General features: G+C 41.1%; 1 protein-coding gene and 1 pseudogene across 1 annotated transcript; both read right to left on the bottom strand.

Moving 5' to 3' along the window:
• Nucleotides 1-52,391: 52,391 nt before the first annotated feature.
• On the bottom strand, nucleotides 52,392-52,844 carry LOC100524324 (small ribosomal subunit protein uS12 pseudogene; annotated as a pseudogene).
• A 39,212-nt stretch (nucleotides 52,845-92,056) lies between these two features.
• LOC110262147 (uncharacterized) lies at nucleotides 92,057-210,757 on the bottom strand. The gene is made up of 12 exons (XM_084973779.1): nucleotides 210,687-210,757; nucleotides 209,007-209,209; nucleotides 127,557-127,616; nucleotides 123,108-123,178; nucleotides 122,844-122,946; nucleotides 120,439-120,656; nucleotides 118,382-118,479; nucleotides 116,894-116,970; nucleotides 115,317-116,270; nucleotides 115,157-115,198; nucleotides 114,919-115,038; nucleotides 92,057-96,072 (listed from the first exon to the last, which is right to left on the bottom strand). The coding sequence occupies exons 1-5, from the start codon at nucleotides 210,755-210,757 to the stop codon at nucleotides 122,860-122,862; spliced, it is 492 nt and encodes a 163-aa protein (XP_084829905.1). The 3' UTR covers nucleotides 92,057-96,072; nucleotides 114,919-115,038; nucleotides 115,157-115,198; nucleotides 115,317-116,270; nucleotides 116,894-116,970; nucleotides 118,382-118,479; nucleotides 120,439-120,656; nucleotides 122,844-122,859.
• Nucleotides 210,758-211,012: the final 255 nt, after the last annotated feature.

Below are 211,012 nucleotides of genomic sequence, written 5' to 3'. Positions count from 1 at the left end.
GATATAAACAACCCCATACCTCCTGGGTGGTAAGCTCCACAGACTGGAAACTAACTGGTTTACAGAAACTCACCTACAGGAATGAGAGTTCTGAGCCACACATCAAACTCTCACATGTGGGGATCTGGCACAGGGAGAAAGAGCCCCGGAGCATCTGGCATTGAAGGCCAGTGGGGCTTGTGCTCAAGAGCTCCACGGGACTGGGGGAAACAGAGACCCCATTCTTAAAAGGTACACACAGACTTTCACGTGCACTGAGTCCCAGGGCAAAGCAAAGTCTCCAAGGGAATCTGGGTCAAACCTGACCGCAGTTCTTGGTGGACATCCTGGGAAAACAGGAGTGAATGTGGCTTGTTGTGAGGGAAGGACATTGAGAGCAAAGCTCCCGGGAATATTCAGCAGCAGTGCCTTTTTCTGGAGGTGGCCATTTGGGGAAAATCTGGCCCCACCTGTCAGTCAGCTGCTGAGAAGCCCCAGAGCAAACACCAATCCAGGTGGGATCACAGCCCCACCCCTCAGTAAACAGGCTACCCAAAGACCCCTCAGGCACACAACTGCCTCTAATCCCACCCAGAAACTAAGCCCCACCCACCAGAGGGATTAGAATCAGCTCCTCCTACCAGGGGGCAGGCATCAGCCCCTTCCATCAGGAAGCCTACACCAAGTCCCCATACTGACTTCAGCCACAGGGGGGCAGACATCAGAAGTAAGAGAGGCTACAACTCTATTATCTGTAAGAAGGTCACCACACCAAAACCTATAAAAATGAAAAGACAGAGAACTGTAACTCAGATGAGGGAGAAAGAAAAAACCCCAGAAAATCAGCTAAGCCATGAGGAGATTCTCAACCTCCAGGAAAAAGACTTTAGACTGTTGATGCTGAAGATGATGCAAGACATTGGAAATAAACTGGAGGCAAAGATGGATAACTTACAGGAAACACTGACCAAAGAGATACAAGATATAAAACGCAAACAAGAAGAGATGCAACATACAATAACTGAAATAAAAAATTCACTAGAAGCAGCTAACAGCAGAATACCGGAGGCAGAAGAACGAATAAGTGAGGTGGAGGACAGATTAGTGGAAATTATGGATGCGGAACAGAAAAGAGAAAAAAGATTGAAAACAAATGAAGAGAGTCTCAGAGAACTCTGGGACAACGTGAAACGCACCAACATCCATATTATAGGGGTGTCAGAAGGAGAAGAGAGAGAGAAGGAGACAGAAAAAATATTCTAAGAGATAATAGCCAAAAACTTCCCTCACATGGGGAAGGAACAACTCACTCAAATCCAGAAATCACAATGAGTACCATACAAAATAAACCCAAGGAGGAACACCTAGAGACACATACTAATCAAACTGACCAAAATTAAAGACAAAGAGAAAATCTTGAAAGCAGCTAGGGAAAAGAAACAAATCATATACAAGGGAACCCCAATAAGGTTATCGGCAGATTTTTCAACAGAAACTCTGCAGGCCAGAAGGGAGTGGCATGATATACTTAACATGATGAAAGGAAAAAACCTCCAACCAAGATTACTCTACCCAGCAAGGCTCTCACTCAGATTTGAAGGAGAAATCAAAACCTTCACAGATAAGCAAAAGCTGAGAGAATTCAGCAACACTAAACCAGCCGTACAACAAATACTAAAGGAACTTCTATAGGAAGAAAAGAACAAGAGAAGAAGGAAAGGAAAAAGAGCAGCAAAAACAAATCCAAAGTAATTAATAAAATGGCAATAAGAACATACATATCAATAATTACCTTCAATGTCAATGGACTAAACGCCCCAACCAAAAGACATAGACTGGCTAAATGGATACAAAGACAAGACCCATATATATGCTGTCTTCAAGAGACCCACTTCACTTCTAGGGACACATACAAATTGAAAGTGAGAGGATGGAAGAAAATATTTCATGCAAATGGAGATCAAAAGAAAGCCGGAGTAGCAATACCCATATCAGACAAAACAGACTTTAAAATGAAGAATATTTTCAGGGACAAAGAAAGACATTACATAATGATCAAAGGATCAATCCAAGAAGATGTTATAACAATTTTAAATATCTATGCACCCAACACAGGTTCACCACAATATATAAGGCAACTGCTAACAACCTTAAAAGGAGAAGTCAACAATAACACAATCATAGTGGGGGACTTAAACACCCCACTTACAGCAATGGACAGATCAACCAGACAGAAAATCAATAAGGAAACACAGGCCCTGAATGAAGCATTAAACCAGATGGACTTAATAGATATTTATAGGACATTTCATCCAAAAGCAACAGAATACACATTCTTCTCAAGTGCACATGGAACATTCTCTAAGATTGACCATATCCTGGGCTACAAATCCAACCTCAGTAACTTTAAGAAAATTGAAATCATATCAAGCATCTTTTCCAACCACAATGCTATACGACTGGAAATCAACAACAAGAAAAAAATCTGCAAAAAACACAAACTCGTGGAGACTCAACAACATGCTACTAAACAACCAATGGATCACTGAAGAAATCAAAGAGGAAATTAAAAAATACCTAGAAGCAAATGACAATGAAGATACGACACTCCAAAACCTATGGGATGCAGCAAAAGCCGTTCTAAGAGGAAAGTTTATAGCAATACAAGCCCACCTCAGGAAACAAGAAAAAGCCCAAATAAACAAGCTAACTTTACATCTAAAGCAGCTTGAGAGAGAAGAACAGATAAGACCTAAAGTTAGTAGAAGGAAAGAAATCATAAAGATCCGAGCAGAAATCAATGAAATAGAAACAAAGAAAACCATAGAAAAGATCAATGAAACGAAAAGCTGGTTCTTTGAAAAGATCAACAAAATTAATAAACCCTTAGCCAGACTTATCAAGCAAAAAAGAGAGAGGACTCAAATCAATAAAATTAGAAATGAAAAAGGAGACGTAACAACAGATACCACAGAAATACAAAGGATCATAAGAGACTACTATATGCAACTATATGCCAATAAAATGGAAAACCTAGAAGAAATGGACAAATTCTTAGAAAAGTACAATCTTCCAAGACTAAACCAAGATGAAATAGAAAAGATGAATGGACCCATCACAAGAACTGAAATTGAAACTGTGATTAAAAAACTTCCAACAAACAAAAGTCCAGGACCAGACGGCTTCGCAGGCGAATTCTATCAAACATTTAGAGAAGAGCTAACACCTCTCCTTCTGAAACTATTTCAAAAAATTGCAGAGGAAGGGATACTCCCAAACTCATTCTATGAGGCCACCATCACCCTGGTACCAAAACCAGACAAAGACTCCACAAAAAAAGAAAACTACAGGCCAATATCACTGATGAACATCGATGCAAAAATCCTCAACAAAATACTAGCAAACCGCATCCAACAATACATTAAAAGGATTGTACATCATGATCAAGTGGGATTTATCCCAGGGATGCAAGCGTTCTTCAATCTCTGCAAACCCATCAGTGTGATACACCACATTAACAAACTGAAGAATAAAAACCATATGATCCTCTCAATAGACACGGAAAAAGCCTTTGACAAAAATCCAACACCCATTTCTGATAAAAACCTTTCAGAAAGTGGGCATAACGGGAACCTACCTCAACATGATAAAGGCCATATACGACAAACCCACAGCAAACATCATTCTCTGTGGTGAAAAGCTGAAAGAATTCCCACTGAGATCAGCAACAAGACAAGGATGTCCGCTCTCGCCACTACTCTTCAACATAGTTCTGGAAGTCCTAGCCACAGCAATCAGAGAAGTAAAAGAAATAAAAGGAATCCAAATTGGAAAGGAAGAAGTAAAACTATCGCTATTTTCAGATGACATGATACTATACCTAGAGAATCCTAAAGACTCTACCAGAAAAATGTTAGAGCTTATCCATGAATTTGGCTGTCGCAGGATACAAAATCAATACACAGAAATCAACAGCGTTTCTATATACTAACAATGAAAAAGCAGAAAAGGAAATTAGGGAAGCAATCCCATTTACCATCGCATCCAAAAGAATAAAATACCTAGGAGTAAACCTACCTAAAGAGACAAAAGACCTGTATTCTGAAAACTACAAGCTACTGATGAAAGAAATCACAGATGACACAAACAGATGGAAAGATATACCATGCTCGTGGATTGGAAGAGTTTATATTATCAAAATGAATACACTACCCAAGGCAATCTACAGATTCAATGCAATCCCTATCAAATTACCAAGGACGTTTTTCACAAACTTGAACAAAATATTTTAAAATTTGTTTGGAAGTACAAAAGCCCCAGAATAGCCAAAGACATCCTGAAAAAGAAAAATGGAGCTGGAGGAATCAGGCTCCCGGACTTCAGACTATACTACAAAGCAACAGTCGTCAAAACTGCATGGTACTGCCACAAAGACAGACATATAGATCAGTGGAATAGGATAGAAAGCCCAGAATTAAACCCATGCACTTACAGCCAACTAATCTGTGACAAAGGAAGCAAGACTATACAATGGAGAAAGGACAGCTTGTTCAATAAGTGGTGCTGGGAAAACTGGACAGCCACATGGAAAAGAATGAAATTAGAACACTCCCTAACACCATACACAAAAATAAACTCCAAATGGATTAAAGACCTAAATATAAGACCAGACACTATCAAACACCTAGAGGAAAGTATAGGCCAAACACTCTCTGACATAAACGACAGCAACATCTTCTCAGATCCACCTATCAGAGTATTGACAATAAAAAGAAAAGTAAACAAATGGGACCTACTCAAACTTCAAAGTTTCTGCACAGCAAAGGAAACCCTAAACAACACAAAAAGACAACCCACAGAATGGGAGAAAATCTTTGCAAATGAATTTACTGACAAGGGATTAATCTCCAAAATTTACAAACAACTTCTGCAGCTCTATACCAAAAAAACAAACAACCCCATCCAAAAATGGGCAGAAGATCTAAACAGACACTTCTCCAAAGAAGACATACAGATGGCCGAGAAACACATGAAAAGATGTTCAGCATCACTCATTTTAGAGAAATGCAAATCAAAACCACGATGATGTACCACCTTACACCAGCCAGAATGGCCATCATCCAAAAGTCTACAAACAATAAGTTCTGGAGAGGGTGTGGAGAAAAAGGAACACTAGTACACTGTGGGTGGGATTGTAAATTGGTGCAACCACTGTGGAAAGCAGTATGGAGATTCCTCAGAAAACTAAACATAGAACTACCATTTGATCCAGCAATCCCACTCCTGGGCATCTATCCAGAGAAAACCACATGTTCATTGCAGCACTATTTACAATAGCCAAGACATGGAAACAACCTAAATGTCCATCGACAGAGGAGTGGATCAAGAAGACGTGGTACATAGACACAATGGAATATTACTCAGCCATTAAAAAGAACGAAATACCAGCATTTCTTGCAACATGGATGGTCCTAGAAACTATCATGCTAAGTGAAGTCAGCCATACAATGAGACACCAACATCAAATGCTTTCACTGACATGTGGAATCTGAAAAAAGGACAGATGGAACTTCTTTGCAGAACAGATGCTGACTCACAGACATTGAAAAACTTATGGTCTCCGGAGGAGACAGTTTGGGGAGTGGGGGGATGTGCCTGGGCTGTGGGATGGAAATCCTGTGAAATCAGATTGTTATGATCATTATACAACTACAGATGTGATAAATTCATTTGAGCAATAAAAAAAAAGAAAAAAAAAAAAAAAGAAAGCCCAGATAGAAACCCAAATACCTATAGGCAACTAATCTATGACAAAGGAGGACAGAATGCACAGTGGAAGAAAGATAGCCTCTTCAATAAATGGTGCTGGGAAAACTAGAAAGCTACATGTAAAAGAATGAAAGTAGAGCACTATCTAACACCATATACAATAATAAATTCAAAATGGATTAAAGACCTAAATATAAGGCCAGATACTATGAAACTCTTAGAGGAAAACATAGGCAAAACACTCTTTGACATAAATCACAGCAACATCTTGTTTGATTCACCTCCTAGAAGAATGACAACGAAGACACAAATAAACCAATGGGACCTAATCAAACTCAAAAGCTTTTGCACAGCAAAAGAAACCATTAAAAAAACAAAAAGACAACACACAGAATGCAGTCTTTGCCAAAGATGCAACAGACAAGGGCCTAATCTCCAAAATACACGAACAACTCACACAATTCAACAGCCAAAAGCAAACAACCCAATTGAAAAATGGGCAGAAGACCTAAATAGACATTTCTCCAAAGAAGACATGTGGATGGCCAACAGGCATATGAAAAAATGCTCAATTTCACTAATTATTAGAGAAATGCAAATCAAAACTATAATGACGTACCACCTCACACCAGTCAGAATGGCCATCATTAACAAGACAACAAATAATAAATGCTGGAAAGGGTGTGGAGAAAAAAAATACCCTCCTCCACTGTTGGTGGGGATGTAAACTGGTACAAGCACTTTGGAAAACAGTTTGGAGTTACCTCAGAAAACTAGAGAACTACCATATTATCCAGCAATTCCACTGCTGGGCATATATCCGGACGACGCCTTCACTGGAAAAGATACATGCACCCCTATGTTCATAGCAGCACTATTCACAATAGCCAAGACATGGAAACAACCTAAATGTTCATCAACAGATGAATGGATTAAGAAGATTATACAATGGAATATTACTCAGCCATAAAAAGACAAAATAATGCCATTTATGGTAACATGGATGCAACTAGAGATTATCATACTAAGTGATGTAAGCCAGAGAGAAAAAGATGAATACCATCTGATATCACTTATTTGTGGAATTTAAAATATGGAACAGGTGATCCTATCTAAAAATAACAAACAAAAAACAAAAACAAAGCCTGGCCAAGAAGAGCAGACTTGGGGTTCCAGAGTTGGGGGGAAGGGGAGGGAGTGGGAGGAAAGGGCATTTTGGAGGTTTCTGGTGATGCAAACTGTTATATCTGGAGAGGATGGGCAATGGGATTCTGCTGTACAGCATAGGGGAAAGTGCGTGATTGGGTTACTTTGTTGTACAACAGAACTGGATGCAACATTGTAAATCAACTATACTTTAATAATAATAATAATAATGAGAAAAGACTCATATTTTAATACTTCTGAAATCAGGATGCATCATAGTTTGTCAGAGTTTTCCCTTCTCAGTAGCAAATCAAATGACTTCTCTAACAATCAATGACATCTTGGATTTAATGAGTGAATTAGTCTTTAACCCTGAAGCAGCTGAGTAACGGACCTAACTTTATGCAAACTGGCTTATGAAGAAAGGTTACCTTGAATATTTTGCCTATTCACAAGGCTTTCCAAAAATCTTTTGGGTCCTTTCTGCTTAGAATATGGCCCACAGACCAGCAGCTGCAGCATCACCTGAGAGCTTGTTAGAAACGCAGAGTCTCAGGCTCCACCCTGGACCTATCAAACAAGAATCCTCACTTTAAGAGGGCCCTGAGTAATTTGTGTGTGCAGTCAAGTTTTAAAAGCATTGTTGTAGCTGTTTGTTCTCTCTCCTTTTTTTAAGTTAGAGCTATTGGTATTATTGAACATTTGGATTCATTTCCTTAACTACTCACCAAAATTTTATTCTTTCATTATAAATATAAAGGCAAACTGGGATTAAGCTGATGCTTTAAAATCTTTCAATATTTATTATGTATTTGGGATTACTGTAACTGTACATGGAAGTAAAAATCTCTGGAAATCGCAGATAATATTAATATAAAAGTTGGATAGATGTAGAATCAAGTTTTAATCTAAAAAATAAACTTTCAGAGTTTCCGTTGTGACCCAGTGGAAACGAATCTGACTAGCATCCATGAGGACCTGGGTTCGATCCCTGGCCTTGCTCAGTGGGTTAAGGATCTGGCGTTGCCGTGAGCTGTGGTGTAGGTTGCAGACACGGCTCAGGTCCCAAGTTGCTATGGCTGTGGCTGTGGCCAGCAGCTACAGCTTTGATTCAACCCTTAGCCTGGGAACTTCCATATGCTTTGATTCAACCCTTAGCCTGGGAACTTCCATATGCCATGGGTGCAGCCATAAAAATGGACCAAAAAATAAATAAATAAATAAACTTTTCCTCCTGCAAAAACAAAAACCAAAAAACCCAGAAATACACAGATTTCAGAACCAATCTTATGGTTACCATGGGTGACATTGCTGCTGGGAGGGAAGAATAGGGAGAGTGGGAATAACACATCCACACTACCGTATAAAACAGGTGATTAATAAGAACCTGTTCCATAGCACAGGAACATTGACTCAATAGTTTGTAATAACCTATATGTGAAAAAAGAATGGATATAGTTATAAGCATGACTGATTCACTTTGCTGAACACTTAAAATGAATACAACATTATAAATCAACTATACTCCAATAATATTAAAATTTAAAAAATTAAATGCATTTAAACTATATGTAACAAAACTGTTACTGACCCACAAAATTTCATTGGTTCTACCACATCATTCAGGAATGTCTTAGTGTCCCTGCTCACCTTGTATAAAAGATTTTTGTTTTTTGCTTTTTTAGGTCCACATCTACAGCATATGGAAGTTCCCAGGCTAGGGGTCCAGTTGGAGTTACAGCTGCTGGCCTACACTACAGCCACGGCAATGTGGGATCCTTAATTCACTGAGCAAGGCCAGGGATCGAACCCACATCCTCATGGATATTAGTTGGGTTTGTTAACCGCTGAGCTATGAAGGAACTCTATAAAAAGATTTTCCTTTTTTTTTCTGTCTTTTTAGGGCTGCACCCACAGCATATGGAGGTCCCCAGGCTAGGGGTCTAATTAGAGCTGCAGCTGTTGGCCTACCCCACAGCCACAGCAACGTCAGATCTGAGTCGCATCTGCAACCTACACAACAGCCGGATCCTTAAACCACTGAGTGAAGCCAGGGATCGAACCCACAACCTCATGGTTCCTAGTCAGATTCGTTTCCACTGTGCCACAATGGGCACTCCCTATAAAAAGATTTTCTAACATGGAAAAAGTTTGTTCTGGAAAATGTATTAAAATAGTAATAGCTGATCATACGCTGCGTGCTAGAGAGTGTACTCAGCCCTTCACATATATGTTCTCATTTAATTTTCACGAGTCCATAAGATGACTACCCTTATCTTCATGTTACAGTGGAGGATATTGATGTAGCACAGCTACAATCCATACCGAAGTCTTACTGACTTAAAAACTTGTGTGTAATCACTTTGCCATGCTATTGGTCTTTACTTTTTTCAATATACCTAACTTCTTCAAAGACTCTTAGCTGTACATCAACTCACTAAAATTGGTTAAGTAGAAAAAAATGTATAGGTACTATTTGGCAACTGATTATCTCATTCGATCAGTTAAAAAAAAGAAAAGAAAAGAAAAGAAAATTACATTGTTCCAGAATAGAGGCCAAATATGTTGGCTGCATTCTTGCATGCCAATGCAGTGTAATCCTGAAGCCATCTGGTCAAAAATGATAAGTGATTAAATATAGCTTGTGATTAACTATAGCTTGTGATTAACTAGGAACTTTCCACAGGGGTAGAATTAACCATAAAAAAAAAAAAATCCACTCTTCCTTGGCAGTTTGGTATTAAGAGCCAGATGTGAAAACATTAGTTAACTTTGGGTTTGTGCAAATTTAAAATTTCTTAGGTTCATTGGACTAGAGTCTTGTGTAGTTCAAGTTTCACTTAGCATTGTAAGTCCTTAGTTTTGGTCTTCAAAGAATAAAGACATTTGAAAAGCACTATAGGACTTAAAATGTTTTATACCAAACAATGCCGATTAGTTAAATATAAACAAATCAGTAACATCTGGATTGTATGTATGTTCAGATACAATTTTAAAGAGAAAAACTAAAATGTCTTAGTCAAATGTAAAATTTGGGAAATAGACTTATTTGGGTAGGTTTATGAACTTTCCTTCATCAAAAGATTATCTACATTCATTGTGTAAATCAAAAGGCAAATTAAAAAAATCATTTCCTGCTGTATTACAAAAAGAATACTGAATAATACTTAAATATTCATGTAAATAATAACATCATCCACAATAAAGAATTTTGCTGTTTACAAAAGGACAAACTTTTTTTTTTTTTTTTTTTGCCACACCCATGGCATGCAGAAGTTCCCAGGACAGGGATCCAACCCAAGCCACAGCAGTGACAATGCCAGATCCTTAACCTGATGAGCCATCAGAGAACTCCAATTTTTTACATTTTATAAAATGAATAACTAACTTTTCAAAGAGATCATGGTAATAAATTTTTTAAGATTTAGATGATATTAATATACTCCCTAAAACTTCTAGTTATATCCCAAAGAGCTTGAAGTAGTTTATAATAAAATATACATACTGTTTCTACCAGAGTTCAGGCAAGAAAACAGAAACCACTCAAGGTCTTTCACAGGGAGAATTTTAATTCAGAAAACGATATGGTCACAAACAAGTGATGGAAAAGCTGAGAAGGCAAGCCTGGGACACTGAGGCAACCCAGGGATTAGCAACACAGATCAGGAAGACAACCGGGGAGATACACTTACCAAAGCCTAGAAAATGAGCCAGAGTTGGGGACCTGTTCCCACTGAGCTGGGACAGGATGAGCTGCCTGGAAGAAGCTGAAACCAAGAATGTGAGACAACCATCCTGCAGGTGCTGAGACAGAGATATACATAATGTTCCCTCTCCCATCCTTTACGCCAATCTTCTGCAGGTGCCTCTCATCAGCTAAACCTATCTGGAAGCCTGGGAGAGAAGGAATTGGGAGGTGTACTTTCCCTTGATGTGGAATAGAGCACACCAAGGGCAGAGAGTGCATTCCAGAGTTCAGCCTTTTTGCTATTCAGCCTCCATCGTGACCCTTAGACCAACTCAAGAGCAACTTCCTGATTTGGCCTAACATGAGGCCACTATCCATCATGCAAGCAAGGATACTGACGTTTCAGGAGCCACAAAGTCCTATCAGCCACTGCGTCCATCTCAAGGTTCTCCAAGTGATATGCACTCCTCCCTGGGTGTGGCTCCTTGTGGTCCTTGTGATGTGTAAACTCAATCGTAAAATTAAGCACTACTGATTCTCTTTCAACATAGTAGGGAAAAGAAAGGGGAAAATATGAAAGACAAAGAAAAAATCTGGTGTAATATGTATATATAGATTATGTATATGTGTCTTATGCATGTGCCTGCGTGTTTTTTTAAGGCATAGCTGCTATGATCGCTATTTCAGTAACTATTATAAGGCTAAAGTGATATTTATTACTTTCTTTACCACCCATTTTATAATCCTCTTGCTCTCCTTCAGCATCTTGACTGGTTGGAATTCTTTATCTGACTAGGGGACTATAACTTTTTTCCGTAACAGTCCAGCCTTTATTGGGATATTTTATATGAGACCTATCTCCTCCTGGATCACGGCTTGCTATTTCCCCCTCCCAGGGCCTGATGGCATCTGACTCTAGTTATGGGAAGCAATGATAGAAGAAAGACAGGAGAGATTGGTAATTAAGTCATGCAGGATGGCTGTTCCTCTCTCCAGCAAATGTGGGACGCCCTGTCATTGGAAGACTTGAAGGCAAGGTCCTAGGTCCTGTTTAGTGTTTTCTCCACCCCTGACCTGCAGCCGTAGATGCTGACCTTGTTTTATATTCCACACTGGACCATGTGTACCCCTCAGACTATTCTCACAAATGACTTCCTCTTTCTACTCTGTACTCTACTCTTTCTACCTTATCTGTACTCTGGGGTTCAGACCAGATCATTCTTTTTAAAAAAAAAAATTTTTTTTTTTGGTCCACGACATATGGAAGTTCCCAGGCTAGGGGTTGGATCAGAGCTGTAGCTGCCAGCCTACACCACAGCCACAGCAACCCAGGATCTGAAAAGTGTCTGCAAACTACACCACAGCTCACGGCAATGCCAAGTCCTTAATCCACTGAAAGGGCCAGGGATTGAACCTGCATCCTCATAGATACTATTTGGGCTCGTTTCCACTGAGCCATGATGAGAACTCCTTAAATTTTTTTTTTTTTTTTTGGTCTTTTGTCTTTTATCTTTTGAGGGCTGCACCCGTGGCCTATGGAGGTTCCCAGGCTAGGGGTCTAATTGGAGCTGCAGCTGCCAGCCCATTCCACAGCCACAACAATGCAGGATCCAAGCCACGTCTGCAACCTATACCACGGCTCACAGCAACACCAGATCCTTAACTCACTGAGCGAAGCGACTGAACCCAAAACCTCATGGTTCCCAGTCAGATTTGTTTCCGCTGGGCTATGACGGGAACGCCCTTAATTTTTTTTTTATTTTTTGCGTTTTCAGTGTCGTATCTGCAGCATATGGACGTTCCCAGGCACTAGGGGTTGAATCAGAGCTGCAGCCACTGGCCTAACCACAGCCACAGCAATGCTGGATCCTTCACCCACTGAGCGAGGCCAGGGATTGAACCTGTAGCCTTATGGAACTAGTTGGGTTTGTTACCACTCAGCAGCAACAGGGACTCCCCACACTAGGTCATTCTTAATCACCCCAATGTCTCCTACAAAGTGGATGACCAGCCTCACTGCCCCACTGGTTGAAACAGAGTTGCTGACATAATAAAGTATAGAGCCCAAACTTGGGGATCAAAATGGTTAGAACAGGAACTAAGAAGTGAGGATAAACTTGTACAAGATACATCTCCTTGCAGGACGGTCTTCCAGCAAAAGAGCTGTCTTCTGCAAAGTTCCAATGGAACCGATTACAGCTTAGTGTGTAAAGGCACTGGCTAACAACAAGTGTTGGACTCAGGCTCTCCCATGCTGATCCCACTATTGGAGTGCAATAGTGTGCCTCCAACTGTGACTGTTAAGGGGCTGAATCAGGCAACTAGCTCACCACACCACAGAACTGCAAGGCTTGAACTTGGACTTCACTCCCCATTTCCTGTCAGGAGATAAGGGGACTGAACTAGCAGGAAAGAGCTAGAACCAGGTGTCTTAGTGCTGTATTGTCCCAGGCTCTGATCATGCCCAGGGGTTGGGTAAAATGTTGTTGCTTCCCTAATAATGCAGCCTGAAAGTCTCAAGTGGGGGTCTGTCCACCACCAGCTGATTCAACCTTTGCCCTTGGCCTTGCATGTACAGGCCATGGGCAGATCTGTACTCCTGAGACTTCAGGGTCCATGATTCTTCCCTTGTGAATGCACCTATCTGTGTGTGCTGCTTCTCCTTGTTTGCCCAGGACCTGTCTTGAGATCTCTGCTGTGGTTTACACATCATTTGGTTAGAGTGATTTCTCAAGTATTTTTCTCAGATTGAATACAGGAGTGATATATTCTCAAAATATCAGACTATACCTTTCTTTCCCAGTTGGCTGATGTGTGGGTTTTTTTTTTTTTAATCTATGTAAAGTGTTGCAGAGTTTTAGTTCTTTTTATAATAATGTAGAGGTGTTATTCTACTAATTTCTAGCTTCTGATGTTACAGAATTGAAGTCAGGGAGCAGTTTTTCTTTGTGAATAAAATCTTATTCTGACTGGAAGCATTTACGATTTTCTTAAAATTCTTGGAGTTTCCAGTTTACAAGAATATACCCAGGAATGTATCTTTTCTTATTAAAACCGTCTGGAATTCAGTGAGCCCTTCCAGTCTGCATGTCTTTTTTCAGCTCAAGGAAATTTTCTTCTGTTAGGTTTAATTATTCTTTTTTTTTTCTATTATTCTTTTTCATTCCCCCATGGAATGCCTCTGATTCATATGTTGGGTCTCCTGGACCTTATCTTTCAGATCTCTTATCATTTCCCTAATGATTTCCATCTCTTTGTGTTTTTATTCTATGCTGAGATCTCTTTTACTTGACCTTCAGACTAGTTATTGGGGTCTTAACTTTAAACATCTTCTCTTTGTATTACTATCATTTGTGCTGTTCATGAAATTCTTTTAGAGTTTTTGTTAGACTTTTTTTTTTTTTGCCACATTCACAGCATGTAGAAGTTCCCAGGCCAAGGATCAAACTTGAGCCACAGCAGTGACCCAAGCCACAGCAGTGACAATACAGGTCCCCAACCACTAGGCCACCAGTGAACTCCTTCATTATACTTTTAATTCTCTTTAGTTTCCTTTGAAGAAGGAATTGTTCTTTTTTTTCTTTCTTTTTTTTTTCTTTCTTTAGGTCCACACTCACGACATGTGGAAGTTCCCAGGCTAGGGGTGGAATTGGAGCTGCAGCTGCCAGACTACACCATAGCACACCACAACACCAGATCCTTAACCCACTGAGCGAGGCCAGGGATTGAACTCACGTCCTCATGCATACTAGTCGGGTTCGTTACTGCTGAGCTACGATGGGAACTCAGGAATTGTTCTTAGTATCCAGTTTATTCATCCTCTCCCTGGCTGCTGGACCTGGTTATATTGACTTTCTTCCCAGGGGCTTCTTATCTTTGAGAACCATGCTCTCCACAGGAACTATGGATTTCAGATGCCAGCATCAGTATTCTCCAATCCAGGTCCATAGGCTCCGAAAGGAGAAGGATTTGCAGCCATTCACTACTGGGGTGACGTTCACTACTGGCCCACATTTTCTCCCTCCCTATATCCCTGCCCTTGTAACATGGGGGAACCTTCTCATTCTGGATGGGACTTTCTGCCTCAGAACTTTATACTGGTCTCTGCCATTGACTTGATTTGACCAATGGAAGGTTTTCATGCAGAGGCTTGAAAAGGTGCATGCACTTTTCCACTTGCTGTCTGGTTCCTTTGCCATCACCATGGGAACGTCTCTGGGTTAGCCTCTCTGTGGAAGAGACACGCAGAGCAGTAGAACAAAGATGTGTCATCCAGTTGACCCTACAAATGACTTCCCATCTCATTTCAGGGTCTTCATAAAGTCTAACACCAAGTAACATATATATACATACACACACACATAAAACACATATATAAAACATATATATAGTTATATATATATATATATATATATATATATATATATATATATAGTCATATATATGTATAGTGCTGTGAAGGACATTTTTAATTTGTAAAAAAAATAAAATAGCATAGTTACTTATATTTCCAGATTTCATGGGCATTTTTATTCATTTTAAGTCAAAGTCCTTCTAACTATCCTCAAGGACGCCCTATATGAGCTCCTACTTCTTCCTCCTCTCTGATCTCTGAAACATCTCTGGTTTTCCTTCTTGTTCATTCTCCTCCAGGCACCCTGGCCCCCTTGCTGTTCTTCCTCAGACGGAAGCACTCTTCTCCCTCAGGGCCTTTGCGTGTGTCTGGAATGCCCTTCACCTTTACCCAACTATCCAAATGCATGGCTCACTCCCTCTTTTCCTTCATATTTCCTCAGAGGTCACCTTCCCTCATTGCCCTACTTATTCCCCTCCCTCTATTCCTTTTCTGTTGTATTTTCTTCCATAGCACTTATCATAATCTAATACACACTATTTTTGTCTTATTTTGTCGGTTTGCTCCCTTGCTCACTAGATTATAAGTTCTCTGAGGGCAGGGACCTATGTCTGTTTTGTTCTCTGCTGTATCTATAATTCCTAGAGAGTATTTAGTAAATGCTCATTGAATTGAACAAAGCAGCTGATTTTTTTTTTTTTTTTTTTTTTTTTGCTTTTCCCCTTTCCTCGGGCCGCTCCTGCGGCATATGGGGGTTCCCAGGCTGGGGGTCAAATCAGAGCTGCGGCCACCGGCCTACGCCTGAGCCACAGCAACGCAGGATCTGAGCTGCATCTGCGACCAACACCACAGCTCACGGCAATGCTGGATCCTTAACCCACTGAGCAAGGACAGGGATCGAACCAGCAACCTCAAGGTTCCTAGTCCGATTCGTTAACCACTGCGCCACAACGGGAACTCCAGCAACTGATATTTTAAAACATTATCTTTGGCATAGAGCCAAATGCTTATTTTTATTGTAACAACCAGCATTCTGCAAATCTGAAAGTTGTGTCGTGCCATTTAAATTCAAGCAAAATCTAATGGTGGCTGAAGAGAGATGGTCATTTTTGATATAATTTGTTTAATCTATCAAGGACCTGACACTATTCTTACAGCGTTGGAGATGATGTGAATTTTTAATAAATTTGAATGTCTAAATAATTTTTCTCTGTGAAAGAAAGGGCTAGTTATATCTTCATAAAAGCCTTAAAAATTCTTAAGCATTCTCAACTGATTTCTCATCAAGCTAAAACAGAATATAGTTTTGGTCATTAGAGTAACGTGACATGAGTTATTTTGAGGCTTTCCTTAAATAAAATAACCCCATAATGTATTTGAAATAGAGAATGCATTCAGCCTTTTCATTTTCACAAATTGTTTACACACCATTTTTCCCCAACTAACAGTGAGAAATGCTAATAATAGAATGTTTCTAAAATACACGAGCAAAAGTAAATCAAACAAGAATCCCCCCTTTTCCATTTAATTCTGCATATTATTAAGCACGACTCATAAATGTGGTTATAATTACAACACTCCAATCTATATGGGTCCCCCATAATTTAGTATCTATTCCTCTGTTATACAATTTTAAGCTGTTTTCTATTTTCCCTTTCTTACAAATAAGACTTTAATGATCATCGTTGTACATAATGCTTTGAATGTATCTCTGTTATGTATATTTTTGATAGAGTCCCAGATAAAGAATTAATGAAGCAACATTTAAGGATTTCTTGCTACATTTTGTCACTTTATTTTCCAGAAATATTATATCACTTTTACTTCTGTCAGTAGTATGTTTACATACCTCTTCCCTCTCACACCAGCACTGGATTTGTTTCTATTGTGGCAAATACATGTAAAATTGACCATTTTAACCACTTCTATTTTTATTTTATTTTTAAAATTTTTTTTTGTTTTTTAGAGCCGCACCCACAGCATATAGACGTTCCCAGGCCAGGGGTCCAATTGGAGCTCCGCCACAGCCACAGCAACTCGAGACCAAAGCCCATCTATGACCTACACCACAGCTCACAGCAACACCAGATCCTTAACCCACTAAGGGAGGCCAGGGATTGAACACTCAACCTCATGGTTGCTAGTCTGATTTGTTTCCACTGAACCATGACGGGAACTCCCATTTTAACTATTTTTAAAGTGTACAGTCTCCCATTCTGTAGATTGTCATTTTGTTTTGTTTATGGTTTCCTTTTATAGCATTAAAATTTTTTTTCTTTGTCTATTGTCTTTTTTTAGGGATACACCTGCGGCATATGAAGGTTCCCAGTCTAGGGGTCCAATCAGAGCTACAGCTGCTGGCCTATGCCACAGCCACAGCAACCCCAGATCCGAGCCGTTTCTGCCACCTATACCACAGCTCATAGGAACGCCCAGATCCTTAATCCACTGAGCAAGGCCAGGGATCAAACCCGCAACCTCATGGTTTCTAGTCAGATTCGTTTCTGCTATGCCACGACGGGAACTTCTCTAGCATTAAATTTTAAAAAGACTTTTTCCTATGAAGTTTTAATTATTTTTATTTGATTTACTGTAATGCTGAGCACACACAGACACACATTTTCCTCCTCTTGATTAGTTATTTTGCTTATGTTAAATTTTTGGAGAAAAGCTTCTTTGACTTTAATAGGTATTATATAAAATCAATAAGGAATATATTATGCTAAAAACATCTCATTTAGGTTTGTACTGAGTGAAAAGTTTTAATATTTCATCCTTTTTTTTTTTTTTTGCAATTAGCCATAGCTGCCTTTAGATGGCATTAGATCCTTGGGGATGGCGTTGTGGAGATTTTTGGATATTGCATGTATATGTGTATGTTTTGATAGCTTGATGGTTTAAAAATCTGATCTGAATGTTATTTGGAACTTAGAATGTGGGAGAAATCAATACGGAATCTGGACATCCTGAGCCCATTATGTTCTGGCTATATTCTAAGTTCTGGCCTCTTGTTTTTTTCCTAACAGCAAATTTTTCCAAGTCTTTGACTTGGCTTAGATAGTTTTAGAACAAAAATCATGAAAACATTTTGAAGCTCAATATGATGTCCTAAGCAAAATGGAGACTATCTTTTCTCCCACACAAGGTAAAAGTTGGATTTGAAAGGGGGTTGTTTCCCAGATGTAAGAAATCTTTTACATCCATTTTTCTGAATCAACATTTTATTTATTTATTTATTTAGTTAGTTAGTTTTGCTTTTTAGGCCTGCACCCGCGGCACATGAAGGTTCCCAGGCTGGGGTGGAATCAGAGCTACAGCTGCCTGCTCAAGCCACAGCCACAGCAATGCAGGATCTGAGCCGCGTCTGCGACCTATCCTGCAGCTCACGGCAAGGGCAGATCCCTGACCCATTAAGCGAGGCCAGGGATCGAACCCACATCCTCACGGATACTAGTCAGATTTGTTTCCACTGCACCAGAATGGGAACTCCTTGCATGCCCATTTTTTTTCTGTTACTTTCAGAGTTCATTTTGCTAAAAGATACTTTAAAAAAAAAAAATTCTCAAGCTGCTTTAGCCCCCTGAAAAGATGCTTTACTCAGGAAAAGGGAACATGACGGTAACACATTTCACTTTGCTGGCAAGGATTGGAAGTGGCCTAGGAGGTCAAGGGATTTGTCCAGGGTCTCAGTGTTGGTGGCTTTGTGGCTGGCCTCCCGTCTGTGTTGGAATGAGCTGGCTCCAGGATCTCTGTTTTGTCTAGCCACTAGACCACATTGTCTTCCAACTGAAACCAAAGTATTGCTGAAAGCAGGAAGCAACCTCTTCCAACTCACTAGATTGGACAAAGACTTTTTTTTTTTCTTTTTATGACCACACCCATGGCCTGTGGAAGTTCCCAGGGCCAAGGACTGAAACCAAGCCATCGCTGCAACCCAAGCCACTGCAATCAGGTTCTTAAACCACTATGCCAAAGCGGGAACTCCTGCACAAAGACTTCATTTGAGGCAAAGGGGTGGATGGAGACAGTAAGGATAGATATTTTTTCATAAGCAAGTGACATGGATCATCTCTACCTCTTCAACCACTGGCTCTTTCTTTAGTAATTATTGCTGAAAACATCATGCCTATTTGTAAAAAGCAACGACCTGTATCATGTCTGTGATAGTACTTTGAATCCTTTTAAAGAAAAAAGATATTTTCATCATATCTGCGGTGGAAAACTAACAATTTTTGAAAACCTGTTAGGTACCAGGTGACTCACATTATAACAGTCTCAAATAATATCCACAATAACTTCCCCATAAGGATGATTATCTCCATTTTATTGGTAAAGAACTGGAAGTTTTCAGAGAAATTAAAAAACAACACCACCACCACCAACACTTTCCAAGTTCCATAATTAGTAAATGACAGAACCAAGATCATGGTCTATTCCCACTGACTAGGTGATGGATATAGAAACAGTTTATTTAAGTTTGAAACATATTTGGTTGTGTCAGTTGGAAAAAATGCACAACCTCAAAGTTAAGAGTTACGTACTACTCAACAGACTTATTGAGGACTCTGGCCTGAGATGGCAGCCTCTCAGCTCTGAGGGGTTGTTCCAAACAGGTAAGGGAGAAGCCAGGATGTATACAAGTTTTTGCTGAAACCAGAAAACAAAACAAAACAAAAAAACAACAAAACAAAAACATGTAGTTGAACATCAAAAGATTACTGCTAATCACAAAAACCCACAAACATCTCTTTTTTTAATTGGGGTATAGTAGCTTTACAATGTTGTGTTAGTTTCAAGTATATATATATTGCTTTTTAGGGCCGCACTTGCCGCATATGGAGGTTCCCAGACTAGGGGTCTAATCGGAGCTACAGCTGCCAGCCTACACCACAGCCACAGCAAGGATCCGAGCCACATCTGTGACCTACACCACAGCTCATGGCAACACCAGATCCCTAACCCACTGAGCAAGGTCAGGAATCAAACCCACAACCTCATGGTTACTAGACAAATTTGTTTCCGGTGTGCAGTGACAGGAACTCCTAGTTTCAAGTATATAGCAAAGTGATTCAGTTATATATTTACATATATTCATTCTTTTTCAGATTCTTTTCTCATATAGGTTATCACAGAATATGGAATACAGTTCCCTATGCCACGCAGTAGGATCTTGTTGTTTATCCATTCTATATATAGCAGTTTGCATCTGCTGACCCCAAGCACTTAATTTATCCCCCCTCCTCCCATTTCCTCTTTAAGTCAGACATCTTAATGATTTTAGTGCTTTTCTATCTCTAGAAAGATGATAGAACACAGGCTCATTGAAATTATTCCTTTGATATGCATCTGAACTATCTAGGGCCAGTATCCTGTTTTTTTCCATCCTGAATTCCCCTCAGGCTACACTGTCAGCTGCAGTGGCTGATGGCTTGATGGCTTGTTTACTGAAATGGCAAGTGACATTCTTTTTCCACAGTTGCTTAGCTCAGATTGATATCTTTCGGATCTTTGTAAAATTCCCATACGTTTTCTCTCTTTAATAGTCCTCAATTATAATTCATAAATTTTAGATGTATTTCACAATTTTTCTTCCTGTGGTCATACTTTCTTCCTGTAGTTATACTTCTTCCTGTAGTTAACCATAATTGGCTGAATTTTACAATTTTTCCACTAAACTTTTTTTTTTTTTTTTTTTTTTTTTTTGCCACACTCATGGCATGTGGAAGTTCCTGGGCCAGGGACTGAACCCATACCTTAGCAGTGACCTAAGCCACAGCAGTGACGATGCTGGATCCTTAACCACTAGGCCACCAGGGAACTCCTCCACTGAATTTATAATTAGTGTATGTAGGGGTTTGAAGGATGTGAAACTGATCAAGGGAACACACGACCAAGAGAGATAGTACGTGTATAAGCTTTACTGGACGGGCACTTGAATAAGGACCACCCTGAGGCTTATCACAAGGTGCCATCATGGAGAAGGCAAGTTAGGCAAGGGGGGTCCTAGGGGAGGGAGGGGGAGAGAGGGGGCGTCTATGGATTCTCTGCGTGAAAGAGCTCCAAGGGCAGCATTAGCTTGGGGCCTTATTACTGCAAGGCCCTTTCTTATCAACTGGTAACAGCTATTGATGATGTTTTGGAGGTATGCAAAGCAAGTGGGCTCTAAGTAGCTAAAATTGTGATTGTTTAGGATATATATATATATATATATATATATATATACATACATATATATTTATTTATTTATTTATTTTGGCTATGGCATACAGTGGCTTGATGTGGGATCTCAGTGCCAAGACCAGGGATCGAACTCAGGCTGTAGTAATAAAGGAGCTGAGTCCCAGCCACTAGACTACCAGGGAACTGCCTAGGCTATTTTAAAAATAATCGGGTGGGTAAAAATTTGAGTATGGTGCCAATGGGCTTTTGAGCTAATGGAGCTTAGCCTGAAGTGAAGAAATAAAGAGTCTACAGGTTGGTACACAGAGGCCATCCTTGACTCATTTGTATAACAATCCATCTCAAGGCACCCAAACAACTTAATTGTTCAGGAGATAGAGAATAGCTTCCTTTGATCATAGAAAGTACCTGACTCAACTAATAGTTTATGAATTCAATGGTATTACCCTCTATGGTTTCATTTATCTATATTTGTATGAAGAACAAACCTTATTTGTGCTAAATGGAAGTAGATGACCCTACCTTCAAATACAATTCTATTTCAAAGAATCATGTTATAATTCCTTATGATTAGTTTCTCATGATTACATATTTTTGTATCATTATATAACATTTGAATATTTCTGTCTGCAGTTAGAACCACCTAAGGATTTATGTTTAATTGCTTTTTTTTTTTTTTTTGGTCTTTTTAGGGCTTACCCACGGCATATGAAAGTTCCCAGGCTAGAGGCACCTATGCCGCAGCCATAGCAATGTGGGATCCGAGTCGTGTCTGCGACCTACACCACAGCTCATGGCAACACTGGATCCTCAACCCACTGAGTGAGGCCAGGGATCAAATCCACGTCCTCGTGGATACTAGTCAGGTTTGTTACCGCTGAGCCACAGTGGAAACTCCCTTAACTACTTCTTGTTCATATATGTATGAGCTACATAAACATGGATGAGAAGTCCAATGAAACTCTAAACTCCCCTTCCATGTTGTAGATGCATATGTATTTGTCTTTAGTTTGTGAAGGCTACTCTTATTCTGATATGTTGCTAGCTTTGCTGCAAATCAAAATATTTACAACAGGCATATAAATTGACTGCAAGCCTTCTCCTGTCTTGCCTCCTGGCCACGGCATTGCTGGCAGCTCCAGAGAGCCTCCTCTACTCAGGCTCATCTAGGCACTAGCTTCTGTGCCCTCAAACTCCAGGAGACAAATGACAAGCCTTCCTAAGAATTCTTAGTATTACTGTATTGCAGCTCTGGGTCTATACAACTGCAGTGCTCTCTGCTCTCAAAATTTCCATGAAGGAAATCGCTTCTCAAATGAATCGCTAGGCTCTTGGTGGATGCTGGATGCTGAACCAGCTTGGCCGTCAAGGTGATGAGTTTCTCTCTTTGAACGTTTGGGCACTTTTTTCATCAGTCTCAACTTTAGGGCCTCATCTGACACTCCACGATTACTGGAAATATCCTGTTTGTCTTCCTCTTACCTACATAGCAGATGTACTATTGATACTGAAGAATCTGCTTGGGAAGAACAAGAGAAAGGAAACTAACATTTCTGGGGTACTTACTAGGATAAATACACAATATGAATTACCACATTCACTCTTCATGATAATCCTAACAAGTAGGTACCATTTTGTTCCTTTTTATTACCGAGTAAACTAAAGCTAGGAGACTTTACCTATGATCAAAGCAATAATTCAAACTCAGATTTGTTTGACTTGCTATAAGGGCCTCAAAATTATTAGCATTTAGAGATACATATCAGATCACTTATATGTGGAATCTAAAATATGACACAAATGAACTTATCTACAAAATAGAAACTGACTCACAGACATAGAGAACAGATTGGGGTTGCCAAGGGGGAAGAGGGGAGGGGACGGATAGATTGAGAGTTTGGGATTAGGGGATGCGAACTATTATATATATAGGATGGATAAACAATAACATCCTACTGTATAACACAGGGAACTATATTCAATACCCTGTGATAAATCATAATGGAAAAGAATATGAAAAAGAATGAATATATTTGTATAATGGATCACTTTGCTGTATAGTAGAAAGTAAGACAACATTGTAAATCAACTGTATTTCAATAAAATTCATTAAAAGATAAAAGAAATATAGATCAGCAAGTATTTCTGATCCAAACAATTTTAAAATAGAATTAAACCAGTTACTTTTCCAATTTTTTTGGCTGTGCCTGTGGCATTCATTCCCAGGCCAGGGATTGAACCCGAGTCACAGCAGGGACAATGCTGAATCCTTAACCTCTAGGGCACCAGGAAACTCCTTTACTTCTCCATTTATAATATAAATTTTTATGAATCTTAAGTTAGTGATTATCTTGGAGAACCTGTATAGATCTATCATACAAGGGTAACATGCAATAAAAAAAGGATCCCGTCGTGGCTCAGCGGTTAACAAGCCCGACTAGCATCCATGAGGACTCGGGTTCGATCTCTGGCCTCACTCAGTGGGTTAAGGATCTGGAGTTGCTGTGGCTGTGGTGTAGGCCGGCAGCTCTGATTCAACCCCTAGCCTGGGAACCTCCATATGCCGTAGGTGTGGCCCTAAAAAGACAAAAACAAAACAACAAAACAAAAAAAAGGATAATTTGGTAACACGTTATTTGTTGAAGTAGTAGTTTCTTATTTCTTGTGAGCATTATGTATAGTACAACAGATCTTAATTGTGCCCTTTACTTCCTTTACATAAAATAATCACACACATGTGTTCACTAAAAAGCACAATTGCAAAGTTGTATGTCTTGTGTGGTCTGTTTTTAAGCTGCTTTATTCAGGTATAATTGACCTATTATAAACTGCATATTTTAAGGTGTACACTTTTGTAAATTTTGATAAGTTTTATATCCATGAACTTAGCACCAAAATCAAGACAATGAAAATATCTATTACCCTAAAACTGCCTTAATGGGAATTCCCTGATGTCCAAGCAGGTTAAGGACCTGGCATTGTTACCGTTGCGGTTCAGGCACTGTTTTGGTGTGGATTCAGTCCCTGATCTAGAAACTTCTACATGTCTTGGGTGTAGCCAAAAAAAAAAAGTTGTCTTGATAATCTTTCCCTTGTCTCCCTGTTTGCTACCCAATCACTGATCTGCTTTCTGTCACTAAAGTTTTGTGTATATTTTTTCTAGAGTTTTAAGAAAATTGAAATATTTAATATGTGCTCTTTTTGTCTGGCTTCTTTCACTCAGAGTTTCATTCACCTACATTGTTGCATGTATCCATAACTCATTTTTTTTTTATTATTGAGTAGAATCTCATTTCATAGGTATAGTACGATTTGCTTATCCATTTACCAGTTGATGGATGTTTGGAATGCTTCCAGTTTGGGGTTATTTCAAAAAAACCTTCTAGGAGTTCCTGTCGTGGCTCAGCAGAAATGAATCTGACTAGTATCCAGTTTTGATCCCTGGCCTCGCTCAGTGGGTCAAGGATCCAGCGCTGCCGTGAGCTGTGGTGCAGGTTGAAGAAGCAGCTTGGATCTGGCATTGCTGTGGCTGTGGTGTAGTTCCGATTTGACCCCTAGTCTGGGAACTTCCATATGCCGCATGTGTGGCCCTAAAAAGACAAAACAAAAACAAAAGCAAAAACCCTTCTATGAACATCTGTCTTTGTACAAACATATGCTTTCATTTCTTTTGGGTAAATACTCAGGAGTGGAATGATTGATTCATAGGGCAGGTGTATGTTTAGCTTTTTAAGAAACTGTCAAACTGTTATCCAAAGTACTATTTTACATTCCACCAGAAGTCTATGGAGCTCTAGGCTTTGAATTCTGGTCTATGCTTGGCATGGTCAGTCTTTTTCATTTTAGTCATTCTAATAGGTACATGGTGATATCTCATTGTAGTTTTAATTTCCTTTTCCCTGATATCTAATGCTGTTGAGCATAGTTTCATATGTTTATTTGCCATCCATATCTGCTCAAATCTTTTGCTCATTTAAAAAAACGCAGCCCTTATTTTTCAAAATAAAAAGAAATAAAATAATATTGGTTAGTATACGCCAAAAAAAAAAATTTGGAAGACCATTCTCCAAACCAAAAAAAGTAGCTATCTGTGGATAATAGAATTAAAGGAAAATTTAAATTTATGTTATGCATTTCTGAAATGTTTGAGGTTTTGTTTGTTTGTTTGTTTGCAATGAGCATGTATTACTTTTCTTGTTAGGAAAACAATGTATCATCTTTCTTTTGCAAATGTGCATTTAAGACAATCTTTATAGATCTTAGGATTTGGTGAAGAGGATCCAGAGAATCATTATGGAATGAGCACTGAACTATATACAGTGCTACTACCTCCTCTCAGACAGCAATATAAGGAGACTTCCTGAGAACAAACATCTGGAAACAACTGGCAGAAGAAGGGTAGTGTCTAGGGGCAGTTTAGAACAGTAGTGTTTTAACCAGTCTTGGTTTCATACTGCAAATGTGGGGCATTGGGGAGAAGGCTGAGCCCAGTGCCTGGAAAGACGGGTGAGCCCGGGAGAAGGGTGAGAGGATGAGAAGGCTGCCCCTGGAGAGGAACTTTGGGAAGAGGTATCAAAGGAGGGAAGTTTAGGAGAAATTGTCCTGTGGAAGGGGGATATAACCCTCTTCTTCATGTGCCCAGGAAAACATCTTTAAAATCTGCCATATTCATGAATGCTCTGTGGAGCTCAACTTATGTTTTCTGGGGATCTTCAGGTTGAGAGAGACAGAGAGCAGGAGTGGGCCCAGGAGCACTATGACGGTCAGCTCACAAAACTCTTAGACTGAGAAGAGGAAGTGGTAAAAGAAAAGAGAAATGTTGAGCAAGTACAAAATTTCAATCACTCCGAAGAATTTTTTAAAAATGTAAAGATAACTTTTAAGAGCAATTTTAAGTTCCCAATAAAATCGAGAGCGCTCTTCCATACAACCCCTCTCCTCACACGTGCCTAGCTTCCCCCCTCCCATCATCCTCACTCACCAGAGTGCCATATATGTATTTCCCAAAGATGAACCTACACGAACCCATCAGAGGTACCCACTGTCCCTCATCTACTTTCAGGATCCTTCTTGGTGTTGTCCATTCTGTGGGTGTGAACAAATGTTCGCTGATACACATTTGTCATCATAAGACCATAGCGAATATTTCACTGCCTTAAAAATCTCTGCCCTGCTTATTCACCTCTCCCCTCCAACCCCCTGCTGGCCATCAACAATTTTAACGGTCTCCATAGCTTTGCCTTTTCCAGAATGTCCTATAGGTGGACTCATTCAGTCCGTAGCCTTTTCAGAATGTATTTTTTCACCGAGGAATATACATTTATGGTCCTCATGTTTCCTCATGCTCGATAGCTCATTTCTTTTTAGCACCGAATAATATTCCATTATATGGATGTACCATAGTTTATTTACACATTCACCTACTGAAGGACAGCTTGATTGTTTTCAAATTTTGGCAATCATGACTAAAGCTGCTGTAAACATCCGTGTGCAGGTTTTTGTGTAGATATACATTTTCAACTCCTTGGGGTAAATACCAAGGGATGTGATTTCTAGATCATATGGTAAAAGTATGTTTACTTTTTTAAGAAACCACCAACCTATATTCCAAAATGGCTCTAACACTTTGCATTCCTACAGGCAATACATGATACTTTCTATCCCTCCACATGCTTGTCAGCATTTGGTGCTGTCAGTGTTCTGAACTGACCATTCTAATAGGCGTGTAGTGGTATCTCACTGTTGTTTTAATTTGCACTTCCCTGGTGACAAATGATGTAGAGCGTCTTTTCATATGCTTATTTACCATCTGTTTATCTTTTTTGGTGTGGTGTCTATGAAGGTTTGGGGGTAATTTTTTTTTTTTAGGGCCACACTTGTGGTACATGGAAGTTCCCAGGTTAGGGGTCCAATCAGAGCTGTAGCCGCTGGCCTATGCCACAGTCACAGCAACACAGGATCCAAGCAGCATCTGTGACCTATACTACAGCTCATGGCGATGCCGGATCCTTAACCCACTGAACGAGACCAGGGATCGAACCTTTGTCCTCATGGATACTAGTCAGATACAATTCCACTGAGCCATGATGGGAAATCTGGGGTAATTTTTTTTTGGCTTTTTGCCTTTTCTTGAGCCGCTCCTGCGGCATATGGAGGTTCCCAGGCTAGAGATCGAATCAGAGCTGTAGCCACCGGCCTACACCAGAGCCACAGCAATGCGGGATCCGAGCTGTGTCTGTGACCCACACCACAGCTCATGGCAACACTGGATCCTTAACCCACTGAGCAAGGCCAGGGATCAAACCTGCAACCTCATGGTTCCTAGTTGGATTCGTTAACCACTGCACCACAATGGGAACTCCGAAATCTGGGGTAATTTTTTTTTTTTTTTTGTCTTTTTGCCTTTTCTAGGGCCACTCCCACAGCATATAGAGGTTCCCAGGCTAGGGGTCTAATCGGAGCTGTTGCTGCCGGCCTAAGGGGCAGCTAGTGGATGCTGAAGGAGAAGGGCTGTGGGGGCAGGAAGGTGACCTTAAGCACCTGGAAGCCAGAAAGTGGGGGAGCCATGGTGATCCACACAGGTCAGTGGCCAGAGGTTCAAAGAAGAGCTGAGAACTGGAGAGTGAATGTGGATGGGTATGTGGAGGATAACCCCACACAGACTCCCAACAAAATTCTACTCTTCCCATTGCTTCACCCCTTAAACCACCCAATTCCAGCTAGAAAGTCATAGAGAATGATTTCAATCTAGAGACTGGTGAATCCTAATTCCTTTTGGCTCACAGATTCCAGTTAGCACATAAAAGCACTTTCAGGAGTTCCCGTGGTGGCGCAGTGGCTAGCGAATCCGACTAGGAACCATGAGGTTGCGGGTTCGATCCCTGCCACTTGCTCAGTGGGTTAACGATCCGGCGTTGCCGTGAGCTGTGGTGTAGGTCACAGACGCGGCTCGGATCCTGCGTTGCTGTGGCTCTGGCGTAGGCCGGTGGCTGCAGCTCCGATTGGACCCCTAGCCTGGGAACCTCCATATGCCGTGGGAGCGGCCCAAGAAATAGCAAAAAATAAAAAAATAAAAAAAAAAAATAAAAGCACTTTCATAAATTTACATACAATATTTTACTTCCTTACACACAGGGAGCCTTTTATTAAGCAAGTAGTTAGATCTTTCTCATGATACTGTTACAAAAAAAAAAAAAATTAGTGGCCAATACCTGAAATTTTTTTTGAAATAAATCCAGATTGCATATTTAGAATTTAAAAATTCAATAGGAAATTTCTGCATACATGGAAATTTGAAAAGTCTGTGGCTTTTTTTCAACTTTATTTTTAAAAAATTTTATTTATTTATTTATTGTCTTTTTGTTTTTTAGGGCTGCACCAGCGGCATATGGAGGTTCCCAGCCTAGGGGTGGAATCAGAGCTGTAGCCACTAGCAACTGGGGATCTAAGCCCTGTCTTCGACCTATACCACAGCTCATGACAATGTCAGATCCTTAACCCATTGAGCGAGGCTAGGGATGGAACCCACGTCCACATGGATGCTAGTTGGGTTTGTTAACCACTGAGCCACGAGAACTCCTTTTTTTTTTTAACTTTAATAAGAATTTTAACTTTTGACATGGTCACTGGCATGGTGAGATGTCATATTTAACATTCTACACATGTCAAGTCTGACTCTGATGGCAGTAAGTTATAAAATCCCTGATTGTAAGGGTAGGTATTACAGATGGAATGAAAATTCCCATCGCTTGCCTTTCCAGGTGAGGAGTGGCTTGAATGAGAAAAATGTCAGAATTCTTAAACACGCCATGAGTTGGATTCCTTCTGTACTGTTTCTTTGTCCTCCCGTCACTGAGGGCCTCTTTCTCAAGATCTGCCCCATTGACACACTGTGGCATTTTGAGCAGAGATAACATGCAGAGTTCTGCAGTGTTTCCTCATTCTAGAGGTTTCTTCCAACAGAGGAATTGCCACCCTGGGTTCTAGCCAGCAGAAAAACTTTCCCCACATCTGTAAAGTTTCCATCACTGCCTGCCTCCCGTCTCCACTTCCAGAGAGGTACCCTCATCCAAGAGTAGGTAGTATGCTGGCAACTTCCCTCATAGTGAGTATGGGACTTTGATTGGGAGTGTGGACCGCGAATTTAGACTGCTGATAGTTGGAGCCCATCTTTACTAACCCTGAGAACTTAAGCAAATGACTTGCCTCTGTATGCCTCAATTTCCTCATCAGTGGATAATAATAGCACCCATTTGATCAGATTGTTGTAAGAATTAGCTTAATTCTTACAGATAAATCAGATAAGGCCTTATAATAGGGGCAGCCACTGTTTTGCTGTTATTCAAATTACCACATAGGTCTGGAAAAATGTTTTCCTGCTGTTCATTCATTCATGGATTCCTGAATAGTTATTGAGCTCAGCACTGTGCTCTGTGCTGGAGATACAGTGGTCAACTAAAATAGAATTAGTCCCCTGGCCTCCTTGAGTCCATAGTCTAGTGGGGAAGATCAAATAATCATAACCACAAAGATAAAATTACTATGGAAGAAAGGTGCAGAAAACAGAGTTTGACCCTAAAAATGTGTTGTTTAATCTGGGCTCTTAAGGCTCCGAAGGGGTTATCTACCTTGAATTCAATTAAGTGCTGCTAGACTTACCTTTCAGACAGCCAGGATTTCTGTATAGCAGAGAAGAACCTCGTTCTGCTTTTCCAACAAAACTTTTTTTTTTTTAGGGCCACACCTGTGGCACATGGAAGTTCCCAGGATAGAGGAGGAATCAGAGCTACAGCTGCCGGTCTACACCACAGCCACAGAAACTCGGGATCCGAGCCATGTCTGCAACTTATACCACAGCTCACCACAATGCTGGATCCTTACTGAATGAGACCCAGAATTAAATCTGCATCCTCATGGATACTAGTCAGGCTCGTTTCTGTTGAGCCACAACGGGAACTCCCCTAACAAAACTTCTTGAAAATACAAAAATTCAAGGCTCTGACATTGAATCAGGTTGATGACTTTTGGGGTACTAAGCAAAATTTTAATCAGGGTTTGTCTCTGACATGAATGCAAGTCAGTCTGGAATGGACTGGATCTCAGGGATGGGTGGGCTTTCTTCCTTCACTGAGCCAGAAAGCCCAGAGGGGCTGCCAAACATGGCTGGTTCTCCAAACACACCCAGGACCAAATTCAGTTAAGTTTGTTTTGTAAATAAAATGTTTACGATTTCAAAACCACAAGAGGCCTCTGAACTTTCCAAAAGGGCTCCCCCAATAGGAATCCTCCTTTGATACTGTCTTTGTACAAATAAGATGGGAACTAGTACGTGGCTCTGTTAAAAGAAGTCAATGCTTTTATGATGAAGAGAAATGGTCCCCAATGTTCACAGCAGCACTATTTGCAATAGCTAAGATGTGGAAACAACCTAGATGTCCATTGACAGATGAATAGATAAAAATGTGGAGTGTATATATAGGAATACCACTCAACCATTAAGGAAAAAAAAAAAGAATGAAATAATGGCACTTGGTGCAACATGGGTAGACCCAGAGATTATCACACTAAGTGAAGTCAGACAGAGAAAGACAAATATCATACGGTATCACTTATATGTGAAATAAAAAAAATACAAATGAACTTATTTTTAAAACAGAAATAGAATCACAGACTTAGAAAAGAAACTTATGGTTACCAAAGAGAGAAGAGGGGGAGGGATAAATTAGGAATTTGGGATTCACAGATACACACTACTATATATAAAATAGATAAACAGCAAGGACCTACTGTACGGCACAGGGAACTATACTGAATGTCTTGTAATAAACTATAACGGAAAGGAATCTGAAAAAAATAAATTAAAATGGAGATGATTTTGTAAGTGCTATTGAAAAAGAGAAATAGTAATCCCTCAATGATCTGTTTCAAAATACTGTAATCACTGCCAAGGGGAAGGGGGAGGCAATGGGGTGGATTGGGAGCTTGGGGTTAATAGATGCAAACTGTTGCCTTTGGAATGGATTAGCAATGAGATCCTGCTGTGTAGCACTGGGAACTATGTCTGGTCATTTATAATGGAGCATGATAATGTGAGAAAATAGAATGTATACATGTATGTGTAACTGGGTCACCGTGCTGTACAGTAGAAAAAAAAAGTTTATTGGGGAAATAACAATTTAAAAAATACTGTAATCAATTTTAGTGATTCTGGAATGGATGAGGACATACGACAGAGTCTTGTCTTAGTTTTAAAATTTTCGTCCAAGGCATAAATCGGCTTAACCATTTCCAAGACACATTGCTTCATCAAGGTCTCTTCTCCAGTAACAGATAAAACTGCAATAAGCAGTTTTGAAGGATGACTCAAGACAGCCTTCTATGTTGAAGCAGATCCAATTTTGGTAAAAATTTCTTTTGTCTTTTATTGCAATTTTGGTAAAACTTTAACGTTTTCCAATTGAGCCTTTTACTTAGGCAGGAAAAAAAAAGCAGACTGTGTGTTAAGTGTCAGGATGTAAGTGACCACTTCAGCTCTGCTGCTTCCTACCTCTACCGGTAAGCATCTTGCCACACAAGACACCTTCTGACTTTTGTATGACGTTCAATGATACAAATAAAATTCAAGACCTATCCATCTATCATGATATTTCTTAGTCTTAGCTTATATCAAGGTATAGACAGATATTCATAATCACAATGACATGATACATTTGCAATCCAAAGGAAGACCTGGTAGATATGATAGCAGCCAATGATGACAGTTCGAAACTACCAACTGTACTTTGCTTTATATTCTGCCTTTTACTTTAGTAAAAGTATGAAACGATGCTTTAATAAAAAAATGTTATACAAAAACTTTTACTCCTCTAACTATAATTTTAAACAGTGGGGAAGACATAAAAGAAAAATGTATTTCCCCACAGGTCTGTGGATCTTCTGAAAGCCACCAACGGCTGCTCTGTGTCAGAGTCTCCAGACTAACAACCCCACCTATGTAGTCTTTAACCTTACAGTACCAACCTCTCCCTCTCTCTTTTTTTCTTCTCTAATTTCAGTTGCACCTTTACGTACTTTATATGGTAAGTATAACTCTCTGGAGTGAGACAGGGAATCGTTTAAGTAACCTGGAGCAGCAATTTATAAACTGTGAGGCACCTCACCACTTTTCCTACCCTGCCCTTGACCCTTGCAGTTTCAGTCCTTTTGCCACCTCCCCTACTTTCCTTGTATATATTTTTTCTTTTTGCATTTTAGGGCTGCACCTGCAGCACATGAAAATTCCCAGGCTAGGGGTTGAGTAAGAGCTGTAGCTGCCGGCCTACACCACAGCCATAACATTGTAGGATCCGAGCTGCATCTTTGACCTACACCACAGCTCATGGCAACACTGGATCCTTAACCCACTGAGTGAGGCCAATGATCGAACCAGCATCTTCATGGATCCTAGTCGAGTTCATAACCCGTTGAACCACAGCAGGAACTCCTTTCTTAGATTTTTTTAAACCCCAATATTTCTCTGAAATTATGATGAATTTCTCAAGTTTTTTGTGTATCAAGACTGACCGTTTATGTGTCTCAGAGAATATTCTCTTCTCCTAGCAGGGTTTTCTGACTCATGTAGGGTCTGTGACTTCTTAGGGGATTTAAAGATGTCCTTTAAGGGGTCTGGAACCAAAACCTCCACATGCATTTACCTATTCGGAGTTTCAGGTATCACAATTCTTTTTTTCCTATGACTGTTTTTCATGACTCCATTCTAATTTCTCTGGAAGACATATTACTTCAGCCTGTCCATTCCTGATCACTTTATCTTGTATTCTTTTTCTTTCCTCATTCTAAATCCTCAACCATTTAAGTTTTTGAATTTGCAAGCTCTCATTTATCCTACCTACATGTTGCCCTGTATGAAGAGCTGCTCACTTCATGCCCCCAGCAGGGGTCACCCTAGTCCCTTCCCAGAGAGCCATATGGTCTAATTACCCATTATCAAGTTCAAGAACCCATCTTCTAGTCTTGACAGACTTCCAGTTTCCATGTAAAATTATAAATACTTAAGGTTCAGCATTCACATTGTACTCATCTCCATTCTTATCTAATACTGGGTAACACTTTAAGCACTTTATTGAAGCCAGTAATTTTATTTTTTATTTTATTTTATTTTTTGCTTTTTAAGGCTGCACCTGCGGCATATAGGGGTTCCCAGGCTAGGGGTTGAATCGGAGCTACAGCTTCCAGCCTATGCCGCAGCCACAGCAACACGGGATCCAAGCTGTGTCTTCGACCTACACCACAGCTCACGGCAACGCCAGATTGTTAACCCACTGAGTGAGGCCAGGGATTGAACCCATGTCCTCATGGGTACTAGTTGGGTTCATTACCGCTGAGCCACAGCAGGAACTCCAGTAATTTTATTTTAAGCTGCATTTGTTTATTTTTGCTATAATTCCTACAGGAGAGATAAAACCATACCTTACACTATAGATTAAAGTTCCTATGTTTAGATATAAAGGATAACACAAAAATAAATTATCGCACTTTTCTCTCTTTTTTATTTCTTCCACTCATACTTTCTCTAATACACTGGAGATTTTTTAATGTATATATCTGAAACACTTAACATCTGAAAGATACAATCTAAATAAGATCAAATTAGGATATATTTTTATTGTTTTTTAAAATCTAGCCTTCCCTTTAAAATTCTTTTCTGTGATTATTTTTGCCATTTTAAAAAATGTATTGACTTTATTATACTACATAAAAAAAGAACCAGGAGGAGTTCCTGTTGTGGCTCAGCAGGTTAAGAACCTGACTGGTATCCATGAGGATGCAGGTTCACGATCTGCAATCTACACCACAGCTCATGGCAACGCTGGATTCTTAATCCACTAAGCAAGGCCAAGGATCAAACCCGAATCTTCATGGATTCTAGTTGGGTTTGTTACTGTTGAGCCACAATGGGAAATCCCTCAGGCTATTTCTGATTTTCTATTCCATCATTCTAGCATAGGGCTTATCTTCTCAGGTCTACCTCATGCTCTGAGATGGCTAATTTAGCTCTATGCATCATCTACACATAACAGGAGGAAGGAAAGGAGGAAGGGGAGCCACCCAGTAGGGCAGCTCTTTTAAAGAAACATTTTTGGAAACCCCCATCTCCACCCCTAACACACATGCATTTGCAAGTTTATCTCATTAGTGCAATGGCTAGATTAAGCCATGTGCTTCCATCTTGCTGCAAAGGAGACTGATAGTGGTGGCCTTTATTCAAGGTCGCAATATGCTCAGCTAAAATTGAAGTTTTGGACTAAGGAGGAAGAGGAGAAAGAATATTTGCTAAAGATCTAGTAATCTCTGCCATGATATCAATATATTGAAGGGCACCATATTAATACCTGCAGCCTTGTACTCTCTTCTGGGCCTCAAGACCACTTATGATCTCTACTTAGATGCCTACTTGGCAACTCAAACCTCACTTGAACAAAGCATTCCCTTTACAGTGCAGTCTCGGGCCTAAATGCCTGATTGGGATGAGTCAAGAAAGAATGAGGAAGGAGAAAAAGAAGACAGTGACTAGAGAGAACTCTTTCGAGGCATTTTCGTGTATAGAAGAGCAGAGGGAAAATAATTGCAGGAGCAAAGTCCCCAAGAAGACAAGGGTGGATAAAATGCACAGATGAGGAGACTGGCTTTTGATAGAAACAAGAGAGAAGACAGAGTATTATAGATGTGACTTTTGGGCAAGACAGCTGAGTTCAAGCTTTGATAACCCACTCTGTACTGAATGTATGACAGTAATAGGTCAAACTAAAAGGACAAAACAATAAGGATAAATCCTGGTTCAAAAATAACACAAACATCTCCTAGATGGAAACAGAACAAATATGTCAAAACAAGCAGTCTGAAGCCACAAAGTTTATAGGAAATCCAGAAAGCATGGAGCCCTGGCCAGGATTACAGCTCTGGAGCCGTAGAAGACACTCAAACTGCTCCGTGACTAATTGGATTCAAGCTTATAGCTTGAAAACTCCTTCCTTCTCAGGAGTGAGGCTGAAAAATTATGAAAACTCTAGATGCCTTCTACTTACAGAGTGTGGGTTTTAGAAAGCTACAGACGCAGGGAGATGGGGGTACCTAGATACAATCTTCCAATCAAAAATTGAGCCAAGCTTCCTAATTGCTCTGGGCCTCGTTCTGAAGAATCCACAATATCACCTTAGGGTAAGAATTCCAAGCTACTACTATAACACTTGGCTTTTGACTGAGGGTTTGCTGACAGAGAGAGGTGAGCCCATGATTAAAGGCATGGGGAGGGATATAGAGAAAAATGTTAAGTTTTCATATGCTTTGCTATGAGTCTGCACACTCCAATTCCAAAGCATGTGGATGGTTTGATGCTTAGAAAGAAAGGCAACAAAATCAACAATTAGAATGTGAATTGACTCTAGATAAAATCAGTTTTGTCTCTGAAGCAGTTCGATCAGATTTTAATATAGATATGATGGAGTCAATCAAAGAACTAAAGGCCTTTTACCAAAAAGAACAAGAGATTATGGAATAAAACTAAACAGAAATGAGGAGTTTCCATCTTGGTGCAGTGGTTAACGAATCCAATTAGGAACCATGAGGTTGTGGGTTCGATCCCTGGCCTTGCTCAGTGGGTTAAGGATCTGGTGTTGTTGTGAGCTGTGGTGTAGGTAGCAGATGTGGCTCGGATCCTGCATTGCTGTGGTTCTGGTGTAGGCCAGTGGCTACAGCTCCGATTAGACACCTAGCCTGGGAACTTCCATATGCAGTAGGAGCAGCCCAAGAAAAGGCAAAAAGACAAACAAAAAACAAAAATCCCAGAAATGAAACACGAAACAGATGATCAAAAATTTGTACCTGAAAAATACAGTGCTTTTAAATTCCAATATAGTAAAAGGGAAAATTAGTGATTCGCAAAAGTGTAAAATTGCTAATAGCCTGGAACACAGAAAAGGCAGCAAAGAGAGAGGACATGGGTATGGATGGGGTATTTCGTGGTGGGAGACTAAGCATGTCTTTTTTGTTTTTGTTTTTGTTTGTTCATTTGTTTAATTTTAGGGCCACACATGTGGCATTTGGAAGTTCCCAGGCTAGGGGTCAAATCAGAGCTGTAGTCGCCGGCCTACACCGGAGCCACAGCAACTCAGGATCTGAGGCAGGTCTGCTACCTACACCACAGCTCACGGCAATGCCGGATCCTTAACCCAATGAGTGAGGCCAGGGATTGAACCCGAGTCCTCAAGGATACTAGTCAGATTCATTACTGCTGAGCCACAACGGAACGCCAAAGCAGGTCTGTTTGTATTGCTTCCATTTTCTCAGTAAAATTCAAGGGAGATCATCAGCTGAGATGGAGGAGGAGGTGCTGAAGGTTGGAAGAGAAAGGACAAAAATGACAGTCATTTTAGAGAGTGAGGAGTAAATTAAGGAAATGTGGAAGTGCTGGTGGCCCACTCCAGCCCATCAGGGTTGACACGCCCTAAACAAGTCTTTGCTGCCATTGGGACAAATCCTGGGCACTGGGCAAGAAGCAAACCGAGTGGAAAGACAATTGTTAGGAACCCATTTAATTCATTGTGATTATTTACTTTGATAATTGAATGAAAGGGTAGAGTCTGTCTATAGAAAGCCAGATTTCCAAATAAAAATATAGAGAAAAGAGGAAACAGATGACCTCTAAGGAAAGAAGAGCACAGAGAGAAGAAAAAGAATAAAGCAGTAGAGACATGTTATAGTGGCACTGATTAGAAGCAGGTATGGTGAGTAGCAAATACTCAGAAAGTGGAATAATTTAGAAGACAGACTAGGTTAGTTCTTGGTGGGGGGTTGGGAGGGAATCAAATAGCCACACCCAGTATATTGAATCTCAAAAGAGCTGTTTAATATGTTTTAGAAATTTTTCATCAAAATAAATTGAAGAGTTATAATCTTTTTTTTTTTTTTAAGGGCCACACACATGCCATATGGAAGTTCCCAGGCTAGGGTTTGATTTGGAGCTGCAGCTGAGGCCTATGCCACAGCCACAGCAACGCCAGATCCAAGCCACATCTGAGATCTACACTGCAGCTTGTGGCAAAGCCAGATGCTTAACCCACTGAGTAAGGCCAGGGATCAGAACCCACATCCTCTTAGAGACTAGTTAGGTTCTTAACCCTCTGCCCCACAATGGGAACTCTCCAAAACTAAATATTTTAGAGTGAGCATCATACGTTTTATTGTGTATGCAATGCGCCAATTCTCTTGCTGGGAGCTCTGTGGATAGTCAGTAAAGAACATCTACCACTGTTATTATTCATCACAGTACTTTGGATTTGACAGTACTTCCCAATTCTCAAAACGCTGCCGTAAGCTCTGCCTGGTTTAATCACCCCTGCACCTGGAGAGGTAGCTCATAGGACAAATGTTACCCCTCATTTTAACAGATGAAGAAGCAGAGACATATGGAAAAGCTAAATGACTTGACCAAAATCACATGGCTTATAAAGTGATGATCCCTAACTAGAATACAGGTATTTATTAGCCATGTTGTTAACAAGCATCACAGAAATTGAAAGCAGCCATTAATTGAATTGCTGGTTATATTAATAATTACACTAATCATTTCCTTGTTTTGATGTAGAAATTATTTTCTTTTACTTGCTGGTTATTACTATATCTAAAGATATCCACAAACAACAAAGTAACCTCTTTAGTTCACATCCGTATGAAACATTATTTTTCTTATACATTTACAATGGGAGGCATTTCATTTTTTAATAGGACACATACTTTTTTTTTCTTTTTTGGCTGCACCCACAGCAAATGGAAGTTCTCAGGCCAGGGATCGAATCTGAACTGGAGTTGCAGCAACACTGGATCCTTAACCCACTGCACTGGACTGGGGCTCAAACCAGCACCTCCACAGAGACAAGCAGGATCTTAACGCACTGCATGCATCACAGTGGGAACTCCTACAGGACACACACTTCTTTTAGTGAGTTCAAATTCACAATTCAGCACAGGGAACTATGTCCAATCTCTTGAGTTGGAAATGATGGAAGACAGTATGCTAAAAAAAAGGAATGTACATATATGTATGACTGGGTCACTTTGCTCTACAACAGAAATTGAAGAAACATTGTAAATCAACTATACTTTTATAAAAAAACTCACAATTCCAGCAGTCTCTTTTCAGTTACACACAGTCTGCTAGTGAAAATGTAACGATAGCTCTGGCTTTATCTTTTTTCCTTTTTTTAAATTATTTTTTAAAAATTACAGTTGATTTACAATGTGCCACGTTTCATATCCTTTTGGTCATTATCTTCCCCTTGTCTTTTCCTTCTTCTGTTTCACCTGAAGATCTGTGAAGATGTTTGTGATTTTTGCCATATGGCATCCTGTGAAAATACATTAATAATACGTTTTTTCTCTAATATTTGTATTACTTGTTAAAGGTGAGAAGTTGCTGGCACTCTCTATGGGACTATATTAAGTGCTTGCATAGAGTTTGGTGGTGTTATGACTTGCCCTTTGTCCATCTTTCTCCCTACACTTTTGTTTAAGAAGGAAGGTCCTTTCCTGTTTGGGAAAAGGGATGGGAGCTTTGATGTACTGGTGGAAAAATGTGTCAAGTTTTGGACTCTAGGAGCCTGGAAAGGGGGTGAGTGATTCTACATCAGGACCTGGGATGTCTCTTCTGGAACAGGCAGGAGAGATGGGAAGAAAGTTGTGAGGACAGCTGCTGCTATGTGAGGTGGGGCTGAGGAGGCACTGAGGTGTGTTATGTGCAGTAAACACTCTTAGCTGCTCCTGGAGAATACCTGTGAAGATCTACAGTCTTCTTGGAGTTGAACTGTACATTATTTTTGACGTGTCACTTGGGTCCTATGAGCAGGGCAATACTATATTTGTTTTTTTTGTTTTGTTTTGTTTTGTTTTTGTCTTTTTGCCTTTTTCTAGGGCTGTTCCCATGGCATATGGAGGTTCCCAGGCTTGGGGTCTAATCAGAGCTGTAGCCACCATCCTACGTCAGAGCCACAGCAACGCGGGATCCAAATCTTGCCTGCAACCTACGCCATAGCTCATGCAATGCTGAATCCTCAACCCTCTGAGCAAGACCAGGGATCGAACCTGCAACCTCATGGTTCCTAGTCGGATTTGTTAACCACTGAGCCATGACGGGAACTCCAGGGCAATACTATATTTGGATTATAGAATCATACCCATAACATGTATTTAATTAAATTAATTAATTAAATTATTTAACTAATGCATTTGTACACGGCCCTGTTCAAAGCTTATAGAGGAAAAAAAATTTGGGGAGTTCCTAGCGTGGCTCAGCGGCAACCCAACTAGTATCCATGAGGACGTGTGTTCAATCCCTGGCATCACTCAGTGGGTTAAAGGATCCAGTGTTGCCATGAGCTGTGGTGTAGGTCGCAGATGTGCCTCGGATCTGGCGTTGCTGCGGCTGTGGTGTAGGACCCCTAGCCTGGGAATTTCCATATGCCGTGAGTGAGGCCCTAAAAAATACATAAGAAAAAAAAAGACCAAAAAAAATTGTGTTTTGATAATAATGCAGAAAAGTTCAGAACCTGCAGGCTAAGGGGTTCCTTTTGAAGACCTACCTAAACAGAGTATGAACTAATTTTTTAAGACCATCTAGAAAAGTACTAAAACTTTGTACTCAATGAATAAGCTTCTCTGGGAAAATAACCAGTATTTGTATGGGTACATGTCACAGATTATGGGCTTTGGTTTAGATATTTATTCAGAAAGGCTCTTAATTTTTCTGGAAATAAAATAGCCACATTGTTCCAGCAATTTTCCTGAATTGTCTATGCGGTTGGCTTCATAGCCCTGTGTGCTAGGAAAATTTGGCCTGAAGTTCTCCCAAGTTAGCAGAATCAGTGAAATTTAGTATAGAGCTGTCATTTTTTCCAGTTAACCAATTTTACTGTCAAGTGAGTGATCCTCTGCTGATTGGCCCCACCACAGATTTATGATTTGCAGCCTCAGCTGGGTCTTCATTGCTGTTAGGCAATCATTCCTGTGGCAGATACCATGGATGAGCACAGCAAAAGAATTCCCCATCCTCATCTCATCTACAACTCAGGCTAGAAAACAAGAAACCTCTTTTTCCCAGACTCCTTTGCAGCTAAGAAATGGCCACATAGCATGGTTCTGGGCAATGAGGTAAAGGGTTTCTCTTTGCAAATAGAAAGGAAACAGCTCTCTAGGACAACACTTTCCCCTTTAGACCATCGTTTACCCCTTCTCCCTTTTTCTGCATTGAACTTAGGTGGGACACCTAGTAGGGCAGCAGCCATCTTTTGGCCATGAGGTAAATAATTATGAGAAAGGAATCTTGAGTTCCAAAGAGCATCATTGATTCACTACACTAATGGCAGGTCTGCAGTCCTACTCAAGTGGGTACTTCATGGCTTCTCCAAATGTCCCACAAAGCTCTAATTTCTGTTCTAGAATCTATGAGGTTTATGGAAGGCCATTCCATTTCTGTATCTGTAGATGAAGCATTTGACCCAAGCCGAGCCAATTGACACATTCCATATTCTAGCCATAATGTTTGGTTCACAATTGAGTATGTGACCCAAGATAATCCAATCAGAATGAGTCTCCAGACTTTTACTGGAAATTCTGAACCATGGTCCCTCTCTTCCTCTAGCAAATGTGGTATAGAGATGCAACACCAGGAACTGCTGCAGTCATTTTGTTACCATGAGGCGAGGTGCCTGAGTACACAGTTGGCATACTGAAGAGAACAGATCTTAATCTTTCAGAGAGCCAGCTTCTGATGTAACTGAACCTGCAGCCTGCCTGGTAACTCCTCTTTAGTGTTTAATCATTTCAACTGATACACAGTTCCAATATGACCTCTAACTCTTCACAGAAAAACCTCCTGTGTAGGACATCTTCCACTTGCTTCTCCAGATTCACCCTACCCCCTTTTTTCCCTGTTCTGGGCCTCAGGAGGCTGAACTATTTTGACCACATCAGTGGGTATTCTTGTCTCTGACTTCCAGTTGGATTCAGCTAACGGGAAGCACCAGCACATGATCAGTGGGAAGAGGGGAGTGGAGTATAATCAAGGTATATACTTCAATGCACCCCTTGTTGTGGGGTCCCTGCAGGCTGGCTGTGTTCCTTGACCAAAGGCCAGAGCTCAGGTCAGGTGGTCTCTCTGCAGAGACTTTTCTAGCCCTGTTCTAATAACCACAGCTTCCTCTTGCCCTTCAGTCCCATGTGTGGTAATGGAGCCTCACTGATGCAAACTAGAAAATTGCCCTATATCTTAATGGTTTCCCTATACCCTAAGCACTTGTTTGTAAATAGTCCTTTTATTAGAATCACCTCAAATTATCCAATTTGACTTTACCCTCTGTTTCCTGTTGAAGTTCAGGCTGGTACACCTCATTCTCTACTCCAAGGAAAAGGAGGTCACACCTCTCTACATCTTCAGTCATCACGCAGAGTACCTGCACCCACCTCAGCTCTGTACTTTCAAGATTGCTTGGAATGAGCGACAGCTCTGTGCCTCTTTTCCTTCTCATAAGCATGGTGATAATGATGCTTTCCCTGCATCTCTTTCTAGGAGTGTTGTAAGAATTAGATCCTATACTGGATGTGCAGGTACTTAGAAAAGCCAAGTACTAGGCGTACACAAAGCATGGTTGCCTTTACTGCTCTACTACTGTAGGGATAGGTCAACCCAAGTTCTGACCGTAGCCTAATGAAAGATGCTTGAATGCTCTTTCCTTCCTCCCTCCCTCCCTCCCTTTATCTCTCTCTCTCTCTCACTTTACATGCTACCGTCTAAACACATCCATGTGTTTAGGTGACAACCTCTAATTCTTGGTCATGTACGCCAATAAACCATCCTTTTGGTACAAATCATACTTGCCCTCACATCTTTTCCTCCACGGGTGGTTATGTGATGGAAAGAGCAGGAGCTTTGGAGCCTTCCAGATGTAGCTTCAAGTTTCGCTCGATCGCTTACTAGTTCTGGGTTATCAGGGAAATCACTGAGCCTCTCTGAGCCTTAGTTTTTTGTCAATGAAATGATGATGGCTGGAAAGACGGAATGAAATAATGTATATAGTAACCCTCCCTCTTCCTTACCGAGGTCCAGGAAGAGATGTCGAGCAATGGTGCAGTCACATTTCCTGGACTTGGAACAAGCAGGCCGTGGCTTATCTATGTATGAGGGACAGAAAGTTAGAACGCCAAAAGATGGACGTTGCGCTGATTGTGGCAAAAGGCCTGGGAAATGACAGTATGCTCAGGTCAGGGAGGGGACACTCTCTTTGATTGAAGCTTACTGGAAACTACACACTGTGGGTGGGACTAACCGGCCACAGAAACCCTTCCCAGAAATAATCCATGTGATCTGAGGACATTTTACTGATGAGATTAAGATGCTAAGATGCCATCATGAAGCAGCCAACCTAAAGCAGAATTAATGTCTAACCAGCTATAAACTTGGAAATTGTAATATTCTATGGATGTCGATTGAAGTGATAATATTAGGATGAGGGAAATAGTGTTTATAGAACATCTACATTGGGCCTGGCAGCTTATATACATTATCACACTGAAACCTCATACTAACTCCATGCAATGGATATTAAAATGCTTATTCAAGTGATGGGGAACTTGACATTCCAAGAGCACATAGCACATAAGTAGCTCTGGATCAACTTCTCAGACTCACAGGAGGCTGAAAGTATATAATACGTATGGTAGGTAAGAAGCGAAGGCCACAAATTTAGGTGCATAAGAAATGTATCAACTTTATTCTTATGTAACTCAGCTAAATTTATCTTCTGAGTCACTACTCCATCAGGATGGCGGTAACTTAATCTCTGCCAATTTGGATTCCTGTCCCTTCCCTTTTGTGGTGTTTTACCTGAGTTCTGACTTTATCTGGTTAGTATAAGTATAAACTTACATGGATTATATGGTTCCAAAGCATCAGTGGCAGCAGTTAGGGTAGGAGGAAATCTGGTCTTCATTGAGGGGCTCAGAGGGGATCACTTCCTTCCTGATTGGTCCAGGCAGGTTGTCGTGGAGACATCTTTTGTTCTCAGCTCTACAACTCTTCAAATCTAGTCTGTTCCCCTTGACTATTTCTTTGCCTCCCTTGCATGCATGAGCCATTCTGTTGCTGCCCTCTCACAATAGCCCACAGAGCTATTTATCCTTTGATATGATGCTGCATCCCTGGGATACTGCCCAGCTTCTGGGGCACAGGTCTCTTCTGCTATTGAATTCCATAATCCCATCTGGGGGTTTGGCCCTGGCTCACGTCCAGTGCTCAACCCATAGAGCAGGGCACAAACACCGCTGTCTCAGGTCACACTGGTGACATACCCTTGCCACTTTCCCTGGTAATTCTTTTCTTTCACCAAATGTGGAGACTCTTTTTCTAGTTGGTAAGAAGGATGGACAGGGAAGGCCTGTTCCTACAACTCTCAAATCTGGCCATTATCCTTTTTTTTTTTAATTCTAAGGTGTTAGCTTTTGAAACACAAAACTAAAAGAGTTTCCATCTTTCCCCTGTTTTTTGCTATCACCTACCTTCCCTAAGCTGATGATGAATAGATTAATAGAAGGAAATGCTAGAAAACAAATGAAAACTCAAAAATCTCAAGCTCTAAAAGCTTGTCTGTACACAAATGACATTTTAGAAATTTATTTAAATACAATAAGAGATATAACTGCACGGTGGATAAGAATTACTCGTCACTGCACCCTCCCTCTGCTGACTGGGACATATTATCTCCATGGGCAAAACACACGGAGAAGCTAAATCATCGTTAGAAACTTGCTGTCAGAGCAACGAATGACAAGAGGAGGATGCTGCCTCGCTATGATGGGCTGAAATGCCTTCCAGGAAGAGAAATGCCTTTTCTCCTTGGGAAAGACCTGAGATTTACCACAGAGATTCACACTGACCTTGGGAGCTGGCCCCTGAGTGGGGATAAATTCTTGATTCCCAACTTGAACTCACCTTAGTTCCATAATGCCCATTTCTTTCAGTTTTCCCACCACTCTTTCCTTGGCTCTCATGTTGGCCTGCAGGTCTCTCCAGGCAGAGCACAGTGGGGCTGTTTAGACTTTAATTTTTGGAAAGTTATATACCTATTCCACACACCTGCTTCTCAGAGCCTGCATCCAAGGTAGCTTGGTTGAGCCTGAGTGTACCCCAAACGCCTGAGCCTTGCAATTCTGGGCAAGCCCGTGCATTCTTGTTTTGTTTTGAAATGAAAACACATGCATATGATTCACTCACACACACAAACACACACACTCACAAAGAAAGAGTAGCGTAAAAGTCTACTCTTCATCCTTGATCTCCTCCCTCAACTTTAATTTAGTTCTCCAATCCCATTTCTCAGAGGCAATCATTCTTATCAGTTTCTTGTGAGTCTTTCCAGAGACATTTATCACATCCCCCTCACACACACACATTTTAACACATTCTGTCTATTGCTCTGTCTCCTGCCTTTTTCACTTCACCACCTATCTACCCGTTATGTTTGGTGTGGCTCGCTCCCAGGCCTCATGTTCGCACCATCCCACCATCATCACACATTAACTGCTGCTCCTAACCATCTCCTTAGCCCTCTGCTCAACGGTACATCCACCTTCAGGGGGAGTTACCTTCTTTCTTATTTTTTAAAATTATTTATTTATTTGTCTTTTTGTCTTGTCCAGGCCTGCACCCGCGGCATATGGAGGTTCCCAGGCTAGCAGTCAAATCGGAGCCGTAGCCACCAGCCTATGCCAGAGCCACAGCAACGCCAGATTCGAGCTGTGTCTGCAACCCACACCACAGCTCACGGAAACGCCGGATCCTCAACCCACTGAGCAAGGCCAGAGATCCAACCTGCAACTTCACGGTTTCTAGTCAGATTCGTTAACCACTGAGCCACGATGGGAACTCCACCTTCTTTCTTATTTGAAATCACCACTGTCTTGAGGACAAATCATTGGATATATACCATTAACAAATTGCTTGGAAAAATTCCCAGCAAACTTAAGAGTACCACAAGCATGTGACTATTTGTAAAATATTTTCTTGATGAGCAGAGGATAAAGTTATTCATATCGCTGATTTTTGTCCCACGTTTTTATTTCCGTACCTTAATCTATGACTAGGTAGAACACACTGAAATAACGTCTTTTAATGTGCTATGACTGTCCCAAATTCTGGACATGGATGTTTAAGTGGCTTATCCTTTATATTTAAACTGTTTCTACTCTGATAGTAAACTCATACGTCAGGAATGGAAGCCTTTGTTAAAAAGAGACACTTCTTTTTAAGAAATATCACAGACTGTTAAAACCACTCTGAGGTACCACCTTACACCAGCCAGAATGGCCATCATCCAAAAGTCTACAAACAATAAGTGCTGGAGAGGGTGTGGAGAAAAAGGAACACTAGTACACTGTGGGTGGGATTGTAAATTGGTGCATCCACTGTGGAAAGCAGTATGGAGATTCCTCAGAAAACTACACATAGAACTACCATTTGATCCAGCAATCCCACTCCTGGGCATCTATCCAGAGAAAACCACGACTCGCAAAGACATATGTACTCCAGTGTTCATTGCAGCATTATTTGCAATAGCCAAGACATGGAAACAACCTAAATGTCCATCGACAGAGGAGTGGATCCAGAAGATGTGGTACATAGACACAATGGAATATTACTCAGCCATTAAAAAGAACGAAATACCAGCATTTCTTGCAACATGGATGGACCTAGAAACTATCATGCTAAGTGAAGTCAGCCATACAATGAGACACCAACATCAAATGCTTTCACTGACATGTGGAATCTGAAAAAAGGACAGATGGAACTTCTTTGCAGAAGAGATGCTGACTCACAGACATTGAAAAACTTATGGTCTCCGGAGGAGACAGTTTGGGGGGTGGGGGGGTGTGCCTGGGCTGTGGGATGGAAATCCTGTGAAATCAGATTGTTATGATCATCATAAAAAAAATTATCTGTAATCATGGAGAATTAAAAATTTTTAAGTTCCCATAAAAAAAAAAAAAGAAAGAAACTGAGGGCAAATCTGATTAAGCCAGCCAAACCTAACCTGCCTCACTGGATTTTAGATGCTTGCTTTTAGCTGATTTTATTTTTTTATTAAAGTATAGTTGATTTACAAAAAAAAAAAAAAAAAGAAAGAAAGAAAGATCACGGACTGTACTTTACAGCATAGAGAGAAGGAGCTCTAATAGTCTGGAAAGAACCTTCTAGTTCCTGACTTATCATGCTAGAGATGTTAGCAAGGATAAAGTGATCCTCAGGGGAGAGTTGTCTGAAATGGTGGCCACTCCCCCTCATTGGCCAAGAGAACTCGCTGCTGTGTGGGTGCCTGCCACCACTGCAGCAGCTGGAAAAAGCCAGGCTTTGAGGATTTTATGCTGCTTTAGAAAATCTATGCAGACTTTATGCGAGAAAGTCTTATTCTTGAGAGCTTTGTGTTCAAGATTTGATTTTATGGTTATTTCCTCCTTCGTGTCCTGCTTGATGCTCTATTTCACTCCATACTTGGTCTCTGGAGTCATACCCACCTGGATTTGGGTACCAGTCCTGCCACTGTTAACTGTATAAACTTGGACATGTTAGGTAACTTTTCTGAGGCTTGGTCTGAACATCCACGGTGACGGGAATACTGATATCGACCTCTTGGGAATTTTGTGAGCATTGAGTGAAATAATATATGTAAAATTATTAACAGATAGTACACACTCGATATTTAGCAGGTCTTTGTTCAGCAAATATTCATTTGGAGCATAGTACGTGTCAGAAAACATAGTTTAGGAGGACGCCGAACCTTGATGTATAAATAAGAATTAGTTAATGAAGGTGGAAAGAAGAGCCCTGGAAGCAGGGGGGAAATTGTTCTTCCAAACAGAGAGAACAGTGTCTGCAAAATTACAGATTAAGAGTCATGGTTGTGTTCCAGGAATGGAAAGGAAACTAGGAAGACTAGACCAAGAAATGCAAGGTAGGAGATGGCCAAGGGTGAAGCTGGAGATCACTCTACAGAGATTTATAGGAATGTTAAGATATTTCTATTTATTATTAAAATCACGGCTAACCAGGGAGTTCCCGGTGTGACTCAGTGGAGACGAATCAGACTAGTATCCATGAGGATGCAGGTTCGATCCCTGGCCTTGGTCAGTGGGTCGGGGATCTGGCGTTGTGTGAGCTGTAGTGTAGGTCGCAGACACAGCTCAGATCTGGCATTGCAGTGGCTGTGGTGTAGGCTAGCAGCTGTGGCTCCGATTCAACCCCTTGCCTGGGAAATTCCATATGCTTTAGGTACAACCTAAAAAGCAAGCATGGTTAACCATTATTAAGCCTATCCTTCAAGTGAAGAAGGAATCCAATGAAGGTAAATATTTTCCTAGTGCAAAAAAGCTGGTTAGTAGCAGAGCACTAAAGTATTCTAAATAAAACATGATCCGATCAGATTTTGCTTTAGAAATAGCATTGAGGTGGCAGAATGGAATCTCTGAGTATGGGAGGGGAGTGGCGGTGGGCAGGAAGGCTGAGGAACCAGAGGCTGTGGAAGCAATTTATATGAAAGAAAATGAGATAAGAGACTTAAGGATTACAGGATAGTCGAAAGTGTGCCTTTCTCCTCTTGGCGCTTGGCAATCCCAGATCCCTTACTGGTGATGTGTGCATCAATGTCCCAGTCTTTAGGGACATGGGTGTGACAGATGGATTCAAAGCGAGGGCAGGGGGTGAGAAGGACAAGGTCAGAAGAGGGAAAGACAAGCCACAGACAAGCTGAGGCAGGTTAAGCGGGAGGTGGAAAAGAAGAGAACGACAGCGTCAACTCTCAAACGTGTAACTACCTTCCTCACTGAACTGGGGGATGGGTAAGCGATTTTCAAGGTGTCGTGAACATAAAGTCATGGCAAAGGAAAGCAACCCTCCTATCAATACAGAGGCTAAGGAGAAGCCGTTTAGTCTAGCTGCCTTGGGTCAGTGACTTGGGAGGTTGCATTTTTGTGTGTATTTGACCTTGGCTGGTCCTCTTAGTTCACTGCGCTCCATTTTCTCATCTCCACAATAAATCCCCTGAATGCCTGTGTGTGACAGATGGTTCACATGCTTCTTCCTTTTCATTCTCAAAACAACACGGCAAGGGAGATATTATCTCCATTCTACAGGTAAGGACACCGTGACATGTCTAGAGAGATCAGATGGTTTTGATACATACAGTTCTACTAATATATTGGGTTTGGAGGACTTCCCCTGTGGCTCACATCGTTACCCTGGGTTTGGAGAAGACATTCCTAAGCAAAATTAAAGCTCACACGCTTTTAAGAAAATAATTACTGCTTACTCTCCATACAAATTTTAATTCCTGAAATTCGAAAGACACCAAAACACAAGTTAAAAGGCAAGTGACAGGCTGAGAGAAATATCTGTGTGTGTATATTGAGTGACATCAATATACAAACAGTAGTCACAAATCAATGAGAAAATTGCAAATGACTCAAAAGGAAAAAAAATAGAAACAGGCAGTTCAGAGAAACTGAACTATAAATGATCAAAAAACCATGAAAAGATGTTTAATATAACTAGTAGTCAGTAGGAAATCTTATTTTTAATATTAAAAAAGTTGACCATCTTCTCTAGTCCCAGTTCTCCCAGGGGGAGTCTTACTCATCAAAACTCTAACTGTATTTGGCAATTTAAAGAAGGTATTTGTGCATTTACCATGGAGCTGAGGCTAAGTCAGCAGCTCTGGGACTTGCAAGTTGTTGCAGGTGTTCCCCAGACCCTCAATTACCTGCCGGCTGCCTCTTAGACCCAGCTGCTGATCAGCTCTGGCTACTTCTAATCAGGACTTATTCCCACTCGCTAGTGGAAAAATTTCCTTGAAACTGGGAGGATGGAGTTAACACATACACACTACTACATATACAATAGATAACTGGAGTTCCTGTTGTGGATCAGTGGTTATGAACCTGACCAGTATCCGTGAGGACTCGGGTTTGATCCCTGGCCTTGTTCAGTGGGTTAAGGATCCAGCATTGCTGTGAGCTGCAGCATAGATTTCAGATGTGGCTTGGATCCTGCATTGCTGTGGCTGTGGCTGCGGCTGCGGCTGGTGGCTACAGCTACAATTCAACCCCTAGCCTGGGAACTTCCATATGCTGTGAGTGTGGCCCTAAAAAAAAAAAAAAACGTAACTAACAAGGACCTACCATATAGCACAGGGAGGTCTACTCAATGTTCTGTAAAAACTTACATGGGAAAAAAGAATGGATATATGTATAACTGATTCACTTTGCTATAACCTGAAGCTAATACAACACTGTAAATAAAATATACCCCAATACATTTTTTTAAAGTCTCTTTGGAGTTCTCTTGTGATGTAGTGGGTTAAGGATCTGGTGTCACCATAGTGGCTTGGGTTGCTGCTGAGGCACAGGTTTGATCCCTGGCCTGGGAGCTTCTATGTGCCATGGGCATCACCAAAAAAAAAAAAAAAAAGTCTCTTCTATGGGATTTCTGGTTTTCTGCCTTCCCAAGCTCTCTCCTATCTGGATTAAATTTTCTAGAAATACCATACTCTTCCAGTCTATCATTACCTTTTTTTGGGGGGGGGTCTTTTTGTCTTTTAGGGGCACACCCACGGCATATGGAGGCTCCCAAGCTAGGGGTCCAGTTGGAAAAGTAGCTGCCGGCCTATGCCAGAGCCACAGCAATGTGGGATCCTTAACCCACTGAGCAAAGACAGGGATTGAACCCAAGTCCTCATGGATGCTAGTTAGGTTCGATAACTGCTAAGCCATGATGGGAACTCCTATCAGTACCTTATCCGACATGGATTTATTTGTATAGCTGTATTTCTTTCATCATCTCACTAAGGCTTTGGGAGAGAAAAGAGTTCAATGTGTGAGTTTAGTCAGCCATCTTAAACTGAGAATCCAAGTAATTATTTGGGTCCATTTGTGATAAATTTATGAAGGAGAAATCCAATGTGGCATGGAAGTGTACACGGAGAAACCCAACCTAGTCCAGAGGGCTTAGGGAAAAAACTTTGAGAGATGCATTTTAAAAAGTACACACATACATAATGGAATACTACACGGCCATACAAAAGATGAAATAATGCCATTGGCAGCAAGGTGGATGCAATTAAAGATTCCCAGACTAAGTGAAGTAAGTCAGAAAGAGAAAGACAAATACCATATGATATCACTTATATGTAGAATCTAAAATATGGCACAAATGAACCTATCTACAGAACAGAAACAGACCAACAGACAAGGAACATTAGACTTGTGGTTGCCAAGAGGGAGGGGGAAGGAGAGGGATGGATTGGGAGTTTGTGGTTGGTAGAGGAAAACTATCACATTTTGAATAGATAAGCAATGAGGTCCTGCTGCACAGTACAGGGAATTATATCCAGTCTCCTGGGATAAACCATAATGGAAAGGAATATATGAAAAAAATATATATATGCCTCTTTACTCTACAACAGAAATTAGCCCAACATTGTAAATCAACTATACTTCAATTTTAAAAAAAAGTAGACCTAAGTTTGGAGGTTGATTTTACTCAGGAGCAGAGAAATATGCTACACGGCTTTTAGAAATTTCCTTCATATTAATGACTCAGTGGTTTGCCATGTTTGTGTTCATAGTTGAGGATTTTTTTTTAGTGAAGTAAAAATGAAAGAAAATAATAAATTCCTTTTCAAAACAGGGAGACTCAAAAATCTGAACTTGCAATGAGCTGAGCTCAGCATTTCAGCCAGCACCTCTGTCATCACCTCAGTGGAGCTGCTCCACTTAGGCCTAAATGAGCTTCTCAAAGAGTTAGAGCTTTTCCTGGAGACTGGAAGGCTTGTCCAGGGGTGGCCTTCTTGTGGAGAAGGAAAGCTCACTTCTTGCCTCAGCAATAATTGTCTCCTTTATTTAACTCACTAATTTCAGGGGCAGGGAAGAAGTTATTGGAGAAACTGTCAATACCAAATATTTAAAAAAAGAAAAACAACAAAAAAACCCCAAATTACAAAAAAGTAAATTGATCTTTCCTATGGGATTTAGAGTAGCTAGAATTACTATTGCCTCTTACATTATAATTGGTAATTATTTTACTACCGTGATCATACCTTGACCTTTGGCATTGGGACCAAAGCTATTATTACTCATATAATGTTGCTAACAGGATAAACTAGTGGCTACATTATGGTAGGACCAGAGAAGGGAGGCTTCCTGTCACATTCGTTAAGTTTGAGTTTTAGAAACTTGCACTTGAAAGACTTCTCTGACATATAGAAACTTGAATGAATGACCTTGAGTCTCAAGTCAAGATCTCCATAATACAAAAAAAAAAAAAAAAAAAAAAAAGAAAAGAAAAGAAAAAGGAGTTCCTGTCGTGGCTCAGTGGTTAACAAATCTGACTAGGAACCATGAGGTTTCGGGTTGGATCCTGGCCTCTCTCAGTGGGTTAAGGATCCGGTGTTGCCCTGAGCTGTGATGTAGTTCGCAGATGCAGCTTGGATCCTGCATTGCTGTGGCTGTGGTGTAGGCCGGCGGCTACAGCTCCGATTGGACCCCTAGCCTGGGAAATTCCATATGCTGTGGGTGTGGCCCTAATACACACACACACACACCCACAAAAAGATGGCCATGATAGTCCTTTAATGATACCTCACTTACCTTGTGAAGAATCCCCAAGTATGAGCATAAAATGTCAGAAAATCTATTTGAAATGGACTGGAATCATGGATCCGGTGACCCTATAGATCAAATCTTAACCTCTTGTGTACACAGCAATATTCACCAAAATACTAAAATTATAGCTATTTAATCACATAACTAGCCGTGCCTATGACTGCTATTACCAACCCTTCTGTTGGAAAGTTTGTTATTTGAGGGTAACAATCAAAGGCACGTATTAGCTTTTGTTTCTCTTACTCTCCATGCTCTGTCCCTGAGGAAAATCATATCCCCAGGAAGCAATATAACTAGAAGGCAATCTTAACTTCCCCTGGAAATAGCTTTTCTGAAATATAGTAATTTACTCTCAACTTTTATAGACGTTTGCTATAGATATGAGGAATTTTTTTTAAAAAAGACCCTATTAAAATATAGTCCAATTTGTACTCTAACATCCCTTACGAAAATAATTCTTTTGGTATTTTGTGAAAGGAAATGTCTCTCTCAAATATATATATGGTATATGAGAGTTTACCATCACCATGTTGCACTATTACCACTTACGATCTTGGTTTTTTTCTTCTTGCCTTTTCATAAAGCCAAGACAGAGACACCGGCTCCTCTGACAGCTTTAACATGGATTCCAAGAATGTCTCCAACAGTATGACCTTTGCAACCAAATCCAGCAACCAGAACATCATCTTTTTCTGCAATAAAGTTCAAGCAACCATCATCAGATATGAAAGCTGTGAGTTTCTTTCTCTTCTTGACCAGCTGGTCCCTGAAACACTTCCTGATGGCAGAATTTACCTGTTTGGCTTCAACGCTGACTTCTTCTAGTAAAATTCTCTTTGCCTGTGAAATGCCTCCAAAGGGGCTGACCTTCAGGGCTGTGCCTAAATGGGTTATCATGCCCCTTCTGGTCCTGACGGGCCAGTCCTTGTGGCTGCAGAGCTTCCTGGCCATATGCGGACCTTGACACTTGCCCATCCCACTGGTGCCACAGACAGGAGCAAAAGATCTACAGAACATCTTTCACTTGTGGTAAAATACACATAGCAAAATTTACCATCTTAACCATCTTATTATTATTATTATTTTTTGTCTTTTTAGGGCCACACCCATGGCATATGGAGGTTCCCAGGCTAGGGGTCGAAACAGTCCTTTAGCTACTGGCTTATGCCACAGCCACAGCCACACCAGAGTCTGCAGCCTGCACCATAGCTCATGGCAACACCAGATCCTTAACCCACTGAGCAAGGCCAGGGATCGAACCTGCATCCTCAGATGCTAGTCAGATTCGTTTCTGCTGGGCCATGATGGGAACTCCCCATCTTAACCATCTTAAAGTTCGGTGCTGTTGTGTATATTCCCATTGGTATGCAACAAGTCTCCAGAGCCTTTCATCCTGTAAAACTGGAACTCTATGCACATTGCGACGGCTATGTGTCAACTTGACCAGAACACAGTACCCAGCTATTTGGTCAAACATTCTGGATGTTTCCTTGAGAGTGTTGTTGGATGGGATTTGTATTTAAATTGGTTGACTTTGAGTAAAGCAGACTGCTTTCCTCAATGTGGCCGGCCCTCATCCAACTACGTGAAGGCCTGAATAGAATAAAAGACTGACCTCCCCAAATAAGAAGGAATTCTGTCCACGGCCAGTCTTCAGATTTAAACTGCAACTTCGGCTTTTTCCTAGGTCTTCAGCCTGAGGGTCTACCCTACAGATTTTGGACTTGCCAGTCTCCATAAGTTCATGAGCCATTTCCTTCAGCTAGATCTCGATGTCTATAAACATCACATTGGTTCTGTTTCTCTGGAGAACCCTGGTTAATTCACCACTTAAACAACAACTACCCCTTTCTGCCTCCTCCCAGCCCCTGGCAATCATTATTCTACTTTCTGTTACTATTAATTTGACTACTCTAGTTACCTTATATAGGTGGAATCATACAGTATTTGTCGTTTTGTGACTGGCTTATTGCACGCAGCATTATGTCCTCAAAGTTCATCCAAGTTGTAGCACGTGCCAGAGTTCCTTGAATAACATTCCATTGTGTGTATATGCACATTTTGCTTATCTATTCATTTGTTGATGGACACTTGGGTTGCTTCCACCTTTGTTTGTTTGTTTGTTTTTGTTTTTTTAGGGCCACACCTGCAGCATATGGAGGTTCCCAGCCTAGGGGTCAAGTCAGAACTGTAGCCACTGGCCTATGCCACAGATCACGGCACTGTCAGATCCTTAACCCACTGAGCGAGGCCAGGGATCAAACCTACATCCTCATGGACACTAGCCGGATTTGTTTCTGCTGAGCCATGATGGGAACTCTGCTCCCATCTTTTGGTCATTGTGAGTAACACTGCGATCGACATGGGAGTGCAAATATCTCTCTGAGACCCTACTTTCAATTCTTCTGGATATATATATAAATTCAGAAGTGGAACTGCTGGATCATATGATAGTTCTATTTTTAATTTTTTGAGGAACCATTGTACTGTTTACATAGCGGGGGCATCATTTTACATTCCCACCAAGAGTATACCAGGATTCCAGTTTCTCCACATCCTTGCCAACCACTTGTTATTTCCAGCAATAATAATCCTGCAGGAACCCAAAATAATCCTTAACAGGGGTCATTTTTTGTTATGGGATAGCATTTTGTGTGGTGGGTGGGTGGGGGGGGAATGCTGATAGAAACTCAGTCTTGGAAACTATGATGTTAAGACTTGATCCGTACATAATTTAGGCGGCATCTACATAATATGCACACTATTTAGAAGCAGAAAATTCTGTCAAAAAGTTCTTTTGCCCCGTAGTACTAAATGACCACAATATCAGGTTTTGCTGTTTAGAATCTGCATACAAGCAGCCTTATTGAAGGTTTTTCTCCAGAAAATATACACGGATCATTATAAATGTCACCAAGTCATTTTGAATGGAAGAATTTTTAAGTTTGGAGGGAGTTTATAATGTAAAGCAGAAGGTGCAGACTGGCAGGCCACAAGCCAAGCCAGGCCTGCAGACTTATTCGATTTGGCCCGCACATTTTTTTTGGCTCGCACAGTGTTTCTAAAAAGTTTGAATTAGTTAGTTGACAACTTTTTCAAGGGAGAGCGTTCATACAAAAAAATCTTGATTTCTAGCTTTCTGGGGAAATCGAGCAGAGCTGGCAAGACAGGGCCTTCATTTCCACGTGGTGACAGTTGGCTGAGGCTGAGAAGCAGCTGCCCTTTCCGCCCAAGCCTGTGCTCTCCAGGTCCCCACGGTCCCCACCCGCCCTGAGACTGGGGAACGCAAGGACACTCAGGCAGCAGGCTTCTCAGTTTCAGGAACCATTTATAACTTCCTGTAACATCCAGTGGGAAGTGAGGCCCCCAGTGGGCGCTCAGCAGTTGCTGGACTGTTTACTGAATCTGATTCTTTATGTGCAAAACCTGTTTAGGATCCTTTGCTTGCTCCCTTGGAGGAAAAAGAGATAGTAAGGTGATGGCTTTAAATAAATGACGTACACAAGGAAAAGGAGTTCGACAATCCTGAGATATGGAAATACTGAAAAGAAAATAATCATGCGAATGTAATTTTTTACTAAGCATCCTAGCCTTGAACTCCTTTTTTTTTTTCCATGTGAGGAAAACTGAAGGAAACAGCACCCAAGAAATGTTTCAGGCTAAGCCCTGTGTTTCATGCAAGAGAGAAACAAGGGGCAAAAGGTTAGTCAGCCGCCTTACAGTGGCAGAATTCTTGGGTTAACATAAATAGAAATAGATACAGAAAATGAGGACCATATGGTGGCTAGATCAGAGCGGCTCTGTGGGTGTGTATTTGCAAGGCCACCCACTGAGAAAAATATTCAGCTTATTGGGTCTTCGCATATTAACTCCTTTTTAATTACTGAGGCACTTGGAGAAGTTTTTATACACTTTCAGGTGTTAGCAAATGAAAAATGTGTGAAAGAAAAATGCGGAGTTCCCATCATGGCGCAGCAGAAACGAATCCAACGAGGAACCATGAGGCTGTGAGTTCGATCCCTGACCTCGATCAGTGGGTTAAGGATCGAGTGTGGCTGTCGGTAGGTTAAGGATCCGACATGTGGTGTAGGTGGCAGACGAGGCTCAGATCCTGAGGTACGGTGGCTGTGGTGTACACCGGCAGCTGTAGCTCCAATTTGACCCCTAGCCTGAGAACCTCCATATGCCATGGGTGTGACCCTAAAAAGCAAAAAAAAAAAAAAAAAAAAAAGCAAACAACGTCTCCCTTTCTCTTTCTCTCTGGTGGTTGCATTGACTAAGAGAAACATGAACGTCTTCTGGAAAGATGTGCCTTGATCTCCAACCCAAAACATGGTTTCAAGAAAACAGTTATTTAGGAGTTCCTGTTGTGGCTCAGTGGGTTGAGAACCCAACATGATGTCCGTGAGGATGTGAGTTCCATCCCTGGCCTCGCTCAGTGGGTTAAGGATCCAGCTTTGCCTCAAACTGCGGTGTAGGTCACAGATGCGGCTCAGACCCTGCATTGCTGTGGTTGTGGTGTAGGCTGGCAGCTGCAGCTCTAATTCGACCCCTGGCCCAGGAATGTCCATATGTTTCAGGTGTGGAGGGAAAAAAAAAAAAGGAAAGAAAACAGTTATTTAAACCTCTGCCTGCAGCATATTTGCTATTATTCCATTGGCCAAAGTAGGTCATACAGCCAAACCCAGAATCAGTCTGGAAAGGGACTATCTCAGGGTGTGGTTTAGTGGGGTGTGCTTTCAACACCAAGGGCCTGTTCTGGAATGGATAAACAGAATATGGGTCTGTGCCTATTCTGAAAATAGACAGTTGTTGATCCTTATTAAGATTAAGTTTTAATACTTTTATCCTTTTTATTAAAAATGATGCTCACCTAAAAATGCAAGAAATATAGAAACTACCAAGAGGAAAGAGAAAAATCACCCAATTCCCACAGTCTAATAAAAATCGTTTTTAAAATTTGGTGCTCAGGACTCCAGAAACCTCTCCATTTAGAAGTGGTTCTGATTCACTGAGAAGAGTCTCCAGAGACGGTAGAGGATAGTAGCCTGGACTCAACCTGAGTCATCCTCCATGCTCCCAGAACAGTTTTTGATATTTTTTTTCTTCAGAGAGTGTTTAATCTTACTTTCTATTTTTGGCTGTGCCTGTGGCATGTGGAAGTTTCCAGGCCAGGGATCAAAACCTTAGGGTGACAATGCCAGATCCTTAACCCACTGAGCCACAAGGGAACTCTGCAATAATTTTTAAATATTTTATTTTATTTTTTGTCTTTTTAGGCCTGCACCCGTGGCATATGGAATTTCCCAGGTTAGGGGTCGAATTGGAGCTGCAGCTGCCAGCCTGCGCCACAGCCATAGCAACGTGAGATCTGAGCTGTGTCTGAGACCTACATTACAGTTAACGGCAATGCCAGATCCTTAACGCACTGAGCAAGGCCAGGGATTGAACCAGGTCCTCATGGATACTAGTCGGGTTCTTAACCTGGTGAGCCACCATGGGAACTCCAAAATTTTATTTTTTTAATTTTTAAAATTGACATACAGTTGATTTACAATATTGTATGAATTTCAGGTGTATAGCATATTCAGTCTTTTTATAGCTTATATTCCATTCAAAGTTATTACAATAATGGCTATAATTCCCTGTGCTGTACAATTCATCTCTGTTGTCAGTCTATTTAGTTCTTGAGCTCTGTGTCTGTGAGCCTGTGTGCCTTGACATCAGAGTTGACAAACGTAAGAGAGTGTGAAGAGAAGAGGCAACTTCTATCCACCAAAAAAAAAAAAAAATCCTGCAAAAAAGGAAGCGAAGAGAGAAGAATGGAAAAATAACAACAGCTGTTCCCGGATAGAGAAGGGAGAGCAAAGTCAGATAGCCAGAGGTACATGAAAAGATACACCAGTGGAGATTTTGTGATGTGAGCTGGGCAGATTTATCAATCACATACAATGCTGAGGGCCCACAATACATTTAGAAGCCCGTGGAGATGTTTCCATTCCTTTGACATCAGAAGAAAAATAAACTCTTCAGTTAAGGAAACTGTTTCAATTTATGATATTAATATAGTTATCATTATACTGACATAGTTCTAAAATAGTCCTTTTTAATTTTTTTTATGAAGGGGCCCATGAAGGCAAAAGCACCTAGGGACGTCACCCACAGTCCTGGATTCAGGGGCATATCCCAACATATTCATATTTATTAAACATGTTTATGCCCTGCATTCTCAGGGTTTTTGCCACCTAGGATATTATTATTCCAATTTTACAAATGAGGATTTTGAAGTCTGGGAAGAAGTCAGGAGAGAGAAAGTGATGGAGTTGGGAACTGCTCCAGAAGTCCTAATTTTCAGGTCAGTCTCTCCGCACATGTGCCACAGAAAGTGGCAGATAGGGGATGGAGATCAATATGGGATTGAACGCAATAGAAACTAAACATATAAGAAGCTTTATAATTGGCCAAGTATTTCCCCAGGCACCAAACTTCTTTCCTGAGATGACACTTAGGTGCCTAAAAAAAGACAGGTAGCTCAAGAGAGCATGGAGGAACGTGAGTAGAAAGTGCTGGGTGCCCAACTAAAGACGGCTACCTACTGAATGAGCAGAAATATCTGGAAATCACATATATGATAATATCCAAACTATATAAAGAACCCACAGGATGCAATTGCAAAACAAATGAACAATCCAATTAAAACATGGGCAGAGGATCCAGATAGAGCTTTTTCCAAAGAAGACATACAGATGACTAGCAGGTACAGAAAAAGATGCTCCGTATCACTTATCATCAGGGAAATGCAAATCAAAACCACAGTGCAATATAACTGCACACCTGTTAGATGGCTATTATCCAAATTAAAAGAGGTAACAAATGTTGCCAAGGATTGGAGAAAAGGGAGTCCTTGTGCACTGCTGGGGGGAATGTAAATTGGTGCAGCCACTATGGAAAACAGTATGGAGTTTCCTCAAAATACTAAAAAGAGAGTTACCTTCCACTTCTGGGTATTCGTCCAAAGAAAATGAAGACATTAATGCAAAAAGATATATGCACCCCCATGTTCATAGCAGCATTATTTATAATAGACAAACATGGAAATATCCTAAGTGTTCATTGATAGACAAATGGATAAAGAAATGTGGTGTGTGTATTTATACATTCCACACAATGGAATATGATTCAGCCATAAAGAGAATGAAATCTTGCCATTTGTGACAGCAGATAAGCCTGGAGGCATAATGTTGAGTGACAGAAGTCAGACAGAGGAAGACCGATAGTGTATGATCTCACTTATACACAAAATCTAAAATGACAACCGCAAAACACCAAGTTCATAGACACAGCAAACTGGTTGGGGGTTGCCAGAGGTGGGGTGGGGGGGTGAATGAAAGGGTGAAGGGGGTCAAAAGGTACAATTTTCCAGTTATAAAATAAGTCGTGGGGATGTAATGCCTGATCACTAGAGTTAATAATACTGTCTTGCCTATTTGAAGGTTGCTAAGAGAATAGATCTTGAAAGTTCTCATCACAAGAAAGAAAAAAAATCTGCAACTATGTACGGTGACAGATGTTAATTAGACTCACTGTGATGATCATTTTGCAACATATGCAAATATCCAATCATTAACTTGTACACCAGAAACTAATGTGTTGTGTGTCGATTACACTTCAACAAAAAATAATTTTAGAAAAGAAATTTTAAAAAAGAAAAAACTGAAAAAAAAGAAAAATCTTCATCAAGTGATTTGCTATTAGATGTTTCACTTTCCCTTGTAATCATGTTCTATAAAGATAAATAAGGCACAGTAAAAACAAGGTCAGAAGTTCCTGTTATGGCTCAGCGGAAACGAATCGGACTAGAATCCATGAGGATGAGGGTTTGGTCCCTGGCCTTGCTCAGTGGGTTAAGGATCTGGTGTTGCTGTGGCTACGGTGTAGGACGGCAGCTGCAGCTCTGCCCCTAGCCTGGGAACTTCCATATGCCACAGGTGCAGCCCTAAAAAGCAAAAAATGAAAAAATAAAAACAGGATCAGTTTAGGCCCTTGGCAGAAGTGAAAGCCTTTTCATGAAATTTAGTAAAATTGCTTGCTGCTGAGTTGTTACTGTATTTAAAGGGAGGCTGAAACAAATTTCAGTAACAAGTTAAGGTTCTTAATTGATAAATGTGTTTTCTAAAAATAGTTTCTCACTTAAAGATTGCTTTTGTCTTTTATAAAACATGTACACGAATAAGTGTATGTGTGTTATACATATGTTTATGTGCATATGTTGTATATGTATATGTATGCATATATACATATTGCCCCTTTTTACTGTTTATCTATAAATTAATCTCACCCTGAACTTGGACTTGTGGTTAGACAGGTAGCGCCAAACCAGTCATTCAAATGAAAAAAGAGATGATCTCATGAGTATTACTTTAAAAGTTTACTCCATTATTCAGAAGTCTTCATGTTTCTAGAAACAGCAGTCTCTGCCTCCCAAACATGCGGCTGAGGAAAACGAGCTGACTGCCCCGGCAAAGGTGTGAGGCAAGGATACCCCCTCTGGGAGTCAAGATCCGACAGTCACACCCCAAAAAGTCATGATGCTTGAATCCGAGACAGAGACTATCCCAAAGTCTAAGTCTCCAAATATTAATTATCAGGTACAGGTTAAGTTGGAGTAGGATTTACCCCATGATCCATTTTCTGTAGATCTAAGAAAGCAAGGACCTGAGTTAGCTTACAACCAACACAGCAGCATATTTTCCTTGTTAGCTGCAGGGGAGAATAATGTACAGGAAAAGGTGATGTAATGATTGTCTCACTTTCATTATTCTCTCCCAAATGAATAGCCTTCCACACCAAGGATGAGCTCACTCACTATTAGTGGAATAACATCTGGTGAGCAAGGGCCCCCAGCCGAACAAGCTGTTGGTTTGGGACTATATTTAACCAACAGAAATCCAACCATTGTTGCATGTATCACATATGCAGTCCAGTTATATTGTGAAAAAAATCATGAAGGGGTAAGAAAATACTCCTCAAAGTATTTTAACATACGAGATTTTTCCTTGTGAAGCAAGGCATTAACCTGTTCCAAAAGAGACCCTAGGCTATTATTAGAGTGGAAGAGCTTAGACATGTGACAGATGCCTTGTCTCTTTGGCTGAGGCTCGGATGCTTGCCATAGCTCCCTAAGTTTAAATTTCAAATCACGGATAGGAATCTCTCTCCTTCAATTTCCCTTCCCATTCTTAATTTCCAGGCAGGCCTGCCACACTGACGATGGTGAATTTTGCAGTGTAATTTATCTAATAGATTTACTGTAAATGATGAATCACCCCAGTATTTAAATCTAATGAGTAATGCTGTAAGTCAATTTGGTTTTTAAAAATGCAACATAGCGAAGGTCATCAGTTAAATGTGCTAATACAGAGTTAGGTGGTTGTTTAGGACACAGGCACAGTTGGTCCTTATGGTTAGGAAGCTGGAATACTCTGGAATCTGCTGTGTGCCAAAGCCTTTAGAGGAGATGGCTCACTTAAAGTCATGACATTTGGAAAAAGAGATAAGAATTTCATTCCATCAGGATTTAGAAAAGTCCCTCAAGCTTAAGTATCTCTCACTGTTTACCCCATATGATGTAGTAACACTTGATTGTGAAGATGCTAACAAGCTGTTACTATTTGTATTTAAAAGACGAATTATGAAAATAGTGTCTCTTTACTGAAGAAAATAGGAGATATGCAGAGAAGCAAAACGAAAATATAGTTCATTCTGACTGCAAGCACCCAGCCCTTTTTGTGTAGGTTAGTCTTTTTTGTTTGAGTGTATATAAGCATTTTCTCATGTTATTACCTATTCTATAATTTCAGTCTAAATGGCCATGTAATATTACATCATATGGCTGTACCATAATTTATCCAACCAATTCCCTATAGACCAGTTAATTCCTTGTTAATATAAAGAAGACTGGGATAAAGATCCATGCAGCTAATTTGTGCACGTAGAGGTGATTATTTCCTCAGGAGACATTTGCAAAAATACAATTGCTGAGTCAAAGTTGAAGGGCTTTGATTCCTCTTGTGAATACCTTTCTGAGGGAATAAGAGATTTGTTTCCTTCTCTATACAGGATACCCCCAAGATTAAAGATGTTGCCCCAGTCTCTCTACTTTAGTCGACCTCTGGTTCCTCATGTACAAAGCAACAGGGCTGAACAACGGGAAAGCAACGATGCTTATCCTGCCAAAGGACATACATCTATTTCCTCATTTAATATGCATGATAAACCTGTGAGAGAGGCCCAGGGACGTGAAGTCCAGACAGTTTGTAATTAGAGGAGTCAGAACTTGAACCTGAATTTAATGTCTCAGAATCCCATGCTCTAAACAATCAAGCTACACAGTTTCTTCCAGATCTATCACTCATCTACTCATGTTTTCATTAATTCAATATACTGTGGGAGAGCTACTGATCTAGGTATAGGAGATACAGTGATGAGCTGAAGAACTGGACCTCAGAGACTTTCTAGTGGGGAGACAGCAACTTATAAGATCAAGGAGTAATAAGTTCTATAAAGAAAGATAAAGCATTGTGATGATCATTGTACACCTATAAATGTAATCAATTCATTGAATAATATATAAAAAAAATAAACCAAACTCACTTTACTTTCAAAAAAAAAAAGAAAGAAAGAAAGATAAAGCAAGGGAGACTGATTAAGGATGACAAAGAGCCTATTTTATTTTTATTTTTTGGCAGCACTCAAGGCATGTGGATGTTTCCAGGCCAGGGATCACATCCATACCACAGCAGCAACCCAAGCTGCAGCAGTGACAACACTGGGTCCTTAACCTGCTCCACCTCAAGAGCATTCCAGAAACCTGTTTCAGATAAGGTGGTCAGAGAAAGCCTTTCCGAGGGATGAAGGAATGACGTTCAGCTATCGTGGGAGGATATGCAGAGCAAACTGCAAGCCCAGAAGCAGCAGTACCAAGGCTCCGAGACTAGAGCGTGCCTAGTATGTTTGTGGGAACCGTACAGAGGTCCTTGGGGCTGGAGGACAGTGAGGCGCAAGGGAGATTTGGGGGTGTGGGCGGGGTTAGAGATTAGAGACATAGTTGAGCTTGCAAGGCTGGGGGAGTTGGTTGACATTGCCTCCAGGATTCTGAGTAGGAGAGATGGCTACGTGTTATTCTTTTTTCTTTTTTTGGCTGCACCTGTAGCATGCAGAAGTTCCCTAAGCCAGGGATTGAACACAGCACAGCAGCAATCCAAGCTGCTGCAGTGACAATACCAGATCCTTAATCCACTGAGCCATCAGGGAACTCCTAATTCTTCTATTCTTGACTTGCTTTAGGTAGCTGGAAGCTAGCCCACAGCATTAAAACTCTAACCTTCTGGGAGTTCCCACTGTGCTGCAGCAGTTAAGGATCCAGCCTTGTCTCTGTGCCAGAACAGGTTCAATCCCCGGCCTGCCCAGTGGGTTAAGGATCAGATGTTGCTGCAGCTGCAGCATAAGCATAGGTTGCAGCTATAACCTGGATTTGATTCTGGGAACTTCCACATGCCGTGAGTGTGGCCATAAAAACAAAAACAAAACCAAAAAACTCTAGCCCTCTATGCCCAGGAGCAGCCCACACAATTATATTCCTGGATTCCAAGGAAGAATTCAAATCCATGGATAATTCCACCACATTCATCACCCATTGTCTCCAGACGAGGGGGCATCACCAACTTCCTGCACCACTGCCCATATCAAAAGAGAACAGAAACAATTTCTTTGACTGGAATGATACTGCAGAATTGGGAAAACAGCCATTTTGAAGTTTCAAATGATGTGGTTATTAATCACTCTAGAGGATAAACACATCTCTCTGGAGACCAGCTGTTTCCTGATGTCATTTAAATTCTTCAGTCCCACACATGTTCTGCTACAGGAAGGAATCTAACTTCCTTTCCATTCTTTTGAATGTGTCTTTTGAAATTTAATTTGGGATTAAATTAATTTATTATGCATTATTAAAAATCTGTGTCCTCACAGACCAATTTCCCAGAGTATAATATCATTGCTTAGTGAGACTTACCTGCAGCCAAGGACCCAAGTAACATAATGCTCTTCAGAAATGAAGATGGGAAGAGCAAGTTGAGAGCTTTTATTGTCCCAATGTAAGAACTCAATAATTTTTTTTTTTTGGTCTTTTTGCCTTTTCTGGGGCTGCTCCCGCAGCATATGGAGATTCCCAGGCTAGGGGTCTAATCGGACCTGTAGCTGCCAGTCTACACCAGAGCCACAGCAACTTGGGATCCGAGCTGTGTCTTCGACCTACACCACAGCTCATGGCAACGCTGGATCCTTAACCCCCTGAGCAAAGTCAGGGATCAAACCTGCAACCTCAGCATTCCTAGTGGATTCATTAACCACTGAGCCATGGTGGGAACTCAGAACTCCTGAAATTTTGTGCAAGAAAAAGCTACAGTGCTTTTAGTATCGTCCAGCTTCAGGAGTTAATTCATTCTAGGTATACTACGGGGGAAATTTTTGATAGTAGGGACCAAAATGTTTTTCAGGGAAATACTCCATGAGCTATTTGGGTGGAAGTTGCATCCTGAAGGCCTGGGTAGCTGGAAACAAAGAAGAAACAGTCATAGCTATATCCGAAGGTGGGAAAAATGAAGAGATAGGGAGTGAGAGAGCCATGGGTGGAGCAAAACAGTGATGTATCTTAAAATCTTTTAAGATGTAGACTATAGAGGGTTCCCTTTGACAATCTTTTATTTCTGTGATGTAAATCCTACCTTCACTATCCCAAATCTTTAATGAATTCTGCTATTGCATAAACGCCTACGTGAATGCAGTGTGTGTGTGTGTGTGTGTGTGTGTGTGTGTGTGTGTGAGCCTGTGTCCTGTGGGAATAGTCGGGCTGAGCTCCATGTTTGGGTTAATGTGGTGCAGAATAAGGACAGTCTCTGCCATGTGGCAAGATAATCTGTCAATTACACTAATCAGCGGAAGCAGCATTCAGAGCCATAACAATAATAATGTGAATGAAAGTCCCCTGGGAATTCTAAGAAATTTGGGAGTGGGCACTGGACATTGGAGAAATGTGAGCTGGAAGTTTGAACCATTTGAAGAGGCAAAGGGATTCCATCTGACATCTGGATTATATGTTAATCAGTCATACTGTTTTTGAAGCCTAACGTTGTAGTTAAGATATAAAATTTAAATATATTTATTTTATTTTTCCCTTATAGTTGGTTTACAGTGTTCTGCCAATTTTCTGCTGTACAGCAAAGTGACCCAGTCACACATACATGTACACATGTACACATTCTTTTTCTCACATTATCTTCCATCATATTTCTCAACTAGGGCCTTGGGCTGAATGTCTAGAAGTTACTCAGCTTCTCTGGCTTAGAGATTGGTACAGTTCCCAGTATTTCTTGATTGTTATGGCCCTGAAGTAGTTCTTCATAGGATCAGGTCAGAGGCTGTGTGAATTGATACACGAATCTTGTAGAAGTTTTATGCTATTGTAATATTCCCAAAGGAAACACTTGCAACAAAGCATCAGGAAGTATCAGGCTGGGGGATATTTGCTGAATGTGGTTCCTTTAGTTCCCCCAGTTCTTCCTAGGTGATGGCCTGGGTTAGTGGCAGTGACACTCCACATGACCATGGTTGTCCTCTTAGCAAGGGGAAGCCTCAATTAGAGGCCTACACAGCTTCTCATCAAGCATGCTACTCTAAAACTCTATCATACTTTTTATAAAGTTGAAAGAAGAGAAAAAGTCTTTAGCAAGCTTTATCACTTGGATAAAACAGATTCCAAGTTCAATTCTCAGTACGCTGCAATACCATTTTGCTTCATTGACCATGGCTAACCAAATAATTACGAAACACCACATGCACAGATGTACTGCAGATAGATTCTAAGACAAACACAAATGAAATTGGTTCAATACTTAGGAGGAGCTAGGCCCAGCAGGACTGGTCAGGGCCACCCATGGAGCTCTATTTAACATCTGGTTGATGGGAGTTCCTGTTGCGGCACAGTGAAAATGAATCCAACTAACATCTATGAGGATGCGGGTTCGATCCCTGGCCTCGGTCAGTGGGTGAAGGATCTGTTGTTGCCCTGAGCATGGTGTAGGTCGCAGATGCGGTTGGGATCCTGTGTTGCTGTGGAGTGGGCCGGCAGCTGTAGCTCTAATTCAACCCCCAGGCTGGGAACTTCCATATGCCATGGGTGTGGCCCTGAAAAGCAGAAAACAAAAACCCACAAAAAACCCTCAAAACCAACTGGCTGATAAGGATATACAAGATCTGTGATACCATGCTCTCATGGTCAAAAGTCCTTTTCTGTAGGGTCCTACTTGGCTACACATTTGATAGAATAATGCCCTGAGCCAGAGAAGGGCTCTCTGACTGCAAGTGTAGGATTTGCTTATGTTCATTGGAAGAGTAATTTTTCCTATCTTGACCCCCCACCCTTAGGGAAAGTAATTAGGTCTGGACCCGGTATACTCTCTGAATCCATTTTGTCTGCAGGAAGAAAAACTCAATTCAACCCAATTTAAATAAAATGCACACTAAATTAAAAGAACTCTGGAATACCCCAGAGAACTGAGGGATGATTCTTAGAATCTTCAGCAATTCTGAAGATCTCAATGACTGAAACTGGGCACTCAAACACTAGACAGTATCCTTTTCTGGGTCTCATTTCTGCTTTTCCATGTGTATTGATTTTACTGTTTTACTATGGAAAAATAGGTTCTTTCTTCATAGTGGAAAACAGGGTTTTAGTCAGTCCTGGGCTGTCATCATTCCTAGAGGAAAAGGGGCTTCTCTCATTCAAAATTAGGTTAAAAAACCCTGGAGCAGGACCCCGAGTGGCTGGACTTACAATCATGTTTTCAATCCTTGGGTGAATTCTTATGGCTGAGAATCAGCACCATAATCACATGGTTCAGGCTGGCTGCATGACCATTCTTGAGATTAAGGGAGTAGATTCTAGTACCCTAAGGAAGAGTATGGGGTTATGGTACACCTGGCAGCGATACCAGTTTGTGTCATTTGCCATCCTCCCACTACTTCCCTGACCCTAAAAGAGATAGATCATTGAGAGGAAAAGAACTACCCATGAAGTCAGTGTGGCCCAAAGAAAAAGAACTCAGAAAGCTTCTTGATCTAAAGTAATGGTAACTGGTGTTGGCCATTAGGATAGATGGTTCTGTTGCTTGCCAAGGCACCATGGTAGGCTCTATTTCCAAAACACAGGTAGACCTCTGGAAATTGCTTGGAAGCAGGAAAAAGAAATCAAAACTTCTTGCGACAACTTTGTAAAGCGCTGTTTCCATTCCGAGTAGGGAATACATACAGGAAGGGAGCTTCATATTTAGAAAAAGCTTATTTTTTAAAATGTAAATTTAGGAGTTCCCATCACGGCGCAGTGGTTAACGAATCTGACTAGGAACCATGAGGTTGCATGTTCGATCCCTGGCCTTGCTCAGTGGGTTGAGGATCTGGCATTGCCGTGAGCTGTGGTATAGGTTGCAGACATGGCTCGGATCCCGTGTTGCTGTGGCTCTGGCGTAGGCCAGTGGCTACGACCCTGATTGGACCCCTAGCCTGGGAAACTCCATATGCCACGGAAGTGGCCCTAGAGAGGCAAAAAGACAAAAAAAAAAAAAAAAAAAAAAAAAGTAAATTTAGAGCGTACTGTCTTTGGAAATACTGTTGCTCCTAGAAAAGTTACCACTTTTCAGTCAACAGCTATCCACTGGGAAAGCCGCAAGAATGATGAGGAGGCACATGTTCACATCGGACTGGCACAAGGATTTCAAACGAGAGATCGAACGTGCAGTGCAAAGCTCACCTTGGCGGTCCCTTGGGTCTGCCAATGAAACTGTGCCCTTGAGTTATCCAGGTGGGGGCCAGGGACCAAAGATGGCATTATAGAAGTAAGGATTTGCATTTGGAGGAATGAAGAATGAAGCTGTTCTTAGAAGGGACAAGAGGAGGATCGACCTCAAGGGATGGAGCAAAGTTAGGAACTAGGACGGACTTATAATTTTTCCCCTCGGGGTATAAGAACTGTCATATTTGTCATCCGACTGTTTTTCCTTCTGTATTATAAACCTGCCTAGTTTTCACTAACCATTTAATTAAGCCTATTAGATATGCACAAGTCCTATATGGGTGTTGTGGGAAATTAAAAAGAAGAGCCACAAAAGGAAGTATGATCTTATATCCTCTTGTGGAGCCCATCATCATATCATGATGAAAGGAATCCCAGCTCATCCAGTTGGGGACCAGAACGGACAATCAGAGCAGAGCTGAGGGCAACAGAGAGGAGCAAGTGACTCACAGAAGCAGCTGAAGAGGGTGAGTCAGGAGCAAATGTGAGGCAAACATCCTTTTTCTGAAACAGCCTAGAGGAAGGTGATTCTCATGGGTTGAGAGAAGGGAATGATGGGGGAAGCTTAAACTGGTTTTATTCTCTACTGCTAGATTCTTTCCTCCTCTTTCTCCAATAGTTATTAGATTAATTCCTCCTCCCAAGATGGCCCAAACGTACTTTGCTTATACAAGTATTATAGAATTCATCTTATTGCACCATGAATTTTTATTACTTAATTATAGATTAGATTGCTAAAGCAGTGACTGTGACCTGCTCACGGGGAAGGGAGAGTCCCTGAGACAGTGTTTTCCTACCTTTGGTGCTTAGTTAATGCTTCTACCTTGATTTGAAAGTGGTTTGCTTTGTTGATTCCTTTTTTGCAAGAGCCACCTAAGTTCAAGTCTCATCCTATCTGCACCCTTAAGGTTCCATATTATTGATGCTGTTTTAACCATTTTGAAATAACATTAAATTGAATGAACCTCTTGGTAAGCTTCTCAAGAAAGCAAAATCTCATATTTTTCAGATGTCAGAAAATCAAAGGTATACATTACTCTTCCATGAAGGGAAAAATAACAATGGGCTATTTGCTCTTCAGGAAAATTCTTGATGCTTTTAGGATGATCTCAACTTCCCCTTAGGAAGTCAGGCTGTTAAAGGAAGAAAAGTAATTGTTGGGGAAGAGCAGTCAGGTTTTCTAGTGGTCCAACCAGAAGGGGCAATTATTGAGAAATTGATACTTGAAAAATGTTCTGCTTGACAACCTGCAACTCTAACCTTCTCTTTATGAGTTTTTTCCTAGTTCTTTGAGATATAATTGACATATAACATCATGTAAGTTTAAGGTATACAACACATTGATTGGATATGTCTATATTACAAAATGTTTCCCACAATAATATTAGTTAACACATCCATCACCTCACATAGTTACAATTTGTGTATGTGTTCAGAAGTTTTATGATCTACTCTCTTAACTTCTTTTTCTTAGCAACTTTCAAGTATACAATACAGTATTATTAACAATAGTAATATTACATCCCCAAAACTTATTTCTCTTATAGCTGGAAGTTTATTATTTATTATTATTATTATTTTTTTGCTTTTTTTAGGGCTGCACCCATGGCACATGAAAGTTCCCAGGCTACGTGTCAAATAAGAGCTGCAGCTGCTGGCCTACGCCACAGCCACAGCAACTGGGGATCTGAGCTGTGTCTTTGACTTATACCACAGCTCATGGCGACATTGGATCCCCGACCCACTAAGAGAGGTCAGGGATGGAACCCGCATCCTCACGGTTACTAGTCAGATTTGTTTCCGCTGCGCCACAACGGGAACTCCTATTTATTACTTTTTAAATTGAGGTATAATTGACATATAACATGATACTAGTTTCAGGTGTACAACATAATGATTTGATATTTGTATTTATTACAAAATGATCACAAGTCTAGTTAGCATGTGTCACCTACATAGCTGCAGAATTTTTTTTCTTGTGATGAGAACTTTTAGGATTTATTTTCTTGGTAACATTCAAATACTCAAGATAGTAGTATTAACTATAGTTGTCATGCTATATATTACATATATAACTTATTTATCATATAATGGAAGTTTTTGATTCCCTTTATCAGTTTCACCCACTCCCTTTCTCCCATCTCTGACAACCCCCAGTCTGTTCTCTATATCTATGAGCTTGGTTTTTTTTTTTTTTTCTTTAGATTCCACATGTAAGTGAAATAATACATTATTTATCTTTCTCTGTTTCACTTATGTCACTTAGCTCTCAAGGACCATCGATGTTGCAAATGGCAAGATTTTATTCTTTTTGTGGCTGGATAATATTCTATTGTAAGTATATATACATACATATAATGTAGAATGTATATGCCACACTGTTGGTTAACCATACTTTGGTTATTGTAAATCATACTGAAACGAACAGGGAGGAACATATATCTTTTTGAATTAGTACTTTCATTTTCTTTGGATAAATACTCAGAAGTGGAATTATGGTAGTTCTATTTTTAATATTTTGAGGAACCTCCACACTGTTTTTCATAGTGGCTGTACCAATTTACATCCCCCCCAACAGTATACAAGGGTTTTCTTTTCTCCACATCCCGGACAACACTGTTATCTCTTGTCATTTGGATAATAGCCATTCTAACAGGTGTGAGGTGATATCTCTTGCGGTTTTGATTTGCATTTCCCTGATGATGAGTGCTGTTGAGCATCTTTTCATGCACCTGCTAACCATCTGTATGTCTTCTTTGGAAAAATGTCTGGTCAGATAAAAATCTGTCCATTTTTTAATCAGAATGGTTTTTTTTTTTTTTTGCTATTGAATTGTGAGTTCTTTATGTATTTTGGATATTAATCCCTTATTAGATATATATTTCCAAAAATTTTCTTTCAGTAGATTGCCTTTTTGTCAATTCTTTTTTTTTCACACAGAAGTTTTTAGTTTGATATGATTCTATCTATTTATTTATTTATTTGTTCTTTTTAGCACCGCACCCACAGCATATGGAGGTTCCAAGTTTAGGGGTCCAATTGGAGCTGTAGCTGCCAGTCTACGTCACAGACATGGCAATGCAGGATCCGGGCCGTGTCTGCCATCTACACCACAGCTCACGGCAATGACAGATCCTTAACGCAGTGAGCAAGGCCAGGGATTGCACCTGTATCCTCATGGATACTAGTGGAGTTCATTAACCCCTGAGCAATGACAGGAACTCTACCTATTTATTTTTGGTTTTTGGTCAGTACTTTTGGTATCATATCCAAATAAATCATTGCTAAAACCAGCATCAAGGAGTTTTTCCCCTGTGTTTTCTTCTAGGAGTTTTATGATTTTAGATCTTACATTTACGTCTTTAATCCACTTTAAGTTAATTTTTGGGAATATGTAAGATGGGGTCTAGTTTTATTCTTTTGTATATAATATCCAATTTTCCCCACAAAATTTATTGATGAGATAAATACTGATACCTTTTCCCTATCAGTATCTTGGGCTCTCTTGTCAAATATTAGTTGACCATATATGTATGGACTTATTTCTGGGATCTCAGTTCTGTTTCATTTACCTAAGTTTCTGTTTTTATGCTGGTACCATAGTTTTGCTTACTATAGTTTTATAATATATTTTGAAGTTGGGAAGTGTGAATTCTCTAGGTTTGTTCTTCTTTATCAGGATTGCTTTGGCTCTCGTAGGGCCTTTTGTGGTTCCAGGTGAATTTTAAGGTTTTTAAAAAATATTTCTATAAACAATGTCATTGAAACTGAATTGTTTCATTGCCTTGATTCTATATGAAATCTATATGGCTTTGGGTAGTATGGACATTTTAGCAATATTAATCTTCCTAATCCATGAGCATGGGGTAGCCTTCATTTATTTTTGTCTTCTTCAATTTTTTTCATCAGTGTCATGGTTTTTAGTGCATAGATATTTCACCTCCTTGGCTAAATTTTTTCTAAGTACTTTTTTGATATACTGTAAATGGGATTGCTTACTTTATTTCTTTTTCAGATGGTTCTTCATTAGTATATAGAAATGCAACTGATGTTTGTATGTTGACTTTATATTCTGCAACTTTACTGAATTTTTCTTATTAGTTCTGATGGTTTTTTGGTGGATTCTTTAGGATTTTCTTTATAACGTAATATCATATCTCCAAATAGAGACAATTTTATTTATTTTTTGATTTGGGTGTATGTCATTTCTTTTTCTTGCCTGATTGCTCTGGCTAGGACTTCCAATATCATAATGAGTAAGAGTGATGAGAGTGGATACCTTGTCTTGTTCTTGATCTTAGAAGAAAAGTTTTCAGCCTTTCACTATTGAGTATGATGTTAGCTGTGGGCTTGTCATATATGGAGCTTTATATTTCTACACTCAATTTGTTTAGAGTTTTCATCGTGAATGGATATTGAATTTTTCAAGAGCTTTTTCTACATCTGTATTGAAATGGTCATGTGATTTCTATCTTTTATTCTATTAATGTGTTATATCACATTTATTGATTTTTGTATGTTGAATCACCCTTGAATTCCAGGGATAAACCCTTTGTGATCATGATGTATGATCCTTTGGATGTACTGTTGATTCAGTCTGCTAATATTTTTTTGAGAATTTTTTTTTCTTTTCAGGGCCACACCTGTGGCATATAGAAGTTTCCAGGGTAGGGGTCAAATTGGAGCTGCAGCTGCCAGCCTCAACCACAGCCATGGCAACGCCAGATCTGAGCCACATCTGTGAGCTACACTGCAGCTTGATGCAACGCTAGATCCTTTAGGCCACTGAGCGAGGCCAGGGATCGAACTCACATCCTTGTGGATACTAGTTGGATTCTTAACCCACTGAGCCACAACAGGAACTCCTTTGTTGAGAATTTTTATATCTATAGTTATCAGAGTTATTGGCCTACAGTTTTCCTTTCTTGTGTCCTTATCTGGCTTTGGCATCAGGGTAATGCTGGCATTATAAAATAAGTTTGGGAGTTTTCCTTCTACCTCACTTTTTGGGAACAGTTTAAGAAGGATTAAATTTAGGGAGTTCCAATTGTGGCTCAGTGGAAATGAATCTGACTAGCATCCATGAGGATGCAGGTTTGATCCATGGCCTAGCTCCGTGGGTTAAGGATCTGGCATTGCCGTGAGCTGTGGTGTAGGTCACAGATGCAGCTCAGATCTGGCATTGCTGTGGCTGTGGTGTAGGCCAGAGGCTGTCGCTCTGACTTGACCCCCTGTCTGGGAACCTCCATATGCAGTGGATGTGGCCCAAAAAGAAAAAGAAAAAAAAAAAAAAAAGGATTGAATTTAGGTCTTCCTTCCTCCCTTCCTCCTTCCCTGCTTTCTTTCTTGTGGAAGTCCCTGAGCTGGGGGATCAAACCTGTATCTCAGCAGCAACCCAAGCTGCTGCAATGACAACTCTGGATCCTTAACCACTGCACCACAAGAGAGCTAGATCTTCTTTAAATGTTTGGTAGAATTCATCTGGAAAGCCGTTTGGTCCTGTGTTTTTCTTTGTTGGGAGGTTTTTGATTACCTATTTGATTACTCCTTACTTGTTATTGGACTGATCTAATTTTCTATTCCTTTGTGACTCACACAGGGTAGGTTATTTCTGTCATTTTGTTGTTTTCTATATATACCTTATAGCTTTTTTGTTTCATTTACTGCATTACTGTCTTCTTTTGTGTGCAGTAGATTTTTAAATTATGAAATGTTTAAATTTTTACAGTAGGGTTGTAGGCAAGGCTCTGTAGTTCAGTGGTATTGTAAGCTGCCCAAGGTTACTGTTTAGGTCCCCTGGTTATGCTAAAGAGTTGGGCCAGTGTGCTGGCTTGGCTCCCTGCCCTAGTAAAGGATGGGCTCTGTAACTGCCCAGGTTCTCTGACTGGCTTCCTGGACTGATGGGGACTGGGGGCTATGCTCAGTAATTGAGCAGGATTGCCAATTTGCTTCCCTGTCTGGGCTGGGTGGTAGGATGGGCTTTAGGTAGGACCAGGGAACTTAAATCAACTGAGCTCCCTGATCAGACATGGCCACCATCTCAGCCCTGCAGATGGGCAGAGTCACTGGCTAGGATCCTTATTTAGGGGCCACTGCAAGCAGAAATGTAGTTTGCAAAGATTTGAGTACTGCTTGCTACAAGTGCCGCCCTTTTCTATACTTCTGTTTGACCTCCAGGAGCTTGAGCCCTGCAGAGTCCTCCAGGGATTTCTTTCTCTTTTTTTTTTTTTTGTCTTTTTGCCTTTTCTAGGGCCGCTTCCACGGCATATGGAGGTTCCCAGGCTAGGGGTAGAATTGGAGCCGTAGCCACCAGCCTACGCCAGAGACATAGCAACACAGGATCTGAACCTCATCTGCAACCTTCACCACAGCTCACAGCAACGCCGGGTCCTTAACCCACTGAGCAAGGCCAGGGATCGAACCCACAACCTCATGGTTCCTAGTCAGATTCATTAACCACTGCACCACAACGGGAACTCCCCTCCAGGGATTTCTTAAGAGCTGAGTCCTGAGTAGGCCTCCTGGGAAGGATCCTGCAACTGTTAGGGATGCTGGATGCTCACTTTGGGCTCTCTTTACCCACTGGCAAAATCGTGGGTCCCAGGGGGCCTTCTCCATGCATCACTGTGCTGATCTAGGGGAGGGGCAATGCAGTCAGTGTAGCTGCTCCTTACTTTATAATGTGGTCCTTACTTGTCTCTGTGGTCCAGGGGTGCTTCAGCCTTACCCCTGGCTCTGGGATTTTCACAATGGTGTCTTGTTTATGGATAGTTGCCAGTTTGGTCTTCTTATGCAGGGACTAAAGTTGGGAATGACCCATGTTGCCATCTTGATGACATCGCTATTTCAGCCTCCTCTAATCACTACGTATGCCTATGGAAAGTTACTACATAAAGAGAGACTCTCAAAAAAAAAAACACCCGAACTTTTTTTGACTTGTACTAATCTTCTCTGAGTGATTTTACTTTCTGTTTTAAAATAAATAATTGAAGATAATTTTGATTCTGGAATATGGTTGTGATGTGGGAAATGAACATAACAGAGTGCAAAATAACACGTTCACTGTTGTAGCAACTACCTAAAATATAGATACCCGTGGAAGATAATATTTGCAGAAATGAAATAGTGTTGGAGAAGAATAAGAAAAAGACAGAAGCAATATTATCTTGGACAAAAGTAAACCTGCTATAACTAAGATGCCTTGCAATACAATGTTATATTTTTCTTCACATTAGTCCAGGTCGGGTACCTATGCTCCATGTAGCTACTCAGGGACCCAGGCTCCTTTGCCTTATTCCCATGCCATACCCTAGGGCATTTGTCTTTATCTGCTGGGTTACAGTTGTGCCTGTGTTCAGCTCAAAGAAAAGGGAGAGTGTGGGGGAACTTCTGCAGTATCATAGGGTCAGAAGCAGCACTCATTATTTCTGCTCATGTTCCTGTGGTGAGTATTGTCAGGTGGCTACACCCAACAACCATGGATCTTGGTTGATAATCTTGGTGGCTCTTTCTATCAATGAGAGCTGTGCTTGATGACTTATGAATGCCATCTCATTTAATCTGCAAAGTCCATGTCCCAGCCCCCCTCACTTCTAATAATTATCAAACATGTGCTCCTCACATGATATCACTGTCATTAACATAATGGTATTCCGAGCTTTTGCTACCTTAAAACATGTTATTATACAATAGTTCCAACCTAAAGCATCCATAACTCATTATCTCTGAAGTTCCTTTGGGCTCCAAAATATCACTTTTTTTCATTTCCTACACAAAAGAAAGATTGCCATACCCTCTCTCAGCGATAGAGGGTTATACAGACCACTCCCTGGTGTTGAACTGCAGGAGGTGTGGAGATTCTCAAGGAAACTCGGAGATGAAAATAACTGAGAACTACGGATTTATGCCTTACGAATTTCACACTCTTTGTATTTTTGTATCATCCTTCATCACCATCAATATTGAGTTTCTAAAGTAAATTTGCTTTTCAAATTTAAAACATTCAATAAGTTCTTATATTAGAGATTGAATTAGGATCAGCATTGCCATTTTGAAATAAGAATTTGAATTTGAATATGGATTTTGAGCAGCAATATCAGAGAGCTCACAATTTTTATCACGCTTCCTGATTTTTAACCTACTAACGCCTCCTCACATCACGCATGCCAGTTAAGCAAACCATAAATTTTAGTGTCATTCTTGGGTGCCTGCTGAACTCATCAAGTGCTGTCAATTTTACTCCTAAGCGTGTCTTTTCATTGCTTTCTCTCTAGCTCTCCTTCCCTCAGAGCACCGCAACATGTCTGGTCCTGCCCTGTTCTTATCCATCTGGCTGGAAAGATGTTTTCTAACACATGAACCTGATCATGCAATGGCCTAACGGTTCAGGTGGCTCCCCAGTGCCTTCACAACATGGACCACATTTTGTTTTTACTGACATTCTCCTCCTCATTCTCTGCCTTTACGAACTCTGAGCAGCTCTCAAAAATATGTTGTGCTCTCTAACTTCTGGGCCTTTGCACAGGCTGTTCTCTCTCTCCTGGCCAGTTCCTAGTTAGCCAGGTCTACCTTTTGACACCACTTCCTCAGGAACTTCGCCTTGATTGCCACAAAATAGTTCACTGCTCTGTGTGCTTCCCTAGCATTTTGTGCTGAAACCTCTCAGCATGTATTTCGGTGTCTTGTGTTTATCAGCTGATCTGTCTATCTCTGTAACTACACTGTAGCCTCTCTGAAAGCTGGGATTGCCTCATTTAATCTTCAGTGACTAGCATTAGTCTGGCACCTGATAGCCACTCGATAAATATTCCTTAGAAAAAAACCCAGAAGGATTAAAAGTCCTGATGTCAACTTTGCCCTCATCTTTCTTCCGAAGAAGTGATAAGGAGTATCTATTTACTCTGAGGTCAGCCTTTATTGAGCCTGCTGGGTAGTAAAGTGAACAATTCAGGGCTCTCTGACTAACAGAGACGATGGAAGGAATTGCTCGTCCCGGCTGCTGGAGCCCATAAATAAGTTGAATGAATCACGGTTATGTTCCTGGTATGGATGCCATGAAAATGGTCTGAGAACGCCTGGCAACACTCTCAATATTAAGACACATTTCAGTGTTGGCTGCTTGGAGTGTGTTCTGGCATCTCTATTTCCGAGCATCACACCTGGCAGAAAGATAGTCTCATAAAATTGAACCTGATTGTGTTGGACGAGTAAACTGTACTTCTGGTAATTTAAGCACAAAAGCTGCCTTTATAGCCTCATTCATTGAGGTATGTAGTGGTGAGTAATGAAGACATATCTGAGACGGGTGTGAGTCTGGGCAAGGTTAGGGCCTAAATTTGGCGGCTGAATACATGGCCATTGACCTTTTCAGTATCTGGCAAATGCTATTTTGAAAACAGATTTGATCTTTAAGTTATGACTAGAAAAATCTTAGCCAGGCACAGGCTCCCACCCATTGCCCCACTCCCAAATAAGACAATAATAGTCTCTGTCTTTAAAAAATGACCCACTTGTTTGCTGAATAGGTAGGCTTTACATGACAGATAATTTTTTAATTGCCAGAGCCTTCACTTAGAAGTGACTGTGTCAGTTAGGGATTGAGTTCTGTGGTGAACAAATAGGAGACTGACACGCTACCTACTGTGCTAACGAGGCACCTTGTTGTGAATATATAAAGGCTTAAACCAATCAGGGATTATTTTTCTCATGTCCTAAATTCAGAGGTAGAAAAGCCGGGGCTGGTAAAGCATCTGCAGAATGCCACTGGGACGGATATGGGCTGAATTACGTGCCCCCAAAGATGAAGTCCTAACTGGGACTGGGACCTTATTTGGAAAAGGAAGGGTCTTTGCAGATGTAGTCAGGTTAAGATGAAGTCGTTGGGAGGGGCTTTATCCAATGTGACTGGTGTTCTTACAAGAAGAGGGAAATTTAGGCAGAGACACATAGGAAGAGGGCCATGGGAAGATGGAGGCGAGAAGGGGTTGATGCAGTGATGCTAAGGAACACCTGGGGCTCCCCGAAGCCAGAAGAAGCAAGGAGGGATCCTCCCCTTGGGGCTTTGAATGGAGCGGGGCCCTGTTGACACCTTAATTTCAGATGTCCAGCCTCCAGATCAGTGAGAGATTAGGTTTCTATAGTTATAAGCCACTCAGTTGGTGGCTCTTTGTTATGGGAGTCCTAGGAAACTAGGACAGGGGCCCAGGCTTCTGACACTTTTCTGCTCAGCTCTGCTTGTGGCCTTGTTTTCACAGGATGGCTGCTCCACCTTAAATACTGCACCCAAGTTCCTGGCAGGAAGAAGAGGAAGGCCAATGGATGAAAGACGTCTGCCGGGGGAGTCTACCCACTTTGAAAGAGCTTTATCAGAAGCCTTGCCCAGCAACTTGCACTCACATCCATCATCTCCCATCAGCAAGGGCATCAGAAAATGCAGTGTTTCAGCTGAACGCAGTGCTGGCACATATTAAATCAGAGCTCTCCTGGTAAGGAAGAAGGGAAAATGGCCATCCACTGGGCAACAGTGTTGGAAACTTTTACTCCTTTCCTAAATTTAGAGGTTCATAGATAAGATAGGATTAAACGAAGAGATCCTAAAATAATAGAATCATCTATACTTCTCTCTAAAAAATTAAAAATTGTAGACTCTAGAAGTGCACTTAAAGGCTCCCCAGTCAAACCCTCTCATTTATACCTGAAGAACTGGGTCAGAGGAGTTTCCAGGTTAAAGACCTGGTATTGTCCCTGTGAAGATGTGGGTTTTATTCCTGGCCTCACTCAGTGGGTTAAGGATCCACTGTTGCCACAGTGTAGCTCACAGATGCAGCTCGGATTCAGTGTTGCTGTGGCTGTGGCGCAGGCCTACAGCTGCAGCTCCAATTTGACCCCTGGCCTGGGAACTTCCATATGTCGCAGGTGCAGCCATTAAAAAAAAGGATAAGAGTCAGAGATGTGTAAGCAGCATAACCAGAGTTCACAAAGGTAGTGGTAGCAGAGCTCTTGGTTCTCATATGTGAGCTTTTGCCATTGTATGCATTTGTTTTATTTATTTATTTATTTTAATGGCCACACCATAAAACATATGGAAGTTCCTGGGCAAGGGACTGAATCTGAGCCACAGCTGCGGCAATGCCAGATCCTCTAACTCACTGTGCTGGGCCTGGGATCAAACTGACACTTTGCAGTGACCTGAGATGATGCTGCAGTAGGTTTTTGTTTGTTTGTGTTTTTGCTTTTTTTTTTTTTTTTTTTTTTTGCTTTGTAGGGCCGCACTCGAGGCATGTGGAAGTTCTCAGGCTAGGGGTCAAATCAGAACTGTAACCACTGGCCTACACCCCAGTCACAGCAATGCAGGACCCAAGCCTCATCTGTGACCCACACCACAGCTTATGGCAACACTGGATCCTTAACCCACTGAGGAAGGCCAGGGATCAATCCCAAGTCCTCATGGATACTAGTCAGGTTCGTTATTGCTGAGCCACAATGGAAACACCAAGATCCTAATAATTTCTTTACCAAGCTAAATGCACAAAACCCCCCAAGTGACTCTAATAGCTAAGAATGACACCCACTCACTTTCCTTTTATATCCTATTTCCTTGAAGCAGAAAGTGACAGATGTTTAGCCCTGAAAGCATATGCACAGCAACTGTGATGATGACCAATACTCATGTAAAAAAAAAAAACACCCAAACCAAAAAAAAGGATAATTTTCATGTGAATCGGTCTGCTCAACTTTGTTTATACATGATTAGATTTCCTAGACCAAGAAATTTAAAACGTAAAGCTGTAAAATGTAAACGTTTCGCTGATTTCAGGACCCTCTCCTCCCAAAATAAGAAGAGAGTAATTTAGTTACACCTTTTCAAAAGAGCTGCTTGTTAAACATCTTGAACTTCGGAGAGCTTCATGGAAGCCCTTTGGGACTGATGTATGTGCCTGAAATTGGTCTGTGAGTGTCAGAAGTTTAGATGACTTTTTTTCTCTTTTCTTTTTTTTTTTTCGTGGGGGTCACACCCATGGCATATGGAGGTTCTCAGGCTAGGGGTCAAATCGCAGCTGCAGCTGCTGGCCTACGCCACAGCCACAGCAATGCCAAATCCGAGCCACATCTGAGACCTACACCACAGCTCACGGCAAATTCTTAACCTGCTGAGCCACAAAGGGAACTCCTCAGATGACTTTATGATTGATGTATAAAAAATGCATTGCAAAGTACTGCGCTATGCTCAGTGGGTTAAGAATCTGACTAGTATCCATGAGGATGTGGGTGCGATCCCTGGCCTTGCTCAGTGGGTTAAGGATCTGGCATTTCCACAAACTGTGGCACGGGTTGCAGATGTGGCTCAGATCTGACATTGCTTGGAGTAGGCTGGCAGCTGCAGCTCCGATTCGACCCTTAGCCTGGGAATTTCCATATGCTGTAGGTGCGGCCCTAAAAAGACAAAAAAAAAAAAAAAAAAAAAAAAAAAAGTTGATGGATCTAGGCTGAAATGGCATGAAGTTTGTTTTTTAATTTTTTTATTGACATATATTTGATTTACAATGCTGTGTTAGTTTCAGGTGTAGAGCAAAGTGATTCAGTTATATATATATTATATATAAAGAATATATATATATTTTCTTTTTCAGATTCTTTTTCTATATATGTCATTATAAAATACTGAGTATGGCTCCCTGTGCTATACAGTAGGTCCTTGTTGGTTATCTATTTTATATATAGTAGTGCGTATATGTTAATTCCAAACTCTTCATTTATCCCTCCCCAGCATGCAGGTTTTTTTAAAATAAAATATGTTTAGCATTTAGGTAAGATAGGATCCGTTCATTTCATTAAAAGTTACTCCCACAATATGCATGGCGGTTATATAATGAAATCTAACCTGCTTGCCAAGAATGCCAGGATATAAAACTACCAGTGAGGTCAGGAAAATAGGCCATCATCCTAAATCAGATGTTAATAGTAGTTTACAGATCCAACAAAACTCACATGGAAAGACTTGCTGCAGGATGATATATGCTCTAATGCTCAGGGGTGCTCTACTCTGAGTCATTCTAATTTTGGCTTCTATTTTGCTGAATTAAGCATGGCCTCAGAAAGAGCAGTCATGAGACAACAGAGGCCAGCAGGAGATCAGAACAGGGAGGCTTAAGGAGAAAATAACCAGCAGCTTGTCTTCTGCATACATTGCTTCTTTCACAAATCGGCCAAGGCAGTTTAGCATTCTTTATTGTATTTATTAATAGACAGTACATTTTGATGGTTTGCCACTTGAAAGGTAGAAAAGAGGCAGGCAAGATGCTCCCTTATTCCTGCTCCCAGCCATCCCCTTCCTTAAAGCAACGAAGTTATCAATTCCAATGTGTTGTCATTAGGTTGTATTGACATATTTGTGTGTTTATGTACGTATTTATTTACTCTTTATTATGCAAAACTTCTAACATACATTAAAGAGAATAGTAAAATGAATAATAATCCTCCCATTTGTGATCACTTTTTTTTTTGGTCTTTTTTTTGTCTTTGTTGTTGTTGTTGCTGTTTCTTGGGCCACTCCCATGGCATATGGAGATTCCCAGGCTAGGGGTCGAATCGGAGCTGTAGCCACCAGCCTACACCAGAGCCACAGCAACGCGGGATCCGAGCCGCGTCTGCAACCTACACCACAGCTCACGGCAACGCCGGATCGTTAACCCACTGAGCAAGGGCAGGGACCGAACCCGCAACCTCATGGTTCCTAGTCGGATTCGTTAACCACTGCGCCACAACAGGAACTCCGTGATCACTTTTTCATTCCTCCACTGGAGTATGGTGAAGCAAATCTTTTTTTTTTAAGATGTTTTTTAAAAAATTGTTTAATTGAAGTATAGTTGATATAAAGGACATGGGATGCCAAAATAGTAGTGGCAAAGATACAGGATAGAAGTAATGGAAACCAATAAGACATTTTTGAAATGTGCCTATTCTTTTGAGTTCAGAATGGGTGTAACTGGCTGGCTAACTCAGGTAGACATTTTTCCCATCTGGATTTTTTTTTTTAATCATGATATTTTTTTTAATGCCTGAAATTTTCTTTTTCTTTCTTTCTCTTTCTTTCTTTCTTTCTTCCTTTCTTTCTTTCTTTCTTTCTTTCTTTCTTTCTTTCTTTCTTTCCTTCCTTCCTTCCTTCCTTCCTTCCTTCCTTCTCTCTCTCTCTCTCTCTCTCTCTCTCTCTCTTTCTTTGTCTTTTTAGGGCCGCACCCATGACATATGGAGGTTCCCAGGCTAGGGGTTGAATAGAAGCTGTAGCCTCTGGCCTACATTACAGCCCAGCAATGCTGAATCCAGAGCCACATCTGTGACATATACCACAGCTCATGGCAACGCCGGATCCTTAACCCACTGAGCAAGGCCAGGGATCAAACCTACGTCCTCATGGATGCTAGTCAGATTTGTTTCCGCTGAGCCATGACAGGAACTCCCAACACCTGAAAATTTCAAATGCCTCTATTATTCATCTGTGGTTGACTAAAGAGGGCCCCGAAATCCTTGATAGTCTGCCCTTTGGGAAGTGTGATCTGGTGATCTTCCCATGACCCTGCGCTGAGTGGAGATGCTGTACCAGTCTTGGGTCCAGACCTTAGGAGACTAGAAGCTTTGGTCTGGTCCTCTTGGCTGCTCAGTTTTCATGGAAGAAGTTTGATAGCCCTGAGGCTACCACACTATGAGGAGGCCCCAGGTAACCACATGGAGAGGCTGTGGCAAGGTTAAGAGACAGAGAGAGAGAGAGAAATTGAGGGAAAGAGAGAAAGAAAGCTAGGCTGCCCCTTTCCCTTCTCTTCCAGCCTCACCCTTGGGGTCATCTCAGCTGACTCCCTAGCTACTGAGGAGCAGAGAAAAGTGTCCCCACTGTGTCTTATCCAAATTCTCAACCCACCGAAGAGTGACACATAATAATAATAAATTGTTGGGGAGTTCCCATTGTGGTTCCATGGTAATGAACCTCACTAGTATCTATGAGGATGCGGGTTCGATCCTTGGCCTCACTCAGTGGGTTAAGGATCTGGCATTGCTGCAAGCTGTGGTGTAGGCAGGAAGCTACAGCTCCGATTCAACCCCTAACCTGGGAACTTCCATATGCTATGGGTGCAGCCCTTAAAAAAAAGCAAAATAATAATAATAAATTGTTTTAAGATGCTCATGTTTGGAATGATTTGTTATGCATACCTCACTGATTGAAACATCATATTTCATGTATAGATCGGTTCAGGTTACATCTTAAAACTTCCTAGTTGTTCTCTTTACAGCATCTAATGATATCTCCAGTCTTCAAAATCAGAATTTCTTCTTTAGCTATATTATGCCTCCCAACCCAGTACATACTCAGAAATCACCTGCTCAAACCACTGCCACTCAGGAATCATCTGTATGTGTGCTGTTTACTTGAGGCAAAGGTGCCAAAGCACTATTTCATGCACTTCGTTGCATGGCACGTATAAAAAGGCTCACTAAATTATTTAAAAGAGAGTTTGTGTTTTGGCTCATAGAAATTTTCTTTGATATTAGGAAAAAGTAGACTTGTTAGCACCAACGAAATCTGAAAAAGGCATTGATGCTGGCTTTCAACAATTACAATATGGATTTTAATAACTTTGATAAATTATTGGACTCACTACCAGAAACAATAAAAGGTGCCTTGTCATTGTTTGGCATATGACATTTTCAATAAATACTATTTATCACCACCCCTTCTTTTAAATAATTTTTTGCTGCTGTGTAGTATTTATACTTTTAGAAACCTAAGGCCAGTTAAAACCATAGTCTATTACACACAGATATTTTAACCACTGGCATAAGACCTTAACAAAGCAACTGTTTTAGTGGCTAGTAGTTAAGGAGAAATTGGAAGTAAAGTAGATTATTGGTAAGGAATTTGCAAGGGTCCTTCAGCAATTTGCATTTAAAGAGCTTGTATTAAAGCTTCCATGGAAAGCAATTCATTTTCCTTTTAAAAGAGATTATTTAGTACATGAAATTGAATTTACTTTTAAAATTCTCTCTATCCCCAGAATTATGTCAGACATATGGTACCAGTTATTTAATGTGCCAACAAACTGGAGGTTTGTCTGTATTTAGTATAAACAAGTTACAAATGTCCACATGAACGTGTGAAAAAAATTCTCTTTAGATGAAGTCAATTGTGCTTTGTATGCTTAAGGGTCCCTTTTATTAAATGACTCTCTGGGGCTTTGATAAACAAAGGGTGAGGAAATTCCACCCAAGAAAAAGTGCTGTCTTTTAACTTGATTATATATTGCGTGGTGGAAGATAACCTAATTATCCCATGTTTCTTCAAATGGAATAATGAAGGGCTTGCTTATACACATCCTTCATGTCTCAAGCAAAAAGAAGTTTATAGCCCTGATCTTCAGCTGCTTTTATTTTCAATCCCAAAACCACTACCGGCTTCAGCACAACTGATCATAATGGATGCCCAAGAGGAAGTTCAAGATTGTCATGCTGGCTAGGCTGAGGCGCAGGTATAGTTACGAGCAGCCTTCCCACAGGGCTTTGCTTCCAGGTGACTCAAATGATGCTACGAGGTACAAAATTCATGCTCACAAATGACTGTGGGACTTTGAGTAGGAATAGAAAGGGTTTTGTGGGAATTTACAGTTCTCTAAGCTTTCTCAAACTTTGATTTTACTTTACCAAGTCACTTTACCCCAAGAAAACATTGCTGTGGAGAGTGTGTCAAGCTTTTAGTACCGAGATCAGCTTTTCACTCACGCCGTCTCGGACAGGCTCAAAGGACGTTTATGAAGGCATTTCTTCCTATTCCAAAGACAAAAGCAACTGGCCCAAGTTCTTTCCTTTTAAATACCTCTGACCTGGAGAGAGAAGATTGTCATCTATCTAGAGATGCTATCGAAATTGCTCTCATTCTATGGAGTAGGTTTGGAGAGTGCTATTTATGCTGGTGCTCTGGCACAAAGCAATATTATATAGCTGCAAAGCCACCTACAATGTGACACAGGAAATTTGATTCACAGTGGGGGCAGCTGATCTGAATCACTTTTTGTTTCTCATCTTAAGGGCCCCCTCATAAAATCGACACGCTTTGCCAAGCTCTTCAAACAGTCTTTTAGCCACTGTGTGAGGTAGTTTCTGCCCCTGTGCCCTGACTGATTACTCCGCCACAGCTACTGGGTGGCTTCAGAGTTGCACGGAGGGCTTTTATGTGGTTTTTCTTGGCTGATGGGCTGTTTCAACTGCCTTGTCCTTCCTGGTAGCATCTACAATTTGACTGGCTCTGATGAACACATCTTTAGTCATTTGCGAGAAATACTGAGTGAAAATGCTTTGTGATAGAAATACAAATTTGTCTCCCTTTTCTGGCCTGGAAAATATACTGCCTCAGAAAACTGCAAAAGACTTGGAAGAATCTGATTGTGTCTCATCTTAATGACTAAGAAACCAACAAAAGCGTCATCCTCCTTCTGCATTCAAATCCCTAAAAGTTTGATGAATTAGAAGATAAAAGGCAAAAAAAAGAAGATAAGAAATTCTGTGTGCATCTGCCATGTTCCTTGACCAAGACTAAGCACATGGTTTATTCTAGGCGGCAGTGGACCGTTTAGCTTCATTTGCCAAGTATTTATTGAGCACCTCTTCTGTTCCAGAAGCTATTTGAGGTAATGTGGTTATAAAACTGAATAAAACATGGATTGTGGGTGGGGTTCTCTGGAGAGCAGAGACTGAGATGGAGTGGAGGGTGCAAACGTTTTTGGCAGGAGAGTCACCCCTGGAAGGAGATTTGGAGGAGGCAGGAGTGAGTGGAGAGGGTTATCACATCCGATGAAGGCCTAACAGTGTCTCTGTCTCGGCCAGCCCAACAGGAAGTTCCAGCAGATCGGCCCTGGAGGAGGCCCACCCTGGGTGCCAAGCCAAGGGTTAGGCCCTTATACCTTAGTTCTTGGCTGGGGGCCACTTCATGGAGAGTCTGACCTCTTCTACCACCGCCTTGCTCACTCACTAATGCAGGGGGTCTTCTCCAAGGAGAGCATAAATGCCACTCACATGCTGAGGGCAATCCCAAAAAAGCCAACAGCCGGAATCTATCAGGTAACCACCCTCCTTCTCCTGGTCAGTGAGGTCTTCCTCCCTCCCTTCCTCCCTTCCTCCATCCCTTCCTTCCTAATTGTAGTTGATTTACAATGTTCTGTCAATTTCTGCTGTACAGCAAACTGACCAAGTTATAGATACATAAACACACACATTCTTTTTCTCACATTATCCTCTATCATATTCCATCACAAGTGACTAGATTGGGTTCCCTGTGCTATACAGCAGGATCTCATTGCTTATCCACTCCAGATGCAATAATTTGCAGCTACTACCCCCAAACTCCCAGTCTCTCCCCCTCCCTCCCAAGTATTTGTTTTGTTTTATCTTTTTGCCTTTTTCTAGGGCCACACCTGTGGCATTTGGAGGTTCCCAGGCTAGGGGTCTAATCAGAGCCACAGCAACTCGGGATCCGAGCCGCGTCTGCGACCTACACCACAGCTACATCTCCGCAACGCCAGATCCTTAACCCACTGAGCAAGGCCAGGGATCGATCCCACAACCTCATGGTTCCTAGTCGGATTCGTTAACCACTGAGCCACTAGAGGAACTCCCCAAGTCTTTCTTGAAGAGAAGTTGAAAACCACATCTCCATGCCTGCCATCATCTACCCCTGGCCACACAGAGCTTCTTCTCCTTGATTATGTGGAAACTCCGCACGGGCTCTGCTGGACCTATCTTTCTGAGGGGAAACTTGGAAAGAGGGAAGTTAGTGTGACAAAATAGCACCCCCATCTCTGTAGCTGTCTCAAGGCCATAACTGGTACCTATCATCCGCCACCTCCTCTCGCCATTCTAAATTCCCTCCCCGCCTCATTACCATCTCGTTGGTCCTGGCGGTTTTTCCGCAGAGCCTGACTCTTTACGAAACATAAACATCTCAGCCCAGGCCTGTTGCACGTTTCCGTTCATGTACTAAGAGATTCTCCCATTGGGTCACTTGAGGCTCCATATTCCTCTTTGTCTCTACTGGGTATCGGAAAGCCTTCCTCCTCATGCTGTTCAGGGTCACTTATTTCTGACAAGACAGTGGCTCTTCTTCTTGCTGGTCCCTGAACACAAAAATCCCAAAGTGCTCAGAGGGTAGCTGTGGCCTTAACCTCCATGGGACCCTTGCTGTGTCCCCTGGTGACAGCCTCCCCACTTTGAGAGCGAGACTTCTCATGCTGCAGAGCCCCAAGTTTTGGAGACAGGAATCTACAGAACACCCTAGTAGATCTTTTTTTTCTTTTTTCTTTTTTTTTCTTTTTAGGGCCATACTTGCAGCCTATGGAGGTTCCCAGGCTAGGGGTCAAATCGGAGCTATAGCCGCTGGCCTACACCACAGCCACAGCAACACAGGATACGAGCCGCATCTGTGACCTACACCATAGCTCACGACAATGCTAGATCCTTAACCCACTGAGCAGGCCAGGGATCAAACCCACAACCCCATGGTTCCTCATCGGATTCGTTTCCTCTGTGTCACAACAGGATCTCCCACCTTAGTAGATCATGGGGAATAATAGCAAGCGGGCCAATTCTACTTCTGTTCCTTGGTTCCAGACCCACGTATTTCTTCGTGGAGCACAGCGCCATAGAGAGGTCTCTGATTCAGCAAATGGACTCCTTCCTGGGGGATGGTGTGGTGGCCTTACAAAGCATTGCCTCAAAGCAATTGCCTCTGTTTATTATTGTAACTGGGTGACAGCTTCTGGATGATGTGGGTAAAGTATTATAAGATATGACTAGTCAATCCTATGGTCATGAGCCCACTTTATTTGCTCCTCTATCATGATAAAATGGGTTCCCTGGTTGGATGTTATGTGGCATTCCAAATCTGTAGGTCAGGCATTCCATAAATTCACAGTGGGCAAGAAAGACAAACCCCGATAGGAAGAAGTCTCTGTTCCTGTGAGAAGAAACTGCTGGAATTTTCAAGACAGGAGAATTCCTGTAAAGTCAGCTTGCTACTAAGCGGCCAGTTGGTTTCCTTAAAGAACATTGCCGTATTAGGGGGTTAGCATTGGTCTCTGGGGTCAGCAGGTTGGATATCAGACATTGGGTATGGTTGGATGGTATTATCTCTACTGGCCTTGGTCATGAGACGTCTGTGCTGTAGAGCCCATGAATAATCCCTATTTCGCTGCTGTGGCCAATTTGCAGGTGCGTTTTGCCAGCACTGCAGTAGATACTGATAAAGACTAGTTAGCATAAACTGGCCAACTCATTCTGTCTACTTGTTTGCATACCTCACATGCAATTCCATATACATATCCCATTCCTCTATCCCAGAATCCCTTGCTTGAAGATTAAACTCCAAGCTTTTGATCTTTTTCCTTCTTGGTCTCCAACTAACCAGACAAGCCATTTTCCCCTCCTAGGAGTGTATATATATTCCATCTCAGGCTATTTTTACTTTCACACAAAGTGAATATGACCAGGAACACCACATAACATACTACCCATTGAGAAGACTCTCCCTTTGTAATTTTGTAATTCCCACTCTGGAGTGGGAATGTGATACAGCTGCCATGCCATTTTTGACTTGCACATGCTGAACCAATCCATCTGTAAACTACGCTTGGGCATTTTCCTCCTCTTTCATTTGATCATACAGGATGCCTTCTCTCTCCCCTGGTACAACCAGAGGTATGAGCTGGGGGCAGGATGCTGGTGAAACTGTAATTGGTGACATGGGGGTCTGGGCTCCCTGCTCATGCATCTTGCTGTGCCCTCTGGCCCTACTGAAGCCCAGGCTGGGGCGTATATTTCCATGTTATGATGGATTGCTGCTGGACTCTCATGATTTTCCAGTTTGGCAGGTTTAATAGGCTCCAGCTCATGTTGTACAGTTTGGAATGCATAATCACTTTGCTGTCCCATGCTTGAACATTCCAGTTTTCTACCACAGGTCAGTAGCAGTCTAGGACCCACCTTTCAAGAGGTGTGTATGTAATTCTTTGTTGCAGATGGAATCATATTGCTTCAGAACCCTAGAATCTGCACTGAGCTTCCATGGGCTTGTCATAAATCCTACCCTTGCCTCTTTTTTGTCACTGATATCTCCATCATCACAATGTCTGCTAGATCATATGGCACAAGTGGCTGAGCCCTGCATTCTAGATGCTGCAGGGCTCTATCTTGCTCTTGATCCCACTCAAATACAGTAGCATTCTGTGTCACCTAGTTAATAGACTGAAGTATACCTAGGTGTGGAACGTTGCGCCCTGGAATTCAAAGAATCCTAGTAAGAATTATGATTCCTCCTTTGCAGTAGAAGATATTAGATACAGCAATTTAGTTGAGAGGGATATCACAGAATATCCCAGACCACTGGATTCTCTAAATGCTTTACTCAAATGGCAGGCCTCTCAATCTTCATAGGGTTTATTTCCATTTGGACCATATGTGTCATACCAAGGTCTCCAGTGTGTTAGTCACCTCTTGCTCATTATGCTCTATCAGCATGATGTCATTGACATAGTAGGTAGAGACGATGCTCTGTAAAGAGGTCAAATGAGCCAAATCACTCCAGGCTACATTATGATTGAGGATGGAAGAGTTCACAGAGTCGTAGGGCAAAACTGTATATTGTTGTCCTTTCCATGTGAATGCAGTATGTTTCTGATCCTCTTTCCTGAATGGGATATATAGAAGTGAGTTTGCCAAGCAAATAACTGCATAACATATTTCTGAAGCCATGTTGATCTACTTGAGTAAAGTGATACCATAGATGGCACAGCAGTAGTAGTCTTTAGTCATTTTCCAGGATCCATTCATTTTCATCGGGGGTGAGATTGGCAAATTAAATTGAGATATGGTAGGAATTACCATCCTTGACTCTTTAACAGTCTTTAACAGTAGCATTGGAGTTCCCTCATGGCGCAGCAGAAACTCATCCAACTAGGAACCATGAGGTTGCAGGTTCGATCCCTGGCCTTGCTCAGTGTGTTAAGGATCTGGCGTTGCCGTGAGCTGTGGTGTAGGTTGCAGATGAAGCTCGGATCCTGCGTTGCTGTGGCTGTGGCGTAGGTTGGAAGCTGTAGCTCTGATTCGACCCCTAGCCTGGGAACCTCCATATGCCGTGGTTGTGGCCCTAAAAAGACAAAAAGACAAAAACAAAACAAAAGAAAAATAGCATTAAACCCCAGTGCCCCCACCCCTGCCCTAGGAGGCAATATTGGTTTTGACTTATTCTCTTGGCTGTAGGGAGGTAGGTGTGGCATTTCAGAGATTTCTTCTTGGCCTTGCCCACTGTGATGGTTTTACCCAACAGGCTAGAAACCCAGTAGAGACTGGGGTTCCAACTGCCATGTATGTCAGTCACAATAATACATTCGGGGACAGGAGAACTAAGTCAGACTTTGGCCATGCCTCCATTTATTAACTATGCCTCACACACCCCACTCTAAGAGGGTGATGATGCTTCAGGTGTCTGGGAATCAGCATCACTTTGGACTCTGTCTCACCAACCTTACAAAGTCTGGATATTTCCATTTCTGCAGTGAATAGCCCCTCAAGTACATGACTGAAGGTTGCTTTGGGGAAAGACTCAGGAATCTATCCAGAACAGGCTCGCCAGAATGTTGCAGGGACTTTCTTCCTGGGGACCCTAGACAATGAGTTCTGGATTTGAAAACTGGCTCAGGTAGGGAGCTACCTCCCAACTTCCTACATCTCCATTCTTTTTTGGGGGGAGGGAGGCACGCCCATGGCATGTGGAAGTTCGTAGGCCAGGGATCTAACCTGAGCCATAGCAGTAACATTGCTAGATCCTTAACTGCTAGGCCAATAGGGAACTCCTTCTTCTCCATTCTCGCTTTCTTTTTACTATAAATATTAAGCAGCACTCTTGTTGGCTACCTATTTTGCCCTTAGGGACATCATGTTCAATTAGCCATCTCTACAATTCTCTGTGGCTCAAAAGCTCTTGGCTGCCCCTCCTCCTGGCTTCTAGTGACTAAGTACCAATACATGGCCACTGTTACTATGAAGGAACTCTGCTCTCACCACTTCCTGTACCTCCAGCCCTGGCCTGCAAAAGAGAGCCATCACTGACCTCCCAGTGATGCTGGTATCTCTCTCACCAGCACATTCCTAAGTGCCTTGAATGATGTGTTCTCTGGTGGTTCTTTTGGCCTCGTACAATATATCCATTTCAGCATATCCACCTCTCTCAGCCTTTTTATTCCTTCCTCTATTTGTTCTCATAGAAAATCAGGCATTTCAGCTGTGCTCATGGTGGGTGACTGCTTTCTTCAGAGGCCACATTTGCAATGAGTTTGCCCCTAGGGTCCTCTCAACAGTATCAAATCCATGTCCTGAGGAAGTGCCCCAAGTCACTGAATTGTCACTAATCCAACAGGTCAGTAACAGTGCTCAAGGAGCTGCATTTAGGGAACCACACCTAAGAATCTTAAGCACAGCTGGATCTGATTTAGATGGATTCTGAGCCTGATTCATAATGGCATGAGACTTTGAGGTGTCCATAAGAGAGTGTGAATGTATTTTGCATGTGGGTAAAGCATAAATAATTGCAAACAATAACTCTCAGGCCAGAGGGCAGACCTGTAGTTGTGAAATATGTCTGAAAATTTTCTGATAGTCCTCCCATCAAATGGTGGGATCTAGGTCCTCCACTCTTACACTGGGCAGGCCTTGGTGGTTATTGTGGCACAGAGTATGGTGCAAATGATGCTATGTGACATCCAAAGCTTGGTTATAAATAGCCAATTGGCGTCTCAGAATCTCAGACACAATATTGTAAGGAAGCCCAAACCAGCCCATGGGGGGAGACCAAATACAACAGCCACCTGTAGGTCTTCTGACTGAAAGATCAGCTGAACATCCAGAAGCAAATCTAGACATATGAATGAAGGAAACTCCAGATAATTCCAGCCCCCAACTTTAAGTCACCAGCAGCCATTAAGTCTCAGCTGAGCTTCCAGATATCAAGAAGCAGAGATAAAACCATCCTCAATATTCTCTGTCAGTATTCTTGACACAATCCGTGAGCAGATTAAATTGTATGTTTTATACCACCATGTTTTGAGTGGCTGATTTTTCAGCAATAATAAATAGAATAAAATCAAAGTGACAAATATCTAGTATGTTTCTCCCTTTCAACAGCAATCAACTAGAAAATACAATGTGAAATAAAACAACCAAAAGAGCCAAAAAGAAATGAGGAAGGAGACTGTTCATGAATGCACAAGATCTTTACAGAAAAAAAAAAGTTGAATTCTAATAAGGAACATAAAAATTAGATCCAAATTAACCTGATTTAACAGCAAAAATTATGAAGCAAAAAAAAAATTACTGGATTTGACTACCTCAAATTAAAAATTTCTGTTCCAAGAACTACAGATGACAAAGATAACAGACAGAAAACAGACAGGGAGAAAATATTTGTGACGTCTAAAATGGTAAGGGTTTAATATCTATATTCTATAGCAAACATCTGTAAGTAGTAAACACTTAGATAATATAATTCTTTAAAAATAAGCAAAGAAGATGTACTGGCAAGAGCATGAAGACTGAATGAGTAACACATTTATGAAGGAAGACTAAGATTCCCTAAAAGTAGAGGAAAAAGCAAGTTAAAACCAAAATGAAATAACACTTTATGCCCCCAAATTGGGACAGCAGAGAATATCAAATATTGATGAGAACACGATGGGCTGGGACCTCTCATTCACGGATGAGGGGGTGTAAATGTGATAGCCATGCTGCTAAGAACTTCAGAAGTATTTTGAAAAAATAGATACGCATACTTCCTATAAACCAATGATCCCACTTCCAGGTTTAATGTTCTTCTCTTTCTAAAAAGACTGCATAGAGGCAGAAGATGAATCAATCAGAATTCAAACAAGAAAATAAAAATCACGCTAGCATTTCACATGAGGGTTTTTAATACAGGGAATTGATGGGGGGATGGGGTGTGGGGGGATAAAAGAGTTCAGAAAGCACTGAGGTAACTCAGAGATTAGTAAATATGGGTAACAGCTACTATTTCTAGAACTAGGGGAGTGAAAGGAAAGAAGTGGAATGATCTCAACAGAGGGGCTTTGAGGAAGGATTCCTTAGAGTTGGCGCCCAGACCTCTGGGAGGAAGGTGTCATTGGCTGGCGTGTGGACCGATGGAGTGGTACCCAGCTGCTGCTCAGAGTGCTCATCTGCTCCCAGGAGGTGTGATGCTGCAGCAGCTGCTGCTGCTAAAAGCTCTAATAGGAACACTGAGCTGGAGCCCTAGCTGCCAGGTGCTGATGGAAGAATGCCAGGAGCAGCTGAAACAGGAAGAGTCCATTTCCCCTTCTTCGGCTTTGTGTGATCACCTGAAAATACCTTCTATTGGAAGAACGTCACTAGAAGTCAGGTAGCAAGGGAGTCAGGAAATCACAGTGTGCAGAACCCAACCTTTAGTGAGGTTAGCTAGAGTGAAAGGCGACAAACGAAAGATTTACAGCCCAGTATCCCTGTGGCACAGGAGATCGCAGCCAAAGCAGGTGTCCATTGCTAGAATTCGAATAGTGTATCCAATGTTGTGGGTGCATAGTGTGCAAGATGCAGTGGTGAGGAGCAGGCAAATACATGTGAGCAAGCAACATGGAGACATCCCCAAAATGCTGCTGAGAGAAAGAAGTAGGAAAAAGCATGAGATTTAAAATCCTCCACTATGTATGTACATTTGAAATCATAACAGAAGCTTCCAGATTGGTGAACACAGGAAGGTGCTGGGAGAATGGGGCACCTGAAGAGGGCATGGAGTTCATGGCGCCCTTTCCCCCATACCTTGCCCTGTGCATCTCTTCTACCTGACTGTCCCTGAGTTACAACCTTTTAGAACAAAACAGCAATCTAGTAAAAAAGTAAATAAAGCCATAATAAAACCATACTATATATTTAAGAGGTTGCCCACATATTTGAAGATATAGATATTACAGGGATATAGCAACATGACTCACAACTTTTAAAAGTTATACCCCATGTATTATTATTATAAAACGTTGGCTATGTTGTAGAATATACCCAATATTTTAGCCAATATTTTATAATAATGACACATGGCATATAAGCTTTAAAAATTGTGAATCACCATGGCATTATGCAACATAGTAGGCTGGGTGGTGGCCTATGCTATGACGAGAAACAGAAGTGGGAGTTAAAAAGAAGGGCAAAAAAAAAAAAGTAAAATAAGAGAGGTCATTAACACATAAGGAAAAAATAATGTGTAATGAATCAAGGAACATAACTCAAGTCCCTATACTTGAAGGCTTTAAAGTAAGCTTTTGTTAGTCATATTTATTGCAGATTTTTTCTAATTTTGTCCTTTATTATTTTACAAGGTATCTGACATTCAGAGGTTTTGTTCTGTCATGTTAGTAGCTGATCTTCTCCTAACTTATTTCTTGCCAATGATGGATTAAAGACACCACTCCTCCCTCTGAGAGATAGTGTCTGTTTCTCTTTCCTCTCCCCTTGGGTCTGGGCTGCTTTTGTGACTTATTTGGACAAGGAGCCTATCAAATAGAGGGAATGATAACATATGAATTTCAAAGCTGGGCCTTAAAAGATCTGCAATTCTCACATAAAATAAATAAGCTACAAGGATATATTTACAACACAGGGAATATAGCCAATATGTTATAAGAATTATAAAAGCAGCATAACCTTTAAAAATTGTGAATCACTCTGTCATACTCCTGAAACGTATATAATACTGCACATCAACTATACCTCAATAAAAACAAAAAATTAAAGAGATCTGCAATGCCCACTTTGATTGATTCCTTGGAACCCAACTGCCATGCAATGGGCCGCCCAAGCCACATGGAAAAGCCCTATGGGTAGAACAGCCTCAGCTGACAGCCTCAGCTGACCCCTTAGCCGACAGCCATCACCAACTTCATGCTATAAGAAAGAGACACCTTGGGTGTCCTGGCACTGTTGAGCCTCCAGATTTCTGGGGGCTTAGTCAACACCACCTGAAACATCAGAACTACCTAGCTGATTCCAGTCAACTCAGAGACTCTTGGAAGACTGTTTTAAGGCACTCCATTTGGAGGTGGTTTGTTGAAAAGCAATAGAGAACCAAAACACTTCACTGCTTTGATACTGAGAAAATCCAGATAGCAACAAAATATTTTGTCTATGTTTTCTTCTAATTACGTAGGGTTTTAGTTTAATTATCATGTTTTCAGTCCATCAGTTGACTCAACTCTGTTAGTTAGATAATCCATTTGATAGTTTATTTATTCACTCGTTTTTTGGTAATGCTTTTTTCTAAGATACTGAGAAAAGGTTTAGTTTAGTTTTTTTTCTATTATAAGTTAATACATGCCCATTCTAGGAAATGAGGGCAGTGAGGTAACGCTGGGGTCTGCTGTGAGGACAACCACAATTATCATCTTGATGCATTTCCCACAAATTTTCTCTATTTCTATATCAATACTCTTTTCCAATATATCTCATTTTATAACTCAAGAAGAGTACACAGGGATTTCCCTTGTGGCACACTGGGTTAAGGACTGGTGTTGTAACTGCAGTGGCAAGGGTTGATGCTGTGGTATGGGTTTGATCCCTAGCCCAGGGGGAAAAAAATGAAAAAAGGACAATACATACATCGTAGAGAGTATTCACTGTACATGAGTACTCTGCTGAGAAAGTAAATGGGTGCTGAAAGCAAGGTGGTCCCATTCCAGAAGAAGAGATGTCTGTTGCTACAAAGATCCTATCAGCTTGTCAAGTTCGATGTCCTTGGGGCTGTTTTCACCCCAAAGGGAAGCCTTTTTCAGCTTTGACTCTGTTAACAATTTGTTGCTCTGCTTCAGCTTGACACAAGCCTTGCTTCAGCAGTTTCCACCCCACCCCCAGCCGCAGTTTTCATGGTTTCCGTACCTGCAGTCGACCTCAGTCCAATAATATGAAGTGGAAAATTACAGAAATAAACAACTCATAAATTCTAAATCGTGCACCATTGTGAGTATTGTGATGAAACCTTGCGCCTTCCGTTCTGCTCTGTCCTGCTGGGGATGTGAATCATCTCTTGCTCAGGGCATCCCAGCCGTCACTCACTCGGTAGCCTTCTAGGTCGTTGTCAAGGTATCACAGGGTTTGTGTTCAAGTGGCTGTTATTTGACTTAATAATAGCCCCCAAGCGTGAGAGTAGCGATGCTGGCAATTCAGATATGCCCAAGAGAAGCTGTACAGAGCTTCCTATAAGTGAAAAGGGGAAAGTTATGTTTTCATAAGGAAAGAAAAAATAATCATATGCTGAGGTTGCTAAGACCTGAAGTAAGAAATTATGATGAAGGAAAAAGAAATTTGTGCTAGTTTTGCTGGCACACCTCAAACTGCAAAAGTGCTGCCACAGTGCATGGTAAGCACTTAGTTCTGATGGAAAAGGCATTAAATTTGTACAATAGATATTTGGAGAGAAGAGAGAGAGGCCATATTCACATAACTTTTATTACAGTGTATTTTTATAATCATAATTCTATGTTATTAGTTATTGTGAAGCTTATTGTGCCTAATTTATAAATTAAACTTTATAATTATAGATACATATGTAGAAAAAACATTATATATATAGAGAGAGAGGAGAGGGTGTATATATATATATATATATACACACATATATATACACATAATACACACACACACACACACACACACACATAGGGTTTAGTACTATCTGCAGTTTCAAGTATCCACTGGGGGTCTTGGACTATATCCCCATGGATAAGGGGGAGTTACTGTCTAAGAAATATGGGATAATGAAGAGACAAAAATGACTGAGTTGTTCTTCTCTCTCTCTCTCTCTTTTTTTTTTTTTTTTTTTTTTGTCTTTTTAGGGCCACACCCATGGCATATGGAGGTTCCCAGGCTAGGGGCTGAATCAGAGCTACAGCTGCCAGCCTACACCATACGTCATGGCAATGCCTGATCCTTAATCCACTGAGCAAGGCCATGGATCGAACCCAAGTCCTGATGGATACTAGTTGGGTTTGTTAACCACTAAGCCATTAAGGGAACTCCGAAAAATTTATGTTTACCCAGAATCTTAGAATGTGACCTGATTTGGAAAAAGGATCATGAGATGAGGTGGGCCCTAAATCCAAAGACAAGGGTCCTCAGAAGAAGAGGGGACGACACACACAGATTCGAGGAGAAGGCCGTGTGAAGGTGGGCGTGGAGGGCTGAGTGCAGCGGCTATAAGCCAAGGACAGGCAAGGACTACAGGCAACAACGAGAAGCAAGGACAGAGGGACACAGAGATTCTCCCTCAGAACCTTCAGGAAGAACCACCTCTGACAGCACCTTGATTTCAGACTTCGGGCTGCCAGGACTGTGAGAGAACACATTTCTATTGTTTTAAGCCATTTTAGTTTCCAGTAATTTATGGCTACTGTCATAAATTAGGAAACTAATACAGACCACAATAACCTGTAGTTTATTTAGAGCTTACTGTGCCAGGTAAGGTTCAACCACAGGAAACTGTCAATATCTGACGTTCAACCAAATTTCTTTACATATCTCATTTATGAAATTTTCTCTGTCACACACATGCAAATAATTTTCGTGGCGATGTTTGCAACAGTCATTTGAAGTATCATTATCTTTATTTTGCAGATGAGGAAATCGAGGTTCTGAGTGACTAAGGAATTTGCTCATGGTCTCATAGTCAATAAATTAGAGAAGTGGAAACAAACTCAAAATTGTCAGGCCCTAAAATCCACATAGTCTAATTCAGTGCTTCTCAAACTTCAACATATAGAAAAATTACCTAAGGATCTTGTTAAGACGTAGGTCAAGGAATTCCCGTCGTGGTGCAGTGGAAATGAATCTGACTAGGAACCATGAGATTGCGGGTTCGATCCCTGGCCTTGCTCAGTGGGTTAAGGATCCGGCATTGCGGTGAGCTCTGGTGTAGGTTGCAGACGCGGCTCAGATCTGGAGTTGCTGTGGCTGTGGTGTAGGCCGGCAGCTGTGGCTTCAATTTGACCCCTAGCCTGGGAACCTCCACATGCTGCAGGTGCAGCCCTAAAAAGACAAAAGACAAAAAATAAAATAAAAAAATAAAATGTAGGTCATGATTTGGTGGGTTTGGAGTGGGGCCTAAGATTCTGCATTTCTCAGAAACTCCAACACTGCTGATGATCAGATAACACTGAGTATTGAGTGCAAGCATCCTTCCTTCTTGATACGAGACACTTGATAATGTGATTTCTTTTGGAGTCATGATTATGAGTCCCTGACATATCCAGGTGCAGCCTAGATATGGTTGAAAATATAGGGCTGAACTATTGTGGAGAAATGAGTGTTGGGGGCATAGCTTTGGAGTCATTGGCAAAGGTAGATGTGGTGGAGAACATGTGAATGGATGAGCTAAAAGCAACTTATCCCCTTAAATTTCTTTCATAGTTCATTCCTTTTTGATGGAACTGATAAAAACAGGAAGGAAAAGCCAAGGTATTCTTTGCATAAAAAATTTAAATTATTTTCTATTCATAATGTATATTCTCAGAGTGGTACTTTAAAATATCTTAACTGGATAGGTTAAGTGCTATAAATTAATGTTGCCTCATGGTGAATTCATGATGACCCACATGTCTAATTAATGAAATTCTTATGATCAGAGTTTAAGTGGATGCTTTAGGAGGAGTTCTTTCACAATCGAGTTTTTGGTTTAATGGAGCAACTAAAGGAACTGGGAAAAGGTTAAGGATACTCACATTTTCTATGGCCAAGAAGGAATCTGAGGAATTCCCTTTGTGGCTCAGTGGTAACGAACCCAACTAGTATCCATGAGGACTTGGGTTTGATCCTTGGCCTCACTCAGTAGGAGAAGGATCTGGCGTTGCTATGAGCTGTGGTATAGGATGCAGATGAGGCTTAGATCCCGAGTTGCTGTGGCTGTGGTGTAGGCCAACAGCTGTAGCTCCAATTCGACCTCTAGCCTGAGAACTTCCATATGCCACTGGTGCAGCTCTAAAAAGCAAAAAAAAAAAAAAAAAAGGGAATCTGAGCTCAAAAGTTTCCAAATATCTGGGATACCCCTAAGGTGCAGCAGCGACACCACATACCAAGAAACAAGAAGGTGGAGGAGGAAATATCTTTAAATTTTTAAAGAAATATTTCCTTGGAGTTAACATCGTGGCATAGCAGAAACAAATCCAACTAGGCACCATAAGGTTGCGGGTTTGATTCCTGGCCTCGCTCGGTGGGTTAAGGATCTGGCGTCGCTGTGGGTGTGGTATAGGCCAGAAGCTACATCTCCTATTGGACCCCTAACCTGGGAACCTCCATATGCCGTGGGTGCAGCCCTAAAAAGCAAAAAAAAAAAAAAAAAAAAAAAAAAAAGAAAGGAAGAAAAGAAATATTTTCTTAAAGACTTGCATAGAATTCTGGAATTGGTCCGTCTTTGTGAATCAGTAATGAAATTCACATCAGACTCAGATCTACTATAAAGGGTTTCTTTACTTCATTTGCAATATTTTAAGAGCTAATTTGCAACATCTGCCTAAGTAAACAGAACTTACTTGAAAAGTAGAGAAGCAAAACCATGTGTCTGAAAAATTGCACACAAGTACTTGATAGATTAACTAAATCAAACCCAGATGGACATGTGGCCCTGCAGAATCTCAGGAGTTTTCTTGCACCTCATTTGACAAAGGCCACACTATTAAATTCAAGTAGAATCTTCAAGGCTAAGGAGTCCCCAGCATTGAATAGATGATTAAGAAAATAATAGATGGATTCCACTGCACTGGCTAAGACCTGTAGAGACATTTTCTCTGAGTCCCATGGCTCAGAGGTTCCCTGGAAGGAACTAGCTAGAGCAGCCTGTCTTCTGGCTGACTTGGAATATTGTTGCTGTAGAAAGGCTTGCAGTGTTCATTTGTGAGTAGTTTTTCTCAGTGATCTCGTGCAAGTATCACACATCTGAGACCTTTTCAGATCCTGAGAAATATTACCACCCATTATGACTTGATAGAATTATTTATCTTTTAAGTAATATGTAATTATAACTATAGATATTTTTATAGAATATGTATGTATATTCTGTTCAGTCAGAAGAGGAAACAAACCTGGGGAATCAAGATGAGAGTAATTTCTTCATTACGAATTCTGGGGGAAATCCTTCAAGGTGATTTAATTGCTCAGTCCAAAGGGATCTTGACAGTGGCTATATAGGACTGATCAAAGTAAGAGTTCCCATCATGGCTCGGTGGTAATGAACCCGACTAACATCCATGACGACGGTTTGATCCCTGGCCTTGCTCAGTGGGTTAAATGATCCAGTGTTGCCGTGAGCTGTGGTGTAGGTCACAGATGTGGCTCGGATCTGGCGTTGCTGTGGCTGTTGTAGGCTGGCAGCTACAGTTCTGATTGGCCCTTAGCCTGGGAACTTCCATATGCCACAAGTGTGGCCCTAGAAAAACCAAAAAAAAAAAAAAAAAAAAAGCTGATCAAAGAGTGGAATTCACTTATCTCCGTCTTGGTGTGCTATATTGTAATTATTCAATGATAAAACAAGTTATTGCAAGGGATTGTGATCTATTCAGTAAGTGGATTTGAATGCTTAGGCCTGGTGATTCTTCTACACATGCAAGGTGAAGCAAGTCACCCAGCTGAAGATATTCAGAAAAGCACATGGAAAGTCACAAAACTGATATTCTTCCTCTAAAGGAGACACGATGTTACTGTTTCTATATTATCTTCTTTTTTCTTTAATATATGTTCTTCTTTAATTTGGAAATTCCAATGAAGGAAAAAAGATGAAGTAGCTTATAATGATTTGAGCAGTTGCATTTCGAAGGAATAGATCAAGAGTTTTTCACATGAGGGTTTATCTAGAAGTTACAATGATTTATTGACTATCCCAAACTCAAAATACATTCCAGAATAAAGTTTTTTTCTGTTACGAGGACCATGCTGAGCACAGCCTCTTGATAAAAACTTTTTGATGATTGTTAGAAAATCTATTACACTCTTAAAATTGAGTAAGCATAAAGCATTCCACACTAAGACATTTTCTTGGCTTTCTTTTATAACTCCATGAAAAATCAAATTAGTTTCCACTTTGGCTAAAGACTTCGCCATTTGTGGTTGGAAGATGCCAAACATCGTTTTCGTTCTTTTCATTTAGGGATTAAAAGATAAATTGACCTTCTGTGAATGCACTTATTCTACACAGTATGGTTTTATTTCAATATTTCAGGTTTTCATGCTAACTAAGGGGGACAAGAAGACGACCAAGACCCTGGGGAGTGGTCTTGATTTGAGTCTTCACTCCCACTTTATCCTGCCCAGTGGCTCCGCCAACTTAGCTATGCTGAGTTGACCCTGTGTGTTTTGCATACCATGCTGAATAGAAATCATATGCTATGTGTCTGTTTCCCATACGAGAATATAAACCCAGGTTAAGAACTGTGTAGTGGCAGATACAGAAATGCATGGCTCAGTTTCTTCAAAAAAAGCCTCACTGCATTTAGCTCCTTCAGGATCTAGCTCAGCTCTTAAGGTCACCCTTTTCTTTTCCTTTTTTTCTTTCTTTCTTTTTTTTTTTTTTTTGTCATTTTGTCTTTTTAGGGCCATACCTGCAGCATATGGAGGTACCCAGGCTAGGGGTCTAATCGGAGCTGTAGCCACCAGCCTATGCCACAGCAATGCCAGATCCAAGTTGCATCTGCAAACTACACCACAGCTCATGGCAACGCGGGATCCTTAACCCACTGAACAAGGCCAGGGATCAAACCTGCAACCTCATGGTTCCTAGTTGGATTTTCGTTTCCACTGCGCCACGATGGGAACTCCCAAAGTCACCTGTTTCTTGAGGTAGCTTCCAGCCACTGACTGAGCAAAGCAGAGTGGCTGACCTCTCTCCTGAGGTAGCCCCTAGCTTATAACCATATTAAGAGGTGGTAAATCTGTCTGGCCACTCTCAGGACTCATCCCACGGGTAATCTTAGCTCTAGAGCTCAGACCTCCCATTGGGCTGGCAGATTTGTCACATCTTCATTGACTGTCTGATGCTCATTCTGCCTAATCTTGTTTCCATCCCTTATCTTTCACAGTTGTTCCCTTTTATAAGTTTTTTTGCTTCCCAGTCTAGCTCACATCTGTTTTCTGGAGCATCCAACCTATGCCCATTGGTGCCAGAAGTGGCCCAGGAAAGCATGCAGTGAGGTGGGATGTAGGAGACAGGTCACTCATTCCTTTGCTGGCAATGATGAACAAATTCCTGGTGGCAATTGGTGTATAGACAACGCTTGGAACAAGATGGCAAGTCAATTGACAAAACTTTCCAAGGGACATCTGGGAGGTGCCTGCCTATGGAGGGAAATGCAATAGTCTAGGAGATGATTCAGGCATTTGAAATGGGGGGGGGGGGTAGGGATGAGAAATGATCATGAAATTGGGTGATGGTTTTTAAATCGCACTGAAGCTCTATAGGTTGATATAGAAAATCTGAGAACAATTAACGAACTGAAAACTAAGTGTTAAAGCCAGGGGATATTTTGGCTTTCAGAAGTCCTCATTTTATGCAGTGGACTCACAGAAAAAACTGAAGATCATGCCCAGGATTTGGTTTTCAGATTGGCTAAACTTCAACAGTGGTTGAGAGCTCAATCAAGGTAGTCATGACTCTGGCTGGGAAAATGTGAGTCCCTGACATATGAGATGAGGACATCTAGAAGGATGCTTCAATAGAGTTTGACTCCCCAGGCTATTCTGAACCTTATGAATGTACAGAAGTGGCCGTCCTTCCTTGTTATGAGGTGGCACACAAGTGTTGGAACAGTTTCCTGAAGGGGCAGCTGAAGTGCCAACTCCTGGTCACACTCTGGCCCTACTTCTCCTGCCTCCCCCTCCCACTATCATTACATCACTTTCTTTGGCTAAAATGATGAGATTTTGTTTTACATGGTTTATATTGTTTTCTAGAGAGCCAAATCATATGCTTATATATTTTCTTTTATAATCTAATCTCATTTTTTCCTGGAGTTGCTACCTAGCTCTTTACAGATGTACACACACACACACACACACACACACAATCACCATGGTGAGTATACACTATAAAGATTACCCCAATCTTTCTCTAGAAACCTACAACTATTTACTTGAGAAATATATACTGGGGAAAAGAGACTAACCAGACATTATGGGGTCTTGTTGGACATAAGCTCCAAGCCAGTGTTGGTGTCCAGAGATGCAAAGCATCATCAGAGCCCCTTCCCAAAAGGTAGAGAGGTACATGGGAGGAAGTTAGGTTACAGAAGAAGGTCTGGCCAAAGTGTGGCTTACACTGAGGGTCCAAAGACCCACCAAGTGGTCATTTCTTTGGTCCCCAAGTGTATAACTGGGACCAAGTGCACTTCTTGGATTCCTTATGTGTGACACACTTTCATTAAAACAATTCTATAAATCTAGTTCATTAATTTTGATCCAGCATAAGAATACCCTTAGAAGGGACACTTCTTTTAAAAGAGTTTGTGTTTCTTAGCAGCTGCAATGACGGTGGTGAGGTATTGGAAATTCTGAGATCAAGAAGAACACTTTCCTTTCGCTAATAATAGTTTCTTGAATTCATCTGTTGCCCCTGAATACCTATTTGAAATAGGAGAAGAGTTGACAACTCTACTTAGGTTTTTCTCTTCTGCCAGGATAGGCTCTGTATTTCTCTCTTTTTAGCATAAGGCCAATGGTTTTTAATCTTATTTATATCACTTCATCAATAAGATGGTCATGTCAAAGAAAGGAGCTTCAGTCAAGATAATATAATACTCTTGCAAAGTATACATGCTCTATGTGTAATTTTGAGTTCAATGGCAGAGTCACAGTGCAGTTTCCTCCTCAGTAACTTTGGACATTAAGGCTCTGGGACATTACTTCTAATATGGACAGCTATTAAGAAACACGTAACAAAAAATGTTCCTATGTGTATCAGAGAGTATTGAATAGATTTTTGCCTGAGCTATATAGTAGTTCCTTGTTAATGATCGGTTTTGCATACAGCAGTGCATATATGCTAATCCCAATCTCCAATCCATCCTTCCCCCTCAACATGTCCCCTTTGGTAACCATAAGTTTAGTTTTGAAATCTTTGAGTTTCTTTCTGTTTCTTATCCTGTTTGCTTTCTGGATAAGTTCTTCTGTATCATTTTTAATTGGATTCCACATATTAGTGATCTCATGTGATATTTTTCTTTCACTGTCTGACTTACTTCACTTAGGCTGATAACCTCTAGAGCCATCCATGTTGCTGCAAATGGCATTATTTTATTCTCTATTATGGCTGAGTAATATTCCCTTGTATATATGTACCACATCTTCTTTATCCATTCTGCTGTTGATGGATATTTAGGTTGCTTCCATGTCTTGGCTATCGAAAATAGTGCTGCAATGAACATTGGGTGCATGTATCCTTGTGAATTATGGTTTTCTCTGGGTATATACCCAGGAGTGGGATCATTTCTATGTTTAGTTTTTTAAGGAACCTCCACACTGCTCTCCAGAGGGGTTGCGCCAATCTACATACCCACCAGCAGTGCAGGAGGGTTCCCTTTTCTCCACACCCTCTCCAGCATTGTTTGTAGACTTTTTGATGATGGCCATTTTGACTGGTGTGAAGTGATACCTCACTGCAGTTTGATTTGCATTTCTCTAATAATTAGTGATTATGAACATCTTTTTATGTGTTTTTTAGAGGCCAGCGATCTTGATTATCATACAGTGCTGCATTCTGGGGGTAACTCTGATGTCCCAGAGTTTGGGACACTCTGTTATATTCCATCATATGTGGCACTGGATGGTAATTATTTGTATATTAGTCTTCCTCCTCCACTAGACTTGTGAGCTCCTTTGAGGTTATACACATATAGGTTTCATGCTTTTTTTGTTCATTTTAATGTAATACCCACCACAGAATAATGCATACTAAATGAATATTGCCTCCTATTTTCAAACATTAGGAAGAAGAGCTATCTGAAACAATATAGTTTTGTAGGAATGGGAAATAAAAGGACTTCTTGACTTTATTTTAGGACTTATGGGAAAGGGAACAGGAGAATTTTACTCTGAGCTTGTGAAGAAATTTATTCTTAACTTAGGGTATTCTTAACTGGTACCTTAAAAAAAAAATCTTCAAAGTCTGGCTGAGTATCAAGAGAGTCTTGCTATAACTAGCCATGAACCATGACCAAAAAGGACAGCTCTATATTTAAAAATTGTGGGATGGGTAAAGGAGGAGGAGATGGAGGAAATGAACTTTACAGTTTTGTAAATTACAGCCTGTGAAAGGACCATGATGCCTTACCAATGGTAGCCGGAGGGCAAGTCAGCCAAAGGATGGTTGCGCACACTTGTATAATTAAGGTTGCCTTTTGGTGTGATAAAAAGGCTTACATTTTTTTCTTCTTAAACAGTTTAACCTATGTAGCCCTCATTTTCAAATATTTTAAATGCTCTAAAAATGCCTTTGAAAGGCATTTTTTTTTTTTTTTACCCCTGCAATCCTTTTTTTTTAAACTGAAGTATAGCTGATTCACAATGTTGGGTTAGTTTTTGGTGTACAGCAAAGTGATTCGGTTATGCATATATTCATATATATATATATATATATATTTTTTTTTTTTTTTTCAGTGCTGCACCTGCACCATATGAAAGGCTGGGGGTCAAATCAGAGTAGGAGCTGCTGGCCTTTGCCATAGCCACAGCAACACCAGGTCTGAGCCATGTCTGTGACCTACACTGCAGCTCATGGTAATGCTAGATCCTTAACCCACTGAGCAGGGCCAGGGGTTGAACCTGCATCTTCATTGATACTAGTAGGGTTCGTTACCGCTGAACCACAATGGGAACTCCTGATATATTCCTTATATTTATTATATACATTCTTTTATTCAGTTTATGTGTATATATTATATATATTCTTTTTCAGATTCCTTTTCATTATAATTTAAGATATTGAGCACAGTTCCCTGTGCTAAACAGTAGGGCCTTATTGTTTATCTATTTTATATATAGTAGTTTATACGTTAATTCCAAACTCAAATTTATCTCTCCCCTAAAAAGGCTTTTGGTCCAAATTTCCTTTATTAACAGTTATGCTAATAAACAATTTATTCCAGAGGGCAACTGCCCAGACAGCCCCTGTCATGAGACGACCATGACCCAACTCTAAAGATGGGGGGTAAAAAAGCAAAAATTACAATGGAAGATCAAAAGCTTCTGAGAAGAGAAAAATCCAGAGCTAAACACTGAGATACAAGACCTTGTACCTTTACCTTCGCCATTCAGAATTATTTACCTGTCAACAGCAAAATTCAGGGGAGATGTCAAGAAATCTCTGATATTTTGAACACTGGGCCAAAATAAACTGTAAGACTGCCTGCTCCAGATACTTTTAAAGAAGACTTATTTGTCAGGTAGGGAGCAGAAAACACATGGATTTTTTTCTAAGATGTGTTCCTGTGAAAAAGCTGAGATATATATGTATAATATTTTTATATATTTCTTGATATAAATCTGCTGATATATATCTATATATAAGCTAAAATCTCTTTCATCAAGGAACATATATATGTGTGTGTGTGTATATACACACACACATGCATATATATCTACACCTTTATATAACTTTCATTTGGGACCATGGCTATTGATTGATTGGTCAGTGGTAGCCTCTGGTGAGCAGCAATTAGACCTAGAGAAATTTCTCTGCAAATTCCTTGATGGTAGGGCCCGTATTGCCACTGATCTAAGTCCATTTAGTCTTACACATTTCTTAGGCTCTTTGTGGAAGGTAACAGAGGCCACGGAAGAAACTGAGGGGGAGGAGGGCTAGTTACTCCTTAATCTTGCAGTAGCAGGATTGACCTACTAAGGTCACAATGAAAGCAGGTCTCAAACCAAATTCTGCCACACTTACATTTATTAGCCAAACGTTGATCAGCAAGCAGGTTTAAAACTGTTTGTGCTGTTCTGTAAGTTTAAAAAAGTCCCAGCTTGCTGTCATCTTAGGTGCTCTGAAAACTACCTTGCTTACTTAGAGGCTGACATAGCTCCAGAGTCAGGAATCTTTTAGTCTTGGGCCACAGAAGTCCTCAAAACCAACAGCTAGACACAAGACTACTTAGAGATCAAACCTTGAGCTTGACCTCTAGGGGGAAAGACTGTCTTCATTTGCTTCTCACACCCTAGTCAGGCAAGAGTGGAGAAAGTCTCTAATATGTGTTACCAATTCACGTGTTGCGAATACTTTTAATTTCACCAGGGATATCTGATATCTAACACTGAATATTCATCATGCCAATCAACACTTAAAAGCCAGAGTTCGTATTTCTGACATTTAGTATGCTGATTAGCAGGGTGTGGACTGTTGATCTCCAGATACAGAAAACAGAATGAACTGTAGTTGCCCCCTCTGCTAAACATCCCTGGGCTGACTCATTATCAAGATGCTGCAGCTAAACCTAAGAATATTTAACCTAAGTATATGACAGACCATTTGAACACTGTCTTGTCCATCAAGCAAGCGCCTGGCCTAGAGGAACCATTCAAAGTTGGCTGTATCGAATAGGATAGTTTGAAGGGCTTATAAATTGGAAGACAAGTAGTTACTTATTCACAAGGAGTTAGGGTAAGATGATTACAACTCAGGGTTTATTTTTATTTTCCAGTTCTTTTGGGGGCATTCTGGCGAAAACCCTTGGTTGGCTTCAGGCCCCTGAGGGGAACTTGATAAAATGTTGTCGTGATTCCAAAGGGGAGGCCTCAGCCTCAGAAGACCATTTATTGTAGAGTTTGTGAAAAATTACTTTGAAGTGAGGGTTTAAATTGTATGTTAGCAAGTATTCTCATGTATTTGTAGATACTATGATTTTTTTTTTTTTTTTTTTTTTTTTTTTTTTTTTTTTTTGTCTTTTTAGGGCCGCATCCACAACATGTGGAAGTTCCCAGACTAGAGGTTGAATCAGAGTTACAGCTGCTGGCCTACACCACAGCCATAGCCACAAAGGATCCAAGCCACGTCTGTGACCTACACCACAGCTCAGGACAACGCCAGATCCTTAACCCTCCAAGCAAGGCCAGGGATCAAACCTGTGTCCTCAAGGAGGCTAGTCAAATTCGTTTCTGCTGAACCATGACGGGAATTGCTTTATTTATTTTTAAAATTTTTGTTTCCTTTTAGGGCTGCACTTGAAGCATATGTAGGTTCCCAGGCTAGGGGTCAAGTCGGAGATACAGCTGCCAGCCTGCACCACAGCCACGGCAACACCAGATTCTTAACCCACTGAATGAGGCCAGGGATCAAACCCGCATGCTCATGGATACTAGTTGGTTCTTAACCTGCTGAGTCACCACAGAAACTCCGGTAATATGTTTAGTTGTTTATAAAACAGTGAGACTTTTTTTTTGGCTAGGGGCAATATCCACCTACCCCTGAGATGTAGGCCAAACCACCCCTACTCCATTGTCTTCCTCTGAGTTGCTTTGGGAATCCAGAGGCATGAGCTGTAAAGCTAATAAATGGTCCTAGTGCCTTGTGGTCACCTGCACATGCCCTTTTCTGGACAGTATTAGGTGAAAGTTGCAAGAGAGGCATCTCTCACCTCCCACCACGGCCCGAAGCTGATCCATAGACCTTACACAGGGAACTCTCAACCACAACGAAGTGAAGCCCCTCACTTCTCATTTCTGGCTCTCAAGCTGCCGTTTGGAGTAATGGAAAAGGATAAAGCCATCTAGTTCTTCTTTTCAAACTATCTTCATGTTAAATTGCTTTCAAAATTGCACGAATTCACAGCTTATCTGCCAGCCATCTCTGCTTTCCGAATGTGCTTTAGGTTGAAAACCTCCCTCTCGGGATGGACGGTAATGTCTCTTTAATTAAACAGGCTGTTTCTGATAAGCATCAACTCCATTTGCCTCCTCCTCACCCTGGAACACATATTTTTCTTCCCACACCCCTGTCCCTGGAGAAAAAATCTGTGACTGCACCTGTACTGATATGTATCAGGTGTTCCCAAACCGAATGGATGTTTGGTTTACCAGCTTGGAAAGTCCCCTTGCTTTTTTGCCCCCTCGTTGAAGAGAAAACATGCACTTCTGTGGCTGTGCTTTGATTTCATGCTGTCTGTGGTTTACTGGAATATCATATGTGCTTGCTCAATGTCTTTATTTTGCCAGCAAGACACCCACAGTCTCAATGATATTTTCAACCCCTTGTATCGTGTCCTGATGTCTATTTATATTGACAGCCAGACATTTTAGTTTCACCACTGGCACAGAAATGACATTTTTGTGCCTAATTATTACTGCGATAATGTAATGCAATCTCTCTCCAGACAAAAGCCCTTACTGCCAGCCACGGCTCAAAATTTTCCCTCATGAAAGATTTTTCTGATAATTGTCTTTGGCTTCGAAGAAACCATCCACTTAATATTGGGTGATTTCGGGAGCATTTGAAGAGCAGGAACCAACCATTCCTCTCTATCGCTCAGTGTTTACACCAGCTACCAGAAGATGTGAGTTATTAATCACAGGATAAACACACTTGATATATATTCCTGGCCCTGCTATTATTCGTTTATCATGGGATCATATACATTACTGTAGAATATGGAAGGAGAGAAATTCTACAATGACTTTAAAACTATTTGCCTCTGCTCTTAGTTGGGAGCTTAGGATATGGGGGGGGAACTCCCTCCCCCAAGCATATGCAGGGCTATTAGTACAACCCCATGATAACACACCCTAGGATAACACAAAAGTTACCTATAATCCAATTAGCTCCTGTCCTCTGTCCGGTGCCAATTTCCAAATGCAAGTGGGTTCCATTTCTCAGGTTCCGGGAAGCAGGCTGAAACTATTTTGGACCAGGACAAGAAGTTTGATGGGGAAACAGCAGATAATCCCAGGTGGGTAGCAGGATATTTGAACATAGGTCTACAGGATTCTATCGATTCAGTCTTTCTGGTTAGGTTGACAGAACCCTTCTCCACAGAGCAGCTGATTGCCAGAGTTGCTCTTACTGTCCTCGAAGTCCCAGCCAACAGGAGATCCAGAATTATCCCCATGGACACATGGCTAGTGAGGGGATAGGGGCAGGAAGTCCTCCCACCAAGTGGCTCTAAAATGCCACAGGGATCTGGAGGATTTGGGTTGCACAAGATCTCCTGAGGACAGCTCCTGGCTGGCATATTTTAGCCTCTGGCAGTGGGGTCTATGTCAATAGCGTGTGCTATATATATATATAGCAACAACATGTGTGTTGTAAAAAAGCTATCCTTTTTACTGACTGAAGCAAAGGCATAGGTGCATTTAGTTTTGTACTTAATACGCAGAATTGAGAATCTAACACACAGGATGCAAGTGAGAAGTAAACAACAAAGCATCTGTTATGGGTACCCTAGCAAACTGATGACCCACTTATAATTAAATTGGGGCGTTTCAATTTTTTTCTGCCATTTTCAAAGGCAGAGGTTGGCAGCTGGTTCCGTGTAAAATGAATGTAGGGCAGAAAATGCAGTGAAGCAGGTCATTGTTCTCCCCTACGTGGTTTCCTCACTCACATAAGTATGGTGTGAATAGGCTCCATTGTCCTGGTGGGCAGTTTCACTTTGAGAAGATTGTCCTTGTTCTGGGAAGAGTCACTTAAGTGGCCTTACTGAGTCACTTAAGTGTAGGGTGAGCTGGCTGTTATTCTGGGAGAGGAATCTAGCCAGAACTTTGATGTTTTAAGTATCTTTTAAAAGTTGTGAGGTCATCACTGCAGAAAAAGGTGGGAACTTCCATGGCTAAGCTCTCCTGGGGCCGTGTTACATTCTGAGAAATGACTCTGAGGATGCATGGAAAGAGATCTTTGGAATCGGGAATCAAATGGCACAGGACAAGATGCTGGGGGTGGCTTTTTTCCATAAAGAACTTCTGGGGAAACCCTTGACTTTGAACGAGCACTAGTGGCAGGAATACAGAATAGCGCCTTCTCCAGCGAGCACTAGCATCAGCCCTGGAAATAAGGCTGTGAGTATCTCTTCATCTCTGTGTGTCCCAGAGGATGCAGCACAAGTGCTCTAAGACACCTCTCCCCAGATCTATCTTTAATGCACTGCCTCTCTGGAGCCAGAATCTGTGAAGCCTCAACTCCAGTAAGCAACGGAGCAGTACCAAGGATTTGAGCAGGCAGGTCCTGGCTAGCTTGATAGAAAGCCCCTCTATCATGAACAACACTAACCCACAGGGCCAGAGCTTCCAGGCTCCTTGGCTACTGCAAGAATCGGATGCTTCTCCCAGCTCTGCCTTTTGGCCGTGACTCTCAAAGACGAGCTTCCACTCAGCTGTCAAGATCCCGGTGCCCCAGACTTCGGTGCCACTTCAACTTGACCCTCCTCCTCAAGTCACTTTGGTGCACTGTGGGGCCTCTAAAAGCCTAAAGAGGAGGTGTGTTTGAAGAGAAAGGATAGATCTCTGGACTTGCAATCATGAGAAGGCTCAGGGGCTACACTTAGAGACTAAACTAGAGTAAGTTCACCCCAATTGCACATAAGGGGCAGATGTGACATGCAGAGAAAAGTCATTATTCCCTGCTATTAAATGGAAAGAGGAGGCACCTAAAACACACTAAGGTGCGTGCACCCACGCATGCATGCACGCACACCCACAGAATATATGCTATTTATGTATATATGCTATTCTTGGTTACATAGATCTAGGAAAGCAAGCAGTGCAGACCCAGTGAAATTAAGACTGGAATAAAGAAAAGGCCGAAGAATAATTTTGTTGGGGAAGCAGACCCAGAGCAGAGTAAAGCAGCTGGAAGTCCAAGTCTGTACACGAGATCTCTGTTGATGGCAGAAAGAGACACTTTCACATTGGCCAAGCCATGGGGGTTTCCCTGAGTCATACTTGACTTTGTCATTAGAAGAGGTCAGTTTAAGTTAAGGTAATGGAAAATCTACGACCTTGTTTTAACATTAGAGAATCAGCCTCTAGTCAGAAAATGGTCGACTCATTTCTCCATGATTCATTACCTAGGAGCCTCGGGTTTCCTGGAATTCTTTAAAAATTCCATTTTTTTTTTTTTTCAGAAATAACTATTAAACACCGCAATTTTGGATAACACATTTCTCTTGCAGAGGATGGAATTAATCCTCTCCATATTAAAATAAAGCTATTTGTCTTTTGTGCCCCCTGCCCCAAATAGAAATGATCCAGGTTATTTCTGAATTGCATAAAAATGTAATAATTATGTTATTCTTTTTCTTTTTGCAGTTTTGGGTGTTTGGGTTTTTTTTGTTTGTTTTTGTCTTTTTGCCTTTTCTAGGGCCACTCCTGAGACATACAGAGGTTCCCAGGCTAGGGGTCTAATCAGAGCTGTAGCCGCCGGCCTACACCAGAGCCACAGCAATGAGGGATCTGAGCTGCGTCTGCGACCTACACCACAGCTCACGGCAATGAGGGATCCTTAACCCCCTGAGCAAGGCCAGGGATCGAACTCACGACCTCATGGTTCCTAGTCGGATTCGTTAACCACTGCGCCACGACGGGAACTCCCTGCAAAGTTTTATATATTACTATTGTTGATATAGCTACCATTCACTCATAGGTATTTATTAAATATTTACTATATGCTGAACAGTATTCTAGGGACTAACCCCGATTGTCACAAAACAAGAAGCCCTATAGATATGTCTAATCCTTACAACGATATGGAAAAGTGGGGATTATTCTTCCCATCTAATAGAAGGGAAAACACCGAAGATTACAGAGCTTAAGCAGTTTGCCCAAAGTCACACAGCTAATAAAAGGCAAGGCACTTTCTGATTATCTGATTGTACAGCACACTTTTTGCTAAACCGTAACAAATCTTAAAAACTTGTTTTCATTTTTCCTGTTAATCTATCGAAAATTTTTATTGTTACTCTTGGTTCTCACTGCTGGTATCAGCTGTTTAGCTGGTCAGTATTTAATTTCCTTCTATTTATTTCGTAAGCAGGGAAACTCTGATACCCAAGTGCTTCAATATCTCCCTTATGCTAGGAAAGTTCCAGGGAAAGTAAACTCAAACTTTGGTGGGAGAACATTAGAGAGGCCTGGGAAGCCTTGATCAAGGGCATTTGGGAAACTAAGAAGTTCTGGAATCTGCTCTTAATAAATATTCACTAGTACCTTTGAAATAAATTCAAATAGGATTAGTTACTAGAGTATCAGCTAGTTCTATCACCAAGTGCCATTCCAGAATGTATTTTGAAGTCAAATATAAGTAATTCTGAACTTGCTATTTACGGCTGCCCATAGATCTATTCTGTTTAGCACAATAACCAAGACTTGGCTATAACTAGGTCAATGTGCTTAGCTCCTTGTAACGCACTGGTGTGCTGGAAAGATAGACAAGGTGGTATTTTTGTTTTATGTTGGTTTTCACTAGTGGAGACTCAGAACTCAGCAACTATAGTTCAAATGGGTTCAATTCTTTGCGGTCATAACTGTAGGCATGTGTCATGGTATGGAAGGTAGCAGAATATGCCATTCCAAAATGTGCCCCTTGGGCACAAGGATTATTTTAAGCCGAAGGCAAATGAGAAAAAGCATTCGAGAAAAGTTCTCTGCCCTCCATTTGCCTAAAAGCAGGACATAAGTTTGCGCAGAGTCCCCCCTTCCTCTCTATCAGAAAGACAGACGTTAGTCACCAGAGATAAGTGTAGACCCCTATCAGCCCAGCACCAGAGGCATCTACATAACAATCTTTACTCACTAGACCTTATCTTCCTTAGTTCTCACAAATATTTACATTCCCGCAATTTCCCACCTAAATACATTTTCCTTTGTCTCGTCACTTCTCTAAAAATGTATTGTTCATTTGTTGAGATGGTGTATAAGCCCAAGTTCTAACCACCCCTTTGAGGTACTCGTTGCTAAGTATTCCTACGTGTATGTCAGATGCACATGTTAATAAACCTCTTTGGTTTCTCTTGTTAATCTGCTTTTTTGTCCATCTAACTTATAGGACCCCAGGCAGAGAGCCTAGGAGGTGATAGAGGAAAAAGTGTTTTCCTCCCCAAGGCCATGAATGTCACCTGGCATGTGTGCAAAAGTAGAAAAAAGGCTTCTGACCTCCTCTGGCTGTGTTTTGGTTGTAAGACTTGAGCCTGACTCTTGCTGGGAAACAGATGCTCCAAAGTAAAAGTAGTTTCAAGAAATGATGGTTAGTTGTTCGGTCCAGAAGGATATTCTTCCCAGAGAACATGGTTATCAGTCCCCTTCCAGATTCAAGGTGGATGACTTGGCAGGACATTCACATATTAACTTAAAATATTTATCAAGATATTCATGTTTACGCCAAGCAAAAACATAAAAAAACTTTCTTGCCCTGTCTTATTTAAGAAACAAGCAGATCTTTAGGATGTAAGGTTCCACTTATTCTGGCTTTCGTCTTCCATTCAGGTTATGGTATGGGTGGTATTTCACATATATCTGACACGGACATTATACCATTATATTATTATCCTGATTTGCCACTAGATCTGAGAGGACTAAACCAAAGAATAGCTAATGGCCTTCAGTGCAGTTTGGTTGGGAACCATAAAAACTCACGGTGGGTGAGCTCATCCAAGCCTGACAAGAATGGGGTGTTATTTATGCTTGCATTTCTAGCATACATCACAGGATCTAGAATACAGAAGCCATTCACTAATGCTGTTAAATATGAAAATACTGATAGTAGCCGTGGTATGGATGCCTTCCCTCTCTTAGAGGGGCTCATCTGCAGGATTATCCTGAGAGTTTCCCCTGGTTGCCGATGGATAAATCTGGATTTGCTCAGCAAAACCTAGGTTCACCTCTGTAGATTCCACTCAAAGTTTTCTTTTTCCCTCTCTACCGTTTTCTTTGGTGGGCTGACATTTTGAGAAGTTGTTTACTCTGCCTGGGGCCAAATAAGACTATTTTTCCCTGTGAAAGAGCTTAGCTTCACCCTTGAGTTTTATCTGGCCCTGTGAGGGGGGAGGGCCATTCAGACTCTGGGTCCACTGACCACAGGGGTCATCTCACCTCATTGTCTAGCAGATTCTCTTTCCGTAGAGGGTCAGAGCATACAGTCATCACCATTGTCTTTGAAGATTAAGTTGGGGGAGGTCGCGGAGATTCAGATGTCAACTTCTTGTCTTTCTGCTAAAGATAAGTCACCATAGAACTCCCAAGAAAAGAGGGGCTGCCATTTGTCCCCAAGGGCTATTCACTTTTGGCTTTTGATAGAAGGACTCTGCTTTGGGGACTGCTGCTCCCTTACCTTCTTCAGGTCTTTGCTTGAATGTTGTCTACTCAGAGAGGCCTTCAGGGAACACAATATTTAATGTCACCACCTCCCCTCCCAGGAATCCCTGTCCCCCTCTTCTTTATTTAGCTCCATAGCAGCAGCATCTGATCTGCTATAAATGTCATTTCCTTACCTTCTTTCTTGTTTCTCTTTCCATGAGACAATACACATCCGATGAAGGCAGGAATTGTTCACCCTGTCGTCACAGTCACTAAAACCGTCTCTGGTTCAACACGACTTGTGGACAGAGGGAAGGAAGGAAGGGAGGAGGGTGGAGGGGGAGAAGGGGGGAGAGAAAATGGGGAGAGAGAGAGGAAGGAGGGAGGGAGAAGCTGGGAATTGGGGAAGGAGAGTTTAGAGCAAGGAGCTGAGCGCCTCAAGAGAAGCACTAAGGGGGAAAGGCTTATTGTTTTGACCTTCTCTAAAGGTGTGAGTCTACGTTTAGATAGACATTAATTGACATGTGGAGAAGAACCTAGGAGTTTCTAGGACAAATCAGATTATCAGAACTTCAAAAGAGCCACAGAAACTGTTGTTATACATACATGCTCATGCACACACTTAATCTTTGTATAACACACATATTTGTGCTTGTGTCCTTTCATATATGTTTCCTCATGGAAAGGTTTGCCAATGTATTTATGCAAAGAGATTTGTTAGAATATGATATTGATGAGGTCATGACCGCAGGTTCAAGCCTCAAATGGACCAATTATATTGATCTCGTCTAACTGCCCAGCATGTACCTCCAAGTCCAACCATTGTTTCAAAAATGCGTTGAAATTACTTGTTTAGCACAATGGTGATGAGACAAATGTATGGGACTATTGAAGGATGGAAGCAAATCCATTACTGCGCCTGGAGAAGCAGCTCAAAATTCCAGACCCACTGCATTTGGGTCAAGAGATCAGTAGGTGTTTACTCACAGAGGCTGGCACACAATTCCCAGCTTTCTTTCCAGATTCAGAAATGCAACTTGGTTTTTGAAACAGCTTCCTGAGTACAGAAGTCAATTCAGGAATAAATGATAAAAATCTTTGCTTCTTTCACATAAGGACAAAACTTCTGATTATCAGATCATTTTCTTCTAATATTGGGAGGCAAAGAGGCAAAAAAAAAAAAAAAAAGCTCAGTGTGGATAGCTCCCATTGCTTGTACACCACTGGCTAAAAACCAACAACTTTGAGATACCAAGGGCTTAGTTTTTTTCTTATTAATATTATTCACTTAATTCATAAAGTTTTTGATAACTTGCTACTTGTAAGGTATGGAACTAGTCTTGCAAGATGTCGAAAACGAGTCAGGTATTGCCTTAAGAACTTACGACCAATAGGAGAAATAAGACAGTAAAGTCTTGTTGGCATCCTGTGGTTTTGCCATAGTTATGATGTGATCAAAAGCAATAAGACCAGTTATGAATGATTCAGTCTTTGCTTTCTCACTCAACATGCACAAATATGAAAATATGCATTTTGAACAAAGAAAAACTGGGAGCATGCCCACCCAAACTACTGTAAGTTTCCCCAATCAAATTCATACACCTCTATGCAACAGGCTCAAAAATCTAAAATCTTGCAGCAGTTGCACTGCAGTCAAAACTGCGAGGTTCACAGAGATCACCCAAGAAGCCAGGATGAGGCCTTGCAAGGAGGAATCCCAGCACTTAATCTCAATCCAAGTTTTCGAAATTTAAGATAAACTTTAGCATACCTGATGCAAAGAGGAGTGGAAAGCCACGCTGAATGGAGTGAGCTGAGTCTCCTGCAGAATTTCTATCCAATTATCAGCTGGGAGAGTCAGTGGTAGGAGACATAAAAGGTGGGGTTGCTTTTTTTTGTAAAAGTCTCAGAAGTTACTGTTATAAAGTAACAACCCTTGGAGTTCCCTGGCGTGGTACATCGGAAACGAATCTGACTTAGGAACCTCGAGGTTGTGGGTTCGATCCCTGGCCTTGCTCAGTGGGTTAAGGATCCGGCACTGCCATGACCTGTGGTGTAGGTCACAGACATGGCTTGGATCTGGCATTGCTATGGCTATGTTTTAGGCCAGCAACTACAGCTCCAATTAGACCCCTAGCTGGGAACCTCCGTATGTTGTTCAGGCAGCCCTAAAAAGACAAAAGACAAAAAAAAAAAAAAAAAAAAAAAAAAGTAACAACACTTACTGCAGTAATGGACATGGCTGCTCAGGCAAAAATAGATCCCCTGGTGGAGTTTCTCCTGAGGGCTCCTGCAAGCATGGTGGAGATACCTAGCCCCCTTGTTTTACATTTTTCATACAATTTTTTAGAAGTTGCTTTCCATTTACAGTTATTACAAAAATACTGGCTATATTCCTCATGTTGTCCACGGGGAATCAACATCCTTGAGCCTGCCTTACACCCAATAGTTTGTACCTCCCACTCTCCTATCCTATGTTACCTTGCCCACTGGTAACCACTAGTTTGCTCTGAGTCTCTTTTTTTGTTATAGTCATTAGCTGTAATTTTTTAGATTCCTCATAAAAGTGATATCATATAGTATTGGTCTTTCTCTGACTTGTGTCACTTAGCATCATGTCCTCCAGGTCTACCCATGTTGTTATAAATGGCAGGATTTCCTTCTTTCTTATGACTGAATAATATTCCAGATGGGATTATATACACGGTGGCTTGAGCATCTGCTTTACATATATATTGTTCATCCATTCATCTGTTGAATAGTCTTTATTCTTTATATACATGTTCTCTATCCATTCATCTATTGAGGGACACTTGAGTTGCTTCCATACCTTGGCAATTATAAATAGTGCTGCTATGACCACTGAGTCCCCCTTATTTTAGACCCATGCTCCCTCCTGAAGTGTGGAGTTGGGTGTTACAAGTGCTTCCAAACACTAATTGGCAATTGGAGAAATGGTGAGTGGCAAAGATTCTGGGAGTCAGGAGAGCATCTGCTCTGCTATCTCTGCCACCAACACACACACACACACACACACACACACACACACACACACACACACACACACACGATGTAGAAAAAGTGCCTCAAGGTCTGTAAAATTCATCAGGAGTCCCAGGCGCCCTTGACCCTGGTAGTCCTGGTTGCAGAGCCCCTGGAAGGCAGGAGCCAGTGGCTTTCAGATTAGAGAGGGAGCGTCAGGAGGGGCAGTAGCAAGGGCAGCCCCCGGCCCCATGGGAGGCAGCGGCCTCCTACCCACCTTTCCGTCTGGCTTTCACTTTCAGCTCTCCTGACCTTTTCCCGGCATCCTGGGTCCAAATGATCAGGGCACAAAGACAATTATTTTGCTCAGCATTTCTGGAAAGAAAATTCCCTTCCCATCAGAACCCCTAAGGTTTGTTCTCGATGTTTCCACTGTAACTGAATATAGTAGGAGCTTTTTGGCATTGCTGTGGTGTCTTTTGCTTAATTGAAATACTCAAGTGTTTGGTTTTTTGAATGACCTGAAGTTGCTATCAGAAAAATTGATAATGGTGTCTTGGAAGCCATGAATAAGGTGACTATCAATATGACTGAGGAAAGTAATTAGTGACAGACAACTTGTCAGATGAGTCAGCTTAGCAGATTACAGTGTTCAGATTCTTCTGAAGATAATAACCTTTCTTTTGTATGCACATGTATGTGTAAGTGTAAACTCTCTCTGGTCTTTCCTCTTCAACCCAAGACACAGACATCTGTTTTTCAAGTTCTTCTTCTTCTTTTTTTTTTTTTTTTCTTTTTTTAAGAGTCTACTGTGTCACTCCCAAGCTTTTGTTTTGTTTCATTTTCCTTTTCAGGGCCACACTCGTGGCATATGGGGATTCTCAGGCTAGGGGTCGAATTGGAGCTATAGCAACGGCAGATCCGAGCAGCATCTGCGACCTACACCACTGCTCATGGCAACACCGGATCCTTAACCCGCTGAGTGAGGCAGGGATTGAACCCGCATCCTGATGGATCCTAGTCAGGTTTGTTAACCGCTGCACCATGAAAGGAACTCCTTGTTTTTCAAGTTCTTAAAACTAGTCAATTCAACAGAATTTATTGTCAAAAACTGGGGATCTAGAAGACCAAGGCAGGAGTTCCTGTTGTGGCTCAGCAGTAATGAATCCAACTATTATCCATGAGGATGCGGGTTTGATCCCCAGCCTCGCTCAGTGGATTAAGGATCCGGTGTGGCTGTGAGCTGTAGTGGACGTTGCAGACATGGCTTGGATCTGGCATTGCTGTGGCTGTGGTGTAGGCCGGCAGCTGCAGCTCCGATTCGACTCCTGGCCTGGAAACTTCCCTACGCCCTGGGTGCGACCCTAAAAAGATAACGACTGAAAAAAGAAGACTAAGGCATATTTACTCCCAAACCTCATGCCTTGATATTCACGCCTGGTCCTCCTATGTTTGCGAAATACCATCCAGTGTTTCACATTTCCACACGTCTTTTCTTGTGGTTTCCCTGAAAGAATTCCTTTCCTGCTGACCCCGTATCACTATTCTGAAGTGCTCCGCAGGCAGGGAACATCCTTCCTCCCCCTCTTGCATAGTGGGCCCTATTGGCCTTATAGAGGCTGGCCAATGTAACACCTTGTCGTCTTGCACACCTAGGAGAGCTCACTGTGAAAACTACACAACACAGAGGCGCAGCAACACTCAGCCCCTCCACCCTCTAGAACTTTAGTCTCGCTTGGCCAAACCTATCTCTCCTACTCAAAGGAAAAGAAGGGAGAGAATTCTTATAATTCCCCAGTGAGCACAGGCCAGGCTATATAAGAAGCATTCAATAAAAATATGTGTTTAGTGCCAGAAGCTCACAGTCAGTAATTCACTTAGCTACTCGTGGGTATTGATATCTTATCTTCTGCCTCTCCTGACTGAGACACTGGTGAGAAAAAATGGAGGGCCAAGCCCATTTGGGTGTAAACCTGGGTAATTAAAGACATCACCTTCACTAAGACTTGACATTCCAAAAAAAAAAAAAAAAAAAAAAAGACCTTCTTAAGAAAAAATAATGCATATTATGTACTGCATATGTGTGCAATACATATACTATTTTTTATTGGGGTAAAAATCACGTAATAGAATATTTGCCATCTTCACTGTTTCTAAGTGCACAGTTCAGTGGTATTAGTGTATGCACATCACTGTGCAACAATGTCCAGAACATTTTCATCTTGCAAAACTGAAACTCTACCCATTAAACAACAAATTCCATCTCCCCCTCCACCTAGGACCCGGCAGCCACCATCCTACTTCCCATTTCTATAAATTGACTACTCTAGATACCTGGTAGAGTAGAATCATACAGCATTTGTATTTTTGTTCCTGGCTTATTTCACTTGGTATAATATTCTCAAGGTTCCGCCATGTTCCAGCATGTGTCAGAGTCTTCCTCCTTTTTGAGGCTGAATAATAGTCCATTGTGTGTATATACCATGCTTGTTTATCATTCATCTGCCGACGAACACGTGGGTTGCTTCACCTCTTCGCTACTATGAATAGTGCTGTTATAAATATGAGTGTGAAAATGTCCCTTTGAGATCCAGAAGTAGAATTGCTGGGGCATATGGCAATTCTAATTTTTAGTTTTTTAGGTGTTTGGTTTTTTTTTTTTTTTTTTTTTTTGCTTTTTAGGGCCCCACCCATGACATATGGAAGTTCCCAGACTAGGAGTCAAACTGGAGCTACAGCGGATGGCCTACACCACAGCCACAGCAACCAAGGATCTAGCCATGTCTACGATCTACACCACAGCTCACGGTAAAAGCAGATCCTTAACCGAGCTAGGCCAGGGATCAAACCCACATCTTCACACATCCTAGTCGGGGTCGTTACTGCTGAGCCACAACGGGAACTCCCTATTTTTAGTTTTTTAAGGCACCTTTATACTGCTTTCCGTAGCAGCTGCCTCATTTTACATTCCCGTCAACAGTGACAAGTGTTCTCGACACCCTTGCCAGCAGTTGATATGTTCTGTTTCTTTGATGGTAGCCATCCTACTGCGTGTAAGGTGGTATATCTCACTGTGGTTTTTATTTGCATTTCCCCAGTAATTAACAATGTTGAGAATTTTTAATATGCTTGTGGTTTGTATATCATCTTTGGGGAAATGTGCATTCAAGTCCTTTTCCTATTTTAAAAGTTGGGTTACTTTTTGGTGGTTGTTGTTGAGCTTTAGGAATTTTTCAAAGATATATTCTGGGAATTCTCTTGTGGTGCAGTGGGTTAAGGATTCAGCATTGTCACTGCAGTGGCTTGGATTGCTGCTGTGGCATGGGTTCAGCCCCTGGCCTGGGACCTTCTATATCCTGCAGGCACAGCCAAATATATGGGTGTGTGTGTGTGTGTACACACACTCATAGATTTTATATATATATATATTCTGGATATTAATCCCTCATCAGGCACATGATTTGCAAATACTTTTTTTCCATTCCATAGCTTGCCTTTTTACTCTGTTGATTGTGTCAAATATTAAACTTGAATATGATTACAATAAAAATCTCTAGGGCTAGGATTTTAAATTTCCTGAAGATTATAGAAAACAGATTCATTCCTCATACAAACAAGACTATTTCTGAATTTCTAAAAACTACGGAACGTCAAGATTAGAAGACTATACACCGTGGGCACACCGCCCCTCCCCAAAAAAGGAGTTCCTGCCATGGCGCAGTGGAAATGAATCCGACTAGGAACCATGAGGTTGCAGGTCTGATCTCTGGCCTCACTCAGTGGGTTAAGGATCCGGTGTTGCCATGAGCTGTGATGTAGGTCTGAGACACGGCTCAGATCTGGCGTTGCTGTAGTATAGGCTGGCGGCTACAGCTCCAATTGGACCCTTAGCCTGGAAGCCTCCATATGCCGTGGGTGTGCCCCCCCCCAAAAAAAAAAAACGATTAGGAGACTAGACATCAGGGTATGGAAATTTTCAACATATGTGAAGCATAACAAGCATGGCTTGACTGATAAAAGAGAAGTGGTATGTGAAAGATGGAAGATAAGCAAGCAGGTGCAGACCCTGAGGCAGGTGGGCACCTAAAGTAATGAAGGGAATGCAGAACCACCCTCCAAAATCAGGATTCTGGTCTGGAAACTGAAGGTGAAAAGAGAGGACCCTCATCACCTGGTACAAAAATCATGAAATAAAAGGACAAGAGAACAGCAGCAACATAAACTCACTCAAGATTTAAGTTTGTTCAAGAATCCGGCTTCCAGGACACAAGGAGGAAAATCAGGGATGTTTAGAGTACAGTCCCATTAAGACCAACAGGAAAACAATAGGCTCCTGCATGACCACTCTGTGGCTCTAAGGGAACTGATGACAGCAAATATCACGGAGAAAAAGGAACAACAAAATTGATTTCATATTTTTAAATCTCAGCCCATAAAACAAAGCTTTACTTAAAAATTCAAAACCTAAGCGCACTGGGAACTGGACTCCTTCTTGGCTCTTGACTGCCAGGCCCAGCCCAAGTTCATTGGCAAGGAATTCTGTCCAGAATCCTCTGTGCTTCCAGCTGGAGAGGCAGTGTGAAGCCTCAGGTGACCCTGGCTGGACAGCACGAAGATGGAAAGCTCAGAATAGTCTAACCCTGCTGCCACATTTGAGGCCGACCTAAGTCAACGGGCAGGTGCCAGAGCAAATAGAGACATTAGATATTGATTTTGGAAAGTTATCCCAGAAAACTGACCTGGGCCAGAGAGAGCTTAGCAGTCTGGATGTGAATGAGGAGGGCAGCAGCCTGTCAGAGGACCGCCGACTTCTGTCCACTCAGCAGCTCGCGCCAGGGAGACCTGAAGAGAGAGGCTTCCCAAGTGGCAGAACCAGGCCCAGCATGCCCGGTGGACAATGGACGTGATGATTAATGACCCTAAGGCACGTGCAGACACTGACTTAAAGTTCTATTAATCTTGTACTAATAAAAAAGCCAGCTTAAACAAATAAAACAGAGTACCTCCTTCAGGCTGTGCTGTGTGGGAGAATCAAGGAAGTACAGGTCACCTAATTTTCTGCTGCGAAGCATTCCTAGAAACACAGGCAAAAACAGATCATTATACAGCAGGCTGTGCTTTCCTGTAAGGATGAGACTGTCATTTGAGGTCGATGTCCTGATCTAGGATATGACCAGCAATAAGTTGTAAGGCAAAGCTCCATGTATATATTTTCATACTTTTTTTTTTTTTTAAATCTTTTTAGGGCTGCACCTGTGGCATATGGAAGTTCCCAGGCTAGGGGTCCAGTCGGAGCTGAAGCTGCTGGCCTACGCCGCAGCCACAGCCACACCAGATCCAAGCCATGTCTGTGACCTACGCCACAGCTCACAGCAACACTGGATCCTTAACCCACTGAGTGAGGCCAGGGATTGAATCTGCGTCTTCATTGATACTAGCTGGGTTCACTACCACTGAGCCATGATGGGAACTCCTAAATTTTTATACTTTTAAAATAAGAAAAGTGTTCTTCAAGTTTCTATAAAATGTACTTTACATGTTGATTATATAGAATCCCTATCAACTATAAACTATCTATAAGGTACATAAAGATGCAACTCTGTCATTTCAAAATTTCTTTTTCTTTAAAAATTTTTTTTATTAAACTATAGTTGATTTAGTTTAATAAATGTTCGTTCCTTCAATATCTGCTGTACAGCAAAGTGACCCAGACACACACACACACATTTTTTCCATACTATCTTCCATCTGCATCAAAGCAGCACATTTAAAAATTTGTTTATTTTTTAAATATACCTCTCTGATACAGATAACAGCACTTGCCTACATTTATTGAGCACTTACTGAATGTCACTGCATGCCAAGAGCTTTACCTGCATTATGTTATTTAATCCTCTCAACAAATCTATAGGAAACTAAGGCTTAAAAGGGTAACATCACTTTGTCTAAAGACAATTATTTAATAAGTGATTGAACTGGGATTTCAATGCAAGCCATCTCCTTTCAGAACTGCGGTTCTTAACGCTGTACTCTACAACCGAAAACAGTACAGTTTAAGCATTTCACCCATCCACGGAATTTGAGAGCTGGACAAGGCACCAGATAGCATTTATGTTGTAAATAATGACCAGTAAGATCGAGAGAGGTGAAATTACTTATAAGGGTTTCTTAGCGACAGGGCCAAGGCTGGAATTTCATTAATTTCTAGATCCAAATTCTTTCCACCTCACTCAACTGACCCGAGACAGTCTCTTCTCCTTTTAGTCAAACAATTTTAAGACAGGGTATGATTTCCATATACAAAATGAATACTCAAGTTCCCTGAAGAATACCAGTGAAGATTTGCTTACCTAACCTATTAATTACCTATTACCTTAAAACTTGGTGGTTTTGAAACAACAAATTCACTGTCTCATATTTTTGTGGGAAGGAATTCAAGAGGTTGGGCTGGGTTGTCCTGGCTCAGGATCTCTCATTTCTTTGCCAGTAGGCTGTTGGTGGGGGCTGCAGACATCCGAAGGCTTGCCTGGGGCTGGGGGATCCACAACCAGGATGGTACCCTCAAACACCTATTGGCAGGAGGCCTTGGTTCTTCACCATGTGGGCTTTCCTACTGGCTGTCGGGTGGCGTGGCGCTCAAGTGGAGGGGAATCGGGTCCACGTTCTTGAAAGACAAGAGTCAAAAACCACATCTACCTACTAAAACTCCTCCTCCTCTTCCTCCTTCCTGCTCCCCCCCCCCCATCCTCCCTCATTCCTTCCTCTCTCCCTCCCTTTCTCTTTCTTTGGTCCTTCTCTCCCTCCCATTCTCTTTTTCTCCCCTCTCTTTCTTTCCCTTTGGCTAACAGAGCCTTTGTTTTGTCTGTGTCCTTCCCTCCTTCAATGTGACTCAGAGACAAATCCTGATTAGTCTGAGTCAACCATAGCAATCACATTCCCCTTAACAGTGACTGGTTTTCAAAGGAACATATGACCCAATCATGGCGAGAATACTTCGGGGGAAGTCTGTTGGAGACTCTATGAGAAAGATTTCCTTCCTCTTAAAAATAGCCACAGATGAAGAGATGTTATCCTCTGTCGTGGGACCCTTTCATGTGTTGATGGGACACCTGGAGCTGCTGCAACCCTTTTGCAACCATCAGGAGAGCAAGTCTGCGGACACGGGTAACATACTCAGGGAACAGCAGGAGGAAAATTAAAGACAACTTAGGTCCTGATGATGCTGTCAGGTTACTGCATTAACCAACCCTGGAGAATATGCCCTACCCCTTCAATTCTTATTGTGAGAGATAATACAGGAGTTCCCATCATGGCTCCGCAGAAATGAATATGACTAGTATCCATGAGGATACAGGTTCCAGCCCTAGCCTGGCTCAGCAGGTTAAGGATCTGGTGTTCCTGCAAACTGTGGTGTAGGTTGCAGACACGGCTCAGATCTGGCGTTGCTGTGGCTCTGGTATAGGCCGGCAGCTACAGCTCCGATTTGACCCCTAGCCTGGAACCTCCATATGCCTCAAGTTTGGCCCAAAAAAGCAGAAAAAAAAAAAAAAAAGAGAGAGAGAGAGAGAGGTAATACATATTCTTTATTGTCTAGGCCATTTTGAGTTATATTTTCTGTTATTTTCAAAGGCCAGACCACCTGACATCCTGTACAGGATGAATTCCTGTTCCAAAAGGTGGAGGTAGTGCTTTCTTTGACATAATCCGAGGCCAGAGTCACAAAGCACTGAGTAATTCAGAATCTGCAATGAGTCACACAGACTCATAAGGACTTTCCAGGCTACAGGAACAACAACAACAAAACGCTTTTCCCCAGTCAGGACAATACATCCCACCAATTATTTCCAACTATTTTCTGATCATCCTTGGAAACTTAGAGTTGGCGAAAGGGAAAGAAGGAAAGGAAGAATAAGAGCCTGACCTCCTTGCTTACACTGGACCTGTCACCTGAACCATCCTCTCCCCTCCCATCGCCTCTAACCAGCTAAATCTTACTTCCTTTTCAGGCTTTTCTTTCCTTTCTCTCTCTCGCTTTCTCCCTCCTTGCTTTCTCTTTCCTCCTCCCTCCCTCCTGCCTTTCTCTCTCACCCTCTTTCTTCCTTTTTTTTTTTTTTTTTTTTTTTTGTCTTTTTGCCTTTTCTAGGGCTGCTCCCCTGACATATGGAGGTTCCTAGGCTAGGGGTCCGCTGGCCTACGCCAGAGCCACAGCAACTCGGGATCTGAGCTGCGTCTACAACCTACACCACAGCTCACGGCGACACCGGATTGTTAACACACTGAGCAAGGCCAGGGATCGGAACCCCCAAAATCATGGTTCCTAGTCTGATTCGTTAACCATTGAGCCGCGATAGGAACTCCCCTCCCTCTTTCTTTCTCTCTCTTCCTTCCTTCCTTCTTTCTTTCCTTTCTTTCTTTCTCTCTCTTTCTCTCTCTCTCTCTCTCTTTCTTCTCCCTCCCTTCCTTCCTTCCTTCTTTTATTTTATGGCCACACTAGTGGCATATGAAAGTTCCCTGGCCAGGGACTGAGTCCGACCTGCAGTCGTGACCAACTCAAGCCACTGCAGTCAGATTCTTAAGCCCCTGCACCACAGTGGGAATTTCAGAGCTTCTCAAGTCACTTCTTGTCCAAGAAATCTGAGAGCACTGCAGTTCATTTCGCTTTGATCTGTAATTCCTCTGGAGTCAGAGTAAGTCATTTGCTAACCACCTGGAGACATCTCTTGGGTTATGTATTCCACATTGCTTTTTCTCTAGTTAATTTCCTTCCTTCTCTAGGATATTCTACATGTCCATGAGCTCAGAGACTCTATTTCATTTTTAGAGGCTCATATGGTATCTACCTGCACATGGTGAATGTTGATAACTAGGTTTTAATGTGCTGATTTAAAGGTAAGTGAAAATACAGGGGTAGAAAGAAGAGAGAATGGGAAAACGTAGGAATGTGTGTAATCTTGATTTGGCCTATCTTAGAATTTACAAAGTAGTGCTCCAGGGGCAGTGTGATCTGGATGGCTTAGGGCTCCTAACATAAACATGCTATTTTCTCCATCCCCCCTGCACCTGGGTACCAGATAGGGAAGCTGATTGGTTCATGGATGTACATTTGCCAGGCTCTCAAAAGAGCCCATGTTCTCCAGGATTCTGTAGTCCCTGAGGCTTTTAGTCATGGCCTGCTTCACTCAAATGTGTTGTCAGCCCGGCCCCTTTAAGCACTTGTATTTCCAAGTTTCAGGGTATGAAATAACAGTAAAAGCAACTGATACCACTGTAATTTTTGTTAAGGAATTTTTAAGTAGGTTCCAAATGGACCTGATGAATTCCCATAATAGAACACAAGGTAATTTCCAGGGACAGCAGCCTCTGTTGGCACTTCCTTCAGCCCTAAAAAAGTGCCATTTATCCACAGGGCCCTGCCAAATGCTGCATTGCTCCCTGGAGCAATGTAAATTTACCTTTAGGGTTGTAGCCAGAGCTGTAAATTCCATGTTTGCAGTCACTTTTTTTCAGCAGATCTAGAAAGGAAATGTCTCAATGGAAATATCTTTAGTGTATCAGGGGACTCCTTTCTCAAATTTTTCCTTTGTGACCCAGACTTTCAATTTAAGCCATCTGATATACAGGATGCAGGAAGACACTGATAATTCAATCAGATATCTTAGGATTGCTTCCTTGTATTCTAAGAAAAAAAAAATGGATGGAACCCTTTAATTAAAACAAAGCCTAGCCACAGTAATCAAAGAAGACAAAGAAATAAAAGGAATCCAAATCAGAAAGGAAGAAGGAAAACAACCTCTGTCTGCAGGTGACATGAAACTGTACCTGGAAAATCCTAAAGACGCTACCAAAAAAACTGTTAGAGCATCAATAACTTTGGTAAAATTGCGGGATACAAAATTAATACATAGAAATTGATTGCATTTCTATATACTAACAACGAAAGATTGGAAAGACAAATTAGGGAAAGAATCCCAAATACCATTGCATCAAAAGAATAAAATATCTAGGAATAAACCTACCTAAAGAGACAAAAGCCCTCTACTCTGAAAAGTATAAGATGCTGATGCAAGAAATCAGAGACGACAGGAGTTCCCGTCATGGCACAGTGGTTAATGAATCCAACTAGGAACCATGAGGTTGCGGGTTTGATCCCTGGCCTTGCTCAGTGGGTTAAGAATCCAGCGTTGCCGTGAGCTATGGTGTGGGTTGCAGATGCACCTAAGATCCCATGTTGCTGTGGCTCTGGCATAGGCCGGTGGCTACAGCTCCAATTTGACCCCTAGCCTGGGAACATCCATATGCCACAGGAGCAGCTCAAAAAAAAAGGCAAAAAGACCAAAAAAAAAAAAAAAAAAGGAAGAAATCAGAGATGACAGAAACAGATGGAAAGATCTACCATGCTCTTGGATTGGAAGAATCAATACTGTCAAAATGACTATACTACCCAAGGCAATCTATAGATTCATTGTGATCCCTATCAAATTACCAATGGCATTTTTCACAGAACTAGCACAAAATATTTAAAAATTTGTTTTGAAACACAAAAGACCCCGAATAGCCAAAGAAATCCTGAAAGAGGAAAACAGAGCTAGAGAAATCAGGCTCCCTGACTTCAGACTGTACTACAAAGCTACAGACATCAAAATAGTATGGTACTAGCACAAACAATAGAAACATAGGGGAGTTCCCGTCATGGCGCAGTGGTTAGCGAATCCGACTAGGAACCATGAGGTTGCGGGCTCAATCCCTGCCCTTGCTCAGTGGGTTAACGATCCGGCGTTGCTGTAAGCTGTGGTGTAGGTCACAGACGTGGCTCGGATCCTGAGTTGCTGTGGCTGTGGCGTGGGCTGGCAGCTACAGCTCCGATTAGACCCCTAGCCTGGGAACTTCTATACGCCATGGGAGTGGTCCAAGAGATGGTAAAAAAGACAGAAAAAAAAAAAAAAAGAAACACAGATCAGGGGAACAGGATAGAAAACCCAGAAATAAACCCAAGCACCTATGGTCAATTAATCTATAACAAAGGAGGCAAGAATATACAACAGAGAAAAGATAGTCTCTTCAATAAGTATTGCTGGGAAAACTGGAAACCTATATGCAAAAGAATAAAATCAGAACATACTCTAACACCAAACACAAAAATAAACTCAAAATGGATTAGAGATCTATATATAAGACCAGATACTATAAAACTCTTAGAGGAAAACATAGGCCAAACACTTTCTGACATAAACCATAGCAATACCTTAGATCCACCTCTTGGAGTAATGGCAATAAAAACAAAAATAAACAAATGAGACCTAATTAAACTTAAAAGTTTTTGCACAGCAAAGGAAACCATAAACAAAACAAGAAGACAACACGCAGACCTGGGAGAAAATATTTGCAAATGCAGCATATGGCAAGGGATTAATCTCCAAAATATACAAATACTTACTGCAGCTCAACAACAACAACAACAACAACAACAACAAACAATCCAATAAAAAAAAAATGGGCAGAAGATCGAAATGGACATATCTCCACAGAAGACATACAGATGGCCACAAAACACATGAAAAGATGCTCAACATCACTAATTAATAGAGAAATGCAGATCAAAACTTCTGTGAGGTACCACCTTACACCAGCCAGAATGGCCTTCATCTAAAAGTTTACAAACAATTAATGCTGGAGAGGGTGTGGAGAAAAGGGAATCCCCTTACACTGTTGTTGGTAATGTATGTTGGTGCAACCACTATGGAAAATAGTATGGAGGTTCCTCAAAAAACTAAAAATAGAATTACCCCATGATCCAACAATACCACTCGGGCATCTATCCAGAGAAAACCATAATTTGAAAAGATACATGCACCCCAATGTTCACTGCAGCACTATTTACAATAGCCAAGGCATTTGGAAGCTACATAAATGTCCACCAACAGAGGAATGGATAAAGATATGTGGTACATATATTCAATGGAATATTACTCAGCCATAAAACGAATGAAATGAGGCCATTTGCAGACACACGAATAGACTTAGAGATTATCATGCTAAGGTAGGTAGTAAAAGACAAACATCATATGATATCACCTATATGTGGAATCTAAAAAAAAAAAGATGCAAATGAACTTATTTGCAAAACAGAAATAGACTCACAGACTTTGAAAAACTTATGGTTTCCAAAGGAGACAGGTAAGGGGGTGGAAAGGATGGACTGGGGGGTTGGGACTGACATATGCACACTGAGATATTTGGAATGACTGGCCGACAAGGACCTGCTGTATAGCACAGCGAACTCTACCCAGTATTCTGTAATAACCTGTGTGGGAAAAGAATCTGAAAGAGAATGGAGATGTGTATATGTACGACTGGGTCACTCTGCTGTACAACAGAAATTATCACAGCCTTGTAAATTATACTATAATAAAACTTCAAAACAACAACAACAGAATCATCATTCTTTCTGGACAACAGCTGGTAGTGTTGTATCTAAAAAATAAAAATCTCCAAGCAACCAGGTTTTCTTCTTTGTTCTGTTCTTTCTTTTTCCTAATCTTTATCCTCCTTTGTCTTTCTCACTTTGTACTTTTTCTTCAACTCCTTTAAAAAATACGGTCTCTGCTCCTCATTCTGTCCCTTACTTTATCAGTAATGTATCACTCTCCATTAATGACCCAATGATGAAGAGATGTGTACACAAGTACATGCCCCTTGTTTCAGCTTTTCTGCCTCAGCCAGGCACTGAACTCCCTTTGGACATCATGACTGTAAGAGCACATGCTATTTGTGATGTTTCTTGAGAACATTGTGTGAGGACCACAGATTTCATTATGTTTTTTCATGAACCCTCAAATTCTCCCAAATGACTTCTGTGGTGAATGAGTCTTTGGGCCTCACTGTCTCTCATGGCCAGCCCTGTTTATTTATGATATTAGTTCTGGCTGGGAGATGGGAGGTGGCCTTTATTTAGCTCACAGTGAAGAACAGAAGGGACATTTTTGCCCCACGCCTTTGATTTGGTTAATGTACAAACAGGAATGACACTAAATGGGCCTGGCTGCTGTGTTGTGGGTCATTTTCCTGGGTCCACCTCTCTGAACCCTGGGGAAATGGGATCCCATCACAACCAGTGTCTACTGCTGCTTGATCACAATCCTGATTGGCCCTCCTCACAGGCTAAAAGCATCTTCTTTCTTTTGAATGGTGTGACTATAAACCCATGTAAAATTAGACTCTAAATCTAAGTCAAGAACAGCCATCATTTCATAAGTAAAAATGACTGCTTCTTAACTCTCAGCAGTGACTCAGATTTTAGTGTGTTTTGGAATCATCTGAGGATGCCTGGTACCACGCAAATGCTGGTGCCCCACCTCAGACAACTGAAACAGACTGGGAAAGTGATTTCCAGGAATCTGTCATCTCAATAAGCATCCCCGGGTCATCACAGTGAAGGAGACATGCTAAACTAGGCTGTGAAACAGTGTCCTAGAGGATACATTTTCCTGGTTCTAACGATAAGAAAAGTATGCTTATTTTAACAACGATTCATTGGGTGATCTTATTCATCTAATAAACTCTATGCTTGCATTGCACTCTGTACTGAATACCATTTTCATAAACATAAAAATCTTTACTCTTGATTTTCATTTAGTTCATCTCACAGGCATTAGAACAAGTGCCTATGGAATAATGCCAGAAGATAGTAAATGCCTCATCTTCATCATCATTATCAGTATTGTAATGAGTTGTCCATACTTTCGTATTCATTACATCCTTTTTGGTACAGGTTTTTAACAAGGCAATAATCCATTTTTTATTTTTTTAATCTTTTTGTCTTTTAGGGCCACAGCCGTGGCATATGAAGGTTCCCAGGCTAGAAGTCCAATTGGAACTGTAGCTGCCAGCCTACACAACAGCCACGGCAATGCTGGATCCAAGCCACATCTGCAACCTACACCACAGCTCATGGCGATGCCAGATCCTTAACCCAGTGAGTGAGGCCAGGGATTAAACCCATGTCCTCATGGATGCTGGTTGGATTTGCTAACTACTGAGCCACTCCTGGAACTCCAATAATCCATTTCAAATTCTTTCACCTGTTGATGACACATTCCATAATTAATACTGAATTGCAGATTTAAAACATGTTTGTGATTACTTTGGTTAAATGGATTTTAAAATATTCAGTGCAAATTGGAAATGTTTTCATGCAAATTTCTCACATCTAATTTGGATTTCTTTGGATTTTTTTTTTTCAGGAGATAGGGCCAATTATAATCTGTTTAACATACACCCTCTTAAATACATGTGTTAGTCCACATATTCTGAAAGGGGACACCAAGACGGTTATCAAACATGTTTTTTATTTTTTATTTACTTATTTTTTTGTATTTTTAGGGCCACACCCATGACATATGGAGGTTCCCAGGCTAAGGGGTTGAATCGGAGCCATGGCTGCCAGCCTATGCCACAGCCAAGCAGTGCTGGATCTGAGCTGTGGCTGCGACCTATACCAGAGCTCACAGCAACACCGGATCCTTAACCCACTGAACGAGGCCAAGGATCCAACTCGCATCCGCATGGATACTAGTCAGATTCGTTTCCATTGAGCCACAATGGGAACTCCCAAATGTGCTTTTTTAGGGAAAATGCCTGAATAAGAGAAAATGGGGAGAGGCTGGGAGAGGCATCAGAATGCAATGCATGGCGCCCCAAGTGAAGGCTGGAGGGGGTTGGTCCATGGGAGGGTCTTGGGCTCGCAGTCGGGGGCGGGGGGGCTCCCCAGGCAAAACCAGCTGTCAGAGGAGCCCCAGGCTGCCTAGCTCAGGTCTGCTTTCGTCCGTGGTTGACTGGGAGCCACCATGGCAGCAAGACCTCTGTAGACAAGCATTGGGTGAGCCCAGGGAGCAGCAGCAGAGTTCAAGGTCAGCCAGGCACAGGCTCACTGCTGCACGCTGCCTCCACAAGGCCTCAGGGGAGAGGCCCTCATCTGGCCTTAAAGTGTGAGATGTCCCATCAGAAGGGTTTTTGTTGTCAGTGAAGACAGTTCAACACCCACAGCCTGAGTTGTGGGAATCACTAATCCTCAGGCCGCAGAAGCAGGGACATGGCCCCTGGGAGTCAGGGTCCAGTTTCCATCAGAAGCTGAGCGGGACCCTGCACCTGGGAAGGAGGACGGAATCCTTTCCTACAGCATCCAGAACAGACTCACTGTGGGTAAACCCCTCTGCTTTGGAAGCATGTTCTTCTGCAGACGGTTTCATGGATTCTCTCTAAAGCCTTTGGGAGAGGGGTTTCTTGCGGCCACATTCCAGAAAGTTCCCCAAAAGGATGTGCTATGCCTGGGTCTCAGGGAAACAAGCAGGGAAGTTCCAGGGATGGCTCCTGGCTGGGCAGGTGCTGCGAACACACTGGCCTTCACTCTTCCCTTCTTGTATTTTCCTCTAATTTTAGTAATTGATTTTCCTAATCAGGCCAACCAATGCTCTCCCACAAATTAAACTGGGGCAGACCCATGCCTTTATTTTGTTGAAACCCCAGGAGGGCCGGCCTCATTTGCTCACTCTGGCCGCTGTCCTGCATGTACCCCTCAGGGCCGGGTCAGGTACCACTTTGCCCACCTTCTGAGCTCTGGCTCCAGCTTAGGCGGTGCACACAGGGCACCCAATTGTGCCTTGTGAGTGTGCCACATTTAGAAACACATAACGTGCGCGCGCGTGCGTGTGTGTATATATAAAAACTGCCACAACTGAAGATAAAGCCCCCTTCTCCCTGGCAGATGTGAGACCACCAGGCAATTCATCTGTCCTTCCCAGCCCTTGAACTCCTGACCTCTCTGTGGCTTGCCTGGTGGCCACCCTCAGACCCCAGAACATCACTCCTGCTTTCCTCTCTCCTCCCACCCACCCATGCAGATTGGAGAAGGGTGGAGAGATGGGGGCTTGTGCAAACAGAACAACCCCTACATGTGCCTGACAGGAACATGGAGGAACAGAAAGGAACTCAAGAGAAGCTGGGTTCTGGGCCCTCGGATGCCAGAGACAGACCGCACCAACTTCCCAGCTGAGCTGAGGGTGAGCTGGCATGCTGAGGAGGTATTCTGCTGAAGAGAATTGAGGCAGAAGACCAGCCAGAACGCTAACCAAGGCTTTCAAGCCTTTAAATGCAACAGTTTGACAGAGTTCCATTCTTGAAAGAGGAGTTGTTGTACCAAAATTTGTTTTTAAGAAGTTTTGCTTATTTAAGGGCAGTAATATTTTTACTATTATCTCAAAAGCAGCATTTAATTTGACTACTTCCAAAGGACTAAAAACTCTTTTCTCAGGCCTATCGATGTCCTTTGCAAAGGGCAAATTAAGAAAGAGCATTTTAAAGAGCAAAGATTTCACAATATTTAAGGCTTCTGTAAAGCAGGGCTGAAACTGCCGAATACTGCATGCAAAAATAAACTTCCATCCTCCATCAACACCTCACATGCATCAGGATTGCGTGCATGGGGGCAGACGTGGAGGGGGAAGGTTAGGGCCTGGGGAGGGAGAGTTGAAAGACCATGAGGTCTAATAGCTAGAAATACCCAGGGCAATAAGCCAAGGTCAAGCCACTGCTGGGAGAGCCGCAGGATTCCAGGTTGAAGGGCAAACCTCAGAATCCTTGGTGTTTCTGTTCAGACCTGCTCTGTTCCTCCTTCTCTCCCTCCCCCGCCTCAATCCTAGGCAGCAAGTACACCCTTCCAAGCACTTTCAGTTGGGAAAGCGCAAGAAATTCCACTAGTTTGTGGTTTGGACCAGGTTAGCAATTACAGGAAACAAAGAAAAAGAAGAGTGTTACTGAACGCAGAGCTTGAGAGCGGCCGACTAGAACCACATGTGGAGGGATGGCACTTAGCTCTTACCCAGGACTTTTCATCTTCCAAAGACATGATCAATGTGAATTGATTAAGTTCCACAGCAATGCTGTCAAGAAGACGAGTCAATTGTTTCACCTTCATCTTATGGCTGGAGGAGCCAAGAAGGAAGAATAAGGCGCCACTGCACGGAGGCCAAAAAGAAGGTTTGCAAGATGGCGTCCATGGTCTTTACTGGGTGCAGTTGGTCTGGCCTTGCCTCTAGCTTTTTACTCTGTCACCTGGATCTTACTGTCAGCTTAACATTCTTAGGAACTTGGAGTTTAACAGCACCAGGAGGCTCTGAAGTGTATCTGCTCGCCATATGGGAGGGAGGCAGCTCTTTGCAGCAGATGAGAAGATAGGCTAGAGAAGGAGACAGGCCTGGTTGAGGATCCCAGCTCTCTCATCAGCTCTGTGACCTTGGCTAAGGCTTAGTTTCCTCATCTGTTATGTGGTGAGCCACAGCAACTTCCTTTTTCTCTAGCCACTAAAACTAGGGACTTCCCTTCCCTATTTCATCCAATCCCCAAACTTCCATGACCCTGCCTCCTCTGTTCCCCTTCTTTGCTCACCCCAGATCCTATTCATTGGAAGAGAGGCAGTGGAGGTTATGATTGGTTCCAAAACTGGGCTGTGCACTAGAATGCGTGAGGAAGTTTGGAGATTCTAACATACCTTGGAAGTTCTAATCCATTAGGGCCCTAGCACTGGTTTTTGGTTTTGTTTGTTTTTTAATGTCTGGTTAATCTGATGCAGCCCAGACTAGACCTGCACTCTCAGCTCTCTGGCTAAGGAACTGCCAGGAGGGTTTCCAGTCTTCTCACCTCTACCCTTTCTCACTCCTTTGGGCACCCCTCATGCCATCTTGAGCTTGGTGAGAGTTGGAGTCTGGTTTTCTTCTGGCATATGGAAGTGACCCTGGTCATCTGTTAAGCCTGAGTGCTTTCTGCCACACAACTCAGTATTTAACTGATAAAATAGCCAATTGTGTGGTGGCCTGGGGACCCACCGCCACACATGACATCTCTGTGCATGTGAATTCTCTCCTTCAAACCAATTTATGAATGATCCTTTGGTAGATAAATCCATTCACCATGGATGAATGCAGGAACTCTCAAAACTATGAAAGCAGGTTCATTACTTTAGGGGTGCCATTTGGGATTTTTGACACCTTCTTATTTTACCAAAATTGATTCATTCGGCTGGTTTCTAGTCAGTTGCTTCTTAAGTGATAACAACCTATGGGTCAAACTCAGCTTGGTTCAATAACATCGTAGTGAATTCTGCCATTTGCCAGATACTCAGATAAACAGAACAAGATGGGTTTTCTCAAAGGAACTCTTCAACTCCCAGCCCCAACTCCATTCCCAACCACCAGTGAAAAACATCTCTCCCCTTTCCACCTGTCCCTCTCTTAATCACAGAGTACCTCTTGGCTCTCCACCACTTTTTTTTTCACTGTCATGCTTGCTGCTTTTGTGGTACATTATTACATCTGAGTCCTTCTCAACCAGAGGTCAGGGCACCAAACCAGGGCACCTCACTTCTCATTCTCATTCACTCCTAGAACCTTGGAGAGTAGAGCCAAGCACAGTGACAACATCAATCTGAAGGAGGAACAGGAAGGGACAGAGAACAGGGGCATTGCTCTGGCAAGAGGAAGGAGGCTCCGTGTCCTATTTAAAGGACTCGCATGTCCTTCAGTACTAACCTTGACTTCTTTATGGTTCATATTGTTGAATTTTTTTTTCATTTGGCAAGTAATATTTGAGCAAGAATGAATGAGACAGTGCCTGTCCTCTGGGGACTCCTCGCCTAGAAGGGAAGACAGAGAGGAAATGCAGACTGAAACATGATCTGAAAAAAGTATATAAAAAAGGAACACAGAGGAAGGAACAATCACAGAAAGGAAATAGAGAACTAATGATAGATAAGATGTCACTTTGATCAGAGAATTGAAAGCTAAATTCATTAGGGAGAGAGAAGCAAATGCACCAGAGGGAAAGTGTAAACAAAAGCCCTGCAGCAGGAAAATGCAGAGAGCTCGGACATCCAGCCTAAATAGTTAGCCCAACCAAGGGGGTGTCTAGGCTCTGCTACTTGAGAAGGAGATGCAGAGTCATGAGAATATACTCATGGTTTGTTTGTTTGCTTGCTTGCTTGTTTTTTGTCTTTTTGCCATTTCTTGGGCCACTCCCGAAGCATATGGAGGTTCCCAGGCTAGGGGTCTAATCAGAGCTGTAGCCGCCGGCCTACGCCAGAGCCACAGCAACGTGGAATCCAAGCCGCGTCTGCAACCTACACCACAGCTCACGGCAACGCCGGATCCTTAACCCACTGAGCAAGGCCAGGGATTGAACCCTCAACCTCATGGTTCCTAGTCGGATTCATTAACCACTGAGCCATGATGGGAGCTCCAGAATATACTCATCTTTAACTAACTTTTCCCCCCAAACTTTAAGGTTTTCAAAATGATTTTCAGCATCACATTGAAATTTTAGAGAAACTAGTATTTCCATTTAAAGTTCTGCTTTAGTAATAGTTATTAAGGGGTTACATAGTTGAGCGATTAATCATTTGCTGTAACTCTCCATCTTTTATGAAATACTTTGTTGCTATTTGGGTTGGCTATTGTTTATACTCTTCTTAGAGGCTAGGGTTGTCACTGGATTTTTTTTTTTTTTTACTTTATGGCTACACCCACAGCATATGGAAGTTCCTGGGCCAGGGAGTGAATCCAAGCCACAGCCGCAACCTATGCCACACCTGAAGCAACACTGAATCCTTTAACCCAATGTGCCAGGCTAAGGATCAAACATGCATCTCTGCAACAACCCAAGCCGCTAGAGTCAGATTCTTAACCCACTGCACCACAGCAGGAACTTCTCATTGGCTTTTTTAAGTAGATGAATAAACCAGCATGAAAAGTTTTGGAGACTTTTCTAAGTTTACAAAATAAGTATTATATAAGAATCAAATTAGAATTATTTGACAATATATCCTGTTTAAGTGTACAAAAATCCATTGAATAAGTAGTAAATTAACAGTAAGAAAGTTGGCTTTTGGTTTTATTACTACTATAATCTCACTGAAGAAATTCTTTTAAACTTCTTAAACCTTATTTTTATCACATGTAAGATGAAACTAATAACACAGGCCCTTCATCTTCTTCTCGTAGACCCTTTAAAGGTAAATGATGTAACATCAGTGTGATGCTTTGCATGCAGAAGCAAAGCACAACATAAAGGCACATTACTTTTATCATGAGCAATGTATTAACAGAACTAGACCAGGACATCAAAAGACTATCATGGCCAATTTAAGAAAAATAGAGGCAGACATGCTTTCATGTGTAAATAACAAGAGGTAGGAAATTATTTTATTTTAAGAGAACAAGTGACTTTACCTATTAAAAAGGGAGAAATAAAAAAATTAAACATAGGAGTTCCCATCGTGGCACAGTGGAAATGAAGCCAACTAGGAACCATGAGGTTGTGAGTTCAATCCCTGGCCTCACTCAGTGGGTTAAGGGTCCGGCGTTGCCTTGAGCTGTGGTGTAGTTCACAGATGTGGCTTGGATCTGGCGTTGCTGTGGCTGTGGTGCAGGCCAGCAGCTGTAGCTCCGACTAGACCCCTAGCTTGGGAACCTCCATATGCCACGGGTATGGCCCTAAAAAGCAAACAAACAAAAAATCTTAAAATACAATTATCATATGACCCAGTAATTCTTCTTCTGAGAATATACCCAAAAGAAGTGGAAGCAAAAATTTGAGCATGCATGTGTATACTAATGTTTACAGCATCATCATTCACAGTAGCCAAAAGGTAGAAACAACTCGAGTGTCCACTGACAGATGAATGGATAAAGAAGATGTCTATACACACAGAGGGATATTATTCAGCATTAATGACAAATGGTACGACATGGGTGAAGCTTGAAGATATTAAGCTAAGTAAAATAAGCCAGTCACAAAAGGACAAATTGCATGATTCCACTTATATGGGGTACCTAGAGTAGTCAGATTCATGGAGGTGGAAAGGAGAATGGTGGTTGCCAGGGGCTGGAGGAGGAGGGGAGTTAGTGTTTAACAGGTTAGAATTTTAGTTGGGAAAGACAAACAGTTCCTGGAGATGGATGATAGTGATAATTGTACAACAGGAGGGTCCTCAATACCACTGAACCGTACCCTCAAAAATGGTTACAATGGAGTTCCTGTCGTGGCACAGTGGTTAACGGATCTGACTAGGAACCATGAGGTTGCGGGTTCGATCCCTGGCCTTGCTCAGTGGGTGAAGGATCCGGCGTTGCCGTGAGCTGTGGTGTAGGTCGCAGATGAGGCTCGGATCCCGTGTTGCTGTGGCTCTGGCGTAGGCCGGTGGCTATGGCTCCGATTGGACCCCTAGCCTGGGAACCTCCATGTGCCACGAGTGCGGCCCTCGAAAAGGCAAAAAGACAAATAAATAAATAAATAGAAATAAAATAAAATAATGGTTACAATGGTAAGTTTTATGTTCTACATATTTTATACAGTAAAAAAACCTGTCCCTCTCCCCTCAAAAAGGAAGAAAATAAAGGCCTGACTGAATTTGGAACTCAGGGATCTAAACTGGGTTCCAGCTCAACTTCTAAGGGTTATTTGATCTTGGGGAAGAGACATAGTTTCTCCTCAGTTTTCATTCTTATTCTATAAAGATAATATTGCTGTCCTTACATGTGGTAAGGCTTACCTCTCTACGAGAATATTCTAAAAACCTTAAATCCTGTAAAAGGGAAACTATTGTATTCTACCTCACAATAAGTTTCGGTCGCCAGTGATTTTAGAGGCAAAGACACTGAGGCCCAAAGCAGCTGGGAGGGGAGATGCCAACTAGACTGAGGGCAACCCGGTCTGCCTGACTGTGTCTGCTCCTCTGCGGTCAGGAATGCAAGACAAAGTGAAGCCATCCTCCAGCGGGTCATGGCACCAACTCACCGGTCCTTCCTCAAGTTCTTCTCAGGTTGGCAGTGCCGGGAATTTGGTGATAGAAAACTGAGAAGAAGAGAGACCATTTTGTGGGGGCTCTTGGAAGCAACCATTCTCGTTTACCTGGATCTTCTTCTATGCCACAGAGGACATCTTTCATCCATCCCAGGTGACCTACCTCCAGTCACCTAATTTCTCATCCTGAAGAACGGTCTTGCTGCCTTGGCTCCTAAGGACAAAAGCCTCCTGAGGGGAAAGAGGTGAAGCTTCTGCAGTGCCCAGGATAGAAGGAGGGCAGGACTAAGGTGACTGCGTGGCTACCACGGTCTCTGGACAGTCAGCAGAGGGGCCGAGACTCAGGTGCAGCAGGGCGCCTGCACTGGCCTCCTTGTCCCCGAGCAAGCCAAGCCAAGCCAAGTTCCGACTCCAGGGGCCGCTTTGCATTTCCAAGCAGAGCGGGACCTTTGGCACAACTGAGAGACAGCTGTGTTTGTGAGGTGCCCTTCTACCCCTGAACAGCTGCCACAAGGAGCTCCTGAAAATCTTAGAGAACCAGGCTGAAAAGTCTTTTCAAACAAACCCAGAATCCGTTTTGTGGACTCTCTGACTGAACCCCCGCAAAGGACGTAACTCGATTTTCTCAGTGCCGAGTCGGCGTGGTCGAAGGCCCCAGCCGGTCTGCTTAGAGACACTGGAGATAGAAAGCTCGGCCCGGGGAGCCAGCCAAACCCGCTGGAAGCTGGCCCCGCCACAAATGGAGCCTGGGGTTGGATTATGCTCGCTGGAATTTTCTCTTTCTGAGAGATTGGAATGCTGTGAGGATACCAAGTCCTGGAGAAGCCAGGTCCCCCATAACCTATGTTACGATTGCACATTAATCACCATTTTCGTCATCCCCATGGCAAAATTGTCAGTGGAGAGATGAGTAGTCGTAATGACTAGACATTTACCAGGGGATGCTGCCAACTCACAAAGTCAACAGTCAACAACAACAACAACAAAATAGATTCTTCCTTTACTGAGATGTCGGCATCCTGTGAAGTTTATTTTTGTTTGTAGTATGTGGTATGTGCACGTGGTGCTCGGGAGCAAAACACGGCATTTAGCTTTCATCCCTGTGGCCTCATAAATACGCGGTGCAGTATCAGTTGCACCCTGGACAACGAATGCTAAGCCAGGATAAAACCAAAAGCTTAAAGAGCCGAGTGCAGTTTCTCCTTCTTTAGGACATCCGATTCAGGTACCTACTTAAGGAGAATCTGAATAAACAATATTTCAAAAGACTGTTTACAGGGTTGTGTAGACAGATGTATATAGTATGTCAAGTCTGGAAATGTATTTTAATATTGCAGGCAATGGATTAGCAATGAGATCCTGCTGTGTAGCACTGGGAACTATGTCTGGTCACTTATGATGGAGTATGATAATGTGAGAAAATAGAATGTGTACATGTATGTGTAACTGGGTCACCATGCTGTACAGTAGAAGAAAAAAATTGTATTGGGGAAATAACAATAAAAATTTTTTTTAAAAAATATTGCAGGCAATGGAAGTTAACAGCATCCTAAATCTTGCTACTCTTTATCTAGTCTTGTTTCAGCTTCCATTTTACCTCATTAATTTTGTAAGTACACTTTGAAACTATTTTAATTTTTTTCTGACATTTGAGTTGGTGGCTCACGGAGAACATTCTATGTGGTCATATGCAACCCACAAAGGACACATATTTTGCACTATACAAAAATTAAAAATGCAACATCAAACTTTGCAGTATGCAGTGAAAGTAATAATTAGAGGGAAAGGTGTAGCATTGAATGCATATATTAGAAAAAAAGATCTAAAATCAATAATCTAAACTTCCACCTAAGGAAACTAGGAGAAAAAAGAACAATTTAAGGCTAAAGCAAGAAAAAGGGGAAAAATATAATTATTAAAGCAGGAATAGATAAAATTAAAAACAGAAAATCAGTGGAGAAATCAAAATCCAGTTCTTTGAAAAGACCAGTAGACTTGATAAACTTCTAGTAAGGCTAACCAAGGAGAAAAAAGACACAAATGCATAATATCTGAAATGAAAGAGGAGTCATTACTGCTGATCCCATGGACATTAAAATGATAACTAAGGAATATTATTAATAATTCTATGCCCACCGCTTTGATGACTTAAATAACCTGTACTAACTCCTTGAAAGACACCAACTACCAAAATCAATACAAGGGGAAACAGGTCTTCTGAATAAGCTCACACATCATTTTCCAGGAGAAACAGAACCAAGGAGAAGAGAGCCAGAGCATCGGCTCACATGATTATGGGGGCTGGCACATTCAAACCTAGAGGGAGGACCAGACTGGAGACCCAGAAGGGTTAATGTTCCAATTCCAGTCCTAAGGCTGTTGGTGATAGAACCAGAAGCAGCCCATGTTGCAGATAAGATCTGAAGGCTGTCCCCTGGAGAATTTTCTCTTGCTCGGGGAAAGCCTGGTCTTCTTGCTCTGTTCAGGCCTCCAGCTAATTGGGTAAGTCCCATTCACGTTATAAAGGGCGGTCTACTCAGTGTCCACAGATTAAAGTGTTAAACGCATTCAGAAACACCAAGAATGACGTTTGACCAGATATCTGGGCACTCCAAAGCCCAGTCAAAGCAACACATATAATTAACTACCACAGTCTGTAACTGCCGAAGAAGCTAAATCGATAACTAAAAATCTTGAAAAAAGAAAACACCAGCCCCAGATAATTTCTCGAGTGACTTCTGCCCAGCATTTAAAGAACTAAGATCAACTTTATGATTGCTTCCAGAAAAGAGAAATGAAGGAAAAACTTCCAAGCTGATTCTAGAATAAAGCTAGCATTATCCTAATACCAAAGTATTTAAGACAGTACAAGGAAGACTATGGACCAACATTTCTCATGAACATATTACAAAATCCTCAACAAAATATTAGCAGATCATGTAGGGGGCTGGGGAAGAAGGGAATATGGGAATTCTAACACTCCAAGACTATGATTTTTAACAGTTACAGCTAAGAAAGTTAAAAATATTTGTAGGAGTTCCCGTCGTGGCGCCGTGGTTAACGAATCCAACTAGGAACCATGAGGTTGCGGGTTCGGTCCCTGCCCTTGCTCAGTGGGTTAACGATCCGGCGTTGCCGTGAGCTGTGGTGTAGGTTGCAGACGCGGCTCGGATCCCACGTTGCTGTGGCTCTGGCATAGGCTGGTGGCTACAGCTCCGATTCAACCCCTAGCCTGGGAACCTCCATATGCCGCGGGAGCGGCCCAAGAAATAGCAACAACAACAACAACAACAACAACAAAAGACAAAAAGACAAAAAAAAAAAAAATTTGTAACATTGATGTCTCATACAATAGTAGCACTTTTTTTTTTTTTTTCCTTTTTAGGGCCACACTGATGGCATATGGAGGTTCCCAGGCTAGGGGTCGAATCAGAGCTACAGCTGCCAGGCTACACCATAGCCACAGCAACGCGAGATCCAAGCTGCATCTTCGACCTATACCACAGCTCATGGCGACACCAGATCCTTAACCCACTGAGCGAGGCGAGGGACCGAACCTGCATCCTCATGGATACTAGTCAGGCTCATTTCTGCTGCACCACGATGGGAACTCCAATAGTAGCATGTTCTACGGCAATATTTTCCAAGATGCTAACCATCTTTATCTGCAGAAATGAAGACAACGAAAAAGACTTTAAACTCAGCTTCCACGTACACAAAGAACACCACGCTTGCATGAGCTACATCAGATACACTCAGTTTTGCCATGGCAAGTATCTACTTTCCAGGCTCTTTAGTTTGATGTGATTTTGTATAATTTGGAGTCCTCTGGGGCTCCTGGGAAATATACTGGTTGTTTTGCAAAGGTGGAAACTAAGTCCAGCCAATTTGTAAATCTGCTTCAGGCTGTTGCCCATGGTTGGGCTTTGCAGTACTCTGAAAAGAGAGAAGAAAAACAAAACAAAACACTCAAAAACCTTCCACCCTTTGCAGAATTTCCATACTCATTAGTGAAGGGACCATGGTGACCCGTTTAATACCCATGTTTTACAGGTGTGCAAGCTAAGGCTCAGGGAGTACATAGATTCGCAGAGCCAAGTAGGAGTGTAATCATAAGTCTTGGGTCATGAAAGAGGGCCACTATTTCTGACACCGAGCCCAAAGGGCTCTTTACCATTTCTACACTGTCTCCAGCTGCCTGCATTCAGAATAGGCTTTAACCAACTTCTGTAGACTTCCCTGTGCTGACACTCACAAGCAGGGACTCTATACAGAATCTATACAATACACTGATAGTAGTGAAAACATCATGGTTCCAACTCACACGGTCCAGTTTGTCTTTGAGATAATTCCCATTTCTTTTTTTTCCCCCCTTTCTTTTTAGGGCTGCACTCACAGCATGTGGAAGTTCCAAGGCTAGGGGTTGAATCAGAGTTGTAGCCACTGGCCTATACCCCAGCCACAGCAATGCTGGATCCTTAACCCACTGACCGAGGCCAGGGATCGAACCTGCATCCTCATGGATGCTAGTCAGAGTCATTTCCACTAAGCCACACAGGAACTCCATAATTCCCATTTCTAAAACCAAGGGGCCACTATCAGGGGTAATGACATCCTACTTCTTGGGGAAATGTGAACAGAAGATGGAATCGACCCATGACTCAATTTATCAATGTGTCGCCAGTGTTAGAAAGGTGGTTACTAAAGCATGGGATGAAACAGCACAGAGAAGTAAGCGTTTCACTCTCTTAAAAGAGAGAAGCTTGTCCCTGTAAAACATGTGGAATAATGGGTTTTTTCAGCAAAATTCAAAAAGACTCTGTGCACAAGATTCTGCATGACCTATAGACTGCATTCCGAGTTCCTAGCGTGCTGTGTTGGATAAGCCCATTTGTCCTCCAGATCTACTTTCCATCCTTCTCCCCCCTGCTCTGTACCCTGGGAGTCTGATTTCCATGATCCTGGGCTTCACCTGGGCTCCCTTGTTCTCCAGCTTCTTGTGGGATTCGGCCAATGGGAGACACAAATACGAGATAAGAGGGTAAGAGAAATGAGGAGTGTTTATTCCCACAGTGACTGCCTTCCTCTAGTTAAATCCACAGCTCCTTTGAGGCAGCCCCTCCCCATGCTGGGTTCCCATAAATCAGTGGTTCTCAGTGGGGAACGATTTCGAGAACGTGAGCATCATGGGACTGTATCAATTGAGTAAAGACCAGAAGAGGGGGAGCAACATCTCTGAGAACTGCTCCATTTTACGAACATGGAAATTGAGGCTGAGTGTGTGACTTGAGGTCATAGAGCTAGCACGCGGTCCAGCTTAGTGGTACCGATCTTCTGACTCTGCTCCATGTCCTTGCCACTGCACCACCCCCCCACACACACACCAGCCAGAGAACAGAACCTGTCACTTTGCCAGTTCCGCAAGTGAGCTTTCTTGCCCACCATAAGGTGAAGACATCCAAACATCAACTATGAGCCCAGAGAATGTCAGAAGATAGAGGAGAGTGTACCTTCTCTGTACAAAAGGCAGGGAGATATTTTTCCTGACTCCAAAGAGAAGAAATAACTAGATTATTATCATATGCCTTTATGCAGATTCTGTATTTATTATAGTAAGGCCTAGAATGAATCTTCCTTCCATTTCTTAGAAAAGACACCTAATGTGTGTTATTTTTGGCTATTCTAAACAAACTGAAGATCATAAGCCAAAATATGTGAAGTGCTAACACTTTATTTTCTCTCGCCAAGCATCTGGATTGAGTGTCTCTGTCTTCAAATTTCAGATCTACTAGCCATGACCACAGAATCGGCACCCAAGAGTATCTTTAGACGCATTTTTTCCTTAAACACTGCTCTAAAATATAAAGAATGATTGGAGTTTCTAAAATCTTTTGAATTTGCTTGACTGGGAATGAGTTAAAATTGTGGCCCTAGATTCCAGTCCAGGACCTGAGAGAAATCAGTCCAAATAAAAATGCATTTAGGCAGCAGATAAGAAAACATATTAGGGAGTTCCTGTCATGGCTTAGCGGAAATGTATCCGACTAGGAACCATGAGGTTGCGGGTTCCATCCCCAGCCTCGCTCGGTGGGTTAAGGATCCAGCATTGCTGTGAGCTGTGGTGTAGGTTGCAGACACAGCTGGGATCTGGCGTTGCTGTGGCTGTGGCGTAGGCGGGCTGCTGTAGCTCCGATTCGACCCCTATCCTGGGAACCTCCATATGCCTCAAGGACAGCCCTCAAAAGACCAAAAGAAAAAAGAAAAAAAAAGAAAACATGTTAACAAAAACTGGTACTCTTGATGCTGAATTTTACTGCTGTTAGCCAGAGTCTAGGTCAAACTGTGTCAACGAGCATAGCTGCTTTGTACCTTTAATGTGTGGGCTGAATTGGTGGGAACTCTGTAGACTAGTGAGTTATTCATAGGAGTTTAGATTATTTTAATATATCAGCAAACTCTACCTTATTTTGAAACAATGAAATATTAATTAATAGTTTGCAATTCTATCCAATGTTTTCTCAAGGATATTTCCAACACTTGAAAAATAAATTGTCTGGGCTTCGAGTACTGTAAGATGCAGTACTGACTGCTGGCTTTCAACAAATATGAACAAGGAAGCAAAAAGACTGGCCAGGGTCAAAGAGAGAATGTGTGTGGCATGGAAATTAAAGTCCTGGACCCATATCTGGGTGTCACGTTACCAAATAAGAGGAGATAAAGATGGATACTCTATCCAGGCTGAGCTAGAAGGTGCCATTCCAATGATTTGGGAAGAAATTGAGTTTGCAAAAATGAAAGTAACATAAGAGGCAAGAAACAAGATAGAGGAAACTCAATTTTCATCATGCAAAGATGAGAACATCTTGGAGGTCGTTGGTGTTCTTATAATACACCTAAGGAAGCAGCATTTTCTTTTTTATATATATGGTTTTTATTTTTTCCATTATATTCGATTTACAGTGTTTCATCAATATCTACTGTGGAGCAAAGTGACCCAGTCATACTTACATATATTCTCTTTCTCACATTATCCTCCAGCATGTTCCATCACGAGTGACTAGATACAGTTCCCTGTGCTATACAGAAGGATCTCATTGCTTATCCACTCCAAATGCAAGAGTTGGCATCTATTAACCCCAGAGGAGGCAACATTTTCAATAAGGCCATCAAAACTATGAAAAGCTAGGTCTCTATTTGAGAAGCCCGTATGAGAAGAAAAGATAGGTCAGAATTCTTAGTTAGAAACCAGAAATTCATCTTGGTCAGGCAGACTGGATTTGGATTCCAAATCTGCCATTGGCCAGCTCTGTGACTGTAGGCAGATTTCTTAACCTTTCTAAAACTCGGTTGCTAAGAGGACCAAATGAGGTAATGCAGAGAAAGCACTTATCATTCTGCTTGGCACATAGCATGCAATTCAATAAACAGTAGCTGCTGCAGCTGCTTCCACACTATCATGATTATTCCTTTTCATATCAGTGTGTCCCGACTCATCAGCTTATATTTTCATCCTTTGCATTTTGTTCACCTACATTACAATCTAGATGGGGGATAATGAAGTCAGCAAACTGACACATCCAATCAATCCTCTGGTCAGAAAGTTCAATTGCTTCAAAACCTGGAGTCTGCATTTTTTCATGAAGCAACTCTTATGAAAAAATGGTTTCACTGGAAATGACCTCACCTCCCACTTTTCTAAAATGATGGAGCTCATGTGAGCATCTGGTGTGAATTCTAACTATCCCTTAACATGGATTTATTTTCTAAATCTCTACAATTATCTTTTTATCCTTTTATCTCAGAAAAAAAGTATTTTTCCTTCTCCTCTGAAGTCACCTTTCCCCAAATTTCCACTATTCTTGAGAAAATTACTCCCACATTTTCCCTATTTTTCTATTTACCTTTAAAAAAAGCACAAGATATCTTTAACATTTTTATGAAAAGTGATACATACAAATACCCAATTAGAAAAAAAAAGTAAAAAGTCACCCAAAATCCTACCATGTGGAATCACTATCATTAACATATGTGACCATTATTTTAGACATCTCTTTATATTTACACATAGAAAGAACGAGATATAATTCCTAGAAAAGCAAATTACTTTTAAATTGAAAATATTAAGTGTAGTTCTGCTTGAAACCCACAAGTTATATAAAATGATACTGAAGGAATTGAGAAACTTTAAATATTTCCTCACTAGCAAATATACTATTTCCTAAGAAAATCTAGACTTTTGAAGAAAAAAGAAAAGAGAATTGAGACTTCTGCTTCTAGACCATATGCAATAACAGCGACTAGATTTATTCTCCTGCCTTGAAGAAGTGACACTGAATGAAGCCTGAGGTTTTAGGCACTGGACAGCAAGCAGCAGCACAGAAGAGTGATTTCCGGGAGAAGGAAAAGGAAAACAAGCCCCGGGATTGTCTTGGCTCACTTACCAGAGAGTATAGGTTTCGGAACAGTGAGGATGCACCCAACAGAGACTGGTAGCTTCTCTGAGACCAGAAGTCCAAGCGCTCAGTTCACGGAGGCCAAGGCGCTTAGAATTCATGAGACAGAATCACAGGGAAGGGAAATCTTCAGAAGGAGCTCTGGAGGTCCACACAGGGCCTCCCTTGCATCTTCACCTGAGTAAATGACTGGTGCTTGTGTTGAGGAAACCAGCGTGGCTGGAGAAGTACCACCAGTAAGGAGCATGTGGAACAATTCTTGGCAATCACACAGATTTGGGAAGAGTGTATCTTTGCACCAGCCAGAGTGGAAAGACTTTCCCTTTATCCTTGAAGTACATTTTGTCAAATAAAAAATTGGAGGGTAGGGGGAAGTTCTTGTTGTGGATCAGTGGTAACGAACCCAACTAGTATTCTTGAGGATGCAGGTTCGATCCCTAGCCTCTCTCAATGCGTTAAGGATCAGGGGTTGTTGTGAGCTGTGGTGTAGGTTGAAGATGAGACTGGGATCTGGCATTGCTGAGGCTGTGGTGTAGACTGGCAGCTGCAGCTATGATTAAACCTCTAGCCTGGGAACTTCCATATGCTGCAAGTGCAGCCCTAAAAAAAAAAAAAAAAAAAAAAAAAAAGACAAAAAATTCTGGGGTGGGGTGGGGTGTTCCCTCGTGGTCTAGTGGCTAGTATTCAGGCATCTTCATTGCTATGGCCTGGGTTCAATCCCTGGTATGGGAACTGAGATCCCACATCAAGCCACTGTATGCCATAGCCAAAAAAAAAAACAAAACAAAACAAAAACAAAAAACAAAAAAAACCCTGGATTGAAGGCTCTTTTCTTTCAGCACTTGAAAAATGGTATTGAGTGTATAGACCCTAGTACCTAAGATGATCTTTCACTAGTCAGATAGTGGATAAAAAGTCTGGTAAGTCTAAAAATCATTTCTATCAGATTATTTTGATTTAATTTTTCATAAAACCACATAAACAAGGTGAGGACAGCAGAACAGAAATAAGTACTTTCGCAGGAACTTCTCTGAATCCAAGTAATATATTACCATTTGTCTAAATATTTAGTGTTCTGAAATTATTGCTAAAATATATTCACAAGGAAATACGGATAAATGGGAAGAGTTTGACTTGTTGGTGTAGATATGCTTGTGCTTGACTTTTTTCTTACTTTCATTCAGAATTCCATTAATAGCAGTATAATTTTTTAGAAGAAACAAATCAAAAACATCAAAAAGCAAAATATATTTATAGTTTTATTTTTAAGTTGGAGTCAAAAAGCCTGGGAATGTTTTCTTCTATAAATGGATACAGAAGTGTTTGCAACATAAATATTGTCTGATGTCATTTAGATTATCATCCAATAAAGTGGCAGTGATCAATCTCTCTCTCTTTTTTTTTTTTTTTAGGAAAGATGCTTTAAGTTAAGCCTTAAAATCGATTCCCAAAGAAGATTCAAGTTCTTTCACATTTCCTCTCCCATGAGTTCTTCCCGAGTCAACCAAAAATTGAGGAGCATAAGCTGGCTGTCCTAATGCTGTGGTGTTTTTAGGGGAGCAGTGTCACTTAAAACTGGGTGGAACCCTGTCTGCTTGAAGTCTCATCTTCTCCTACTCTCTCTCCTTCCTCATATTACAGCCGTATTGTCCTTTAAGTTCTTTATGTTTCCTTCCCACCTCAGAGAAGCCACATGCATTTTCTGATTTCTAGAATGTTCCCGCACCTGCCTCTACTCTTATCTACTTTATTCCCTCGCATCCCTCATATCTTAATTGAAATGTTAAGTCCTGTTAGATGCTTAGAGATGGAAAGTCAAGAGAGGATTGCTCCCTTTTCCTAAAAGAAATCATTCCAGGAGTTCCCGTTGTGGCTCAGCGGAAACGAATCTAACTAGGAACCATGAGGTTGCAGGTTCCATCCCTGGCCTCACTCAGTGGGTTAAGGATCCTGTGTTGCCGTGAGCTGGTGGTATAGGTCGCAGACACAGCTCGGATCCTGCGTTGCTATGGCTCTGGTGAAGGCCAGCAGCTACAGCTCCGATTCGACCCCTGGCCTGGGAACCTCCATATGCTGTGGGTGTGAACCTAAAAAAAAAAAGAAATCATTCAAAAATAAGGAGGAAAAAAACCCCCAAGAAATATGAACTTCCTCTTACACAAATCTAGTAGATCCAGGTAACTCTGAAGTGAGGAAAAGATGCCAGATAAAGGAAAATAAAAATGGAAGTACGAACAATACTGAGAGATAACCTTTTAAAAGGTATTATTTATCACATTCTTACAGTGTCTGGTCACCATCCCTTTTCATGTATTAATTCAAGTATTAGCTCTCATAGCATTCAATGAGATAAAAGCTATTATTATTCTTATTATTACCTCTTTTCTGCAGAACTAAAATCAAGCAGCTATTTAGGGCAAAGCTATAATTTGAAATCAAAGCTGTACTATATCACCTCTGTGCTGTGAGCAACCTGCAAATATCCAGTTCCTGAAGAATCTTCCTTCACAGGCAAATAGTAGCCACAAAAGAACCACACGGAATCTACAGAATGATACTTTTTAAAAATGTTGAAGGAACGGGAAAAGCAAATGGCAGATAAAGGACACACCCCAGAAGAATTTTGCTCTGAACCAGATGAGAAGTACTGCCAAATATATTGCCATGAATTAAAAATATTTAATGAGGGAAATGCCTATATAGAATAAGAGCTCAAAGAAGAGCTGTGAGAATTTGGAGAAATAAGTGCTGAGAAGACAGGGGATTAAAAAATGAAAGATGAGTGGAAGATAAAAGTATAATCTTATTGGAAGTGAGGGTCACATTAGAATAAAGAAGAATCATCACACCTAAAAGTATGGGAGAGGGAGGAGAGGATTGAGAAAATGAAACTGATTAATAAAAATGACAGGTGGGGAGATAAACATTAAATATGCATAACTGGTATCCCTGAAGAAAAGAAACAAGCAACTGAACATAAACATAATTTAAGAAAAGTTCCCAGAAATAAAATAAGACAAAAAACAAAAGATGGAAAAGGCACACTGTGCCTTAGGAAAAACTGACAAAGATGAGCATTGACAATTATATCTCAGCAAAGATTTCCTATCTAGAAAAATATTTTTTTTTTTGCTTTTTTTTTTTTTTTTAGGGCCAAACTCATGGCACATGGAGGTTCCCAGGCTAGGGGTCTAATCGGAACTGTAGCCATCAGCCTACGCCACAGCCACAGCAACACAGGATCCAAGCTGCATCTGCAACCTACACCACAGCTCATGGCAATGCTGGATCCTTAACCCACTAATCGAGGCCAGGGATCGAACCCGCAACCTCATGATTCCTAGTCAGATTCATTTCCGCTGCGCCATAACGGGAACTGCCTAGAAAAAGAATTCTTGATTTCCAGATTAAAGTGTTGGATGACTTATCAGGCCAGGTTCTCCAAAAAGCAGACACCAAGACATGATGTACAAGAAATTTGGGGTGGTATGGGGACACAGAAACACCTTTGAGAGCTAAGGAGGAGGAAGCCAAAGGAGGCTGGGTGACCCATGAAGGTGAGAGGGCAGGAAAGTTAGCAAGTCAGGTCTTAAGACTCTATGGCACTTCTTAGAGGAGTTTGGCAGGGCTGGTGAGGGGCCAGCCATCAGCCCACACTGTCCTTGAGAGGAGCCTCACCTCTCCCTGGAAAGAGCCTACTGCAGCATCCTTGCCACCATCCATCACTGACTGCGAGCAGCTAGAGGGGAAGCCTGGCCTCCTTCACACTGTACTGGATTTCAGAGCATCACAGCTGGGCCTCCAGTCGGTTATGCTCCCTGAAGTAGGGCAGCTGTCAAGTGCATTTTCATGGCTGCCATAGATGGAATTATGCATTTATCTCCATGTCCTCTCCAAACTTCATTGAAAGGATGGTGAATAAATAAAAAGGCAAAACCTCACAAAAGAGAGAGAGAGAGGGAGAGAGAGGGAGAATGGGAGGAGAGGATGATTTATGTCAATAGCAATTTGGAACTGGAAAGCAGGTGGTAACTGACCTAGCAGATCAAAGAAAGCTGAGATGTGGGTTGATGTGTGTATCACGCTCACAAGAAACAGGAGTTCCTGTTGTGGCTCAGTGGGTTAAGGACCTGACATAGGATGTGAGGATGCAGGTTCAATCCCAGGCCTCACTCAGACGGTTTAAGCTGACTGTGGTGCAGGTCATAGATGTGGCTTGGATCCAGTGCTGCTGTGGCTGTGGTGTAAGCCAGCAGCTGCAGCTCTGATTCTATCCCTAGGCAGGGAACTTCCATATGCTACAGATGTGGCCATAAAAAGGGAAAAAAGAAAGACAAAAAAAGGGATTGCTTTCATGGACACTCAGATATTGGAAATAACAGGTAGCTCTGAAAACTGAAGGGCAGGGGGCATTGAAAACAGAAAAAAAAATTTATAAATGTTTAAAAAGAGAAGCTAAACCTCACCCCCTCTGTCTCTTCCTGACCCCAAACAGCCATGGGGCCCCTTCTCATGAGCCTCCGCAGAAGGCTACAGATGATTTTGCCAGGGAACTTGAACCAGACAGACTGACTCTGGACTTGGGGACACTGGGAACATATTAAGTGTAGGGATGACACAAATCTACTTACCAAGAGGTGACAATCACCCTCCAACTTTTTTCCTCGGGTCTGAGAATTCTAGCTACCATGCTTAGCCCTGGCCAAATCCCTATTTGCAACTGGGGAATTACTTTTGGATGAAAGCCACTGGTTACAAGAGAACGCCCCCCCACCCCGCGCCAAAAAAAGGACCAGGTCTCTCCTAGTTACTCTCCACTGAGCCTCCCCAATTTCCAAGCTCCATTAATGCAACTGAGTTCCAATCCACTTTTCAGCACTTCACTCTTGAATGTGAACTGACAGCAAAGCATCATTACACATTTGGAGAAAATTTCTTTTTTTTTTGTCTTTTGCCATTTCTTGGGCCGCTTCCGCAGCACATGGGAGGTTCCCAGGCTAGGGGTCGAATCCGAGCTGTAGCTGCCAGCCTACGCCAGAGCCACAGCAACGCTGGATCCAAGCCGCGTCTGCGAACTACACCACAGCTCACGGCAACGCCGGATCATTAACTCAGTGAGCAAGGGCAGGGATCGAACCCGCAACCTCATGGTTCCTAGTTGGATTCGTTAACCACTGCGCCACGACGGGAACTCCCTGGAGAAAATTTCTAATACAGAAAAACAGAAGAAACTAAAACAACCATGGAAGTAAAAAATGAAACGAGCAGAAGGAAACTTTAATAAAATTAGTACATTCCGAGAAATAAGAGAAGTAGTAAATTCACATCCTTGAAATAAGAACAATACATAGATATTTATACATGGAACATTCAGAGAACAAAAAGGAACTCCTTCAAATTAATCATAAGATAGCAGAAACTAACATTTCCAAAAGGAGTAAAAAACAATAAGAAAAAATTCCCAGATATAAGGAGGGGTGGAAAAAGAAATGAATCATGGGAAAGAAAATTAATAGATTGTTAGGAATTCCCATGCAAATATTTGTGTTTTCAGGAAAAGAAAATGAAAGGGAGGAGATTATTAAATAAATAGTTTTCAAAAACCTTTCTTGGAGTTCCCATCGTGGCTTAGCAGTAACGAACCCAACTAGTATCCATGAGGACGCGGGTTCAATCCCTGGCCTCGCTCAGTGGGTGAAGGATCCAGCATTGCCGTGAGCTGTTGTGTAGGTCGCAGACATGGCTCGGATCTGGCGTTGCTGTGGCTGTCATGCAGGCTGGCAGCTACAGCTCTGATTTGATCTCTTGCCTGGGAACTTCCATATGCTGCAGGTACAGACCTAAACAAACAAAACAAAAACAAACAAACAAAAACTTTTCTCATTTTTGAGGTACATGATTTTCCAGACTGAAAGAGCCCAGCGAATGCCAGCACACTAAATGGAAACATGCCTTCCCCTGATAGATGGTTGCAAATTTCCAGTGTATCAGGGATAAAAAAAGGATTTCTAAAAGTGTACAGAGGGAACGTACAAATGTTTGAGTATCAGATTGGCAAAAGAATGAATAATATGAGCTCTAGACCACAAGGAAGCAATTTCTTTAAAATTTTTATGAATTATTTCCCCCTTAGAATTCCACATCCTGTCAAATGATAAACTGTGAGGGTGTAACAGATCATTTGAGAATGCAAGGTGTCAAGAATGGTCCCTCCAAGCACACTTTCCCCGAAGGCTAACAGAAGATGTGACCTGACAAAATAGGACATAATCAAGAATGAAGAAGTCATGTAGTTCATAAGGGCTCCAGACCGGAAAGGAATTTCCAGGATGATGATGAAGGCAAGTCCTAGGCTGAGAACTGGCCAGAGCCTGGGATGCACACAGTCCAGGCTGAAACAGGACACAGGAACATGAGAGAGATTTTCAAGAAGAAAAGGAAAATGTACAGACTACTTGATATGCTTGAATATATTTTAAGGATGTTTTCAGGTCTCGTAAGGGTTTGGAACTGCTACATGAGAAATTACACAAAAAGGAGGAAATTTTGGAGTTCCCATTGTGGCTCAGCAGGTTAAGGACCTGACGTTGTTTCTGTGAGAATGCAGGTTCAAACCCTGACCTCACTCAGGGGGTTAAGGATCCAGTGTTGCCACAAGCCACAGCATAGGTTGCAGATGAAGCTTGGATTCAGTGTTGATGTGGCTGTGCCATAGGTCGCAGCTGCAGCTCCAATCTGACCCCCTAGCCTGGGAACACCCATATGCCACAGGTATGGCCATAAAAAGGGGAAAAAAAGAGGCAATTTTTAACTCCAGAAAACCAAACAGAAGAGAAAACAACAACAAAAAGTTGTTCAAAAAAGGAAATGTAATCCCTGTTTATACCACATAGCTGGGCTGTGAACAATTGTTACACAGTCGTAATATGACCACTGGATATTGATTTAGCTCCAAATGGTGAGGAAGAGGAAAGGAGAAGATGCATATAGTTGTGTGTATTTACCTGAGTGTGGATGATAAGATTTGGGGTTGGGTTGTTCAAGAGCTAAGCCCTCTATTGTAGGAAATCAATGCATAATATCTGTATCTGAAAATTATGATAGAGCATCACTTATTAGTAGAGAGATACATCCCAAAAGAAATAGCTGAGGACCTCGAAAGTTGCTGTCTCAGAGGAATGGGACTTGGGATGCTGGGGTGAGCAAGTATTCACTCGGTTTCTAAGTCATTCGAAAGGAGGAGCCAAGCAAATCTCTCTGTATCAACATTCAAAACTAGAAGGAAGTGGAGCAGTGCTTACCAAATGTTCAAGAAACTGTGATCCCCAAATTTGATTTCCTGTCTTTCAAGTCTAAAGGCAGCAGACAAACATTTTGGAACATATAAAAACTCAAGGAATAAAGATCCCACGATCTCCTTGAAGAGGTCAAACTCCAGCCAATCAAATGTAAGTGCAAACATTATAGTCAAACGATTCATTCAATTCACGTAACTGATAAAACTAAAGCAAATTGTGAGGATAATGATGCAAGAGCAGACGGTGAATGTTACCAACCATGACAACATATGAATGAAATCACTAAACAAGTTGAAGGGATGGAGGAGATAAGATGAACAGACATATATACACATTTTCCCATCTTTATGACCAGGGCTAAAAAGATAAACATTAATCAAGTCATTCAGGTATAATTTTGCTTTAAGGGGTAACAATAAACACTAAGGAAAATTAACATAATCAACTAAACTAGATGGTTGGGGGGTAGTAACAAAACCTCTCTCCTTCGACCAAACTTGACTCAGGCTTCTCTGTGTCCTCTCTCTGACGAATCCCTGAATTTGGACTCTGTCCGTGGCCCATTTAGTCCAGTTTCATCAAGAATCCTGCTAGGTCATGTTAGGAAAACTCCCAATTCTTGATGTCTGATCAAATTATTCATCCCCCACACTTAGTATCTTACCAATTGGCCTGCCTTCAGCAAAGATCCTGTTGGTCCAGAAAGAACCCCCCAGCCTCTGAGTTCCTGCTGTGGTGCAGCTGGTTAAGGACCTGGCATTGCCTCAGCTAAGGCATAGGCTGCAGCTGCAGCTTCCCACCCTGCTCCTTGGCTATAAATTCTCACTCTTTCTCATTGAATTTGGAATTGAGCCTAATCTCTCTCCCTCACTACAAAACCCATTGTAGTAGCTCCCCTGGATAAAGTTGGTCTAGTCTTTAGCAAGTGTCATAAATAATTTTTTCATTAATGGTAGGAGGTAAGGAGGTAGAAAGAGGGAACATGTTAATTTTGCCATTACTCAGAGTGGTTTCAGGTTGATTTTCTAAAGGTCATTCAACAAACCGGCTTTAGAGCAAATTGACTTTTAGTGATGTGGGCAGCTCCTAGAAGGTAAAATAACTGATTTCCTTCCTAGAGCCTCTGGAAATAAAGTCCTTGTGAAACCACAGTCCTTGGGAAACCCAATGAGACCCGTTTCAGATTTTTGACCTCCAGAACTGAGCTATAATACATTTGCGTTGTTTAAGCCACTATATTTATGGCAACCTGTTACAGTAGCAAAAGGAAACTAATACCAGAACTACTTAAATAAGTTAAGGTAATCCATACAGTGGAATATCATGTAGGCTTTAAGAGGAATGAGGAAACTGTCAAGGAACTATCTCTGGAACATAAACTAAGTAAAAAAGCAAGAAATGGAGCAGTACATATAATATTGCCAACTGTTGTAAGGATGTTTTAAAATAAAGACATTCAAGGAATGAGGAGGAGTGGCAACTTCCAAGCAGAGAAACCAAGAGCTTGGGACAGAGATGGCAGCAGAAAATGTTTTCACTACACGTCCTTCAGTAATTATTTATTTACAAATAAAGAAATGTGATTTTACCAAGGAGGCTGACCTTGACCCCTCAAAAACGGTCAGGATTTTGTGGGATACACTGAGAACTTTTTGTACTTTTCCTTATTGTTATTATTTGTCTTTTTAGGGCTGCACCCATGGTGTATGGTAATTCGCAGGCTAGGGGTCCAATCGGAGCTGCAGCTGCCAGCCTACACCACAGCCACTGCAACACCAGATCCTTAACCCACTGAGCAAGGCCAGGAATTGAACCTGCACTCTCATGGATACTAGTTAGGTTCATTACAGCTGAGCCATCAAGGGAACTCCTGAGCCATGACAGGAACTCCTAATTATTCTAACCTTAACCTGGTACTTCATAACCATAGAATACTAAAACAAATAATTCCTGGTCCCAGAGTATTTGTTCATTGTCGGTGTTACTCACCAGACCGTAAGTTCTACAAGAGCCGGGATCAGTTTCCCTTTGAATAATGCCTAGCTCAGTCCTTAGCACTTAATAGGATTTAATAAGTAGTTACTGAATGCATGGATGAATTAATTAATGAATGCAGCCAGGTAAAAAGAGGAAAAAAGTTCCCAAGCCAATCACTTATGATTTCCAAAATGAAACAGATGACTAATCCTAAAATGCAAAATTAAAAAATAAAAGCATACTAAAAAGTATATTAACCAAAGATATATAAATGTCTAGCTATAATTATCCTTCTCATCTTGAACTCTACTCACACACAGTTAAATCTAGTTCTCCAGCTTGCTTTATCCAGAGAAAGAAGTTTCAAGTATTTTTCAACTCATGGTGTTAAGATCCCTGGACCATGTTCACAGATTGAAGCCATTTAACACAGGGTTTGCCTTTTTACAGCTGTCCGTGGCCTCAGCTGTCAATCGAGAGGCTTTGACCTCACAGGCTTTCCCTGTTTGCTCTCTCTACCTCACTGTGTCTGTTTCTTTAAGCATCTGCTTCTGGCTGCAGCCTTCGGCTTCCTTTTATTTCTTGAACAAAGCATAGAAGCTGAGAGACGCACAGAAAGGGATCGCTTTTCTAATAGGCCTGGTGACCCCATGAATTGCCCATAATCAGGAAAATTATACCACGTGAACCATTGCTCAGAGAGAATGCTATTTGTTCACCACCATCATTTTTTCCCTCCCGGGCACACAGGGAGGTTGTATTTTCCAGGATCTTTGCGGTGAGGTGGAGCCATTTAACTGAGTTCTAGCCAATGGAACACAGGTCAATCATGGGTCTAGTGGCTGGATGCAGAGACTGATGAACTGTGAGACCCTGGAGGAGAGTGAAGCTCTAGGCCAGGAGCAGCCCAGGCTCCTGAATTGCCATGTGTAAGAAAGCTCTGTGGGAAATCCATCCAACCATGCACACCTGTGTTGGGCTATTTCGGGTCAAAAATATTGTTTTATTATTTTAAACCACTAGAACGTTGGTGCCTTTATTACCATTCAGAAACTAGTACCTTGGAGTGGGGTGCTGCCATCGCATAAGCCGAAAACATGTGAGGTGGTGACGGCTAAGAAAACTGATGGCTGGAATGATGAATACCACGCTGGAAAGTGGTAAGGCACTTTGAAAAAGAGTTGCCTGCAGAAACTTGGAAGAAGACGGTGCGCTTCCTGAAACAGAGCACATGGGGAAGTGGTTGGAAGGAGGTGAGTGCGCATGTGTGTTGGCGACCTCTTGCTGCCTTTGGTAATGTTTTATAGGGGGGAAAAACGAGCTCAGGAAAGAATTGGCTGGCTTGCAGGCTGAAATGAAAGGGAATACAAAGTAAAGAAAGCTGCGGTACTGAAATGTATCATAGCTGATGCGTTTAGATTCCCAAACATCAGGGGATGAGGCCTTGGCTATTCAAGGCCATTGCTACTTCTCAGTTAAAGAAGAGACAGCCCCGGGGAACAGATCCGATTAGGACTGTGGCCCTCTGTATAGCATTGTAGTTATTTATTTATTTGTTTTTGCTGGTTTATTTATTAAGTTTTTTCCATTCTAGTTGATCTACAGTGTTCTGACCCATATATTCTGTCAGTTGAACAGAGAGTCGAGGCCATTGAATTGAGGGAGAATGGCTTCGGAGGAGGAAACAAAGAAATAAATCTGACAATTTGTGTGTAAGTAAAATTTGGAGCGTTTTCAGTGGTATAAGAAACTGGCTCGAAGCTTACGAAGTTTTTTCAGGGAATTTCTTTAGTAACGATATCATGAGCATCTTTCAAATATTTTGAAATGTGAAAACAACTTTTCTGCCCAAAAGTCAATCCCACAGGAAGCAACCTACAAAACCGTGAAGGCGTCAGGAAGGTCACTTCAGATGTGGCCCAAGAAGATGACGGACAAGATGGAACCTCTAAGAGGGGAGAGACAGAGGCAGGAGAACAATGGACAGCAGAGCTTCCGACAGAGAGCTGAACCAGGGTGCAGACAAACAGGGTAGAGAGATTCCAGAAGGTCGGTACAATGTGATTTTATAAGGGCGTGGACCAGGGCCTGCTATGTGTTTTCTGATCTCATCCCTTCCAAATAGAAGGGTGGTTCTGTTTGTTTGTGGATGTACCATCCCTGTCTCATAATTGCTCATTAGGGAGGAGAAAGGGACAGCCATGACGAGCCACCTGGACCTGATGGAGGGGGCTTGCATCACCAGGAGGCCCTGAGCCGGATGCAGACACTGACTGGGATTTTGGATTACTTCTTTGGGAGAACGTTGAGTGTGCCCTGTATATGGGAAGAAGTTAGGGGATTTGCAGTGAGTTGAAGACTAGAGCTAAGATAGTGCTAAGAGATCACTAAACCTAGTTTGTTGTTCCTCCTGGACACACAGCTAAACTGCTCTTCCCAGAGCCCTTCACTCCAAGGCCAGTGAGGCTACCACTTGTAAGCCTGGCTCCTAACCATCTCCCGTATGATTACCCACACTCTCTCTTCCTTTGCTGGCCAGAAGCAGAGATCCAAGGAAGGTCTCTGATGCCCTAGAGCCTCTGAGCTTCTCTATGGCCACTTTCATGCTACAGAGTTGAGGAGTTGTGACACTTGAAGGACTACAAAGCCTAGAATATTTACTAGATGGTCCTTTACAGAAGACCATGTTCTAAGGAATAGCCAATCTCTGCTCTACAGAGTTACTAAACCACCAGAGAGAAGGAGCCCGACGCCTCAATCACAGCTGCCCCTTGGCAGAGGTCCAATAGACCAGGAACCCCCATGTTGAACTGTTGCCTATGCTAGAGATAAGCCCTTGCTGTAGGCAGCCACTGAGGTCTGAGAGGAATAACATTTTCACCGACCCTACACACAGTCATGAAGACCTAAGTGCATCTTGCCCTGGAGAGTTCAGAGCTTCTCACTGCAGTGCTCTGGAACATGGCTTCTGACGTGATTCCCTATGCCTCCTGGCATCCATCCAGGTCATCCAGCCCCAAGCATTTCTTGAGTGTTTATTATGCGTCGGGTACTCTGCTTAGGATATACTGATGAATAAAAACACACTTGAACTCTGCACCCATAGAACTGAGGGTCTAATGCAGGAGAACAGTGGGAAGAAAGGGGGAGCTGCTACCCTCTTTAGACGAGACATGAGTTTTCCCTGTTCATCGACCCATGATGGGCCTGATTTGGGCCTGCTTCACTGATTTACCTGCTTGGCTCCCATAACATTTCAATCCCTACATCAGCATAGGTGAAAGGAAAGGGTGGCTGAAGTACGATTGAAGGAGAAAGCGTGACAAGATAACAATGAATTCACTCAGTAAATATTTAAGGAGTCTGGCAAGACGACCAACTCAGAGCAGAGTTGTGTCCTCAGATCTTAATTAATGGTCTGCTCGCGTTCTACCCAATCGTCTGGCTCCTTGTGTTTCTGTGTTCAAGAAGGGACCAGTGGAGAGGAAGTGTGACAGCCCTGGCTTTCTTTATTAGCCATATGGTTTTGGAAAAGCTACTTTTCTCACACTGACTGAGGAGTTTTGTTTTTGTTTGTTTCTAATTTCCCCATGCCTTTGCTCATCACACTTGAACTAAGACCTAGAAATATCTTACCCTCCCCTACCCTAATTGACTGCCCAGATCTTGGACTTGCCTACCAACCTACCAAAACCCATGGAAAGTCTCAGTAATCCAACCTCCCTAAGCACTGTCATGTAAGTCCTCACAGATATTCTCGACTTTGTCTACTAACTTGAATCTGTGGCATCTACTTTTCTCTACCATTTAAGGTAAAGTCTACCAAGGTTTGGCTATGACATTTTTCTTCCTAGACCGCCAGATCCCCTATATTTTTTCCTATAGTTTTTTCATCTCTTCCTACCTCCACTCCCATTTTTTTCCTGTACATGAAAAAAATGAGAGCAAGGGAGAGAGATTTCAGGGAGGTCAAATGGGAGATGATGGTGGCTGGGAGTGGAGGTAGGAAGAGTCTTTGTACAACTTCCTTTGGCTCTGGGATAAAGTGCACACTTTCTTACATGGCCTTCAGGACTCTTAGGGTATTAGCAGTTCACTTAGAGAAGCAGCACATCCTAGATATTTCAAGATTTTTAAAAATTTTCTTGAAAGTTTTAAACACTGAAAAAGGTTGATTTTTAAGTGTATTATTTCTTTTTATCAATGCACAAGGAATGTAGTAATATTAGAAATACAAATAAATATATATATATACATATATATACATAGAACTAAAGCCAAGCAAAAAGCCAAAACCCCCCTGGGGTGAGGGGGAGGAATCACTCTTTAATATTTTGGTGCATATTCTTTCAGATTTCTACCCAAGGAAACATGTATATTTTTCAAAATTAGACTATAAACCATATTCTTTGATATCTAATACATTAATGAAAATTTAATATGTTATGAAAATTCGTCAGCATCAATAAGTATAGAAGTACCATATCATTTTGAATGCCCATATATATTCCATTTTATGGATATACTATAATTTAACCATCTACTATTGTGTTTTTGAAATGTTTCCATCTGTTGCTATGGTTAATTCCATGGGTAGACTTGACTGAGCCATGAGGTGCCCAAATTAAACACCGCTTCTGAATGTGTCTACAGGAGTGTTTCCAGAGGAGACTAGCATTTGAATCGGTTAACTCTGAGTTAAGTAGATGGTCCTCTCCAATGTGGGTGGGCATTATTTAATTTATTGAGGGCCTGAATAGAGCAAAAAGCAGAGGGTGGAGGAATTTGCCCCCTTTTCTACCTGCCTGCTGGACCTGAGACATCTCATCTCATTTCATCTCACCTTCTCTTGCCCTTAGACTGGGATTTATGCTATCAGCTCCTCTGGTTCTTATGCCTTTGGATTCTGACTAAATTACAGCAACAGTTTTCATGAGTCTCCAGCTTAGAGGGCAGACTCTGGGACTTAATCTCTGTAATCACATGAGCCAATTTCTCATAACAGATTAGATAGATAGATAGACAGACAGACAGACAGACAGACAGATGTCTTCTGGAGAAACCCTGACAATATTGCTAATATTACTATTTTAAACAGATAAATTGTCTGGTACATAAATTTCTTCCCAACTTGTCTGACTGTTGCCTTTCAATGGATTCCTAGGTCCTAGAATTCCTAGGTCAAGGGGTATGAGCATTTTTAAAATTTGCTACATATTGCCTAACTGAACTCCAAGACAGTTACAAAAAAATGAAACAACCCCCCCCCCTTTTTTTTTTTAGGGCCACATCCACGGCATATGGAGATACCCAGGCTAGGGGTCCAACTGGAGCTGTAACCGCCAGCCACAGCCACAGCAATGCCAGATTGGAGCCATGTCTGTGACCTACACCACAGCTCATGGCAAGGCCAGATCCTTAACCCACTGAGCAAGGCCAGGGATCGAAACTGCATCCTCATGGATGCTAGTCAGATTCGTTTCTGCTGAGCCACAATAGGAACTCCAAAAATGAAACAGCCCTTAAGCAGATATATAAAAGCAACATCTAAACTTCTGGCCAATGTTTCTTGAACTCAATTTCTTATCCAACTGTTTGGTTTTCTCCAACTTGTGATTTCTTGGAATGGACACCTTGCCCAGCCGGGGCTCCATTACAGAAAAGTGCTTCTTCTACCAGTCTTTCAGCTTTCCAATCAGGGAACAGCCCTACTTAAACACTAATATTGCCAGGGCTCTTGCAGTATTCCCAGCACTGTTTTGATGAGTCAGCTAGTTCCTTGAAATGGTATGAAGTCAAAGCTGGGCTCCCAGGCTGATAGCACAATGATACTGTAAAATCACCAAAGCTTAGACTCTGGAAGCTGAAAAAGAATCTAAGAAATCATTTGGTCCAGTTCTCTGGCTTCAGGCAGATAAAGATGCTCCATTAGCAGAAGGGTTTTAGAAGATCTAGATGGCTTTTGGCAAGGAATGGTGTCTCTCTGGTCATTATGTTAAGATAAAACAGAAAACACAATAGGAGGAAAACAAATTGCAATTAAAAGTAAAATGTTGTGCCTGTGAAGGAATGGCACACAGAGCAGTAACCATATCTATACAAGACTTTTCCGAATTTATTACCTGTTTTTAATCAGCCTCCAGTGCCACATCTTTTCCCCATAAACTAGGACAGCAACTGTCACCAATTCATTTAGCATGGACTGCCTATCTACTCCCAAGGTGTTAAACTTTTTTTTTTCATTTTCTTTTTCTCTGTAAAGAATGTTTAACAACCACTATGGAAAACAGTATGGTGGTACCTCAGAAAACTAAATACAGAACTACCATATGATCCAGCAATCCCACTCCTGGGCATATATCCAGACAACACTTTCCTTGAAAAAGATACATGCACCCATATGTTCATTGTAGTACTATTCACAATAGCCAAGACATGGAAACAACCTAAATGTCCATTGACAGATGAGTGGATTAAGAAGATGTGGTACATATACATGATGGAATATTACTCAGCCATAAAAATGAACAAAGTAATGCCATTTGCAGCAACATGGATGGAACTAGAGACTCTCATACTAAGTGACGTAAGTCAGAAAGACAAATGCCATATGATATTTGGAATCTAATATACAGCACAAATGAACCTTTCCGCAGAAAAGAAACAAACTCATGGACTTGGAGGACAGACTTGTGGTTGCCAAGGGGGAGGGGGAGGTAGGGGAAGGGAGTGGGATGGACTGGGAATCCGGGGTTAATAGATGCAAACTATTGCATTTGGAATGGGTAAGCAACGGGAGTTCCTGTTGTATGGCACTGGGAACTATGTCTAGTCACTTGTGATGGAGTATGACGGAGGATAATGTGAGAAAAAGAATGTATATATGTATGTGTGACTGGGTCACTTTGCTGTATAGTAGAAAATGGACACAACACTATGTCAACTATAATGGAAAAAATAAAAATCATTAAAAAATTTTTTTTGAAATCCAAAAAAAAAGTTTAAAAAGTAAGAGAAAGTCGTCATTCTAACACCATTTTAACTTATACTCTACCATTTAAAAACAACTCTTTTATCTTGATGCATTTAGGTCTTTTGCGACTACATCCCCTCAAAATTTGGTATTCATCATACTATATAGTTCTTCAGGTTGTTTTTTTCCTCTTAATATTGTTTCATAACAATTTTCATGTGATTAATGAAACTATAAAACTACTATTTTTTAATGACTGCAGAATACCATAATTTACCCAGCCTTCCTAATTTTTAATTATAAAGAATATGGTGGTAAAGATGGAATATGCATGGAATATTCTCCATAGTTTGGATTATTTTAATTGGATAGTTTCTTGAAATTAAATGTTCAGTGAATATGTATGGTTAAGTAGTCTACAATGAGGATACCTACTTCACCTAATGTGGGGATTTCTCCAAATCAATTTATTTTAGGAAATTAAAAGGTATATAAGTGGACTGGGACTGTAAAACTTGTAAAGAGAGGAACAGATCAACTGTCAGAGTGAGATTTCTTACCTGTAAATGTAGTCACAGATTTTTCTTAACTTTTGTAGCCTTGGGAGCCAACTTAGCCCCTTTCCATCACTCTCAGTTGATGGAAGGGAGATGTGGACAGGTACCACCACTATTCCTGCTGAATCCTTCTTTTTCGGGTTATGTGACATATATAACACAGTGCCTGGTACTTAGTAAGTGTTTAATAAAGCTCAGTCAAATGGGTGAATGAAGGAATGTATATGGAAAAATTTGAGTCACTATGTTGTATACCTGAAATTAACATTATGTTGTAAATCAACTATACATCAATTTTAAGAAAAAGAAAAGGGGAGTTCCTGCCCTCATGAATCCGACTAGGAACCATGAAGTGGCGGGTTTGATCCCTGGCCTTGCTCAGTGGGTTAAGGATCCGGTGTTGCCATGAGCTCTGGTGTAGGTCACAGACGAGGCTTGGATCTGGTGTGGCTGTGGCTGTGGTGTAAGCCAGCAGCTACAGCTCTGATTGGACCCCTAGCCTAGGAACCTCCATATGCTGTGGGTGCGGCCCTGAAAAGAAAAAAGAAAAGAAAGGAAAGGAAAGGAAAGATAAAGGCATATGGGCTTTGAACCTGAGCAGAGAGTAGTTCAAATCCTACCATTTGCTAGCTGTGGTACTTTTTAAACAGATAAACTGCTATGGAACACAATAAAGGCTGTGTTCTGGATAAATTCCAGAAGTCAGTGCCAAATCCTTTTATAGGTTTCTCATGTGAAACCTTACATTAAATTCTTAAGTAGAAAAAGCAATGCCTGAAACATATCTCAACATGAAATCTAAAGGCTCTGGTGTGATACAATAAGAGATTCTTTAGGGTAGGAAATCACTGGGGCTAAGATGATTTTTGAAAATCCGCTTTTATTTCCTTTCATTGTTGCCAACTCGTATAATTGCTGAACCCTACATGCCAAATTGCTTAATGACCTCATCTACTGAGAGGGGCAGTAGGAACTGTGAAATGGACACCATCCTTGGTTTTTGATAAGATGAAATACCTTGGCTCAGGAAATCACCTGTGGTACTTCTCTCTTTCTAAGATTTCTATAGCATCAGCACCTTCAGGCACCCCACACATGTAGCAAACAAAGGCAACATTTTTGATCCAACTCCACTGCAATAAGGTGTGTTTTTAATGGGCTGTGTTGCAAGGCACAGGTTTAGGAAACCACAAATGACAAGTTATTTCTGGATTCTAGAGTTGTTATTAACAGGCCAGTGAAATAGGGCTCTGAAGGTTATTTCACCTGCTATAGGGAAGATTTTCAAAGGGAATAAATTTTATAGATCTCTTTTGGTCTTCAACCAGAAAAAAATGCAGTTTTGATTTTAAAAAATTAATCTTAGGAACAAGAAGGGGAGTGGAGTCAGAGTGGGGCTAAGGCAGAAAGAATACACACTTCAGGGTCCCAAATAGTGAAATCATGGTCTCATGGTCCACTGGTGGACTGTTTGCCCCATCCTCCCCGACAAGGTTCTGCAGATGAAGGATGCAGGGAAGGACATTTGGAAGCTGGGACACAGCATGGGGATGGCACTAAAGTCAGGGGCAGATGGCATTGCTGGGAATCTTGTTAGAAGTAAATGGAGTCTATTTGTCCTTCAACCTATGAACCTCTGTTGCTTGACTACAACAGGGAGCTCAGGTCATCTTGCGTCCCAGTGCTCTCCCTCAAAGGCAGGGACGTGAGGCCCATGGATGTGGCCTCATCTCCCTCCTGAGTATCATTCCCCCACCTGCTCTCTCTGTTCCTTCCACCTCCCTCTTGTTGCAATAGGAAGAGAGAAGTCTGTTAAGACAGTGTATCAGTCAGGCTTCTCCAGAGAAACAGAACCAGTAGGATGTAATGGTACATGTAACATGTAATATAAAGGAATATTATTTATGCAAATATACAATATTATTGAGAGAAACTGATTTCAAGGAGTTGGTTTACACAATTGTGGAGGAGCTGACAAGTCTGAAAACTTGTAGGGCAGGCTGGCAGCAAGTCTGCCATATGAGGAGCTGATGCTGCAGTCTTGCAGCAGAATTTCTACTTTTTCAGAGAAATCTAGGTTTTGCTCTTAAGGTCTTTCAACTGATTGGATAAGGCTCACCCAGATCATCAAAGCTAATCCCCTTCATTTAAAGTTAACTGATGGGGGGGATAAATGAGGAGTTTGGGATTAACAGATACATGCTACCGTATATAGAACAGATAAACAACAAGGACCAAATGTATATCACAGGGACTGTATATCACAAGGACCAACTGTATATCACAACTAATGATAACCTATGATGGAAAAGAATCTGAAAAATAATAGATATATGTGTATATATAACTGAATCACTTAGCTGTACCTCGAAAATTAACACGACATTGTAAATCAACTATACCCCAATAAAAAGTTGTTTGCTTTAAAAAACATGTGTATGGGAGTTCCTGTCGTGGTTCAATGGTTAACGAATCCAACTAAGAACCATGAGGTTGCGGGTTCAATCCCTGGCCTTGCTCAGTGGGTTAAGGATCTTGTGTTGTTGTGAGCTGTGGTGTAGGCCGAAGATGCAGCTCAGATCCTGCAGTGCTGTGGCTCTGGCGTAGGCCAGCAGCTACAGCTCCGATTAGACCCCTAGCCTGGGAACCTCCATATGCCACGGGAGCAGCCCTAGAAAAGGCAAAAAGACAAAAATAAAAATAAAAATAAAATAAAATAAAAAACATGTGTGGAAGTTCCCATTGTGGCTCACTGGGTTAAGGACCTGATGCTGTCTTTGTGAGTATGTGGGTTTGATCCCTGGCCTCACTCAGTGAATTAAGGATCTAACATTGCCCCAAGCTGTGGCATAGGTCATAGATGTGGCTTGGATCCGGTATTGCTGTGGCTGTGGCATAGGCTAGCAGCTGCAGCTCTCATTTGACCCCTAGCCTGGGAACTATCTTATGCCACCAGTGCAGATGTAAAAAAGAAAAAAGAAAAAAAAATACATATAAAACTGATTTGACCACATGTACAAAACTCCTTCACAATGCCACCTAGGTCAGTCATTTATTAAATAACTAGGTACTGCAGCCTCATCAGTTTGTCATATAAAACTGACTATCCCAGACAGCCTTAGGAATATACACACATTTATTACATTTAAAATATTATAAATTAAGGTATGATAGACACACCAAGTAGGCTAACACTCCTGTTCTCAAGGTGTTTTTTTTCTTCTCTCATTCTCTTGTTTAAAGGAGATGAACCTAATAAGATTAATTTACACCAAAATGTAATTGACTGATGCCTCCTCCTGAAATCCACCAGAGGAAGTACCATTCTGAAAGAGTCAAGCATATTTAATCAAATGAATAGTGATTCATTGGTGTGACCAATGGAAGGATTTCATTGGCATCTAGCATCTGGGTCTTCCTCCATTATGGGAACCTGGGATCTTTCAAAGCATCTTCATTCTCCTATAAATATTAAATACATTCATGGAGTTCCTTGAACCCAAATCAGTGTCTTCTGGTCACTCCTTAGTGGACTTTTCCCCAGACTTCAGTAAGGCAGAGAATGACCTTAAAAGATGTTAAAATTGGGAGTTCCCGTCGTGGCTCAGTGGTTAATTAATCTGACTAGGAACCATGAGGTTGCAGGTTCGATCCCTGGCCTTGCTCAATGAGTTAAGGATCCAGCGTTGCCGTGAGCTGTGGTGTGGGTCGCAGATGCGGCTCGGATCCCACGTTGCTGTGGCTGTGGCGTAGACTGGCAGCTATAGGTCCTATTAGACCCCTAGCCTTGGACTCTCCATATGCCAGGGGCACGGCCCTAGAAAAGGCAAAAAGACAAAAAAAAAAGTTAAAATTGTTGATTCCAAACCCCATTTCTAGGGATTCTTGATCAGCAAACTTGGGTGTGTCTACGAATCTTTATTTTTTTAACAGAAATCTATCGCAGATGACTTATCCTTTGAGAAACACTGTTCTAGGGCAAGACATAAATACTCCATTGAGACCCAACCAAAGACAAGCTGTTCCTGCCCCAGCTCTGCTGAGAACCTCCTGAGAAATTACGGTGGGATCGAAGAAAGAGCTCACAACCATTCTTCCTCCAGGGACCCTGCGAAAGACGTGAGAAGGGTAGGCTCGAAGTTGAGAGACAATAGGTAAAATCCAAACCGATATTCTAATATGTCTTACCACACTTTCTTTGGGCATGGGTGATAGACTAAACGATAGATCCGTCTTGCTTCACAGTTCTAGGCAATGCTTGTGGCTGAAACAAACTGAAGAGCAGCTGTGGCTTACCACCCACCAGGACTCAAGCCTGCTACAATGGAGCCAGAGGTTATTAGGCCTTCCTTGTAGGAGACGAGGATGTCTGTATCTCCCTTCCACACCCTGTTCCTATACTGCCACGCATCCCCACCAGCCCTGCAAGTTGCACTATGGAACTTGTCCTTCAAAAAATTGGTCCGGCAGACACCTGACTTCGATGTCTAGGGGGCAGAGAAATCTTTTTGAGAGTAGGAACTGTCTTACTCTTCCATGTCCACTCCCAAACACAGTGCCAGGCATAGAATATAAACCCCCAAAATACCAACATCTTTCTATACTATAATTTTTTCTTTTTATGGCCGCACCTGCAGCATATGAAAGTTCTTGGGCCAGGAGTCAAATCAGAGCTGCAGCCAAGGCCTACACCACAGCCACAACAACATTGGATCCAAGGCATATCTGTGACCTATGCCATAGCTTAGGGCAATGCTGGATCCTTAATCCAGTGAGTGAGACCAGGGATTGAACCTGCATCCTCACAGAGACAACGTTGGTTCCTTAACCCACCGAGCCACAGTGGAACTCTACTATACTATAATTCTTGGTACCTTCTCTTGTAATAGGGAAGAATCTTTGTATTCTAGTTCAAGTGACTCACTAAAGGGATGTTGCCTATAAGCTTAAATTATATATAACAGCCCATTTCTGGGGACCCTGCCTCCGGGTAATGAGCATTAAGCTAAAATACCTTTGTTTAACTCACAGGAACATCCCAACCAGGCCCACCTGAGAATGACTGCAGGAAGGAAGAAATCAGCACATCCCTCCAGAGGTGGACCCGAACCAGGAAATGCTTGACTTGACTCACTGCCCCTCTCCCATTTCAGTATAAAGGAAGCCTGAATTCTAATCCAGGCAAGATAGTTCTTTGGGACATGAGTCCACCATCTTCTCGGTCTGCTAGCTTTCCAAATAAAGTTGCTATTCCTGGCTCTAACATTTCTCAATTTATTGGCCTGTCATGTGGCAAACAGTACAAGCTTGAACTTGGTAACACTCTTACTATGGAACCAGAGAAGAATGACTTTGCTGGATTTTTTTTTCCACTCATTTCTAAAAAAAAAAAAATGTTAAAGGCTAATTCATCATGATGTGGGTTTATGCTTTAGCCGTTTAAAAAGATTGAGGCAAAGTGAACTGTACAATAATGATACAGGTATCATCAAGAGTTGAAGGTGACCTTAGCTATTACCTACATCTGTGATGTCTAGTGGAGGAGCCACTTCCACCAGTGACTATCAAGCACTTGAAATGTGACAAATACAAATTGAAACAAGCTTGTAAATGTAAAATACACATCAAAGATTTGGTGTGGAGAAAAATGTAAATTATCTCAATCATTTTTATATTGCTTATATGTTGCCACAGCAGCATTTTAGATATATTGGGGTAAATAAATTATATTTTAAAAATGTAGGCATTCCCATCATGGCCCAGGGGAAACAAAGCTGACTAGTATCCACAAGGACACAGGTTCGAACCCTGGCCTCACTCAGTGGATTAAGGATCTGGCATTGCCACGAGCTGTGGTGTAGGTCGCAAATGCTGCTCGGATCCAGCATGGCTATGGCTGTGGGGTAGGCTGGCAGCTACAGCTCCTATTTGACCCCAAGCCTGGAAACCTCCATATGCCATGGGTGCAGCCCTAAAAATTTTTTTTTAGATTAAAAAATTTTTTAAAATACCAGCATCTTTATATTGAGATGAGGAAGACAATGAAGGAGCATTTGCGTCCCGCCCAGGTAATACCTGGGAAGACCTCTGATGCAACAGCACATGTTGAGGGGAAAGGTCATTATGTCACACCTCGTGGTGTCAATCAATAGAAACAGCTGCCTTTTTGCTCTTCCTAGAGCTGTAAGAATTTGGGTTTCATCACTTCTGATCAATCCTAATATGTTAGGAAACTGCATTTACTCAAACATTAAAATGTGAGGAGAACTGCCTTGGAAAAAAACATATAAACAGGTGTGATTTTAAATTCTGCTTATGAAGAATGTGGCCACAGATTGATAGATTCCCATTTGCTTTAAATGATGCCAGTGCTTCATATTTAGGTCACACATGTGGAATGTTCAGAGAGAGCACTCTAGGAGTACAGACATAAATCTTATCAGCATTTCCCCAAGTTGCTATTTGAGGAAAGAGAATCAACCCTGCAGTTGTGAATGGGAGCCTTTTTCATATTTCCTAAAAGAAGTGCCTGAGCAAGTTACACAATTCCCAACACGTCCATTTTTTGCTGGGAAAGGAAAATCTGAGCGTATTTCTGAGTACTTTGATGAAAAAGGTGATAGGACCTATTGGGAGAGTTCCCTCTGTAAAGAAAGGGCTCCCCGGACCCACAGCTGCTCATGACAGGGGAGCAGCGAGAACATTACTGTTCTTCATAATAAAGAGTTTCATCCTCTCTCAGAGGCCAAGAAATAGTCAAATGTTCGGGGCCAACTCCTACTCCTTTTGGTCACAGCCCTCTCTCACCCCTTGTGGATGTTCTTTTGGCAGCAACGGGAAGAGAAGAAGAAAATGTGTAGACCAGGAGGTGCGCCCTCCAGGAGAAGGGGGAGTGAACATACCAACAGTTCCTGGGTTAGGTGTGGAGGCAGCTGTTGAGCCTCAAATACACACATAAAGGCAAATTTAAAGATCAAGGACACAGATAGCACTGTATCATGTTTCCCCCAGCTGCATCTGATAGCTCATATTTTCATTGCTTTTTCTTAGAATAAATGTGAAATTGTCTCAAGTTTCACATGGCTATTGCAGAGCAGGTCCCAGTTTCAGCTTTCAGATGAATAGAGGAAACAGTGCTGTTCTTCTAATCTTCAAGCATAAAACTTGGGTCTACAAGAATCCCAGGAGTGAAAGCTTTGTGCTTCAAGCACCCCAAAAAAGTTAGGCAAAGTTGATTCCATCAAGTGACACCTAATTATTATCTACACATTTACATATTGACAGTGATGTGATACTAGGGAAATGTTTATTATTCTAAAGAGTATTTTAAAACAGCGATGCTGAATTTTCACGAAAAGAGCAGTATCTTCTGAGCATGTTGACAGGAGAGAGTATTGCATAAAACTGGGAGTTTTGCAATAGAAAGAGATCCAAGCCAGTCCCTTGGGGACATCACTGGGGCAGGATTCCATGCTTAGCCATACTATCAAAGGCCTCAGAATACCTGGAGGAGATAGGATCTGACCACACCTGATGTGATGATCTGAAAGACTGTCTTACCACAGGCCGTCAAAATATCTGGAGTTCCACCTTCAGAGCCATATTATGGTCTCCAGAAAGATCAACGCATGTGCAAATGTTTCACACCTGGGAGAAGCGTTGCATTAATTTCTTAATTCTACACTGGGCATGGGTAAGATAAGCAAATTGTGATATGCCCTAGAGAAATGGCTCCATGGGAAAGGAGGTGTTGGGGATGAGAAAGCCATAGGGACCCTGCCTGGGTTTGGGGAGAGGCAGTAGGCTGGCAAGTGTGAAGTGTGCAGATCCTGAATTAGGGCAGGTAGACTTTAGAGAGAGCAAGAAGGGGAAAGTCTCAGGACCTGGTATTCTGGATTGTTTGATGGTAAATTCTACCAAGTGAGGGCAGAAGATTTCAGATTCTGGAAACTGGGAAAATGTCTCACTGTTTGGCTGGGTGAGGCTGAAATGAGAAATCCACCTTAACGCAGCAGGGATGGTGTACTTTATGAGAAAGTCAGCTCTGGGGAAGAAGGCACTGTGATTTCTCTCTGCTGACAAGCTCGAGAAAAGTGTTTCTCAGACAGTGGAATGTGAGCCACTGTGAAACCAGATAGATATTTGTACTTTAGCAATTAGGTATGTTTAATAGCTATTAGAAAATTATGAGTAGCATATCAAACCTATGACTTCATGACTACGACAAACCTTGGGAGAAGCTGAAGTAAAAAGAAAAACAGTGAATTTAGAGGAAAATGTTAAATAGACAAGAAAAAAAAATCACAAGGCATAAGAATGAAGCATGTAAAACACTGTTTTAGAATATTTAGAAATCAATGTACTGCCGCTTGGGCCATTTTTAAATTTCTAAAACATACCTTTAACTGACCTTCAGACACGACACTTAACTGAATGTGTTTATGTTGCCCCCAAAAGACCAAATCAGTGTGCCTGCATGAGCACTTCCTTAGCAATAGAAAATGACTTAAGAGTGGTAAAGTTTCTCTTTTTCCCTATCTTTAGACTATACATATAAGAGTATGTATGTATGCATATGATTATGTCAGTGTGTATATAATAAATACACAATCATTGATAATTTTAATATCATATACTGTAATAATTTTGTACTTTTCATCACTGTCTTTGAGATGATTAAAAATGTATTAACTACAGGAATCTACAAATATGAGTGATAGATGTGCTATTACTATTACTTACTTTCAGTTTTAAGAATTTTGCATCAAAATAGCAGTGACAAGTCAAAAGGCAAGGAGAGCTTTAATATTGTATTTTCTGCATCACTTTTATTGCAGCGTGATTTTCATTTAATACAACATAATAACTGGAGGTGTACAATATGACGGCCTCTGATCAAAGTACGGTCATGTAACTACCATAAACAATCATGCTATTTTCATCATCTCAAAAAGTTCTCTTCTAATCCTATAGTCAGTCTTCTACTCAGAACACCTAGCAATGAACCACTGATCTGATTTCTAGCACTATTGTTTTACCTTTTCTAGAATTTTATAGAAATGAAATCATACAGCATGATGTCTCGTTCATTGTTCCTTGTATTCGTTTACTATTGCTGCTGTAACAAACTACCACCAAGAGCATCTTAAAACAGCACAAGCTCTTTATCTCAAGTTCTCTGGGTCTGAGGTCCAACTGGTGTGGCTCAAGTGGATCCTCTGCCTAGATTTCACAAGGCCAAAATCCTAAGACAGCAAAGCTGTGCTCCTAACTGGAGGCCCTGGAGAATGATCTGCTTCCAAGCTCATGCAGATCGTTGGCAGAATTCAGTCCCTTGTAGCTGTAGGACTGGGGTCCATTTTCTGGCTGGCTCTCAGCTGAGGGCCCTCTTTAGCTCCAAGAGGCCCTTCTCTAGTGGTTGTATGTGGCCCCCTGTATCTCAGCACCAGCTCCAGCACATCAAATCCTTCTCATGCTTGGAGTCTTTTGGACTCTTCCATTCCTAGCTGCCTCTGTAGGACTCCAGCTAGAGAAAGTTCTGTGCTTTCAAAGGCTCATGTGATTAGATTGGGTCCACCTGGATAATCCAAGCTAATCTCCTTATGTTAAATCCTCAACATTAACAACATCTGCAAAATCCCTTTTGTGATTTAATGTAGCATACTCATAAATGTCAGGGGTTGGGGTGTGGACATCTTTTGGAGGGGTTCTACCTACCATACTGCTTTCAGTTAATTAATGCTTTTAAGGTTCATCTATGCAGTGTGTGTATTAACTATTTATTTTTCTGCTGAGTACTATGTCACTGTACAGAGAGACCACAATTTATTTATTACTGGTTGATGGACATTTGGACTGTTTGCAGTTTTTTTCTAATATTAATGAAGCTGCTATGAAATATTTGTTTACAAGTGTTTTGTGCCTGTATTTTCTCTTGGGTAAGAACGTTTAACTTTAGAAAAAAGTGCCAAATTATTTCCAAAGTTGCAGTACCATTTTGCATATCACAAGCAACCTAGGAGAATTCTTGTTGCTCTGCATCCTCAGCAATAGTATTGTCAATTAAAAATACATACAATTTCTCTCATGGGAGTGGAGTGGTATTTTGTTGTAGTTTCAATGCCCTAGTTAGGCTAACAGTGAACATGCATTCATTTGCTATGTATGTTCTTTGATGAAGTCTGTTAGAATTTTTTTGTTCATTTAAAAAAATTGAGTTGTCTTATTATTGAGCTATGAGAGTTTTTGTGTATTCTGGATATAAGTGCTTTATCAGATATATGCTATACAAATATTTCTCATAATCTTTGACTTAGCTTTTCATTTTCAAAACTGTGCTTTGAAGAGCAAAATATTCTAATTTTGATGAAATTCAACTTACTGTTTTTTTCTTTTATGGTTGGTACTATTTAAGAAATCTTTGCCTAACCCAAGATCAATATTTTTTTGTTTTGTTCTAGAAATATTAGACTTTTAGCTCTTATAGTTCTATGATCTTTGACTTAATTTTTGAATATAAGGAAGTTTCACTTTTTCCTTTTTCTTTTTTTGCATGTGCAAAAATTATCCTAGCATCAAGTGTAGTAAAGATCATCCTTTTCAATTAAAAAAAAACCCTCCTACACTGTTGGTGAAAATGTAAATTGGTACAGCCACTCTGGAAAACAGTATGGAGGTTCTTCAGAAAACTCAATATAGAACTACCATGTTGGGAGTTCCCGTCGTGGCGCAGTGGTTAACGAATCCGACTAGGAACCATGAGGTTGCGGGTTCGGTCCCTGCCCTTGCTCAGTGGGTTAAGGGTCCGGCGTTGCCGTGAGCTGTGGTGTAGGTTGCAGACGCGGCTCGGATCCCGCATTGCTGTGGCTCTGGCGTAGGCCGGTGGCTACAGCTCCGATTCAACCCCTAGCCTGGGAACCTCCATATGCCGAGGGAGCAGCCCAAGAAATAGCAAAAAGACAAAAAATAAATAAATAAAAATAAAAATATGACTTACTTAAAAAAAAAAAAAACTACCATGTTATCCAGCAAGCCCACTCCTGAGAATATATCCCAACAAAACATTCATTCAAAAAGACACATGCACCCCTATGTTCTTTGCAGCACTATTCACAATAGCTAAGACATGGAAAAAATCTAAATGTCCACTGACAGATGAATGGATTAAGATGATGTGGTACGTATACACAGTGGAATACTACTCAGCCATAAAAAAAACAAAATAATGCCGTTTGCACCAATATGGATGCAACTAGAGATTCTCATACTAAGTGAAGTAAGTCAGAAAGAGAAAGACAAATATCATATGATACCACTTATATGTGGAATCTGAAATATAGATTCTTAACCCACTGAGCAAGGCCAGGGATATAACCCACATCCTCATGGATCCTAGTCAGGTTTGTTAACCACTGAAGGGAACTCCTAGATGTAAAATCTTAAAAGAACTGTTTACTAGCATAAGAACTAATTCCCAGAGATGAATTCTTCCCTTAAAGTTAAAATTTGACCCTGGTAGCAGACAAATTTAGATTATATTCCATAATTAAAGATCTTTCTTACACATTTTGTGATTCTGTATCTCACAATTAAATTTTACAAAGGAAGAGGTAGCAAACATTTTAGCACAGTCTTAAAACGTTGTGGAACTTTACTTGTCAGCAGCTGGCCACTGCTGTGAACTTTGTGTCCTTTTGGCCAAGCCCAAATTTGAAGGAAAATAACAGATGTTCAGTTAATTATTTTCGTGTGTGTGTGTGTGGGTGTGGGTGTGGGTGTGGTGTGGCTACCTTCCAAAGACATCAAACACAGGCATTACTTATTGATAGTCCTCATGTTTGGTTCCATACTATTCAACTGGCAGAAATAAAATCAATCTCCTACACAGGGCATTTGGAAAACAATTTATGAAAACGAACTCCAATAGCAATGTTCATCAGGCATTAGACTATATTTGGTATTATGTGCTTTGGGAATAAACAACAAAGCTAGGTAGCTATGTAAATCTTAAATGATTAACATTAATGTATTGGATGACTTGGGAAGTTGGCCAATTGGTCTTTCACGTTTGAAACCTTGGTCCCACTCCATTCTTTAGGTTGTAGGTAGATGTAAATAAATGATTTCTGCATTTGATATATTATAATTGTCTATAACGTGTATGACTCAGTTTTATATGGGAAACTTTGTATTTGATAACATTGTATATTATATTTAAGGAATACAGCTTCTTCCTCATGTCAAGATAAATGTCTTTATAAATGCTGAGGTTATCTATGCAAATTGTCTAATCACATCCTTTCTGACAACACTCACTTGATTAAGGCCAGAATAATATTTTTTCCCTTATTTCAAATTCTGGGTAAAGGAAAATCCCTTGCTATCAAAATACTTACTTTTTCACGGCTTCATTGAAAATTGAGTTTAAGACCACAAAAAGCTGTTTAAATTAGCAGTCTATCAAAAAACACTGACGTACTGCCATCAATGAACGTAATATAACACTTAACTTTTTTAAAGAGAGAAAGATAGTTCAGAAGGAATTATCATTTAGCCATCATCACAAAGCAGCTCCAACTGAACTAAAACCAGGTATCTTGACACTCAGCCCTTTCTTATCTAATAGAAATAAATCTATGATTTTTCCTACTATGCTATAAACCTAAATCTATAGTTACCCTAGTTAGAATAACTATATAACAAGTAGTTATTTCTTATATTTCAGTGCTAGAAATTTGCATTAGTGAAAAATTGATAATACCCAAACAAGAGTACATAGTACCTATGTAACAAATTTTTAAAACAGTATTTCAAATTAGTATTCAAAGACAACTAACCAGCTGATAACTCAAGAATACACTTAACTATAAAAGCGATACAGGCAAAGCTACTTCAGATGATTTGCCACCCTTGATTCACAATCTGAAACAGAGCATGATCAAGGCTAAATGAGCTATGACTGATATAGTGAGTTTTACATTTTTCAAATAAGCATCAGCTCTTATTAAAATCAGTGCTTTTCACTTTAAAGTGGGTACCATAAGAGGCTACATGCTTATTTCAATTGATATTATCATTATTTGATAAATTTTTGGCACTCTTCCTTTGAAACTGTGTTTTAAAACCTCCCGCCCCCCAAAAGCAATTATCAGTATTACCATGTTACTTTAGTCCCAAGTATAAGTACCTAGAATAGTCACTCACACACATGTATTTAATGTGTTTGGCTATTTTCTTCAATCATATTCATCTCAAAATTTTGCCACACTGAGCACATTAAAAAGAATGAATACAGATTCTGAAGAAATTTTTATTTAAGAAATTTAAGCACAGGAGTTCCCGTCGTGGCGCAGTGGTTAACAAATCCGACTAGGAACCATGAGGTTGCGGGTTCGGTCCCTGCCCTTGCTCAGTGGGTTAACGATCCGGCGTTGCTGTGAGCTGTGGTGTAGGTTGCAGACGCGGCTCGGATCCTGAGTTGCTGTGGTTCTGGTGTAGGCCGGTGGCTACAGCTCCAACTGGACCCCTAGCCTGGGAACTTCCATATGCCGCAGGAGCGGCCCAAAGAAATAGCAAAAGACAAAAAAAAAAAAAAAAATTTAAGCACAGATAGCATAAGTAAATGCTCACACTTTGGAGATTTATATTATACTGTCTTTTAAAGTGATATGTAAGATGCAAATTAATAATTAAATATTTATGAATTATTTTAGAGAAATAATATGACATGGTATAAAGTATATGCCCTTAAGTCAGATTAATCTACTTTGCCACCTATTCTAAAATCTTGATAAATTATTTAACCTTTGGGTTTCTGTTTCTTAATTTGTAAAATGAGAGTAATAATGCTCACTTTGCAAGGTTGTACGAAGATTAATAAAGATAAATTACCCTCAAACATCTAGAACTCAAATGTATTATAGGACAGTTGCTTTAAGAAGCAATCTCATTTTAGTCTCAAAACAACCCTTTCTAGAGATTATGTAATGATCAAGGGATAAGTCAAAGAAGAATATATAACAATTGTAAATATATATGAACCCAACTCAGGAGCACCTAAATATATGGTAAACAATAATAGACATAAAGAGAGAAATTGACAGCAACACAGTCATAGTTTGAGACTTTAACAACCTCTTTATATCAGTGGACAGATCATCTAGACAAAAAAATCAATAAGGAAACACTGGCCTTAAATGACACATTAGACCAGATGGATTTAATAGATATTGAGTATATTCCACCCAAAAGCAGCAAAACACACTCTTCTCAAGTGAACATGAAACATTATTCAGGATAGGTCATATTCTAGGCCACAAAACAAGTTTCAGCAAATTTTTAAAAACTGAAATCATATCAAATATATTTTCTGACCACAATGCTATGAGATTAGAAATCAACTAAAAGAAAAAACTGCAAAATGCACAAATACATGGAGGCTAAATTATATACTAAACAACCAATGGATCACTGAAGAAATAAAAGAAATAATTTTTAAGAAATACCTAGAGTAAATGAAAACAAAAACACAATAATCCAAAATCCATGGAATACAGCAAAAGCAGTTCTAAGAGAAAATTTTAAAGCAACACAAGCCTACCTCAAGAAATAAGAAAAATCTCAAATAACTTAATCTTACACTTAAAAGAACTAGAAAAAGAAGAAAAAACAAAACACAAAGTGGAAGGAAAGAAATCATAAAGATCAGAACAGATATAAATAAAACAGAGACAGAAAAAATAGAAAAGATAAAAAAGATAAACAAAATTGATAAACCTTTAGTCAGATTTATCAAAAAAACAGAGGGCCCAAATCAATGAAATCTGAAATGAAAAAGTAGAAGTTACAATTGACAACCCATAAATTCAAAAGATTGTAAGAGATTACAACAAATACCTATATACCAAAAAAACTGGCCAACGTACAAGAAATGGACAAAATTCTAAAAATGTACAATCTCCCAAGACTGAATGAGAAACAGAAAATATGAAAAGACTACTTACCAGTAATGAAATTGAATCAATAACTTAAAACAAATAAACAAAAAAACTTCCAACAAATAAAAACCCAGGACCAGATGGCTTTACAGGTGAATTCTACCAAACATTTAGAGAAAAGTTAATCACTTTGCTTCTCAAAATATTCCCAAAAATTACAGAGGAAGGAATACTTCCAAACTCATTCTACGAGGCCAGATTCATCCTGATATCAAAATCAGACAAAGAAATTGCAAAAAAAAAAGTGAATTATAGACCAATATCACTAATAATCATAGATGCAAAAATCCTCAACAAAATATTAGCAAACTAAATCCAACAATACATTAAAAAAGATCATATGCCATGATCAAGTGGTATTTATTCCAGGGATACAAGAATGGTCCAATATCTACAAATCAATGAGATACACTAACAAATTGAAGAATGAAAATCATATGATTATTTCAATAGACATATAAAAAGATTTTGACAAAATTTAGCATTCATTTGTGATTTAAAAAAAAAAAACTCCACAAAGCAGGTATAGAGGGAATATACATTCATGTAATAAAGGTCATATATAACCCCACAGATAACATCATACCCAATAGTGAAAAGCTGAAAACATTTCCTCTAAGATCAGGAACAAGACAAGGATACCCACTCTTGCCATTTTCATTCAACATAGTATTAGAAGTCCTAGCCACAACAATCAAACAAGAAATAAAAATAATCCAAATTGTAAAGGAATAAGTAAAACTGTCACTGTTTGCAGATAACATGATACTATACATAGAAAATCCTCGAGATGATACAAAAAAAAAAAAAAAAAAAAAACCAAACTACTAGCAGTCAAAGAATTCAATAAAGTTGCAGGATATAAAATGAATATTCAGAAATATGTTGCATTTCTACACACTAACAACAAACAATCATAAAGATATGGTAAGGAAACAATCCCATTTATCACTGAATCAAAAGGAATAAAATATCTATGGAAAAAACATAACTAAAGAGATAAAAGATGGATACTCAGATAACTCTAAAACGCAGATGAAAGAAACCAAAGACAATACAAACAGAATGTGGAAAGATATACCATATTCATGGTTTGGAAGAATTAATATTGTTAAAATGATCATACTATTCAAGACAATCTACAGATTCAATGCAATCCATATTAAATTGCCAGGAGCATTATTCATAGAACTAGAACAAATAATTCTAAAACTTGTACAGAAACACAAAAGACATCAATAGTCAAAGCAATCTAGAGAAAGAAGAACAGAGCTGGAGATATCACACTCCCATACTTCAGGCTATACTACAAAGCTACCAGTAATCAAAACAGTATGGTACTGGCACCAAAACTTAAACACAGATTAATGGAACAGAATAGAAAGGCCAGAAATAAACTCTCACATTTACGTCAAATAATCTATGACTAGGGAAAAGATTATACAATGGGGAAAAGACAGTTTCTTCAAGCAGTGGTGCTAGGAAAACTGTACAGCCACATGTAAAACAATGAGATTAAAACTCCTTCCACTAAATATTAACTCAAAAACCTAAATGTAAGACCTGATATCATAAAAATTCTAGAAGAAGACACAGGCAGAACACTCTATGACATAAATCATGGCAATATTTTTTTGGATCTGACTCCTAAGGCAAAGAAAAAAACCAAAATGGACCAAATTGGACTTAACTTTTGCACATCAAAGGAAATCATAAGCAAAACAAGAAGAAAATCCACTCAATAGGAGAAAATATTTGCAAATGATATGACAGATAAAGTGTTAATATCCAAAATATATCAACGCTCATACAACTCAATATCAAAGTAACAACTCAAAAAATGGGCCAAAGAGCCAAATTTGACATTTTTCCAAAGACCTACAGATGGCCAAGAGGCACATGAAAAGATGTTCAATATCACTACTCATCAGAGAAATGCAAATCAATACTACAATGAGGTGCCACCTCACACTGATCAGAATGGCTATCATTAATAAGACTACAAATAACAAATGCTGGAGAGGGTATAGAGAAAAGGGAACCCTCCTGTTCTGTTGATGGGAATGTAAACTTGTATCATCACTATGGAAAGCAGTACAGAGCTTCCTCAAAGAACTAAACAGAACTACCATATGATCCAGGAAGTTTACTCTTGGGTATAAATTTGTAGAAAATGAAACCACTAATTCAAAAAGATACATGCATTCTAATATTCACAGTAGCATTTTTTATAATAGACAAGATATGAAAGCAACCTAAGTGTCCATCAACAGATGAACGCATAAAGATGTGGTGTGTACACACACACACACAGGAATGCTACTCAGCCACAAAAAGGAATGGAATGTTTCCATTTGCAACAACATGGATGGACCTGGAGGGGAGTATGCTTAGTGAAGTAAGTTAGACAAAGACAAATATTGCATGTATTGCATGTTCTCACTTCTATGTGAAATATAAAATATAAAGTAAATGAATGAATATAACAAAACAGGAATAGACTCATAGACACAGAAAACAAACTAATGGTTACCAATGGGGAGACGGGAAGAGGCAAAATAGAGGTAGGTGATTAAGAAGCACAAACTTCTGTGTATAAAATAAGTAAGCTTCAAGGAAGTACTGTATAACACAGAGACTATAGCCAACATTTTACAATAACTTTAAATGTAATACAGTCTATAAAAATGTCCAATCACTATGTTGTATACAAACCAATATAATATTATAAATCAACTATATATCAACTTAAAAAATGAAAAGGGAGACATAATACAAATACAGGGAAGATTAATTATCGCTAAAAAGTAAGCCATCAAAATTAAGAAATAAAGAAAAATCAATGGGAGCTCCCATTGTGGCTCAGCAGGTTACAAACACGACTAGTATCGATGAGGATGAGGGTTCAATACCTGGTCTTACTCAGTGGGTTGGGGATTCTGCATTGCTGTGGCTGTGGGGTAGGCCAGCAGCTGCAGCTCCAATTTGATCCCTAGACTGGGAACTTGCATATGCCACAGGTGTGGCCCTAAAAAGAAAAGGAAAGAAAAATCAATAACCATTACCAAAAAAAAAAAAAAATTACAAAAAACCTTTCCTATGTAGGTACTATTATCTCTATTTTACAGATAAAGAAACTGAGTGCCAGACAGATTAAGTAACTTGTTCAAGTTTCCACCACCATCAATCACATCATCATGCTGTACCCCACCTGGTCCATGCTAGCCTTGTGGGCATCAAAGAAGATGACCCTGGTCTTCCACAGGATGCTCAGAATCTTTAAAATACTCTTTCTGAAAATATAAAAACTGAGTTTATGGGACAAAAACAAATTGACAACCTCCTAATTACTATCATTGTTTCCCCACTGTCCCTTGGTTTTCTCTTTCTACTTGGATTATTTTTTCTTTTGTTTTTGATGCTCTTTAGCATTTCTACATGACATAGCAGGGATGAAATTTAGTTTTGCTTCTTGTGTACGAAGAGCTAGGTGGAAGAGAAAGAAGATTGCCCAGGATGAAATGCATTTAACTTGTTAAAGCAAAAGGAGATTAAGTCATCATAATCACGTTAAAATGGGTAACTAGATAGAATTTCTATTAAAGCAGTCCCTCTGGAAGTCCTTGCCACTGGACATGTTAGTGAAACTGACATGGAGCAAGATTCTCTTTCCATCTCAGTGAAAAACTATAGCCCCTTCAATAGTATCCAAAATAGACTTAATCATTATTGCCTTGTATTTTTTAAACAGCGTTACTGAAGAATAATTGATGTACAAGTTTGTACATTTTGATATATATATATAAACAACTGTGGAACCATTAGTACAGTCAAGACTGATGAATTTACAGTAGAAATTGATACAACATTGTAAATCAACTATACTTCAGTTAAGGAAAAAAAAAGATAATGAACATTTCCACCGCTATTGAGTTTCTTCCTACCCCTTTTCTAATCTCTCCCTCCTGCCCTTTCCTGCACCCCCTTCCCCCATCACCCACTGAGTATTTTCTGACACTTTGGATTCACATGCATCTTTTGGAATTTTATGCATATGAAATATGTATATTGTATATATTCTTTGCGGGGGTCGGTGGTTTATTCATGTTGTTGCATGTATCAATAGTTTATTCCTTTTTATTGAAAGCAGTGCTCCAGTACATGACGATACCATAATTTGTTAACCCATTCCCCTTTTGATGGACACTGTGGTCTTTTCAGCTTTTGGCTATTACAAATAAAGCTACTATGACCATTCATGCACAAGTGAACAAAATGCTGTTGTTCAGAGTGTCCACTCATTTCAGAATGGACATATGCTTTCATGTCTCTTGGATAAATACTTGAATAGAAGAGCTTAATCATAGACATTTATGTTTAATTTTTAAACTGCTTTCCAAAGTGGTTGTGGTTGTACAATTTTACATTCCCACGAGGGATGTAGGAGAGTTTTAGTTATCTCATATTCCAACCAATACTTGATATGGTCCAACTTCTTAGTTTTAACTATTCTAATAGGTATAGGACTAATAATGTGCATCTTTTCATGTATTTATTTGCCATTTGTATTTTTTGTTGTTAAGTACATCTGTTTCAAATCTGCACAAATCTTTTATCCATTTGTTAAACTGATTGTGTATTTTTTCTTATTATTGTTTCTTGACAGTGCTTTATATATTCTGGTTACAAGTTCTTTATTAGATTTTAGACCACACAAAGATGCTCATGTCTTGATCCCCAGAACCTGTCAACATGTTACCTCATATGGCAAAAAGGACCTGGCTGATGTGATTAAGGACCTTGAGATGGAAAATTACCCTGGATTATCTAGGGGGCCATATATGTAATCACAAGAGCCATTGTAAAAAGGAGGCAAAAGGGTCAGTGTGGGAGAAAGACATCGATGTGACGATGTGATGACAGAAGCAGAGATGACAGTGGCCAGGAGACAGGGATGCTGTCAGCCTCTAAAAGCTGGAAGAGGCATGGAACATATTTTCCCTTGCAGCCTTCAGATGTTACACCTTGACTTCAGCCTCTTAAGACTCATTTGAGACTTCTGACTTCCAGAAATGTAAAAGAATAAGTTGGTGGTAATGTGTTACAGCAGCGGTAAGATACTAATACATCAAATAACTGCTTTGCAAATATTTTCCCCAATCTGTAAGTTTTCAATCTCAGTAGTGTCTTTCAAAAGGAGTGGTTAATTTTGAGGAAGCCCAATTTATCAATTTTTTAAAATGGTGCTTTTGTTATCATATCTAAGGAATCTTTACATAATCGTAGACCACAAAGAGTTGTTTCTGTACTTTCCTCTAGAAGCTTTATCATTTTCTGTTTTACATTTACGTTTATGATATATTTTGTGCTAATTTCATCTATAGTACGAGGCATGGATCAAAGTACATTTTTTTTCTGCATATGGATATCCAATTATCTCAGTACTTTTTGTTGAAAAGACTATCCTTTCTCCACTGAATTGCCTCTGATACCTAATAAAAAATTAGTTGCCCTCATGTCTCTCTCTGAAATCTGCATTCTCTTGCATTGATCTATGTATCTGTCTTTATGGCAACATCACACTGTCTTAACTACTCTAGCTTTTTAATGAGTCTTTTTTTTTTTTTTCATCTTTTTGTCTTTTCCAGGGCTGCACCTGTGGCAATATGGGGGTTCTAGGTTAGGGGTCTAATCACAGCTACAGCTGCCGGCCTACACCAGAGCCACAGCAACATGGGATCCCAGTTGCGTCTGCCAACTATACCACAGCTCATGGCAATGCCAGATCCTTAACCCACTGTTCGAGGCCAGGGATTGAACCCTCAACCTCAGGATTCCTAGTCAGATTCATTAACCACTGAACTATGATGGAAACTCCCCTTTAATGAGTCTTGAAATCAGATATTGTTAGTCTTCCAGCTTCATCCTTTTTTGGCTCTTCTAGGACCTTTTTATCTTTATATGAATTTTAGAATCAGCCTATCAATTTCTACCAAAAAAAAAAAAAGCCTTCTGTAATTTTGATTGGGATTGCATTGAATCTATAGATAAATTTCAGGATAATTGACACATTAGCAATATTAACTTTGATGCCTGAACAGGGTGTATTTTCCCATTTATTTAGGTTATCTTCACTTTTTTTCCAATAGTTTTGTATAGGACTTGTATATCTTGTAGGATGTAACCCTGAATATTTCAAGTATAGTTTTATTCATGTTTCTTGTAATGGAGGCGGTTAGTTTCTTAGATCTGTGAGTTTATAGTTTTCAGCAAATTTGAAAAGTTTTCAGTTACCTATTCCTTCAAATCCTTTTTCTGTCCCCTTTCCTTCAGGAACTCTGATTATACTTACATTAGGCCATGTCAGTTCTGGGTTGGCTTTAATTTTTCTCCTCATTGTGGGTCATATTGTTCAGCTTGTTTGCATGCCTGGTAGATTTTGGTTGGATGTCAGGAAATGTGAATTCTACCTTGTTGAGTGTTAAAGATTTCTATTTATACATAATATTTATTTTTTATATTTATTTATATTTATATAGAAATATATATTTTTTAATTGAAGTATGGTTAGGTGTTGGGTATTTTAAAAATTTCTCTAAGTATACCTAATCCTATTTCTGGAATTTAGTTACATTACTTGGAGACAAAGTTTGATTTCAGGGCAAGACAGGGTCTTGCTTTTAAGGTTTTTCAGGCAGATCCAGAGCAATGTTTAGTCCAGAGATAATTGCTCCTCACTCATCAGGTTAAGACCCGTCTACCCAACAAATTATGAAGTTTTCCAGCCTTTTTGGTGGGAAAGGTCACTGTCCCAGTCCTGTGTGAGCACCAGGCATTGTTTCCTCTAATCTTTTCAGGTGGTTCTTTTCCTGGCCTTGCATGGTTTCCTCACATGCATTCATGCAGGTCTCTGGCATTTTCTCTCGGCCTGTTTCTTTCTTTTCAGGTTCTCTTGCCTATGAACGCCAACCATCAGACTCTCAACTTCATCTTCTCAACTTGGAGAATCTGCTGGGCTCCACATGGGTTTGCCCTTCCTTCTGTGTAACCTGGAATTTCTCTCAAATCAGTAAACAGAGGCAATTGCAGGCCCCACCTTTTTATTTCCCATGTCTCCAGAGTCATCTCCAGTGTTTGAAAAATCATCGTTTCACGCATTTGGTCTGGTTTTTTGATTGTTTCAAGCAGGAAGGTAAATTTGAACCCTTTTCTCCATTTTGGCCAACAGTGGAAATCCAGTTTCTGGTGTTTTAAAGGTACAGTATTATAACAGAACTGCAGGCTACTTCACCTCTGTGTGTATATTTTACTTTGTTAATCCAGGGAAACAAAGTGGTACCTAAGACAGGTAATGGAAACCCCAGCAATTACGTCTTATTCACTCTTGCATACTCCAGCATCTATTTGTTTCTGGATGGTAGCACATAGTAACAGCTTAGTAAATATGTTAACATTTAACCATGATCAAAGTTAAGTGAAAAGATCTTGTAGGAATATTGCATTCAGGTATTGCCTCCACAGACCTCCAGATTCTCTTTGTATATGCTTGATTGCTGGTCTTTCTTACAGAGCTGGGCATTCTCCACATATCAGAAAAGATATTTCAAAGCAGTCACATCTGCACATCCTTCCCACTATGTGAATCTAGAGATAGGAACCACTTTTCCTCCAATTCCAAGTGGAAAAATCCTCAGGATGGACCCTAATCAGCCCAGATTGGATCACCTGCCCACCCACCTACCTGCTAAGGGACAGTGGGATACGTTTTATTTTTTTAACAAAGCACTTTTCCATTAAAATATATATTGTTTATAAAAATTATAGATATGTTAAGACAAGTATTTCAAAAAGAGAATGTTGAGTATCTCATCATCCATAGAGAGCCAGTATTAAACTTTTAAAACATTTCCCTTCTTTTTAGGATAATTTCTTTTGGCAAATAGAGGAGGGTCGGCTCTATAATAGGTCAGCATATCATCTAGTGGGTCCTTTCAGTTCTGTTAGTGAATGCTTGCTTTCATCCTTTCTAAGGAAGATTAGGTAGAACTGGAGACCAATTAGACCCTATAGTTTACCTGTAAACACCGTACGACTATGTTTTAGTAAAACACTGGGAAATAAGGGGAGAAGAGGAACGATTCCACCTCTGCTTGTACTGAGAAGTGCTGTCTCTTTAAGAAACTCACAAACTATTTGCTCCCATTGCCAGGCTTGACTCACCTGTGTTAAGAAACACCTGCATCCCTTCAGGGTAGTCTCTTTTGAACATATGTAGAAAATAAGATTTGCCTTCAGGGCTTCCACAGTTCTGTGTCAAAAGTGACATCGAAAGGAACAATCTGAGCACGACAGCTCTAGCAATTCTCAAATTCTCAATTCTCAAATGGAATAGATACAGATTTCTAAACCACCCCTCCACCCCGTGTCATCTGGATGAGCCATCCACCAATGTTTATTGAATATCTACTTTGGGTGTTATCCTATCCATGCTGCTTTGAGGATTATAAAGAAGTGGACCCTTGAGTTCCACCCTCAAAAAGCCAACTCCCCATCTAGTTGGGGAGGCCCGTGAACTGGAGCTATCGGCTTTACTGTGAGGGTATCCTTGGAGGCAGGTGCTAGAATCTGGGGGGACACACATCACACTTAGACAAACATTCGGTTCAACCAACTGGTGTATTATTGACCATCCACCATGTTATTCACTGCATTTTCCCTGAGGCCTAAAATATGCATGGCACAATGTCCCTCCTCGAAGGGCTGCTGCTAGAACAGAAAGTGCCTCTTAACAGAGGAGATGGAAATCTCATCCAAATCCCTCCGGGTCAGGCTTTTCAAAAATGTGTCCCCTTCTGACTGACAGATTGGACAAAGGTGCCCCTCTGGTCGGACTAAATAGAAAAACATGCCCCTTCTCCTACAGCCCTGGGCTGAGCAGAGTGGAGGCTGGAATGTGGATACTATTTGCTCCCTAGCAGTACAATCTACATGAGAAACCTTCAGTTCCTTATTCTTTGCCCTGTACATGTTGAAGCAATAACCCATCCTAATTCTCTGAGCCAGGTGACTCAGGGATGCTCTTAGGGCTGTGGAAATCCGTCGCTGCTCTGACTTATTGTTAACCTCTTGGATAGCCTTCAGATTCCCCAGGCTCAGTGCGATGCTTATGATTTTAAGAGATATAGGTAATACTGCTTTTCCCACCTATTGTTAAGATATGATGGCAGAAGATCTGAAGGGCTTGTCATGAGACGCCCTGGGCAGTCAGGGTAGTTTTTGCCAACACATGCATCTCAGTGCTATGACTTATGGGCAAAGACAGGAGGGTTAGGGTAGCTTTGAACAAATACACAATCCTCCAGTGACCCCTCTGGCAACACATCAGAGGTTCTGCAATATGGCTCCAGGCCACAAACTGAGGCCAGCCGGAGTTGATGGGGGAGCCTCTGCTCTGCTCAGCTTTTAAAAATACCTGCACGACAGTTCAGGACAACCAGCTTCCCCTTAAGTGCTTATGGTGACTCCAAACTGGCCCTGATTGTGATTCGAGGCCCTCAGGAGTGCTTTGGGGAGATCACTCTGGTTTGCAAAACTTTCTTTTGAGTCAAGGTTGTCTCATGGATGTGATGAGGGTGGTCCTGTAATTGACTCCAAATAAATGAAAGCTTAATGCTAAGAAGCTTCAGCCTTTTTCCAAGCCTCGTTATAAATTACCTGGGATTTGTCAGGTCTACCAATTTTACTGAAGTTTCTACCTTGAAAATGAATACTGTTGTAGTGTTATCATATTTGGTTACACAATATTTGGATTCTTGGCCTCCTTCAGGTCTGATCTCCAAAAGCTATTGGGAAAGCGTGAGATTGGCCCCTCTCCCATCTATACTTGTTTACTCCACCCTCACTAAATAAATAATAAACTCACTAAGACAGATAGTTTAGGCACCTAGAAAGAGGATTATGTTGTTTGTTGCTGCAGTATTTGTGCTAGTGGGGGGTTGGAGGTAACCTACTGCTGGGTATTGAATTAACCCCAAGGAGTATTATGCAGTGGTTAGAAACAATGGCTTAAATGTACACATAGCAACACAAGTGGGCCTAATCACATGGCACTTAATGGAAAAAATGAAAAGCAGAGGCATCTATGGCACAGTAATATTTACAAAAATTTAAAAATACATGCATACAAGACAACAATACCTATAATGCAAAAATACATACAATAAAAAAAGGTAACACCCCACAGAGAGATGCCAATGAGGACAGGAAAGGAAACGAGGTAAGAGGAAGAGAGCATGAATAGCATAAGAGTAGGACCTGGCAAGAGGACAAAGATGAGCCCAACCCTCTGTTCCCAAGGACTAAGAACAACAACAAAATGCAGTTTCTACTCTTCTCTCCTGAAGGGTTTCAGGAGAATATGTTGAGATTCCATGAATCTGTTTTTAACAAGCATTATCATGTAAGTCCTCCCATCAGAAAAGTTCAAGAAACATTGCTCTTAAGTGTAAGGCAATTATTAAAGCACTGGATGAGAGCCTCTCAGGAAAGGTGAAAATGATGTGGGGACAGGAACACAAGGTAAGATCTAGCTGCAATTCTCAGTGAGCTGAGATCAACACACCCAGGAAAAAAGCGTAGTGTGAGTAAGTAGAAAGGATCGTATTAACTGTGAAGGCAGTTTGAAGAAGGGAAATGATGAGGTTCTAAAGAACAGTGGGGGGAAGCGAAGCATCCTTCAGGAGCTGGGGGGGTCTAACGTTCTTCTTCGCAGGACGCCTAGTGTGGAGAGTAAGGGGGAGATGCTGGCATTCTAGGAAAGCAGGTCGAACCAAGTTTTAGAAGTGAGCAGTACAGAACAAGGCATGCAACATGAAGGGTGCATTTTGGATTGGCACGAGAAAGGCAGTCAAACAGAAAGGTGGAGGCAAGATTATGAAGGACTTTGGAAGCCAGTGGGAGGTTTGGACTGAGCCCAGAGAACAACAGAACTTAGAGGTCATGTGGAAGAAAGAAATCTAGGAAAGGAGTTGGAGGAAGCACAACCAGAGATAGAAGGAAAATGCAGAGGAAAGAATTTCAAGAAGGTCGGTCAATTATTTGGAATGCTGCTGAAAGGTGAAGTAGGACGAGGACTAGAAGGTCTCCATCGGGCCTAAGGTCATTGGAGACTCAGTCAGAGCAACTGCGGTGAGGCAGCAAAGACAAGCCAGGAGGAGCAGGCAGAGATGAGGGAGACTTTGCACTTGGCAGAGCTCTGGAGAAACGGCCTGGTGCAGAACCACTATTCTGCCGGGGACAATTTCTCTGAAGCAACTTTGGCTTCCGAGGACGTAGGCCAGGCTTCCAAAGTTCATCCTCAGCAAAGAGGTGAACGGAGGCAGAGTGACAGAAACTGGGGCTGGAGAGAGGCTGGCTTGCACTGAGGGCGCATAGGGGCAGCAACATAGCTGCCCAAGGGATCCTGAGCATAGGGGCCAGTGAAGAGGTAGGAGGTAGGGAGGCCAGGCCTCTGCAGAGAAAGATTTCTCCAAAGGAGGCCCTGTGGCAGAGACTGCTAGCTATCCGGTTAAAATCCATTCCAGCTTTTCTTCCCAGACATACAACTAAACTACCTTTCTGCCTCTTTCAGCTACTTGTGGTCCCCTGGCTCATGTCAATGTGAATGGGGGTGCTCAGGCAACGTCTGCCCCACGTGCACAGGAGAAAACCCCTGGCCCTGGGATGTCCCGTTTTATACCCTACTGGCTGAAATGAAATGGCGAAAACAACAATGACTGGATTGAGTTTGGAAGCCAAATGCTGAAGAGGACACCAATGCTGTCAGCCTGAACTGCTGAAAAACTCTGTAGAGCGAAGGTGCCCACTAGCTCTCGTGGGTCACCTTGAAATTGTTACACAGGAGAAAAATAAATTTCTTTGTTCTCTGAGACACACTGTTGAGTCTCTTATTCCAGCAGCTTAGCCTATTATCCTAATAGAAAATTGGCACCCGGAACATGGTACGTGTGGTGCCACCGAAACAAAGAACTAAATTTTTTCTTTTTTTTTTTTTTTCCATTTCTTGGGCCATTCCAGTGGCATAAGGAGGTTCCCAGGCTAGGGGTCTAATTGGAGCTGCAGCTGCCAGCCTATGCCAGAGCCACAGCAATGCAGGATCCAAGCCGCGTCTGCAACCTACACCACAGCTCACAGCAACAATGGGTCGTTAACCCACTGAACAAGGGCAGGGATCGAACCCGCAACCTCATGGTTCCTAGTCAGATTGGTTAACCACTGTGCCACGACGGGAACTCCCAAAGAACTAAAATTCTGCTGCGCTGGCTTTGGAGGCAGGTTGCCCGTGGTCCGAATAGAGAGAGGGCTGTCTGGAAAGCTGGTGACCCTTTTGTATCACAGCCAAGTTTTTAGTAGAAGTATCACCTGCAATAATTTGGAAGGCAGTACACCTATGGAGCTAAAAGCTTTAGATAAAGGGGTGGTAAAGAGCCAGAATATGGATTTCAGTTGTCTGCTTCTCAAAGGGGGAGTTACCGTAAAGCTATTGAAGGAAGCTTAAGCTGCAGGGCCCCTCACTGGTGTGTGTCCCTTCCATGGACCTGGAAGCAATGTGTTCACATAGGTGTATGTTTTGTAAATTTTCCAAAATTAAGATATTTTATTCATACTCAGTTAAGATCATTTTCTCTTTCTACTCCGGCTACCCTTATGTTACATGCCCCCCCCCTTTTTTTGGTCTTTTTAGAGCCCCACCCGCAGCATATGGAGGTTCCCAGGCTCAGGGTCGAATCAGAGCTACAGCTGTTGACCTACACCACAGCTCACAGCAATGCTGGATCCTTAACCCACTGAGCAAGGCCTGGAATCAAACCTGCGTCTTCATGAATACGAGTCAGCTTCACTACCGCTGAGCCACAACAGGAACTCCCAGACATGTCCCCTCTCTTTAAGTGCTGATGGAGCATCTGCATTTTAGGTTCCGGTAAGGAGAAGATGAGCTGATGATACATTCATTTTGGGTGGAGTGAGACATAGTTACATGGTTTGCCATCACTTTTGTGTACAAGCAGGTTGTTGCTAGATATCCTAATGTATGAATGGCTTCCAAAACATCACTACTGCTTAGCAGACCATCTTATAGAGAATCATAACAGGAAGACTGGGCATTACTTTGAGAATGGATGACTCCTACAGAGCTCAGCATTGTATGTACATGCAGAGAGGACACGAAACAATAGTTTTTGTTTTTGCTTTTTAGGGCCACACCTATGGCATGTGGAAGTTCTCAGGCTAAGGGTCTAATCGGAGCTACAGGGGACAGCGTATACCACAGCCACACAGGATCTGAGCCACGTCTGTGACCTACACTACGCTCACGACAATGCCAGATCCTTAACCCACTGAGCAAGGCCAGGGATTGAACCTGTATCTTCATGGATTCTAGTTGGGCTCGTCAACTGCTGAGCCAGGAAGGGAACTCCCAAGATGCAATAGATGTTTGAAGCCATAAGCTAGTCTTTGAGAAATTCTTCCAATCATTACACGTCAAACTCTAAACACAATATAGCTCTGTGTGGTATGGAAATTTTAGTACATTTAAAACGTGTGTGGCGTTCCCTTTTCGTCATGGCCACAGAAATACACCATTCAGGCCATCTGCTACAGAAATCGTAATTGACTGACAGCCCCATTTACTGTTCCCCTGGATGTACCACTGCCTTCACCAGCCAATAAGCAAGCATGGCAGGAGTGCTCAGGTACTATGGTACCCCTTTCCGGGAAAGACAGGACTCTTTCTTTGGGTGATTCTGGCTTGAAGATGCCCCATCAGCCTGGACTTGCAAATACAGTCTAAGGCTCTTCTTCCTTTCTCTTCCCTCTTTTCATTTCCTTCCCTTCCCTCCCCTCCATCTCCTTCCCAGCTTCTCTCCTTCCATGAATGTCAGACCCATATCATGGTCTGAAGGCCCACCCTGCCTTCTCCTGCTCCCTCCCCCAATAAATCCCAGGTACATCTACTCTCACCTTAGCATCTGCTTCCCAGTGGACCTGAACTAAGGCAAGTGATCAAGAGAGTGGTCTAAATAAAACAGTAAGAAGGAGATTTGGGACTACTTTACCCACTGCCCGAATGATAGGTGGGGCATCCTGGCCCAAGGTGGAAGCTCAATTGTTAAAATTTTAGTGGTGATGACCTGGGAAAAATGTTCCAGTGGAGGGAAACAAATTTGCAAGGACTCAGACAGGCATAGAATCTGACAGAACATAACACACAAGCAAGAAGCCCTATTCACAGGTAAGGAGGTGTGACAATGGGTCCATGGCCATAGGAGCCACTAGTCTGTGTGTACCATCATCCAGAGGCAGCCCGCCTCATGAACACTGAAATAACCTTTTCAAGATACTCAGTGCTGGCTCTAAGACAATGCTCTGGAAGGCCTAGGTACCATTCCCCAGGATATAACACATGCTCTTAATCAGAAAGCTCTGCTGTGCCCCCACGAGGAAGACGACATGGTCCTAGAAACCAAGGGATGGGAGCATAATGACCCCACTTACCATTATTCCCAGTGGCCCACTTGGAATTTTGTCTCTCTTGTCCCCACAACTCTGGGCTCTGCAAAGTTGATGGTCTCAAAAGGGGCTACTCTTGGTGTCCCACTCTTGCAGGGAACACAACGAGGTCCTACTGAACTATAAATTTTGGCTACCCTGAGTACCCTCTGTGCTCCTTTGACTAGGGACTGGCAGGTGATAGGTCAGTATCACAGCAGGTAATGGACCCAATGAGGAGGAGAGGAAGGCTGCTCTCACACAGCAGGGACAGGAAGGAACACAGGTGGAATCCAGGTGACCCACGTGGTGCCTTCTGGTATTACCTTACCCTTTCGTAACTGTGACCAAACACGTGCAGCAAACTTTGTCTGGGAAAGGTCTGACTGCCAAGAGCTCACACTTCTCAGGAGTGGAGGTCCGGATGACACCATCAGGTAAGCCACAAATATCTGCTGCAGGGACAGTGGAGGGTAAGGGGAATGGACAGTAGCGCACATGGATGATGAGCCCGTCATGGCCCTGAGTCCCATGGCACTGGTGGAGGCTGTAGTTCACCTTACTAACCTAGCATTTCTGCTTCTGCCCAGAAGGAAAGGCTCATGAACATCCTGGAGGAGCTCCTTTCTAAACCTGCAAGGAGAAGTAGATCTTTGTAGCACAAGGCGTGACTGGGACAGCCTGAGAATTTTGCTGCAGGGAGCATCACTGATGGACACGCCAGCTCCTGCCCTTTTGGACTCAGCACTGTCTTCGTGCTGAGGCAACACTTGCTGCAGACCACTCACGGCCAATGGCTGAGCACAGAGGGCCCGAAGACGAGCCAGTTCTGTGAGATATGGGACACTTCCAATGGGTCACTCGGTTTAAGGGCTCCCCATCAGCCTGGCTGAACCTCCTCGGGCCTGTACTGGAGTCCGAGCATCCTCTGTCTTCCTTTCTTCCCCCTCTTCTCCCAGACCTGCATCAAAAACTAAGGCCCTCCCTCCTTCTCCTCCTCCTTTCCTAAATAAACCTCTTTCATGGCTACCTGGCATCTGTTTCTCAGTGGGACTTAAACTACACCCAATGGAATAAAATTGATCAGAATTCCCATCTGTATAACAGTTGCCACAAACAGCAAATATGACTGTGAAGCTATACATTTTATACATCCCATCTCAGTCTTCCTGGACACACCTGGTCCTGTTGCAGATCTAGAAGTTACAGATGAAAATTGCCGCTATCCTGGTAAAATGGCCTGAAGATGCAGTAAGTACAATGATGAAACACCTTCCCATATTCACAGTAGGTCAATGTGTGTATTGTAAAAGTAATTCTATTATGTGATTATAGCCCAACATATTATGGCAGAAATGTTTAAATACATTTAAAATGCTCTCTGTATGCCTTAATTTCTGATTATTTACACTTTTTAGAATTATTCATCATAATCAAAATGGAGAGATATATGATGGGGAACACCCTAAAGAAAACCTAAAATAATAATTGTTACATTTATGAAAATATATCAAAACTAAAATCGTTGGTCATCGAAAATCGGAAGGAGAAAGAAAAGAATCACAGTCACCAAAAAAATGTAAGTAATGAGAATGATAGCAAAATAGATAAAGATGACCAGGAGAATGGGAATCCAGACACTCCTGAAGGGAACAAAAAATCAGAAAGAAGATGAAAGTGATAGTAAAGAAAAAACATCATTTCTTACTTAACAAGGAACATACAAAAATCAGCAACAACTTAATTTTGTGGAGAATCATGATCATTCATTTTGGTGACAAAGTAATTAATAATTTTATTCACTCTTGATTAGAGACAGCCCCTCTGCACCAAAGTCAAGATTTCCAATAATATTTAGAAACAATCGAATAGGACATACAATGAATAAAAAGGATGCTTCTCAAACAGGTATTTGAAAAAATTTTGGAAGTGGTAAAATTGTTATGAAATCCTGCCTGCCTTACTCCAAGACTAAAAGTTACATACTTTGTTTATGAACATTTTTCAACAAGATGGATATATGTCCATCTGACAGATTTTCTGGCTTAATGTTATAATGAGAACCCCCTCAAAAGTCATTTGGCTTCCACAGAACTAAAGAAAGCAAGTTCACCTGAGTGCACATAAATCAAATAAAGATGCACTGAACAGATGAACAGACTGGGAAGAATAATTTTAAAATAAAAAAAGTGTGATTAATTTTAAGTGAAAGACGTCTGCCTTTCAGACATAACAAAGTAACATCATATACTTCAAACAATGGAAATTTCATGGACTCCTGCAAACAAATTGCTGAATTTGATCTCCAGCTCCTCCCCCCGCCCCATCCCCCATGGTCACGTGGAAACATGTCAAAATTAAAAATTCAAGTGATCTATTTATCCAAAATAATTTATGAAGAATTAATAAAAACAATGTGGAAACATGTATGAAATGAATCAGCAAATTCAAGAAACTAACCAGACAACAGATACTATTCCAATTTGTAGATGCCACAACAGATGTGACAAAAACTAATCAGATGAGAACTGCATGACACGGTTTTGATGGAAACTCTAAAAACTGTATTTAATGTTTTTGCCAGCTGAAAATCATCTTTCTGTTATTTTTATCAAAAAAAAAAAAAAAGTGAAGTTCTGGACGATTAGAACCTGCCATTGAACAACAAACATTGTCAGAATTAGGACACTCCCTGTTGTGGAAATGAGGAACCAGGAGTGTATGCACAACTTAAACATTAATATGTTTGCAGCAACTATGTAGGTGAATCTCAAAAGCACTTTTCTGAGTGACAACAGGCAGACCCAAAAGAATCTCTACAGGATGAGTCCACCTGTATGAAGTTCCAGGACCAGCGAAACAAATCTGGGGCAGCAGAGGTCAGGATGGCGGGTCTTTTTGTGGAAGGGGGTCTTTCTGGATGTGGGAAATGTTCTAGCCCTTGGTGTTTACACACAGATAAAAATTCATTCTGCTGTTAAAACAAAAAACACTGCTTGCTATGTTTGCATATGTGTCGTGTAGGGCTCCTTCCTTTCATATCACCTGTGTTTTGCACAGTTCTATGCCTTTCCAGTATGCCCCAAAGATGGACTGTTCTAGGTAAGTAGGCTGTCATGCGCTGAATTGTGGTCCCCGCAAAATTCATACCTTGAAGTCCCCTAACCCTTAGGACCTCCAAATGGGAATGAATTTGAAAATGGGCCTTTAAAGAGGTGATTAAGTTAAAATGAGGTTGTTCCAGTGAGCCCTAGTCCAATTGTCTTTATAGGAGGAAGTGATTAGGCCACAGACACACAGAGGGAGGACCAGGTGAGAATGCCAAGGAGAGTGGTCTCGTTGGAAACCAACCTTCCCAACCCTTGATCTTGGACTCTAAAACTGTGAGAAAATAAATTTCAGTTGTTTAGGCCACATAGTATTATTTCGTGATGGCACCCCTAGCAAACTAAGGTATATACTAACTTGAATTTTTCCTTAAAGAAACTAAATGTAGCTACATGGTCTATCTCCTATAGGGCTGTTCAAGTCTTACATTTTAAGGTAACCTGTATTTTCAAAGATTTAGAAGAGAAACCCAAATCCAAATCCATTTTCCTTTTTGAAAAATGTTTATTCAAAAAATTGCTGCAGGAAATTATGTCATTTTAACTGCAATGTGTCCAGACATTTGGAACATTAAAAATGCTTGATATGGACAGATATGAAGGGCATTTTCTTTTGTAATCTATACATTTATATCTACAAGAATAAAAACTCAAAATTACTAGAATGTGAAAGTGTTAAAGATGATTGTGTTAAAATAATTGCTATTGATTTTATCAAAGCAAATGGTAAACAAAAATTTTCAGGTCATATCAAAAACCATTATTTGCTAAGAAATATAGATCCATTTGTATATCTTCTTTGATAAAATGTCTATTCAGTTCCTCTGCCCATTTTTAATCGGATTGTTGAAGGGTTATTTGGTTGCTAAGTTGGATAAGTTCTTTGTATATTTTGAATATTGATCTATCAGATATTTTTCCAAAGAAGATAGAGATGGCCAATAGGCACATGAAAAGATATTCCACATCACTAGTCACTGTGATGAAATGCAAGTCAAAAATCACGGTGAGATATTACCTCATGCCTATTAGAATGGCTCTTATCTAAAAGGCAAGAAATAACACGTGTTGGCAAGGATGTGGAGAAAAGGGAACCTTCATACACCGTTGGTGGGAATGTAACTTAATGCAGCTACTATGGAAAAAAGTATGGATTCTCTTTCCTCAAAAAATTAAAAACAGGGAGTTCCCGTCGTGGCGCAGTGGTTAACAAATCCGACTAGGAACCATGAGGTTGCGGGTTCGGTCCCTGCCCTTGCTCAGTGGGTTAACGATCTGGCATTGCCGTGAGTGTGGTGTAGGTTGCAGACGCGGCTCGGATCCTGTGTTGCTGTGGCTCTGGCGTAGGCCGGTGGCTACAGCTCCGATTGGACCCCTAGCCTGGGAAACTCCATATGCCACGGGAGTGGCCCAAGAAATGGCGAAAAGACAAAAAAAAAAAAAAATTAAAAACAGGATTATCATATGATCCAGCTATCCCACCTCTAAGTATTTAAGCATTTATCAAAACACTAATTCGGAAAGATATATGCACCTCAATGTTAATTACGGCATTATTTACAATAGCCAAGATATGGAAACAACCAAAGTGCCCATTAACAGAAGAATGGATAAAGATGATATGAGATATACATAATAAATTATATATATTATATACACACACAGAATATTACTCAGCCATAAAAAGATGAAATCTCATCATTTTCAACAACATGGATGGCTCCTGAGGGTATTATGCTAAGTGAAATTAAGTCAGAGAAAGACAAATATCGTATTATTTCACTCATACATGGAATATAAAAAAAAAAAAAAGAAATAACCAAACAAATCAAACACAGACACATAAAGAGAACAAAATAATAGTTACCAGAGGGGGAGGGATGGGGTGAGGACAAGTGGGTTAAAGGGGATCAACCAGATGATATCAGGTAGAAACTAAATTTTTGATGATGAGTGCTTTATAGTATTTACAGAAGTAGAAATACAGTATTGCACCCATGAAACATAGGACGCTATAAGCCAGTTACCTCAACAAAAAATAAATTTTAAAAAATTTTAAAAATTTAAAGAAAGAAAAATACATCTGTTTCAAACAGAAATAATGAATAGGTTCTTTGGTAACACAATGAAGATAATGATACATACAAATACGTGGGGAAAATATAAATTCCTACTAGTTAACAAAATTCTCATATCATCCAAGATACTAACATAAAATTCTTACTGCTCTGCTTAAACAAGTGTATCAGTCTTCCGTGACAAGCTACTTACTGAGTGTTGTCAATTCAGACTATTTAAAATCTGCCCTGCACTAGAATTCTTGCTATGTTCTGATGTCCTACAGCCCATACATGAAACTGCATTGAGGTTTTTCCAAATTCGACAACAATCAAAAACAGATGAGATAATACTGACGATGAAAAGATAAATAACATCCGCATGCACTTAGAAATTAAAAACAGACTACGCATAGTTCAAAAATCAAAATTAGGGAGTTTCCATTGTGGCTCAGTGGTAATGAACTCAACTAGTATAAATGAGGATGCAGGTTGGATCCCTGGCCTCGCTCAGTGCCATGAGCTGTGGCGTATGTCACAGACGCAGCTGGGATCCCGCGTTACTGTGGTTGTGGTGCAGGCCAGCAGCTATAGCTCCAGTTCGAGCCCTAGCCTGGGAACTTTCATATGCTTCAGGTGTGGCCCTAAAAGGCAAAATAAATAAATAAATGTGAAAACACTGAGAAATGAATAAAACTTGAACATAAAACTTGCGGAATGAGGTGAAAATGGCATTTCGAATGGGAGAATGTTATAGAGAAGAAGAGAGATTGAAAATCAATGTGTTAAATGTGCAACTGGTAAGTTGAAAAAAAAAGAATAAGCCTGCAGGAAGGAAATAATAAAGATAAGACCAGAAATGAACAAAACAGAAAACAATTACCAAAAAGAATGTTGACAAAATCAAAGTCAGTTGTTTAAAAACATTTACTAAAGTCAATTTCTTGTAAAATTAGCCATGGGAAGGGAAAAAGAGGGTATCCAAGTGGTCAATACCCACGCTGCAAAGGGTGGAATAACTTAACTCTGTCGTAACCATAGCTGTGATATTAAAAGTACTGTGAACAAGCTTAAATATAAACTTGAAAATAAAAATTTAAATGCAGAAATCCTTAGAAAAATACACCCCCAAAGTAACTCAAAATAAATATGTACCTATTATATACGCAAGAGGCAAACTGTACCAAACTTTGTGAAATAAGTAATTCTAGACTCATACAAACTTAGAAATGTGAAAAAAGGAAAAACTCGGGAATGCATTTCTCTGAGTTTTTTTTTGTTTTTTTGTGGGTTTTTTTTGTGTTTGTTTTTGTTTTTTTGCCAAGACTGCAGCACACAGAAGTTCCCAGGCCCAGGGATTGAACCCGCACCACAGTAGTGACAACACTGGATTCTTAACCTGCTAAGCCACCAGGAACTTCTCTCTGGGGCATTTTAACTTAAATATTTTTTAAATAGACTCTAAAACTAGAAAAGAATGATACATGAAAATTATAGGTCCATCTAACTGGGGAATGATGCAAAATTTTAAAATAAAACATGAGCAAACTCAATCTAACATGTACAGAAAGACAAAATATACCATGACCAAGTTATGTGTTTATCCCAAGAATGCAAGTGATTTAATATTAGAAAATCTATAAATGTCAGTTATCACATAAAATATATTAAAGGAGAAAACCATGTGATCATTTCAACAGATGTAGATTTTATAAATGTATCATGCTTTTTAAAATAAAAAACAAAAATAAAAATCCCTGTCAAGTCAGAAGGGAATTTTTTCACCCTAATAAAGAATAACTACCAAAAAATCCTATAAACTCTCATTTTTACTGGGGAACATTAAAAATCTGGAAGAACACAAAAAGTTCTACTATTCAACACTGTGTGAGATATCCAAACCAGTGCAGTGAATCAAGAGAATAGAAACAGGATGTAAAGAGTGGGAAGGAAGAAAAACAGTCATTTTTCACAGATGTTAAACATACATAGAAGACTGAAAAGAATCTATAATTAATTATTGGAATTATGAGTTTGATGAGGTAGCTGGTTAAAATATCAATACACAAAAATACATTGCTTTTATATATATATCAGCCCACAAAGAGTAAATGGGCCCTAAATATCCACTTGCAACAACAACAACAAAAAAAAATTTTCAATGAAATGAATTACAGAATTAGTGGATAAGGATGTTAAAACAGGCATCATGATATACTCCACGTATTTTAGAAGGTAGACAAAAACATGAAATGTTAAAAAGAGACATGAAAAATATTTTTTAAAAAAGACCCACATGAAACTGCTAGAGATGAAAGATACAATACCTGAGATTAAAAAAAAGATACTGGATGGGATTAATAGAGAATAGATACTGTTTTAAGAAAAGATTAGTAAATTTGAAGACGTAGCAATGGAAACTCTCCAAAAAGAAACACGGAGAAAAAAATGGAAAAAAAAAAAAAAAGGAAGAAGAAGAAAACAAAGTAAAAAAAAAAGCAGAGCATCACAGGTGTGTGACCATGTGTAATCAGAGTCCTGCAGGAGGGGAAAGAAGGGGGACCAGCAGCAAAAATTGAAGAAATAATTGAAATTGTCCCAAATTTCATGAAAAGTATAAAAAAAAACATTCCAACTTTAATCAACTGCAACTCAAGGAACTCCGTCCGTGAATGAATGGACAGATGCTGAAAATGTGATGCATTTAAAGAGCAGAATATTATTCAGCCATGAGAATGAAGAAAACCCTGCCACGTGTGACAACATGGATGAAACCTGAGGGTGTTATGCAGAGTGAAATGAGTCAGATCAAGACAAATAATGTATGACCTCACTTGTATGTGGAATCTAAAAAAAAAACAAAAAATCGCAGACAGAGATTCACAGAACAGTTTGGTGGCTGCCAAAGTCAGGACGTGGGGAGGGGCAAAGCAGGCAAAGGTGGTCAAAAGGCACAAAGTCTTGCTTGCTTTGGAGACACAACAATAGACTATATTTCAAAATGTTAAGTCCTAGGAATGTAATGTATAGCATGGTGACTAATAATTCTGTATTGTATATTTGAAAGTTGCTAAAAGAGTAAGTCTTAATAGTTATAAGAAAAAATTTGTAATTATGTGTGGCATGGAATGGTTACTAGACTTACTGTGGTGATCATTTTGTAATATACAAACAGTGAATCATGTTATACACCTGAACCTAAGATAATGCTATGTGTCAATTATATCTCAATTGTATAAAAAAAGAAGAAAGAAATTCAAAGATTTCAGTGAGTTCTTTCTTGAAGCCCTTCAAGACAGGCATTGGAAACTGCAAACACAGAGAACCTGATTTTTTAATTTTTTAATTTTTATTTTTTGCTTTTTCAGGGCTGCACTGTGGTCTAAGGAAGTTCCCAGGCTAGGGGTCCAATCAGAGCTGTAGCCGCCGGCCTACACCACAGCCACAGCAACACAGGATCCGAGCCACGTCTGCGACCTACAGTATAGCTCACAGCAGTGCCGGAGCCTCAACCCACTGAGCGAGGCCAGAGGTGGAACCCACAACCTCATGGCTACTGGTTGGATTCATTTCCACTGCACAACAGGAACTCTGAGAACCTGATCTTTTTATGCATTCAGAAAAAGACAGCAGTTTGTAGTAAACTGATGTCAGGGGTGTATACAGAAGACTGGAAATGGCAGGTGTTTCCCACTTCTTCAGAATAGACTGCAGGTGATTTAATTTCAAATCGCTGATGATTTTAGACTTGGAACTACTCCCAGAGATCATCTTATCTATTTTCTTTGTTTACGCAGACAAGAACTGAGAACCAAGGCACAAACCAAGTTAAGTGACTTGTCCGAGGTGACAGAAAATCTTAGTTACAGAACTGTCATGAGCATGTAAGTTCCCTGATTTCCACTTAAGAGTATTTTCTAGTAATCGGAGGGATTTTTTCCCCACCAAATCCCTGTTCCCTGGCAAACCACAGGGTCCTGCCAATGAATAAATACAATGGTTTGACCAAAATCCTTCTTTCAAGAAGAGCCATGAAAATGTGAATACGTTCATAGGTAAAGCATAGTTTAACTGGAGCGTGAAGGTTGGAGGAGACGTGAGGGAGAAGGCAGAGATAGCGTGGTTCTCAGTATGTGGTCGGGGGACCTGGGACACCGTCAAAGGTCCATGAGGTCAAAGCTATTCCCCATTCATACTGAGATGTTATTTTCCTGTTCACTCTCTTTTTAAATACACAATGGAATTTTCCAGAGGCCACATGACCTATGATATCACAACAGATGGAATGCAGAAGCAGATAAGAGAATACAGCTGTCTTCTATTAAATCCTATTAAGTCTGACACTCTCGAGAGTTTACAAAAATGTGAAACAATGCCACTCCTACTTTTTTTCCCAAAAAGTTATTGCTTCAACAAAATGTGGTATTTATGTTAATATGTTATTGTTACTTTTAAATACATATGTAAATATTTTTAAATTTTCTTCAGTCTTAACTTCCAATATAGGAAACAGTGATAGATGAAACTCTTTGAAGCTCAAGAATTTTTTAAGAGTGAAGAAGGATCCTAAAACAATAAGTCTGCAAATCGCTGTTAGGAGGACATCTAAAACTATGCTGAAGAATTTTTTCATTCACAGGTAGTGGCTTGTCACTGAAGAGTTTGGGGCAGGGAAGTGGAAGGTTAGGGAAAGGTTTCAGGGAAGACTTACCTGACCTACTTGTGGGTAAATGGACAATGAAGTGGGCGGGGATGAAGATAACACAATCAGGAGGCCCTAAAAATGCAGTTAAGAAACAGTGAGATGGTGGGACTAGGAAGAAGCAGCAGGCAAAAGATACAGCAGTGGAATTCCTGGGTGAGGTGATTGATGGAACTCAAAGGGTACTAGAGAGGACGAAGACCAACGTGTTCCTTTGTTGACCAAGAAAGTGGGAATATCATGAACAGGAATAAGGACACGGGAAAGAAGGTGTGTTTTTAGGTGGTGTGTTTAAGCTGTGATAGGTTGGCCTTGAGGTAAATTGTGAATCTGATGAGCAGGGAGTGGGAGATGTGGAACTGGAATTCGAGAGAGGTTAGTTCATGTTAGACGTGGTTAGCGCATGTTGAGTGGTGTTGGGATTGTGAAGACGTCCCCCAGGGGGACACTAGGAGAGACAGAGATCAGGAACAAAAGACCCAGAGTGGCCGTATTACAGTAGGGGAAGCTCAGGTCCTAAAAGCAGAGGAAGAACTTGGATTTTGCAATGGCTCAGAAGCCTGAAAGGGAGCACTTCTCACAGAAAAGAGAGTCAATGGCCCCCAGAAACCCATTGGGGGGGGGGAGTGTGGTGGTAGAGATTTTCTGTGATTAAGGAAATTTCAAACATAGTTTTATTGGAATGGCATATGTAAATCAGATCACAAGGGGCTGAGGAATGACTGTGGGTTGAGAAAGTCTAAAAAGAAGTTTGGCAGCAAGAGAACCGTGTGAGAAAAGATGGTAGCCTGATCAGGAATGGAGAAACTCTCTAGGGATGAAGATACTCAGAGAAAAACCAGAGGTCCCAGATAAACTCATTCACTGGAGTCAGAAAGTAGTCTGAAAAAGAGGAAAAGGATTGATTGACTCGTGTTTAGAAAATGAGTGGCAAGGAAAAAAGAATATGTGACGGTGTCAAAAGAAGCAAAATTCTTAGGGACAGCTGGTCTGGGGGAGATCAGGGTGACAGCACATGTCAGGATTTTCTTCCTGCCAAAAACAAAAACAGAATTACAAAAGGCTTCCAGGTATAGAAAACATCTGGAGCTTTTATAATAGTAAGCTTTTAAGAACAGTTTCCTCTGAAAATTAGAACCTTGGAAGATTTTTGCATATTCTTCTGTATCACTGGAAAGCTATCAATTTTTACATCATGAGTTTGTATTTATAATTAAAATTATTCATAATTTTTTTGGCTGCACCCACAGCATGTGGAAGTTCCAGAGCCAGGGATCGAACCTGAGCCACAGTTGTGACCTTCACCATGGCTGCAGCAATGCCAGATCCCTAACCCAGTGCACAATAAGGGACCTTCCAAAATATTCATAATTTTTAATGAACTGTATTAAGGCCACAATGTTAAACAATCTATCGCTGAGAAATAGGGAAGAAGAAAAGGTTTCTCACTTATTAGTCTATGTATTTATACTTCAGAATTTCAAATGGACATTCCTTTATAATTTAAAATTTTTAAGACTTTCAAAACTATTGTCACAAAGAGGAAAAACAAATAGTTGGTGCGGCATTTATGATGTTCAGAGTTTAGTACCGGACCCAAAGATGCAAAGTCTGCGCCCTCAGAGTGTGGAGATGGGACATAATGCAAAATAGCTTTTAAGTTCCAACCCAGTGTACAAAGTAGAAACATCATGGCAGAAATTTTAAGGTCATTGGGACCGATAAGAAAAAAAGTAACTTGACACTTTCAAGAGCAGCGTCAGTGGGCTACTGGGGACACCAGGTTTTAGAAGTTAAGGAAAGACTGAATGATGGGTTTAAAAAAAAAAAAGCATAAAAAATAAACCACTCAACTGAAATCATTGCTAGGACAAAAAGCACTTTACGGTGAAGTGGTTAGGAGTGCATGCTCTGGAGCCAGAATGCCCGAGTGTGAATTTTGCCTCCATCTCTTTAGGTTGTGCAGGCCTTGGCAAATCACTTAACCTTAAACAGGAATAACTGTAGTATTTGCCATGTAAAATTTGATGAGAATTAACTGTGACGCTGCATATAAAACATTTAGTTGGGTGCCTGGGGTATGGTCAGTACTCAATAAATATTAGCTATTTTTACTCATTGAGTTGCATTTATTATCTATTATATCATAAAATATAAATGTAGTAACCTTGGGCCACTAAAAATTCAATTAATATTTACAGCCGACTCCCAATTATTTATGCTAATGGTGAAATAAAATAAATAACATGAATACCACAATTCATTACCAATAAATGCTTTTGAGAACACAATGCCTGCAGATGTGTCAGAAAATGAACATGATATTACCCTTGCCTTATATGCTAATTGGTAAACAAAACAGAACAACAGATGTAATAATACAGGTCAGTCAACACCACATTCCAAATATGTGATCTGGACCAAAGTGGTTCTGGAGTTTGAAGGTTAGAGAAATCATTGTGGACAGAAGGAATTAGGAAAGTTAGTGCAGAGATAAGATTTGAATGGACTTGAAGAATAGGTAGCACTTAAGTCAGGAGAGAAAAGAGTATCCTGGGGAAGGGAACACGTGATGAGCAGGGGCTAAGAAACAAAAAATGTACCTCGTCTAGATGAACGTGGTGTCCTGGATGGCATTCTGGGATGGCCAAAGGACAGTAGCTGCAGAACTGGTGTTTAGTTAAGAGTAATATATTAATGTTTTCTTAATTTGGAAAAATGGACCATAATAATATGTTAACATTAAGGGAAACCAGGAGTAGAGTCATCCATCGGTATCCCAGGACCCCTGTGGATACCTAAACCTTCGGATGCTCAAGTCCCTTATACAAAATGATATAATACTTGCATATGTCCTTCACATATCCTACTGTATACTTTAAATCATCTCTAGGTTACTTATAATGCCTAATCCAATGGAAGTACTATGTAAGAAGTTGCTAGCTTGCAGCAAATTCAAGGTTTGCTTTTGGGAAGTTTTTTGGAATTAATTCCATCCACGGTTGGTTGCATCCATGGTTGCAAAACTCAAGGATTCAAAGGGCAAACCATATATAGGACCTCTACTATCTTTACAGCTTTTCTGTAAAATCTGAAGTTATTTCAAGTCAAAGTCTTATCTTTAAAAAGGAGTTCATGAAATAATGAGTAAATAAATACAACTGAAGCTCAGACTTTGGTTAGGAAAAGAGTGGTGACTTAAGATGAATGGGCGGGTAGGGGCTAAATCACAGAAGGCTTTGCATCCCTGGCTAAAGAGTCTGGATTTGGACTCTGCAGTCCCTGTAGAGTGTCAGTGAATGTAGGACTGTGAGGAAGGAGAAAGGAGCAGAGCTGAGACTTGCTCTTTCCCTAAAGAGGCTTGAATGTCATCATCATTGGTTTGTACTTCGTCAACACCACGCTACCTAAAAAGCAACACAAGTAACATGCTAACATTTTCCCTTTCCTATTTTCCTCAGTTATTAAAATGCTAATGCTGGGTTAAGCAGAACCAGAACTTAAAGTTCCTTCTGGAATCCACAGATCACACTCTGAATTAAATGGAACCATAACACACAGAAACTTCTGGAGTCCACTGAGCAAACTCAGAATTAAACAGAACCAGAACTCACCGAATATTCATGAGTCTGTGGAATAAACTCAGAGTTACATGGAATGAGAGCCCACAGAACCTTCATGAGTTTGTGGGGGAAAAACTCTGAATAAAACGGAATCAGAACATACAGAACCTTCTGGAGTTCACTGAGCAAACTCAAAATTAAACAGAACCAGAACTCAGTTCCTTCTGGAGTCCACAGATCACACTCTGAATTAAATGGAACCATAACACTCAGAAATTTCTGGAGTCCACTAAGCAAACTCAGAATTAAACAGAACCAGAACTCACAGAACCTTCATGAGTCTGTGGAACAAACTCAGAGTTACATGGAATGAGAACCCACAGAAACTTCATGAGTTTGTGGGGGAAAAACTCTGAATAAAACAGAACCAGAACATACAGAACCTTCTGGAGTTCATTGAGCAAACACAGAATTAAAAAGAACCAGAACTCACAGAATCTTCGTGAGTCTGTGGAACAAACTCAGAGTTACATGGAATGAGAACCCCCAGAACCTTCATGAGTTTGTGGGGAAAAAACTCTGAATAAAACAGAACCAGAACATACAGAACCTTCTGGAGTTCATTGAGCAAATTCAGAATTAAACAGAACCAGAACTCACAGAACCTTCGTGAGTCTGTGGAACAAACTCAGAATTGAATGGAACCAAAACTCACAGAACCTTCTGGAGTCCACAGATCAAACTCTGAATTAAACAGAGCCACAATGAACAGAACCTTCCAGAGTCCAGAGCAAACTCAGAATTAAATGGAACCAGAACTCACCGGGGAAGCTTGGGGCTCCACCACTGCATCCTTCCCTGCCAGGCCTGGCACCCCCGGCGGGCCAAGCTGTGCTGGGCTGCCCTCCGTCCTCCTGGCTGCTCTGACCCTCCCGTGGGCGGAGGCGCAGACGCCTCACTAATTTGTGTTCCTGCCTCTCATCCTCCTCCTTGTGGACCCGGGGCAGCCCCGCCCACTGGCAGCACCTGGATCTTATTAAAATGCCAAATCATTAGGTCTTAATTGACAGCGGGTTGTTAGAGAATCTGCATTTGACGAGGTTTCTCAATCACCTGTAGCTACTGACAAATCATCCCCCCAAGCCGGTGCTAAAAACAGTCAGTGTTTTGGCTCTCACGTTTCTGAGGATGGAGAACAGCTTTGCTGGACGGCTCCGCTCAGTTCTTCCTAAGGCTGCAGCAAGATTTGGCCCAGGCCAGCCGGGAGCAGGAGGGCCCACTCCTCACTGCCTGGCCAGTCGATGCTGGTGTCACTCCAGGTGACAGCTCCTCCTCACGGGGCCTCCCCACCCACCCCCACAACTCAAGCATCCTTAAAACATGGAGAGGGGGCCCCACTGTAAGAGGTCCAGAAGAGCCAAGACAAGTCCCAGTGCCTCCAAAGCTACACAGGTTGCCCCCGCCCAGACTGGGAAGGACAGTTGGGCCGTGACTGCCAAGGGGCAGGCCCTCTGGAGCTGATGGGAGGCTATGGACCATCCCCCTTATAGTTGGAGGGGCATGGGCTTCTCCCCAGGTTTCCGCCCCAGCTGCATGGAGGCTGGGAAGATTTTCAAATTGGTGTTGGTGGCCTGGGGCCTCTCTCAGGGCACAGGGCTGCTCGCACAGGCCACTCCTGGGAAGGCCTCACTGGCCCCACTGCTGCAGATGCTGGTTGGGTGAACAGGCCACAATCCAGAGACCCTGGGACACCCAGGGGCCATTTGCACAGCTCGGTGGCAGGTGAGCACCACTATCTTCCCAGGCAGTTGAGTAGATTTTCCTGTGCTATACAGAAGGTTCTGGTTTATCATCTGTTTCATACAGTGTTGTGTATATGTTATTCCCACCCTCCTACTTCCTCCCTCCTCACAACAAGTTCACCTATGGTAACCATACCAGTGGTTATTTTGAAATCTGTGAATTTGTTTCTATTTTATAAATAAGTTCCTCTGTATCATTTTTTATTAGATTCCACATATAAGTGATATCATATGATATTTGTCTTTGACTGACTTCACTCATTATGATAATCTCTAGGTCCATCCATGTTGCTGCCAAAGGCATATTTCATTCTTTGTTATGGCCAAATAATATTACATTGTATATATGTACCACATCTTTATCCATTCCTCAGTTGTTGGACATTTAGGTTGCTTCTATGTCTTAGCTATTGTAAATAGTGGTACAATGAACACTAGGGTGGATGTAGCTTTTCGAAGTATGGCTTTTCTCTGGATAGATGCCCAGGAGTGGGATTACTTTGCCGTATACTTGAAACTAATACAACATGGTAAGTCAACTATGGTTCAATAAAATTTAAAAAAGAAAAAGAGAAGTGTGCTCAGAGAGCTCAAGTGGGCTGGGGTGATGAGAAGAATAGAGCTGAAATCAATGGGAATATCAGAGCAACCATGAAGACATTTCCTGCCAACAGAATGTGCAGGACCACCTGTAACCTCACATGGCAGAGACCCAAGCTGCGGTGTTGGTGAACACGGTCACGCTTCCTGGTTTTCTCTCTCTTCCTGGCATCTTGCACGGGACCGATCTTTAAACTAAGTCTCGTGTTTCTGCCCAAGTTGGGTGGTTGGGGGAGGCTTTGGGAAATAAGGGAACTTCCTGTCACTGAGGGCAGGTGTGTGCTCATGCAATAAACTGAATAAATAAAGTGAGGTGTTTGTCCTCCCAGCTAGTAATGGGGATCATTCCAGATACACTATTGACATAGATTTTTACCGAGTGAGTCATTTCCCTTATGGTCTTTCTCTAAATTTCTTAAATATATTC

This window comes from Sus scrofa, chromosome 8, assembly GCF_054392235.1.
Source record: "Sus scrofa isolate SSC_HxYL_T2T_F1_AM1 chromosome 8, Sscrofa_HxYL_maternal_Yorkshire_Landrace_v2.0, whole genome shotgun sequence".
NCBI classification, from domain to species: domain Eukaryota; kingdom Metazoa; phylum Chordata; class Mammalia; order Artiodactyla; family Suidae; genus Sus; species Sus scrofa.
The sequence above is the reverse complement of the archived record's forward strand: the minus strand, read 5'-3'. Positions and strand labels throughout refer to the sequence as shown.

What these genes read in the sequence shown, in the direction of transcription:
- LOC110262147 (XM_084973779.1), bottom strand. Translation starts at nt 210,757, where the DNA reads ATGCCAGGAAGAGAGAGAAAACCAGGAAGCGTGACCGTGTTCACCAAC. An exon ending in TGGAGCCCCAAGCTTCCCCG is followed by an intron (nt 127,617 to 209,006) that starts GTGAGTTCTGGT and finishes TTTCCTTTCTAG; the next exon opens with ATCTGCTGAAAAAAAGTGAC. An exon ending in CTCTGGCTACAACCCTAAAG is followed by an intron (nt 123,179 to 127,556) that starts GTAAATTTACAT and finishes CTGTGTTTCTAG; the next exon opens with GAATGCTTCGCAGCAGAAAA.